The following is a 224530-nucleotide window of genomic DNA, read 5'->3' as shown; positions in this document are numbered from 1 at the left end:
TAACCGATTGAGTCCCAGACGGCATTAATTAATGTCATAACAATTGATTATTTATCTATTGTGTCTAGATTCGCGGAGCTTGAAGGATTAATCTAAGTTAATTACGGAAGCCGCGGGTAAAAGGTAGTTTCAAATAATATTCCTTATTTATACCCAACAGTATAATAATGATTAAAACATAGCAATCCATTAATAACAAAATGTAGATTAGTTCGCAGAATTTATATTAATGTTGATCATTCTCATTAACTTTAGCCGGAAACCCATCTAGGTAGGTATAAAGGCCCTTTCCCACTGCAGTCCAGTTTTCCCGCAAAAGTGGACTGTCGTGTGAACACACAAGGATCCCGTTTTGTAGTGTGTATTTACGTTATTTTATATTCACACGAACATCTCTTTTGCAGTGTTCCGCAAAAAAACGATCCGTTTTAATTCGGAATTCGAACACACTCTTGTGTCTTACTTGTGTGTCGTGTGTGGATCATCCCGCAAAACTGTATTGCCATGGAAAAGGGCCCTTAAGGTTCGACCAAATCAACGCGTGCAGCCCGCGTGCGCGAAGGCGATGGCGATCATACGTAAACGCATTGATCGCCATCGCGCAGGCGGACTGCACGCGTTGGTTTGGTCGAGCCTTTACGTATAATAACGTAAATAAACTAAGCTACAGTTAATTTATTATTTGTAAGTAATTGCGATTCATTTACAGACGAAGGACAAAGCTTAATCAATCTACTAAAACAGCCTGCGGCTCCTTATCCTTATCGTTCAAAGTAACGTTAATCGTCTAGTTAATCTCTGTTCTTTTCATTACTTGATTGTTTATTATAATCTTTGTATTACAAAGTTATATAAAAAGACATAAGATAAAACCAAAATATATTCTCTTGGTCCGTGAAGGTTTCTTAATTACAAATACATAATTTAATTTAAAAACAAACAACAAAGGTGCGATTGTGGTCAAATACCTGCCTTTGTAATGATTAAAAAAAACAATAATCTCTACTTTATTTTTTAACCCATTTTAATAAATATAATAATAATAATAATAATAAATTTCATTTATTCAGATTACAAAGATCCAATTATGTTAGTAATAAATATAAACTCACTAGCTTTCCGCCCGCGGCTTCGCCCGCGTGGAATTTTGTCTGTCACAGAAAAACTTTATCGCGCGCGTCCCTGTTTCAAAAACCGGGATAAAAACTATCCTATGTTCTTTCCCGGGACTCAAACTATCTCTATGCCAAATTTCATCAAAATCGGTTGCGAGGTTTAAGCGGGAAAGCGTAACAGACAGACAGACAGACAGAGTTACTTTCGCATTTATAATATTATTAGTTGGGATTTTTGTTCCTAATTTTTTTCATGGAACTGTTATCAACGATTGACAGATATTACTTTAAAGTAATCATTCGGTGTAAGTTATAGCTACAGAAACATAAGCTATAGGCTATAGAGGTTATAAGCTATAGTTTGAGGTTTTCTGTGCAATAACTTTTTTTTTTTTCAAATACCTACCTAATTCAAATACCTAACGGGGTTTTAAAAGAGAAATGCGGCATAGCATGCAATAAACTCCGGGCAATACTCGTAGAACAAATCCGAGCTATCAAAAAGTGTTTGCGAAAGTATTCAAAACAAAACCGCAGCGGCCGCGCATATTTTCCAAACAAAATCGAGAACCTATTAGCGATTGCGGCGGTAAACTGGATTTAATGGAACAACTTTCTGTATTTTTTTCTACTAAAAAATAATCTGTTGCCCCGTGAAAAGTTTCGAGGTAAATTAGATTGACGAACATTTTGCTTTTTTGAGAACTAAGTTTTCTCTTTCACTGTTATTGTCTCTTAAAATAAAATTATGAACGAAAAAGCCTTGGAGCTATAATAAAATGGTATAATATTTCTATAGTAAGATGAGATTAAATTCGAATATGCCTCGGACGTTGTGCAAAGAAAAAACCTTGAGGCCATATTAAAATACTATTAGGTATATCTTTTCTATAGTTGAGATGAAATGAAATTCGAATATGCCCCGGATTGAGGGACTGGCAACATTTTTCATAACTGCCAAGGTTATTACTGTTATACCGGTAACGGTATAATAAAATCGCGACCTATCCGGAACCCTCTATTGATGCTACGCCGTTCTAATAACGGTGTAATCCGTAGCTGCTACGGTACGCTACGAAGCTACGTACATACTCGTAGCTACGTTAAAATTTTCGTAGCTTTGTAATCATATTTCGTACAGGTTTTGGAATTTAAGCTTTAATTACACAAGCTTTGCTGATAATATAAAAGCCTGCGGTATTTTTGAAGCGTTATAGCGTTTATAACACATATGAATTTGCACCAAACTTCTAGCAATTTGTAGACGATTTTTCTGATCTTATTGTGTCCAACATACGTGTAAGGACCGTCTTTTATGGCTCCTTTTAATGCGTACCTTTGTACGAACTATTTCGAATTGTTAGATCTATTATAGAATATGTTCACAAAAAATATTGGATTTATATTTTACATAAAAGCATTGTGACTTGGAAAAGTAGAAGAAAACTTCTTCTGTCTTTTAAGATGAGTATTATAATATTTAAACTTCCAGAATTTCCCTCAAACAGAAAAAGTAGGAACTCGGTTAATATTCAGAAACGAAGTTCTTTAATTCCAGTTTTTATGTAAACATTTCATTTCTTTAGAAAGGTCATATGCTTTCAGAAAGCAGTCGTGAAATACTGTCGTCTCAAACCCCCAGGTAAATAGACGCATGTACTACCGACGACATTATATCAAGCTAAACAGAGTGGCGTCTTATCTCTTTGTAATACGAGCTGTTTTACAACTACATGTGCCTACAACTAGATACACGTCCATATGGTTCCAAGCTCAGCGCTTTTTTTTCATCTGGATGTGAAGTAAACGTCAATACGAGCCATTGTTTCGTGGCAAATGTATGACAACGGATTCGGAAAGTTGTGTCCGCTATTGATTGCAACGTTCAGCTCTGCAATGCAATGAATGCCCGAGCTTTGACGGTCAGCAGGGATATCGTTTTACACTGGATCAAATAATAGTTCATATCGGAACATGCCCATATTAGTCTGCTATTAGAAATGAGAAATTTAGCTGAAGTTCAGCTTTAGTTTATTCTCTATTTCTCTGTATTAAGCTTATTATTCCAATTTCCAATGAATAACTATTATTAGTTTGTATCGATACGACTTCTTAGAAATTGTTAGAGAGCACTTTCATTAGAGATTATACCTCTCAAATAAGACTTGGATACAGTAACTCTTACTTTAATATAAGTATTGAGTCAAGTACCCGAGTTATGTTGCTTCAAAAAGTAAAAATGAGGAAATTTAAATACGTAAACTGTCTGATACAGCGTGCCGGTTAAGATTAAACTTCCACCTGTAGGGCTTTCAATTGGAATGTACGTATTTTCCTAAATTTGCCGCGAGGGACAAGAGCCGCATTATTTTGGTAACATTTTGGTGCTAAAGCATATATTTCTGAGGGCACTTTTTGGTAATAACATCGAAGTTGGTGTGGTGTTCCTCAGCACTAGCCCTGCGGCTTGCTATTATTCTAAAATACGGGATGGTCTTATATTAAGCTGGGAGCTGAGATCGAAATACAGACTGCCTTGTGCATTTTATTGTCTGTCAATAAAACTCCGATTAGTTTTTACGCCACAGATTAAAGAGTATTCGTTTTGTCATTACTACTTATTCTGTATACCACTCGTCTTTTTGATGAACATTTAAGCGAACATTCCTACACCACGTGACCCCCGAGAGGCGACAATTTTACTGGACTACTACTTACGTAATTAAGTATAAGGTAAGTGCCCCCTACTTCGGTATATTAAGGCACTTACGACTTTAACATTTTATTTAAAAATAACCAAGCATGATATCAGTATGAAAGCTTTTGTATGCTAAACTTTGGTCTTTTGACAGTAACTTAATACATAAATTATAGTTATATAGTTTGAACTTTTTTTAATATTAATTTTTCTGTGGACCTCTTGTTTGGATCCTGTTTCGTGATAAAATTTTGCTCTGATTCTAAGTTCGTGAACTCATGTCCCCTATTTCGGGATAAGGTTTTATGGATCGAGTTAGGATATTTTAATAATGATTAAGGGTTTAATAAATTTAAAAACGAAAATATACATTTAGAATAAATTAATTGTGTGAAACTGACGATATTACTTACCTGAAATATTTATGAGAAGTAATGTGAGTCTAGCTAGGTACGTACCTACGTATAAAATTTTGATTTGTTAATTGTAACAATATGTGAAAATATTTATATAACCATCCCCCCCCCCCCCCCTTCGTACCCATGAAATTTTGATTTCTTATTTCTGACGATAAGTATGTGAAAATATTTATACAAGCCATCAGAAATGTGGAGGGGGGGGGGGGGGGCTGGCCTCCCTTCCCCCTAATCCCATCTCTGGAGCTGCTTGAAGTGAGGGTAGCCCCCGCTGAAATAACCCCAGATACGCCAATGATTCATAATAAAAAGTAAGTAATTAATAAATGTTTTATCTAGGTAGGTAGGTCAGTATTAAAAAAACTAAAAAATATGTCAATTTCTTTGATGGTATGTATCATAAAAGTACCTAACACTATACATTTACATATCAAGAACTTGGAAAAAAGTAACAATAATACGGTTTCTTGTTTCGTGATATTGATTATTCCAAATTCCCCAAGTAAAATTCATGGATTTTTGTCAAATTGTGTCTATTAACTATTATCTATCCCATATATTACACAAATAAACAAAGATAAATAAAACAAATCGAATTAAAACCAAAATTGCACTGGTAGTACTTATGCTAATTTATCTTAAAATTGGTCATTTATGTGAACTTCAAACTCGTGTCATATAAATTCTAGTGAACGAAACATATACCGAATTTAGGTCATGAGAAACTTAAATAAATGCATTATTTGTTTCATAACTTACATTTAAATTATCATAAATAATTATTTAAAAACCAAGCATCAAAATGTTATCCATAATATCCTTGATTCGGTAGTGTCACGAAATAGGGGACACCCGAAAAATAATATGTACGCTATTTCGTGAGTCAATTAATCGCAATTTTAAAGGAATTCTACGTTTTCTTATAACTTTTTTCTAAGCCAAATCAATTGTCAAGGAACACATGAAACCACTATTACAAGTTTTATTCAAATGGGCGTTCCTTCGCCTTTCTATAAGCTTAAGAAGTTGGAGCGCTAACCTTAGGGTGAGAGCAACCTTTGCACGCCGCACGGCTGTTTTTGGCTCTCTGAGAGTTTGAAGCTTCGTATTGCTCTCATTTTTGGAGCCACAATGTTGGTACTTGGTTTTTTAGATAGCTTAAATAATAGAGTTTTTGTAGTAATGAAGAATTTTAATAAATAATATTCCATTTGCTTATTATTTGAGCTAGAAAAAAAACTTACGAACTTACGTAGGGGAAAGTAGTACGAGATGATCCCCTTAAGCGGGAATCGCTATAAAATACATATTTTTCAATGTAAACCAAAAATAAAGACGATTACTACTAGTATATTTATCTATCCAACTTTCCTTATACTCAAAACCAGAAATTAATTGAGGTTTCATTAAAATATTTCATTTTTTGCAAAACCTTACAAAGTGATCATCTTGTACACCCCTGTGGGTAAGATGATCCCCCAGGTAGGGGTAAGATGATCCCTATGATTCTATTCTATGATCTATTCTTTTCTGGTTGTATTCCTTTCGGAGTACAGTAGAATCCCGATTATCCGGATCAATTAAAACCAGGGGTATTCCGGATAATCGAATATCCGGATAATCGATTTCAAAGTAAAATCGAACAATAATTAACTTTTTACTTATAGAAAATGGTTCATTTGCATCATTTAGACCATTGGGTGAACCAATTTCTATTAAAAATGAACCAAGACGACGTCTGTACCGTATTCGGTGGCAGCGCCGAGCCGTATCACATGCGGCGCTGTGCCGTATTGATGGGTCCAGGCCCTAAATTGTTAATTAGAGCCATGAAGATTCAGTCCGGATAATCGGATATCCGGATAATCGAAGTCCGGATAATCGAGATTCTACTGTACCTAATTATCCGAACAAATCGTTAAAAAGTTAGAAAAGAAAAACATTTACGAATTAAATAACGAAAATAACTTATTCTTTCTTAGTACCTGCTAAATAGCGTTTAAATAATTTAAACGCTTTTTGGCTGGAGCTGTGTTGCATATATCACAAATAAATTCACCTGCTTCATCACCCTCTACCCCAGCACATGCTTTATGGCCCCATTTTCCACATGCATAACATTTATCCATCCTTCACCCTTGGTATCGCTTGAAAACTTCTCTGTTCAGTACAGCCACTCAGTATCATCTTCTTCAGACTCAGGTGAGTTATATGAAGTTCTCTTTCTTTTATTTCACTTCCCTTTACCTACTCCATTGACTTTTGTGTTTTAATTCTCAGGGATCATCTCGTACATATAGGAAGGGATCATCTTGACCCAAGTCCCACTTTTTGTTTAAATATTTGCTACAATAATCTACAAGTACGCGGCCATGTTTTTATGGCCAAAATATTAAAATTAAACATAATAGAAAGCCTAAAGACAACAGTAGTTACATTTAACATTGTTTGAATAAAAGTAACATAAACTCAAAGTCATGCCTATTTTAGATCAGAAGTACACAATTTTTCTTTTTTCTCGTCAAATTCGATGTGTCGCTCACGCCACCATTACGATTTGACTGAGGCGGGGAGGTGTCCAGAGCTATGTTTTACCAGTGAAAGAAACTAAATGACGTTAGTGGTTTCAGCACAATCGCAAAGGATCATCTTACCCCAGGGGATCAACTCGTACTACTTTCCCCTACTATCACGAACTAGTAGCCGTTTACCTTACTTCTATGTCGACCACCCTTACCACAGCAATTAGCTTGGACCACCCTGTTCGTACTTGATCGCAGTTGAATACATTTCCATAAAAATACAAAGGCTTTCGCTTCTATTTTTCTTACTAGAACAGAATAAATTTTACTCTTTAAAATAAAAATTGAAGTAACATCGACTCTAGCTTAGGTATGTTAAGAGAAAAGCAAATCAAATAAAAGTACCCAGACGATTGTTTTTACAGTCTAGCATCCACTCGCGTGAATTGCAGATATCTATTTCTTAGATACAGGTAGGTAGGTATACCTAATTATTATTACCTTTTCAACAAATGTTTGGACCGACCACAAACAGACTAATGGAGTAGGAATAAAAACATCAGTCGGCCCTTTCGTATTGTTTTACTGCTACGGAGTGTTTGCTGTCACTACCAAAACGAACCCATGCGTTTATAGGTATATACTATATACGTTACAAATTACGATGGTTGATCATTTTGTTGACGTTTCATTATTGAACGGTCACACGAGACCTAGCTTCAACTATCCAAAGATAATATTGTAAAATAGGCTATTAAATTTAATTCCGTTAATTGAAGGAAATGGTAATTTACATAATCGATTTAAAGTGAAAATACTTGAACCTGAAAAAATCTATGTTTCACCAGCCCCAAAAATATAGACCCTAGAGCTATCTGCATTGCGTTCTATGCCCGCTGATATTTACAACAGGCAGTTAAATTAACTTTGATATCCTAATTTAAACAAACGAAGTTGCTTGCTTTAATGTATTTATGAGTATTTTATTTTCAAAAGCGTCAATTGCCACAACAAACTGCCCATGCGAAAAATGCTTAGTACAAAAAGCGTGCCAAAAAATCGTGCCAAAGTAATCCAATTGTTTTTGTGAATTTGTCACAGGTAGACAGGATTTTATTTACCAAAACGATTAGGGCATTAAAGGCTTTTTATATTATTCAAAGGGGTCATAAATATACAAGGTGTTTGGTACGTAGGACCACGACATATCGATCTAACTAAATGCTGTGGCATCGTATTTAATAAGGGCAATTTTGCAACCAAAATAGTCTGATATACTGTACCTGTGTATTTAAAATTTAAACGCCAAATAGTTATCTGCATAGTTGCATGAAACTTACGTAGGTACTTCTATTTTTGTGCTATGTACCTATATTTTAAACTAATTTAAAATGTATACAGATCTGTAAATACTGTATGAAGTGGGTGTAAAATGTGGTAATACTTACCACATTACTTCTTTTTAAACCCTGTGACCCTTTTTTCGGTTCAAATTAATGTAAAGGCTTTCTCTTCTAAATGAAATAAAGAAACATCAAAACAAAATTTACTTTATTGAAGGTAAGTTCTTCTATTTAGATGACGTCCCTTAGGTAACCCTTTTTAGTGAATGACGAGTGCTTGACAATAAAAATAAAGTTCAGAAACATCTTACTGTTTTTGCGCCACCTCCCTTTACATATAGTTTTTATGTCACCTTTTAGGAAATTTGCAAAGGCTCAAAAGAACCTTGTCGTGAAATAGTAATTCGAATACTTTGTGGTAAAAGAGACATTTTATGCGACCCAGACGAGCGCTAAGGTCTCAGGAACGCACCCTTTAGCATAGTAACGGACGTGTCCGTTACTATGTATATTACAAAATAGGCTCGACAAAACTATGTAGATTCGCGAAGTTTCTGGGCTTTTTTGTGCTTTTACGATAGTTTCATCATAAAAAAGTTTCTTCAGTCCGTAACGATTTTCCAATATTTATAAATAAAGATATATTGAACGAAATTTATATTAGTCTGTGATTTTAAGTATAAGTCATATACTACAATTTTTTTATTATCTTGTTGACCATAATACAATCAATATTATAATAGCTCTCTGTTGTTTTAGTAATGCTAGGTAAATAAGTATAATTTTCTCTTTCCAGACATATGACTATAAACATACGATCAATCCTATTCAATGTTCAGTATCTTTTCTCCTTAAAATACATGAATTATTAATAAATTCACGTCGTCTATTAATATTCACAAAAGATAAACTAAACCAGACATGAAAGGGAAAACATACAAAAGGACAATGAAAAAGAATCCAACGTAGGCTTAGTTTGAAATGTTTACAGTGCTTTGATAAATCGATCGGGGTCTTCCAGTCGCTTCGCGTGCCGTTGGATATAAGCCCGACATAACAAAAATATCCTCGACATCAGCTACATAGTACTTTCCTTATCTTTTGATTCAAAGCTTGACATGAGAGGCGTTTTGAACATGTTCACTGGAGCTTTTAGCCCAGATTCCACCGAGCGCTATTCATGGGGCTACATTACGTATTTTTAAAACATACCAACTAAATTGGGAACCTCCTCCTTTTCTTGAAGTCGGTTAAAAAACATTTCATTAGCGAGCAATACATTTTTTCAATTTGAAAGAAAACTTGAATAGGCGCTTTTCCTCAAAAGCTCGAGCGTTGTTTACTTACCTAATAAACATTTACTTACATGTGTAATTATGTTCAATCAATAGGCAGTACCCAAATAAAATAATACCAGGGGTACCTACTTATTTGTATCAAAGATACTTTAAGTAAGTACTACCCTAGCTTAGAGGCATCAGGTGCAAAAACGCCTGAAAACCATTGATTAAAGGATAATGCTTGGGCCGTGAAATCACGGTGAACGGATCATACCGTGAATCGATATCCCCGTAAATTCTAATATTCTATTATGTAATAGTTACGGAGGTCATTAATTAATTGGGCAAGGGTTATTTTGGTCCAATATTGTCGTAAACAAAGTGAGTTGTAGTCAGCTTTTACGGGTAAGCAGTTAATACGACGAGAAACCAATTTTCTCAGCCAGTCCTGAGATTTCGTCTGCGAGACTCGGAAATTAAACGAATGTTGTGGGTAGCCACCCTTCACGCTGTAGACTGGAGCCACACTGATTAACTTTGTCTGTATGGATACCAACACCTCTCCTGATTATCAAAGGCTGTCACCTAGTAGTGATATCTTCAATAGATATAAATAAGATGTTGATATTACTTCGGGAAGCAGGATTGTAGATGATTCCATTACCATCATAATTAAATAAATCTTTGTGATCAAATGCCGTGGTCGTTAGATTGGATTCATTTTAAAAAAAATCTTTGCATTTTCGTTACGAATATAGGAATAAAATTATCGCCGACATCCCATTCTTGTGAAGTTTAGTGAAGAAGTGCAGGCGAAAAGCAAAGAAAAACACTTATTCAGGCTTTTTATAAGTCGTTGAGGAAAAATGCAATCTTGAATAATTAAAGACATGTCCGTTTGAGTGACCCTTTAAAAATGCTAGAAAAACACCGAAATGAAAATGAGCCCTGTGTGCATGTTACACCACTGCATTAGCGTCGCGTCGTACAGCGGCATGAATCTTAATGACCGTCCGTATGCATTTGCTTTGCGGACATTATATTGTAGGTAGGTCCCCACGCTTGTATTATGCGCAACACCCAACCAACACGTCAAAATATCGCAGAGAATTTTAGAAATTCGCAATAAGAGCGCACATTCATTTCTGTGAATACATCTAGATGAATGCAGAGAAATATTAACACAAGTACGACCGGCCCCGTTTTTTTACCTGCCCTTCATGTTTTCCTCCACCTAATCGGATGAAAGGTCGACTAAAATTCCAAAGTTGCCCTCGTTAATGAATGCGCATGAGGTTCAGAGTTTTTATGGCTGGCTCCTGGCTAATTTACGTGCTCCAAAAGTACCTTGAGGAATAATTACCAGTTCTAAAGGCCCGGGGCCCTTCGGACGTCCTGAATATGTATGCCGGCGTAGATTAGAGAGACGCCAACAGTACTTAGAGACGGTTAATGTCTTTCAGCCTCGGGAAACGACCTTTTATATTCATAGAACATGTTAACATACTCATCATTAGTGTTCCGCCGAGGCTCTCCTAAGTAGACGGATGTGTTCGCAGAATGTTTCACTTTACACTACGAGTATGTTACCGAGAACTGAGAATTATACGGCCTTGCCGCAAGACATTTTCTGTCTAAAGTAAATAGTTTGAACGTCAAAACTATCTTGCAGACTTATGTATTTTCATTTTTGTATCTGTATCATAGATGTAACGTCTCTCGTTTGCGTAAGAAGAAGGCGGAGTCACGATCGAAAATAAATTAAGGTGCGAGTCTGCGATATTACACTTCTGGACACATCTACTAGCCCACCTTGTATTTTCAGTTTCATTTGGTCCTAGCTAAAATTTTATATTAGGTCGAGCAAAAAGTTTTGATGCAGTTTTGAACCTGGCACATACACAATTCATTCAATGGTCTTTTTTTTTAAATTTCGAACACAGAATTTAAAGAAACAAAAGACAATTTGGAGAAATTGTCACCTTACCTCCATTGAGATACAAAACCAACTTCGCGACTTCCACGGAGTATCTGTGAGCGCTCGAACTGTTCGGAGAAGGTTAAAATAACGCGATATGGTACCACACAAGCCAGCTAATGGGCCCAAACGAACGCGAGCCCACCGAACAGCGCGCCTTCATTTCGCACGCAGTCATTTAAATTGGACACAGCAAGATTGGAGCCGTGTACTCTTTTCTGATGAGTCTAAAATTGTGTTACATGGCAATGATGGAAGGAAGAAGGTCTACCGACGTAAGGGAGAGCGTTTCGCACAATGCTGCTTTGAAGAGAGGGTTGCTTATGGCGGTGGCTCATGGACTGTCTGGGGCGGTATATCCGCGAGCGGCAAAACTCAACTTGAGTTTGTTACAGGACCACGGCTGCCAACATTAAATGCTGAAAGGTACATTCGTGAGTGCTTAGAACCTCACGTGATACCATACGCGGACTATGTGGGCCCAAATTTCCTTTTTATGCATGATAATGCAAGAGCTGTGGTAGATGCCCATGGAGGCAACACGCGTGATTAAATTAAACCTTTATTTGATAAAACATGTTTTTTATTCAAAAATCAATTGCCTTTAACAAGGCGACTTGTTAGGCGTAGCTCCATGTCGTATGGTATTCTGAATTCAAATTTAAAACAATACGATCGAAAAAGATGGTAAAATGTATCAGGTTTAAAACTGCATCAACAGTTTTTGTTCAATCTAGCAATCATATTTCGGTAGGGGCCATCGAAACCTAAACTCTAAGGTGGGCCAATGTGTCCAGAAGTGTATTAGCACATCTCCGAGGAGCGATACAGAAGTTACTAATTGATCAATACTCAACCTACTTTTAGTTTCCAACTTGCGCTATATCATTCATCATCTGAAGAAATAACATCGAGACCTACTTAATACTTACTAATTACTTAATACCTATTAATTATTTTTCACTCTCTTAAATAAACTCAACTTATTAAAAGTATTAAGGGCCGTGAGACACGTGTATAATTCAGATTTAAGCCCCTAATAGAAACTTAATTATACTTAAATAAGTACTACTTGTTGTTTGTGACTTTCAAACAAGCTTTATCAAAATTGTTTTGTAACTTATTTATTTCAAACTCACTTAAATTATCCCATAAAACTTTGCTATCAAATATTCATTGATCAAATCTGAGAAGTATCGCGATATTTACTCATCTTCAGAAATCGATTTCGCGAAATCATTTTCTGGAATGCTTTCTATTTTCGAGTCGCATTGAAGCTCTTTCATCTTCGCTTTGAAAAGCAAAGAAGTGTCTACAACCCTATGATATTAATAATCGTTCAATATATTAAAAAACGCTTACTGGAAGTCAAAAGGGGAGAAGGGGAGACATGCCCTCATCAGGGGACGTCTCTACCTACAGGTCAAAACACTGAAAGTACCTATTTCATAAAACATCATGCTTGAAATTGTATACTCGTAGATAGAGTTTTGAGCTTACTTCTGTTTAAATAAACAGAAGTTAAATATACTCAACTTTCTTACTTACAGACTCATAGACATTGCTCCACGTAGCCCTATCACAGAAACATAGACGCCCAACGAATAGTCATAATTATGGCGAGCTTACTACTGTCATTTAGAGTTAACATTAAAATGTTTTACGACGTTCCAGAAGGCAAAGGACTAATAAAGGGACGGTGGTGACACAATTTACTAAGTGCGCAAAGCTATTTAGTGCGCTAGAACGAGCAATTAATGTTAGTGAAGTTGTAAAGAGCACATTGTATCGTATTTTATAATTTTACACTCACTATGTTACGCAAGATAATTTCACCGCCCATTTAAACTTTCGGCAATTTCTTGATTATGTTGGGTCGTAACCTGAAGCAACCCTCAATTAAAAACATTTTGTGCTTCTAATAATATTAGGTATAACGTTATTTGAGCCACTAAAGCCCACTGGCACATTGTTCTTTAGTCTAGGACAAACTGAATTAAAAAACAAATTTATTTCTCTTTGTTGGGCCTTACTCGTATTTAAGATAAGATATTAATTATATTTGGCCTGGGAAGGCTGTCCTAAATTGTAGCTACAGTGAGCAAGTACCTACCTAAGTAATGTCCTTGGCCTTTTTTGGCAACACTAAATAGGTTTTCTATGTTGGTTGATAGAACCTTTCCCGTCGCGAATAAACAACCGTCACCTCTCGCTCGCTCATTAATGTGTGAGGGCGAGGTGATGAGGTCGCAGTTTCTAAACCCATTCTAGTTTGCTTGCACAGATTTTACATTTAATCAAATCGTATCCTACCGTTTGTATGTAGCAGTCCGTACTACTAAGCTAATAGTTACTGTGGAGGCCAAAAATCTTTTGAAATTATCACACACACAAGATTACCTATCTACAAAACTTAATTATCTCTTCTCTTATTTTATTATTTTAGGTAAACCCGCAACCCCTGCTTTATTTCAACGAAGGGTTGAAGAGTTCATATCATTTCCGATAAGTGTATTTCGGAGATCGTAATAATCACGTTCCCCGGATCGTGCGAGGCAGCAGGCTCACAACAAAGGTAATTCAATTTGCTAAGTGCGCTCAGTGGCGTGACTCCGACGCCGCAACGTCCCGGCGGAGGCAATCAAAATGTGAGTAACGAGCTCGTTACCACGTCGACTTGTCACACTAATTAGCGCCATTCGAGCGTGCATGCACGTTACACTGACTCCGCATCAAAAATTGAACGAATGCTGAGCGCGAGCGCATTCAGCCAACGCTAGACAACGTACTCGGTTGCGCTCAGCTAGAAAAATATACATTAGGCTGTAATGGACTGACGCCTGAGGTTCACGCAGATGAAACTGGAGTTTTGAACGAAGCGAAATGAGCAAATTTCACTGTAATTCATGAGATTTCATACTTCAGATTCTGAGAAAATTGTCATTCATTATTTTCATCGAGGCATTTATTTTTCACTTTTTCTCTCGCAAATTATTTGAACTCATCTAACCATTTTATTCGCACGCAATCTTCAAGCTTCAAATACCTACCCTATATTTTAGCAATAGATCGACGAGTTTTTCGCATGAAATTGAAAAATGTGGCCTTTTTACCTTCACAATAGTGCAGATTTCAGAGGCGGTTAACCAAATCAATTTTGTTTTGATTGATATTGACTCGCTCGTCATTTTATTTGCTACTAGCTGACCCGGCGAACTCTGTTCCGCCTTAAAGGCAATAAGCCATCGCAATTTTTCCATATTTGCTCACCGTTTAGACCTACCCTGGACTACGGCAAACATTTTAAAACCAAAATCAGCTCAATCGGCCCAGCCGTTCTCGAGTTTTAATCAGACTAACGAACATCAATTCATTTTTATTTATATAGATATAGTAACTACGCGCAGCCCTGGAAAACACATCAATTTGAAACGGGCATTTTATACAGGTTGGTTCTCTACATGTAGTCGTAAAAGGTGCTATTTTATTTGCTATAAAAATTATACTCTGATGTGATATTGACTTAATTTGACTTCCCATCAAATGTTTTTCCCTGCTCAACTAATCCAGGCGTGTACCTATAGACTTATAAGAGTATACATATTATTCTACTCTTACCATTTATAACTTATACTTTACTACTGCGACTCTCTTTCATCTGTGAGTATGATCAAGTCAACCAGTAAAGTACGAACTTTCTTTGAAATAATATTGAAAATCGATTGAGGGATTTCGTAACTACGTGGTGTGCTGGCGTTGCACCAAAACTTTATGGTCTTGCCGATGTCCCGATAACTACTTTTCATTTCATGCAAAGGAGCGTACTTATAAAATAGTCGAGCCACGATTACGTCTTCTCAATTGTTGAATATAAGTGCAGTAATTTCTGTAGACATTAATATTAGTTATTTAATTTTTAGCATTAAGAGTTGCATCTCAAACTAATTTGTTAATTAAGTATAAATAACTTGAAAAAATCGAACTGCCTAAGGTAAGGCGCCTTAGGCAGTTCGATTTTTTCAAGTTATGTATTTATGACATTAATATTGTTACCTTCTTCACTGTCGACGAGCCTTAATAAAACCCTACTCGTGTAGCGCCTCTTCAATGTCCAGTTATTTACAATAGGAAACCTAAAGCTCTATTCCTGGAAGTGATGGAACAACATTTTTACTATAGAAATATTTGAAACTTGTTGCGGTAAGAGGGTCTACTGTGGTTATACCTAGAAAATTTTCAATGGTCTTGCTTGGACCTTGGACATACTTGCATTGAAGAGTGTGTGAGGGAGTTGAGTGCCACTCATCGAGTTCATTTTACTTAGCTGTAGGTAGGCCTACCTCTAAAGGGGAAAATTCTGCGAAAGATATTTTTAATTACATTTCGTAGGTTTCACAAACAAAAGCGACGAATTTTCAACGTTCAACTCGTGGAAAATTCATAAATAATTTACGTTAAAAGAAAATGCCCGTTCTTGGTAATGAATTAAATTGTGTTTAAATGATTTTTCAAGATACTGAGGAATCACAATATTCCTTGTAAATAAATAAACAATATTTCCTTTGAAAGTTGATTAAAGAGAAAATTTTAAGAAGTACTTTTTAATGTTGGTACCGTTTAAATACACTTAAAACCGTTCCTTGAAAAATCCAGCTTTATAATTTATTATATTATATTACTATTATATAGTAGAGTTAATTATGAGAGGCTAATGTAATGTATAACAAACCTATTTCGATTTTTTATAAAATGGAAAGGTAAATCCTAGAACTTGCCTAATTTCCTTACCTCGTGTCATCATAACTCTTATAGCTTGAACTTAATATAAAGTTCCCATGTTAGTAAAACTGCGCCATCAAAAGAATTCGGTCTTAGGTCTTAACTTAAGCCGGGGATGGCATATCGCCAAAAAGAACTAATAGCTAACGTCTAGTTCCTTGCCAAAAAAGAATAAATAAAACATAACCTAGCCCGGTTTCCGACACGTCTGCCTTTAGAACTTTATATTGCCGTTTTAAATTTCTTACAATTTTTATAACCAAAAATATAGGTAGTAACTAGTTAGCCTATTTATGCAACCGTTTGTTACAGTTCAAGTAAGACGGTGCAACCCAGTCATTAGATGTTTAGAAATTAACTAATTTACCAACGACTTAAACCTGACACCTTAGCAACTCTACCAGGAAAACTAATTTCCGTACACAAATAGTGTTATTAATAGTTTAGTAACTGTATCCCCATGACCTTTTGCACTATATTTTTACTGGATTTTCCCTAAATGGGGGTAGGCATTTGGGTCATCCATGGTTATCCAATGCTTTTAAGGTCAACAGTCAACCTAATTGAGGAGTTATTCGAGCCATTATTGCCAGGCTTTTGACATGGCATAACGACCTTTATCATGCGATGGGGCTGCTATCGCGACAATGACAACTTTCACCTGAAAGCTTGCTCACAGAATGGTATTCAATCCTTTTATTTCCATCCATATAAAAGATACATTTTCAAGGACAATTTTGGATACTTATTATAAATGCGTTTTTGTGTTTCAACATTTATTTTAATGTCACAGTGAATAAATCATGCTCAAATTCAATTCCAATGCTGAAAAGTAATTACGTTTATCTTTAATCGATTCCAATACCATTAAGAATCCTCTGGGCCCCGATCCTTTCACTAGACATTTCCCAAAGTCACCACAGGCCAATACATTTCGAAGTCTACTTTAGAGGAGATGGGCCAAATAGGTACAAATGTTTATTGCGGGGTGCGACCTTACTCGAGAAATGAAATTCTAAATGTTGGAATAAAATACGTTCTGCAGACGTCATATAACTCGAACAGGTGGCTGCCAGCGAGACAGGCTCTCATAAAAAAAAACATTTATATTATGATAACACTTAAACGTCTATAAGTAAGTATTTTATATTTGACTAGCATTGGCCCCATCTTCTCCCCGTCGATTCATATTATGCTCTTAGTCAGTCTGGAAAAAGTTACTTTTTAATTATTGGAAAAATGTTTTCAATATGGGTAAAAATTAACCCTCCACGTTTTGAAAAAGCTAAAGTGACACAAAGATAAAGTGATGACAAAGTGATAAGTAGGTAGTAGCGATATTCGCCTCAACACATTGGGTGCCGAGTTAATACTTAATTACTGTGCCCGTACGAAATACTTAATATCACGTAAGATACTTTACGCATCTTTAACTTTTCCAAGATGGTATCTTAATCTTTTCAAAATCTGCCACGCACTGGTGTGCTGGTTTGGCTAATACCATTTAATTTATTACTTATTTAGCCATAAGGCCGCCTAATTTATTACTGCGCGTCAAAATTTAACTTCTAGCTAACAAAAAATTTGATGTTTATGCCGGTTAGATTTACGTTCAAATAATAAATGGAGCCGTCATTTAAACAGCGATCAGAATGATGAAATGTATTATTAAGAGTATTTTTATGGGTACTTTATTGAAATTCAAATCAGTCACAACGGAGTATTTAAATATTTATGGAAACGGTCGAGCCAATATCAGATATTTTCAATATTCCAAAAGCTGGTATGAAATCGGTCCAGTGATTATAAACATTGATAGATGTTGATAAAATATAAGAGGGTTGACTGTCCAGAACGTCATAGCCTAATTGTAATCAGCTTTAACACTAACAAATGACAAGTTTCAACCAATTTACTCAATTAGGCAAGTACTTGCAAAGCTTTTCTATGAGATAGAGTTATTTATTGAAAAAAATACCTAGATTATCTATTGAAAAATTAATTCAACTTGTCTTGTAGAGAACTAAACTTTACAAATTCCAAGAATTCTGACAGACCTTTAAGTTAATATCACATAGGCTCTACATTTATAAAGTCTCGCCGCGCCAACTTTGTGTTTGTTCGGGCTTAATTTCAGTAGTTAGTCTAGTTACTGTATCTAGGGTGTCTTAGTTATCACCAATAGAGACACTATTTATAGAATAGAATAGAATATATTTACTTGTAATAAATGTGGTACATACATAGGTGTTTTAAGTTTAATTGAGCATTGCACATTTAGCTGAATTTTAGCATACAAATATTCATTACAAAATTAATAAAATGTCATACTAATTATATCGTTATTATTTGGCCAATGAAGTCGAAAAAAATCGCCTCATCTTTGTAAATTTAATTAAATACTACCAGTGCGTCTGCATCTCTTGCTCTTCTCAGTGCTCTTTTTGACATTCTAAATAGTTTCAGGCTTTGGGGCTTCAGAGCTCGCTTGGTGTGACTGACATTTGAGACAAGAGCTGTGTACTAAAGCCTCAATATCTAATTAAGTCGCGACAGCAATATAATTACGCGCGAGTGATAAGGATGGGTAGCTTAGGGTCATTGGACATGGTGCAGTCCTGTTGTCCCCCCTGCTTGGCCCCCCTGGGGGAGCCAACAGGATTTCGAAATCCTGTTGTCCCCCCTGGCTAGGGGAGACAACAGGACTAGATTTTTAATCAATGATTTAAGGACTGTTGTCCCCCCTGGCAAGCATTACCCATATATTTTATAACATTTAAGAAGGACGGAATGCCAAATAATTTAAGGTTTTGTTAACGAAGTGGTAAAAATGTAATAACGATATCTGGCAACCCAGAAGCGTTGTATGCTCTATGGCCCCTCTCTATGGTCTCTTTTTCCTACCATTCAAGTGTGTGCACATGGTTGTAAATTATCTTCTCAATAAATAGAATATCACTGAAGTTAAGTGTCTTTTGTACCTGCCGCATCACTCTGTTCATGGTCCTTCGAGCCGGATGCAGGAGTCTGTACTGAGAATCTGTACTTGGAGCAGTTTTTTTTTTTCGTGTTGTGTGCTGCCGGCCCGGGGTGACGTTAACGCATTGCATACCACTTATTGCGTGCTTTCAAAATGCCCCTAACCGGCGAGGATACCAGCAGTGATTTTGCTCATCAAGACAAGCAAAAATTGATAAATGTGAGAAGATACATCAAAGGCCGCATATCACTTGTGGAAAATGAGCTGGGGGACATTTCTACCGTAAAATCCACCGCCATGTTGGATGTTGCCGCCGAACGAATTAGCAGTCTTTTTACGAGATTGGAGGACGTCAATCTCAATTTGGAATCGATGGATACTTCAGAGACCGCTGAGGGATCGAAAATCGAGTCAAGGTGTCAAAGAATACTAACTGACATTCGTGAACGTCGTGAGGCGCTGAAGCATCATTGTAACTCATCGGCGAGTGACTCCGGATCGACGCAAGAGCACCAGCATAAACCGAATCTTCCCAAGATATCGTTGCCCAAGCAGCCCAAGTTCAGTGGAAGTTATGGAGACTGGCTGTCGTTCAAGGATTTATACGTCACTATGGTACACGGAAATGAAGATTTAAGTCCCGTGCAGAAGTTCTATTACTTGAAGTCGTGTTTGGTCGGCGAAGCTGCCTCTTTGGTTACGACTTTGGAATGTACGAACGAAAACTACGTGAAGGCATGGTCTGCGATTACATCAAGATATGACAATAAGGTTCTTATAGCTAATTATCATTTGCAACACATTTTGTCTTTACATAAAGTCAATGGTAAATCTTATACACTAAGGCAATTAACAAATGATTTTATGCAGTATTATAACTCACTATTATCACTGAATATTTCAAACTTGCAAGATATTATTCTCATACATATTTTGTCAGCAAAAATTGATTACAGTTCTTTGCGTGACTTTGAATTGCATAGAGATTCCAGTGATTTCCCTAGTTTGCAACAATTTCTTAACTTTATACAGCAGCGCTGCCAAGCATTAGATATGCTATGCCGTGATGAAGCAGTGAGCACTACAAAGGTCGTGCCTCCGGCAAAGAGCACTAGTCATGTGACGGTTGGCAGCGGCAGAAGTGCAAATGGTAAGTTATTTTCTTGTTTGTATTGCAACAAAAATCACTCAACTTACAAGTGTTTTAAATTCATTAAATTGAGTCCCAATGACAGACAGACATTTGTTAACAAAACTAATTTGTGTGTTGTTTGTTTATCAGATAAACATTGTACTAGCAATTGCACATCCAATATTGTCTGTAAAAAGTGTTTACAAAAGCATCATCACTTATTACATCTTGATTCGCAGACATGTAATGAGACTTCTGCCCGTAGCTCTACTTCAAATGATTCTCACATCAATTCCCCGAGTAATGTTGTAATTACATCTTCAATAGTTACACAAAATAGTACCTCTGTATGTCAAGTGTCCCTTCTGCCCACTGCATTAGTGAATGTGTGTGACAGTGATGGTAAGCGATATGACTGCACTGTACTTTTGGACATAGGTAGCCAAAAGAATTATATTAGTTCTGCGTTTGCTAATAAATTGGACTGTGTTAATTTTGAAGATGCTAGTCAAACTGTGGCCGGGGTGGGAGGTCATACTTGTAAAATAAAGCATAAAGTTGCACTATCAGTTTATTCTAACTGTTCTGATTTTAAATATTGTTCAGAATTCGGTGTGTTAGATTTTATTACTGATCTTTTACCAATGGTCAATGTGTCTAAAGAGGCACTGCCGTCTCTCATGCATTTGCATTTAGCTGACCCTAATTTCAATGTGTCTAAGGACATTGATATGATTCTTGGTGTTTCATGTTTTGCAAAATGTCTTCGAGAAGGCAAGATCGATCTAGGTCCAAATATGCCCACATTAATAAATACTGAATTTGGTTGGGTATTTTGTGGTGAATTGTCTGTGGTAGGTCAACATGTTTCAGGTTTAAAAAGCCAATGTCATTTGTCTGTCCTACATAACGACATTAAAAAATTTTGGCAATTAGAAGAAATGCCTAATGATAATATGTTGTCATTTCAGGAGAAAAGGTGCGAACAGAGCTACCTTGATTCTGTGTCCAGGGATGAAGAAGGAAGGTATCATGTCGATTTGCCAATAAACAAAGAACTTCTACCAAAACTAGGTACTAATTCTTACAATGTTGCTTTTCGTTGTCTTATGTCATTGGAGAAAAGATTCCAAAATAATTCTGACTTTTTTAAGGCCTATAATAAAGCTTTTATTGAGGAATTTCTTAAACTTGGCCATGCTCACTTTGTTCATATAAATCCACAAAAAAGTGATGAAATTGAATATTACATGCCTCATCATGCTGTCTTGAAGGAAAGTTCCTCTACTACCAAGCTTAGGATTGTATTCAATGGTTCTCAACCCACTTCTACGGGCTTGAGCTTAAATGATGTACTTCTTGTGGGTCCTGTTGTTCAACCTGACATGTTTACCATACTTCTGAGATTTCGTACCTATGTTTATGTTTTTGTGTCTGATATAACTAAAATGTACAGGCAAATTCGAGTGAAACCTCAGTATCAAGCACTTCAGCGCATCCTGTGGAGAGATGATCCATCGCATGATATACCTACAGTGTCTTCAGCTGGATACTGTTACATATGGAACAGCATCAGCCAGTTACCTTGCTACACGGACATTGGTGAAATTGGTTGAGGATGAAGGTGATAATTTTCCATCTGCTTCTAAGGCATTACTTCAAAGTACCTTCGTTGATGACATTTTGCATGGCGAGAATGATCTTTCCTCTGCATTAAATACCATAAATGAGTTGCAAGAGTTGTTAGCTAAAGGAAGGTTTGAATTGCACAAATGGTACTCTAATAGCTCAATGTTAATGTCGCAATTTCCTCCTGAAAAACTTGAAAAATGTCATTTTTCCTTTGACAATAAAGAAGATTCTTGTATTAAAACGCTAGGTTTGAAGTGGGAGCCAAACTCAGATAAATTTCAGGTCGAGGTACCTAAATATACTTCCACTAGTCATACCAAAAGAAATATTTTGTCTGATATTGCTAAGGTCTATGATCCCTTGGGTTTTATTGCTCCAGTTACAGTCTATGTTAAGTTGATAATGCAAGATATCTGGAAGGCAAACGTTGACTGGGATTCTGAGGTGCCTGACGCTATTTTATCTAAATGGAAATTTTTTTGTGCCAATCTTGAATGCTTAAATGTCATTTCAGTGCCTCGTCTCATGGTTAATACTGACGCAGAGAGGGTTGAGCTTCATGGCTTCGCAGATAGCTCCACGAAGGCGTATGGCTGCGTCGTGTACATCCGCTGCAGTTGTCCTGAAAAAACTACAGTTCACTTAGTATGTGCGAAGACAAGAGTTGCTCCTCTCAAACCTGTCACTCTGCCTAAGTTAGAACTTTGCGCTGCACTGTTGCTTGCTAAGCTTATGAGCACTGTTTCCAAGACTACCCTTAACTGGTATCGTGGGGGCCGCGCGGCCCCCACGCATGACGTTTTCTTTGATTTCTAAGAAGCTACACATCGTGGGCAGCCAAAATTTTTGGTATTCTCATTTCGGCGTTACTCGCGTCTGGTGCAGGCGTTTCAGCACTGCATCATTCACTAGGACGAATATATGCACGCGTTGGGGTCCGCGCGGCCCCCACAATACCAGTTACGTTAGTTTTTTTTCAAGACAATTTTTATTTGTCTTTTGGTTTTTTTCCAGTATTGATGGCTTATAAGTGATAAAACAATAGAAGATACCTAGAACGAAGTTTTTGATTCCAAATTAGTGATTAGTAGCATGTCAGAAGAAGGATATAGTGATAATAAAATTATAGGTCATTGTGAAGACTCAATAACCAATATTCGGTCGATAATGAGGATATTGATTCTGATTTTCAAGTTTTTTCTTCAAAGAGTGAAAATGAAGATGTTGTAGGACCTAGTAAATCCAGCTACTATGAAAAAATAAATACAAGTGGTCTGAAAATCAACTAACATCTGCTAATGTTAGTCAAAATAATATTTATGTTTTTATTTTTATAAAATGCTTATTATTTTTATTAAACATTACATGAAAACGTTATTTATTATTAAGTTCACATTATTATAGATTAATTAAAATAATAATATTCTTGGTTATAACTTTCTAAACAATAGGTTACATTGACATTTGTAACGTAAGAAAAATATTACGTAAAAATTTGTTACTATTATGTAATGTCTTGAAGTATATAAGTAAGAAGATTTAATACAGTAAAAACTAAATGATTACATAGAACAGGCCTGATATATATCATTTATGAGCATTTATTCAAGTATATAGGTAAAACATGCTTGCTAGAAGCAAACATAGTATGGGGGCCGCGCGGCCCCCACGATACCAGTTACGTATGTCCAATTTACGATACCAGTTAAGGGTTAAATATTAGTTCTGAGAACTCATTCTATTGGACTGACTCCGTGATTACCCTGTGTTGGATACAGAGTGATCCCGCTAGACGAGATGTTTTTGTATCGAATAGAGTTGGCCAAATACAAAATTTGTCTCCTAAAGACAATTGGTTTCATGTAAAGTCTTCAGAGAACCCTGCTGACATGGCTTCACGTGGTTTGGAACCACAGGATCTTTCCAATTGCAAATTATGGTTTAATGGACCTAACTGGCTTTTTCAAAGTGACTCACCTTGGTTTCATTCACCTCAAGTGTTTTCTCAGGATGACTCAGTGGGTGTTGACACTTGTAATGACATGCCAAGTGTAGCACTACCTACCTTTGAGGAGACTAAAAACGATTTTCTTGAATTATTTGAGAGATATTCGTCTTGGAGTCGATTGGTTAGAGTCATGGCTTATGTACGTCGATTTATTAACAATATGAAAAATGCTAAATCTAAAATCACTGAATTTCTCACAAGTAAGGAGCTTAATCAAGCATCAAGTTGTATCATCAAATGCGTGCAGCATGCTCATTTTCAAAAAAATGCTAATGGTAATGTTTCCTCGGAACTTGGTTCAGGTTCTAAGTCTTTGAAGTTTTTAAACATATTTTCAGATGGCGAAGGAATGTTGCGCGTGGGTGGTCGCTTACGTTATGCTGATATCCCTGTTGATCAAAAATTTCCATTGCTACTGCCAGCACGTTGTCATGTCACTGACTTGTTGATTAGGTATGAGCATGAGAGGTTGTTGCATGCTGGAACGCAGACGACTTTGTCCAGTTTACGAAGATTTGTGTGGCCGCTAAACGCTCGAAATTCTGTGCGTCATTTCATACACAAGTGTGTACGTTGTTACAGGTTTAAGGCAGAAACTGCTTCACAAATAATGGCTGACCTACCCAAATGTCGTATTACTCCTTCTCGACCCTTTCTGTTCACAGGCATAGATTTTGCTGGACCGCTGTCTGTCAAAGTTGCTCGTATAAGGAAACCTATTATAACTAAAGGTTATATTTGCCTTTTTGTGTGCTTGAGTACTAAAGCTATTCATATCGAACTAGTGTCGAATCTCACTACTAAGGAATTTCTAAATGCATTGCGTAGATTCATTTCTAGACGAGGTAAATGTGCTAATATATTCAGTGATAATGGTACTACTTTTCATGGGGCAAAAAATGAGCTTCATGAGTTATTCAACATGTTTAAGAACGATTTTGAACAAGTTTCAAATTATGTAATTTCAGAAGGTATTGAATGGCGGTTTATAATTCCTCATTCAGCTCATTGGGGCGGGTTATGGGAAAGCTCTGTAAAACTTGTAAAGCATCATTTAAAGAGAGTGTTAGGACACACTGTACTTTGTTATGAACATTTGTATACTCTCTTAACTCAAATTGAAGCTATTGTAAACAGTCGACCAATAACTCCATTGAGAGACTTGGATGGTGATGAGCAGTGTCTCACGCCAGCTCATTTTTTAATTGGGAGCAGTCTGACTTCGTTTCCAGAGGGTGATTTTACAGAATTTCCTGATAATAGATTGGATGTATATCAACAAATATGTAAGCTACGGCAAACCTTCTGGAAGCGTTGGAAGACTGACTATTTAAATACATTACAAATGAGGTATAAATGGTACAAAGAAAACCCAGATTTAATGTTAAATACTATTGTTTTATTAAAGGATGATAATCAGCCACCAATGTCTTGGCCATTGGGTTGTGTAGTTGAATTATATAAAGGTAAAGATAATCATATTCGAGCTGTTGTTGTAAAAACTAAAACTGGTTTGTATTCTCGACCTATTACAAAAATTGTCCCATTGCCTATTGAGCAAAATAATTAACTTAAGAACTGATAAATGTAATTTTATAATTACTGCCTAAACTGTAAAAGTTAAAAGGTTAATTATGTATTTGTTTAACTTTCATGATTAAAAACATAGTTTGATTTGTTTCTACACTATGAGTGTATACTATCTTGTGTATTAAACTAAATATTGTATACATAATTACATTGTTATATTTAAAGGATTTACAATAAGTAAAACTTGTTTACTACTAGTAAGTAGGTATGTAACTGGTAGGCTATTATAGCTCGTAGGACACCTTATGGTTGTGTACTTTGTATGATGCCAAGAGCTTGTACTTATGTATGACGCCAAGAGCGCTTAGGTTTGTTGAACTTACTTACCTTAATTAATTTCTTTCTTGTTAAGTGCATTTCTTAACTAACTTAACTTACTTTCTTCTTGTTTGTAGGTGTATTTCATTGCTTAAGTATTATATTGCAAAATGTAAGCTGTAATGTTAATAACTTTAACTTCTTTGTTTGAAGATTGAAATGTAATTTCAATGGGGCGGGTGTATGGTAAAAATGTAATAACGATATCTGGCAACCCAGAAGCGTTGTATGCTCTATGGCCCCTCTATGGTCTCTTTTTCCTACCATTCAAGTGTGTGCACATGGTTGTAAATTATCTTCTCAATAAATAGAATATCACTGAAGTTAAGTGTCTTTTGTACCTGCCGCATCACTCTGTTCACGAAGAAAATATAAGGTATCCCTACTAAATAATATTATAAATAAATGCGATAGTAACTTTATTTATGTCTGTCGATACGTTACGCTTTCACGCCTAAGCCATTAAACTTATTTTGATATTTGGTAAAGAGATTGGTTTTATAAACAGGAATGCGCTCTTAAAATTTTTCTGTGACAGACAAAGTTTTACGCGGACAAAGCCGTGGGCAAAAGCTAAGTATATGCTATTCTCATGTATAAAAATATTATTTACTGTAAAGTTTGTAAAAATCCGTTTAGTAGTTTTTACGTGAAAGAGTATCAAAGATCCATACTCACTACTATGTAATATTAGTAGGTAGGATGCTAAAACTGCATAATTTTCAATTAATCTTAATATACAAATTACTTGCTCAGTGATTCAACTAGCGGCCGCCCGTGACTTTGTATGCGTGGAGTCCGTTTAACCCCCTTATGTGTGAAATTCCATAAAATCCTATTATATCCTTCGTATATTTATTTCCTATCCTTAAATAAATAAATAAAATCCGTTCATAGCGGATGTCTATACCCTATAAGGAACTTACCTGCCTTTCAAGTTTGTAGGTGTTAGTACCGGAACCAACACCTTATGTTTTTTTTTATTTTCGTTATAAAAAGGTAATTATTATTATTTGACAAACCTTTGGGTATTCAGTTTGGTAATTTGGCATTCAGTCAAGTATTCAGTCTTTCATAAATTATGTTGTAAAAATATATGACTAATGTTTGCCAGGGGGGACAACAGTCCTCAAATCATTGATTAAAAATCTAGTCCTGTTGTCTCCCCTAGCCAGGGGGGACAACAGGATTTCAAAATCCTGTTGGCTCCCCCAGGGGGGCCAAGCAGGGGGGACAACAGGACTGCACCTACGTGCTCGCGGACCAGACTACACAATCACGTTGTTCTCAACGTATTGGCTGTCCTAGTTACTTTATTACCGCATCTCGAATCGTGCGACACTGACAAATACGCTTTATCTGTAACGAGGGACCGCTATCCACACCTCTATCACTCATCGCCATGTCTACGCTAGATTGCGGTGGATTGTCATCAATTTATAATCACAACCTTTATCAAGTTCTAACATAATAATGGCGTAGCTTAGCTGAAAATATTTTCGCATTATGAAACAAAAGCTTCGTAACTAATTTTCAAGTTACGAATTATAGAGCCTAACCTAACCTAAACCTGTTTTTTTGGAAATCCTGAATGAAAAACCATAACCAACATTCACAGTTTTTAATTTAACTACAAATTCTTCCGGTCACTGGTACGTGACAAGATATTAGTGAAGATGCACAAAAACTTTGTGTATTTGTAAGGTGATTAAGTGCTCACCTCATTATTAACAAAACTGTAGTCCATTATGTGCGCTATCTTTACAAAAAAATATCACTTTGGATCTGCGAAACGGGAATGGAAAGTCGTAATTGCAAAGTAAAACTTTCTAAGAACATCCTGCCACGTGTCTGCGCCCGGCAACATACAACTTACTTTATTTTTGTTAATATTTTTTACCTATTGATGGACTGACAGAAGGCGGAAGTTGCGCGAGGATGTTCCTGAAGCGATGAGTCGGCGCCGGAAATCCGCGCAAAGTGGTGGTGAGACATTCAAGGAGAACTTATTATATTTTCCTTACAGTTTAAATGTGGTTTAAACGAGAAAAATTTGATGTTGGTCTTTTAACTTACATTCACTTATGATTCTGCAATGATCAGCTTGAAATGCCGAATTGTCCTCCGTAAATCAGTGGAATGCTTAGGTACCGTTGGTGGTCACAGAAATCTTACGTACCTACCTTAGTCGTAGGTACTTTCAGTATTATCAAAATGTTAGTCGCCATCACAACATTAAATTTCCAGGAGAATTTATGAAAACATTTTGCCCGCGGCTTCACTCTCGTGAAATTTAGTGTCACAGATCGGCATAAATTATAGCCTATATGATAATCTGGGTTATAAACAAACTACTGAAATCGGTTGAAATTTAATAAAAACACAGGTTTTTTAATCTAATATTATTGCTCAACAATCAATATTAGAATTTAGTACCACTTATTTTGGTAAGCAAATAAACAAAAAATAAAATTCACAACAATTGAATCACTTGTTTTCCAAAGAACACAAGTCTAAAAAGCAAAATTACGAATTTTTTTTTTTATAAACCAAAAAAACTTTTAAATATAACTAATAAATGTTTAAATATCTTAAAGATATACGACTTGAATAAATTTTACGAGGAGGCACGAGTACCTAACCTAACAGACAGTTAACAAATTCAGTTTTTAAATCAGTCACAGTTAAACATACATCTATACTCTATACTAATATTATAAATGCGAAAGTAACTCTGTCTGTCTGTCTGTCTCGCTTTCACGCCTAAGCCACTGAACCGATTTTGATGTTTGGCATAGAGATAGTTTGGGTCCTGGGAAAGGACATAGGATAGTTTTTATCCCGGTTTTTGAAACAGGGACGTGTGCGATAAAGTTTTTCTGTGACAGACAAAATTCCACGCGTGGAAAGCTAGTAATAAATATAGCATACTCGTTGGTGAACATTATTAGCCTTAGTTTCGATTGAGATCATTACTTGCAAATCAAATCAGTTAAAAAAGGAAAGACTAGGCCAGTCTTAAAGCAACGTTAACCTATTAAATAATTAAAAACTAACGTTTGTCTAAGAAAATAGGCTTTCAAGAATATTAAAGCTTCAAAATCGAAACTCGAGAATTCTCGAGCTTCGGTAATTTTTTTCTCGTCTCGAATGAAGCCAAATTTCCCGAGTTTTCTCGAGTTCGAGAAAGCTCGAGCAGAAACCCTACCGTGAATACACAAATAAAAATAAGACCTAGAGCGATATTTCGTCAACATAAACCTAAGCATTGTATATTGATATCCTTCGAACTGTTTTTGTTACGCGATAACAAACATACGTTTATTGCTTGTAAATATAAATAGTAAGAATGAAATTAAATACTAACCAGTTAGTAACGATACTTGCCCGTGGTTCCCATCGCGTTTCAACCACTTTGTTGACAGAGCCCCCAGGCGTGTTATCATGTCTCTTAATAAAATATCTTGCCGAGAGCAATGTTTGTGTTTAAATCATATCCGTCTCTGTCGTGAATATTCAATGAATTTAAATATTAAGCTAACCATAAATAACTTACCTATACTATAACAATGTATGGCTTAGGAAAACATTGTCTTATTGAAGAAAATCGATTAGGGAACAACACATCCATACAACCACAATGGCCGCCACTAACCGGCCAATGTGGAAATCATTTGGGGAGGCCTATGTTCAGCAGTGGACGTCCTATGGCTGAAATAATGATGATGATGATGATGATGACATACATACAATAAACATGATAAACAAAAGTAAATCTTTTATGAGTACTTAGTACTTAGGTGGTTTCTGACGGACGTGACGCGACGGTGCGCAAAACATTTTCCTCGCTTGAAAAAAAATGAAAAAAAGGTGGTTTCTGATATTGGCAACTAAGTAATTACCCATAGGTACCTACTTACTTTTTGTTTTCATTCCTACCGCCAAGCGGTTTGCCAACTGGCGATTTTAATCAGGATTTTGCAGATAAGACTTCCAAAGGCGCTGGCAAATCGCCACGCCAGCAGGAAGTGTACCTAGGTGAGGTAGACTACTGCACATCAAGGTTAACACGGTGGCATCTGATGTAGTTATCATAGAGGCGATTTTGCAATAAAATTCTGCAGTCTGATGTGCTGTTGACTGTAGCTATTCCATTAAATATTCAGTATTTTTAGTCCCATAAGGTTCCATTTCGCGATGAACCGTTTCATCATTTTTAAAATTATGTTCAACGTACAAATTGAATTACCATTACTGAGGTTGGAGAATATTTAATTTTCATCTTGATCCTCCAGCGTCTAACGTCAATCCATTTTTACCGACCTGCCTCGAAAAATCTTTGTTAGGTAATAATTTTAAGGGATGACGTACTCCCAAAAATCATCTATGAAAAAAAATTTATCATAATACTTGTATGACCGAATTAAGCAATTCTTCTATTTAAAAAATAAAGTAAGAAAATTATAAGTCTTCAGTTTATGCTTTCAACTAAGGAAGTTACGGAATAAAATACAATCTTTAGAAAAACCTTGAGTTTTCTTGGAAGCTTAGAACGCGATAATCTTCAATTTTTAATTCAGTTCCGTTTGTTCTTATTGTTTATTTAAAGTAACCTACATCCTGCCGAAATAAACTGAGCTTAATAATATATTTTTTTTCCGTCTAAGTTTCAAGTTTGATATGCTATTGTCTTGAGATATTAAGCACAAATTAGATTATAATTATTTAGATACGAATAAACTCGGGAAATTAAAAAATACTAATCAAAACTAAGTCGTTTGTTATTGTTACGCTTTCGGCTCTAAGTTAGTATTTACATCTTTCAGCCTACTACTACACAAAAACTACTACTTAATAAGTATCGCACTATTGTTACTACTTTATTATACTTAATATTTCCGATAAATTGTTTCCTATACATAGTAAGAACGTTTATTTCGCACGTTTCGAGGAAAATTGATCCGACACTTCGACATGGCGCACAATTTTTGTTGAAGATGCCAAAAAAAACTACAAAAAATTAGAATGAATACTGTATTTTTACTTTTTTGATATCTTTAAAAATGACTGAAATATTCAAGCTCAAAGTGCGCTCTTCCGCTAGTAGCGATTTTCCGCGCGGATTTTAAAAATGTGACGTAGTAACATGAAAAGCAGCATGTAAGATATTATCTGTGTACAATGGTTAGAATGGTTAGTAGGGGAGCCGAAGCGGGAATTTCGGGACTTACTAAAGAGTGGCAGACTAACATACAAGGAAATACTTTGTACCTGGTTGATTACCTCTAAGTATGAATTTTTGATATAAAACGGCATTAGTTCCTATGCCTCTCGCCCAAAAAATACCTCAATTAAGCCCAAATTTGAGACCGCAGCCAAACTTTGAGTGACGATGGAAACTAGCCTAGATGGAGGACACATGAAATTGAACTTCTGCTTCTTCATTGATAAAGACTTATCATTTACCATACCTTATCATTTTGTATTCCATTTTCAAGTCACTTTTTTTTCGCTTACTGTAAAACAAAACGTGGGATTTTTTTAAATCTCAGGTCTTTTGAACGCACGTCTGAACGATGTCTGGTTTTAATTTCTTCAGTTACTTCGTGACCATGGCGCTTGCAACAGTGCCGAAATATTGGAAACTCAAAACTAAGGTACATGGTAGCAATCCCGTCAGTAATAATAATAGGAAAATGTCTTGAAAAATAAGTAAATCGTATATTACTTTATATAACTAATTTTATTATGTATCATACTTATAACTAATCACTTCATTCAGAACTAGAAAACGATTCCAAGGATTCCACTTTTCTTCAATAGATGATCAAGATAAAGAGGTATTTATTATAAATTGCTCTTCCACCATTTTAATTATTCTATCTTACATCTTACTTGATGAAATCTTTTTCAATTTTATTTACATGGTCATAACATTTTCACCATTCCTCTGCACCAATTTGTGAGGTACACCTAAAACCCCCGATAAAGCAGCTATTATAAGAATAATATTTAAAAAAACCCTTCTGACGCAGTTAGGTAATAAACTAAATGTATCCAATTTCACTCCAACTTACTGTCAATTCAACGACGCGCTTTAAAATCAAAGATTGACTTTGAATTATGCCTTATTTTACAATACACATTGAAAACAATATGACTTGCTTGAGCTTTTTCGACTTTTTCACAAAAATAACAAATAGGCATGAAGAGATTACAAAATTTCTGCAGCGACTGACAGTTCACTTGATTTACTTTGACAGGTGACAATAAATCCATAGACATTTGCCATATGAAAGACACACTTTTCCAATATTTTTGTTTACCATGAGATTCTGGTACACCTATACCTATCATTTAATGAAAAGATAACCAACTGCAGTTCTGACTTCTTTATGCGTCCACTACACATACAATAAAATTCGAACTATCGCACATTTTTTCTTTTTAATTCTAATCCAGTAAAAAATGTTTTTGAAACCTTCATTCAAAATTCAAAAGTTATTATCATATGACAGAACTTATGACCAGACTATGTACATTGAATAAAATATTTTTCTTTTTATCATCAAGCTTAGCAGTCTAATAAGTTACTATGACACTCTAGTTAATCCACATTCAGCACCATAGCCTCCCCTTCTACAAGGCCCTCTACAAATGTCAAAACGTCACTTAACCCTTTTAGCACCAGTTCTTTTGTTTTTGAGAAGATGTACCCAAATTTTTATATCAATTAAATTATAGTCCAGTCGTTTGATACAAATTAACGTGGTTACCTGGAAAGTGTTCCGGGAGTTTTGAAAATTGGTGATTAAAATAGATTTCGCTATGCTCTCTGTTAGTCTGTTAGTTAAGTGTGATTGCCGCGCTCGTTGCGAAATTGGAAAAATGCTGCCTTAGAGAAGATTTTTGATAGTTACATTCTTTCCTATTTCGTCGTTACAGCCAAATGACGTTCACTGCTGGACAAAGGCGTGAATCCTTTGGGTTTTCCATAGGTTTTTCATAATGAACAGTCCTGCGCTGCCCGCATTCAGGTTCTTCCCGCGACCTTTACCAGATCGTCGGTCCACCTAGTAGGAGGCATGCCCACGCTACGTCTTCCAGCCCGTGGTCGCCACTCAAGAAATTTTCTGCCCCATTGGCCATCGTCTCTACGAGCTATGTGTCCCGCCCACTGCCACTTGATTTTAGCAATTCTGCGTGCTATGTCGGTCACTTTGGTTCTCCTGCGGATCTCCTCATTTCTGATTCGATCACGCAGGGAAACCCCGAGCATAGCCCGCTCCATCACCCTTCGGATGACCTTGAGCCTTCTTATGAGGCCCATAGTAAGCGACCACGTTTCAGAACCTTAAACTTTCCTATTTATTTCACGACTAGCTTTTGCCTGCGGCTTCACCCGCGTGAAATTTAGTGTCACAGATCGGCATAAATTATAGCCTTTATGTTGATCTGGGTTACAAACAATAATATTGTACAGTTTCAACAAAATCCGTTAAGTACTTTTTGCGTGAAAGAGTAACAAACCTGAGACAGGAATTTTCCTAGTTCAGGTATCAACCCACCAACATTCTTACTTTTTGTTTTTCCTGATTGTTTGTTATCATAATATTATCTGTTATGTTGGTGAGAAATAAACATTACTTCACTTTATTTTAAACTTCCAGACATCCAAACTTTCGCATTTACTTATAATATTAGTAGGATACAATAATTATGTAATGTAGAAACAAACAAGACAAAAAAAATGTATACTTCAGCAACGCGAATTTTTTTATACTTCAGCATATTTAGGACACCCGGCAGAGTGTCCTGCCATGATCAAAGAAAAAAGAACTCGCAATTTAGCAGGTACATTAATTTGACTGTTTCACAACTCTAAATCTATTTAACTTACATTACATGAAATTTATCACATTTATCAAAGCTTCTTAGCTTGTCTATGTTCCAAAAATTATAAAATGAAAAAAGTAGTTGTCAAAAACCTTTTTTAAGGCGGTTTTTTTTTCAATAAGGCGGGCGCGCGCGCGGCTATAAACGAGGTCACAAAATTCGGAAAGAACATAGCGAAATCTATTTATTTACTAATTTTCAAAAATTCCGGAAAGCTTTCCAAGTAAAATTAACAAATAACTGGACTATTTACTCGTTATTGAGCACAGAGACAAACTTGGTTATTTTTCCAGAAAATTTATATTTAAGTGCATAAATGTAAAAATGGCTTCATATTGCACAAAATTGGCAATAGGTGGCATAATAATGGTTACTTTTTTAGCGCCTAGTTTGAAATGTGATTGAACGATGACAACTAACAACAGATGTCAGTAAGGTAAAATTTTATTTTAGTTGGAAAAGACAAAAAGTGGTAAATGGGTTAACGTGCGGGGGCTGCAAAATCATGTTGTGACGTCACGCGCGAATATTGGAAATTTTTGAAAATTTTAAAAAGTCCGTGAACTTCTCGAGGCTCTATCTTCGGTAATACTGGATGGATTGAGGTGAAATAAAAACTAGTGTAATGTGTGTGATCTAAACTTTAAATTAAGTCATAATTTAACTTAATATTACAACTTATGCGTGTTGTCCATTCAAATGAATTATTGTCTATGTATCTCGGCACATAATAATACACGTTTATATCTTATTGTATTAATCTGTTATTCGTTATTATTAGCCCTATTGAGTGGGTAATTGGGCAGCAATAATGTATTTTTCTCGCTTATATGAACACTGTTTACCGAAATGTTTGAGCGTAACATATTTTTCTGAATTCACAAAATGGCACAGGACCGATTCATACATTCATTCGGCATTTTCATAAATGAGTCAATAGGCTTTCGTTTTTTTACAGCCTGTGCTGAAAGAATTACTGTAGTGGGAATGAGAAGTTTTATTTAACACAATTTTACATTTTACTTACCTAGTACCTATGTGACTATGTGTGTTAAATAAACTTAACACTTCGTCAGAAATGGTTAGGTTTTACGTGTTCAAAGATAAACCTTAGTTTCTATGGCAATATTCACGAAATAATAATTAAAAATAACGACGTTCTTCACACACATGCAAAATGTGGGATTTTCAGCCGTAAATGACTTCGTTTCAGACGTTGTAAAAGTTGTAAAGTTTCTGTAGCGTGTAGTCGAAGTAACGAGCTGCACATGAAAGTGGGCGCTATTTGTATTACTTACTTATAGGTAACGTTAAGGTTAAGGTTTACGCTTAAAATTAATTTTGGATTTTGTTTGCTACACAACTCCCAACTCAGGCAACTCCTAGAGCTTTTAAGTTATGTACCTACTTATAATACAGACAGATTTAATTGCAGATTACAAATAAACGGCCACACTCGTCGTAGAATTAACGGTTCAAATCGAAGTAAAGACGTGATAGCGCATAAAGATTGCTCGTACATCACTATACTTAAGTACCTTTTAATAAGTAAAATAGCGTATCAAAAAGTAAATCGAACGTTAAACGAGAATGTGTAAGCACAGGGCAGCCCAACTTAACTGTACAACGTGTCGACTGTCGTTAGTGACACGGATTGAATTAGCGACGCCTACGCACCGGTGATCGAATATCGCCGGCCGTTACTTCGTTAGCAACAAGCGGGCCAATTTACGCGAATTGATCGAACTTAGTAACTTTTACGTGCCACTTCAAACCTGCCAGCGACGATCGTGCGCCTCGAAAGTGACAACTCGAATACAAATCAACAATAAACTGGACCTTTCGGCTTATTCCACTATTCCCCGTTGACAATCCCCATTAACGCCAATTGGAGCTTACAATGGGCTTCATCATCATCATCATCATCTCATCTCCCTAGGACGTCCACTGCTGAACATAGGCTTCCCCCAATGCTTTCCATGCTGCCCGGTTGGTAGCGGCCTGCGTCCAGCGCCTTCCTATTAATCCCCATTACGTTAAAAATAAAATCCTAATATAACGCTATCATTATAAGCTTCAATTGGCGTTAACGGGGATTGTCAACGGGGAATAATGGAATAAGCCGACTTTTCCTAGAACCTCATAGAAAATCTGAACTCCCCAGTTCAGGTAAGCCACCCTGTTTCTAATACCTCCTATAGTTTCGAAGAATCTGGCTCGATACAAGTGTACTTTAGACGGATTTAGGTAGAACACTAAGCGGTAAATAATCCGCATCATACCGACTAACCGGCAGGTACAGTCGTGTTCAAAATATTATTGGCAGTGCCAATGTTTAAAAATATTGCTAGCGTTTTAACGATCATATGTTTCAATACAAACTCAAACATCAATAAAATGTAATCATATTATAAACTGCTTATTAACATGTTGCGGTAGCGCAGTATTGACTGCGCTACAATATTTTGAAACATTGACACTGCCAATATATTTATGAACTCGACTGTACATTCAGTAGGAGATATTGAAAATTATTCCGAGAATCAAGAAACATCTGTTAATTTAAATTAAGCTGCTTGGAAATTACGTGGAAAGTAGTGAAAACAGTAATTTGAAACTATGAGTAGGTGGGTAGAGTACAGTCGACTGCACATCAGGCTATACATTTTTGTAGCAAAATCGCTCTTACACGACTCCATAAGACCCTAGTGTTTAGTTTCATGTGTCGTTATCGTACCTACAATGGAAAATTTCCACCATTCATCTAAAGTTGCAATTAATTAATACACAAATTGCTTAGTTCATCTAGGAAATCAATACTGGGAAGTCTGGGAAGCAATAATTCGGTAGTGGTGAGGACGATTGCTGGATAATTAAACGAATTCATCAATCCCCTTGTGAGTCCCAAAGTAATTTATTTGAAAGCGATTTATACAGGGTGGTGGGTGATACACATCTATAATTTGTGGGAAAACTATGTCAATGGCGTGTGGTGCATAGAGAGTTAGAAACAGGCAATATACCTACCTCTAAAAGTGTTTTATCGTTAAACAATTATCTATTATTACTATTTAACTAAGTTAATATTGTTAGGCGTGCTTAGACCGTGCCATTGCATGCACGATTACAAAAAATCTGAAACGTTTTTCTACGATAGTTGGAAACGTAAGCGGCGTACATTATCCACGAACCAAAAATTTCAGTTCTTTTTTCATATGAAAGAGATAAAATATTAAAGAATAATTTGGTTAATATTGCACACAGGTTTTAATATTTTTACGAGCCTACTTAATACTTTTCAGGAGCCGAGATATACCTATATCGAATACAAAAAATTAACTTAAACTTCCACGTAGTAAATATTCATGGGCAACATAGCCAGATACCAGCCATAAAAAGAAAATTCAATTATATCTGCTAGAGATATTCAAAGCAGGTATATAGAGTGGAAATGAGCATCTAGCTTGCATAAGTTTTCAATAAAACGGAGCCTCTTGGAATTATACATGAAGTACCTAAATAATACGCTTGGGTGTCGTTTTCGCCTTGTTTCTAAGACACACATCCTTCCTACCTCGCCCCCAAACTCAGCTTAGTAACAGGCCGAAAATCTTGAGATTAACGACGAATTTTAGATGATTAATATAAGCTTACCCAAAGTCTGAACTAAGTTTAACTACATTTTGAAGGTATAATTTTTATCAGATTAACTCGGATGTGATGGATTAGCAAAGTTGTCGTTGAGCATAGGACAGAATAATGATGCAGAAGGGACGCGTAATTTTATTTGGACAATAATGTAAAATAATCACTTTTGATAGCATTGACTGCTTCGGCAGAGACACGGTCTTTCGATATTTCACTTGCCAGGCGACCTAGACGAAACCACTGAGCTTATCTGAAAACTGTCAATTAGATTTTGATATTTTGCATCTGATCTTAGTGCACCCATTACATCTTAAACCTCTAGGTGTCGATTTCTTAGTATCAAACGAAACTAAAATCGAACTCGATATTATAGGTATTTAACTCGATATTATGTGTTAACACGCGGCCTAAGATCATCAACAAATTAAAGTCTGAACAAAAAACTAATCGAAAAGAATTGTCGTCAGCAAAGTCACATTTAAGTCTCACACCAAGCTCCAATGTCGCTGTTCGCACTCCTAAAGGAAATTGCTTGCGCCATGCGATCTGCTACTTAAGCGAGCTCAGAACTTCCTCATTATGTTCCTCTATTTCTATTTTCCATCGGTATTATACTTCAAAGTAACGGTAAATGTGCGATTAAATTACCTCTACAGTTTCCACTTTTAATAAACATTGTCTTGTCCCCACTTTGTCCTGAAAGACTCGTTTTTCGTATCAAGTTTAGCATCCTGTAGCTTCTTTATAAAAGTATATTTTTTAATGTATTTCAGCCTGATGCTCGAAAAACATTTGTATTGAGTAATATGAAAGTAATTTTCAAACTTCGCTATATAAAAGTATATTTAGCAAAGTTTAACCTTATGAGTTACCTAGTTTAAAATGTTCATACTTTCAAGAAAATAATTCTGTAAATCTCTTCAGCGAGTACCTACGTAGTTTCAAAGTCCAAAGTTAATCTAACAACAACGTATTTTATAAACGCTACTTAACCTACCTGAACAAAGTTGGGAAAGTTCAGAGATTTGCAAGATACAACATGTAAAACTAATTTAAATATGTATATTTTATATACTATTACTAATATTATAAAGCTGGTCCTATTTGAAAAAATATTTTTGAGTTGGATAGCCCATTTATCGAGGAAAGTTTTAGGCTATACACCTACAGCCAACTGTGGCGGAGCAGTAAAGAAAAATGTTTCAAAAACAGGAAATATTTTCCAACTATTTCACGCGTACGAAGTCGCGGGAACAGCTAGTTTATTACACGTGAAAGTCGGGGGTCAACAAAAAGTCGTCGTATTTGGGGTACTCTTCGTTTGGCATTTGATCTGTGCGACAATAAGACCTGTTTACTCGCGAACTATTTTTAGTGCACAGACACAAATAAGAGCCTGGAGTCTGGACCCACCTCTGCTGAAGACAAACAGATTGTAAATGAACGAGCTAAATGAAGCTACAGATATATTTGTTTGTAACAAACGCGATATCAAGAAACAAACATTACTTGTACCTACATTATTAATCTATTTGATGTTATTTGCTTTGTACCCAGAGATAAATACTTTGTTTGCATTGTGGTTTAATTTATTAAAATCATATTCCCATAATACTGAATGATTAAAAAAATAAAATCAAGTCGGCTCTAGAATTGAATGATTTGAATATTCCTAAACAACATAAGAACTTGTAATGTCATAAAAATGTTATAAAACGTAAAAATTTTAACAGAACTTGAAATAGGCAGTAAATAATAATTATAATTAAGCAAGATCATATTCGACATAACTTTATGAAACTAATATTTCAAATGTTTATTGATAGATCTAAACCCGAGATATTTGGCGTGCCGGACTGGGGTCGACCAAATTGCGGCCCAGACTGAAATCCGGCACAAGACACGATATTAGCACTAAGATCCGCAGACTTAATATCCCGGCATTCCTACCGATCCCACAAGATGCCCGATTTTAGACTACCACTCGTAGTGCTATAAAACCCATAGAAAACCTACCACTCGTGAGGGATAAAAGTATCGTATTGCGAAACGATTTAAACTCTAGCGTGGATTTTATCCTGTGAAGGCGATATTATTTTAAGGACTGAAACTTTTTTCCTTTCTCTGACATGTGTTATGTGTATGCCAATATTATTATATTATTGATCTGTGGTTGACTGGCAGAGAATGCCACCTGGCATTAAGTCCGGCATTGTACTGTATTATGTGCAAAAAGTATAAATAAATAATTAAATTGTTAAAGTGATACTGAAATTGAGATGCGAGTCTACCGCAGAGCTCACGCGGTAACAAATTGGGATTCCCAACTCACACGCTTACTCAGTTACATACTCACGATTAAACTCATCCAGATTACAGGATTGCGGGAAGACAGACGCTGTAAGAGAATTCCACTCATTGATACTTAAGCCCATATTACGAAACGACACCATACGATGCCATACAATAATAAGATTGTTAATACAAGACAACATCTAAAAGCTAGATTTATAATAGTTTGTGTATCATTCATTAGTGCCTGTGGTAGGTAAACCTGTAATACGGTCACCAAGTCTCCTTTCAATTTCCAACCTTTGATTGGTTCAGTTTATTTTTGTCTTGCAATAGTTATAAAATCGTGACCTACGTCATCGCAACAACACGATATAGTGAAAACTTAACAAAAAGTAGTTAACCACAGAATCGTTCATCCTAAAAATAGCAGTGATAAAGCGTCGACTAAAGGCAAATATAGGATTTGGCGCGTCACTTCGAACACTAAAAGCGTTTGAAAAAGTTCCCGGGAACGAGGAAGGCTGATCCGGGCATTATCGGGTTTGTGACGTCACAGGCGTCCAGTTCGACGAGCATTTAGTAACTTGTTTTGGCCTTTTTGAAACTGCAGAATTAATCTGAATATTGCATTTGATTCTTCTTTTTAACGGGTTTTTAAAATTAATTCACTTTCACATCTCTTCGTATCGGCAAAAAGCAATCTGACTTCTATGTAACTTTTTACCTTTATCTTTTAACTGCTTTTGACAAACATAAACATAGGCAATATTTTGCATTATTAAAAGCAAAAAATAGTTTAAGCCAAGGCGCAGCAGACCATCGATTTTTCGTCGACCAATAGTTTAGTCGGGCAGTTGATCAGTATGGGCATGTATGGAAGTATATTCTTCATACAAATTAGAATCGGGCCCAACTATCGGCCGACTAAATATCGGTGGTCTGTGCCTAGGCTAAAAGCTCAAGAAAATAAATAACAAACTTATTTTCTTGTAGCGCCGTAGTCGATTTTCGTAGCAACGTAGCACGCTCTACGATCGGGGAAACGAAAGCATTACCTACTTACTCGTAGCTGAGTAATTTAAACAGACTGTAAAATAAAAAACTTAATCTCAAAATTTTATTAACGTTTCTTTATTATTGCGTATGAAGCTCAATTTAAGCTACGAAGCGCCGCTCTAAAAGTAATATAACGTTTTTAATTTTTCAACTCACTTTTTCGCAAAGTGGGTTTTATGACTATGTTCTCAAGTTGAAATAACAAAAATCTTATAATATGAGTGCACTTTTTATTAAAAAAAAAAGTATATAAGTAGTATATCCGTTAAGCTAGCACCCATAACACAAGCATTAAGTTGCTTACTTTGGGGCTAGCTGGCGCTGTGTGAAATTGTCCAAAGATTTATTAATATTATTATAATCTGCACTAGTTAAGTACTAAAACTGCTTCATTAATAATTTAGCGGTTATTTACACAATTTTACATCTCATTAGAAAATAAATGGAAAACCCCATAAATCTTCGTTTATTGGTATTGGACTGCCCGTTTCATGTTTATCGGGGGATTTTAGGGTATTTTTACATTTCAAATGTAAGAGAAATTATCATTAGCCTGTTGTTGCGGTAAATAAATGACCTACATTAGTCAGTAGTCCTCACATCCCGGGACATACAATACATTTGGGTCTGCTCTTTTGTGCCCACTCGCATTGTGTACTTCGGTCTAAGCTGATAACGTCACAACAATCTTTTCTATCTTTGCCCAATGACGGTGGTAAGCACAGAGCAGGTTGTGAACAATAATAATAGTTCACATTCGAAATGCTTGCAGGCAGACGTATTCGAATCGGTTTTTTACTGCAGAATTTTTTAAATTATTGACATCAATAAATAATTCAAAAATAATTGCATACATTTGTGGCAAAGGTAAAAAACTGTGTCTAGTCTTTAAAGTACGATTATTGTTGACTAGCGGCCGCCCGCGACTTCGTACGCGTAGATCCCGTTTTACCCTTTTCATCTATCTTACGCGGTTTAGATTTTTTCGTACAAATGTTTTTTCCCGCTAACTCCTGTTCCCGTGGGAATTTTGCAATATCCTGTTGTAACTAAGCTTTAAGTTTATTAACGTACATGCCTTTCAAGCGTCTAACTTAAGCGGTTTAGATTTTTCATACAAAAGGATTTTCCCGCTAATTCCCGTTCCCGTGGGAATTTCGAGAATTACATGTTGTAACTAAGCTTTAAGTTTACTAAGGTACCTACATGCCCAGTGGCGTAGCTTGGGGGGGGCAGGGGGGGCCATGGCCCCGGGCGGCATATGAAAGGGGGCGGCGGATAAGAAAAAAAACATTGCATGAACAAGAAAAAAAAAAGGTTGACTATGTCTACGTTGCAAGTTGAGACTAACAAATCTAGCTATACTGGCAATTGAAAATGAGATACAATTTGATATCGACGATTGTGTAAAAGATTTTGCTTTAAAAAAAGCACGAAGAGTACATTTTTAATCTATTTTTTTAAGTAATAGTAACAAAAATATAGATGACCCACGCTGAACTGTCCCACCAAACTCAATGACAGGGGGGCGCTAACATCGTTCAACTATATGGTTTCCAACATGGCAAAAATCTGAACCAGCGATCCGGTATTGACGGTGGCGTCCCACTGTCAATGTCATCGACAGGACAGTCCAGTATTTTGGAACTATAATTAAGGAGCTTACTTATCCCTCTAAAACTTGCGCCACAGATAATCTTTCGTGATTTCTCTTGTTACAAACCGAAATAAAAAAGTGGTTTGTAAATAGTTAAAGCCATATCTAAGCTACTTTTAAAACCGTGTATTTATTATATTCTGCAAGTTCGAAATTCAAAATTAGCTAAAATGGTAACTTTTAGCAGTAATTAAATCTGTAACTTGCTGCAAATATCTAATGAATTCAAACAAATTATTTTAAAAAATAGCTTCGATACATATTATACATTTTTCAAACCACTTTTTTAATTTCGGTCTATAACAAAAGTAATCAAGAAAAAATATGGTGGCGCTGGTTAGCTAGGGTACAACCCTTAATAATATTAAGCACATTAGATATGTTATTCCTTCTAAGTTTAATGAGCACTATACATTACAGTGTGAGTCACGTTAAAGTGTACATATGAAAATAGGTGAAACTAGACCTATTTTTATCGACAAAAAAGAGGTCAAAATTTTTTTGCGATTTTTTTTTAATTTTTTATAGAATTTTTTTTCTTCCAGTTATTTATTGTAAAGAAATCGTAATAACTTTTAAACTAAGAGGTATATCCTGATAAAATAAAAACAGTAATAATGCTAAATAACAGGCGATACTAAAAAAATACATAAAATACTCAGAAAATTCCAACAAATAATAAAAAATGATACTTTTTGAAAAAATCTGCTTTTAAATTCGTGTTTTTTTGATTATTTGATCAATTTCTCCAAAAAATGCCCCTATAACAGGTGGTTTTTATTACTTTGTATTATTCTCTATCGTATTACCTTTGTAAAACCAAAAATCACATGTCTCTATCCCTATCACAACGTTTGCAATGATCGTTTGAAATAAGCCTCTCCGGGCGCGCCATTCAACGCTTCGTTAACAACGAAACTGAAAATAGCTCTAGATTTGTAATTTTGATAAAGACATAAGTTATATTTCAAATAAAAACAAAAGATTTCGAAGTAAAATAAGCATTTTAGTTCAAATTAAAATTGTCCCTACCAGTAGCGAAGAATAATGTTGTGGCAGGCCTTTGTTCAAACGATCATAGCAAATGTTGGGATAGAGATATGCAATTTTTGGTTTTACAAAGGTAATACGATAGAGAATAATACAAAGTAATGAAAACTACCTGTTATAGGGGCATTTTTTGGAGAAATTTATCAAATAACCAAAAAAACACGAATTTAAAAGCAGAATTTTTTTTTCAAAAAGTATCATTTTTTATTATTTGTTGGCATTTTCAGGGTATTTTATGTACTTTTTTAGTATTGTCTGTTATTTGGCATTATTACTATTTTTATTTTATCAGGATATACCTCTTAGTTTAAAAGTTATTACGTTTTATATACAATAAGTAATTGGAAGAAAAAAAAATTCTATAAAAAAATTTAAAAAAATCAAAAAAAAAATTTGACCTCTTTTTTGCCGATAAAAATAGGTCTAGTTTCACCTAATTTCATATGTACACTTTAACGTGACTCACACTGTATAATTTAAGATAATATTTACTCTCAATTGACAAATAAATACTTTAATACTTGTTATTATTGTTTATTGTTATACACCTAGTATTACATAATAAAGCTGAGCTATTTAAGAAAATCAAACTTCCTGTGGGTTTCAAGCAATTGCTTCTTTTTAATGTATTTTCCTTCTGAAGCAGTGCGTGGTAGTTTATTTTGACTTTCAACAAATAAGGTGAATAGTGTACGTGAAGTCCATTCAATATAATATTTAAACTTTAAAAAAAAAATTTGTAATTAAAATAAAGGGCGGCGGATTTCCGGACGGCCCCGGGCGGCGAAAAGCCACGCTACGCCACTGTACATGCCAAAAGACAATGCCGGAAATTGGCGTCTTTTTTTTTTCGCGCGGCCATCGACCAAACCTTGTTTTTTGATTACAAAATAGTGTAATAAACCAAACTTACTATGACATGTATACCTCTAAACTCAGTCTGAACTGAGTTACGAGCATTAGAAGTTTGATGATTTTACATACTAGATTTGCTTTTTGCGCGCAAGTTTTGTATGAAATTGCAACAAAATAGTGACATTGTATGTGTAAACAAACAATACCATCCATTGAAGGCTCCAGACATCAGTGTGGAGTAGAATCAGCGCAATAAAAAAATAGCGGAATATTTTCTTGCACTTTCTTACAAAACTTGCGCGCAAAAAGCAAATCTAGTATGTAAATCATCAAACTTCTAACGCTCGTAACTCAGTTCAGACTGAGTTTAGAGGTATACATGTCATAGTAAGTTTGGTTTATTACACTATTTTGTAATAGAAAAACAAAGTTTGGTCGATGGCCGCGTGAAAAAAAAAGACGCCACCTTCCATACAAAATCTGGCATTGCCATTTCAAGCGTCTAAATTAAGCGGTTTAGATTTTTCATACAAAAGGATTTTCCCGCTAATTCCTGTTCCCGTGAGAATTCCTAAGTATACTATAACCTGCCCAGGAGTATGAAGAATAATTGTACCAAGTTTCGTTAAAATCCGTCAAATAGTTTTTGTTTCTATAAGGAACATACAGACGGACAGACAGACAGACAGACAGACAAAAATTTTACTGATTGCATTTTTGGCATCAGTATCGATCACTAATCACCCCCTGATAGTTATTTTGAAAATATATTTCATGTACAGAATTGACCTCTCTACAGATTTATTATAAGTATAGATTTACCTAATAATGGTAAACTATTTGTTAATAAAAAAATGTTTTGTTTATTTTATGTAAACATTTAAGGAAAAGACATTTAATTATTAGCATGTACGTATTAGCACTTTACAAAGCATAATTAATATGTTTCCCATGACACAATTACCAACCAAGTACCTAGTCAGCCGTAATAGACATTAATGAGGTTACACGCTCTAATCTAACAGCATTAATATGTGTTATACTGTGATGTTGTTACCTACCTATATTTAAAAGAGAAAGCAAAACTGTTTCTTATGTTTTTTCGTCTAAACTACTGAACCAACGTTGATGAATTTAGATTATAGATAGATTGTACCTTGGAACATATGATATGATAGATCACTTTTTGTTGCAAAGAATGCATATGTTTGCTGAATTTTGCAAATCAATATACCTAAATAACGAATCCACAAAAAACATAACGTGATAAAAGAAATTATCTTTTTCAAAGAAATAATAGGATCATTTTATTATCAAGGATTATTACTAGTGAACATAATAATTACGTTTTAAAGCGTGGTTTAAATCTTTGAATTATTGCTCTGTAACAAGCGAGCAAATATAGGCACCCAGAATTATTAAAAATAATACTAGAGCACGAAGGAGAGCCTATTTGCACGTAAATGCCGTTTACGCTGTCTTGCGTAATTGCCTCCCTATCTCTACCTCCATAACTCTAAGTTATTTAAAAACAGCATTTTAAAATGCATAGACTAATGTTTTCAACTGTCGATATTTATTTGAAAAAATAATTTATTTATCATTAGCAATCTCTTCACGAAAAGACGAGGATCAGCGACGTGGTGGAAGAGATAGAGAGCCGTAAATGGAGATGGGCAGGACACATTGCACGGATGAACCAGGATCGCTGGGCCAGAAAGACCCTGGAGTGGAGACCCCGCAACAACACCCGCGGCAGGGGAAGACCGCCTAAACGATGGACAGACGATATCCGGCAGCAGGCTGGAGTGAACTGGATGCGTGTGGCCAGGGACAGAAAACGGTGGAGGGTTGAAGAGGAGGCCTATGTTCGAAGGCGAACCCAAAGGCTGACATAGATAGATAGATCATTAGCAATATGAATAAGTAGGTAGGTACTAGGTGTTTTATTTATTTCTGTGTCTATGTTTTGGCTTTCTCAGTTTGCGTTCAGCAACAAGGAATTGTTAAAGTGTTTGTGTACATTTATTGTTTATTTTTATGTTGACTAATAGAAAAAACTAATTTTACAATTTGCAAACGTAAAATGAACTTGGTTACGCAAATTGTTCTGATACTTACGTAAATAACACAGCCAATTTGAAACATAAATATTAAGTAATTTTCTTGTATCCACCATCTACGGAGCGGGCTCCAAACAACTCCAATAATAGCACTTATCTTGTTTATTTTACAAACAATACAGAAAGCATAAATATTAGGCTCGCCCCAGACCGGAATTTAAATGAAATATTCCTTTAAAAAGGAAGATCAACGGAAAGATTAATTAAAAGATAAATTAGTGGTCGTCTGTTAAAAACTGACTTAGTAAGCAGATGGCGTCTGCCTATTGTTAATTAAGGAATAAAATAACAAAGCAATGTTATTTAAAACTTACCTAACTTATATTTTGCGATGTTATAGCTGTAAAACAGGATGTAAAGAGACCAAAAGGAGAAAATATTAACTCGGGTTACGTTTTTTTTTTAATTCCAGAAAACTTTTTAAAAACTTAGCCCATTTTAGGCAAACATTACGCTCCACGAGGCTTGTCGGTTTTGTAGCGCAACATGTTCAATGTTGTTGACATCTCTGGTTTGGAAGTACATTTATCAAGAATATTACACAAATCGAGCTTAAACACCATCAGGATAGAGTCGATTTTTGTGTGTAAATGATACGAAATTCTCGCCGTCAGCTGTCGCTATAGAGATTCTGTCCCTGAAAATCTTAAAATACTCTTTTTCAATCTCTGAAGTATTTTTTGTGGAAAGGTTTTGGATGGGGTCCTTTTTCCCGCGAATGCCACTGTTATTCAGATAAGTATGTACCTACCCATATAATTATGTCACAGCTTTTGCAATTTATTTTTACTCGAACGCGACAGGAGGGTTATTTTTAAGAATCATTATTGGTAGATTTATTTATACAAAATCTAAGTGCAGTGTCGATCGCAATTATACCGCCTCTGTGGTCTAGTGGTAAGACCACCTGCTTCAGACGCAGAGGTCCCGGGTTCGATTCCCAGTGGGGGCAGATTTTTCTGTTCGGTTTGGTTGGTGGTAGGGCTTGTTCTAAGTCCGCCTGGCTAGCTACCACCATCTTACCTAAGTCTGTCGCCATAACAACAATGTTAAAAACAGCATTGTTGTGTTCCGACAGTTAGAGGTAAGATAGCCGATCCTCCGTGGTTGAGGATTCCGGGTGAAGCTCGCTTCCACCTTCGGCCTGATCACTTACCATCAGGTGAGATACAGGCCAAAAAAAAAAGTAATAACTTTTCCATTCATAAATATAAAGTCCTTTACAAAGATAATTTGCGCTATTTGGGAACTGCATCCATGCCCAATTGTTCACATATGAAGGTACATAGGTATTTTATTTATAGGACTAACTACTTTCGTGCCGTAACGTTTGTCGCACTCACGTAGGTAACCCTTTGGTGGGTTGATATCACTTCAGTTAGCATAAAATATTACGTAACTTCACTGTTCATAAAATAGAAGTACAAAATTAGAAATGCTAAAAAAATAAATAGCTTTGTAGCTGTAGCTACGAATTGGCCACATGTATCCCTTGGAGATATATTAATAATACAATGGCTATACCGAGTTCATCTACGATCGAGTAATAAATATTTATTAAAGAGAGCTTTATTAACGAGGAAGTAACTTTGCCCACATTGACCGAATGGTTTAATTACTATTCAGTTTTCGAATGCTACCCGAATAATTTATTTACTTACCGAAAGTTTTTGACTATAGATAGATATAAATGAATGGTCCCATAAATTCAGAATCTATTCAGAAACATATTTTTTTATTGGTACAAAAACTTTTTATTCACCATTAACATGTTATAAGCTCGATATTGCTGTTTTATAAATTCGACTAAAATATAAAGTAGGTAACAATCTAATACCCTGTTATAAAAGCTTTCCCAAGACGACTAATTTCTTCTCCAAAACGATCAACACGCTGCATCCGTAGCACTCGCAGGCTGTAGCACGTAGCTCGTAGCACCTAGCTTGTAGCTCGTAGCATAGCGCGACGAATGACATTTCGTAGTCACCGTAGCTTCCAGGAAGAAAAGGTAACAGACTGACTGATGCCCGTTGTCACCATCAATTCTTAATTTTTAAGTAACGCATAACATGAATTTTGTTTTCAAGGAGTCACTTAAAAATTAGGGATTGATGATGAAAATGGTATTTAAAGTTTGGTTATGAACAGGTAGTATTTGGGTAGGTATTTTACAATTCTAAGCGTTCACTCTGATCTCTAATTCATAGGTTCAATTATTCACAAATGGAGTCTAAAGTTATCAACCGACTTGGTTATTTCGGTTACCCTGAGATCTTAAGGCTTTCGTGAAGGAACCCCGAAGAAAACCCCGCAACTTCTATTACAATTTATGTACGACTCTACGTAGAGGACAAAAAGGAATAGAAGTAGGCAATTTGCAATCGCTGAGTTTCTACCTACTCACTATAGTTCAGACTATATTTGTTCCCAACACATATTTGCGTTCGATAAGTATTGACTCGTACATTTAAATTTTGACTGTCAATGATTTTACCTGACTGCGCCTGAATAAATCTTTGGACAAATCACTTAGCGTGAAATTGTCCAAATGTTATTACATAAAAAAAGTTTTCATGCCCTTATAATTTTACAAACTACTTGATGTAGGTAAAAGAGTATTTTTGATAAGCTATCTTAAAATAATCCTGCTTAGATCGTATTTAATCTCTATTTTTCTTAACAGGTCATCCACGAAGACGCGCCCCACCATTCTTCCGCTAGTGTTCGAACGTGTTATCGGTACACGGTAAATTATCTATGAGTGCACACGCACACTACAATAATGACGCTCGGAACTCCCCGCACCCGACCAAAAATTGTTGGGGCGCGTCTTTGTGGATGAAACGATCTATACCTAAATTTACATTTCTACGCTTTTATTACATTTACTGGCTCTAGGCAATAATTTACTGGTGACTCCAGCAAAGCAATTAGCGCCATCCCGTAGGCGTAGACGCCTCTATCTTTGGAGACAAGAATAGACTTAGACCCATTAACTTTCAGACGCGTTAAATAAATACATAAATAAACTACACTGGTCATCACAAAAATCGGCCCACCTACGTTTTACAGGAAAACTCGTTTCTACTGACACAATCATGGTGCCCCAACAATATTGGTGTTATTTGAAAGCCCAATAAATATCCTTAAAGAAAAACACGTTTAATTTCCTAATAAACGATTAACATATACAATAAATGTGACCTGAAAAACTTGAAAAAAGACCTCACTTTGGGCTCACCTCTGGGATCAATTAGACCAATTTTTATGGTTATAAAACCAAATAATGATCTCACGTGTCCTCTTTAACAGATGGATAGCGATTAATCCTAACTTAACAGTTTTATAGCCATAAAAGTTGGCTCAAGCGTAACTACCTATTTTTTGAAGAAGTGACTCTGGATTCTTCTACAGACACATTTTTGGGGTTAAATCCTTTCCTTTAATGAAATGAATTTTAGAACTAGGCTTTTAAATGGTAATTAATATAGTATAGTAATATTGGTGGGAAGTGGGGATGCATACGTTTGAAAGTGCTTGTCGCGGGTGGGTCGATTTTTATGATGACCAGTGTATGTAAGCTGTTCATCAGAATGCGGCTTCACGATATCTTTTGTTTTTGAAAATACCTATTTATTTGATATCCAAAAAACTTCTAGAATTACTGGCAACTGTACCTACTTAAAACATAACTTATGTACTCGTATTTTGTTATTTTTCGTCATACCTAAAAACATCAATTAGGGAAACATTGATTTCACCGTACAGATGTAGAGTAAAAGTTAGAAATAGAAAAGTTTCCAAAATTTCGAGCTTTAGTTACAGGATTTCGCATTCAAAATGTTAGTTTCAAACTAAATGAGTATTTATTACGGAACCCTAAGAGTAGGCGCACACCGTTGATTTTTCGTCGGCCGATAGTTTAGTCGGGCAGTTGATCAGTATGGGCAATTGGGCATGTATGGGAGTGCGGTGCGCACACTACGCCGATTCGATTTGGCCGATTCTTCATACAATTTAAAATCGGGCACAACTATCGGCCAACTAAAAATCAACGGTGTGCGCCTACTCTAATACTTATTTTCACACCAAAGACGTCAAATTGCAGGCGGATTTACGCCATAATAGCCTCATTCCATCTTTCACTGTCAATCTTACCGGCTTTAGTAAAAAGATCCTCATTTTCTTCTATTTTTACTAGTTTGATCATTATTATCATCTACGAGTAAGTATGCTGTTATTAGGAACAAGAAGTGATATACATATTTAAACGAAAATAAAGTCAATTTCAATTCTCGAATTAGGTGATCTATCATCAATTTCAGTTAATGGCAATTCATTGTTGGATGTAATCATACATAATCATTTATATGCAGGTCCCCAAGGAGCGCCACAGGCACGATTTTTCCGCGTTCGTCACGGAGGGTGGCTTAATGAAAATAAATTATTTGTTTTATTTAATGATGGCCCTAAAAGATCGTTTGGTACGTTACAGTCAGCGTCAATAGTTCGTGACACCCAAAGTGGCCAAAAAGTTGACAACACAACCTTATTCCAATTATAACAAAGACGGAACTGCGAACTTTTTTAGTACTTTGGGTGTCACGAATTATTTGACGCTGACTGTGCGATCGCTGACCTAAATGCAGGCATCCAAAGGACATCATCCACGTTTCATACATTTTTTGTTCAAAATCAAAAGTGTCGGCCAATAAAAAAAAAAGTGCTGTATTCTGACAGAATACGTCCGCCTTAGCATTTGTTACTATGGCACCAAAGCTGTAGCACCACTGTGCGTCGAGTATTTGAGATCTAAAATTCATCGACGATTCATACATTTTTTGTTCAAAATCAAAAATGTCGGCCAATAAAAAAAAAGTGCTGTATTCTGACAGAATACGTCCGCCTTAGCATTTGTTACTATGACACCAAAGCTGTAGCACCACTGTGCGTCGTAGTATTTGAGATCAAAGTCAGTCGTTTCATATATTTTTAGAACTCAAATACCACGATGCACAGTGGTGCTACAGCTTTGGTGCCATAGTAATAAATGCTAAGGCGGACGTATTCTATCAGAATACAGCACTTTTATTTTTTGGCCGGCACTTTTGATTTTGGACCAAAATGGATGATGTCCTTTCAAATTGCCACCCTCTCGCCTCGGTACGTAATTATGACTTGTTACCTTCGAATATTTAATATTTTGTGAACCTAACGGCATCAAAACACAAGCCTTAATTAAGGACATAAATCAAACCGTGGGATGTAAATTAGCTTTCTAACGTCGGGGTCGTCTTTTGGTTCTTAATTTTGCTAAAGTTTCCACTTTCCACACTAAACAAAATATAAAATAAAACGGTAATAAAAAATTACGCTTGACACATATTTTCTATTTCCATTCCAGTACCTCTAGTAGGAAAAACTTTCGAGTTCGTTTCGTTGCGTATTCAAAGTGTCATCGAAAAATTTTGTATGAAAAATTAAACAGCGCCCCCTAGGGCGGCTATAATATAGGGGGCGCTGTTTAATTTTTCATACAAAATTTTTCGATGACACTTTGAATACGCAACGAAAGGAACTCGAAAGTTTTTCCTACTAGAGGTACAGATCGTAATCCCTCAATATCCTCATTTTAAATTATAACCGATCTTATACATGATATTATTGTGAGTACCTACTTATTAAATTTTAAGAAAGTAGCTAGGTAGGTAAATTATAACATTGTCCGCTCACCATGACTTTGTTGTCTCAACAGGTAGTGTCAAACTAAACGTAGAACTTAAATTATGCACAGGTACTCGTACAGACTATATCACCTGATTAAATTTAACAAACCAAATTAACTTACTGGATCCCGGGAAAAGTTATTACCGTACAATATCCGAGTTTCATTGCGCTCCTGCCGTAGATAATATTGAAATAAATGAGAATTCCCAAATTGCTCGGATGGAAGGTAGTAAAAAGAATATAATAGGCTCATGGGGTGACACAATGGGGTTTGGTTACGCAATTTTGGTTTAACGAACCTCTATAATACATGTTTACTTTCTTTTTTAATTAACGAATGGATTAACTTGAGACATCCTGAATAATAGTCCAGTCATTATAGTAAGTTCACCTCGGAATTCGAGATACCCAGCTGTAAGTCTGTAAATACGTGTATATTGACACCCTAAAAGTTGTCTCAAAACCTACATATGGTAGGGTGTAAGCAACTATTAAATTTCAAGGTCAACGGTCACAAAAATCGGTTTTTTGCGCTTTTTTTTAGAAATATCTCATTTCCTATGGGTTTTTTGCTATTTGTATTTATTATCAATATTGTAGAATACTAAATTCTCTACAAATTTTGTTTAAAAATTTTTTTTATACGGTGAACCGTTTTCGAGATAGAAGGCGGAGAGCGCGCGGTCACTGCATCACTTCAGGTCAACTTAAGCGGTTTAGATTTTTCATACAAAAGGATTTTCCCGCTAATTCCCGTGGGAATTTCGGGAATTCCTTGTTGTAACTAAGCTTTAAGTTTACTAAGGTACCTACATGCCAAATTTCAACGTCTAACTTCCGTTAAGCGTTTAGATTTTTCATACAAAAGGATTTTCCCGCTAATTCCTGTTCCCGTGGGAATTCCTAAGTATATTATAACCTGCCCAGGTGTATGAAGAATAATTGTACCAAGTTTAGTTAAAATCCGTCGAGTAGTTTTTGTTTCTATAAGGAACATACAGACGGACAGACAGACAGACAAAAATTTTACTGATTGCATTTTTGGCATCAGTATCGATCACTTATCACCCCCTGATAGTTATTTTGAAAATATATTTCATTTATAGAATTCATAGCTGGGCATTAACTCGTTAATCCGTTAATCGTTAATTAACGAAGTTAACATTCCTATTAACGGATTAACTTTTAAGTTAACTTTAAAAAATGTTAACGGACTCGTTAACTTCCGTTAAATTATCCTAAGTCCGTTAATCGTTAATCCAGTACCTACCTACTATTTACCAAAAAGATACAGCAAGGACGCTGAAAAACGCTAGAAAAACGCGTTCTGATAAGTACGTTCGGGCTTTCAGAACTTCCAGAACCCAAAACAACAGTTTTTGTAACCAGATCACTAACGAGTAACGACACTTGTAAGTAGGTATGTGTGGGACAACTCTTGCAACTGAATTTAAGACCAGTTTTCCTGAACCGATTGAGCTGAAATTTAGTATACTTATGTAAGTAAGAACAATAAGACAATGCAATGTTATGGTATTGCGCTGGTCTGATGATGAAGTCATAAGGTGCCCATAGGAACTCTTAAATGAAATGGCGGCATCGCATCGAATTTGGGTTTGTTGGATTTGTCTTTTCGAGCACTTTAGTACTAGATGATGTCCATAGGAATTCCTAAACGAAACGGTGGAAACTTATCGAGTTTGGGTTTGCTGGATTTGTCTTTTCGAGCACTTTGGTGCTAAATTGTATTGTAATTGAACCAAGGCTCTGTGATTGAGATGCTACTAAAAAGTGAATAAAATTATAATAATTAAAAAACTTTTTTTAAAACTAGCTTTTATTCTGAAATGCAGTTTTACTAAAACGAAAAAAAAACCGGCTAAGTGCGAGTCGGACTCGCGCACCGAGGGTTCTGTACTATTGATTTATGAAATAAAATTATTATTTTTTATTTAAGTTATTAGTATGAAAGATTACGCGGTAATAAGCGGTTTACGATTTACGAGGTATTAAAAAAAACTACTTACTAGATCTCGTTCAAAACAATTTTGGTTGGTAGTTTTTATAGTAATGTACATCATATGTTTTTTTTTAGATTTTTCATTTTCTTATTTTAGAAGTTAGAGGGGGGGACCAACTTTTTTCCACTTTGGAAGCGTCTGTCACGCAAACTATTCGGTTTAGAAAAAGTATTTTAGAAACCTCGATATCATTTTTGAAGACCTATCCATAGATACCCTACACGTATGTGTTTGACGAAAAAAAATTTTTTGAGTTTCAGTTCTAAGTATGGGGAGCCCCCAATATTTTTTTTTGCATCAAAATCTTAATGCGGTTCACAGAATACATCTACTTACCAAGTTTCAACAGTATAGCTCTTATAGTTTCGGAAAAAAATGGCTGTGACATACGGACGGACAGACGGACGGACGGACAGACAGACAGACAGACATGACGAATCTATAAAGGTTCCGTTTTTTGCCATTTGGCTACGGAACCCTAAAAATAATTGTACTTATGCAAGGTTCAAATAATTTCGAAAGCTTGTAGCGCAAACATAAAAGAGGAATAAATTCCATGCGCGATACAAGCTTTCGAAATTATTTGAACCTTGCATACAATTATTTTTTTCGTTTTATTATCATGTGTTAACGGATTAACGATTAACGTTAACTTGCGTTAAATCTTGCGAAATGTAACGTTTTAACGTTTAACGAAGTTAATTTTTTTATTAACGATTTAACGATTAACGAAGTTAACTATTTGATTAACGGTGCCCAGCTATGATAGAATTGACCTCTCTACAGATTTATTATAAGTACTAGCGGTCGCCCTCTATCTCGAAAACGGTTCACCGTATAAAAATTTTTTTTGAACAAAATTTGCAGAGAATTTTGTATTCTACAATATTGATAATAAATACAAATAGCAAAAAACCCATAGGACATGAGATATTTCCAAAAAAAGCGCAAAAAACCGATTTTTGTGACCTTTGACCTTAAAATTTAATAGTTGCTTACACCCTACCATATGTAGGTTTTGAGACAACTTTTAGGGTGTCAATATACAAGTATTTACAGACTTACAGCTGGGTATCTCGAATTCCGAGATTCTTATCTAATTTAAGCTTAAATGACTGGACTATAAGTAGGTATAGGCTTAATTAAAAAGATTAAACTGGTTTTGGTAAAGGTGTCCAATAGAATCGTGTCAGACGAACAAAATAGCTCATAAAACCTGACATTTGTGACTCCAGCAATTTGCACGACAGAATATTAAAATTATATTAAACTTTCGCGTACGCTCGTAATGGCGGGAGATTAATGCTACGTGCTGGTTTTTAATTTCCCTAATGAAAGTTCCATTAACACTATTATCGGAGATAACGAGTATTGCCCGGGGACGCGAGTGCCCGGACGACTGGTATATTATTAATGTGGATCTATATTTAGAAATAAGTTCTATGCGATTTTACGAACCAATCATATTTTCATAGAGAAACTAGAGCATTAGTAAGCACCTATACAGGATGTTAGGTAAATGGGGTTATAAGCCGACAGACACTAGCCCATGTTAATTGTTAACATATGCAAAATGGTATGGTGAAGTCAAAAAATTGATATCATCATTTTAATTGGGTATTTTCATTTTCATACCCCTAACCCTTCCAAAAACAACTCGCTTTCTTTCAAATGCCCCAACAATGACTATTAAAATTTTTAATCAGATACCGGACGAAATTAAACAATTGCCTTATAATAATTTCAAAGCAACTATTAGAAAATGGCTTTTGGTGAATGCTTTTTACACTATTGACGAATTTATGAAGTACTAGCTTTCCGCCCGCGGCTTCGCCCGCGTGGAATTTTGTCTGTCACAGAAAAACTTTATCGCGCGCGTCCCTGTTTCAAAAACCGGGATAAAAACTATCCTATGTTCTTTCCCGGGACTCAAACTATCTCTATGCCAAATTTCATCAAAATCGGTTGCGAGGTTTAAGCGGGAAAGCGTAACAGACAGACAGACAGACAGAGTTACTTTCGCATTTATAATATTAGTTGGGATTAGTTGGGATAACAAATGAGTGCACTGCTTGATAGGACACAGATTGACTAAATTTGAATTTATGTACCTACTATAGTATAAATGACGACCATCTGGGATTAATTCATTGTATTCTGTTTTATTATAATTTATTTTGAATGCTGACATTAATTATGAATGAAACAATTAATTGAAATGTAATTTAATTTAATGTAATTTATTAAAAACTGGTATTCTCAATATTTGCATGCAATGATTTATGGCTGAACAGGCACTGACACTTCGAAACATGAAAATGTAAAAGACCCATTGTAACCCTATTTTATGCAAATAAATATATTTGATTTGATTTGATTCACCATACCATTTAAATGCATATATGTTAACATGAGCTAGTGTCAGCTTATAACCCCATTTACCTAACACACTGTATAGCATCGCCATCATTTCGTAGATTTAGTAAAGCGATATTTTTATAGCTAATTAAAGTAAAAATAGTACATCTATTTTTAACCTGAACGAATTTATATTCTTGAGACTTGAGATTAATAGTTACCTACTTACTTTTATATTTGGAAAATAATTAAAAATAATTAATTACGACTAGAGCTATATGAACTCAGTTATCTAGTTTGAATCTGAGCTTTTTCCCGATCGTAAGCCTTTTCTAATCCTAAGCTTGAGAGCGTATCAAATGACCCTATAGTAAAATATTCTTGTGTTTCAATTTCGGAAAAATACTGATAGTAACACGTCCCGTTTCACATGTATAGGGTCATACGGACACACGAGGTAAGCTCAACTCCCTCTCTAGACGGTCGTAAACCGACCCATACGTTATTATGTTGGCGTATATGTCTATGTACGTATTAGTCGACAAAATAGTACATTACCATGTTCATGTCATGTTTAGTTGTTTGTTTTTTTTGCGTCTTTAACGCCTAAAAGTATACTCGTAATCGTACTATAGGTAAGTATTATAGGTGTTTATATTTTATGGTTTTGGCATGGAATAAGTAAAGTATATCAACGTCTTTCAACCATCCCTCAAAGTGAAGCGCTTTCTTAATTTATAACTATAACATAAACTAACTTGTAAATGTAGTTTTAAATTGTCAATTTAACTCTACAAACTCGCTATCAAAAAATGTGAAGTTTATTATGCAGTTCATAAAAGCAATAATGTAGGGGACAAATAAGCTATTATTTGTTTCAAACTCGTGTAGGTTGTTCTTGCCTATGTATGTGGGTACGCAATATGAAGGCAGGAGAAGCAAAACAAACGTAGGAGTTGTTGTTATCAATAATACAATATTCCGTTCGCTTATCACTTGGAAATAATGTTCACAGTATAGCTCTGACTGTCAAAACATAAAATATTATGCTCAGTACCCCTAGCACGAATAACACTCTAATCCATAATCGTATTCCTCATACAACCGTAGCGGGCCTGTTTTGCTTTTCATACTAAAGAAAAAACTACCATGCCTTAACGAGAACGATATTTATTCGTGCTCCGGGTACAGTAATGCGGTGAAACAATAAAAACGATCGAAAAAAGCCGATTGATTCATCGGATTCCCATTAGAGGATTTGGAATTCGTGGAAATCTCATGGATTACTTTTTCTGGCATTTCCAATTTGGTCATTAAGGTGGTCCTCCGCCATTGCTGTGATTGATTAGAGTTTCTAACCAAATGTTCCTTCCTAGTACAGGGTTACATTGATGAACAAAACGCAGCGTACGTGGGAGTCCACCCACAAGGTGCACCGACGACCTCATAAAGGTAGCAGGAAGGCGCTGGATACAGGCTTCTACCAACCGGGCGATATGGAAATCATTGGAGGAGGCTTATGTTCAGCAGTGGATGTCCTGTGGTTGAAATGATGATGAAGTCGATATTATAATTCGAATTCTTCTTATATTCTTCTGATAAAAATCGTTGTGAGATCCATGACAGTTAGCTATCTCCTGAGACTGGTTATACAGGAGTTGCCATGGTAGAAGAGTGTGGTGGGAAATTTTAGTATATGCAAGCAGCTACCATCTCGCGGCTTTTTCCACATGGATTCGGTTGAGAAATCGAAAATCAAAACGAATCTAAAACAATTTAGGTAGTATTGAAAGATTTGATTATAGTCATGCCACTTTGCGATGTGCCCTCGGTCGCTAAGTTGGGTTCAGGATCTCAAATGACTTGATTTTATCAAGTTTATGTAGTACAGTAACTTTTATTCCTAGTTCCCTAGAGACAACCCGATGCGTGATACGTGATACATGATAACCCTTGGAGTGTCTGTCAAAGACTATGACGGCGCACATTCTAGTAGAAGTATACCATAATACTCATAATAAATTCCATTTCAAAGTTCAGTGTAAACAGTATTAAACAACAACAGGTGGGAAATAGTCTACAAGGGGATTTATTAACCGGTAAAGCTTTAAAACCTCGAGGGTCAGGTGAGCTCGTAATAGGATTTACTGGAACCGGTGGAAAATGATGCTGGAACAAGACTCGTCTAAGTCTGTATTCTATACTAGATGATAGTAGAACACACTTACACACACTAGAACACACAAGAAAAGAAAAAGGAAGAAATAAAAATATATGTATATATGTCACAATTTAGGTAGTTCTTATCACTATAAATTGATTTCTCCCGACAACCTAGAAGACAGTTGCTTAGATTAGGTATAAAAGATACTAGATAGTTTATTTACGAGAAAATGTTTTACGTTCAAACCAAGGGGCTACAACTTTTGAAAGCACGCTGATTCTATACAATTCTAAATTACAACTTTAAACTATCTAATTTAAAAATATAAAATACTAGCTGACCCTGCGAACTTCGTACCGCCTTAGCGTAGAGATTTTCTTTATATTTTTTTCCGTAAAAACCTTGTGCAGAGTATTAGAAAACTACAAAAAAAAATCAGCCAAATCGGTCAAGCCGTTTTCATGTTATGTCGTGACAACGGAAAACGGGTTTCATTTTTATATATATAGATATAAAATTTTCAGCCCCTACCCAAACAATTAAGTTAATCAAAATTCTCTCGTCAGTATCCTTAGAGGACCCTTGTCTGCTATCTCAAACACTATGTAAATGAAATACTGCGCCCATGGCAACAAACTATCCGGCCGTACTAATTAAGGCTGCGCTAATGACCTTCCCCACCTCATGTTTTGTCCCGGGGAGTTGAATGGAATAATAAATCATTGCAGCAAACTGTCATATGTTGTGGAACTGTGAAGGTTTCCTGATTTAAACGTGAATTTTGTATTATTTTGTCCAGCCACCGCTCCCACTGCTGCCACCGTCATCACCGCTCTAGAATGGACCAGAATCTATTTAAACTCTGATAAATTACAACATACAACGTACAATGTATTATAAACCAGAACTTAGTTCTTTCTGTTCACAAAAGAGCTCAACTCTTTGTTTAACATGTACCTACTACGCTTCTGCGTTTAACGAAAAAATAGGAACCTTAAAACATAAATGCTGCAAAGTTACATATTTTCTTTTTTAAATTCTAAAAAGATTTATCGAAACGATTTAATTATTACCAAAGCCTGCACATTTTAGTTAGCGCTGAAATTATGTATAACAAGATTTAAAAAAAGTCTAGAAGCACTTTTACTTAGTTAATAGATACGCAGACCAAGTTAACCCTCCTTTCTGGGTCAGCTATAGCCATCCTAAGCGAATTAAATTATACGTAACATTAATACTCAGCAGTTACTGGTTAATTTGCCCGTTAATACGTTGGAAGCCTCGAATTAACTGGTTCTGCAATTTGTGGTCAGGTGAGTGACGAATACAGGTCAGCAAATTGAAAACCACCCTCGTAATTGCCACCGATTTCCACTTTAATAAAAACAAATAGTATTTTATAATCGACATTTTGTATGAAAATGTTGTTAAGACAAAATATAACGATGTCGATAAAAAATGTACTAAGTTTTACAGTTAGGTATACCTACCTACCTAAATTGTTAATAATAAAATAAAAAAGATAAAGTAGAATCGTAGAGACTAAAGAAAATTAGGTACTCTAAATTAGGGATGGCTGACACTCCAATTTCTTATTATAGTATACCAAATCCAGACATTTTGAATGATTTAGGTTGCTTAGCTCTACCTAAAATGAAATTAGTTTCACGCAAAACAATTATGTACCTACGTCACTCACGTTACGTAAAGTAGCTTCAATGTAAAGATTAAGGTTTATACGTCCAAGTTCCTTTAATTAATTTGACTTTCCAGGCGCCCGAGATGAGCAGGGTATGCTTCAGTTTTAACTTGGTAAGATTTTATCCTTTCAACAAAGATAAAGTAAAGTGGTGGATTTAGCTACACAACAGAGAACCGATCCTGTTACAGCTTACAGGATGGGGAGACGGTCGGGGAAGCTGCAAGCGTGACGTCACCGTGACCTAGTCTGGCCCTACCATGGGAAAATTTGTAAGTACCTACATTAATTTCGTGTAAGTATGAACTTATCGAAATGAAATAGATTTTGAAATTATTATAACTTACCTATTGAAAATAAGAAATTTTGATGAAACGATGATCTTAATATTTAACATGATAGATTAACAAGATAGATTTATTTACATCTCTGTTAACAGTTTAGAAGAGTCTTATAGGGCTCTTCAGCATCAACACAAGAGGTTGTTTGTAGTACCTCTTTAAGGTTTTAAAGAGGACTTATTAATTAAGTTACGAAAATCTTGAAGTTAGGAATCAGTTTTCAGAAAATTCACGATATTCTCAAACTTATATTTTTTTAACATTATACAATGAAAAGGAGAAAGGGTGCGTACGAACAAGGCTTTTTTAAATACTGCAATATAGTATCAACGGCGTATCTATTACAATTACAAAGGTACATCGAGCGAGTTGCTTTCGAGTGCTTCTCGAAAGCAACTCGAAACAGAGCGAGAAATGTGAGTACTGAACCAGTGTTACAACTCAACATCTGGGTCAAGGATGACAATGCGTAGCTTTCCCGATGAGGCTTTGAATTGAGAATGTTACTAGGTATGCAAAATCACTTGAAACTATGTTACAGTTAAGCTTTTACATTTACAAATACATTAGTTTTTATTTCATTCAAAAATACCCAGTAGTTATGATTTTATAGGCATTCAAAGTTCGCTTAAATATTGAGTCCCGCCGACGGTCACGTGACCCCGCGTGACGTACATTCACAGTGTCCGCTCACTAGAAAACGGATATAAACATACTTAAATACATTTTTTTTTTGTAAATACAAACTTATTATACATATTAACACCCAGACCCATCACAGAAATTAAAATTGAACCAAACCCAAACTTGATGCGATTGTGTCGTTTTATTGCGAATTACCTTCCAGCTCCATCATCAGACCCTGATTACTATATAGAATTAAAGTACTCATCAATACAAAACGAACGAGCCCAAACTCGATGCATTTAAGTCGTTTTATTATAGAGTTCCTATGGCCACCTTCCAGCTCCATCATCAGATCAGCTCCATGTCATCATAATATTGCATGGTCATCCAAATCACATGTGTTTGCGAAATTTCAGCTTAATCGGTTGCCTGGAAGTGGGTCTTAATTCAGCTTGCAAGATTCCACCCATACAAATATGAGCCAGTTACTGTAATATGACGTCACGCGCATAAAATGGGGGGCCGGCCGCCGCCCGCACTTTTAAAATTCAATATCTTTTAAACTAATTGACGTATCGAAATAATTCTTTCACGTGTATTTTTTATTTTTAACAGAGAATACAGAAAGCTAAAAAACAAAATTAGTGAACATTCTTCATTGAAATCGTTTAATGTTACAAACATTTATGTAAAAATATTTGCTTTGCATCATACTCAAATTGTTGTACCAAGATCATATAATATCAGTATCATCACTTGAGTAAATCGGCAGGGAAAATCCTCTACCTACTGGCCTCCATCTTTCCAGAGTCGCGTATTTATCTTCACCTAAGTATTTAAATGAAACTACAGGGCAAATCCACAGCAGCAGCACATGTAATAATTGTTTAAAAAATGATTTATTCAACGCTATTGCACTAATAATTTTGTTTAGGTTTGCGAGTTTGTTGTGACGCGAGATTCGCTATCGCCGCTCTTACACCCACTCGCACACGATTTCCTAGATCTTTATCAATTAGAGTAAGCATTTTAAGCGCCCTGCGCTGAATTGGTTGGGTCACTGTCGCCAGTTGCATCGCGAATACATCGGCGAGACGTTGCCTCTGGCCGACGTTCGTCAACACGTGGTTGTAGAAGTGCTTCGGCTGCGACAAGTCCACCGCATTGCTGTCCAACACCAAAAGTCGTTTCCACGGCTTGCTCTCATCCACAACAGCCTCCGGCCCACTAAACGAATTCGGAAAATAATTTGGCGCATCTCGCATGTTCTCATTCACTGGCGCAACGCCATCGCGCGTGTAAGTCTTTGCGTAAAACGGCATATTTACATCAACATTATTATGGTTGATTCCCAAGCGGTAGTTCTGGGTGGACCGGTAGAAAAGCCTACGGCCCTTGAATAGTGTATCGACCGGCCCGGGAATACCAGGCACCAAACTGGCCGGATTAAACGCACTCACATCGCTTACTTTGAAGAAATTATCGGGATTCTTATTCAAAATCAAACGTCCCACTTCCACAGTCTGATAAGTTCCATTTTTCCACAATCTTGTGACGTCAAAAGGATTGAAGTCAAGATTTTTAATACCATCCTGTGTCATTATATCTATTTCTAATCTCCAAGACGGATATTCTTTATTAGCAATAGCGTTGTACAAGTCTCTAGTGTAATAATCTATATCTTGACTTGCATTAGCCACTCCTACACTTGTCAGATTACTCAAGCCCTGCTCGGTTCTGAAGTTAAATCTGATATAGTATCTGTCGCCTTTTTTGTTATTAACTTCATAAGTATGTATTGGAAAGGCATCCATATTTCTGTACGAACTTGGAATGCCAAAATCTGACTGAGTCCAAAAAAAGGTGTTGAATGCTGATGGTCGTTTTGTCAAGAAATCCCATATGGTGGTTCTATCAAATACATTGGTAGCTGGATTTCTTTTGAATGCGTGAACTTGAGATTGGAAGAATAACGGATCATTGTACAAGTATACGGGTGTTTGCAGGCACAGCAGATCCAAATTACCTTCTTTGGTATAAAATTTTATGGCCATGCCTTTGAGCTCTCTCGATACATCGGGGCCGCCAAGACTTTGAATTGCTGTTGACATACGAACCACTAATGGAGTTTTCTTTCCGACACCGTTAAAAACTTCAGCTTTTGTGTACTTAGAAATATCATGTGTCACTTCGAAATAACCAAATGCAGCTGTGCCTTTCGCGTGAACCATTCGCTCTGGCACTTTCTCTTGCACGAAATGCAGCATAGAATCCAGCAGGTATTCATTGGCTATGATATCAGAGTTCAGAGTGATTGTTTCTCTCACCTCCACAGGCCTTCCTGCAGTTGTTGTAAGAACACCTATCGGTTTCTGCAACAAAAAATATTCCAGTAAGTATAGAGTATTTTCTCCTGCTAATCGAAAGAAGTCAAATTGAAATACCGAGTCTATTTATTTGAGTTTTATTCAGGTAAGTAAAGTACATTGTTGCTAGGTTCTAGTATTAAAAATACAAGTTCCTGTTTTATTACTAAATAATGAGAAAATAAATAAATACAAACCGGGTGCATGATCTTGAATTCGCACATCTTACGCTGCACCGGTTGTAGAGTGGCATTTCCAGTCTCACAGCACAGTCCATAATTTAACACGAAAACAAAGAAAAGAACGCACGTTGTTACAACACCGTTCATGACGAAATCCGTTTCAGTCTGCACTGTAATTATTCCTCAGCTGCTTCTTAAAAACCTTCGCGTTTTACGTATCTATCAAACAACTTATGAATAAATAATTCGCGCAAAATTGTACGTTTATGTAATTATATCTATTTAGCTGTACTCGTACCAATCAATTTTGTGAACAATGTAGAATCTAAGGATTAAAAGAGGCGTGTGTTTGGGATAGGGCTAGCCATAATTTAAGGCGATGTTATTATGCCAATTTTCAACAAAAATTCCCCCATAGCATGTGGGACTACTCCCCTTCTGTTGAAATGAGGTGGGGGGGCTTAATTTTTTAAATTTATTTTTTATTCTATACCGTTTTAACAGTTTTTAACCACTTTTCACAATATTATATTAGATTGTCCACAGGTCAACACGCCCACTTTCTAAAAAATCGCTTCCCACCATATTAAGATAAGTAAAGATTAAAAAAATAGATTAGGTAACAAAAGTACAAAGTGAACTGTACGTACTTAAGTATACCTACATGTCAATGAAAAAACAAAACGTAGTTATTATCGCAAATGTCCGGTTCATTCGATCTGCATAGCTCAGACAAGGTAATAATAGAAACTTAATAGCTTCGCATACAGGATGATTGATGTAAGTGAACAATATCTTACTAGCAAACTAACGCCTGTATTCACAAACATTACTATGAGGTCTCCCAGTGCGCGTGGACGCACAGGGTGACACACGAACCAATCACAGAGCTCTATCAGAGTAAAGCTCTATTCAACGTTGTGCGTTCGATTTGCTGCTTCACTAAAGCAAGCATAGTTTGTAAATACGGGTGTAAAAGCAGGCTGATTACATTATTTCCTGTTTCCCAAATTCTTACCTATGCATACAGAAGATTAAAATTACGACACATTAACTATACGAGTAACTTGTCCAATAGAGTAGCGAATCTAACGAGAATGATCCAGCCTGTATATGGGCGTCGATGTTAAATAATTACTTCATAATAACACGCATAATTGTGCCTACTCAATACCTGCTTAAGGCGATTAGAGTCCTCAATGACCTTGGGCGTTTGACCTTCACGCCGCGAGCAACACCCGCGTACCCCGCACCAAAAACTCCGATTTGACACCGATCAAAAATACACGGGCATAGGTAGATAGTGATACAGAATAGAAGCTCTTTCTTCATACATTACTGCCTATTATTTTAAACTTAAATTCATGAACCTTGATGTCGGTGTCATTTAACTCAGCCGTAAAGGTATTTAATAAAAATAACAAAATCCATGAACATTTTGTACGGGATAAAATTTTATTTTATTATTCGTAAATTTTCTAATGCTTTTGTCGGTTCAGTCGTTCTCGAAATTTGAACAAACCCGACTTTATTACAAGCTTTTATTTAGCTTGCAATTTATGATGTATGTAGGTAATTACATAAATGTTTGTTCGGGTGGAATCTTGCAAGCTGAATTAGTTGCAAGCTGAATTAGTTAGACCAACTTCCTGACGACAACTAGGCTAGATGACAAAATTTCAATTATTTGTCCGCCAGACAGATAATTAGAAAATATTAGACTCATATTTTTTATTTTCTTTCATAATTAAATACTACTACATAATTACAGTGCGACATCGAGTTGAAATGGCGCGATACGCCACGCTTGAGTAGAATTTTTACTCAAATGTGACGTCACGCGACATTTCAACTCAATATAATACTGTAATTATTCGATTATGGAAAAAAATAAAAAATATGAGTCTAATATTTTCTAATTATCTGTCTGACGGACTAAATAGAATTTCGATTTCATTACCCAGTCATCATCCCTATTGGAACGCATTAGTACCTATATTGTCTATGGCCTAAAAAAGCAAATGTTTCTGCTTTCGTCTATCACTTATGAAGAATAAACTGAAAATGTATTTGTCTTTTTATTAGAAATCTTTCATCAATTGATTGAGTTCAAATTTCGGATATAGGTGCATGTAATTCGGGTGACAATGCAATATTGTGATGACATGGAGCTGATCTGATGAGAGAGCTGGAATGCCAGTGGCCCCATAGCAACTCCGGGAATAAACGATTCCATCGAGTTTAGGCTCGTTTGATTTGTATTTATTTATTATTATACCTAAATAATTTCATTACAATCTTCTAAAAATGCACAAAAACTTAAAAATCTTGAAAACGGTGATATTTTTACTGGGGTCAAAATTGGACGTTAGGGAGACCATGGCGAGGCCTATCGATGGTTGAAGGGTTATCCATTGTTTTTGGGACACCCTGTAAAAGCAAGTACCTAATGTTATGTAAGTAGGTACGCTACTTTGAAAATCATGAGTCTTCAATTCTCTAAGGGAAACTGCAGGGTCTGATGATGGAGCTGGAATGTGGCCATAGGAATAGGCTAGTTTCTTTAAAAAAGACTTTTGGTCCGTCAATTTTACATTATCAAAAAATATTGGACACAGGATATTTTTATTTTTCAATTAAACAAGTAATTACGAAGATAATGATGCGATGAAATTCCGCGTGAAGACACAAATCGCCACATTTTTAAGCATGCCTTGACGTCATGTGCCTCATCTTCTGAACTTTGGTGCGCTTCATCTCTTTAAATTTTCATAAGTTTAAAAAAGTGAAAAATACATTTAGAGTTTTTTTTTGGTAAGTTCACCGACGGACTTATTCAAACTCTTGCTATTTTCTTGCTTTATCCACGATACATCCCTATTCTTCGAAATTATTACGATCTACAAACGGAAAATCTCTGCTACTACGCCACAGTAAATTCCCCATCATAAATAAAAAGTTTTTTTTTAAAACAAGCTCTTGTATGCTAATAATTTTGGTTTCATTACATGCTCCTAAAATTCATCACCTTATAAGAGGATTTCAGTTTTTATCTGCGAAACTTTTTAATAATATACGTACGTTTCATGGTTTGGTAATTTAGGGAAGTTTATTTGCACTTAACATGAAAAATATGGTATCAATGTACTGAGTACCTATGCACCTTCAGTGGCAACAACAAGGTCTACTGGGTACCTATAGTCTACTAAAGGCATGAGAGTATTTCTCAAAAAAAATGTACATTTTGAAAAAAAAAGTGTGCTTTGAAACAGTTCAAAAGTTTTATATTTATAAATCATCACACAAAAAAAACACACACACAATTTTGAAGGATGAATATTAATCTTTAAGATAACGAAGAATTATAGCTATAATCCTACTTATTACCAAATATTTAGATATTTTAAAAATAGTCCTTTTTTACCTTTCATACAAAAACCTGTTTGCCACCCTAGCTTTTTCATGTGTTTTTGTTTCATAAAATGCGATACGTAACTAAATTATTGTAAATTTCTTTGTATTATCGTTCTACAGTAATCGCAGTTTCTGTATCAAATTGATTTTCTATGGGGTGTCATAATGAATTGGCAATTTAAACCAAAAAAACAAAATGAGTCGCTCTCATTTACTATTTCGTTATTTACTGTTTAGTTACGATTTATTTCTACTTTCCCATGGTTTCTGAAAAATTCCGTATTTATTTTACACGGGCAACAATAGCTGCACTCTGAATGGCTGTTGGCCTGACGTCTCCGCCATAACATCTATCGCGAAAATTAGTGAAAACGTGTGTGTTTTGTGGGATTACTTTTTCGTAACAGGCAGTAAAATCAGCGATTTTATATAGAACGGTAAGTCTTCATTTAACCATTTTTTGTAATACGTGTGGTACGAACATTTAGTAAGCTTTTATATTTGCTGTAACAAATTTTATCAAAAAAATACTTGTTTCTGATCTCATTTTGTCTAATATTTCGTTACGTTTTTTACGAATTTCGTTACGTTACGAAAAAGTACAACATAATGCTGAGTGTATACTGTTATTACCTGACTAAGCATAGTAATATTCACTACTTCATTTATTTAAAAAAATATAGAGCGTTAATAACAAAAGGATTGGATACTATCTGCTTTACAGAAGTGCCACCAGCAAAAAATTATCAAATCATTTAGATTACGTTTTTATGTGATTACTTCTTTTGTTTTTTTAAGAATGCCGCCAAAAACCAATGCCGAAAGGCAAAAAGCTTACAGAGAACGACTCAAAATGGATAAACATGATGAAACAAAAATAATTTTATTAAAATAGTATGAATGATTACTCCCTTATTTTATTTCTAACCCCTTAATATTACCCCGTATTTGGGTGCATACTTACAAATATTTCGAATTGAATAAATGAAGAGCATTCACAATATTTCGCCAATGTATAACAAGCCTTATGGCCTTACTATTTCGTTACTACCGTTTCGTTACGTACATTTTTTTTGAGAAATACTCATGAAATAGATTTATTTCACTTAAAATTAAAACCAACTCCAAAACGAATCACCAAAAGGTAGGACACCGACACCGACTCCGAAAATGGCTAATTTTGTAATCAGTATCCAAATTTTTAATAAGCTCTATAGAACAATTCAATACCACTTTAACTTAATTTTTTTTAATGTGACAGGAGGCAAACGAGCAAACGGATCACCTGTTGGTAAATGATTACCGTCACCCATAGACACCCGCAGACCCAGGGGCGTTACAGGTGTTATTTTTAATTGTGGTATTTTCGCGAAGAAACATATTTAAAATCTAATTCTAATAAGTATGAAAAATATAAATTGTTTTCTTCACGTAAATCGATTAAGTTACAGATTCTGACTAGCTCATAATTTGGATACTGATTGCAAAGGCCTAGTAAATAAATAACGTAATAATTTTTCTACTTGTATTTATCTAGTGCAGTTGTTTTGGAGTCAATTATAGTTTTTTTACACTAATAGATTCTATTCAGGTAGAAAATAGCGTCTGAGCGCGTCATAATTCAATTGTATTGTCTGACTGCACGTACTCTATGAACAATTCTGACATAAAATCTATTGTCGAACAAAAGCTGGGTTGCACCATCTTACTTCAACTTTGACAAGCGTCAAAAGTCTGTCTAACTCCATACAAAAAACACCGGTTATCGCCAAAGCTACGGTCAAAGTTAGGTCACGTCAGGTGGTGCAACTTAGCCAAAGAAAAAAATCATTTTGATCGCTAATGTCAGTTTGCAGCGAGTGACACAACCTCCCCGTCTGAAGGCCAGCGGCCGACTGCCGCCCGCACCCCGCGAAGGCCCCCTCAACAGCAAAACGTTCGGAATTTATCAAAAGTAAAATTTATGAATGAAAGTAATGTTCGATTGAAAAACGCAACGTGTCATTTAAAGATTAAAGAATTCCCAATCTATTCGTGCAAAAATCTTTTAAATTAACATAGCCGTTTTGGAGGAGTAGGGAATTTAAGTAAAAAATCGATGTCCCGTATTTATTTTTTTAATCCAAAACAAAGAGACGTAGCGAAAATTCAAACGTCACAAATGTAGTCCTTGAAATGTTGTATAACATATATTTTTTTCAACTATTTTTGTCCAGCAGTAAAAGAGGAGTAGTCTTTACAAAATGCCCATTTGGCGCGGATTGAGGACACTAATCGCCTTAACAGAAGTACTTAGTTGATTTACCTACCTACTTAGAGAACACACTCAATAGAACGTGTGGATTGTATGATGCATGCTACGTTACGTTACCTTCGTTTCCGCTTATCTACCCACACTTATGATAGTACAGACAGGTGCACAGTAACAAGAAAAATAACAAAATCGTTTCTTCAAACTTTTTTTTTTCAGAATTACCTAAAAGTCGTCTTTAAAAAATCTGAGTACTAGGTACTAGGACAACATTTTATTGTAGACAAGACTAAAGGCATATTGCGAATAACAAATAGGTATTAAGAGGTAACCTACTTAGATATTCCGCAAACATTACGAAACAAGCTTTCCAATATTCAAGAGGATTACCTCAGTTCACAACACCCAAAATGTAGTACCTACCTACCAATATCCCGCAATCCGCTAATCTCACTAAGCATTCGCCATTAACGTTTGATAACGGAATTAACGTTGCCATACAAAATGGAGATCGGACTTAGGATTGGAAGGATACCCGACGAACCTTGGTTTGGCTAAGCTATTCCATTTACTAGCCTTCGGAATCTGTTACAAAATGGTTAGGGGGTGGACTAGTACCTAGGATTGTAGTTTTTTTATATCTACTCTTATTTTCTTATTAAAATTACTATATTTTCCGCTAACCCATGTAATCTTAAAATTACACCAATGCGTACGAGTGTTCTCGGATCGGCAGTCCAATACCTATTACCTAGCTAGAGATCATTGTCGCTAAATAATACGACTCTATTACTGAAATTATTTGTTACAGCAGCATCAAGCCGGTATCTATCGGGCGTGCGTATAAAACTGTGAATGTAATAACAGTGTGTTCACGAGCCGGTATCTATCAGGCGTGCGTGTGTTCACGATCCGGTTTCTATCGGGCGTGCGTGTGTTCACGATCCGGTTTCTATCGGGCGTGCGTGTGTTCACGAGCCGGTATCTATCGGGCGTGCGTGTGTTAACGATCCGGTTTCTATCGGGCGTGCATGTGTTCACGAGTCGGTATCTATCGGGCGTGCGTGTGTTCACGATCCGGTTTCTATCGGGCGTGCGTGTGTTCACGATCCGGTTTCTATCGGGCGTGCGTGTGTTCACGATCCGGTTTCTATCGGGCGTGCGTGTGTTCACGATCCGGTTTCTATCGGGCGTGCGTGTGTTCACGAGCCGGTATCTATCGGGCGTGCGTGTGTTAACGATCCGGTTTCTATCGGGCGTGCATGTGTTCACGAGCCGGTATCTATCGGGCGTGCGTGTGTTCACGATCCGGTTTCTATCGGGCATGCGTGTGTTCACAATCCAGTTTCTATCGGGCCTGCGTGTGTTCACGATCCGGTTTCTATCAGGCGTGCGTGTAAACGATCCGTTTGTTACCCGGTTCGTCGCCAGTTCGATTACGAGGCGCGCGCCGAATCGGATAGAAACCGGCCCGTCAACACACTGTTATTACATTCACAGTTTTATGTTACAGCATGCATGGAAATTTATTTATGAACAACAATAAAGTAATTCGTGAAATAGATTTAATCCATTAAACAGCTTTCATAGATATCTCAAAATTTCAATTCAAACTATGTATATCTTTTGATTATTTTAAGTTCTGGACTAGTATACACTATCTACTGCTGACCATTATGACAAGCCTTCTCGTTTTTTCCATTCACTTTTGAGTTGTGCCACTTTCTTCTTTTTATATTCATTCCTTTTGCTCTTCTTTTCTTCTAGCCTCTTCTTCTGGGCTACAACACTTTCTGGGCCATTGATATCTTCATCTAATTTTGCAATTAACATTTCTCTAGCTAGCTTCCTATTTTCATCTTGACATCTACTAATGTGGCACTTCACTACTGTTCCTGAAATGACAAAAAATAACCAATTAACATCCTTACATCATCTAAATATAAAAAGGAGAAACTGACTGACTGACATATCAACGCACAGCCTAAACGGCTAAATGTAGGCACTTGAAATTTGGAAGGGACATAGCTTAGGTACCATAGAGGTGCACTAAGAAGGGAATTCTCGAAATTCCCACAGGAACGGGAAAATCCTTTTGTATGAAAAATCTAAACCGCTCAAGTTAGACGCTTGAAATTTGGCATGCAGGTAGTAAACTTAAAGCTTAGTTACCACAGGATATTGCAAAATTCCCACGGGAACGCGAGTTAGCGGGAAAAAACATTTGTATGAAAAAATCTAAGCCGCGTAAGATAGATGAAGGGGGTAAAACGGGATCTACGCGTACAAAGTCGTGGGCGGCTACTAGTTAATTTATATTTTAGCATTGAACACTTATTTAAATTGACATTTACACCTGTAATCACAAACAATGCTTGCTTATGTGAAGCAACAAATCGAAAGCACAGCGATGAATAGAGCCCTGTGATTGATTTATGTGTGACACTGTGCGTCCACAAGCACTGTGAGACCTCATAGTAATAATTTGTAAATACGGGCGTTAGTATAGTGTGTTATTTTAAATCAGTGTTCAACTGCATTTTACTTATTTGTAATAAAACTGACATTGCTTATATCTTATAATTTTAAAATTAGGTATATTATAAAATCTTATAAAAGTAAAGTACCTGTTGGTATATGTGTAAGCACAACACAGTTGGCATTTTTATTCACAGCAGAGCCACCAGGACCTCCACCTCTAACAAATTGCTCCGATAACTCATGCTCGTTAACTTTGGGCACCCGGGAATAATCTATTGTATGTTTGAGAGCCCTTAGAGGTATCGTATCTATTCTAAATCTTGTCACACATTTCAACATTTTAAACGACAGATCCTCGCCTCAATAAAGCTTCACCTTTCTGAAAGAAAAAACTTAATCACCACAAATCACAAATTGCTAATATTCTATTTTTTTAAATTACATAAATACTTACTACTAAACAAGGAAAATAAAACAAACCTGATAAGCAAAAGTTATGTCTTCTGCGTTGATCAAATTCCTATTCTTCCGAAATTCACTAGTTACTCTTTTCCTAAAATAGGCAGGGTCAGTAAGCGTCAAGTTCTTTGAATACTGAATTAAATTCTTGTAGAGTCTTAACACTTCCAATCTGGTTATTGACATAGTAGCAAGTTACATGAATCTGTAAGGAAAAAATGAGAAAAAATGAATTTTTGAACATATCAAATCCAAGTTGGATATCAAATCCAACGTACTTAACCTAAAATATCCGAATCAAGAAAAAGTAATCAATCTGAGCTCTATTTGTGGCTCACCTACCTTTGTGATATTTATAGAAAAATACAATCTAATTTATATTTTATTTAAATTAATTTTCCCAATAATTTTCATCAGCTCATCAATCATCAATGTCAATTTTTTTTTTTTTTTTTTTTTTTTAAACCTTCCTGGCCTGGAAAAATTTTTTCAGTGTTGCCAGTCGGGTCTTGTCAGAAATTACCAGAAATATAAAAAAATGTAACCTTTTTGAATAAAAAGTAACCTTCATACGGGGGGGGGGGGGGTGCGGAGCGATTGTGTAAGGTTGTTCATGGATAAAAAATGAATACAATAAATTGGTCATCAATTGCCTTTGTGTACCTAAATTCGAATTTCGAATTTTGACCATACCATGAAGAGTATGAAGACCGAAAAGTGACCGGTGTCGTATAAAACCGTTTCATGGATTTGCGTTTTATTATCGAAAAACATTCGCTAAAACTCATTTTCTTTAACAAATAATAAATCAAATTCATGTTTAAATGCAGTTTATGACATAATTTTTAAATTGTCACTATTAATATTTTTTACTGAATAACCTGTAAAAGTTAATTCTACAATTTCTGAAAAATCACCTAAAAGTAACCTTTTCATTAGTGTAACCTAAAAGTAACCAATGCAGTTCAAAAGTAACCTAAAAGGTTACAAAAGTAACCTTCTGGCAACACTGAATTTTTTTACCCTAACCTGTGACCCTAACTGTCAAATAACTGTCTCTCTGACATTAGCGTTTAGTTAACATTTCACTGTAGCCAATGATATTAAAGAATATCATTGACTGTAGCTTAATAGTTTCACAGAAGAAAATATGTTATTTGTTCATAAAAATGTACGCAGCATTTTACTTGTTTAATAAAAATATGATATTTTTTGCGAAATAAACTTAAAACCTAACAGTAATTTAATCTAGATTTTGATGTAAGTTTACAAATAATAAAACGGCGTCAGGGGATTTCCGCTTTTGCTATCAAAGTGTCAAACAAAATCTTTCTTTCTTTTTGTTTTGTGCGAAATCTCGCGAAATTTTATATTTGGCGAATACTTGTGATAACTTGTGTGTATTGGGTTAATTCGTAAAGATTAGTTGTATTATAATTTATTGTAAGTCTAGTGTTGTAAAGAACCTCTATTAAAATCACAAGTGTCCTAAACTTTCCTCGAAACTCGGCCCAGTTCTTCAGCGAGTTTATTTCTTCAATCAAAATGTTTCGATCAGACGCTCAGCAACAGCAGAACAGTTCAGTAAGCATCAATATGCTCAACATTGAAATGATAGCGCTGATACAAAAAGAGATAGATCCCTATGATATGATATCGCTTGTATTCCTGTTGTACGAAAATCCCGATACAGCCCTGCAACGTCTTGTTATTTATCAACGTGTCTCGATGGATATTGACGGGAACGACACGAACCTTTTGCACGACTGGGTAGTTCATTCGCAATCCCGACCCACCTGGCGAAATGAGTTCTTGGAAGCTTTAACTACTTGTCAGCTTTATTCCATCATAAGAAAATTGGGTCTAAATGTATCAGCTGTCAAACAATTTTACCAAAATTCAGGAAATAATACTCTGATACATCCAATGAAAAAGGCACTTTACAAATTATGTGAACATATGAATACAGAAAACATTTATAAACTAAAAAAGACACTACTGACGTATGAAATAGATTGTACAGATTATGAGTCATGTGAGCTAATCTTTTTAGACTTAATGTGTCGAAGATTTATTTCTATTAGTAAGCAAAATGCAAGGGGGAATAGTGATTGTGGAATAGAAAATCTGGCAAAAATTATTGACAACTTTTCTGACGTTCAAAGTTTTGCTGATGAATTGCGAAGAATTGAAGATATTCATTCTGATAAATCAAAAGTAAATGATGTGTTGTTTACTAGTACTCCATCAGCAAGTGTGAAAGATGTATCTAAAGAAGAAGACAATACCAAAAAATATGCCAATGATTTAAGTGATGTCTTTAAATGGTTTAATGGGCTTAATGTGGATGATATACCAGATAAGGAATTAAAATCTGACACAAAGCTTCTTAGTAACGATGCATATCCAATAAAAGATTCCAAAAATGTTGGTGTATGTCTCATAATAAACCAAGAAAAGTTCCATCCTTCAAAAGAAAGTATAACAGGAAATGTTCAAAGCAACCTATTGGGGGACCGACTTGGCTCAACTAAAGATAAAGAAGCTCTTAAAAGTACTATGTCAGGCCTTAACTTTGAAGTAATAACATATGACAATATTAATCATCAGGAAATGTTTGAGAAAATTAAAGATGTGGTTAAGTACAGAGTCCATGACAACCACAGCATGTTTATGTTATGCATTCTGTCACATGGCACAAAAGGACATGTATATGCAGCTGATTCTGTCAAAGTCAAGGTTGAAGATATAGAAAGTTTACTAGACTCAGATGAATTTACTAAGCTGAGACATAAACCAAAATTAATAATCCTACAAGCATGTCAAGACAATAATGATGATCCATATATCCCCATGGTCGCAGATAGCCCACGACCTGTCTACCGGCACTACATAAAGAAGTCTGATTTCATCATTTACTGGGCAACTGCACCAGGCTATGAATCCTTCAGACATGAAGAGATGGGCTCAATTTTTATACAAATGCTTTGTGAAACTTTAAAGCATTACTCTGGAACAGACCATGTTAATGATTTGTTCACTAGAGTCAATTATTTGGTTAAGAGAATATGTGTTAGTCTCAAACGAGACCAGTTACCAAAAGTGGAACATACTCTAATGAAAAAACTGTACTTACAAATTCCTGAAAAAAGTCAGAAATAATTTTAACTTAAAGGAGAAAAGAACCTAGTACTGCTAAGTAAAATATTTTATTTTAACTGTATATTTTTGTAATCTTTACCCTTAGAAAAACTTATATAATGTCATTAAATATAAAACTTTATTTACAATTATTTGGTTTTATTTATTGCCTTATTTATAACAAAAAAATATTACAAACACCTAAGTACAGTCCACAAAATACTTTAGAGCTACTTACATAAGTACAAAGTTTGTTTGTACATAGCATAGTACATAGTTAAGTTAGATGTATTAGGTCCCGCAACCCGCAAGATGGCACTATGGTGTATAAATCTACATGGTGCTTTTTGAAGGATTCGGTATCTGAAAATTAATTAAATGTATGAGAATTATTGTATATGTATACAGTGTGTCCGGGCATGTAGTGATCAAACTTTAAAGCCGTAATCTATGGACAATTTTATCGATGAAAATACTTCAGGGGCCTGACCCATTTCTCGAAAAATTACATCGATTTAAGTTTTTAGTTTTCACCTCTTCTTTAAAAAACAAGTGAAAGCGTGGGTAGCTTAACATTAATAGGCAAATATTTTATATCATGCGATAGCCAATAAAATTATCTATTAGTAGAAGAAGAAAACAGACACATGTTTCATATATTTTATGGGAGTAACAATGGATTTAATTAGAAAAATAAAATACATGACTTTTTTCACTTCTTTGTCAGTTATTTTCCAACACAAGAAAAACCAGGTCGTTAAGGTATGTTTTATTTGCATTGTATTTTTAGTATTTGAGCTATTCTACAAAACGAATGTAAATTTATTAGTCTACGTCTATTAGTTTCGACGTAATTGTTGAACAAAGATACCCCTTCCCAGCGGTTTCCATAGTAATCGGAATAGGTTGTGTGATTCTTTCAGGCAGTGTCAATGATATTATAGAACTTTTGTTTTTATATAATATCATTGGGCAGTGTATTTTCGCATGTCGCGTGCGCTATGGAAACCGCTGGGAACGTCCTATATATAATATACTCTATGCTGGATTTTGGACCTGGCAACCCTAGTCAGGCCCCAAATTTGAAGTATTTTCATCGATAAAATTGTCCATAGATTACGCCCTTAAAGTTTGATCACTACAAGCCCGGACACACTGTACATAATAGACTACTTGCCGGCTGGTGCTATTCGCGTTCGCGAAGTAGCTAGCTAAATGTTACTTTAATGTTAATGTGATACTAAATTGAAAATTATGAATAATCGCCGGTTATTATGAATAATTACCGACAGTTGAGGTAAAAGTAATAAATGAATTACATTTATCAGTGATTATTTAATAATGTAACCTTAGTACTATGAAATATCATAAAAGAACAATGGCTCATGTATAGTGCTTATGTACAGCCACACATTTTGAATGTTTTGATGTCATATTAATATAATTTGGCATAATGAGTTTCGTCTGTTTCTTGCGTTTTCGTAACACATTACTTTGCCATAAAGCCCATAACATATTGGTTTGATTTAAAGTGAAAAATAGGTTAAGGTGCGGCGGGGGTGGCCCTTGGGCCACCCCTACCTAAGCCGCCTATTTAGTTTTATACACACATAAATGATCTCATATTAATCACATTTACCAAATCATGCGGTAATTATTCATAATAACCCATTGAGTTATAATGTACTACTTCAATGTAATAACCGGCGATTATTCATAATTTTCACATTTATCACTTTGACCGTAACATAAACACGCACTTCATTTCATTTCGTCTCTCCCGACTTGCGAAAATTAAAAGGCATTTTAATGTCATAATTTTTATTTTTTGTCTGTCAGACACGTATGTATTTTATAGAGTAAGTAGCTATTAGATTCGGTGACCTAAAAACCTAAATGATCTTTATAACAATTTGTCTCTGGAAGGGGATTTTTCATCAAAAGGTTGGGTGTGATCAATGTTGCCATAAAAAGAGTTGTAATTTTGCCTAGATTGAGAAGCTAAGTGGTGAAATTTAATAAACCAATAACTTGGGTTTATTTTTAACATAAAAATATTTAAAAAATTAAAGTCTTGAGGAAAACTTAATAACAATGGGAACCATAATTTTATCAACACATCCTTTTATTCTCTACGATGCTGAAGAAAGCATGTATAGGTACCTACATACTTAATGAAACTGAAGTGGGAGCAATGACTTCCAGTTCCAAAAACCGCGGGGGCGACTGGTAATACCTACTTATTTTATGTGAACGGGCATCTAGATCTTCATCACCATATCAACCAAATCCAACGCGACTGAGTCCCCAGAAAAAGGGAAATCCTTTTACAGCTATGTAGGTAACTCCAACCAAACTTGGTTTGAGCAAATACAATTTTGTAAACTAAGTATAAGCAGTGGCAGATAAAAATAAGTTCCTTATAGTTATCAGTAGTGAGTGCGACATAGAGTTATAACCAACCCTATGGAGTGCGATCACTATCTACCTCCCACTGTATTTTTACCAAAAGTTGTGTGCTGTAACTTGGACTTGGTGTGCTTAATTGGTACAAAATTGTAGGTACCTACTTACTGTGTTTATACCTACTTAGTTGTGTATCAAAACATGTCAGCATATAACCATAATTCATCATTTTTGGATAATATAAATCTTGCTGCTATATCAGATATTGGGAATGAAATTGATCCCTGCGACATGATTTCAATAATGTTCCTGTTATACGAAGATCCTCATTTGGCGCTACGAAATCTCACGGTATATCTACGGGTCTCGAATGATATAGGCGGCAGCACCTGCAACTTGCTGAAAGATTGGGCATCGCATGCGCAGACTCGCAGCACTTGGAAGGCCGAACTCGTGGAAGCACTGGCAACGTGTCAATTAAATACTGTAGTAAGAAAATTTGGGTTTGACACACCCACCACTAGAAGTTGTACTAGAAACAGCACTGAAACCAGCTACCTTCATCCGATGAAGAAAATATTTTATATGGTGTGTGAAAATTTAGACTCTAAAAGTTACGAACATTTCAAAAATCTCATTAAGGTAAATCCAAATGTTCCAGATCATACAATTTGTGAACTTTTCTTTTTGGAATTAATGTGTCGTGGCTATTTTTCGTCTGTAGAAAGGGGAAACCAAATTAGCATTAGTGACATCGAAAAGTTAATCAATGCTTTACAAAAAATTCCAGGTTGCAGGAAATCTCAAGCAATGCAGAGCGTTTTCGAAAAGCTTTATAAAATAAAAGATAGTATTCAGAGTCCTCTAAAAATATCCAATGAGAAACAAAACCGAGACCTTTTTGAAAAAAAATATGCGCATGATTTTAATGATACATTTGAACTTTTTAATCAGTTAAGTTTAGATGAACTGAAAAATGATATTGACTGAAACCTGCCATTCAACTACCCTACACATTATCCTCCACTACAATAAATAGACTGGTAAATAAACAGGCGAAAGAATGAAGCCACGATCGAACGGTGAAAGCTGTGGGTGAAAGGGTCGGATAGTCGGACTGGCCGACTCGAGATCCGAGGAAAAGGGTTCGACCTGCCGCTCGACTATTTGTGGTGAGCCCACTCGTAACAACAAGCTTATTTAGCGTACCACGAGGCGAGGGGCTAAAGGACTATTAGTAGTAGGTAATGAAAAGTTGTGTAATACAAATTACTAATAAAAAATATACCTGCATGCTTCCTGGTGTTTAAGTGTTTCTTATCCATAAAAATAAACACATAGATACTTAACTAATGTTAGTAGGTAAGTAGGAGGAACCATTTTCTCGAATTGGTCTCGAAACAGTACCTATTTATAATTTTTTCGTCGGGAAATGCTTTGCGCATAGGTACGTGGCCGATGGGGACAACCAGGTGGGCTATGTGGGGTGGGACCTCAGACCATAGGGTGGGACTTTCCCCGCCCCAGGGCCTATACCCACTAACACGCGGTGTCCATGAAACGGTGTAGCTAGCACGAAAAACTTTCGTCTTCGAATCATTTGCGTATTCGAAAAAGTGCCAAAAAACCTTTGAATTCAACGATAATGTGACGATCTCGATTGTTAAAATTAGTTTCGTTCTACCATTTCTCATACTGAGTTCACTTTAGGTCACGTTCACAGGGGCGCTGTTTAAGTTTTCATACTTACTTAATCTTTTGATGGCAATTCGAATACGCAAACGATTCGAAGTCGAATGTTTTTCGTGCTAGAGATACGGAGCCGCGGAGTTATTGTCCTCTATTTTGTACATTCATCCGCAGTTCCGTCTCAGCTATATTCTCTCGAACGGAGCCACTTCGGCTTCAGAGGACGCGCAATCCCTTTCTTTCTCCAGTTGTTGCCAAAATAACACGGGCCCCCCGCCCTAGATACGCCAAGGGCCCCATTGGGCCCCATGCACAGAATTTGCCACGAGTCACGGAAAAGCATAATAATTTATGTTCTAGTTATCTTACGATTTATTGGTGGATTTTATCAAGTTGTGAGTAGGTATGTAGGTACTTACTACAATTTTATTCTGTTATCTTTTATGCTATTTTTATTACCTACTCACAGCATAAAAAATACGTCAAATAAGTATGTGGTTGATATCTAAATATTGGTTTTATAAAAAATGAAGTTATTTTTAGTTACTTAGCACATTTTTGTTGCAAAATAGCATCTATTACAATAATTTAAGATGCCACCTTTACCGCCGTGTTGTCTTATGGTACTGTGCATTTTTTAATTAATAAAATAATATGCTATAATATGCGTTTTGATTTGAACTACCCTATTTGCAATTTTGGTAGCTAATGAAATAACAAAATCACAATAATATTTTTTCGAGTCTTGAATGTATTTCAAATCCTCATCATCAAGATAATACCTAATATAATGCTGATGATACACCCAAATATGGCTTATTCCACTATTCCCTGTTATATTAGGATTTTATTTTTGTTCACTATTCCCCGTTAACACCAATTGGAGCTTATAGTCAATGGGGAATAGTGGAATAAGCCCCAAATATGTAGGTACTGGTATTTGGATGGAAATAAAAGACAAATTTTATTTAAGCTATATTTTCAAGATTTATCGCAACATCTGTGTTATTAAAATCCATTACAGTTTTTTCCAAGCGCTTCCTCTCTTCATCCGTTTTTAGTTTCAACCACATGGAGTCCAAATATGCCCTTTGATGTCTTTGTATAAATTTAAAACTATGTTTCAATGTTGCACCCACATGTAATGTTCTTAATCTAACATCTAGTTTTTCAATTTTAGTTACAAAAGGCAGACTGCTAGTAACAAAGCGGTGAGGCCCATGTCTGGCCCTGATTAATGCTATTCGAGTGTTTTCATTGCAATATTTGGTTAGGAATCCATTTCTAATAGAAGCAACTCCAAAATCTCCGTGTAGTTGTTGTATTTTGTCGAGCACAGAGTCGTGGAATTTACTAGGCTTCAGACTAAGAGGCTTACTATCAGGAACTGCTGGAGATTCAATTTCAATGGTGATATACCTGTAAAAGTATGTAAATATTTGATGGTTTAGAATACTAGCCTACTTGATACATAATATTTACCATTGATTCATTCATCACCTATGTTTAAAGCGCACCATAATCGTATTAGATAATACTGTATTAAATTAACAATATCCTTTATTCATTATTAAAAAGATTCAGAACAAATAATACATTTATATTCCTAAAAATTTATATTCCAACAAAACAACAAACCACTTTGTTGCAACATCAATCCACATCAATCCAAAGCATCAATCTGTCAGTTTTTGACATGAAGCTACAGATAAAAATGGAGGCCACACTCCGAATACCTACTTGAAGCACAAACTAAGTATCACTATCTCGCTCTCTGTGGGCAGACTCGCTCTTTCTAAATAAACAAAAAATATAAAATTGCTCAAATTCAATGAAACCAATGTAAAATCTTTATTTCTTGACATAGTTATCATTAAAAATGATAAGTGTAATTACTGGTAAAACGTTTTAGGAAGAAATTACTGTAAAAAATGTGAAAAATGTTTACAATGATCCAATGTCGGAAATCACGAAATAAACACTTACGCGTGGAATCTTATGTCACTTCCAGGACACCACGTACTACCGCAACCACGCACTACAAAATTTTGCACCAATTCTTGTGATAAAACAATGATTATTTCCTGTAAACAATCTCAAACGAAATTAACTGCTTAATAAACAAAATAGTAAACAACCGCCATGATGGGCCGGATTGGGCCGATGTTGCCACATGGTACCGATTACCCAGGAATTGGGATTGTAATTTCCTGATTCGCCAACACATTAAGCCTAAATGGCCGACAATTTTGTGATTTTTTATTTAACTAGGTAATCTTAGTTTCAAATATTAATTATTTATTTGTTTAACTTCTGATTTGGTTAGTGAATAGGCTATTTCGAAGAATTTACAAGGAGATTTAAATCAGAAGATAGCAATACTACAGTTCACACTAAAAAGAGAGGTAGGGCCGCAGAGAGCGAGATAGATATAAGTAGGTATTTGACTCAAGTTTTTGTTCCAACTCTGCACTCCATTTTTATCTTTAGCTTCATGGTTTTTGACAGTCTGTTTTTTTTTTTTAATAATTCAGCCCCCCTAGACAAAACGCACTTTTTGATCGAATCGAAAATCGAATCCGTCAAAACTCCATACAAAAAAGGGGCTTTTCGACCACTTTTCGACTGGTTTGCGATCATAATTTGCACTTTGTCTAGACCCACAGGTCAATGCACATCAGTGATGTGACATTACAGAGCCCCGATTACGGTAATTTTTAACGACAACAATCCAGACACGCTTCTCGATTCTGCGATACGATTGGTCGTTCAACAGCGTACGTCAGCTGTTTTGACCAATCGTATCGCAGAATCAGAAACGCGTCTGGATTGTAGACGTTATAAAAGTTACCGTAATCGGGGCTCTGTACACTGCACATAAACATTGACCCATATCTGTGGTATTGATGGTGGCGCCCACCTGTCAATGTCACGGGTGGGACAGTTAGTGTTGTATACCTAAATTCTTTAGAAATTTCCTTAAATGTAAACAAACACTTCTGCACACAATTACACCATAATCACTTACGTGTTCATAATATCATACACATTATTTCACAAGCCCATGAAACCAACTTTATTCTCACGATTATACAAGTTTGGAATCAATCTTTAAACAAATTATTTTAGCAAAATATGTGGACGATGAAAATTTGTGAGACTTGTCAAATTGACTTGAAGTTTAAAATTATGTGTTATCTCCATGTTGTCTCTGACACATCAGTGTTGTAACCTGTAAGTCATAGACAATAATCGGTAATTTAAATCGATTTTATTTCAATTATTCAATCATTTTTATTACTGATTGCATTTAAATAGATTTAAATAGGGTCTTAATCAACAACGTATTTTTTCTTCATTGAATGTACTACTAATTGTTTAATGCATTGCTTTATAAAGCATTATAAATTCTTTCTATAGGTACGTAAGTACTACAATAATTTCAATCCGCGATTAACGAGAGGTTTTGTCGCCTCACTAGGGCACAGATTAAAAATGTTTTAATGTCAGTTGGCCATATTTGTTTACATATAGGGAAATTTCTAAAGAATCCGACTTTAGTCTGTGGTTGTAGTTAATCTATTGTCTATACAGGTTAATTTGATCGATCGTTAAAATAAATATCTTTAACCGCGCGAAAATCTAAATAACTGTCATTTTTTTAGTTAAATTTTAGCCAGTGTAGGTATTTTGCTTCAAAAGTATATAAACAAAGAAAAGTAATCATACAGTAATGATTTTAAATTATGAAAATCCTTAAATTAAGTATAAATTAGTAATAATTATTTTGAATTGAAACTTATCTATCGCCTTCTATGGAAGTTCCTTTGCACGAAGTTGATCAATATCTTTACAATTCAAATTAAATGAAAGTTTAGTTCAAAGGACGACGAGGTTATCTCACAAGAGTCACGAGTAGGTACTTGCGAGTTGCGATGTAGCTCCAAGATATCTGATTGTCGGCCTTATGTTAATTATCTGAAACAAATAACAAGGTCATTACTTTATTGCCGTGTTTATATCTTAACTTATTATTGCGAAGAACTCTGCTATCTAAACATATAAATTTGCATTTCAGACGAAGTAAGTATGTTCCAATTTAATAATTTATTACAACTATGATTAACACTTTACAAATTTATAAACATAATGAAAAAAAATTTCAGCCTTATTTACCGGACATGGCCAGTGATATATTATTTGTTGGTGTGGATGTGGGCTCTGGTAGTGTTCGTGCTGCCCTTGTAGATCAAAAGGGACATGTGATAAACTCCAGTGTGAAAGAATTGCAAACATGGAAACCAAAACCAGATTACTATGAGCAGTCCTCTACAGATGTTTGGAACTGCTGTATCCATGTAATTAAAGTAAGTCTCTTAATTTAAAAAAAATTGTAAAATAGTTTTTTTCCTTTGATAATATTACTAACATTGAATATTATTTTCAGGATGTAGTGGCTGATGTGAACCCAAAAAGTATAAAAGGTATTGGATTTGATGCTACATGTTCTTTGGTGGCTTTGGACACAAACTGTAACCCTATCGCAGTAAGTAACTCAAACAATGATGAGCAGAATATCATTATGTGGATGGATCACAGAGCTCAAGCAGAGGCAGACTTGATAAATAAAGCCAATCATGATATTCTCAAGTACGTAGGCGGTAAAGTCAGTTTAGAAATGGAAATACCCAAGCTGCTGTGGTTGAAGAAACATCTCCCTCAAAAATGGTCAAATTTTGGCTACTTCTTTGATTTACCTGACTTTCTGACATGGAAAGCTACGGGATCAATGACTCGATCTCTTTGCTCTCTTGTGTGCAAATGGAACTATGAATGTTCTATAGATGGCAAACAGGGATGGAATGTGAGTTACCTGCGTGAAATTGGATTAGAAGACCTTGCACATAATGACTTCCAAAAAATTGGAAACAAGGTCTTGATGCCAGGAGAAAAATGTGGCGGTCTGTTAGACGATGTTGCTAAAGTGTTGGGGCTGTGTGCAGGCACTCCTGTAGCAGCTTCCATCATTGATGCTCACGCTGGTGGTCTCGGTATGATAGGCACAAATGGTGAAGGAATTGACAAAGACATGTCCAATAGACTGAGTTTGATATGTGGCACTTCCACATGTCACATGGCTGTGAATAAAAATGCTGTGATGGTTGAAGGTATTTGGGGTCCTTATTTCAGTGCAATGGTGCCGAACATGTGGCTTAATGAAGCCGGACAAAGCGCTTCTGGTATGTTGCTAGACTATATAATATCAAGTCACCCAGCTGGGATTGAGCTATTGAAGAAATACAGTACTGGAGAGTAAGTACATATCTATTTTAATATCTATCAGTAAACGACAATAGTAATAGAATTGAACTATGACTACAATTTTAACCTCTTATTGTTTTTAGTGTTCGCAGCCATTTACGGAAGCTGCTTGTGAAAATGGCACAAGCCCAAGGACTGAAAGATGTGAGCTTGTTGACTAAAGATTTCCATGTATGGCCTGATTTTCATGGTAATAGATCACCATTGGCTGACCCTACCATGAAGGGGATGGTAATAGGACTCACTATTAATAGTAGTGAAGAGAATCTGGCATTATTGTATCTAGCCACATTGCAGGGTTTGTCGGTAAGCATAAAGGTCACAGCACACTTATCAAACTGGAAAGAGATCAACACCCTATCGCCTTTCGCCGCGAGGCGAGGCGTTTACGTTATGGACCGCCTCATGTTGATACGGTTACGATCCGTTTCCGGGTTGATAGGTGTGCTTCGTCCTTAACAGTCCCAGTTCCACAGGATTTGTAGAATGTAATTAGTAGAGATGAAACGGATATCCGGTAACTATCCGGTAGGCCGGATATCCGGCCTAAATTTACTATCCGGCCGGATACCGGATAGTAACTCACTATCCGGCCGGATACCGGATATATAAAAACTACGACAATTTCCTATAATAAAATGAAATACATTAATCTTTTATGGTAAATATCAATAAAATGGCTTATAATAATAACGGCTTTTATTTAAAGTCCAAAAAGCCATATTAAGGCCTTTCAAAAAACTTATTTCTTATTTACTGTAATGACGAATACGTAAATAGTAAATATCTGTTAATGTCGAAATATTGCCAAATAAAATAGGCGATCTGTTTTTTACTGATGGTCTGATGACACGATGCAGTTCAGTTTGATGACAATGTAGCAGTTCAACTAATTTAATTTTCGCTATTCAATTACACACTCGCGATGGCAACCGAAATCGCCCAATTTCATCAGCCCCCTAGACACGTGGCAAAATCTGACATTCTATTCAAACGGATTCGATTTTCGAAAAGTGTGACTTCTCTAGTCTACTAGACCCACTGATCGCGTTCAAAGCTCCTGTGCGGCGCTAAACTCGTCACGACATGCAACGTGACAATGGGCCAACTATCCGGCCGCCGGATATCCGGCTATCCGGCCTAGCAGCTCGCCGGATATCCGGTATCCGGTATCCGGCCAAACAACTATCCGTTTCATCTCTAGTAATTAGTGAGTTGAGTGAGTGTTGTCAAGTGTACCTAATATTGATAACAGAGTTGATGCTTTCTAATACCTTCAAGTTTGTTTCATAATTGAAAGGCCTAGAACTTCATAAACGGTACTAAAATTGTGTTTTTCGTTCCAGTATGGCACGAGACACATCATGGACGCCTTAGTGTCGGCTGGTTATGATGCATTTAAGTCACTATTAATATGTGGTGGTATCACAAAGGATTCTCTCTTTGTGCAAACTCAAGCAGATGCAGTTGGATTACCTATTTTGAAACCGCACGAAAAAGAATCTGTGCTGGTTGGTTCAGCTATACTAGGAGCTTGTGCCTCGCAGTACTTTAACAACGTCCAAGATGCTATTCAAAACATGGGTGGTACAGCTGAAGTTATCTCTCCAAATCCTGCTCTGAAACCCTATCATGATAAAAAATATAGGGTCTTCCTAAGGATGTTTCAGGACCAATTAAAATACAGAAATATTATGAACTCATGAATCATCAAGTTTAGGTACGATTTATTAAGTTTTATTATATTGAGTAATATGTTTTCTTTTATTATAAATTATTTTATTATTCCTAATTTACTATTTTATGTTGAAATACTCGTAATAATGTCTTCCATTAATAATATTACCTTTATTAGAAAATTATTACTTTATTTTATTAAATAAATATCCGAAAGATTAATTTTATTTATACATAATTTTACTATCCGTTCGCGATAAGTTTGCCGCTGGCGATATGACGTCACTCGAAGGAATGCGTCTATAACTTTAGCAAACTGTATTAAAAATATTTTTTATTTATTAATATTGATAAAAATTGTGTATTTGCGAAAATAAAACACTTAATTGTGTTTAATCACTAACAAATTGCGTTTAATCGCGGTTGGAGGAGGGGACGCGCATTCCACGGACAGGCAAACTTAGCGCGAACGGGTAGTAGCTTCCGTTTCCCCCAAACTCCGGACCGGACAGACAGGCAAAAGTGGCCTTTTGAGAAAGGCGGTACTTGTAAAGGCCACGCCTTCTGCCTGTTGACCATTGACTGTCAAGTGAAAAAAATTACATGAAAAAATAATAGTAACATTTTGTATGATGATGACCTCCTTTCTCCAGTCAGATGTACCCAAAGGTCTCAGGTTCGATTCTCAGAAGGGGCAAAATATTCTACTCTGGTTGGTGGTAGGGCTTGTTTTAGGTCCGCCTCCGCCTAGCTAGCTGCCATCATCCTTCTGTCGCTATAATGTTATCAGCCAACTTTTCATCATAGAATGCTAAAAAATATCTAAATTAATACACTAAAATCAATAAATAAAAAGATCTATCATGTAGATGGCGCTCTTGCAGTTGATTCTCTGTTTTTTATAATTTATATACTGGAAAGTGATACATTGTTCAAGTTATATACTTTAAATAATTTTGTTCTAGATCCTTCATTAGCTGGTTTCTCCAACGCTTAGTAATAACACTCGTTAAGTTAATAAAATCTACCCGTATTATTTTCTCCGCCAATATCGATATCGAATCAACAGGAGAAAAATATCGATACTTGCCACACTATTACTATTATTTTTTATCTGTGGAGGGTGGAGCTAAGGTGGTTTGGGAAATCGAAATTCTGGTTGTTTTATGAAATAATTTGCTTGATTCATGTAAATAATTAGCAAAATGATCGATTTACTTAGTTACTTACATTGTATCTGCAGCGGTATTGTTAATTGGAACTAAAATTCAGCTTTCCAGATTGTCAATATTGACAAGCAGGTATGTAGGACTCGGCAAAATTGTGTGAGCGTTGATTACAAGGATTCCCTTTATCACCTCATATCATTTTAATTTGTTCGGGTTGTCTAGGATCAATAGCATCTTTTCGTGTTTAGGCCTAATTATTGTTGTTCTAAGTACATAAAAGTAAATGTTTTCAGGTTAAAATGTCGAAGCGTACAGCCGACGAGAGCGGCAATGGCAGTAGCCAGCCTGCTATCAAGAAAGTTCATTTTGAACCCCATCTCATCGGGCCCGTCTCCACACTGGAAGAAATGGACATCAAAGTCCTACAGTTTCAGAACAAGAAGTTGGCACAGGTGATGTACCAACTGGGTATTGTTTGCTAATAAGAATGATCTATTTACAAGATTTTTGTAACTAGTTAAATAGATTGCTTTAATGTAACATCTACAACAATCAGCTGTTCATCAACTGTTTAGTGTTTGAGGTCAACTCACTAATCCCTACTAACAAACTATGGATGAAAGTCTGAAATAAATTATTTATTATTATTATTATTATTAATAAGCATTGAACATAATATTTCAATTATTTTCATGAAGATTGTACTCCAATCTTAATAAACTTATGTTCTTTTGTTGTTTCACAATTAAATGTTTTTTACTGGAGACAAGGAATTTTTAATAATAATTTTGTTTTTGTAGCGCATTGAACAACGCCACAGATGTGAAGCGGAGCTTCGGGCTCGAATAGAACAGCTAGAAAAACGGCAAACACAAGATGATGCGGTTCTTTGTGTAGTGAATCGCTACTGGAATCTGCTAAATGAGGATATCAGAGTTCTATTGCAACGTTTTGATGCTGAGACTGCTGATGAGTCTGAAAATAAAAGTAAGTTCTTGTTTTTTTATGATTTATTATTAATCACATATTTTCATAGTTCAATTGAGTCAAAAATGCATTTGTGGTTAGTTTTCACAGTTCACAGTGTTCAGTGTTGGCTTTGCATAATCCTACACAGTTTGGTTAGATTTAAAGAAAAAAATATTTGCTAAAATCATAGCAAATAAATAAGTGCTCCTCACACAGTTGTACCTGTTTTAATCTTTAATTAAAAGTGAATTGTTAATCTCAATCAAGATGTTATGAAAGTTTAGGTTATATGAATCACAAGCCGCTATAGGCATCTATCATGATTAAATTAAACGAATAACTGAACATTATACAAATATTTAAAGTACAATCATAGTTATAAGTATCAAGAAAAAGACATTTAACTTTTTAGATGAAAATGAAGCGACCACTTCGTTTTTAATGCAATTGTCGACGTGGGACAAAGAGGAGCTTGACGCTCAGCTAGCGAACCGAGTACAAGTGAGCAAACGAGCAGTGGCAAAAGTCCTCCAGGCGTTTGACAGGCTCCAGCAGCGGAACGATAAGATATGGCGCGCTATAAAGGGAGAAGGCGAAGGTACGCATAACTGTCTATTTATCATTTTAATACTTATGTTATAATGGGCTGAAGCTAATTCCTTGTTGTCAAATTTGGTTATAGCAAAAAAGTCTAAATCAGTTACACAGAAAATAAACATGTCATGTAAAATAATGTTAAACCTAAACATTAGGATACAAGATGTCCTCCAACAATAAAAACTCACTCAATGCTCTTTATTTACATAATGCATGATGATACAATGTTGCCCATTTTGTTATTGAGATGAACTTATGTCGCATAGAATCCGTAATAATATATATCTCAGACAACACATGCAGCAACATTTACGCAGAGATAACTGGAATAATAATATTCAAGCAGGAATAGTAATTTCAATATTTGGGGCAATTATTCAAACTCCACTGTGTCTCTTGAAACACTAGACATAAGCAAAACAACTGTTCTTCAAATACACCCCATTGAATGGCTTACAAAGTTTGCCAATGACATAAAGTTGTGGGATCCCTGATTGAATGAAAGCCTTTTCCATTTCATTCCTCTTTTCCTCTCCCAGGCTAGACGCCAGTTATTTCTGAAGCCATTAAAAAAAGTATTATATTGCATAGCTCTAGCGCTTGGCCTCAGTGCAGAGAATGATATTTATTACGTCAAAATTTGTATGCTCTGTCAGTGTCACGTTATAATATGTCAAAATCACCCCTCCCGTGCTGCTCCCATACCTCAGGCACTCTCTTAGTTGAGCGCTAGAGCTGTCTAATCTGCTGTAAGTCTGCTCAACCCCAGGCCCCCAGAAAGAATTTTAAGTGCTCTGCACAAGGTATGGTTTGATCTTAATAATGAGGGCTATCTTTTTTATACTTAACAGTTGGCACCCCTGGCGATTGACAGGACCTTACTCTACAGTGGCGCCATCTTGATGAGTGCAAATACGATAGTCCTCCTACCACTTTCGCGCTCACCAGTTGGTGCCACTGTCTTCGCTACTAGCAAGTGACAGGACCTTACTCTACAGTGGCGCTAACTGGTGAGCGCTAAATTGCGCTTGTCCTAAGAGTACTTAACTGAAATAGGAAATGTCATGTAAGTGGCCCGTCGTTAACGACTGTATCCACTCAAAAGGTTGAGCAGCCTTGATGATCTTTGCCACAGAGGGTGCGCCCGCGCCGGCTCTCGATGAGGTGGTGCGTGCGACCAACGCGGAGGTAACGGCGGAGTCGCGCCGGCTGCAGGCGCTGTGCACGGCGCTGCACGAGGGACACCACGCCATGACGCTGCGTGTGGCGCGGCTTCAAGACGCCGTCAACAGCCGGGACACGGAGAACGCAGAGTTGAAGAACCAGATTGACGACCTGCAGTATGAGCTCATGAAGGTATGGCTTAAAGTAATAATCTATAGTCTAGAGTTAGAACACGCTATGACGATCCAGAACTCTGCCAACAGCCGGGATACAGAGAACGCAGAGCTCAAAAACCAGATCGATGACCTGCAGTACGAGCTCATGATGGTATGGCTTGAACTAACCGCCTCTGTACTCTAGTAAGACCACGCCATGACTTTGTGTGTGGCCCGGCTGAAGAATCAGATCGATGACCTGCAGCAAGCTCATGAAGGTATGAAATGAATGATTTGAACTAAACGCATCTGTGGTCTCAGATCAGTCAGTCTCCTCTAATGTGGGCTCATGAAGAAATTACTTACTTGGTTTAAACTTAACCCCTCTGTAGTCTCTCTCCCCTTTGTATTCTTCAAAAGCTATTACCAACCATTGTCTATGTGCGTATTAATTGCGGCACGAAACTTTAGGCGAAACAAGTAACGACCTCCAGGACTCACATCTCCAATTTCCACAGGTGCGGTCGCGGAACGACAAGCTGGAGAACCACCTCGCCGAGGCCATCGAGAAGTTGAAGAGCTACCACCAGTCGGGCGCCACGATCAGCGCCGCGCCGGCCGCCGGGCCCGCGCCGCACTCCGCCGCCAGCGCCAAGCTGGAGGACGTGGCGGCCGAGCTGGAGGAGCAGCGCGAGCTGGCCACCAACCGCCTGGCCGAGCTCGACCGCCTGCACCGCCAGCACCGCGACACGCTCAAGGAGCTCGAGAAGCTGAAGATGGACGTGAGTAGTGACCCGCCCGCACTCCCCGCCAGCGCCAAGCTGGAGGACGTGGCGGCCGAGCTGGAGGAGCAGCGCGAGCTGGCCACCAACCGCCTGGCCGAGCTCGACCGCCTGCACCGCCAGCACCGCGACACGCTCAAGGAGCTCGAGAAGCTGAAGATGGACGTGAGTAGTGACCCGCCCGCACTCCCCGCCAGCGCCAAGGAGCAACTCGCCCGTAAACTAGCTCGCCCTTGAACTAGCTCGCCAGTAAGTAAGCTCGTTCGTGAACTAGCTCGCCCTTGGGCTAGCTCGTCAGTGAGTTAGCTCGTTCATAAACTAGCTCGCCAGTAAGTTAGCTCGTTCGTGAACTAACTCACCCTTGGGCTAGCTCGTCAGTGAGTTAGCTCGTTCATAAACTAGCTCGCCAGTAAGTTAGCTCGTTCGTGAACTAACTCGCCCTTGGGCTAGCTCGCCAGTGAGTTAGTTCGGTCATAAACTATAGTCTATCCAATATAGCTTGATTAGAATGACGGCTGTCAAACGAATGTGACTAGTGATGTGTATGTTTCGTACGGTTCACATAGATGTATCGATAAGTTTTCGAAAAAATGATATGAAAAAATGCACCCAATTTTTCTTCATATATCTTTATTCATAAAAATGACAATTATGATTTAAATTTAAAGACAGTAAACCTAAGTAGATGTACAACCTAAGTCGTAGTCATTACCATCAGTGTTCTTCAGTGGTTTTTTCCTCTCGCTAGAAGGCGGTGGGCATCTCTTCTAGAGCAACGGTGCTATGAATACCCAAAAAATTACCGGTGATTGATTTCCGATGTTTGATTATTTAAAAATGAAATGTTTTTTGGTTTTTAATAGTGAACATTTAGAAAAACGTATAACTTGACTTAAATATGTTAAAAAATTAGTTAGAAAAAAAAATTGTTAAATATTATGTTAAAAGAATAGTTTTAATTTAATATGACATTTGTCGATATGTCCCAACACTAACATTTTTGTAACTCGAGATAACCTTGTAGAGACGTCGTTAATACTCTAGCTTGATTTTTATGATTTCGAATTACTACTTATTAGTGTAATTTAACGCTGCATTTACACGAAATTATCATTTTTATTGGAAGCACTGTCGTCGAAAATATTGTTTGTAGGTCAGACGTGAATTATTTCTTGTCCGCCAATATTTAGCTCTCATTGATCGCTACTACAAAGTTATGTCGTTACTTTTGATGACAGCTGTCATTCTAATCAAGCTATATTGGATAGACTATAGCTCGCCAGTGAGTTAGTTCGTTCGTGAACTAGTTCGCTAGTGAGTTAGCTCGCCAGCGAGTTAGCTCGTTCGTGAACTAGTTCGCTAGTGACTGAGCTGCTCGTTCGTGAACTAGCTCACCCTTGAGGTAGCTCGAGAGTGAATTAGCTCGTTCATGAACTAGCTCGCCCTTGAGCTAGCCGCGCACCCTATATTTACAAACGTAACTTGTCTTTACCAGAGCCTTCCAGAGAGGCGCGTGCACCCTCAATAAAATATATGCCATGTATGTTATAATAAGAAAAATATTTATTTTCCAGATCCGCCAGCTGCCAGAGTCTGTGATAGTGGAGACGACGGAGTACAAATGCCTGCAGAGTCAGTTCTCGGTGCTGTACAACGAGTCCATGCAGATGAAGACGGCGCTCGACGAGACAAGGCTGCAGCTCCAAAACGCCAAGAACCTGCACATGAGGCAGATTGAAATGATGGAGGTAAATATTATAGAAAACTCATTATGGAAAACCTTGGGGGAGGCCTTTGTCCAGCAGTGGATGTCATTTGGCTGAAACGAACGAACGAAATATTATAGGTCAGTTAGTGCATTTCTATTCCAACAACTGAGAGATTCTGACTGATGGAGATAAAAGGGCGGTTTTTGTAGGAATATTCATTGTATTTGAAGGAATATTCATTTTAAGAAAATTCAAGGGTTGTTTTGTCCAATGACTGGCAGCGTCCAATGACTGTCGGTTTACCTACTTGCGTAAGGATGCTGGTAAAGACTGATGATGATGAAGTATATTTTAGATCAAAAGTTAACTAAGTTCGTTTTGAATTTAGTGGTAAACAAAATCGACAACATTTTATGCATTTAAAATGCTGTTGATTTCTTTACACTACTACATTATACAACAGTATTCCAAAAGTATAATTTATCTTTGTTTGCTGAACTGAAATGCAGATCCCTGTCTCGTTATTGTGACAGGATATGCGTCGTAAGAAAGGTGCAATTATTCAAATCATATGCCCATCTTAAGTAGACAGATTTGCGCAAGGTGACCTCTTATGCTAAACGGTGATATCGTATCGCATGGCTGCTCTTAAATTATTTATTATTCGAAGTAAAAATTCCGTTTTTTTGCACAACCATATTATGTTAGTTACGGGTTTTTTTTTACTCTACTGGACATTTTTTACGCGCCATAAGTAGGGCTATTTTTTTTTAAATGTAACTGTTTACTAAGTTATGTGGCCTGTCTTAGTTGAGAACTAAGGGGCCATCCATAAAGTACGTCACACGAATTTCATGATTTTTTGAGCCCCCCCCCCCCCCCCCCCCGTCCTTGTCACAGGTGGTCACATTTCTGAGACACCAAAAAGTGTGACGTCACATGTATTGCAATTTTACATCGAAAAATTATTAAATTAAAACAGCAGTTCCGAAATTAGTTTTATTTCCATTAAAATTAAGTAATTTGGAAATATTTTTTAGTTTAATTAATATTTCAAATTACGATATTAGTACCTCTAGATGTACTTATTAGATTTTGAAATGTGATGTCACGAAACTTATGACCGAAGGAGAAGGAGGAAACATTTCTCAACTTAACGTGCACTTGTATAATTTGTATTTCATGTAACAACCACTCTACAACACTAATCTAAGTATCTATGCTAAATTAGGTAAGATAGTGTTGTTTGTACCTAAGGTCCCAATACTTTCTTGGATATGTCTGTTACAGAAGATAGTTGTTGATGTGATATTTTTTCAATAATTTGTTGTTATTTCTTCTTGTCGTGTCGACAACAAACTTACACACACAGTGTCAGCCCAAAACTCCGCCACGAGAGTGGCGTTGTCAGTAGCCTTCATTAAAGTTTGCCCAAACAACTGCACGCAGGGCACGACATTATGTGCTTCGTCGACTAGGGAACAAAACCACACTTGCACTCCAAGTTTGAGCCATCCAAGAATCCCCACCTGAACTGATTGTCCTTACCACGGACGACCTGCGTCTGTTACTATTGTTGCTATTTAATAACAAAATGTCAAAACCATTTCAGAGCGAGGAGCTAGCGCGCCAAAAGGCTCTCCGCGCCGAGATGATCCAGCTGGAAGACGTGCTCGGCCAGCTGAGGAAGGAGTACGAAATGCTGCGCATCGAATTCGAGCAGAATCTCGCCGCCAACGAGCAGACCGGGCCCATCAACCGCGAGATGCGCCACCTCATCACCTCGCTGCAGAACCACAACCAGCAACTAAAAGGCGAAGTGCACCGATATAAGCGGAAGTATAAGGACTCCAGCCAAGAACTTAACAAGGTATTACACGCTACTCTTGCGTGGAATATTATTGACTATTGATTCCACACAGGTTTTTATAGTTCACTGGACCAGCGGAGACTCCAGGCTCGAAGGTAATTCATGTCTGTGTAGTACAGTAGTATCGGGCGAGTTAGCATGTACTCGCCTTGACGTAGTGATGCGACTATTCCCTGTCGGGTCAATTTGGGAAACGACGTTTTCTACATTGACCCGCGGTGGTGTAGAAGTAGCTCAGACAAAATTCCGTCGTCTGGTACTTCGTAGCACGAAGATATTTTTGAGGACCATGACTATCGGCGTGTTGTCAGGGTGCCGATATTATATTGATCAGTCGGCAGCAGGGATGTTACGGTCAATCGTCCACAAAAGTCCACATCCGCAACATCCCTACACCTGTGCGAATTACCAGTCCCCTGTCACCACAGGCGCGGACATATGAGACGTCCTCCGGCGACAAACGATGTCGATGTATGCACTATCCATCTCTGTCACTCATCAAGGGATGCCACGAAACAGACATCTGTCATACGTCGCCATCGTTTGCGATCCGTCGAGTTGACAATATTGCTGTCGTACGCGAAAATTATGTGAAGATTTGTATAACAACAGACGTTGTACGGTGGAACACCGAGAGAACGGCAGCATGATAAAGTTAGATTTGGATTTTGATGTTTTGCCTAGTTGCGGAAAGAGATGGAAGACTCGGCCGGCCGCGTGGCGGGGACTGAAGCCACTGAGGAAAAACCGTTGGCCGTTAAAAAGGAAGAACCCGATCCCGAGGTAAGCCAGAGTGGCACGAGTAGTCTGTAGTGAGTACTGGGAAATTATATTTAGTGTAACGTCGATAGTGCTTAGACTCGTTTGTCACGTTAACATACGTTGTGTAAGTGGCGACACTTGCGGCATAGAAATCGTGCGAGTGCGGTACTCCAGCCTATATTAAGAATCAGTAATTTGAACTTTCTAATTTTGTCACAAAATGCAAATTACTAAGTTTTTTATTTACTGACTCAATTAAAAAGAGGAGTTTTGGCATCGCTAATTACCGCTTGGCCGCGAACTTACCGCTACCAGCAGTAACTAAACGCTACGCTTGTAATGGACTTTATTTAAAAATGTATACAATTTGAACATGAGCAACGCCGCGTTTCGTTTCTGCTTATTTTCTTGCCGCTTTTCAGAAAGTCGTGGGCAAGTGGTATCTAATGACATAAAACTAGTTCTGACATCTATCTATCAGTCATTTACCACAGATTATTAACAATTTACTTACTATCACATTAAAATGTAGTTATTTTGTTAGAATTCATGGTGAATGGTCTGTTGTATTGGTCTTAGTTATTAGATCTCAATATACATGCAAACATACATTACTAATACCTATATAATTAGTAACTACAAGTCTAGCGCATAAATGAATCAGTGTCTGAGATATGGAAGCGGTACGGGAGAGGTGACATAAGATGTGACAGAGCATACAAGTCTAAAGCACATCTGCGGTGGAATTGTGTAAAGCAATCGTAGGTAATCATTTGACAGTTCATAACGTACGATAAAGTCAGGTATAGTTCCAAAATACTGAACTGTCCTATCGATGACATTGACAGCGGGGCGCCACCGTCAATACCGAATCGCTGGTTCCGATTTTTGCCATGTTGGAAACCATAAAGTTGAACGATGGTAGCGCCCCCCTGTCATTGAGTTTGGCGGGACAGTTCAGCGTGGGTCATCTATAAACAAAGCGTTTGACAGAATAATCGTACGTTATGAACTGTCAAATGATAACGATTGCTTTACACAATTCCACATCTGAAGTCTCGCTGACATTTGACGTCACAAAAACACTCCCGTATCGCTCCCATAACCTCAGACACTGATTCGGATATTCGCTAGACCTGTACTTCCTAGTTGCATCTAACAAGTACGATCAATTTGGGGTAAAGTTCATTGGTGTTATTAAAACTACTAACTTAATAACCTAGCTAGACTTATAATTCTATTCCCAAAAGTTGTTTGGTGCTTTAAGTATTGGTGGTGGTAATTCTCTTGTAACATTCTTTAAGAGTAAATAATCGACTAAGGTTTCGGCTAGAATTAGGAATACCAGGTTAACGCAAGGAATCGTAAACGTTTTACTAAAACTACGCCTAGTTCAAATCCCATTATTTAGAAAGGCCAGTGCATGCCCTGACCTCCGAGACCTAGTATCAATGTCGCTGTGGACGTGTTAGCTGTTAGGTTTCATCTCCAAAGAACTGCTTGACGTATCCCGGTCATCATCAGCCATATCACCCTCCCTAGTACAGACGTCAGCACATCAAGGCAAATACTTGGGCATCTTACGTGGTTGTACAGTCAGCGTCAAATAGTTCGTGACACCCAAAGTAGCCAATAAGTTCGCAACTCATGTCCTTATTACGATAGGGAGATTTCCTGGGCAAGCTAGAGTTTGAATTAGTAATTAACTTATTAACCCATTAGAGGTCACTGTACTCAAATGGGTACAGCTATATTTTTACGTGTCAATTGCAAATCTCACAAAATTAACATGGGTTGACTTGTTATTTTACGTCATTATGACACTATTAAAGTATATTGACAAAAATTACGCGGGTAGTGGGACTTTTTTTGATAAAAAGTATCAGTTGAAGTTGTGTCACTGAAACGTAGTGGAGGTAGGTGTTTAATTTTTAAATTTTTTATAACAATTACTGCTCAAAAGTTTATTTCTTTATTTAATTACTTTAGAATACATATCAGAGTAAGTTATAAAGCACAATATAATATAATATTTACATCTCAAATAAAACTAGGGTCATGTAATAGTTACTGTACTCAGTTGGGTACAATGACAACATGCGTAAGTAAAAAAACTGTATTTATTTTTTGCTTTTTTGTAACATTTTACAGCTCAAAAGAGCTAAAAGGTACTTGAAGAAATTATTGGAGCCATTTACAGGATAGTTATTGACGATAAATGTATTTAAGGTAATAATTGTACCACCTGATACAAGTACCTTGACTGAAAAAGACGATATGGCGGCCTGTTTCATACCATAAGACGTACTAAGGCCTCAGCCTCGAACTTAGCGGGCAGCGGGGCGGCGGCGGCGGCGGCGCGGGAGCGGCAGGATCTTATGCGTAAAATCAAATAGACCGGTTCTCGAAAACAGCGGCGCGGCAGCGGGGCGGCAGCGGGCAACGAGCGGGCAGCGGCGAGGGAGCGGGCAACGAGCGGGCAGAGCGCACTCCTTCTTTTGCCCACAATAAATCGAGCGTTAGGAATAAATTTGAATCGAAATAAAATTGTCGCCGTTGTTCAGACATTTCGTTTGCGAATAAAAACAAATATCTCGACAACACAACCCCGAACACAACACTTCGCCGCTAAAGCGCCGCGCGAGCTGCCCGCTTGTTTCGAGAACGGGTCTGCGTTGCCCGCCCCGCTCCAGCGCCGCCGCCGCTCCCGCCCCGCTGCCCGCTAAGTTCGAGGCTGAGGCCTAAAGGGTATTTATGAACAGAGGGGATAGTGGAAGCAAAGGCAGTTTATAGGACGACAGCGATAATGAACCGCTGGCGTGAAAAAAAAAGACGATAAGTTCCCACAAATCCGCTCTGAATCCGCACCCAATCAAAAGTCGTAATTCTTCAATCGTGAAGTCTATGGTGATAAGTTTGCTATATTTTATGAAGAGCTGAAGGGCCTCAAACTTGCACAGTATTTGAAAAAAAAATACTGACCATATTTTTATATCCAATAGATAGAACTACGACGCTTCACATTATCATTATGATATTTTTATTGGCTACAATCATATCAGTATCCAATCAACACAATACACTTGGGATTCCTATATAACCCTATTTACGGGTTTTGGTACTATCAGAGTACCACAAGCTACCTCGAGAGACAGTGTATTGTACTTTACTGGTCACTAGATGGAGAGATATGCTAAGTAAACAAAGTAAATTCGCCCGGCTGTACACATAGTTGATAGTTTTCCTTCAAAATTCTGTTGGAAAATATACCATAAAAACTGAAAAACAGCTGGGGTAAGTTCTCTGTCATTCAACAGTGCGTTGGCAGTATAAGAAGTCCCTTAAAATATTTTTGGTTGAAAAGGCGCATTTTGAAAATTAGCATACTTAGGAGGTCATTGTACCCAATTGAGTACACCCCTGTAACTTCATGAAACTAACTTTTTTTCAGCATTTTCTTGTATCTTATGTTTTTTTGCTCTGATTTCAATATGAAAATAAAGAAAATTTTAAAAATATATTTGTACTTTGTGTTTGACCTCTAATGGGTTAAAAATAATCGACATGTATTTTTCACTTTTTGAAAGTAACGAAAATTGAATGAGATGAAGCGCGCCATAGTTCAGAAGAGGCGCATGACGTCGTGAGCGTGACGTCACGCGGAACTTCAACGCACCATAATTACTTTTATGCTTTACAATTAAAAATATGTGTACAATATTTTTTGATAATAATAATTTGACGGACTAATACCCGTTTTCACCATTTATTCCTTATTTTTAAGTGACCCCTATGAAAACAAAATTCCTGTTATGTGTTACCATAGGGGTCACTTAAAAAATAGGAATTTATGGTGAAAATGGGCATATTTTTTTTAAGAAACTAGCCTATTGGAATAAGGTTGGGTTATCAACTTTTGCCCTCTTTGTGCGTCACGAACTATTTGACGCTGACTGTAAGTAAAGGTTTGACCAAACCAACGCGTGCCGTCCAAGTGCAATGGCGCTGGCAATGACGATCAGACGTAATCGCATTGATCGCCATTACGCACGCGGGCTGCACGCGTTATTTTGGTCCAACCTTTATAAGTACAGACGTATATCCATAAAAAGGATTCAATCCAATATGAGTGAAGTTGTGGGTTGGATCCTTACCATGGAAATACGTCCCACTGTAAGGACGGGAGCTCGGGAGCATAAAGTAAACAACTTCTTCTTAGCTCTCTCAGTTTATTAATGAATGCCTGGTGTGCTGTCGTCTGTGCATATAAAGGTCGTAACTCTTCGGGTATGTTCGGCAGGGGTCGGAGGGCAGCAGCGGCGCGGGCGCCGAGGCCAAGGGCAAGGAGCACGCGCGCGCCAAGCTGCAGGAGCAGGACCAGATCATCAAGGAGCTCAAGCAGCAGCTCAAGTTGGTACCAAGCTCTATACTTCGTACCCAGCACTTCGGTATTTATAAAGACTGTTCGTTTCAGCCAAATGACGTCCACTGCTGGACAAAGGCCTCCTCCAAGGTTTTCCACAATGCACGGTCCTGCGCTGCCCGCATCCAGGCTCTTCCCGCGACCTTTACCAGATCGTCGGTCCACCTAGTAGGAGGCCTGCCCACGCTACGTCTTCCAGCCCGTGGTTGCCACTCAAGAACTTTTCTGCCCCAACGGCCATCGTCTCTACGAGCTATGTGCCCCGCCCACTGCCACTTGATTTTAGCAATTCTGCAAGCTATGACGGTCACTTTGAAACCCTTAAAAAACTGTAAACTATAAAGACTGTGACCCTTGAAAAGGAGGCTGACAATAGTGACTGAGTTTCGTGCGCTGCTTCTTCTCAGCACTGGCCCATTTAATTCCCCGAAGCAGAGGTAGGGTTAATACTGGGACGTGTAAAAGTGCTTTTTCAAAGCCTATTTGCAAAAATAAATGAGTTTTATAGTTTTACGTATACCCTCGAAATTTTGCAACTGCAAACAGCTGGAACCCAAAATCACCCCAAACGTTACTGGAATAAAGGTTTTGCTCTTTTTTTAACTTTTGCATTCGATACATTTGAAATGTTATTTTAATGTTCATCATCATCGCCTCATTCAGTATCCACTGACACACGACGACCTGTATTATTTACCAGAGGCTAGTTCCGCCAGCCTTCTTTTTAAAAGTTCAAAAGTATTCATTATACATTGTTTGACAATAACTGTTATTGCATAATAGCCCTTTTCATGAGAGTACTTTTAATCTATGGTATAGTAGCTTTAGTTTATGGTAATGAACCTTTGGAGCCTCCACTAAAAGTCGCGAGATCGCCCGCATTCGTGTGACAGCCACAAACGCGGCGAGTGGGCTTGTATTTTCGTGTAGGACAACTGGAGCTGACACCCGCGTAAGTTTTAGAGGAGGCCCTTATTTGATTTTCCTGTGAACTGAGCGTTATTTGGCGCCCATACCAGAGTAAATACAAATGAGTAGGTTATCTTCATAGAAACGCACCGGGTGCGGTTTGTATGTGAGCGCGCCAATACGTATGCGGCGCGCACGCACACACTTGACAAAATTTAGCGGGGATTAGCGGGGAGCCAGCCGTGGTTGCGCCGAATTTCGTCAGTGTGTGCGTGCGCGCCGCATACGTATATTGGCGCGCTCACATACAAACCGCGCTCGGTGCGTTTCTATGAAGATAACCTACTCATTTGTATTTACTCTGCCCATACTTACCACACCATCTCCACTCTACAGGAAAGCGGTGAATGAACAGAAGGAGCTGAAACTCCTTCTGGACATGTACAAGGGAGTGAGCAAAGAGCAACGCGACAAGGTGCAGCTTATGGCCGCCGAGCGCAAGGCGCGCCAGGAGCTCGAGGACCACCGCCAGAAGGCCAAGATGGCGCAGGTATGTCGAGACAAGTGAATGTGTGCCCAAGTCAAAGGGAAATGTACTCTATTCGCATGTAGTAAGGTCCAAGGGGTGAGCAAAGAGCAACGCGACAAGGTGCAGCTCGTCGCGCCAGGAGCTCGAGGACCACCGCCAGAAGGCCAAGATGGCGCAGGTATGTTGGAACAAGTGAATATGTACAAGTCAAAGGAAAATAAGCTCTATCTGTATACAGTAAGGTCCATTCGGGACTATCCCCACCTCTCGTTCCCACCGTTGCAACTCGCGTGTAGCCCTGTGTACGGAACTATTCCCGCTTCTCGTTTCCACCGCTGCAACTCTCGTCTAACCAGGATCTACAGCTTGGCCGTCAAGAAGACCTAAACCTAACCTAACCTAACCAGTGAAGGTCAAAGCGAAAGTTAAACTGTCATTTAGACCTGCAACGAAATTAATCAGAAGAACATAGGAGGAGTTCGAAGTTCCTCCAGTGCAAAAGGGATGACCCTGTGTAAAGCCTGGTCCGTGAGCACGTAGAATTTTGTCCAATGACCCCAAGCTACCCATCCTTATCTTACGCGCGAGCTATAAGGATGGGTAGCTTGAGGTCATTGGACAAAATTCTACGTGCTCACCGACCAGGCTTTAGTCACTCACTAGACTAGCAACTAAATTAATTAGAAGGACAAAGAGGTTCGAAAAAAGAGCAGTAATCGAGTGTTAAAACGATTGACAGCGCCATCTATTCATTTGCAATGTATCCTTACGTTTATTTCATGCTTTAATTTTATTTGTAGGAAAGTAAGCGTGAGCGGCGCTTAGCAGATGAAGACGCGTTGCGCAAGATCAAGCAACTAGAGGAACAGAAGTACGAGCTACAGAAGCAGTTGTCTTGTGCGCGGCCCAACGCCGACCCGTTGCACGCCTTCTCTAGGCCGTTTGCTGGATCTCAGGTATTATGGCTACGAAATTGTCTTTAAGTTCATCTTGCGATCTTTCTAATCAATAATTGGATGATTAGGGCATTAGAATTTAGGATGCCTTCCTATTAGTGGCGTGTTTGCCGCGCCATTACTAGTTTTCATACAATTTCTTGAGGCGCAGTCGCATGTATCACTGTGCAGTGGCACCACTGCAGCGCTTCCTCACGCCTCTTGTTTGAGAGCGTCTTTAGGCTTTCATCAATATTTGAACATCATTTCTCCCCTTATTAAATTTTAAATAAACTTTAAATGTAACTTGTTTTGAGACAAATAAATACGAGTATTTTCTATCTAAAGTCCGGTCGCCGAGTTGTCGCAACTGTGCGACGGGCGGCCTCAGTGAGTTTGCGAGCGCGACAGCAATATAATTACGCGCGAGCGATAAGGATGGGTAGCTGTGGTCATTGAACGAAATTCTATGTACTCGGCGACCGGACTTTATCTATCTATTTATCTAATTACATATGCTTTTTCGTCCCCAGGAAGAAGAAGCCCTGCTGAACGAGATGGAAGTAACCGGGCAGGCCTTCGAGGACATGCAGGAGCAGAACTCGCGGCTGATCCAGCAATTACGTGAGAAAGACGACGCCAACTTCAAGCTGATGTCGGAGCGGATCAAGGCCAACTCGCTGCACAAGCTGCTGCGCGAGGAGAAGCAGCTGCTGCAGGAACAGGTAGCTGAAGATACGCAGATATCAAATCAAATCAAAATTCATTTATTTGCTTGATAAGCGGTACAGCAGATGTCAATATAAAAATAGTTCGCACAAATCACCACTACTGGCATGCAAATAGCTTACAACTACTTAATTTACGCAATTTAATAGATACATGCAACAAAACAGGAAACATGTGGGTACATACTACTGAAACTTAAAAGCATCAAAGTATTCCTTAATGGTGTAAAAACCCTTCCCAATCAGCCATGATTTTAATTTTCCTTTAAAAACATTTAACGGCAAAGATTTCATTTCTTCGTCCAACCTATTATAAACCTTAATAGCCATACAGTACGCATTATTAATATATAAAGATGTCGTCACGATAGGAAGGTGTAATTTATGAGGACGTCTTATATTAAAATTGCAAACGTCGCTATTTCCATACATTCTTTCCGCTCAGTTTCAGTGGAAATGGATCGAGCGATGTTTCAGGCCGACGATCTCATAAAATTAGCAGGAAGACGCGATACAGACCGCTACCAACAGGTATTTATGGAAATCATGGGGGAGGCCTACGTTGTGGACGTCCTGTGGTTGAAATAATGATGATGTGTCGAGCGGGGCGGGCGCCTCGCCTTGTTCCTTGCTGCCTTCTCCTCGCGCCTCGCACACACGAAATCGTCATACGATTCGTAGAATAAACTGACAGCTACACACAGCTCACATCTCCTCTAGTCTTGTTTCCGCTCCGTTGCGGTGGAAATAACCTGCCAGCTTCGCCGCATATCTCTCGTCTCGTCTCCGCTTTGGTGGAAAATCTGATCACGGGCGTGACCTTAATATCCGTCTGACATTTCAATCTGCTTACACCAATCCATTATGCCAATTTCATAATGTTGCATTGTCAGCCGTGTATACGACACGTGTCATTTAGGGTGTCTTCAAATTAGAGGCGTGAGAAAGCTACTACTTTTAGAAATTGTATGAAAACTAGTAATGGCGTTACTGCAACGCTTCCTCGCGCCTCCAATTTGAAGGCGCTTTCACTGTTCCTTCTGTAGTATACATATGACGCAGGAGGACTGACCGTTTCCTACCTGTTATCAATCAATACAAATACAAATATTTTATTATGAAACACATGTTACATTGTCATTACAAATTAGCCTTATCCATTTAAGTTTTTAAAAACTTGTCCTAGGATAAAGCTGCTCTTCACAATGTTTAAAATTTCTAACATGAGTAGGTAACTAATAATTTTACGTTTAACAATTCCACGAAGCTCAGCAATATGTTATAAACAAATTTTTATAAAAATCTCTATGAATAAGAATGAAATAAGAAATTAACGCACTGCTTTTAATTAAGATCATAATTCACAAATCAATAGTTTTTCAGTTTCCATATAGTCCATCTGTTTCAACCAGTCGTAAATTTTTTTCTTATCTTCATTACAGGACATGTTGTAGATATGCAGTATTCTATTTATCCGGTTATATAGGGTTATCGATCTAGACTGAAATTGGTTCCGTGACAAATTTGTGTGGATGTTTAAATTTGGAATAACATTGTATGGATTACGTTTTGCATTAATAATAGGATCAGGAGTTGTGTTTTTGTGAGTTTTTAAGACACATAGAAATATGTATAGCTCCCTTATGGTTAGCACGTTACAGTCTTCATAGATTTTTACGGTACTGTAAGTAGGTTTTACTAGTAATAAAACTTTCAAAATGCATCTTTGGGCGCGTTCAAGTTGGATCAGTTTGGTTTTATGAGTTCCACCCCAGATGGGTAGACAATAGGAGATGACAGACTGCACCAAGGTTTTTTTATAGATTTGTATCAAAAGTTGTCTATCGGAGACATGCCTAAGATATTTAAAAAGCCATATCAGTTTCCTCACACGTGATGTACAGTTTTCAATCTGTTTATGCCAGTTAAGCTGTTGATCAATATATATGCCGAGATATTTAACAGATGAGACTTTTGTTAAGGCGGTGCAGTTGCAGGGAGTAGCCGGGTAGTTATTGCATCCGTGAGCTGTTAATTGAAGGTCAGTCGGTGGTTGGAAACGATTTAAAATAGAGAAAGTCATGTAATTTGTTTTTCCGGTGTTCAGTGTTAATAAGTTATATTTAAGCCACTTTATTACAACTTGTAAACCTACTTCCGCTTTATTGTATACTTCAGCCCAGTTTTGTCCATGGAAAAGGAGGGCCGTATCGTCGGCGTAAGAAACGATGGATGCATTATCAAGTTTTAATGAGGTTAGGTCATTTATATATAAAAGAAACAGGGTAGGTCCAAGGACGCTACCCTGTGAAACGCCATATAACAGTGTAGGCTCTACTGTACTCAGTATGTGTTTATCAAGCTTAACTAATTGAGATCGATTTCTTAAATAACTAGACAAAATGGCAAAGAAGGGCCCACGAATGCCCAGCCTGTCGAGCTTTCTTAGAAGGATGGGAACAGAGACAGTATCAAACGCCTTTTTTAGATCAAGAAATATACATAGACTTTTCTTTTTTTTATCAATCGAATCAGCTATTTTACTTGTCAAGGCCAGGACTGCATCTTTAGTGCTCTTACCTTCTCGGAAGCCAAACTGGGAGTCAGATATAATGTGATATTTTTCAATGAAGTTAATAAGACGTTTATTTATTACTTTTTCAAGTATTTTGGAGAGAACACTGAGTACTGCTATTGGCCTATAGTTATTGATACTGCCTCTGTCCCCACTCTTATAGACAGGATGTATAACAGCACGTTTAAAGACTTGGGGAAATACTCCTTTGTTAAAGCATAGTGAAAACAAATGATATAAAAGTGGAACAATTTCTTTCTTAGCTAATTTTACGAATTTTGTTGGTATATTATCCCATCCACATGCAGAATCTGATTTCAGACCCATAATGATAGTTTTAATTTCTGAGGGATCTGGTTCAATAAAACCAATCGAGTTACAGGAGATGTCAACGATAGAATCTAATGACTCATTCGTGTTTGTAACAGATTGATTAACTATCTCTTCGGCCAGTGTTTTACCTACGTTTATAAAGTGTTTGTTTATTAGATTTGAAGACTCTTTTTCCGAATTTGCAATATTGATTAATTCTTGATTTTTAGATTTAGTTATATTTTGGTTAGTTATAGACTTGATTGTGTTCCATAATTGTTTATTGTTATTTTTTGATTTAGCTAATTGTTCAGTCTCATATTGCCTTCTCAGCTTCTTAAGTAAATTGTTACAGTAATTTCTGTATCTTCTGTATGTTATCTGTAATATCGTGTTATTAGGATCCTGTTTTAATTGTTTTTGAAGTTTATTCCTGTTATTAATGCATCTTAAGATACCATTAGTGATCCACGGTTTTAGGAGTCTTTTATTGTGTGGGATTTTAATGGTTTTTGTGTTTTTCGTTAGCGATGAGGTCATTACATTTATAATTTCTTGGGCCAAGTATTCGGGTTCGTCATGTGTAAGTAATTTCAGGGGTTCGAGGTCACGTAGGGTTTCGAGTGCTCCCGTGAAGTTTGTGATGGTTTTAGTGTCGGCTTTACTGGTCTGTTTAGTGCTAGAATAAATATTAATTAGCGTCATTAAATGGTCTGTTATAGTCGTTTCTAGAACGGCTATAGAGGCTGAGAGCTTAGGATCTATGTTAGTAATAACATGATCCAAGCAACTGTTTATTCTAGTGTTAAATTTATGTCCAGGTGAAAGACCATGGTCTGACAAAATCTCAAGATAGTTACTGCCATGATTTTCCATAATATTAATATTGATATCTCCTATGATAAGGACATTTTTATCATATTTTCTATCGTTAAGGAGACAGTCAAGTGATTCCAGAAATCTTTTTGTGTTTTTATTTGAAGGTGATCGATATACACATAATAGTATGCAATCAGATAATGTGATTTCAAGACAAGAAGCATCAGAAATGAACTTTTCTTTAACTTTATGTTGGAGAGAGTTATTGATATAGACGACCACACCATCATTTTTAGTAACTTTGAATGTAGTGCAGTGGGATGAGTAACCAGACCTAGTAGGTATCGGTATATCAGGATTTAATATACATTCTGTAAGGATGATAATATCAATGTTATGCGAGAGTAGAGTTAAGTTTGCACTCAGATCATCAGAGTTTTTATACACGCTGCGTATATTTTGGTTAATTATAGAGTACAATGGTTTCAGGGGCGGTAATCGGTCACGTAATTCATCAATAGAACAAGAGAAGCTGTTTATATTAGATAGATAGTCTAATTCGTGCATGATGTTACAATTGTCTTTACTCATATTTGGGGTCAGTTAAGGCTAGAATGGGTAGCTGAGATATTATATCAGTCATATACCGGTGAAAAGTAGGAAGTTTGTATATTTTTCCGAGAGGAATGATAATTTTAATGGTGCATATTTTTACGGTTATGGTTTGTGGGTGTAGATAAGATAGAATACTGAATAGGATTGTATGTTCTTTTGTTATTAGCAAGTTTACAGAGCTAGAGGCGTAAAGCGCTACATGATTGGTGCAGAATGGATTATAAGGGTTTATCGTGATTTTAAACGAGTGCATGGTTTTCATAAGTATCGGAAAGTCAATAAGCTGAGGATTAAAGATGTAAGGAAAGCAAATACAGAACTGTGCATAAGAAATATTCATATCAAGATCTAGTCAGTCACTGGCCAGTTTATGAATTTGGGTTTCACTATGTATTTGTATGATCGGTGATTTTTCGTCTTTTCTGTTAATCAAGTCTGAAAATCAGCGCTGAGTTTATAGCTCAGCATTATGCTGAGACTGGCACCTTTTGCTTCTGCTACACCTAAACTGTAACTTTTTAAACCCCAATTTATTGTTTATATTTTTCTTTTTTTTAAAACTTATAGTTATGTGTAACTACCTATCTACATGTAACTTTGTTATTTCTTTATAGTAGTAGCACAGAATAATAATAAGTACTACGTACAGAAGTTTTACTTCGCGAAGGTATTTAAAAAATGTATGCTCAATGTCATTAACAATATGGTGTAATTAAGGCTGTCTCAAGAGTCAAGCACCATTTTGTTGACAAACTTCAGTGATCGGCACTGCGCCAAAGCTATAGGGCTGACTTCGGTAAAATGATGTGACGTGAGGTGCCAAACTGCGGAAAATGGCGGAGGAAATACATGATTTAGCATGAATTATCATGAATAATATTAACTACTTATTTAACTCTCAGTGTCTTGAGGCAACTTAAAAAAGTACATTCAATGTACTTTATTTACTAATGTACATTCAATGTACTTTTTTAAGTTGCCTCAAGACACTGAGAGGTAAATAAGTAGTTAATATTATTCATGATTGAGGCCTTGTCGAATAGTATCCTGTAGGTGGGCCATCGTGCGTGTTTTGTTTTCGATGTAAACTCGCTGAGATGAACAGGCCTGGTAGTAGTAGCAATAAAGATATTTCATTTTCATTTTCAAGTGTAATCTCTCCTTCCAGGTCATAACCCGCGACCAGCAGATCGAGTCCATGGGCCTGGTGGCGCGGCGGCTGGAGGAGAAGGAGCGGCTGCTGCAGGCCACGCTCTCCGCCGTCGAGAAGGAACTGTTACTGCGGCAACAGGCCATGGAGATGCACAAGCGGAAGGCCATCGAGTCGGCGCAGTCCGCCGCCGACCTCAAGCTGCATTTAGGTAAAACCAGTGGCGACGTAGCATGGCTTGGCACCCCATGCTCGGGACTATGGCACCCCCCCAGAATGGTCAGGTCTGGTGGCCCCCAGAATTTTTGGGTTACCGATTCGAAGATGAAAGATGTACGAATCAGCTATAATGATACCAATTGTACCCCTCCCCCCGTATCGTATCATGATCTTTGTCATGCAGATGCACCAGTAAGTACTAATCTGCGCGACTTTTGTCACCAACTGATGCTTGACACCCGGGGCGGACCGCCCCCCCTTACGCCGCTGCTGGGTAAAACCAATTGAATGGCGAATTCCAGACACAATCCAAATGTAATTGTATCGCACCCGGATCCGTGCGAAAGCATACGAAAAGAGGAGACAATAGCCCATCTAACGGTGTCAGTGTCGCTAGTGCCAATTTGAGAAACAGTAGCCTTATTCTCGTCGTCCGCTGGCCTAACGTGCTATCCACTAATAATATAGCGTAGCTGGAAGGGTTACTCTGCCGCAAAAGAAAGTTGGATAGAGCCATATCTATATCTATATCGAATCTTCGCTTTCGCTATCGAATTGCTTTATGATTTCATAATATCGATGATTTTGTTACAGAAAAATACCACGCGCAGATGAAGGAGGCGCAACAGGTCGTCGCTGAGAAGACGAGCGCGCTCGAAGCGGAAGCGTACAAAACAAAAAGACTACACGTGAGTTCAATTTTCAAAAATAATCGCTATTGAAATGACCTTTGTAAAGACTCGCTTGCATCTTAGATATTTCAGTCATTTTGCCGTCTACTGCTGGACAAAGCCTTTGTCCTGTTTCCGGACTTCCACAACTGCCGGTCTTGTTTTACCCGCATCCAGGTACTAGCCACGACCTTCATTAGATTATCGGCACACTATTTGGTAGTCAAGAAATCGATGATTATTCTTAGAAGTAAGTACTTTCCCTCGGGTCATTGGGCGGTCCCTTGGCTAAAAGATGATGCATGATTCAAATTCTGACAGGGGGCTCCTTTTAAGTATTTTATACCTGTCTTAGGGGACCTGGCTCTTCCATAACCACCACTTATTTAAGATACTGTTGGGGAAAAACTCGGGAGGAATGTAATATGGCCGTGCGACCGATCGATAAAAGCATCCATTCATGGTTCTTATGAATTAGTTAGTTACTATAGTTAGTCTGGTAAGAAAGTAAGAAGAACCATACATGGCGCTTTAAAAACAGTTTATAGATGGTGCTAATATGTATTGGTTTAGAACAGATACATATAATAAACTAGCGGCCGCCCGCGACTTCGTGCGCGTGGATCCCGTTTTACCCCCTTAGGGGACCGTTCCCGTGGGAATTTCAGGAATTCCTTTCTTAGTGCACCCCTACGATACCTAAGCTACGTCCCTTCCAAATTTCAAGTGCCTACGTTTAGCCGTTTAGGATGTGCGTTGATATGTCAGTCAGTCAGTATCTCCTTTTGTACACTCAACATCAAATAAACCGCACCTTCCGCGACGCGAACTTTAAAGATTTTCTCTTGACACAATCATGGAACCCCAACAATATTGGTGTTATTTGAAAGCCCAATAAATATCCTTAAAGAAAAATACATTTCATTTCTAAATAAATGATTGACATTTACCATAAATGTGACTTGAAAATAGACCTCACTTTGGGCTCACCTCTGGGATCAATTAGACCAATTTTTATGGTTATAAAACCAAATAAAGATCTCACGTGTCCTCTTTAACAGATGGATAGCGATTAATCCCAACTTAACAGTTTTATAGTCATAAAAATGGCTATAGCGTAACTACCTATTTTTTGAAGAAGTGACTCTGGATCCTTATAAAGATACATTTTTGGGGTAAAAACCTTTCCTTTATTTATTTATTTAAACTTTAATGCCAAAATAAATTTGTACATAAGGCGAACTTAATGCACTAAAGCATTCTCGAAATTCTTCCTTTAATGAAATGAAGTTTAGAACTAGGCTTTCAAATGGCACCAATGTTGGTGGGAAATGGGGATACATACGTTTGATAAGTGCTTGTGGCGGGAGGTGCGATTTATTTGATGCCGAGTGTATTTAGATAATGAGTTTGATAAACAGGAGGAGCTGGCGATCCTGCGGCGCAAGGCGGAGCGCATGAAGAAAATGGAGCAGGCCGGCAGCAGCATGGACGAGGTGCTGCTCGAGGAGATCCGCGAGTACAAGGAGACGCTCACCTGCCCCTCGTGCAAGGTTAGAATACTTCCTTGTGTTATACGACCGCCCGCCTGGTGGTTACCAACGGGACTATTACCACCTGTCGTTCCCACCGCTGCAACTCATGTAGCCAGGATCTACAGCTTGATTGCCAATAAAAACCCAACCAGTGAAGGTCAAGTTTGCCCCGGAGGGAAGCCTGGTGGTTACCAGACAAGTGGTTTTCCAACTTTAACAAACAGGTTCCAGAGATCTAGTGATGAATTTTGCGACTAGATAGCGCCTAGTGTAATATCCAATGATATTAAGTGTTAATATGGATCGAGTCGATCGTTCGATCGAGTAGTCCTTTATACGTTTATCCTCCTTTCAAACACCTGTCAAACCCACTTTGGGACACCATATCAGTCGATATAGCACCGATCGGTGCTAAGAAGCGGTGGAAGAACCTCGATCACCTTTGTCGCCTATTGCTTATACTCGACCGACCCCATTATCTCTTATTACTCATGTAACACTTCACTGTAACATTAAAGTGACTGACTGAACTTGACTCTAGCATAAAAGTAGATTTGCAGCTGACAGTTTCATAAATCTACCGCACAAACATAACTAAGTGTTCATCGTTCGTTCCTCAGGTGAAACGCAAGGACGCAGTCCTGACGAAGTGTTTCCACGTGTTCTGCTGGGACTGCCTACGCACGCGCTACGAGACCCGCCAGCGCAAGTGCCCCAAGTGCAACGCGGCCTTCGGCGCCAACGACTACCATCGCCTGTACCTCTCCACCTAAGCGCCCGGTCTACGGGGCCTTACGGGGCCTGGACCCCGGAACACGGACAAATCATCACAAAGGGCGAAACGACCGGTAATGTAACACGCTTCATTGAAATCGATACGTTTATATTCTCTTACGGGGCCCGAACCCCGTAATAGTACTGTTACGGGGTTCAGGCTGTTTGTCACACCATCACAACACCAGGGTGGTAATGTGACGCACGTTTCACAAGAGACGCAAAAAACTATGTAACTGCTCGCGCACCGATTTATTAGCTAGAACATTTTTATGTAAACATGACATGGTTGTAAACACGGTTTGTGTGAGATGTGTTAAATAAGTAACAATGTTACATTTTAATGTCGTATATGTGTCGCACGATGTATGTACCTATATTACGCAACCTTCTAACAATAGTTATTTTGTTTTAATTAAAATACATCCGAGGTTTTTTTATTCAAAAATGAAACCCGTATCAATATTAACAATGTCAAACGTCGTAAAGTATGCTAACCGTGTTATATTCCTGTGCGTTTTAGTGTCCTGAAAAACGATAGATCGGGGTATTATTTGCGCCATGGCTGGCGGAAGAGCCTCAGTATCTCCAAAAACGTCTTTGAAAAACACTTCCCATCGTTTGAATTGACTGCTCGTTTGAGCCACCCTTTTTATATCAAAGTTTACGAGTTCATGCACTTCTTATAAAAATATCACATATTTTTAAATGTAAGATTTTGATAAAGATAACCAGCTAATGGTGTAAAGTTGACTCTCGTGGTTTAACAGTTAAGTGCAAAAGCGAAAGATACAGGAGATCCAGAATTTTCTTTCTTTTCATTATGGTCTCACGCGGTATAAATATTAAGGGCGAGTACTACATTTAGAATTATGGAGAAAACACACATTGTATATTAATATTTTTTACTTCAAATAGTTGACAAAATAAAACGCCTAAAGGCTTCAAGTCTTACTACATTTGTGTGCAATGAAAAAAATATGTTATCAAATTAGGTATTACCGATTTAGTGAATAATAAAAGCGATTTACGTGCGCCTGTATTAGCCAATGAGTTCACGTTTCTGGGATAGTTTTGAAGACCCCGACACATTCTTCAGTTCACTCCTGAGGTGACGCATTGTGTAAGAAGAGTAAAAGCTCCAATTGGCTACGTGACCTGTTCTTAACAGAGAGGGATAGCACTTAAGGTAGCATTTCGAACTAAGCGTCACAGACGCAGCGTCTACCTTTAACTAAGTTAGTTTCTGCGACAGTGGAGTGGTGACGGAGGGATGTCGTGTGACGTTACAGTTGTCTGTTGTCACTGTAATCACATTTTTGAAGTCTCACGGTTGTTAAAACAAAAACACTCCTCCCGTAACGAAACTACGCAGGAACCTACTCAGTTGTTTGCATGTAGTGATAAAACACTTTAGAACCTTTGGTGAATTTATTGTGTTGCATGATCGAGTAAATGTCGCTTTCTTGGCGACCACACTTATTCAATAACGCACTCTCGATTTGATCACGTTTTAATTTATTGAATGTGAATGTCAAACAACTTAAAATGTACCATTGATATACAAGGTGTCCTAAAATTAGCACGTCACACTGACACCTATGTCTATTAAAAGGCTATTTAAAAAAATACCTAACTAATATAGGTCATATTTCAAAACTTATCGAACTTTTCTCTGGACATTAATAACTAAAATTGGTAATATCTCAAAACTAACCAAATTTTTCTATGGATATTAATAACTATATTGTTCATTTCTTAAACCTTATGTAACTTTTCTATGGACTTATTAGGTTTGTTCGATGCTTCTTAGGTACAGATACCTCCAGTGTCAGTGTTTCGTGCTAATTTTGTATTTAATGTTATGTGTACGACTACTAACATAAATCCTTAACATAGTATAGACTCGGTGAAGTCTGGTAAGTTGTAATAATTTATGTGACAAATCAGTCATAAATATCCCCAAAAACTTTGCTGCAGGTTCGATAAAATAAATAAAATGAACAATGAACCTGAGTGCAAGTAAACTCTTCTTTGTTGACATGTAATATTATCTCGTAATATTTCTTAGCTAGTTAAGTAGGTAAATAATTATCTCTAATCTCATGTTATTTGAACGCCAATTGATTTGATTATTATCAAGTGATCAAGAATGTAAAAACACTATTTATGTATTTAGCACATGACACAAACTTGTGTTATTCCAAGATGTGGAATATGCACTGAAATTATTATTAATTAATGTAATCTTTATTTGAAGTAATTTTTTTCAAAAATATCGCTGTCCCTTTTCGTATATCTGTGTCATCGTTATTGTCCTCTAAGCTTTCGTTCTTACAAGGTGATAGTGACAATGAGAAAATACACTGCATAATCCGTTCGTAAGTTAATTGTAGCATTGAACAAAAGTATGCGATGTAAATGTGCAATGATGTGATTTTATTTTAACAAGTTCTGTAAAAATATAAAACAACAATATGGGACAGCGAAACTATGCGTTTCATAAACTGTACATTTAAATTATGCAAGTTGGTTTGGGAACTCTGTTCTCTATTGACGAAAAATGGTTTGACAACTTAGAAGTTTTTCTTGATTTTTTTTTGTGTAAATAATAAAGTAAAATATCATTGAGTCTGAATTTTCTATTTTTTGTGCATATTTGTTGGAAAATGACGACTGGCTATGTATGAAAGCGATAGTATCTTGAGAAATCCGGATAAAATTGACAACTCAATAGCTTCTAAAGACGAAGCTATTTAAACCTTTTAAATTACAATTATGTCTCCGTTGCTGGCTAGTGGATAAGCCTAGTGATTGCAGCGGTGTGTAACTTTGAATTTACTACATGTATAAATGTAATGGTAAATAACTGATACGGTTGATAAGTTAATCCGGGTTAAGACGATGTTTTATTCATTCCTTATTCATAATAGCTTTCCATGTATTTAAATATGAATTACATTGTTCACGCAATTGCATTAGTCAATGCATTTCGCTAATCTTGTATATCAGATATTATATTGATGTTGTATAATATTTAAGAGTATCATGAAATCGAACAAGTGGATATAGTTTGTTTATTTAAGAATTATATTGTATAGGTATTAAATGAGACGAGCCTGTGTGTATGGACCACTATGGATTGCGCTACTTCGCTGTAATTATTTGTAGTTAGGAAAATAGAATAACTAACAGCCCACTGACTGATATATTTATATATTTTAGGTTAAACATTTTCATTGGGCGTGTGGCTCTTGTTTATTTGAGCGGAGGTTGGTTACTCGCTCTTTCCAGAAGCTGATTAAGAATTGACAAATTAATTCAGTTACAGAAAAAAAAAAACAACATTGTGACTTCTATCAGCCATATTGTAGTGGCGTGGCCTTGCAAGGCTTAATCAGCTTTTGGCAATGTAAGCGAGTCCTTTTGACTTTCAGTATGAGAACTAGTAAATATGAAATTATTTCAAAACACAATGTCTGATTCCGCAAATCTTTGCGATTTGACCATAAATATAAGCGATTTAATATTTAAATATTGTTGGTAAATAAGGTGTATCTAATCTTAATTTTCACCATGTACACACTTTTTATAATGAAACTGAACCGAATATTATTTTTGTTATTTAACAGTAAATTCAATCTTCTCCAGATGACTCCAAGTTGAAGTTAGATTACATAGAATTATTGTAATTCATCATACATTTACTATAGTTTCCCTGATTGGAGTCTTAACTTCATATTAATTACAATATTGATGTTGTAAGTAGATTAAATAGATGGATGTTCAATTAATGTTTTATTGTTCAATGTCAAAATTTAAAGCTTAGGTCAAGATTATAAAAATCCTAAGGTGCAAGACGAAAGTCTCGCACATCAAAATGTAATATTATTTTAATGAAGTATGTCAAATAAATGTCTCAAACAAGATTCTGGGTGTATTATTGCGCTAACTTGGATATCTTATGGTAGAAGATAGGTTAAGGTGTCGACTAAAGAAAAGACATAGATGATTCACAATATATTTATTTACACATTCATATTATATACAACACACGATTTTGCGATTTATTAACAAATGGATCTTCTTGAATATCAACTGACTTGGGCAATACATAATGATTTTCTCGATTTCTTACGAGAATATAAGTAGCATTAGTAAGCAATAACCGATGTTATGGTTGATTAAAGCACTTCTATCGGTTTGTACTACTATTATAAAAAGCGTTTAAACATTTCAGCTTACGTTTACAAATGTATTTCGTTATCTTTTGTGTACATCTCAAACAATCCAAAATCCATTCAATTTAACAAACTTCAACACGACCAATAACAACATTCAACATAAATACAATATCAGTCTCGTTTTGTTACAATTTTTAATCATGTAACCTTTTTAATTCGTGTTTCTAATCATTATACAAGTGATTGGATTTTTAATAATTTCAGTGACCCAATAACCTTAATTAATATTTATTAGAAAAGGCAAGGATCTCTTTTAATTCTGTTCTTTTACTTTAATAAAAATATAATTTATTATTTTTCATCTTGAAGCAGACGAGCTACAGCAAAAAGGTATAGTGATTTTAACAAAATATCGAATGATATTGACTAGATGATAATACACTTGATTAGAAGTTTCACACAATAGTAGTTTGATAAATTTAAATTTGAAATAGTTCATCCTTGGTTGAAGGATAAGAAAAAGTATTACACCCAAAACCAGCGATAAAATTATCTACTAGACGTCCTATGCGCTAATGGCACTTAAAATACTTTAGATTTATAGATACATATTAGATTTTTATACAACCCATATTCTCTAATAAATTTTGACCTTCCAAGATTCCTAGTGATATGAATAAGACATTTTAAATGCGTTTAGGAATGAAAAAAATAAGTCTATATTACAAAGCAAATTCCTAAATAATAGTTAATTTTAATAAAATATATGTAGTTATGTATTTATTTATTATTCTCTCTAGCAAATTGAATTCATTGTTTTTAAATCTTTCATAGGACCATCAAACGCAATAGGGAAAGGACAAATTTAATAATTTATTGTTTTGTACTTTCCACGCATGCTGAGATCAATCAATAATTATTTATTTTACCATCCGATGCGCACCTACAATATACATAACATCCTTATCAACGACTACCTACATTGTGACTTTAATGCAATATTACACAGTTACAATATTAACAATCGAACTATCTTTCGTTGACGTTGCGCTACAGTAATAGAAATGCACAATTTCAGCACATCAGATGATATTTCTCATTTATCTCATCATTTTGCGCATGAAGCTATTTCTAAATCCATTTACTTCTAATATACATAAATTCTATTGGCAAGCTGTCATGGAGGTTCCAGGACGGAGATTAAAGGCTTAATAATTTGACGGGCTTTAGTAACTAGTTTTTTTAAATTACGATTTCATTAAGATTTGTCATGTTCTATGCTTTGAATTGAATTCTCTATTTTTCTTTTCGTTAATAATGTAATATAGACAGTAAAAGAGGAAAGAACTTTATATTGGTAGTACATACAACTTGCATGGTGATCAAGCGTGGAATTCTACTTATAATTAATTCATTGAAAAGCATAATATGCCAGATAAAGACTTTTCAAAATGTATAATTTAAATATAATAAAAAACTTTTTTTTAGTAAAAACAGAATGCATTATGCAAGTTGCGAGAAGCAAATGATGTCATATCTAATATTATTAATAAATTCATTATGTTTACACTTATTTAAATGGAATTAGTAAATAGGTGTCACTATTTTTCAGAACATTGTAATTATCAAATTTTTAGACTATATTTGAACAACGATTGCAATTAATTATCAATGAGTTTTTTTGGCCTCGTAAGTTGTCCAGTAAGTAGCTATCTCTATGACACTGGGTAGTTTCATTTCTTAAAGTCGTTAATCAGTAGACGAAAGTGGGGGCACTGGGGGTGTGGTCTTACGCTAGCGACGGGTAGGGTTAGTTGTGGGTGTTATGACAGTCGCGTCCGACATATAAATCCTCTTCATTATAGTCAAAAGACTGGCGCAATTTCTGTACTATTAACCTTCTACGTCACCATAGCTTATGTAAGTATGAAGATGAGTGATAGTTTATAGTTAGTTCGTGGTTCCCTGTGACGCGGTCGCGTAGACCTTCCTTTAACGTATTCTATGAACCTGACTGTTAGTTCCTGTGGAGATGGAATCAAGACCATATCAATCGCATTGACTTCCACATCAACAGTCTATGAAAGTATGCTAGGCTAATCCATGGTTTATGACGCTGATACTGATATTAACTGTGATTCCCTGACCCCTGTGACGCGGTCGCGTAGACCTTCCACGTCAATATGAAGCTAGTTTAGTTGTTAGTCTCTGTTACGATGGAATCAATAGACCACATCTATTGCATAGACCAAGGCTGACCACGAAGTGGGGGCGCCAAAGCATTTGAATTTGCCCGCCAGCGAGTTAAACGGCCTTATGAATTTGTATTGTTTTGCTTTTGCTTTGATTTTCAAAAAGCTGTAGCCCGGCGTAGCCACAGTCTTTTTGCTTATTTGGAAAATCTATTCGGCCAGCCTTGGCATAGACCTTCCACTCCAGTCTATTACTACCCGTTTGCGCTAAGTTTGCCGGTCCGTGGAATGCACGCAATTTGTTAGTGATTAAACGCAATTAAGTGTTTTATTTTACGCAAATATAAAATTTTTATCAATATTAATAAATAAAAAAGATTTTCAATATAGTTTGCTAAAGTTATAGACGCATTCCTTCGAGTGACGTCATATCGCCAGCGGCAAACTTATCGCGAACGGGTAGTAACTATTGCAGGGTTTCCCATTTTTTTTGCCAAGGAACCCTAATTGATTATACTTTTCCTAGCGGAACCCCCGTACTACTCCGCCCGCACGCCCTGCCCCTCCCTTGTGCGTAAACAAGTCGGTGCGAGCGAACAACGTCGGTCACGAAACGTGGGATGATATTTTTTACGGAACCCTTGCGGCCTTTCCACGGAACCCCAGGGTTCCGCGGACCACCTTTCGGGAACCGCTGAACTATTGTGTCCGCTATGCGGTGGAGGGTAGCTGTGGCGGCGGCGGAGCCGGCTGCGGGCGCGCGGGGGGCGCGGGCGCGACGACGGCGAACGCAAGTAGCTCCAGGTCGCGCTGCAGCCGGCGCAGGCGCGGCCACGAGCGGATGGCGCGAGGCCGAGCGTGCAACGCTTGCAACGCGGCGTCGAGAGCCTCGTAGCGAACCCGACGCTCGCTCTCGCTGCATGACGCTAGTTCCTGCACGCAATATTGAAGCTTCAGAAAATTTTATACAGAACTAGTCTGGTCGCCGAGCACGTAGAATTTTGTCCAATGACCCCATGCTACCCATCCTTATCGCTCGCGCGTAATGAGGACTATCGTTTTAGCGCTCACCAGTTAGCGCCACTGTAGAGTAAGGTCCTGTCACTTGCTAGTAGCGAAGACAGTGGCACCAACTGGTGAGCGCGAAAGTGGTAGGAGGACTATCGTATTTGCACTCATCAAGATGGCGCCACTGTAGAGTAAGGTCCTGTCAATCGCCAGGTCTGCCAACTGTTAAGTATAAAAACGATAGCCCTCATTATGTGGCTGTCTTGCTCGCACACTAACTGCGGCCGCCCGTTGCACAGTCGCGACAGCAATATGGTTGCTATCACTGACACCTTACGATTTAAAGTTCTTTGACAAGAGTTCTTTCACACACACTTTGCGATTTAAAAGAGTTCTTTGACTTGCTGTAGTTACGCGCGAGCGATAAGGATAGGTAACTTGGGAGTCATTGGCCATAATTCTACGTGCTCGGCGACCAGACTATAACCGTTGCAATTTGGGGAAGTGTTTTTTAAGTTCTTGAAATTGGTACAATCAGCGTCAAAGTTCGTGACACCCAAAATGGTCAAAAGTTTACAACACAACCTTATTCCAATTGTAACAAAGACGTGTGCGAAGTTTTTGACTACTTTGGGTATCACGAACTACATATTTAACGCTGACTGTACCCCCCATAAAGAGATATTGTATTTAAATACTAGAATCACAATCGGAGGTTTTGTTACATACTGTATAGTGAAGCATAAAATTAGAGACCCATCATAGTAAATCTCAAGGAACATCTCAACAAAAAATAATATTTAGATTTTTGCCAAAAACAATTCTACATACGAATTTTAATACTGGCATTAAAAAGTCATAGTTTACATCTGTATATTTTAATAACATTTTAACAAATAAAGGCTTTTCAGCTTACCTCTTCAATAAATTCTAATTCTTCCTCCTCACCGGATTGAGCCACTTGCTTTTTGAGCGCCTATAAAGATAACAATTTGTTTATAAAACAATCCACAACTAACCAAAGAAGCGATAACAATATAAGCCAGCAAAAAGTTTATAATATTTCACCTATAAATGTACATAGTGTATGTTTAAAGTATTGATAAAACTGTGCCAATTCGTTCGTATGTACAGGTTCGTCAGTGTTTTAACATTTGTGCCAAACGTCGCGAGTCAATGCAACCAGCATTGAAACGGAACCGCTGTGTTCTCTCTGATGTAACTGGGTTAATATCAAGCAATTAGTTATATAAAAGCGTTAGTAAATACGATGAAATAGTTAATTAGGGGTAACGAAAATGTAAATAAGTAAAATGGCATGGTATCATATATTTATCAATTTAAAATGCTTTTATATTTTCAATATAATTTATAACAGTAATCGGCCTGACTACAAATTGTTATATCATAAATAATGGTACCTACATCTTTTCTGTTTTTGATATGGAAAACGATATGTAATACTGGTCACATTATCAGTGCCGGTAATATTATTAATTTTGGTGTAGAATACATATTTGCAGTTTTCGTAACGCATAAGAACTTGGCTTGGCCATAATTAAAAACGTATTCTAACCATTGAAGTTTGGTACTAAATATAAGAGTCATTAAATGCTCATTGCGCAGAGAGAACACAGCCTGGTGCGCCTAGAAGCGTGCGAGCAATAAGAAGGAGTAACCTGCGCGCCTCACTCTTGACTCGAGATCGCCAAGCAGGGCCTGAATTGTGTAAATACCTGTTTCACATTAAATCAGTTAACGGCACTAACAAAACTGACGCTAAATGTCAATTTTGTAATAATTTATTTTCTTGTAATTAAATAAATAACAGAAAAATACTTATAAAATACACAGATATAAAAATACAATACTGTAAATTAATGTCAATAATATAAATAATATCATGGTTATTATTACAATTATGTTATGCAATATTAGCAGTCTTGATCCGACACTCATAGTGCGCTTTAGTGTGTGTTTTTGGAAGTTGTAACGGCTCGTTGGGTTATAACGTAGCTTAAGGTCTTGCGATGCGTTGCGGCCTACTTAGCAGTTTGACAAGCTGCGCAAGGCCAGTTTCGTTGATACTCTAATAATCTATAAAAAAAATAGTAACAATTTTTATTTTTATTTCTGGCAACACTGCAACTATTAGAATCGGATCCTAATACAGATTAAATAAGTCACGCAGTTTTATAGTGTGGTGGTTAGACTTGTAGGTAAATATAGCAGTAGGGTGACTCACTTCGATCGACTGTCGGTACTGCTCCATGAGGTTCTTGCTGGCGTCGAGTTCCGCCAGTTTCTTGACCACCACGTCTGCTACGTTCTTTTCTGTCAGGTCTAGTTTGTCTCTGGAAGTTAGCGGGAGGGGATATTAGCTTTCATAGATAGGCATACCGTAAGGAATACTACTTAGGGGCTTTTTTCAAGCTTTTTAGTACATATTTGATAGAAAGTTGTCTCGCTATAGGACCAGAATTTCCGAAAGTAATTAATAGAAAGGTCTGGTCTAAGATGGGTGGATTTGTTGTATAACCTTTTATTAAGGCTGATATTGAGCAAAGCGATTGCTGTTTCGGATGCGGCAGTCATCTATCAATGTTGATGTGTAGCTACTTGAGTTGTAGCGTGCGGGAGATCGTCCAGACGGCTGGGTCTATTAACGCGCGGCGGCGAGTGTATGGGTGGCTGGGTGACGTCATACGCGGCAGCGGTAGCTGCCGGGCGGCTGTGTGATATTACAGTAGGTGACGTCATGACACTCACTTGAGCGCGGCGGCGAGCTTGGCGGAGGCGGCGTCGTCACTGGTAGCAGCGGCGGCGGCGGCAAGCTGCAAGGCCCGTAGCAAGTCAGACAGACGGTTGTCGAGCGTGAGCACGCGCTCGAGTAGCGAGCCGCGCTGTATGACGTCACGGCGAGTTTCAGATACTCACTTGAGCGCGGCGGCGAGCTTGGCGCTTGCAGCGTCATCACTAGTCGCAGCGGCGGCAGCGGCGAGTTGCAAAGCCCGTAGCAAGTCGGACAGACGGTTGTCGAGCGTGAGCACGCGCTCGAGCAGCGAGCCGCGCTGTATGACGTCACGAGGAGTAAGGGGACTCACTTGAGCGCGGCGGCGAGCTTGGCGCTTGTAGCGTCGTCGGCGGCGGCGAGTTATAACGCGCGCAAGAGGTTGGAGGGGCAGTTGTGTGACGTCACGCGCAGCGACGTCACTGGTCGCAGCGGCGGCAGCTGCAAGCTGTATGACGCCTCGGCTAGTAGGGGACTCATTTGAGCGCGGCGGCGAGTTTGGCGCTTGCGGCGTCACTGGTAGAGGTCGGAGAGACGTTGTCGAGTGTGCGAGCCACGCTGTATGACGTCACGGCGAGTGTCGGATACTCACTTGAGCGCAGCGGCGAGCTTGGCACTTGCGGCGTCGTCACTAGTCGCAGCGGCGGCGGCGGCGAGTTACAAAGCCCGTAGCAAGTCGGACAGACGGTTGTCGAGCGTGAGCACGCGCTCGAGTAGCGAGCCGCGCTGTATGACGTCACGGCGAGTGTCGGATACTCACTTGAGCGCAGCGGCGAGCTTGGCGCTTGCAGCGTCATCACTAGTAGCAGCGGCGGCGGCGGCGAATTGCAAAGCCCGTAGCAGGCCAGACAGGTGGTTATCGAGCGTGAGCACGCGCTCGAGCAGCGAGGCGCGCTGTATGACGTCACGATGAGTAAGGGGACTCACTTGAGCGCGGCAGCGAGCTTGGCGTCGTCAGCGGCAGCCAGCTATAACGTGCGCAGGAGGTTGGAGAGGCGGTTGTGTGACGTCACGCGCAGCGGCAGCGGTGGCGAGCTGTATACACTCACTTGAGCGCGGCGGCGAGCTTGGCGGAGGCGGCGTCGTCACTAATGGCAGCGGCGGCAGCGGCAAGCTGTATGACGTCACGGCTAGTAAGGGGGACTCACTTGAGCGCGGCGGCGAGTTTGGCGCTTGCGGCGTCACTGGTAGAGGTCGGAGAGACGTTGTCGAGTGTGCGAGCCGCGCTGTATGACGTCACGACGAGTGTCGGATACTCAGTTGAGCGCAGCGGCGAGCTTGGCGCTTGCAGCGTCATCACTAGTCGCAGCGGCGGCGGCGGCGAGTTGCAAAGCCCGTAGCAAGTCGGACAGGCGGTTGTCGAGCGTGAGCACGCGCTCGAGCAGCGAGCCGCGCTGTATGACGTCACGAGGAGTAAGGTTTAACTTGAGCACGGCAGCGAGTTTGGCGCTTGTAGCGTCGTCAGCGGCGGCGAGCTATAACGTGCGCAGGAGGTTGGAGAGGCGGTTGTGTGACGTCACGCGCAGCGGCAGCGTTGCCGAGCTGTATACACTCACTTGAGCGCGGCGGCGAGCGTGGCGGAGGCGGCGTCGTCACTCACTGGTAGCAGCGGCGGCGGCGGCAAGCTGTATAACGCCACGGCTAGTAAGGGGGACTCATTTGGTTGGAGGTCGGAGAGACGTTGTCGAGTGTGCGAGCCGCGCTGTGTGACGTCACGGCGAGTGTCGGATACTCACTTGAGCGCAGCGGCTAGCTTGGCGCTTGCGGCGTCGTCACTGGTAGCAGCGGCGGCGGCGGCGAGCTGCAAAGCCCGTAGCAGGTCAGACAGGCGGTTGTCGAGCGTGAGCACGCGCTCGAGCAGCGAGCCGCACTGTATGACGTCACGAGGAGTAAGGGGACTCACTTGAGCGCGGCAGCGAGCTTGGCGCTTGCAACGTCGTCGGCGGCGGCGAGTTATAACGCGCGCAGAAGTTTGGAGAGGCGGTTGTGTGACGTCATGACACTCACTTGAGCGCAGCGGCGAGCTTGGCGCTTGCAGCGTCATCACTAGTCGCAGCGGCGGCGGCGGCGAGTTGCAAAGCCCGTAGCAGGTCAGACAGGCGGTTGTCGATCGTGAGCACGCGCTCGAGCAGCGAGCAGCGCTGTATGACGTCACGAGGAGTAAGGGGACTCACTTGAGCGCGGCAGCGAGCTTGGCGTCGTCAGCGGCGGCCAGCTATAACGTGCGCAGGAGGTTGGAGAGGCGGTTGTGTGACGTCACGCGCAGTGGCAGCGATGCCGAGCTGTATACACTCACTTGAGCGCGGCGGCGAGCTTGGCGGAGGCGGCGAGCTTGGCGGAGGCGGCGTCGTCACTAATGGCAGCGGCGGCAGCGGCGAGCTGTATGACGCCACGGCTAGTAAGGGGGACTCTTAAGGCATCACTGGTAGAGGTCGGAGAGACGTTGTCGAGTGTGCGAGCCACGCTGTATGACGTCACGGCGAGTGTCGGATACTCACTTGAGCGCGGCGGCGAGCTTGGCAGAAGCAGCGTCGTCACTAGTGGCGGCGGCGGCAGCGGCGAGTTGCAAAGCCCGTAGCAAGTCGGACAGACGGTTGTCGAGCGTGAGCACGCGCTCGAGCAGCGAGCCGCGCTCCAGGTCCTCGGCCTCGGAACGGTGCCGCTGCGCGATGGCCGCTGATAGATTGCGCAGGGAATCGCGCTCAGACGCCGACGCTGATTCGGGATCTAGGGCACAACAGGATGTTATTAGATTCGAACAGTAGGATGTCATTATTCTGGCGCTAATTTGAGCAGTTGAGCTCGGTTGTCGTCCCAATTCCGGACTTGCGAGGATCAGTAGTTTATTAAACATCGTCACCACGCAAGAGTGGATGGGTAGTAGTGCGAGTGACGTTGCTCTCTCATCTAGAGCATTGGCCTGTAATGTAAGTCAAAGCTTTATTTAGCACTTAGGCCCTTTCCAGGGCGCTTATACACGTCCCAAATATAGCTTGCCCTACTACCACTTCGGGACAACATTTACGGGCTGGTGCTAAGAATAAGTGTACGGAAGAAACTCAGTCACCTTTGTCAGCCTCTTTTTCAATTAGATACAGTGAATACTAACATTACTCCCATCTTACCGCGTACCGGAAAACGCAGCATGGGACGTCCACCCACAAGGTGGACCGACGACATCATAAAGGTAGCAGGAAGGCGCTGGACGCAGGCCGCTACCAACCGGGCAGCATGGAAAGCATTGAGGGAGGCCTATGTTCAGCAGTGGACGTCCTATGGCTGAGATGACGATGATGATTTAAACGTGCTAGTTGAATGAACATGTCTCACCTTTGTCGGCGTCGATGTCGACGGACTCGCGCTCGGGCGACAGCTCGTCGCCGCTCCACGCCGGGCCCTCGGCACCTTCCGCGCCCGACCACCACTCCTCCGCGCATTCTGCCATAAAACAACAATCGTAAATATCTAAATGGCTGAATGATTATTAAATATATAAATAAATAATAAATAAATATCCTTAGACATTTTACACTGCGCTTCTAGTCCCAAACTAAGCAAAGCTTGTACTATGGGTACTAGACAACGGATATAAACATACTTAAATACTCTTTTTTTGTAAATACATACTTATTATACATAGAAAACACCCAGTCCAATACAAACAAACATGTTCATGCACACAAATGTTTGTACTGTACGGGAATCGAACCCGCTACCTCCGGAATACTAGTCCGTTTCGAACCACTACACCAAACGGCCGATATGTAATGAACTTCTAAATAAAACGAGTAAGGTTGCATTGATACGTATCAAAGGCGCATGCAATAGCAGCAGACCGTGTCCTTTCAAATAAGAAATACGTTAGAATACGAGCGCACTCTTATGATATTTATTCTACTCTGCCGGAACCAAACGAATAGTTGTTTGGTTCGAATAATCGTAGTAGAATAGATATCGTAAGTAGCGAAAGGAGAATTATGCGAATATCAGATTTCCGCCATCCATTTGGACAGCGTAAGGTTTTGAGAATTTTCCCTTTTGTCTCTGGTAAATTAGGATCTTTCTCCGGCAGTGGAGACAAAATGGCCTTATGAATGATGAAAATCGTGTATAGGTTGAAATTTCATCTGGATCTTTTGTGCATTGATTGTTTAGTCGACTAATAATAAGTATTTTTGTGTCTTACCAGGGTCGGTAACCAAGCAAGGCTCTGTCTCCGAGTCCAGTAGATCACAGGAATCATTATCGTTAGACTCTCGAGCGTTCGTCGTCGGCAAGCACGGCGGGGGCGCCTGTAGCTCGTGACGTCACACAACCGCTAACAGTTGCTGTGTTTTTTTAATGTTATTTGTGTTTAATTAATCACTCACCAGGGTCAGTAACAAGGCACGGCTCAGTCTCCGAATCAAGCAAGTCTGCGGAGTCGTTGTCATCAGAGACGCGGGAGCGTTCGTCGTCGGCGGGCGCAGCGGGAGTCGCGGGCGCTGGGGCGAGGCCCGTAGCTTGTGACGTCATACTACCGCTAACAATAATTTATTTGCCATGTATAATCTCTTACCAGGGTCGGTAACAAGACACGGCTCCGTCTCTGAGTCAAGCAAGTCTGCAGAGTCGTTGTCAAGCAGGTGCGGCGGGGTCGCCTGCAGCTTGTGACGTCACACAACTGCTAACAGTTGCTGTGTTTTTTTATGTTATGCGGCTCTTAACTTGTGACGTCATACTATGTGTAATCTCTTACCGGGGTCGGTAACAAGACACGGCTCCGTCTCCGAATCAAGCAAGTCAGCGGAGTCATTGTCATCAGACACTCGCGAGCGCTCGTCGTCAGTGAGAGTGGCAGGGATAACAGGCGCGGCTGGTGACGTCATACAACTGCTAAGAATAAATTGCTTCGTTCAATTTCTTACCAGGATCGGTAACCAAGCAAGGCTCCGTCTCCGAGTCCAGTAGATCAGCGGAGTCATTATCATCAGACACTCGCGAGCGCTCGTCGTCAGCGGGCGCGGCGGGGGTGGCAGGGGCGGGGCTCTTAACTTGTGACGTCATAATAAGTGTAACCTCTTACCGGGGTCAGTGACCAGGCACGGCTCCGTCTCCGAGTCAAGCAAGTCTGCAGAGTCGTTGTCATCAGACACACGTGAGCGCTCGTCGTCAGCGAGAGTGGCAGGGATAACAGGCGCGGCTGGTGACGTCATACAATTTTAAAAATAAATTGCTTCGTTCAATCTCTTACCAGGATCGGTAACCAAGCAAGGCTCCGTCTCCGAGTCAAGCAAGTCAGCGGAGTCATTGTCATCAGACACTCGCGAGCGCTCGTCTTCTGCAGGCGCGGCAGGGGTGGCGGTAGCGGGGGCGAGGGGTGTAGCTCTCAGCGCATGACGTCATACAACTGCTAACAGTTACCATTCAACCACTCACCAGGATCGGTAACAAGACACGGCTCGGTCTCCGAGTCCAGTAGATCAGCGGAGTCATTGTCATCAGACACTCGCGAGCGCTCGTCTTCTGCGGGGGCAGCGGGGGTGGCGGGCGCGGGGGCGAGGGGCGCGGTTCGTAGCTTGTGACGTCATACAACTGATAACAGTTACTATTCAACCACTCACCAGGATCGGTAACCAAGCAAGGCTCGGTCTCCGAGTCCAGTAGATCAGCGGAGTCATTGTCATCAGACACTCGCGAGCGCTCGTCGTCAGCGGGCGCAGCGGGGGTGGCGGACGAGAGGAGCACCTCGTAGCGCATGACGTCATACAACTGCTAACAGTTACCATTCAACCACTCACCAGGATCGGTAACAAGACACGGCTCGGTCTCCGAGTCCAGTAGATCAGCGGAGTCATTGTCATCAGACACTCGCGAGCGCTCGTCTTCTGCGGGGGCAGCGGGGGTGGCGGGCGCGGGGGCGAGGGGCGCGGTTCGTAGCTTGTGACGTCATACAACTGATAACAGTTACTATTCAACCACTCACCAGGATCGGTAACCAAGCAAGGCTCGGTCTCCGAGTCCAGTAGATCAGCGGAGTCATTGTCATCAGACACTCGCGAGCGCTCGTCGTCAGCGGGCGCAGCGGGGGTGGCGGACGAGAGGAGCACCTCGTAGCGCATGACGTCATACAACTGCTAACAGTTACCATTCAACCACTCACCAGGATCGGTAACAAGACACGGCTCGGTCTCCGAGTCCAGTAGATCAGCGGAGTCATTGTCGTCAGACACTCGCGAGCGCTCGTCTTCTGCGGGGGCAGCGGGGGTGGCGGGCGCGGGGGCGAGAGGTGCCGCCCTGAGCGCACGCGCCACCGCCGCCAGTAGGCCTCCGCGGCCTTCGTCCTCTGGCGAGAGAGCCTCGCCGCTGTCGCTGCGGCTGGAAACAAAACTGCTGTTGTTACATTCTACTTCAGATAGAGTACCAACTATAGTCTGGTCCGGGAGCACGTACAATTTTATCCAATGACTCCAAGCTACCCATCCTTATCGCTCGCGCGTAATTATGTTGCTGTCACACTCACTGCACGTCACACACACTCACTGCGGGCGCGCGCCCGTCGCACAGTCGCGACAGCAATATAATTACGCGCGAGCGATAAGGATGGGTGCTTTAGGTCATTGGACAAAATTCTACGTGCTCCCGGACCAGACTATAGACTCTTTCTTGTCATTGTGCTTTAAGTAAATGAATATTTTAACATTTATTTTATAAAAGTAGTCCCTATCCATTTTAATGGTCCTTCGAGCCGGATATGAACCAGCAACCTATGGATCAATTGATGAAATATTTAATGACATATTCTGAAGGTACTTACTGTATTCGATATTGTTGTGATAAACGAACGACAGTAGTGAGCGCGTGTAATCGACGTGTGAGTGCAACTTGTAGGCCTAGGATATGCTCTGCGATAAGTGGTTATTACGTCATTTTATCGATTTTGTCCATACATTTTGACGTCGATAAGAGTATACCCCGGCGAGCATCCTAACCCGGCTAGATAGCACAACTATATCTAAACCCCGGTCTGCGAGCACGTAGAATTTTGTCGAGCTAGGCTGTCTTGCTCGCACACTCACTGCGGGCGCCCTTCGCACAGTCGCGACAGCAATATAATTCGCGCGAGCGATAAGAATGGGTAGCTTGGGGTCATTGGACAAAAATCTACGTGCTCACAGACCAGACTATTGCTGGATTTCTATATTCAATCCTAATCCAAATTATACGGATTTGGATTGTCAACTGTCAAATTTTAATATGTTTTTGGCCAAAATAACTGCGGTTTTTGATGTTTTTACATTTTTATATTGTTTATAAGACTATTTAAACAATATTAAAGTGTAAATGCATCGAAATTTTTGGAAATATAATCTAAAACTGAATTCAATTTGACAGTTGTAATCCGGATTTGGACAAGGATTGAATATGGGAATCGGGCGTATACCTACCTGTAGGCGTCGTTGTGGTAGACGGGCGGCTGCAGCGCGTCGCGCGGCAGGCTGTAGGCGGCGCGCACGGCGTGTGTGAGCGCGCGCAGGCGGCGGGCCAGCGCGTCGAGCGCGTGCGCCGCGCCGCCGCCCGAGCGCGCGCGCGCCGCCGCCGCCAGCGCCTCCTGCCGCCGCTGCTCGCACATGCGGACCAGCTGCCGGCATTCCGCTCGTCTGGAATGGACACGGGAAAATTAATCTTGTGTAGCTTAAAACCTTGACTATAAATCCTATCCGTAACCAAGCTCAAAAGTTTTCAACCGTATCTTGAGCTATATGGCCACCAGAGCCTGGTTCACTTTATTTAAAATCGTACTCTTATGACAGCTAGCAGCGGTTGGATGAATGGAATGGAAAAAAGGGAATTCGTCCTCTAGGGCCGCACCTCGGCCGCGAGAAAATCTTGCATCTCGGCTGCCGCGCGCTCGGCCTCCGCTAGCAGTACCAACTACAAGTAAAGTTCTTGCAACTCACGAAGGCGTGTGAGCTTTACTTGTGTGTGTACGTGTACATTCATCGCACATAATTATGAGATGATATTGTAATGTCTATCAAAACTTTTGAGAAACGAACAGTAGCGAGCCACCACACATGTAAAGCTCACTCGCCTTCGTGAATTGCAACAACTATAACAGTTACCTTCTGTCCAGGTCTGCGGAGAGGCGCGCTATCTCCGCGTCGGCCTCCCGCAATGAGTCCCCTAGGGCTGCGGTCTCGGCCGCGAGGAAGTCCTGCATCTCTGCTGCCTCGCGCTCGGCCTCCGCTAGCAGTACCAACTACAAGCAACAGTTACCTTCTGTCCAAGTCTACGGAGAGGCGCGCTATCTCCGCGTCGGCCTCCCGCAGCGAGTCCCCTAGGGCCGCGGTCTCGGCCGCGAGGAAGTCTTGCATCTCGGCTGCCTCGCGCTCGGCCTCTGCTAGCAGTACCAACTACAAGCAACAGTTACCTTCTGTCCAGGTCTGCAGAGAGGCGCGCTATCTCCGCGTCGGCCTCCCGCAGCGAGTCTCCTAAGGCCGCGGTCTCGGCCGCGAGGAAGTCCTGCATCTCGGCTGCCTCGCGCTCGGCCTCCGCTAAGCGCGCCTCTAGCGATCTAGCCGATTCACGCGCACCGCGAGCTTCCTAGAAAAGAAAAAACAAAAAAATCATTAAAAAAATATCTTCTAATTCAACATCAGCGTAAATAACTACTTTGTCATCCTGACTTTAGCTCAAAGACGTCCACTGTTAAAGAGAAGGGAACCTTCTTCAACAGTGGACGTCCTTGGGCTCCCCTATGGATTTCCGCAACGTCCACTCCCGCCTTACCGATCCAAGTGCTTCTTCCGACCTTCACTAGATCTTGGGGTCGTTGGGGATAAATAATAATAATAATGGTAGGGCTGCCCAAGTTAAGATTTCCGTGGTCGCCACTCGATAACTTAGGCTCCAACGTCCATCAGTACTATGAGCTATGTCGGTTACTTTGGTTCACCTACGGATCTCCTCATTTCTGATTCGATCATGCTACATCACCCTTTGGGTGACCGTCTTCTTATGAGTTCCATTCCATAGCATGGCACCATGTCTCCATCTCGTACGTTATCACTAAGTTTTAACTGGTACTTACTACATGTAATTTATCACATAGCGCCCTCAAGGAGTCGATCTCGGAGCGTTGCCGCGCGGACAGCTCGCCGGCCGACCGCAGCTGCTCCTCCAGCGCTCGCAAGCAGCCGTCGGCGCCGGCGCCTGCACCTGGAAACAAAACACAAACTTTTAAGGCCCGATTCGACCAAACTTTTATCCGAGAATAACTCCTGGTATAACTGGCACATTGACAATATTTCAGTATTGGAAATATGACATAAGGACTTTTTGGCGGGAATCTGAAGCGTCATATTAGCGGTTTTGTCTTATTTCCTAAAATTCGTGTTTTGACGACTATTAATGTGTAATAATGGTGGATTATTAACCATGAAGTGTTCGTGAACGTGCATGAGTGTGGGCGAGTGAAGCAAAACAGTGCATCGTGATTCTTCTGGTTCTCTCAAGTTGTCCATAGGTCTCAGTAAAGCTTTACTGAGACTCAGAGGGTGGGAAGGGGTATCATCTATCATCCTTCATTATATCATTATTGATCTCATTTTGTAACTCGTATCACTTATAAAGAAGAAGAATATGACATAATATTTATTCTTGTTTGGTCGAATCCACCCTAAGTCATATAATAATAATAATACTGTCACAAATGTAGTCTCACGCAATGTGACGCAACTCGCCATTTATCAATAGGTAGGTACTCGAAACTCGTGCCAAATATACACTTGATATTTGCAAACTTTTTTGTTCACAAATGTAAGTTTTTTGAACTTTTTATGGTTGCCTGTGCGCAATAACTGTTTATTTCCGGTGCTCGCGGTATTTCTATTTTTGATAAAGGATTTTAGCAAAACAAGTTGAATTATTAGGCAGTGCCTATTTGGCAAATGTTTTGGAACTTTGTATTATTTTATTTCCTTTATAACTTTTGACCGAAGTATCATTTCACTTTGCGCTGCTTCCATAGCATCACAGATCACAAAAACTAAAGGGAGATGTGTCTCAGCAATATGCCCAAAAACAGAACACATTGCTCGTGACAGCAATGTTGACAGCAGCGACGTCATAATAATGAAAACAGTTTACATTGCTTGTGTAGTTCTAAGATATTTCGAACGTTGAGTACTGATACCGCAGTGGATTGAGCACATATTATTTTGATTACTTTGTGTGTGTGGATTTCTCATGCGACACTGTGTATCAATCTCAGCGCATCTCTCTATATCTCTATGCATAGCATACTGTAAAATTACGGTAATAGAAAAGTAGTGACAGAGTAAATACAAATGAGTAGGTCATCTTCATAGAAAAGCACCGAGCGCGGTCTGTATGTGAGCGCGCCAATATTCGGCGCACCTCACCGCTAAATTTTGTCAGTGTGTGCGTGCGCGCCGCATACGTGTTGGCGCGCTCACATACAAACCGCGCCCGTGCGTTCCTATGAAGATGACCTACTCATTTGTATTTACTCTGGTAGTGATTTTGAGGGCAAGAATTTTGTATTCTTTGGAGTTTTGTCTTGTAATTATAGGATTTTTTTACTTACCAGCGCCAGCCAATTCCAGCAGCCGTTGCGAGTTGCGCTCCAGCTCAGCAATGGCGGCAAGACGTGCGGCTCGCTCAGCAGCCAACTGCGCCTCCGCGTGTTCCCGGCGCTCTCGCTCCGCCGCCGCCGCCGCCTCCGCCGCCGCCGCCGCCGCCGCCAGCCGCGCCGCCTCCACGTCACGTGCGCTCGCCTGCACGCCTCGATGGCACCGGGTTACTTCTACGTGGCTGGAGAGATATGCAGAGTCAATGTGTGATGGATTTCGAATCAGCAAGGCAACATTCGCCATTGCTATGGGGCCACGAAGAAGGAAATTGACAAGTCACAGAGAAGAGTAGATTCTTGAATGGACATTTTTTTTTATCCACAACGAGGAAGCAACACATGATGGTAAGTGATGATCAGGCAGAAGAAGGAAAGTTAGCGTTAAGAAGCGAGCTTCACCCGGAATTCTCAAGTCAACCACTGAGGATCTGGCTAGATCTTACCTCTAACAGACATCGTGCATTTAATAAGGTTGATATGTTCAAAAAGAAATGATGATGATGTCGACAATATTAGACACTATCTTTAAATACTCACTTTTCAATATTTGGCACGATTCCCGCTAGAGCCGATTCAACATCGGTCCCGAGCAGCACAGTCTGTGAGGTTTTCTCGGCGTAAATTCGCACACGAGTCTTGATTGTCGACCGCGAGGACGCCGAGCGCGTCACCGTCGGCCTCCTGGAAGTAGGCGGAGTGCTCTCGTGTTTCGGCGACCCATCAGTGTCAGCCTCTTTTCTCCGCCGCGGAAGAGTCGCGTACTTGTCTGCCGCCACTCGCGCTGCACTCGCGTCCGTGACAGTCGTCAACCGCGGACCGTTCGCCGGCCACCTCTTCTCTTCGCTTGGCGAATTCGGGGTGCGGCATCTGGCTGTGGAGGTTTTGGTCGGTTTGGCACGTAACGCGGGGCTCTCGCGGACGAGATTGGGCAAGTCGCCGGTAGGACGGATTCGCGGCTTCGGAGTTAGGGGTCGGGGCTTTTCAGGCGGTGTGGGTTTCTCTCGACTTCGGGCTCGTTCTCTGGTGGCTAGGTTGGGACCTCGCGGCGCGGTGACCGGGCGCGGAGTCGACGATCCTAAGGGGGAACTGCGTTTTGGTTCTGCTACGGTAACGTTGACGCGCCGTCGCGGTCGCGGCGGGGCGCCGGCTATGGACGAGCTCTCGGAGCCACAGCCGGACCCGCAGGAGACGACGCTGGAGGCGCACGATCGCGACCCTCCGCCGCTGCTGAGAGCGCGACCACACCCTTCTACTCCACTGTCGCTGCCCGCAGCGCCCAGCGCCATCTCGTCACCCGCGGGAAGGCTGTCCAGATCACCGAGTGAGCGCACGTCATCATTTCCTTCACATGGCTCATGTTCAACACAAGAGTCCTTTACATCTATGGTTACATTTTTCTCTTCTGAACCGTCGAGTACTACGCCACTTTCATCTTTGCTATTTCCACTTTCATTCTTATCATTTACGTTTGCGTTATCGCTAGCAACTGGATCTTCTTCTTTTTTAATTTCATCTGGCTTTTGCACATCAGGCTCAGTCTCGTTAACCTGGGATTCAACCGGGGGTGAGTCGCAGGTGTCTCCGGCGCAAGTAGTACTTTCCTCTTCCATCTTGCGTTTTTGCGTCACATGTTCTGGAACAATAAAATGGTAGAGTTAATAATAAATTAACGGCTTGGAGCTAAATAATCAGGGCGATGCAGTTCCATTGTTCGCAAAATGTTCATTGTGAGCGAGCAGTCCTCGGACCGCGAGGCTCGCTGCAATCTCCAGGGAGTTAACTTCTATTGTGCCGGATGTCGCCTATTATTATATTCATGTTCAATTATAAAATGTAGTCCGTATAACTGTAAGTTACATAAATAAGCATGTCTATTTGCATTCGCTTCTCTGGAACTGCATGTTGAAACGTAAATTCTTCGCAGAAAGCATTCCGCAACATAAAACCGGTTCAATCGCAGTACCAATAAAAAGCTGCTCTTTAGAATAACAAGTAGTGAAACTAGTAACAATGAGAAAAAACCTATAGACTTTATTGCAAGGCAACGTTTCTCTGATGAGTGGAGAATGGCACAATGCGCCGTTCCCATGGCTCGCTGGCGTCCCGCCGGCCTCGCCATTCATGCCGCAATCAAACACTTGATTTAATGTGGCCTATGATAAAAACTATGCACCCACGTCACCTTCCCAGCTATCCGCTGTATTTTGAAATCGATAAAAACCAAACAATGGCATTGAATATTAATGATTAGGATGGGACAATAAAGGAAAATAATAAACAATTTCGTAACTAAGTACGTATTTCGTATTTACAATGCTTTCAAAGATATCAATAAATAAAATAATAATAATAATAAATATCCTTAGACATTTTACACTGCGCTTCTAGTCCCAAACTAAGCAAAGCTTGTACTATGGGTACTAGACAACGGATATAAATATACTTAAATACTTTTTTTTTTTGTAAATACATACTTATTATACATAGAAAACACCCAGTCCAATACAAACCAATATGTTCATGCACACAAATGTTTGTACTGTGCGGGAATCGAACCCGCTACCTCCGGAATAGTAGTCCGTTTCGAACCACTACACCAAACGGCCGACCGGCGATCAGGACAGATAATACTGATTGTATGGACACGAATCGTGGGTCACCGATAGCTTTATCGGTGTTCATTTATTGTTTTACGATAAGCAATCGAATGTGGGGAAAGTGGCGCTGGCGCTGAAGAAAGCCGAATAACGTGTGCAAAACGAGAACACTGCTTAAAATATCGTCTGCGATTCCCTGCTGAGGGATCCGCAATACGGGGTCATCGGCCCGAGATTCGCTGGGGGGCATAACATCCGATCTATTCGTGTATGGCACGTAGGCGTAGACATATTGTATGAAGGCTTAGTTAGCGTTCAATTTGTCATGGTATGGAGCCGCGACGCGCCGGCTGCGCACCCACCGCGTATTAATCACACGGTTTATTTTTACCGAACAACGGGCCAGCCGATAAATTAAACAAATTAGAAAGGCCATGGCGAAGGTCTCGGACTCTCGTGAGCCACTCGAGTTGCGAGCCGGTCGGCTTCATCGAGTTAAAGTATCGATGTATCAGATGCTCTTGACGTTGCCCAAACAATCACCATCAATCAGAAACAGAACGCAACAACAAAGCGAAGAAAGTTTCTTAAGTGCGTTTCAACTTGAATAAATGAGGGAAAGACTTTGAAATCAAAGTTTAACGAGTGACGATTATATTTATGAAAGGCTAAATGGAAGCGATTTAATTTATAAAAAGAAACGAACGAACAATAGAGTGCAAGAAGAAAGTTCGTCAATAGATATAAGTATCAACATCAACACAGCCATATAAACAAATCGAAAGATATCATGCTATGGTTTAAATACACTTAAATTTTATGACTGAGCTATAAGAAAGATTTATACGTATGGCAAAGAAAGCTTAATGGCCACATAAAACACCACAGCTAAAATGACTAGATTTCCATCTCTTATGATGTTGCAAAATAAAATGCCTGAAAAAAAAGTTTTTATCCGGGTAATTATTACCTACAATCAAAAGACGCAGTACCTAAAGAAGTTAAACTTCACTAATTGAATTGAATACTGATCAAGCCTTAATTAAGTCAGTTTTACAAGACAATTTGTATGAGAGTCTCATCGTGCACTGCCTTCAAATTGCGCAAGTAAGCAGCTACTTGAATATTCTGCCGATCTGTAGCATCTTGGTCGAAATAACAAGTTTGTATTGTACACGTTTGACTCCGCGGCATTGTAAGTGTGCGAGTGTACGCCATTTCCCAATTGAGTAAGTTTCTACCAGAGGCGACATTGAAAATACAAATAAGAATAAGCCTTTGTTTGGTATTCTGAATAAGCTGCGGTTGGTGAGAGGCACGTTTGCTGCGGTTTCGCTGATGAAAATTCAATAAATGGATCAACTAGATCTGTTCACACATTGGAAACAATTGGAACTATGTTTTCACATTGGTGCCAATGTTGTTATTGTTTGTTATTTTATGGGTTTATTGGGTCAAGGCAAGTGTCATTAGCTGATCATCTTCAGTTTTAGAAGTTTTCCTTATTTATAAAGGCAACGAAACGACATTTATTGGGCCGTTCAACCGCACTATCGTAAATCCGTAAATATAGAACGACGGACATCCAAGTCATAAATGACCAAAATAAGTTTATGGCGAGATAAATAGGTGAATCTATACACGTAAGTATAGTTAGTGAATCTAAACTTAACGTTAGACGAGCCTGGTCAAATTACCAGCCTATTTAAACTCTTTATTACCATCACACAAAAACTGACAATAAGAAATGCAAAATTTGGTAGGGCACAATTTATCGGTATTCTCTTTAGTAAGCGATATACTAAATAATCTTAAGAGAGTAGGTACAATTGTTTGAACTTTTAAGTAATAAAGAATATTAGAAAATGGGATATTTCCAACCAAAGCAGTTTATTTGACCGCATTCAACTGTTCCGTAGTATTCGAGGACACAGATGAAGGATGTTATTTTGTATGCCATGTATTAACAAAATAGGGGTAAAGGCCAAACAACAAGTTGGTTATTATGCCGAAGAACAGGTATTTGGCTGGTCTCCATCGAATACGGCTCGGATTCCGATTTGGCGATGGCATCTACCGTATCGCAAGAGAAATATTGCCGAGTTAAGTGGGTTAACGCTTTCAATGCATTGAAACGTTTAAACCTCAGCGTTTTATGTTCCAAATAAAGATACAATTCATGCATCGGCCGATTAATGTCGTTGGACAACACATAGCAGAGTTGTTAAGAGCTTTTCAAAAATTCCTGTAAGTAGGTAATACAAGCTGTAGGGTCTATCTACTGTTTAGCTCTACTCAGGGACTCAAAGTCAAAACTAATTACCTACTTGAGAAATAAAATCTTGAAATATATTGTTTTCGCTAGGTTTTCATCGACCGTCGACGCTATATTTAATGTTTATTCTTACCCAGTATGGTTTTCACTAGACGAACTCATTTATTTAGTTTTGTCCATAAAACTAATCGGTTTGTCTGCTCAACTGTGCCGTAGCTAATATTAAACGAAATTTATTCACTTCAAAAGGCAGCTGTGAGCCTCGTACATCTAAATATTTACATTATCTTCTGTTTTTATTTTTATCTGGAGTTTCTTCAACTCCGTTTACGTTTGATCCCAATAGTAAAAAGAAAAGATTTCATCTTAAAGGATAGTGCCAGGGTCTGGACCAAGTGCTGCCCAGAATCAACCCATAGTGCATTTTGTTCCTCAGGCCTATACTAATGTGTAAACCGATGCGCACTGAAATCTATCCCTGGAGTTAAGAGAAAAAAAGAGTTTTGTTTTGAATTATTTACATACAAAATATCATCGATGTATACGTACTACGCATTAGATTTCGCAATTATGGCATTAAATAAAACTCGCTATGTTGAACTTAACCATAATGCATCTGTATACGTTACTTTAGTGCGATTTAGACATTCTTTATAAACGATCTAGCGCTGTTTTAATTGTTTGGTAAGTTGAAAGAAATTCATTATTTCCAAAATGAAGCAAGAAGTTTTAGTTTGCTATACTTGCAAAAAATCTATTTATTGGTGTATTACAGTCGATTATTTAAGTTATTGTAAGCTAAAACTTCTTGCTCCATTTTGGAAATAATTAATTTTTGTCAAGTAACCAAAGTACTGCAACAGCGCTTGATCGCTTATAAATAATATCGAAGTCGTACTAAAGTAAGGTGTACGGATGCAGTATGGTTAATTTTAACATAGCGAGTGTTATTTAATGCCACTATCGCGAAATCTAATGCGTAGTACGTATACATCGATGATATTTTGTATGTAGATAATTCAAAACAAAACTCTTTTTTTTCTCTTAACTCCAGGGATAGATTTCAGTGCCCTTCGGTTTACAAATTAGTATTGGCCTGAGGAACAAAATGCACTATGGTTTCATTCTGGGCAGCACTTGGTCCAACTTCCATACATGAATTGGCACTGTCCTTTATTTAGCTACCTGAACCGATTGAATAAAATAGTGAGAGCTAATGACAAATTCAAGACTGTCGTCTTCCAATACTTGTTTTCTAGTTTATAAATTATTCAATTTCTAGAAAGGTGTCCTGCGTTATACCAAAACAACAGAGCAGAACATTATTAATTTATTGTAGGAGTTAAGTTCTAGGAGTCAAGTTTTCTTGATTAAGTTAGTATCTTTAGAATATTCCATAATTAGTTACTAAATCATAGTTTGATAAACCGTACGTTAAGGTTAACTCATTTGCCCGCTTCCACTTCGCCGACAAGCTGTCTATTCAAGGGGCAAGAAAATAATGAAGCTAATGATTATCTAACATCAGACGATAATGTAAATAAATTATCGATTCTAACGGGTAAGAGAAAACCCCATTATTTAATCAAGTTTCCTTAAAGGGTGGCTGAGATTAATCACAATACTCTACCTATACGAAAGTAAGTCGAGTTGCTGTTAAAATTGTTTAAGTCTGTATTTTGTTTGATAACGTCTTCGAGTACTGTTTTTGTGGTCCTAACCAGATTTTCTTGAAAATATTTCGACACATGCGTCCAGACACATAATTGAGAGCTATTATCGCTTGCTTGCTTACTATCAAATTTAGGTGATTTGATTTATTTGTGGTTTTATCTACCGCAGGATTCCAATATCCTCCTCACACCCTCCGTCACGTAAACGTTGGTTTTATGTGGCTAGTATTAAATTCAGTAAGCCAGCACTAACAAGCTGTGTCACCAGAGACTAAACAAACAGTGTCCGCCGCTGACATCCCAGGTTGTCAGTTCCACTGGCCCGCAGATTGCTCCCAAAGTAAACAGCTACTATAAAATAGGCTTTTCAACGGTAAAACATTTATAAACATGTGAGTCTATGGGAAAGGTCAACTTTGTAGCGCTTTAGGGACTTAACCTTTACGTTGAATGGTTTTTATATTTTGAATCTTTCCTCAGCAAAACAGTAGATAGGTATGTTGAAGACCAATTAAGGTGTAGAGCAACCTGTTATTATTCGCTCATACGTGAGTTTTATGGGCACTAGCAGTGATTTGTGTGAGACAAAGAAGCTTCGTATAGCTGCAATAAAAACTTGTATTCAGCAAAAAGTAACCACAGTAGAGATTCATCATGAACCCGCGTCATCGCTGAATTTAGATCTAAGGATAGCTTAAAATGTTAAACCAGTTGTAATTACAAGGAGTTAACGTCTAGTTTTTTGCTAACCACAAATGGCTATTCCGAATGCAATTAACCTTCGTTTAACCTGATGTAATCCGTACGCTACAAGGAACTCATGCACATTCAATATACAACATTAGTTAATGTTAGGGCAACCTTGTTTAGCTCATACATTGTGAACTCTGCACACGATCACTTTAATTTATGTAACACGAGGGTTCTGTCGAATAAACTGGCATTGCGTCTACATTCGGCATCACGTCTCTATCCGACAATGTTATTAGAGGGGTTGTGTTCATCGACAACTTTATTGGAGATTAAAATTCTATGTTGATGTTTGTTAATCGAATGGGAATGTAATTTACTCGTTAGTCGTTATGCATTTTGTAATCGTATGCATTGTAGGAGCTGAATGTCGCAATCAAAGCTTTGCCCGACTTGATTGCTCGATAACATCTGTCCTCAACGGCATTTATGTCACATCGAATTCGAAATCAATCATATCCATTCATCTTTCATAGAGTTCCATGTCCTGACATCTCAAGGTTGTTGCACCGCGGTCTGCTAAAGGAACGGGTTCGACGCCTGCCGGATGTGTGATTCGGCCTGCTTCTACAATGTTTATAAACGTTAGAGCTAAAATAGCCTACGGCGTAATCGTTATTAAATTGTATAATTGGATTCCAATTATCGTGCGTTAAAACTCAGGGTTTCCAACCTTCGGATTTAAATGGCTAGTTGTCCTCATTAGACTTCTGTTCTCTGTTTTTTATAAAGGAACCTCGAAGTCAACAATTTATCATAAACATGCCTGGACTTAAGAATGTTCCAAAGGAACAGGCTACTACAACAACATCACTTTTATTACCGACAATTGGTAAATCAAACTACATAATCAATATGTTTACTCTACAAACATAGGTGCACTCTTCTTATCCTTCTTATCAAGCCTTCTTGTCTATATCACTAATAATATAAGCTTCTCAATATTTTAATCAACAATCGCGAAAAGAATGGAAGACGACTCGCGAAAAGAATGGGAGATTCCCCTATAACTTTGCGGGGAATCACTCCGATTTTCTACACTCAGGCAGAAATTATTGTAATTACAGTATGCTGGCTTATAATAGGTCAGTAGCCTGTGCGTATAAGGCATGCCTCCAGTCCATCGTGGCTAACAGGACCTGGTCGTGACGGTGCGTCCCGCGGGGCCTGGCACCAATTACTAATACAGGCAAACTCGCGTTGGGAACATGCTCACGAGCTATAAAACATTTTTTGCAGCCTACACCGGTGTCTAACTCATAAAAGGAAATTATGCCCATGGAATACTTTTTGCAACTCACATCGGTATCAACTTCTTTATAACCACTGAGTATACGCTCATATCGAGTGAAATGAAACACAAAGAAAAACCGTATAAGGATTCAGACCTGTCAACTCTTTTTCAGTTCATCTAACTTCTTCGAACACTTATACCGATTGAAATAAAAAAGGAAGGAAAACCGTTATTCGGCTTTCAGACCTGTCAAGTCTTTCTATCACATCTATCTCTCTCGAGCTTCACCCTTCTCACCTAAAGTAGGTGTCCAAATCAATTTTGTCATTTCTACTGAAGATATAAGACAGGTTCTTTTTCTGTAATGTATTCCATGACGTATTCAAGTAAAGGACGTGTGAAAATTGTCTGTTCTGCTTCGAAATATAAATGTACAATACCTATAAGCTCCAAGACGGAAGAGGAAAGGAAAGGGTGATTGCCATTCTGCTCAGTTTCCGCCAACTCGTATATTTCTCGTAACATAGTATATCTTTCTAATCATAAACTTGAAGATTTACATTGTTGATAGAGCTTTCAATATTAGACCTTTACAATTTTGTTAACTTCTGGTTTCTATAGCAGCATCATAGCAGAAACCAAACCACACTACGTGCTGTTAAAATCGTTTAATTTTATTTCTATAATCCATAAAATAGATCCCAATAACTCCAATCATAACTAAATAAATGTGACAATGGTGACAACCTGATAACTCCACTCACCGAACCCACCATTCTCTAAAATGAACCTGTCAAAAGACAAGTGCCGTGGGGATATTTATTATCTGAGGCAACAAAAACTCTTTTGTAGCAGTAACCCTTGCTTGCCATTAGCGGAACAGACAGGGCGCGACCGGATATGAAGGGGCGGCCGGACTGTAACCGTATTAAAAGTCTATGGTACACAGTAGGCACGTAGGTGCACTTTGAATTAATTCAGTCGGCGTTACTAAAACGGGACTCCGCAAGGGTCTGAAGGTCGATAGCATTTGAGACGGTTAAAGATGCCAAGCCGGTCGTCAAATGTCAGCACTTATAAAAATGTGTAAAATAATTGATGGGGAGGCAGCGCAAGGGTAATACAAATTAACATGACCTATGTACAACTTCTGGTTTTTAAGTTGAAGACTTGCAATAAAATATCGACTTTATGCTGATTCGCTACAATTAATGTACGCTAATTACACGGAAAACGCCCGAATATGTTGATTGAGTAGCCACACGCGAACTCTCATAAAATATGGTACGAGTATAATATGAAACTATTGTGTATAAGATCCGGGTCGCCCGTCGCACCCCTGCCCCTAAATACGGCCCGCGCCATTTTAACGACCCCAATGACATTATTACACGAATAAATCAGTATACAATGATGACTGCAATAAATTGATGATGACCCTTATTCCTTGACCCATTGCGACAAAAACCAAGGATAAAGGTTGCGTGAAACAAGTCGCAATTTTAATCTACCTTGACAGTCAGCAAAAGTGTTGTTTACCAATAAAATAGGTCAAGAATCGCAAGTGATTTTTAAATGCCATTTAATTTGGTAAATAGTCAGCTTTTAACTATTCAGTAATATTCAGTATTGACAACAGGTTTGAAATAAGCGAGTGTAATTATTTGAAACGACAGGTTGTAAACATGTTTTGCAATATGTTCATGTGTCCAGCTGCCCATGTAAATCCATCTGCGGCATGTCAGTGGTAAGTGTAAACATTTCTGAACAATTCGTAAAGCAATAAATCTAGATAACATTTTGTTTACTGACCGGACTTGAACTGTCACAGTGTACATTCTTATTATTCCAATAAGGCACCCTCCCTAACCCACCCTCATTTTTCTGTGCACGTTATGGGAATACTCAACTACTTCGTCACCATTGATTTTGCCACGTTCAGCGAAATAACCCAAAACAAGCGTTTTCTGATTGAAACATGAAGGAAACTGTTTTCTGCTATTATCTTTAGTAACGGATTGCTATTAAACCGTTTCAGTTATTATTTATTATTTACTTCGAGTTCTATAACTTCATGATCTTAAATTAATCTACTTAATTGCAGCCTAATGGGTAAAATTGGCCTAACCGTTTACGAACAAATTTGTACCGCACAGAATATCTAATCAATTTACCATAAAGGACAATACAGTACAGACAATCCTAAAACTTCACGGATTTCACAACAAAAATATAAAGTTGGTCATCTTGAAGAATATGTATTATAAATAAGGTTAGTTGGTTAGCAATTTGAAAGTAATTAAGATCAAACATAATCTTACATTCTCATTAAATACACACATATATTTAATAAGAATTTAGGAAAACTTTGAGATACTATCTAAAAACTGGAATGTGTGCAAAAATTACCCAATATCAGCTGATGGTATATTTCGAAGCAATCCAAAAGCACTGGTTTCTTCACTAAAAGTTCAAACAATTCTAGTTCTAGTACGTAATGAAATAGATAACGAAATTACAGAAGACGCGTCAGTAACCGTAGCGGGCGCGGATGAAACTACCAACCAAATAAAAGACCACTGAAGGCGACGACCCGAGGGGAGCGCGCGCCACCATGTGTGTGCCACACCACACAGCCGTCGATTCACATGTTCATTTCTCTATTAGCAATTTCATACGAATGTCGTGCGTATTTCATGTGGCAAGGTTATATGCGCACGCCCCAAGCTTGATTATCATCCTTGCAGCTGTGGACACTGAAGGCAAAAACAAGAATTATATCAAGATAGCGAGGACTCGAGGCCGCGATGTCTTGCAATTGGTTCCACTTACTTGTGTTCTTTTCGAATTGTTGTAGCAAATAACATCTTCAGGTTTTTGGTACCAATTACCAAATGGCAGTTCCATTCATGAATATCGATGTGCGATTACGCTACGTTAATTTCATGTTTGTGCTTAACATTTGCATCTGAGACATTTCACACTTAATTAAACTCTTATGAAGTGAAATTTGATTACTTAGTCATCTTGTCCTGTAACGTGTTATTATCGGTTTACTGCATCTATTTAACTTATCTTTCGTTGCTATCTGAACTATAATTTTGAATTTCCATTTAAGTATACGGTTGTCTGTGGGCACGAGTAAGTGGGATTCATTTCGATCAATAATGATCCATAAATTGTCGATCTGTTTTGCTTGGATGATTCCATATTGCGTGCAATGAGCGGAGATTGATCCGACGCGCAGAATCGGCCTGCATTTACTATGGAGGAGGTTGCAATAACAGATTTGCCGCTAGATCTCCTATTTGCATGTTACGTGTCGGTTGTTACAACATTATCTGGTTCGTCGGATACAATCATCAATAAAACGGCGGCGCCCGTTATGTTGAATTTTCGATGTGGCTATATTGGTTTTGACATGCCATTCCTTTTATGCGATACAGTTTTTCAAGCTGTAACTTTTTAGGTATAATGATCCAAATTGTTACTAGTAGTAACATAGTAGTAACTTACTACCTACTATGTATATCTGCCTACACCAAAGGTCAAAGAACCAGTGAGTATAAGATTGTTATGGTGATTAACGAAACAGATGGAGCGTTGACCCCAAAGGGACTGCAGTGGGAAGAGTAAGAAAGTATCTGAACATTTGTTTTTATGCAAAACAGTAGCTGCAAGACAAAAGCATATTGCCTCAATAAGTTTTTGGCCGTGGGAAATGGTACGGAGAAGCACAATTGAGTTTCGGCTGTGTGGAAATGTAAATTGTTTTACATATTAAGTCAAGTACCATGAACATGTTTGAAAGTTTAATCTTGTTAATGCGTGAAATTTTGGCCTGTTTTTATAGGTCTAGTTTTGTATGCTTTGAATTTCATCATTGTTTTAAAAGTATTTGTTTTGTTAAAAATCTTCTGACTTTCACGCTACCTCCAAATCTCATACTTCAAATTTTTGCCGAATCCATTAAAGCGTTTGGAATCGAATCACCAAGCAATTTCCAAAATTGCAATCAGAGTATCCAGACTGTCAATTTCCCGTCCAGTCGATCTAATATAATGAGAGGGGCCGGCTACAATTTATTTTCCCTGGCTATCATAGAGGCTAGTAGTGGTGATTGAATTTGTCGACTGGCAGCACGGTGCCGTGTTTATCGCGCTAATGAACGGGAAAACTGAATACCGCCGTTGAAAAGGCGGTAGTTGATTAAAACCAAACCCTTTCCAATTGCCTTTCCTGGCAGCAATAAACAAAACAATTATATTATTAGTTAGAAGGTGCAGACTATCAGAAAAAAGAACGATATGCTCGTAACAATAATGTTATAAAACGAACGTTTTGTCCGTTTACATAAAAATATTAAGGAAAATGTTTTGTAAGACAATGGGAAATAATAAACAATCTGATTTTTCTTGGTTCTAGAAGAAAAAGGGTCTCGAAAAATATGGAGTTGTTTGTTGCACGGTATATTTTCTCAAGTAGTGGTCGACCCAGTATGGTCGGCGCACGGCCTAGACCGGTGCTGGAGTGACCATATGGTGAGCTTTGATTCTCGACCGGCGAAGCGAGTACCGTACAAGGCTCGCCTCGTGACCATCCAGCACGCCCTTGCATGAAATCCGTAGAACCGGATCAAAATTGAGGACACAAATACGGAGTAGCTGGAACCTACAGTTTTGAGGTCAAACAAACATTAGAATTTCCATTGGCGTTATTGCAACGCGTCGAAAATAATTACAAAGACCAGAAAACCTAATTAAACTACCACGACCTTACATAACGCTGCTGAACATCTGTGTCAATAGAGCGTTTTGTATTTTGCGCGAAGAATTTTAAAAGTAGACTACCTACTATTTGACGAGCATTTCTGACACTACATGCTTCCACTTTGGCAACCAAGGAAAAAACTTGAATATTTCACAAATATACTACCAAGTCATGAATAATTCGTTGCCATGTTTTAACAGTTAATTGTTTTCTGACGACACAATTAATTAGATTTTGTTTATGAGCACCCGATCAAACGAGCTGAGTGAGTCACTCGCGCGCACGGAGGCGTGACAGTCGTACCGGCTCATGCGTACCTTTTAATCACTAGTTTTATTTACAAGCGCAAATGCGATACGCGGACAGTGGAGTCGAACGAGACTGCATCCGTGTCATTGCGTGTGGTGACCTGACCGAGCCATTGGCACTGCAATCAGATCCTCGGCGCACGATAGCGTGACCACTGGACTCGCTCCACGGATATCGGATTAGATTTACGTCTACTTAATAGATTTTTACAAGAAGCGGCCACTTCACGTGAGAATTTCCCTGGTGAGCGATCTGGAAATTTTTCAATATTCATGCTTAGATAAAATTGCTTTAATGTCAAGGGCAATGCGATACAGAATATTGGATGTGGGCGATGTAAATACAGATGAAAATTCAGATCTTAGAAAAAGATCTTGAGTGATTTTTAGCAAATTATTCATTTTTGGTATAATATTAAGTCTGCCAGAAATCTATAATGAAAATTGATTAATCTGTTTTAGATAAAATGTAAACAATACGAAGGGAAGGCCGACATGCGGGGTTGTTTGTAAGTAAACAATAAACGTACACCCCAAACTAAATTGGTTTTCGAGATAAACTAATAAACTTCAATTAGGAGTTCCACCATCGCTGAAACTAATGAAAATAAAAATAATGTTACAATAAAAAGTAGGGAAAGTAGTGATATGTTGATGATGATAAGCTTAATAAAATATAATCACTAGACATGCTGGTATTGATAGTTGGATGATAAGATAGTTAAATTAAAAGAAAATTACGTCAGTTGAGAAGCGGGTCAAATTGTGAACATATCTTGAAAAGATTCCAAACAATAAAAGCCACATTTCCAACATACATATTAACCAGCCCTTTTGCAAAGAACGCCACTACATCATCATCTAATGAGTTTCCCCAGACGAGCGACTTACGTAAAAGAAGCCTGCAGCATGCAATATTGCACAAGGTAACACAGCTGTTGAAAACACTTTTCAAATATTGTTTTTATTGCTCGTCTAATAAGAACAGCTCCGTTTTTCTCACACACGTAATGTGTAATGTATGCAATGGGATTAATAATCCTATTACATGATATGAATACCACATACGAGTTGCTAACTTTGTTAGAGTGTGCAGTTGTGCATGATATGCAAAACGTACTTTTAACAAGATTAATGTCAGTAGTTGTGATCATTGTAATCTGAAACCGCATTAGATCTTGTGTTCCTTTTTTTCGTAATTATCAGGAAATTATAAAACTGTGGTTAGTGGTTTTTCTCGGTAATAAAACACATGCTGTCGTTAATTAAAAACGAGAGCAACTTTAGTATATCATGGAGCGTTGATCAACAAATCAAATTATTTAGGGCAAGTAACTAAAAGATGTTGGGTTTACATCAAGCTAGCATGTTCTAATTATATCTGCCCTCTCGTCCCCCGTCGCGTGCCTAGCGTGCTTGCGATTTTGAGACACTTGCGAGGAATATGCTACCATAAAATATCATCAAGATAAATAAACGACGCAGAGGAGTTATTATGCGCCTGTGTTAGAGGGTACCGTGGCTGGAAAGAACGCTTATTATCAGCGTAATTGTCTGTCTAGTTAGATATCGCGGCTTTTTCATAGCCCATTACTTGCACGTTCTCGTAAGATGTAATGGAATAGAATTAGTTACGCTAACAGATTCCATGCCTTAGTTTTAGATGGCATTCCAAATTGTATGATATTAAATAGGCTGTGGCCTGTTAACTGTAACAAATTTCGTATTTGTGTATTTTTTTCTGTCACGAAACAACAGACAAAAAGCTTTTACTCCGAACTCTACGGAACGCGCGTTTAATGGTTTTTTTCTGGGTTGAATAAAGATCCCGACCATCTATTTAAGGTAATTTCCCCAAGCAGACACAATAAAACTAAGACAGAAATGAATTGCCGGATTATTCGTGGCGATACCGGCAGCGTGTTGTGCGATTATAGCCCAGCGAGAGTAGTGAATGAATCTTATGAAAGTAAATCCAAACAGACACATACTAGTAAATCAATTTCTAGTTAATATAAATATTTCTTACAATAACGAAAATACCTCTTTATTCAGTTATTCACTACTACCTCAGGTCCAGCTTAGACGAACCTAACAGATAAAGGTTTACTTTTAACCTAATTTCCAGATGTTTTAAAACCAGTAAATGATTTGGTAAGTAGATAAATTAATTTAATACTGAAACCGTAAAAGCGTTTCAAGATCTCCAATCTCCATTCACCACTAAAGGAAGCTTTTACAGACAAGCTAGGGAACTAATAAAATATGAATATTACGTGTTCGCCGTCGGAAGCGGGTATTCCGTCGGCCGATATTTCATTTCGGGTGTTTGGCCTGAACTTTTAGAAGTTTTACAAACATCGTTTCGGGAGCGGTGCATTTCCGCGTCAACACTGTTGAAGGATGCTGAACTGGTAGACTTGGGTAAAGTAAACTAAGAAGCAATCTTAGGAACACAGAGACAGTGATAGAGTTGTGTAGATATAGTTAAGGCAGCAGCTTTTTGAATGTCGGAAGTTTAACGAAGTTGTTTTAGGCCCGTATCATGATATAAAACGAATCTCAAGTTAAATATTGGAATTTCACCGATCACGGGCTAGCTATACTCGTACCTAAGTTTGAATCGAATTTGTGCCATTTCACAACACGAGCTTTTAATATTAGCTGAAATACGAAGGTCAGATCTATTTCACTAACCACAGATTAGGTGAACGAATCTAAATTAGGTCACTTTAATGGAAGGATGTGTGATCTAAAATTGGATCAATTGAGAGCTAGACATAATATCGTGACACCAACACTAGCTGACATCAATAGGATCTCTTACAGATAAAATACAGCTCTGGACATGGTAGTAATAGGATAATAGACGCTGCTGTCATTGTGCACGGTCAGGTGAAGGCCGTACTGTCGAGTACAGTCGACACAGGAGAGTGGAGTGGAACATTATGAGCCTTATTACTGAGCGAGAAGAGTCTATTTGTGAAGTAGGTAAGCTGAAGTCAAAGTGATGTCTAGCGTATCCAGTTGGAGTTGAATCGCTAATAGTGAACTTCCGCGCGATGTGGTGGTCCGATGCGGCAAGCGCGACTGTAATAAACGTTGATTAGACGCACTTGGCAGATATACAACACGCCATATCCTGATAAAACGTACACTTTAAGAGGTAAACAACCACCCAATATGCTAGATCGGTATTCTAAAGGACTTTGGAAATTTCGACAAGTTTATAAGGCGCTATCTATAAATAATAATTAGCTTTATGGATCAGCTCTTGAACTTTACGTCCTTTATTCAAATTCAACCGTTGCCATTTTTATGAGTTTATATTGTTTTGTTTGCGATAAGCTACAATCCGTGGGGATTATTACGTCAACATTATATTATTACAATGTTAAAACAGGAAACGAACGTCGGTTTATTATAACGAGTAACGAGCGCGACTGTTGATAAAACAAATATTGCCATTTCACTTATGAATAATGTGAAAAATATTAACTTGCAATCGCTTGACTGAATGTTGAATCAGACTCAAGACTAAGCAATAGGCAATAGTTCAATGTTTAACTAAATCATCACACGTTGTGAACGTGGACTACGTTTGATCGATCATATAATTTTGGAGTTCTTTTTACAAATTTTGGGAAACCCATCACCGGATAAAAATCACATTTATTTTCCTTTTCTGTTAACTTTCCTTATGTATTCCGCAACGAACACACAAGTTCTATTATTACGAAATCACGTCCCATATTACTTGGTAACGTATTTCTGAAATGTTCGCTTGTTCAAATGGCTAAGCAAGGGCCAATATTGTAAATTATTTACAAAGCAAAACCAATTTCATCATTTAAACTGCCGAAGCTCCTTCACCAGCTGCACGTGGTATCTGGCTTGTCTGTACTCTATACACAAGCCATGCCCCCACGTGTTCCGAACTAGATAAGGCATACAACCGACTCCTAATAACGGCCCGGCTATTTTTGTTTCTTTTGTGAACATATCAAGGCAAGGCCTGTCCCATTGTAGGTAGCGTTACGAAACACAGTTGTTTTCTAGGGAAAATGTTGGTTTTATCGACATTGCGGTTATCTTTATGTGGGAATGGAACGATACGTTATACGTTAAAATTTAATTTCTTGTATGTTCGTTTGACGGGTTAATGATTGCTTAATTTATTTTTATGAAAGTGTTAAGCATGAAAATGGCATTGTTCATTAAATTAACTAGTTAAATTTTATTAGTGCAGTAAAAAAGCTGTAATTAATTATGATGCGGTATGGATGATTGCATCATTTCTATTTATTGGTTTAAGTAACGAGATCGGTTAGTGTTGGTGATTAAAATAGAATATCTAACGAGTGAATCACTTTCCGATTGATCGAATATGGTACTAGAGAATCGATTATGGCAGGGACTGTTCCTTAAAGTTCGTTGTCCGTTGTTTTGCATTGTCCCGTCGCGTTGTCTGCATACTGATCGAACTCGACTTGTGTCCCACACTGTCTGCAAAATCTATGTAATTGTGATTCCTGAATATGCACATTTTAAATAACTACTAGTTTTATGTTGGCTGACGACGCTGACGTAAGTGCGAGATAACCTCGACATCTAGACTTGGTTGTTCTATCATTTTAGTGAAGATGTTTACTTAAACTTGTCTTGCAGCCAAAAGCGTTTGTTTGTTAAATGTCCCAAAAATAATGTGCAAAAATTAGAAGATCAACTGGGCAGATAAATTAATACACTTCAAAATATCATGGTTTTCAAGATGTCGCCTGTTTTGGAGTCATCTTTTGTCTGTGCGTGTACAAGAATAAAATGTACAGTGCTATTTTGGGACACTGTGTAACGACATAAACAAACAAACCACAGAAAATAATAGGAGGTTTTTCCTCTTTCAAAACAATTCGATTCGTCTTTTAGACGCGTCACTTAGCGTCCGGAAACTGAACCATTAGCTCGACGCCGGCTTCTAATGCTAAGCATAAAAATCTATTAAGCAAATTATACAGAGATGTTTCAGAAATATTTTAAGTGGAAGGTATACGCTTAGGACACGTACGATTATTGGTGCTGATTCGTATGCTAAACGGAATTCGAATGATTCAAAAATACGTCCCCAGAATGACTGAAACACAACATTATGAAATTGCGGGACTGTTTGTGTGCTATGTCACGCATGTTTTTTTTTGTTTTACCATATCAAAATCACTTGTATAATCAATTTAATTTAATAAATAAACAAAAGTAGGTATATTTAGTACTATTCGAATTTGTTAATAAATATGTTTTATTTTATGTAACCACTGCTTATTTCTGTGCTCTCCCTCCGAGCTTTCCTTGAGTGTCGTTGAAACGTTCTGAATTTTTCGTAACCAAACGGTGGCAAAGGCAATACATTCGAGTGAGTTAGGCTCGTTAGTTACGTCACGAGCGATCACAGATTGGTTACGAGGGCTGCATACAATGACCGCGCTGAAGGCGCAAAATCGCCGCCGACATCCGGGAAAGCGGCCAACGATTCAATCGCATCCATTACTCACGATGGATGTAAAAGAATGACGCTATTTGGGTATAGTGGAGGAATGCCCAAGATAGTGCTTGCTACACTACAAATGATTTATAAAAAGCACAAACGAAAAGGGGCAATCAATTACAATATCTATGAGATAGATTCTCTGAACTTGAAGTAAAAAAACAAAACTCCTGGGAAAGTTTTCGATATTAGTCCCGCAAGAAAAGCCTTCTTTCGCGTTGTGCACTTCATAAATCACGTCATATGCTATCCACTAAAACACACCGCAAGAAGAAAAATGAGACATGTTTATAGACGTGTTAGTAAAAGATGCCAGGAAAATGGTGGTCCAATACGTTGAAGCCAGAATTTGGCGAGCCAAATGAGAAAAATCAACTCAAGAATATACCTACCAATTCACGATCAACTTTCAAGCAAAAATAAGCGAAGCCCTCTTAAGTTCCGTGAAATTATATCTTGAGCACACGCAACGGTATCCATAACGATTTATTATATTGTTGATAGAGATTAATAGTGTCATAAATCTATTGAAGCCGTTGTAGGGACAGCCTTTGTTGCCAGGCTAGGCTCGGAAATATTCGTCCCAAGAGGTTTAGGCAAAGGTCGAGCACAATATAACCTATATCGCGGGGCAGTTTCGCAACACCGCGGTCGCGACAATCCGGCGCCGACGTTGTCACTATAGAATGTCATTGTAACATTAGACTAAATTGACTCTTGGGACATGTAAAGCTTCTTCTAGACTTTCGTCTGTTGGCTTAGTCTCTCGTTTCAGTTAGCAACTTAGCACTTAGTCGCGTGTAAGACGTGTATTTTCCATAGTAGTAATTTTCTGCAGTTAGTAGATACACACTAGCTAGACTCTAGAGAGAAAGCAGCACTGCAAAGACACTGCAGATACTGCAGGCCTACCTCAAAATAAAAGTACTAAAGGAAAATTAATTATACAATTTACTTCAGAAAAAAAATTGTAAAATAAATTCGGATTCGCACGACAACACAACCATAAGAACTCTAGCCTTAATTAAAAAGTTGAACTCCGCAAAACTACGATTAACTACAGAATACTTCTTAACATAAGTTATCAAAGTAAGCTGGCATCGTTTCAAGTTGTTTGTGGTATAATAAAATAAAGCATGTTTGGTAAAAGTGAGTCTGGTAGAGCCAAATTAACCTCCGCAGTTGGAAACTAATCCTGAGGCTGCAAGTTCTCCCAGATTGGAAAGTTGCACGACTGAAACTAGCTGAAACTACACACATCAGTTTTGAACCATAAACCGAGATCGTTTTACGATCAAGCACCGTCCACGGTAAACATGCACGGACTCAACAACAAAACGCCCGAAATAACAGTCCTTAAATAAACTAACTCCTGCAAACAGTTACATTGAGAATATCCAGACAAAAAAAGTATTAAAGAAATCGTGGACTTTTCTAGCATTGGCAAAAGTCCAGTGCAGAATGAAAAGCCGCATTCATCAAACGATGCTTGTGTAATAGATACTGCAGTTCGGTGTGAATAAAATTATACGTTTTCACTAATGATACTGCCCTATTAAAAGAAAACCTCCGTAAGAAAAGTTCATAAATTAATATTAACCAACAATTATTATTAGTTACGTATCAACTTTTACTTTCATTAACAGTATTCAGTACTATTTAAAAGAAATCAGTTTAAAAAATGCTAAAAAATATTTCGTGGTGATAAATAACAAAATTATCATAATCTAACGGTTCGGTAGAGAGCGTGTCTCGTGAGATGAACGGGGCATTGGGTCATGGGTTCCATAACGGAAGGAGGAAAGGGCAACCATCGCACGTGTTTCTATAACTTATAGGCATGCAATGGACGCTTATTTGAAAAACATAACCTTCCTTCTGGCGCAGTCGGGTAATAACTGTTTTTATAAATGCTTTTATTATGTTACTTGTATTGTAGAATGAGGTAGTAGAGTTCACGGTGGTTCAAGTTTCTATATTTTACATTTACCTACCAACTATATGACCTGTAAAATTGAATAAAATAAAATATAGCCTGACCAGGAACATAAAAACCCTGGCATAGAGGCGCCTCAATTGCATTTGATAGTGCAACACTGGGTACAGTCGTACCTGTGTTAAATTAATAGGCTAACTTTATGTATCAGGATTCAGGATTACGGGCTAATTTGATATTTTCATAAATTAACGAAAAAATATTAGTAAAGGTAACCTGGTTTAAATAAATTAAATGAAACCATCAATCGAGCTAGTAGGATTTATTTTATTATTCATCAAAAATCAAATTCAGAACTTGAATATTCAACTGCAATGTCTGCTCATGAACCCTTCAAACTCGGTACTTCTTTCCCAATTCCATAAAATTCAAAACTTAGAAAGTGACAAAAAACTTTAAAATAGGTAGTTGAAACAAACTACAGCTAATTTTCATAGTGGACTGTATTATACGATAAACATGTCAGTCAATTTGACAACCTTTGTCGGAAACATTATTCAATGAAAATATTGTCCAAACCCTTAGTATTTCTCTTCGACAAATACATTAACACATTGTGAACCACTTTTCTTTCACGACTATAAAAATATTTTAGCATTTTAATTCACAAAATCAATTGCACACATTTAAAATAAAGTTTGTTTACACTTTGACAGCAATAGACTGACATGCAAGGTGACATGTCAATGAAGTTTTCAGTTACTGTTGCCATTAAAAGAAATTAGTACCATTAGTTTTCCGCAACATGGCGAGGGTTTTTATGTTCCTGGTCAGGCTATAAACATGCGTTTGTGTTATTATATGTATTAACAATACAAAACAATTTAGGGCAAAAGCCCCAAATTGTTGTTAAGCTTTTGCTCAACAAAAATAATTGTTCCACCAGTTTCAAAATCCACTTAGCAGTTCGAAACCCAGAAATATGGTAATTTGCGAATGGAATTTGTTAGCGTAGATTATTTTGGCCCGGTTTGCAGCCATCAATGCTGTACATGTATAAAGAAATATTTTTTAATACTTTATTCCTAATGCGGTTTAAGTATAATGTTTTTAAGATCAATCGATGCATTTAGCATGCAGGCATGCAGGATAACTGCTTAGGAAATTAAAGGTTAAGAAGGAAATAAAAAGACAATAAACCCCATTACAGAGTCCAAGAAGATGCTAAGACTTGCAGTAAATATCATATTTAATTACCACGCTATAAAATCTCATAATTATAACGGCAACTTAATTAACTAAATTTTGTAATAATTAATATGCAGGTGGAATGCATGCAAGTTTTTGTTTGTGTCCATATTTTTAGTACTTAGTTACTTAAATTGACTGTGGTAGCCGAACCTAAATAGCCTAAATAGTTCCCTTTTTAACCCCGACGTAAAAAGAGGGATGTTATAAGTTTAACTTGTCTGTCTGTGTTGCTATCGATTGTTCGCTCAAAGTTACACCAAGGCTTATAAAACTAGTACTAACTTACTAAGATAAATCAAATTCAGATCGGGGCTAACTCAATAACAACTTCTAAACGTCGTGTCCGAAATTCGCAAGAACTGAAACAACTAAGTATAACAGTGTGTGGAGATGAAAGGGTAAATAGAACCGCAGACAGAGAGGCGGCGGAGGCCTAGCTTGAATGTGCTCGAATGGGAAATAGGGCAAGGACCGCGGAAGGTTGCAGCTATGTAGAGAATCGCTGAGAAAGGTGTGCTCGCTTGTGGAGATTCAAGATGTCATTTGCACAAGTAGGTATTAAGTATTTATGAAAACAATCTGTCTTGAGACTGTAATAGGAACACGTAGGTTTGCATTAGAAAACAACGCTCAAATGCTGTCAGATTCAGACCTATGATTGTTATGGAATTCAACAATCTAAAGCCTCTTATCTGTGCTTGAAAACGACCTTCGTTATTTAACACGCACTGAAGGATTTTATTAAACCTAAACATTGAATTTGGTCATCCAAAGAAAAATATAATATTGCATCAAAACTGACAGTCTTGAATTGCAGAATTACGATTTTACAGTTTGATGATAATTTCGCTTTGTTGCTGAATAGCAAAAAAATTAAAATCGGACTTGCGGCACTGGATGGCGTCATCGCTCAGAACGGCAATTTTTTGTGGCCATTATTGTAGGTAACGTTGATGAATTGCCGGCAACGAGGCTCATCTTTTAGAATTGCCAATGTGTGCTAAATTTGAGATATTATAAAAGAAAAAAATAGAATGAAAACTTAACTTTAAGTTAAGTATCTAAAGTCCTATTTGCATAATCTACGAGTTTAGTAGAAGAATGAAGATTAACACTTGGCATTTTAAAAATTATATCATAGTTTTGTGATCTGGATTATAGTGGCATTATCTTGATAAACTTTAAAAGACTGGCAGCAAAGGTAGAAGGTAGGTAAAAGGCTTGAATGGACTGTACAACTGGATCTAACGAGTTTGACTATTGCTGGCCAACTTACCGTGAAAATAATTTACCATGAAATGGCGACACAAAACCATAGTTTGTGAACCCACTAATTGATTTATTATGCAAAAAGTAAGCGATATACCTTGACATTGTGTCAGAGAGATGCACGAAAATTCGTCATAGATAAACACAGCAAAATGGCTTCAATTTAATAGTTACAACGAAATTAACTTCAATTTTTATTACAGATCATTTGTGACTAGGAAACTATTAAGTAATCGTATTGTTATGATAATAAAAATAGTGGTCTAATATTAAGTAATATAATGTGATGTATTGAACGTCTCCGGGTTTACATCATAAGTAATTTGTAGGTATCTTGTACAGCACACAGACAGTCGATAAATTTTGGTTGCAAAATCATACATACATAAGATGCCATGTAGCATTTTATCTTGATGGACAGAGACTTGACTAAATTACTCATACATCCGAAACACAGGCCCTCAAGCTCAGAAATTTTATTACAGGGCAGGTATGCTGTCGTAATAAAATAGAAATTCTTCGCGTTTTCTGAACCTTCACGAAATTTTCAGAATAAGACATGAGTATTCACAAAGCTACAAGTTCCAGCGACAATTCTTCAAATACTCTTATTCCAACAATTATTATGTACAGACGCCGGCATGTTTAATTCTGTTTACTCGTATTCTTATGTACTTTTAATAAGTGTCATTTACAGTCTGATGTGTTGATGACTGTACATTTATAACGTCCAAACTAAGCTGAGTCTTCACCAGTGCAAGGTCGTCGTTCTAAAAACGAGGTAACGGGTTCGTCGCCCGCCGCTAATGCTGGATTTCCGACTATTCAATTACCAAGTTTTTGCATTACACACCAAATGATGCGTTTATCAACGGGCTAGCGGATCTCTATAGATGACATCGATTCGGATGAAACGGATTTTAGTGTGCGTAGGATAAACTAAAAATGAATAGGCCACAATATAGAAATCTGGCAAACCTACTTTTCGGCTTTTCATCAATGCATTAAATAAGAGTGAAGCACAAATTGTAACGTTGAAATACAGTTTAATAAAACTTTTGAGTACTTTATCATTGAAAGTTTTTTCAAACTAAATAAAACTGATTAATTATAACAAAATGCTTTTTAACAATATTAGACAAATCGTAAAATTATAGCACTATTTTATGTTCTCGTTGAATAAAACAAGTTAACAAAAATAAAACGGCTACAAATAGTCTCTTCGAACATTATTAATAAGATAAGATTGATTGATAGCGCCAACAATAATTATACATAACAAAATGTATACAGCCGATGCGACGCGTAATGGACGTATTACTGTGCTCTACCTCAATAGAAAGCAGGCAATATCGAATTTGATAATTGGAGAGATAAATGCTTTCGTTTCCGGCTAAGATAATAGATTCATTCTACATGTGTGATGGACTGATGGTTCTGTTCTGGGTACCACTTGATTGTTGTGACCCAACTCTACATAAAATATCTTCAAGTAAAACGTACCAGAAACGTCTGAGAGATGGAAGTTTTTAATAAATTCATAATAATAAAAAATATCTTCTATTTAGACTTGCCGATTGCTAAACTGATTTGATAGCATTGTTTAATAAATAAAACAGCTAATTGCGCTGCGCGAATCAACTGCAGACGCATTATTATTGTTATTTTATGAAAGCCAATTAAAAGACCGCAGTGATCTATTAGCCGTAGGTATTACGATTTCGGTCATTTTTCGTTTTCAAATATTTTATATGTAGAGTAAATGTGCCAGTCAAAACTCGTCTCGCATCAAAGATGTGAAGAAAAGATAGATTTTAACAGAATAATTATTGCGATAAGGAATTATTTGGGTGTTTTATTGGGCATATACACAAGGGTCAATTTCACGTGAACAGCGGCTATCGCTAGCAGGTCATAAAAGCGCCGTGAGCGGAAAAACATTCGTTTTGTGGCGCTTTTCGATACTCCGAAGTTCGGAATAAAATGATCAATTTAGCACCGTGTATGAATACATCGGCAGTTTCAGTGAGATATTTATTGAAACTATATTTTTAAAGCTTGCAATAAAGGCTTTTCGTATATTTTTAATGGACTTCAACAAAAGGAGGAGGTTCTCAATTCGGTTGGTGTTTTCTCTTGTCAACTCATTGAGGTCCAAAAATAGATGTAGCGCTATATTAGCATGTAATAAACTGGCATTATTTAGTGATCCGGTTCGTCGACAAAAACCCTCACTTTCAAACCGGTCCAGACTAGCCGCATTCGCTGGCTACAAATATATTGCTAATATACCCACGACGATGCACTTATGTATGCATATAATTTACAGTAGGCATATAATATGAAATCAATACAAATAAATTATTACTATCATGAGTGTTTTATTGGACACTAGCGACTCGCCCCGGCTTCGCACGGTTGCAATGGAAATTCCCGGCTTTTCTCTTCTATAATATGCATGTTTTATACATATAAACCTTCTTGAATCACTCTATCCCCGCATCAAAATCCGTTCCGTAGTTTTAAAGATCTAAGCATACATAGGGACAGACAGACAGGAATGCGACTTTGTTTTATAATATGTAGTGAAGACTGCAATCAGACGAGGACAGGATTATCAAGCTCATGTTCAGTTCTATTAATTGACGTGTCTGGCTACAGCACTTAAATGTTTAAGAATAACAAAACTAGCTTTATAGTATTTAAATAGACACTGGCATTTCAAATAAACATTTTTAAACTGTATCTAGATAATTTTCATCGTAAACTTAACCACTTTCCAATGATAAAGATCTAAGAAATCATCTAAGTAAACTCTATTAGTATTTTGTCATTCAACAATTTTCTCTTTTTAATTTATTTCCATTATGGCTTAAACTTTCAAAATTATCATGTTATTACCGATACCGATATCTGCAAAGTTTTTATCTATGATAACAAAATGGTTCGATATTAATTTAAATTACGTACTCACATGCTCTAAGCACAAATAATCACTGGCGTTTTAGTTCCAAAATATCCGAATGCACTTCAAAAACGTGGTATAGAAAAGTCCAAGGGCTGAACTGAGGGGTGTTCACACGATGCGAGCACTCGAGCGGGGCGGGCGCGTGCGGCGCTTACTCCGTCGCGGGCGAAACTACCGCTGAAAGGCCGCCCTGCTTGTCGCTCGCTACTGCCTACGCAATGAAAACATTACCTGAAGCTTTGATTAAACTGCGTTGGTTGATATGGAATATTAATTTAGTAGTAAAAACGCTACTAATTGTATGTGATTACGTTTGCCGTAAATGACTACAACAAACGTTGTAATCACATATTTAAGGACGCGTAAGAACTCTAAACAAAACCATTCTAGCACAGAGCGTTGATTTGAAAGGAATTACGATAAATGATTTTCAATGCTGTCCCTATATTTTATTTAAATTACAAATTGTTTCCTACGTAAATATTAATCGAAATTCGAAATCAACTGCATATTTTTGCATTATAGCTGAATGAATTTATGCATTATAACTGTTAAAAAAACAGGAAAACGTGCATCAAAATACATTTAAACGTTAAATAATTAGTTATTTTGGTAAATACGGAAAATACTCAAAGAAAAATGGAATAAACTATTGTGTATTAATGATATTAGATATATTAAGTTCGTTAAATCGATATTACGATACATAAAACACTAAAATTGACACACCGTTCAGTCGACTCATTTCGTCGTAAGTACAGTCTTTCATTATAGCGAAAAGGTTTGCGGGTGTTTTAGTTCATAAGATAAATGAGTCTGGAGTGGCTCCAACGTATTATCGGCGCAAATCAATAGGAAAAGAGCAAGGAGCAGGCCCCTGGCTAATTTTACTCGGGACACTTGACAGCCGTGTCCAGATTACACGTCAGCCCGCGCGTCGTGAGCCAGCTCTATCTAGCATCTACAATTAATCAATCCGCACCAATCTTTCTACTCGGTCATAAACTGTAATTTGAAGCCGACATTTTTAGTAAACTGATTAAGAAATTCTTTGAACAGAAAATAAATTTCATTAAAACACATGTTAATTGAACAAAGCAAAAATATCTTCTGAAAATTTCAACAGGTAATAAGCACAAATGTGTAACAATAAGTAATATTCAATTAATATTAATTGAATATCTCTTTTTGGACTGATGAATCGGTGTGTGTCATAAAATTATTGTACTTGGTAATGTCAAATCGATGCACGTCAGAAAGAAGAGAGATGAGTGAATGTGATTGTGTACTCGTATGAGTAATGAACAAAAGCGTTCATTTCGCACACGCGGTGCAGCAACTGCAGGAAATCGCTCGACCGTTAGTAGTTTCGCGTTGGAGCGAATATGTCACGATTCCCAGGAATCGCGAAATGGTAGGCATCAAACATTCGGGATCGTGTGAATGTTACTGGCTCACAGATGATTGTGTTTTCGAATTTATCCCATCTATATTTAGCCTGTGCTTCATGATTGCTTTCCGATCTCACAAATTGCTAATTCACGACACGTGCCATTTTGATTTAGATATTGCTTAAATTCACGATGATACTAGGAAATATAATAATTGGCCTAAATGTTAAGCGTACAATTTAATTTTAAGCTAAGATTTTTTTGCACAATAGTAGAGTCACAATAGAAAATCGATTGCAGCAGGCAGCTCGTTTGATTTTCTGATGAAGACAATAAAAAAAATTACAACTTTACAACCTGCAAAAAGGCAACAACTGTTTACGTGATATAAAGCGCTATTACATGTTAATTAAACTGTGGTAAATTGGTTATTACAGAAATTAATTGATTAGGCTTGTTCGGAAATGTTTTGTGAAGGTATTCAAAATGCGAAAATGCGGTTGGGATTGAGTGAGAATTGAGCCGTTTTCGGGTGGCGCCCGTGTGACCCAGATCCGGCCTGCGGAGCCTGCGTACGCCGCAGTGAGAGCCTACTTTAGGGCTGCTCTGAGCAGGCCAATTCTCAAAGGACATTGTCAGAAACCGCCTAAAAAACCGCCCAAAAACATTAACCCATCATAATTATTTTCTATTTTTTTAAATACATTAAGCACCCTTTCATTCTAATGGACACTTAAGCATTGAAAAATTAAATAAATAAGTCTTTTAACGTTTATTCTATAATACTATTACAACTTCCGGACGTTTTGGTGCGTGGCATGGTCTAAAACCTATCAAGTTCCATAATTTTTGCCGATAAAATCTGTACGAGGCATTACCGTACTTTATTGCTGGGAGTCCATGTATAGTGATGTTCCTGCGGCCATCATAGACAATAAAATATCGATTTTGAAAATAAAATAAATCGATTAAACTGCTTTGAAGACTAGATTTGCGTTAAAAGCTAAAAAGATATTGACACTATTACAAGAAGATATCTAAAGTGTCAACTGGTCGAAGGTCGTAAATAAAATAAAAATAATTAGGACCATAAACTGATATTCATGGTATCATAACTGTAAAAGTGTCAGAATCCGATGTTGAATCCAATGCCAGTTGAAGTGTGAGAAACATATATAAGGTGTTATTTTTTATACTGATCATACTTTACCAACGCATCTAATAAAATCATACAAATACAACCCAAGTGTTTTTAAAAAAAAATTCAGGCTAGTTTTCGAGTAAAACGACAAAGAATGTTTCGAAAAAAATAAAAAATAAATCATCCTTTGAGCGCGGTGAGTATTCGTTTACGCACTATCGTAGTAGCCGGCCGAGGGCAACGACCGCTGCCACGTGCCGCGCCGCGTGAGTCGGCCATATTGATATCGCTGCCAGTCGCTCCGCGCCCACAGCCCGCGCCGAGCCGCCGATCGGCATGCGGGAGCGCAACAACATAAATAATCGTCCCAGTCCGTCCAATGCGCCCAAACGTATTGCAGTGTATGTGCGAGTTATTACAATGCCGCGCTTGATCAATAACAAAACGCAGCAGGTGAAATTATGTTTCGGGCACACTAACTGGCCGACGAGAAACATTGACGAGTCGAAAACCTTCACACCTTGCTTGTTTGGAGCCGCGCAACGCTTCAGGGAGCGCAGCCGTATCCTGACTTGACGAGATCCCGTGCGCTTCGAGGACGAAGTTCTGGATTTCAATTTCAATCACCGGCACAGTGCTGGCGGTACCCAGATGCGAGCGCCGCAGACGGCGGCTTTTGCGTAAAAATACGGAATGCCTTATCAAGGAGTTGTTGCCAGAGGGCCACGACCGCGACCGAGTTCTATCGATGGTTATTGCGGAAGTCTACCTAGGTACATACCTACAGTGTGATTTGGACAGATGAGTGCTTGTTTACGCGAAAGGGACTTTTTCCGTAAAAAAGTTAGTGCGCGAATTGTGAATACAACATCCGACGTGGTGTCTAGTGAACAGCAAGCAAGTGTGCAGCCCGAAAGCATTACCTCAATTCGATCGTGGCTAGATTAGACAGTGCAAGACAGTGTTTACGTGAACATTCAACAAAGGCTTGACGTTCAAAATGTATTGTGATTAGTGTAATAATAACCTAGGAACTTTAAATAACAACATTCAAAATAGGTAAATGTGTGAATAAGTAAAATCAATGAATCTAAAGTGTGATGGCAAATCATAATTTAGGAATTAAAACCAGGAAAATTGATCAGTGAGTTTTATTTACAACACCTATTCATATTCAATATTAGGGTGCATTTCCACTGAAGCGAAGCGAAGTAGTCATAGGTATGTACCTATCAATTTTTTATTACGTCTCTAAATAAATTGCGTAGGCATTACGAAACCGTAGATATTGAATTCCAATTTCTATCCTTTTTTAAATTTCTAGTTTAACGCGGATGATTCGCCTCGGTTCGTTGGAAAAGTCCCCCGCTATTACACTAATGAAAATACACTTATTTACCTACTTATGTGGCTAGATTTTGTTTCTCCCAGCGCGTAGTACCTATTAACATGACGTAACATCGTACATACTCACGAGTGATAATTTTTGGTAACGTAGGTTTAGTGTAATCTAACCTTTATGTGTGTGAACGTTGAATGAACGCGCTCGGCCATTGTTCGTACGCGTATGAATGAAATGAGTAAAGAAAGAGAGAGAGGCAGTGAGTGAAGACAGGATGGTTGTAAAAATAATATCTTTTTTTTGTTAGGAAAAGTAAAAACAAAAACTAGCCTGAATTTTTTTTTAAAAACATTTGGGTTGTATTTGTATGATTTTATTAGATGCGTTGGTAAAGTATGATCAGTATAAAAAATAACACCTTATATATATATTTTTTTTTATGTGACAGGAGGCAAACGAGCAGACGGATCACCTGATATTAACCTAGTATAGTTGCCAGTCTCTCATAATCTATGCCAATGAGGGTTTTCGCGATTGAAAAATCCGCCAGATGGCAATACGTAGACGTGAGGTCCAAATGCTGCATGATTGGTTATTTTTGACATGACATTGACAGATATCCACCAATCATGCAGCATTTGGACCTCGCGTCTACGTATTGCCATCTCGCGGATTTTTCAATCGCGAAAACCCTCATTCATAGCACATGTATAATAATAGACCAAATGAACTTTTATAGATTGTGAAAGAGAAGATAAAGATTTTATTATTTTATTAAAATCTTGCCACGAGGTAGTTTTTCAGTAGAAACCAGGATTGGATAATCGCTACAGGCAAGTATCAGAACATTTTATAAATATTTTTAATCGATTATATCCTTGTGAATCGTTTTAATAAATTGTCATTTTACTTTTTCAATTAAAACTTTTTCAATCCCTAGTCTTGTCAAATTGTCATAATGTCAACAAATTATAAATGTCACGTCAGTTGACTCAATTTCAGTCTTCTGTGCGTTTATTGTATTTTTATTTCAATGAAATAGTGCTAAAGGGTTAGTACTAAAACTGGAAGCCTTTTTTCAGAAAGAAAACCAATGTGGTGCCCTTATTATTCATGCTGTTTGAAAGTTACAAGTCAGTGATACAGAGTTGCCGACATTATAACTCCGTAGTGATACCATACCAAAGAAGAAGTTTTCCTAAACACTTGTTTTGTTTTTATATGTGATCGAATAAAAAGGATTAATTCTACTGCTCAAATGGAATAACTTATCCCAAGAGACCGAATATAAAAAAAACCTCTCCATAGAAATTCTCACCATCACGAGGATGTGAATTTTTTTGAGAATTTGATATTGGTCCTGTAAGAAAAGTAGTTGTATTTCAGTATACTCTGATTTTTAATTCGACGGAATTTTGACATTTCAGAAGTGTTACCAACATTGAAACATTCCCAGTAAGAATGGAGAGCATTTTCACAAATTAAAAAATAATCCTTTCTTGAATTTAATGTTTCAGTTGAAAAACTAAGGCTTAAAAATGTACTGATCATTTCAAAATGGTCATTTGAATTTTTATTATCACATTTTTGAAGTTACAAAAAAAATTGGGAAATTATTTTTTTATTACTGGACTCCCTGGCCAATAATCCATGGGTTACAAACCTTTTTTATGAAAATCCTTTTGTTAATAAAATCTTAGCTTCATAAAATAATCAATATAACAAGATGCCGATTTTATAATCCAAGTTGATTATGATGACGATAATGATGATTGATGATCAATACGTATTTTCGTTTATGTTAATATGTTGTTTTACTGTGTTAAAAACACGTTTTTTTATATTTAATCTCTAAAATGTACATAATAATATGTGTACATTGAATTCACAAAACAAACAATAGTTCATTCTTGTAAGTTGTACTTGATGAAATTTCATTTCATATTATTTATTAATAATTCAATGCAAAAAAGGCTTATTACATCTGAATTGTCAAAAAATGACAGCTGTCAGAATTCCGTCGAATTAAAAATCGGACTTTAGTAGAATCAACCCTTCTTGTTTCATCAGCAAGAGTAACTATAAAAACGCCCTGTAGGTAGGTATTATTAAGCTGAAGAGTTTGTTTAGTGTCAAAGACTGTCACACAGTGTAACTTAAATTGGCATATTATGATAATGAACATAAAAACTTAAATAAATATTTATGTTAATATTTTTTCTATTTATTTATTTTCCCAAAGCTTCACAGTGACAGCTGAAACAGCAATACTGTTGTAAAACTAAACTTGGAACAAACTGTTACAAATATTTTACAAATTAAAATAAAACCGCATGTTGCTTTACTTTCTCGTATAGGTAATAAATGTAATTGAGAATGTTACTAGGTATGCAAAATCACTTGAAACCTATGTTACAGTTAAGCTTTTACATTTACAAATACATTAGTTTTTATTTCATTCAAAAATACCCAGTAGTTATGATTTTATAGGCATTCAAAGTTCGCTTAAATATTGAGTCCCGCCGACGGTCACGTGACCCCGTGTGACGTACATTCACAGCGTCCGCTCACTAGAAAACGGATATAAACATACTTAAATATTTTTTTTTGTAAATACAAACTTATTATACATATTAACACCCAGACCCATCACAGAAATTAAAATTGAACCAAACCCAAACTTGATGCGATTGTGTCGTTTTATTGCGAATTACCTTCCAGCTCCATCATTAGACCCCGATTACTATATAGAATTAAAATACTCATCAATACAAAACGAACGAGCCCAAACTCGATGCATTTAAGTCGTTTTATTATAGAGTTCCTATGGCCACCTTCCAGCTCCATCATCAGATCAGCTCCATGTCATCATAATATTGCATGGTCATCCAAATCACATGTGTTTGCGAAATTTCAGCTTAATCGGTTGCCTGGAAGTGGGTCTTAATTCAGTTTGCAAGATTCCACCCATACAAATATGAGCCAGTCGTTGTAATATGACGTCACGCGCATAAAATGGCGGGCTGGCCGCCGCCTGCACTTTTAAAATTCAATATCTTGGAAACTAATTGACGTATCGAAATAATTCTTTCACGTGTATTTTTTATTTTTAACAGAGAATACAGAAAGCTAAAAAACAAAATTAGTGAACATTCTTCATTAATGGCTAGATTATTAATGTTACTTTGTTACCCTCAATAGTGAGGAGATCTTATAAAATGGTAACCCTGATTTTTATTGTCATTCAAGTGCTCTTTCTTCGCATAGGCTTCTGTGATTTGGCCAAGGGCCACACACATTGCGATAACATTATGCGACATTGATTTGACAGCAGCGGAGTGAAGTCTTGCGACTATGCAAAATGATACCCTGTAATCGTAGCGCATACAGACATAGACGGGGCGGGCACATAGCTCGTAGAGCTGATGGCCGCTGGGGCAGGAAAGTTCTTGAGTGGCGACCACGAGCCGAAAGACGTAGCGTGGGCAGGCCTCCCACTAGGTGGACCGACGATCTGGTGAAGGTCGCGGGAGGTGCCTGTATGCGAGCGGTGCAGGATCGGTCTTCGTGGAAATCCTTGGGGGAGGCCTTTGTCCAGCAGTGGACGTCTTTTCGGCTGAAACGAACGAACGAACGATACGTATTACCACTATTTACCAGACATTACTATTTATTGCATACTCGCCGGATTACACGTAGGAGCACGCGCGAAACAGCTTCGGCCTTGCATTATTATAAGATCTTGTTCCGCCCTTTTACGAACTTCCTCCGTGAGGATATCCCCGCCGAATTCTATGATGAACCTATCAAAAGTCATATTCTGCAATGTCAACCCACCACAAGGTGGACTGACGACCTGATAAAGGTAGCGGGAAGGCGCTGGATGCAGGCCGCTACCAACCGTGCGATGTGGAAGTCATTGGGGGAGGCCTATGTTCAGTAGTGGACGTCCTGTGGCTGAAATGATGATGATGATGAAGAAATGAATGAAAATGACAAATCTTCGAACGTGTATAATACCGTGCCAAAGTAATCATATAATTATGGCACCTTAATAAGTATTGCCGTTTTTGTTGTAAAGATCATGCAGCGCTACTTGCGGATATTATTGGAAAGAAAACTATGTGGGCTCTAGATCTGAAGCCGCTTTAACGAACACGAAGTGCTCATACAATGCGGCGTATTTTCTTCCTGTCTTTAGTCAGGACTTTAGTCGAATTAAAACCCCGGTTGAACGTGATATAGCCGCACTAGAATACGATGCTTTTTTGCATAATCGCAAGACTTCGTTCCGGTGTCGACCGAATGTTATCATGATGTATGTGGCCCAGGGGTTACCGTAGCCGCTAAGGTTTGAAACTTCTTGCTTAAAATATTGTAGTCTTTGGCATAGACTACGATGGTAGTCATGGAGATAGGAGTTTGTTATCTCGTGTCAGATGTAAATGGTGAAAAGAAAACTCATGATTCGTGATATTTTTATGTAATATGTAGGTATTTTATAAAAGTGGAACCCCGAGTGATCTCCAAAACCCATTCTATTATTATATACGATTCGGCTTCGATATCTATAATACAATAGGAGTTTATTTCATGTATCAGATGACAAGGGTGGAAACAACCTACGATTCATGTTGTTTATTTACGTGCAATATGTGGGCATATTATAAAAGTGGAATGCCGAGTTGTATTTCTAAAACTTGTTCTATTATTTTATACTATTTGGCTGCGACTCGGCGTGACGACAATACAAAACATTTTTCGCGAATCGGTGTTCATACATTCACACAATACATTAGACGCCATGTTGTCATAAACGACATATTATAAAATCGCTGTGATTTAATATTCTTAATCATTAATTTTATGGCAAGTGTCCATCAGGAATCATTGTTCTTACACACAGAATCGTATTATTTCGCTTTCGGGTAGTAATATGTCAAAATTGTTGGTTCTTAGGCGAACAATGTATGGAGAACGAACATTGTCCTTTTCCTTTTTATTTATTTATTCAAATAAATAAATTGGGATTGGGATTGAGAATTGAGTCTTTTGTGGAGCCTGCGTACGCCGCAGTGAGAACCTACTTTAGGGCTGCTCTGAGCAGGCCAATTTTCAAATATTCGTATTACCTCTGTGAGAAAAGATTTAGCGCAAATGGTAACCTATTGTAAGTCTGATAAGGAACAAAATACAAAGGTTAAATGGTTGGGACACTGCTGGCATGAATCAATGTGATATTAAACAATCACCGCCTGATGTCGATCCGATTGAGCCATGTCAGACGCTCACAAAACGCCTGAAAAATAAGTATTCTAAGTTGTTTTAACTTTTAACCCTCAGATTCTTAAAACAAAAATTCTATTTAGATTTAATTTGTTGCTAGGAAATCGAGCAGCGTACTCATACTTCAACAATACATGATTCTAGAAGAGAAAATGACATATCTTTCTATACTAAACAGTACATAAGGTACGTAGAATATTGACAACCCTGCGACAGAGGTCAGCGAGCTACGCTGGGGACCGTGACACGAAATGCGTAAACTCTTTAAAAACGCCCAAATAACACTTGCACGCTGCAATTTTGATAATTAGGTACCAAGGCAAACGCACAGCACGTGAGAAAGAATGTAATGACACTGATTAACCAAATAATATACAATTTTATCTCATTACCGCCCGAGCCGATTTCGCACACTGGTTTATTATAAATGTAAAGATGGCAGACGAAGTCACAGACGCATTTATCAGTCTAGTTAACTCTCGTAATGTGTTAGTTGTTTCGTTAATGAATAAAAACTTACAAGACACGAAGGTTGGATTATGCGGGTGTGTAATGCAGAGTTTATTTCTTATGTTAATACTTTTCAGGCAGTCTCTATCGATCGATAGATGCCTTTTTCACAAGTTGAACATTGTTTGCATAAAGTACCTATCCACATTAAACGTTTGACCCATTTCATGGATTATGTAAACACCTTCTTAGTCTAGTTAGCTATGGATTAATCCTGCTCTATCTACATGATCTCAATCTATCGGCTTTCGCACAGTATATGCACCACACGAGTACACGATGTCGTACATACGACACATGTAATGTCGTTTCGTAAGCGATATGAAAAGAACAAATCGCGTAACATTGCAGAATTGGTTCCCATACAACATTTCCGCGAAATTATATACGATAATTACTGATGACATAATTGATTACTCCGGTGGTGCATTAGAAAATCAATTTAGTGCCAGCGCCTATTGTACGGGTGAAAGTTCAAATGAGATCGTTCTTGTTCCTACATTAATTAATGTTTCGTAAACGTCACAGCCGCAGCGATTACATTGCGCACGACCTGTGTAGAGACGTGCCTAATGGAAGGTAACATTTTATGATCTACGTTAACACGTCTTATGAAATCAAAACAAAATAGTTACCCATGACGGTGCTGGTTTGTCTGCTCCAAGACAACAACCTCTAGGTAATCTTCCTAATTGGGATTATACTGTCAGTCTGTCACTCTTCCAAAAAAGTAGTGCAGCTTTATTTCAAACTTCATATATAAAGAGATTTTCATGTCACAATGTTACTCATTTTGACACAGTGTTGCCTTTGCATGAAAGCAAGCACTCAAGTTAAAAAGCCTTACGCTCTACCAGGCTCATCTTCAAGAAAATTTTAGAGACTTTCAAACGGCATTCGTAGACATCTATCTAAAGTCTAAACCTATTTAAGTGCATATTATATTATTCGTGTGATGGACTATATTTGAGGTTCTACGATATTTTATTTAAACCCGGTCAAACTAGACATTTAATTTACAATTACAATTATTTACGAGATGCCGATCTTCGTTTGGTCGCATCTAAAAGTGGACCAACTTTTTACATTTGAAGGCACGTCATTGATTTATAATTTGATATTTTTGCCACACTTTCTCCAACATGCAATTTAATGCGCGGTTATTGTGGAGCGAATAGTGGAGCAATTAGCGAACGCGGATATATTTGCGCCGGCGCATCTTCCTGTCGTAGAGGAAATTACTGACTCTAGTACTTCAAGTTAAACACTGGTATCTAATGTGGTTGTAATAGATGCGATTTTGCAACAAAACAAATATGTAAATCCTCATGTGCTGTTTACTGTACGTACGTACAAAACATAGTTATATCATAGCTCTAAGTCTAGATCTCTAGATCCATATATTACAGTCTACTTAGGTGTTTTATAAACTTGGGCCTATGATTTATAGAACCGGGTATGATCATGTCTTGACTAAACGGTTGCCAAGTCGCTTTCTCTATATTTAAAAATTATGCATACATGCATACTGGTTATTTTATTTTTAACTACAGTATCTACTTATTTATTTTTATTAGGCCTACATTCATTTTACAGGAAACTAAAGTCACTCACTTTACATAAATAAATATGAAATAATCATAATAAGTGAAGTAGCGATTAAACACATAGCAGTACATAATTATTTAATTACCTAATATAAAAAATATTAGTCATTTCTCAATGCATTAAAACAATAACCACAGTTTCATATAATGGAAGCTTTTTTTATTTTCATGAAGTTTTCAAATGCTAAAAGTTTCATGTAACGACGTTAAAATATGACATATAGAAAAAAATGTTTAAACGCTTTATTTACTTTAGTTTCTATAGACATTTGGAACTACTCAAGATTTTATTAGTCAGATCTTGTTTCACACTTCCTAAGCGTCAACAGCTGGGTAGAAGATGACCTAATTCATACGGGCGAGAGCTATTTGCAATCTAATATTTATTTAAATTGATCGGTCTCTTTATTTCTGTAACAGTCTATTTAGGTATCAAAGGAAATAGTTTATTCTCCTTTATTCCTGACAATATTTACAGAATGCATTTAGTCATATTATAATTCCCCAAGGAATAACCTATGTAGAGTCCTAAGCCAAAATCGCAATTTTAGCATTCTTTCACTTAATACCCTTACGGAGGACATTTGTTTACGCAAGTGGCCTTCAGTGTCTTCACTTGCTCAAGCCAGTTAGATGGAAAGTGAATTTAATCGATTGTCATGCCCTTTCGCCACGGTGCTTTTGCCCTACCCCCTATAGACAAATTGATAAAGACGTATTTGTACCAATCAAAATAATAGACGTTACGAAGACGTTTGGATGAGATCTTCGACTTTCTCTAAGAGTTACGTTCAATTTTCGTACATTGAGTTTCAATTTACAAACACGATGCTCAAATAAAATTTTAATGATAGTTTACACTTTATTGGTGTTAACTTTTTAAGCCAAACTCAAGATCTGTGAAAAGGATAGAAGCAGAAAGGTTTAATTAAGGCAACATCCTAGAATGTGTATAAAAAAGAAAAATACATATTTACTTTGAACATGTTTTGCAGTTTGGGTCTCTTCTCTGCCTATTTGAGTGTGAACAAGAGTAAACAATTATTCAACTAATTAAATAGGACTATTCACATGTTCATGCGGCTATTGCGTCCATGGACATTTGTCATTGCCAATGTCAAACAGAAGGATTAGTAAACACCAGCCACAGGAATATTAGCAAAGTGCATTCACCTCGTTGTTTATTTCAACATTTGGCTCATTAATTAGTATTGGCCATTTGTTGTGTGTTTACATTTATTCATGAACACTGGTTTATTCATCACAGTTTGTCAACACACGCATCGCTAAGATTTCTGGAACAATAGTGCACATTTAATTGAATGGCTTTTCTTTTTTTTACATCTTATCCTACACTCTTCATTATTTTGGAAACATTACTTCATAGACTCATCTAATGCCAAAGATAAACAAAAGCGTATAATAAATTAATGTGTACATGACGAGAATATAACATCTATTTACATACGCAGGTTTTGGGAAATATCCTATTAAAATGTTTGCAGTTAATTAACACATCACCGCCCAAGTTTGTCACTACGCTAAAAATATCTAATTTCTGTGTGGCTTTGTGTATTCTAAAATGCAAGTCGAATCTTTTAACTGAAAGCTCTTGGTGAAACAAATCCCTAAAAGTGAAATCACACAGTTAGAGGTTTTTTAGGAAATGCGATGTTTAAGGTGAATATTCTTGCTACATTGCTAGATATCTCAAAATAACCTATGTAGAGTCCTAAAGTCAAGGACTGCTACAAAACTTTTATAGGTGAGATTACAAATACATCTTATAAATTCTTCGGTAGATAGGTAGGTATATGCGAACATTAGTTCCGCGAAACGCGCTGCAGAAGGAACTCCAGGCCCGAAACAAGACAGAAAGGGCTCCGCTAATTATAACATCGGCGACCGACTCCGCGTTCCGCACATAGCTACATTTCTAGCGAGGGTTGACAGCTCAGATAGCACTCTATCTGTCTACAGACTCTCCAATACAAATTTGGTCTTTGAGCTTTGTTCGTAAGGCAACATATCTACCAACAGATACATTACAGAGTTTTTACAAGACCAATCATGAAAATAAGTTTTCATTAAAAACATTTCAGCTTGTGATTGAGTCTATTATTCAAGTTCAACCATTCATGTTTGAATCTAAGCTTGGCTTTGAATAGATAATTTTTGAGCTTCGTTTCGTTCAATAAGAGCCTTAGCAACCCTGATTTCAGGCGACAGGACAGCCGAACAAATCGACAAAACACAAGTCTATTTACGTTCGAGCACTCAGCATTTCCTATGAACGATCGCCTGTCTATCTCGAGAGAGCGAATGTTTTTAACAATCTTAGCAGCCCGTTACTTAAAAGCAATTAGATAAATTAATTTTCAATTAAAAACTGATGGATTAAATTTAACTTGACACAAAAAGTGCTCTAAAGCATTTCGTGACGGATTAAAACGTACTACTCGAAACGTAAACGAGAAAAACAACTTTGGCTCTGAAAATACACGAAGAATCGCGGTCAAAATAAATAAAGTTAAATTCGAACCGACTGTATGTTGTAACTAAGAAACAATAGAAAGCTGTCTTGAGTGTTCCGCGTAGGGAAATGTCGCGGTAGGCGTTGATTAAGAGCGAAGGCCCTATAAATATTACAGTTTCTAACAATAAGTCATAAATCCAGGTCGACAGCCGTGAGGCGTCGGGCTGATGTGGGACATTAGCAGGAAATGTTGGGCCGAGAAAGGCGAAAATTGCTTGAAAAGTCTTATAAAATCTTAATATATTCCGGTTTCCCTTCATTTAGTAATTATAAAACAATACTGAGAGTGGCATAATTTATGTCATTTTGCTGGGTTTATCTGTAACACCCAATGGTATAGGTAGGCCAAATTAATGAACCAAAAAATACTTAAAACAATTATGTAACCAACTCATGTAATAAGTTCATTGCTACTTTCGATAAAATCTAGAGCACCAATCATTATTTCGGACAAAATTGTATTTTACCAAATTAAGTAGTATTATGTGCATTATTTTCGCATTTTGGCGACAGAGAAAGATAAATAAACTTACGTATTGTACTATTCTTGATTGTATTACGTGCAAAATGGGACCGAAGTAAAAATATTTGTCATAAAGCTTCACTGATGACTAGAAGAAACGATACAATTCTTTCAGGTAAAATTGTTTCAAAGTCGGATGGCGTGTTGTTTGACTCGTTTTTCGCATTAGCGTACCAAGGTCAGAGGAAAATAAGGATATTTACCATTAAAATAAGACCGGTTGAAGCTGAACCAAGTTTCTAATGGCCATTTAAATGGCACAGAAAGGACACGAGACGTCACGTGATGTTAATTATAACATCCGAATTAGCAACAGTAAATTAGATGAGATCATTGAAAAATAAAACAGAACAGCGTTTGTTTTACAACATAGCCATTATAGACTGCTAAATCAAAACAAAAGATTACAGAAAATATTAAAATCAATATGTTTCGTAATAAAATCTATGAATGAATAACTTCTATTTACCCAGTAGCTATTATCTTTTGGGCGAATAATAATGAATACTAAAGTAAGTTCTTTATTATGTTTGATCAATAAATGTGTTGCCATCCACACAAAAAGGCGAGTCGAGTCATTCTCTTATACTGACAAGAATCAAAATTTCGTTATGATCATAAATTATAAATAGTAGCACAGTTAATCAATAAGCGACTCATTCCCGGGTTCGATTCTTGTCAAATGATTACGATTGCTTTACACAATTCCACCTCTGGTCAATTTAAAAACCGACCAATTTACTTGTTTCTAAAAGTAGAAGACGCACCAGGCCGGTATGGTCCTAGTATAAACAAGAATGTGCCCCTTTTAGTAGCGAAAAAATTGACAACAACTTTATGTGTGTGTAGAGAGGCGCGCGTATATTTACGGTTGATTTGTGAACACCGAATTAATTGCATCGTTCCATTTTAGGGGAAAGTGAGGACAGACAACGATTTTGCAGTAAAATTGAAATATCTCTCGCGTACGTACTACATCTCGCCGTAATGGCCCACAGTTGAGTCACTTCATGAACAGTTTGGTCACCCACGCAACTGTCTTAAGATGCAATCAAGCCTAATTTAGAAACAATGGTGGTAAAATTTTAGAAACTTGAAGAAAACCTTAACTTTTGCCGTTTAGACGTCCTGTTGATGGCTTTGAAAGGTAGGTATGCAACTAGGTATTTCTTCTTACTTCTTCTAGTACCTATGCTGTTGCTATACCTTGGCTGGCGGCTCGGTAACATAGGATATCAATAGTTCAACTGAATTATGTGTAATTTCGACACATTTTGTCCATCTCATTCATTTATCATATAGGTATAAGACACATATTTCCTTCAGTCTTTCAGCAATACTGCTCGCGCATGAAAAAAGGATACACGTGACCAATTAACGTCTGACTTATACGAATGCCGAGCGGTTATAAATCAAATTTAAACGTCGGCGCCATTACAGAGCCGTTTTGCATTTCAGCGCGACCGTTACGGTCGAAATGCGTTCTTTTGCGCCTAAAATACGTATGTTGCGTCACTGGCCAAACTATTGCCCTTAATCACGCACGCCACGCGGAAATTACACGAGAAATGTGTATGTATTTTAAACTTAATATTTTACCAACGCTCCAGTAGCACTTCGCCGCCGAAGCCGCCCGGTTACGAGCGTTACGACTTCCTAGTCAGCATAGCTGACGCTCATGACTGCATCAAAATCTGATAAACATTATTAAGGAATTTGGTTGCAAATGCACTTTATTATTTACAGTTACCTCATTGGACTAAAGGCCACTGCAAGGGACTACTACAAAGGCCACTTGAATAACCCTTCTTAAATCTAAAATCCCATGAAAACTCTTTGAAGTTAATAAAAACAGATGTAGCGAGAGGACTAGGAAAAATAACTGCAATTGTTAACAATCACTTAAATTTTTATGATAATTTGTTCCTGTGAATATGATTCCTCAGAAGAGTTACTTGTGTACTTTTCTGAGGAATCATATTTACAGGAACAAAATCAGGACATGGTAAATTTCTATACTTCAAAAATCAATTAAAAAATGTGTAAATAAATTGTTTCAGTCAAATTAATGTGAAAATGGAATTCAAGTGGTCTTGAATTGATTTATGTGTAGGAAGAATGTGTTTTCAGTAATTCCATAGATATCAAGAAAAAGCATTGTATTAACCTCTTGTATATTTTGGTTCAAATTAAACAAACTATTAAGTACTTAAACTAATGTTGTAGTCTAAGGACTAAATAAAATAAAATCTTTCTTTCTTTGTATGCTGTGTGTGAGTACTGATCAGTGCGAGACATGACTTTCGCATGTTGTCTGGAATCTCGGCATACCGCATAAAAGGAAAATTGTAAAAATTAGTAATGATTCTCGTAACTAAATAAACATTGTGTGTGAGGCACCACTAGTGTTTGATTTCAACCTGTAAGATATTGAAGTTTGCCAGAGTAAGTTTTTTAAAATAAATAATCTAAAATTCATAGTTCGTACTTACTGTTAATTCCAACAAAATTGAAACATGTGAAATGATATTAAATGCAGACTTTCCAAGAATGTAATTGTACACTAATGTTATGGACCTACCTTCCTACAATCACCTACCTTTAACCAAATTACTAGGATACATGTGTCACTTAAAAAAATTTAATACTTTCAACCTAAATGATTAATGAATAAACTTCACAAATAATAAAACTCAAGTGTTTAATTATCGGTAATTAGCGGTAATAATTAAAGAAATTACAGCGAAAAATACACACCTGCTAACACCGCCAGTTGTAGAAATCGAAGAGTTGAACTACAAGAACTAAAGTGTCAAATATATTTCACTATGATATTATTTAATTGTTTTTTAGGGATGAAAATCATCAATAAATAATACTCTTATCAATTCATAACAAATAAAAGAAATCAATTTTACACACTACGCTACACTCAACCTGCTACCACGCCAATCAACTTTTGACACTTAAAAAAAAAAAAGAATGTCAAATAACAAATGTCAACAATAATTATAGGCAACGGCATTATTGAATATAGGTGCTTTTATTTAAATAATTAATTTGTATTAGTTAAGATGTGGTCTTTCAGCAATGCAATTTATGTAGTAAATTATGTTAATCTGGGAATGGATTAATTTTACAAACAATTAATTGAAAGTAGATATCGATATCGATAGAGTAGAGTAGGAAGGAAGTCAAACAATTATTAGGCAGAATACTTAGACTTAGTCGTTGACCATAGCTGATTCCACACCAGATGAATAAAAAAAATGCTCTGTACGCTCGATTGTACGGATCTAAAAACGGATACTATGTATCGATACTCTGAATCGATTCTGAGTTGAACCACATGATTAGTGTAACGATACTTGATCGATTTACTATCGAATCGAGTAGATAGTGTAAGTAGGAATAAATAAAAGACGGCGAAATTCGAATTTTAATATCAAACACACTTTACACAAAGTGTTATAACCTCAACCTAATCTGTTAAGAGTAAGAGCTTTAAAATATGTGTAATGATGCCGGATGCGTAAAAGACTGAATGATCATACAAAATCTACCGTCAGAGAAATATTAACATTAGTTATATTATATTACAAAAAAATATCTATGTATGTGTATCGATCTACCAACGGGGCGAATACTATTTTATGTTGATGAAACGAAAAAATTGAGTGGATCATGATTTTCCATTGTATCGACATATAATGTATCGGATTGGATCAACATCCCTACATCTGTCATGTCAGGCCAGGCAAAAAAATGTCAAAAAATGACAAAAAACGTTGTTGATTATTCTCGGATGTTGTTTTTTGCAAGTTTTCCAATTTTTCTTTCAAAATAAAAGTTACACAAGTTAAAAGTAAATGAAAGTTATTGATAGAATTCGTAGTTTTGGCACTTAATTATAAATTGCGTGCAATTGTATATTATATAATAAAAACAAAAAGTTATTGCCCATCTCTGCTTTGGTTAACCTCATCAAACAAATTTTAGTAATTTTATAAAGTTCTAATGAAATAGGTACAATGGAAGCTGATTCAACTACGAACGATGGCAGCTCAAAGACAAATGATATTGATATCGTGCCATTTCCAACTAGCAAGGGGTTAGTGTATAATTTATTTTGTTTAATATTATCAGCATGTAACTTTCACTTCATAAGAAGACTTGATTAAAACTGGTGCATTTATTATTTTAGGAATTTGCAACTCTTCACTGAGCTGACTGGTTCGTCTGGAAATAAAAACCTTGAGAGTCAGATAGTGGAGAGACTTCAAACTTTTGGGCTTCTACCCAGTTCAGTCAGGTGTCCTTCGAACAAGCCAGACTGCCAAATAGTGTGTAAAGCAGCAAGGGTTATAGACAGGTAACTGAAAAACTATTTTGAACTACATATATTGTTTGACACATTTATTTATTTATTTAAAATCTTTATTGCACACACAAAAAAACTGGTACAAATGGCGAACTTAATACCATTTAATAATTTATTTAATCAGCAACCTGGTATCTGTTTGAGAGTAATGAATAGAGAGATAGATACACATTTTTAATTGATATTATTTGCACGATTGTACCTATAACTTGTTGGCGCGTTGGATTTTCTGTAAGCCTTCAAGCAGCCTTCTAGAATAAATAAATAAATAAATTGCAAATAACTTTTACAAGTCCAACAAAATTAATTTGAAGGTATTATATTACACAAGATATCTTCTATTGAGCTACAATATTACTCTATTATATTTGACATTGATTCCAGAGTGCAATGGCACTGCGAAGGCTGTGGCAAGAGGCAGCCAGTCCGAATATCCTCCTTTTTCCTGCGCTTGCAGTGCTCCTTGCAGCAGGCCCTGCAGATGATGCTGGCCTGGTGCGAGGACGCTGATTGCTATCATGCAGCTGAGTATTTTGGTAAGTAAAATAAATTTATTAAAACTGTCAGCAATAAGGTTTAAGGTCTTTACCCACTACACTCAGGGCCGCCGCAAGCGGGCGTGCAATGCGTGCACCGCACGCGGGCGGCACGCCCAGGGGGGCGGCAAATCGGGCGCTCAGAGCTTGCGAGAAGAGAAGCTCAGGGCGCTCAGAACAGCTGGGATCACGCAGCTGTTCCCGTCTGACGGAGGAGATGGTGTGTGCAATGCAGGCGGGGGCACCCCCACACTATCAGCCGCTGACCATCACCGTGGAGGGGAATCAGGAAGCGATCATATTGTCCCCTCCTCTGACCCCTTCGCCGCCGACGGAGTGAGGGCGTGTTTGGTTCGTCCTCGTGCTCTCGCTCCGAGGACTCATTTTGCAACATGACGTTTTCGCAGAAGGAGGCTGTCCGCCCAGGCCTCATTACTGTCCAGCATTGCTTTGACTATGCTAGCCAACACGAGGTCCCGGCCCAGCGCCTCGAGCCCACGCCACACACACTGCGAGGGTATCGTGCGCCTCGTCCTCCGAGCCACGCGGCGGACCACCTCTCTTCTCGAGCGGGCCTCTCGACTTCTGTCGAGGATGTCAACCCATATGGGAGCCCCGTAAAGCGCAATGCTTTTCAAAATGCTGGCGTAAAGGAGCCGCCATTTGGCTCTCGAACCACCCCACGATAAAGCATCCGCGGCCTTAAGCAGGCGCTATGACAGTATGGCAAAATGAGGGTCAAACTGACACCGGCTATCCACTATCAGGCCCAGACAATTGCCACAGCAATTGCTCTGAACCTTAACTTAGATCCTGACTCCATCCACGGTAAAATAATATGGGCGTTAGGAGAAACACTCCAGTCTCCAGATGCGCTTGGCAATTTAAGTGCTGGCAGTGGTCGCCAAATTGGCCGCGTCCATACAATCCCTCCCTCAGGCTGTGACGAGTGTCACCTGCATAGCTGATAACATCTAGGTACGCCCGGGAGGAGGGCGCAGCTTTGTACCCATTCATATCCGATGTTGAGTTAGCTGGACGGCCTTCCTTGCGCAGCAGGCATAGTTGTCCGGCCTAGGCAGGCAAAGAGGGGCCCCCTCCACAGCTGAGTTGACACTGCGGGAATCTATCATGGATGGTAGAGCGAAAGAGGCAAACTGGTTCGGGAAGAGCGCTAGCAAAACCTTGTCTAGCAGAGCCTGCTCTTTAGTCAGTGGAGGACCAATAGGCTGTAGTTGGTTTCTAGCATATAATCTCCCACAGTTAGTATCGTCGTCCAAACTTGCGAGCATTTCTGCTCTCGCTCGGTCTTTGGCGGCTCCAATTTCATAAAGGCAAGCCATATGACGGGTCTCGTGAACGTCTACGCCAGCTACGAGTGAACGCAGCTCAGCTAGTTCAGCCGACCACCAGTAGACAGCACGACAAGGTGTGCGGTAGCGTGATCGAGGCATGTTAACATCACACACCTCAATTAACGATTTTCTTAATTGGATGGCCGCCATATCACCATCCGTGACTATCGCATACGAATGCAGCCTCCTTGGCCATCTCCTGATCAAAGCGGGTAAGCGCCCATCTGGGTAAGGGAGAGGAAATTGAGCGGGCGGTTAGAGCGGGAGTAACACACGAAACGTCCACCACTAACCCTCCCTGCAATGGCGGCCGTTTGGTGTAGTGGTTCAGAACGAACTACTATGCCGAGAGGTCCCGGGTTCGATTCCCGGCCGGGCAGAAATTGAAATGATGAATTTTAATTTCTGTAACGGGTCTGGGTGTTACTATGTATAATATGTATGTATTTAAAAAAAAAAAAAAGTATATAAGTAGTATATCCGTTAAGCTAGCACCCATAACACAAGCATATTAATTGCTTACTTTGGGGCTAGATGGCGCTGTGTGAGATTGTCCAAAGATATTTATTTATATTTATTTATTATTAATGGCACACTCGTGTGCACCGTCCCTCTACCCAAGAGGGATGGGGAGGCTACTACAATGATTTTTGTGCAAATGAAAATTTACTCCCTTGTATAACTTTGTATCTACGCGACGTACAGAATAAATAAAAATACTTTAACAATTGAAATTTTATCGTCTTTATACTTCTTAAAGTCATTTTTCTATATAGTCAGGTATCCTTCCGTTTGGCCAAATTAATTTTCGCCAAATTTCACTTCGCAAACAACTTATCGCCGAAGTTTCATTTCCCAAATGAACTTTTAGCAACTGTACTTTTCGCAACTAATTCATTTGGTCAAATTATCATTTGGCCAAATTTTACTTGGCAAATGTTTTATAGCAAATGTTTTATTTTGTAAAATATTATATCCCAAATAATTTGTTTGGTCAAATTGACACTTCACATACTTACCCACCGTTACCCACAAATCAAAGCATAGGCACATGATCATGGTTTTCACAAGAATTTTATGTAAAACAAAGAGATTGCAGAAAACAGTATGGTTGCAGAAAGTAGGTATTGCAGAAAATAGTAGGTTAGGTTAGGTTAGAACAGTGACCATTAACGCGCGAAGGCGAGCGAAGAGTGCCGCGGCAGCGGCCGCCGAGCGCTAGAATCACCTTTATTGTTAATGAATCATTTGGAAATTTCTAAAAAAAAGAATGAAATATGAAAATTAATATACAGGGTGGAAACGATAAGTGATCTCACTCGATTATTTCTAAACTATACAAGATATCAAAAAACTAGTTACTGATCCTGAAAGTGCTTCATGAGCTCTATCAAACGGTATTAATAATATGTTACAGAATAAACTGGATCTATCCGAAAATTCAATGTTTCCAGCTTCCATACATTTGGTAAAGTCACATTATTTTAAAAACTACAAATGATATCGTAAAACTGATTACTGATTCTAAAAGTGCTTCACAAGCTCTATCCAATGGTATCAATATTAGGTTACAGAATAAACTGGATCTATCAAAAAATTCAATGTTTCCTTCTTCCATACATTTAGTACTACCACAGTCATGACAATCATCTCTTGACAATATTAGGTATAGCAAGCAAAGCCTAAAACCAATGTTTTCCATGAATAATTTTAAATAAGAATACAGTTTACGAGTTTATTTTAAGAGTTTATTATTCAATGAAAAAAAATACACTTCTAATATTATGTGCCTGGCATACATTTAGTATGGAAGCTGGAAACATTGAATTTTCAGATAGATCCAGTTTATTCTGTAACCTATTATTGGTACCGTTTGAAAGAGCTCATAAAGCACTTTCAGGATCAGTAACGAGTTTTTCAATATCTTGTTATAAATTTGCAATAAGTTGTTTTGCCAAGTGAAAATTTGCCAAATGAAAATTTGCGAAACGTTGTTTGCGATGTGATAATTTGGGAAACGTTTTTTGGCCAAACATTAGTAATCCATATAGTCAACTATTGAAGCGTTAAATGTAAAAAATAATTAATTTTCGGCCCTTTAACTCAAGATGGTGACTAACGCTCTGACGTCTCGAGTTCGAAAACATACTTTTTTCATAACTAGCCCATACATAAAAATATACTTAATACAAATTAAAACATTTTACTTTCCACCTTTTGCAGGAAACAAACACCTACTGATTGGACTATTAAGTTTAAGAAAATATGTCATAGCATGAAAAATGAGAAAACATCAATTAAATTAGCCTTTTTTTTGACAAAACTCATTATGTAGCTACTCAGTCGTAGGGCGGCATAATCGGTTTTGCACGCGGGCGACGAAACAGCTAGCGGCGGGCCTGACTACACTGTATCATACCATGACCATGCTAGGAACGTGTCAGGCACGAAAAGCAACACGATACGCTCTACTATGCCCACTGAACTGATCGACGGCGTTCTGTGCCCGTATACATCCCGTATGATGCCAGTATGCAACCCGTATGTTGCCCGTATGCAACATCCACCAAAACCAATAGGATTCCGTTTCAATTCTCGCATGCGTTACAGTGTCGCGTGGACGTCTTGGAGTGCTACCAAATTTTTAAATTGTAAAATAGGTATGGGTAATCAGAAAATTAACTGTTAGGCCTCAGCCTCGAGTTTAGCGGGCAGCGGGGCGGGAGCGGCGGCGGCGCGGCAGCGGCAGGATCTTATGCGTGAAATCAAATAGACCGGTTCTCGAAAACAGCGGCGCGGCAGCGGCGCTGGAGCGGGCAACGAGCGGGCAGCGCACTCCTTCTTTTGCCCACAATAAATCGAGCGTTAGGAATAAATTTGAATCGAAATAAAATTGTCGCCGTTGTTCAGACATTTCGTTTGCGAATAAAAACAAATATCTCGACAACACAACCCCGAACACAACACTTGGCCGCGCGAGCTGCCCGCTTGTTTCGAGAACGGGTCTGCGTTGCCCGCCCCGCTCACGCGCCGCCGCCGCCGCCGCCCCGCTGCCCGCTAAATTCGAGGCTGAGGCCTTAGGCGCTTACTACGCCAATATAACGGTAATTATACGCGTTTACATCCCGTGTGCTCGCCGACATTTTGACGCTCCTTGACTCCTTGCATGGCATGCGATGGTGTTGGTCGGTGACGGAACGGTCTACTGGGAACAGTGTCATACTTTTCAATGCAAATAATATTTATTTGCCTGACACGTTCCTAGCACGGTCATGGTATGATACGGTGTAGTGGGCAGAAACTAAAGGTTTCTGCAAAAAAGTTTATTATTTCAGTTTAACTAGGTCTGCTAATTAGTATTATTTAGGCTGTAATTTGAACAACTTCCTAATATTTTACTGTTTTTCATGCTAACATTGTCACAATAGTAAGGTGAGTTGGTGAACAAATGCTCATTCTGCCATCTTCTATTATTTTTTATTTATATTGTGTATTAACTGTTTCAGGTGTAAAACAGAAAGTAGCTACTATGATTTATGACAAGTTGGATGAGTTAGCTGTGAAGGAACAAAGCAAGTTGCTTCTCGGTGGAGAGAACAGTGTGGTTCTGGCAGAAATGTACCCGGATTGCTTGAACCGCCTGTCGCCAGATACAACTGATCAAGCGCATGTCCACAGAATACTAATGCTTGCTGACACCAATGTAAGTGCTAGTCTTAGGGTATGCACTGATCTTAGTTTTTTGGGTACTATAATAGTGATCTATTCTTTAAATAAATTAATAAATCTTCTAACATTCATACTATTTACCAAGTCCCCTCAAACTAAGCCTACTTAGTTACAAGCTCTAGCTTGTACTGCATTTATAATCCATATTATTTTGTTTTAGCATATCCCAACAGCATACAAACTTCATGTGATAAGGGATGACTTGAAAAAGCTGTCAACAGGTCCACATAACAGTCAGGTAAATTACTCAAACAACTGGCAATAATATTTAATAATGAAATGTAACTTGATATTAGTATTGTTCCTATTCTTGGATTAAAGCTTTAAAACAAAGTTTTTAATTGTAAACCCTGTCAAGACTGTTTTGCCTAAACTGCCCACTTACAACACAATATTCTTTCACTTACAACACAAAAAAAAAGAAGTATTTAAGTATGTTTATATCCGTTGTCTAGTACCCATAGTACAAGATTTGCTTAGTTTGGGACTAGAAGCGCAGTGTAAAATGTCCAAGGATATTTATATTTCGTTCGTTCGTTCGTTTCAGCCAAATGACGTCCACTGCTGGACAAAGGCCTCCCCCAAGGTTTTCCACAATGAACGGTCCTGCGCTGCCCGCATCCAGGCTCTTCCCGCGACCTTTACCAGATCGTCGGTCCACCAAGTAGGAGGCCTGCCCACGCTACGTCTTCCAGCCCGTGGTCGCCACTCGAAAACCTTCCTGCCCCAACGGCCATCGTCTCTACGAGCTATGTGCCCCGCCCACTGCCACTTGATTTTAGCAATTCTGCGAGCTATGTCGGTCACTCTGGTTCTCCTACGGATCTCCTCATTTCTGATTCGATCACGCAGGGAAACTCCGAGCATAGCACGCTCCATCGCTCTTTGGGAGACCTTGAGCCTTCTTATGAGGCCCATAGTAAGCGACCACGTCTCAGATCCGTACACCATCACTGGCAACACACACTGGTCAAATACTTTTGACTTGAGACACTGCGGTATTTCGGACGTGAGCATTTCGCGAAGCTTCCCGAACGCTGCCCAGCCGAGTTGGATTCGACGATTAACCTCTTTCTCGAAGTTGGACCTACCTAACTGGACTGTTTGTCCCAGGTATACATAATTGTCAACAACTTCGAGTGTAGTGTCTCCAACCTTCAGAGGAGTGGGTACAACACGGGCATTTGATATATTTATTTATTTATATTTATTCTTTGGCCAGTCCCTCCAAGCGGAGATCGCCGAACTGGTCTCGAGCGTGACGTCGCCGGGCTCGCTGCTGGTGGCCGGTGAGGGCGTGGCGCTGCCTGACGCCGCCTGCCTGCAGCAGCTCACGCAGCACTGTGACCTCGACATGCAGCACTTCTGTGAGTGATAGGCAGCCCCGAGACGATCAATTGCGATTGTCAATGTATTTACGTTCCAATTGACGGAAACGATTGTCAATTGCTCAGCGAAACGATCAATATTAGCTTCAATGGCACCTGTCAATTGGGCTTCAATTAAAATTATCATCAATTTGCTTCAATCACGTAAATTCGGTTGACAATATCGCTTCAATGCCTTTTGTAAACGATCAATGTCAATGAGGGTTTTCAAGAATGAAAGATCCGCTAGATGGCGGGACGTGGGGTCTGACTGCTGCGTGATTGGTGGATTTTGACATTCTGTCAATGTCATGTCAAAAATAACTAATCATGCAGCATTTGGACCTCGCGTCTACGTATTGCCATCTGGCGGATTTTTCATTCGCGAAAACCCTCATTGACAATCACGTAGAATTGACAATCGCGATTGATCGTCTCGGGGCCACTATAGAGGTCGTGTCTGGCCTAAAATTGTCTTGTCCGCCCTGTCCGGCTTTTGTTAGGCTTTTTATGTGGTTGCCGCGCAGCGTTGCCAGTTTTTTTTTTCGCCAAGTCGGGACTTTGGTACTTTTTGAGTGAAAATAGCGGGATTCTTCCGTCAGAAGCGGGACATAGTAAAAAAACGTATGATTAGGTTTTCAAATATTTATCTTTTTATTTGACTTTAAATTACGTTTACGTGACAATAGATAGCAAAAGTAGCCATAGAAAATGTATTTTAACAAAAAAATAATATTTTAAATCAGATTTACTCTATCCTTAAACTCGTCTTTTGAATAAAAAAAGAAAAAAAAATCGAAATTAAAAAAAGTTTTATTCTTTAGAATAATATTATGGCGTTTCAAACAATAGTCTGGTGAAGTGAGTGTCTCTCTCCGAAAAGCGGGACCGAGCCTGTCCCGCGCGGGACATTTAAATTTGATTTAAAAATCGGGACGTCCCGCCAAAATCGGGACGTCTGGCAACGCTGTTGCCGCGCCAGGTGAAAGGCTACAGAATAATATCCCCCCCCCCCCCTCCGTGACATGTCCGGCTTTTCAACCCTAGTTCCAGCAGACCTATTGCAGTCGCTAGCGTCAAAAAGACGTGACTATTTTTCAGACCTTAGATATTTACTATAGCAAAGTTTTGGCAGAGTAGAATAGGATAACTCCCTATCTTCGCGTGGATGTCGTAAAGCTTCAACCACACCAACGCGTGCAGATCGCCATCGCCGGCGCGATTATAGGCCAATGACAGGTCGCGCGGACTATCATGGTGTGGTTGAAGCATAAGAGACGACTGAGGGACGATATGCAAACATCAGACCTCCTCAATCCTAATCAACGTGAGGAGTGTAAGCTGAATCCTCCATTAATTTGCCTCTAGTAAGTTAAGAGAGGGTCGTGCTTCTGCAGTTGAGACTAAAATGACTTGAGGCTAACTAGAAAAAAATAATCCCCCTTGGGAATGTTCGTCTTATTAAAATAGTAAGACACGGGTCTTAACGCGACGTTTATTAATGAGTTACATTATGTACTCATGGCTTGACGTTCCGGCTGGGATGCTGCAGCCGTGGTCACAAGCATCAAGACAGACAGCATCGCTATTACTATTTTAATTGAAATGGAACGCGAAAGTTTAAAATCTTATATTATTATGTTCGTCTAATATTAGCACTATTGTCAACAGTGACCACACGTATATGGCGGCAGGCCGTGACGCTGTGTAGCGCGTCACGTGACCTCTGCTCCGGCGCCGGGCCCGTCGCGTGCGCGGGCGCAGTCCAACGCTACCTCGATGCGGCTCTGTTCCGTGTAAGCCGCGGTGGCTGTTATAGGGGTCTTTTAAACCTCGTGGCAGCTTACTACAAGGACTGTGACGAGTATAGTGACGGCGCGTGAGAGTATACTTTTGTTAATTCATCTAGTGCCTGTGCCAAATCAACGCTACCTCGATGCGGCTCTGTTCCGTGTAAGCCGCGGTGAATGTTATAGGGGTCTTTTGAACCTCGTGGCAGCTTACTACAAGGATTGTGACGAGCATAGTGACGGCGCGTGAGAGTATACTTTTGTTAATTCATCTAGTGCCAGTGCCAAATGCGACAATAGTTTGGGCGCAGTTCAACGCTACCTCGATGCGGCTCTGTTCCGTGTAAGCCGCGGTGGGTGTTATAGGGGTCTTTTGAACCTCGTGGCAGCTTACTACAAGGATTATGACGAGTGTAGTGACGGAGCGTGAGAGTATGTTTTTGTTAACCTATCTAGTGCCAGTGCCGAATGCGACAATAGTTTGAGCGCAGTTCAACGCTACCTCGATGCGGCTCTGTTCCGTGTAAGCCGCGGTGGATGTTATAGGGGTCTTTTAAACCTCGTGGCAGCTTACTACAAGGATTGTGACGAGTATAGTGACGGCGCGTGAGAGAATACTTTTGTTAATTCATCTAGTGCCAGTGCCGAATGTGACAATAGTTTGGGCGCAGTTCAACGCTACCTCGATGCGGCCCTGTTCCGTGTAAGCCGCGGTGGATGTTATAGGGGTCTTTTAAACCTCGTGGCAGCTTACTACAAGGATTGTGACAAGTATAGTGACGGCGCGTGAGAATATATTTTTGTCAATTTATCTAATGCCAGTGCCGAATACGATAAAATAGATACAAATAGTTTGGGTGCAGTTCAACGCTACCTCGACGCGGCACTGTTTCTTGTAAGTCTTGAATGCTACAGAGGGCTCCTAAACCTCGTGGCGGCACACTATAACTGCGACGAGTATAGTTTGTGGTATAGTGACGTAGCGTGAGCGTATACTTTTGTTAACCCATTTAGTGCCAGTTCAGAATGAGACAATAGAAAATAATGGAAATCTTGGGCATAGAGCAGCGCTACCTTGATGCTGAATGATTCCGAAACTGCAGACGCCTTCTTACACTCTTTGCAGCTTACTTAGAAGGACAGTGAGGAGTTTTTAATCTTACTTGGCGTATTGTCACTAACGCCTGCTAGTATTATGATGACGGAATGCCACTACGGGAGTTGATACGGCTTTCCACACTCAGGCGCAAAAGAATTGCTTAAATGATATTTCTTTTATTTAACGATATTAATAGGTATAGCAATACGTTTTATAGTTTTTAAGTAATGAAAATGTGCCTTAGACAATAGATATTTTAGACTTGTGTCTTCCCGAGTGCCTTATGCGGTTGTTCAATACAATTTATTATGTGTTTGATCTGTTAATGTTTTTATTTGTAATTTACATTTGTTTAAACTTACTAGTGTTGAGATAGTCGGAACGCACATTACACATGTAGGGTTTGCTCCCGGGAAATCCCGGTACTCATTTTTCCCGGGTATTCCCGATAATCTAATCCTTTATCTAGTTCCGGTACTGACGATGCAATTCCCGGGACTTTCGGTACTTTCGGGACTTCAATAATTTATTTTTAATAACAATTTTTTGACTAGATGCCATCATCTTTTTACGTACACACTATCAACAAATGAAAAAATATTAATAATGTTCCTAATTCATTACTATCCTTTTAAGACTGATTGTTTTATCTGATTGTACTTAAATACTACTTATTATTTCTTTCAACAGCGTGTTTTTTTATAAACCTAATTTAGTTAATTTATATTTTGTCCCTAAGAGTAGGCGCACACCGTTGATTTTTCGTCGGCCGATAGTTTAGTCGGGCAGTTGATCAGTATGGGCATGTATGGGAGTGCGCACACTACGCCGATTCGATTTGGCCGATTCTTCATACAAATTAAAATCGGGCACAACTATCGGCCAACTAAAAATCAACGGTGTGCGCCTACTCTAACTCTTGTCGCTGCCAGTATTTGACATTGATAGAAAGTGAGAAAACATATTAAAATTTTAACTAAAATAGGTTGATTAAACGATTGTTGCTTTTTATGAATATGGCGGTTATGATTAATTTTTAATAGGCATTTATAACTAGTTTTGTCGTGTTGTGTAACTGTTTGGACTGATTTATTATTAAGGTAACAAACCAATTGAACTGAACAGAAAAAGTTTAATATTTTTGTTAACCTACGAGTATTTACATTTTTATTAAAATTACGTACAAATTAGGTAATTTGTTTGAATAAATAATGACCATTCACGTGGGTACCGAAATTCCCGAATTTCCCGGTTTTCCCGGTACTGGCTTAGACCTGGTACCGGGAATTCAGTAACACTCCTTAGTACCGGGACTTGCAACCCCTATACACATGGCTATAAAATGAAAAATTGGTTAAAATGTTTAATGTTATGTCTTAATTATTGTTTGCACAGAAATAGTATTCCTTTTAATGAAATGATGATATTATTATTATTACAACATAATTTATTCATAGAAAGTAAAACCACAAAACGGTTTCTTTTTTCACTAAACAAACAACATTTTATTTTTTCCATCAACAGCAGTGATCAATCATTCATTATTATTGCACTTGTTTTGGTTTTAAAGCGGTTAGAAGTTGCATTATGTTTAATGAACTAGAATAATAAATAAGTGTTAAATTAGATTTAAGTCGTGTTAACAAACAATGTAGTTTTCCTACAGTATTATTAAATATAAACTTCTTTATAAAAAGCATTTTCTATTCCCACACAACATAATTGTCTATGGTAGGCGTAGGAAAATATTTTTTTTTTAATTCGATGCCTAAGCATAGGCGCTGGGATAAGAACACATTTCTCCACTTGAAAAGTTCGCTTTAAACATGTCACGGTCTTATGCTGCCTATAAATACGAAAATTTAAGAGTCCTTGTACCTAATGAAGAGTATTTCACCCCTATTCCAAGAGTACATGTTTATGTACTTAACGTTAGTGCTTACTCAACTTTAGTCGCATTTGTAAACTGAAAATTCACTACCCTCCTTAAATAACCCCAATTCGTTGTGCCTTCCTTATTAAATAAAATTATTCTAGACGAGGCTTAAAAGTCCTCGTATCCTAAAAGTCATTGGCCACTGTGCTATCATTTTTTTTATCTTTAACACTTCTAGATGTTCTGAGGATGGTTATCATTATCAGACTAGTTCCAAATTAGGGCAGATCAGCGACTGGTCGGGCCCGCTTTAGAAAGGCGCGCGGCCTCTGCGGTCCCGTTCGCTTCCTGTTCTCGGCTCGTCGAGACCACTATTAACATAAACTGCTAATGCCACTCGGGCTTTAATTTGATGTGTATTTTATCGGGACTGATCATCTGGTTAAGTGGCAGGTAGGGTTCAGTGACAGTTCTATACTTTGTAGTTAAATAGATGTTCGTTCGTTTCTGCCAAATGACGTCCCTTGATGGACAAAGGCCTCCCCCAAGGTTTTCCACAATGAACGGGCTGCTCGCATCCAGGCTCTTCCCGCGACCTTTACCAGATCGTCGGTCCACCTAGTAGGAGGCCTGCCCACGCTACGACTTCCAGCCCGTGGTCGCCACTCGAGAACTTTTCTGTCCCAACGTAAATAAGTAGATTTATCGAAAAGTAATTTCTTTTTCTTTGACCTCTCAAAAGCTCTTTTCTTTTGCACGTCTCATCAATGTCCAAGCCTAGCAGTACCAGCTTCGTTTCCGAAAGTTTTACTTACCTACTCAAAAATACCTATACTAAAAAGTGTATAAATAAGGGTGTTTCCTACGAATTGTAAGCTTTTCGCGCTTAACTGACTTACGATTTGTTTTTTAATTATTTTTTCTTTTGAGCGGTGTTTATGTTGATGGATGACTTATCAATACCTACGCATTAAATTATTGAGTAGGTATTATTAAGCTGAATAACAAACAGCGGCGTAAATCAAGCGATTTTCTTTATTTCTCTAGATAGGTACTTATAAATAAATCATCCATTCATCATTACAAGTTGTTGGCAACCAAACTTAAAATCGTTATCGTGATTAAATTTATCGAATTGTAACTAAAACAATACCTACACTACACCTAACTACTTACCTAATTTGTTTTGTATCTAATCTTATATCTTTGTGACAAAGTTATCAATTCCTTCCACGTGCCATAAGTATTATAAACAAGAACCATGTTTCCCGTTACGGATTTCTGCGTTTCTGGCCCAATCCGTAGATAAGGGCAAATAAAACGAAAAGTAATCGGCGTACCGTTTACCTTTCGAGTGGGCGGTACAGTTAGTCGAAAGCCCGGACGGGGCGGCCGGCAGGTTGTTTTGGTGCTACAAGTCTACAACTGTGCCAGATGACGGCCTTCGTGCGGGTTTTTCTATGAGAACTAAGTAACGCCCGTATTCACAAACGATGCTTGCTTAAGTGAAGCAGCAAACCGAACGCACAGCTTTAAATAGAGCTCTGTGGTTGGTTCTTGTGTGACCCTGTGCGTCCACGCGCACTTTGAGACCACGGTAATGTTTGTGAATACGGGCGTAAACCTGTGAAAGGATGCTCGTTAGATCGAATATCTAGACTTAGTATACTTACTCATATTTCAACTTTACGCATCGTGTTTAGGTTACGGTGTTCGAATATGAGTGAGAGCTTTTGAAAACACCCGTTAGCTTTATACGATATGGCGCAATGACTGACAAAATATAGCGTTTCAAGTTTCCAGAGCTTTTTTAACTTGTTTTTACAGTTGTTAAGAACGAATTTTACTAACCGAAAAAGGATTGGTACGGTAAATTTTAAGGACTCGTTGTTCTGAAACATTAAATAGGTAAGTATGAAGCACCGTTTCTCTTTGGAAGCACTTGGGAGTATGACTTGATACTCTACCTACACATTTATGCTTCGGAAAGCTTTAGAGAAAACAAATTTAATTATCCGAACGAAAGCTTACCTAGTTTACGGGTCTAGGTAAGTCATTAGATATGTATTTAGGTGAAACCAGTTCGCAAATTAAGAGAAACCTGTTTCAGCGGACTTATTAACAGAAAAAATGATGGTGTTGTTTAAACAAAAGTTTATTAGAACAGTGTGCCCTCAGTGGCGAAAAAACGCAAGTTCATCGCCATTAACCCAAAGAAGATGAAGAACAAAAGTTCAATTGAGAGGATTCAAATTCAGATTATTTTATTAGATGGTAGAGTTTTAATTGAATTTGATCAAAATGTTTAAGTAAGTAGGTGAGCAATTATAATTTTATCCATAACAACAAAGCTTGCTTCAAAGCTGTCAAACTTTCATTTTAATGTGCTTATGCATCTCAGTAAGTACCTATTTAACCTGTCTTTACCTACTCAACATTAAACTTAATTTCTGGTAATAGAATCCTATCTAGAAAAGATGAAGCCGGAATATTCATTAATTCCAAATTGCTGGCATTAGCATCGAAACGTGGAGAATAGTTGTATTTATTGTGCGCCGATGTTGTGTTAATTCCAGTTTAGCCGGGACGAGTGCGCGGTTAGGCGCTGCGGCGGCTGTACCGCTATCTCCGCGAATAAATAAAAGATGCAGCGGAGAACGGGTACATAGCGGACTCAAACCGGGCGAGGCTCAGTGCGGCGTCGATCAGCTCCCACGATGGTCAACTACAAGAGAGTGGTGTGCGAGGTGGCGCTACTGGCGGCGCTGGTGGTGATCGCCGCGGCCGCGCCCGCCGACTGCGATCGCCACTACGACCAGCGGCAGAACGGCTCCGAGAACTACCGGCTCAATATCGACGGCGTGGTCATCGCCGTCGCGCCCGCCGACTCGCTGCTCGCCGCCGCCTCCGACATCGACATCAGCGACCTGCTCGACCTCGACGACTTCAACGAGGTCAAGCCGAAGCCGCCCAGCACCACCTCCCCGCCGAAGCCCCACATCGAGCCGAAACCCGAGGACTCGAAGCCCGAAGGGCCCGCGAAGCCCGACGCGCCCGCGACGCCTGCCGAGGCGCCGCTCAGTGACGTCAGCCTCACCCCCAATCTCAAAAGCCAGAAAAAGGACGCAACGACCAGAAAACAAGAAAAAGCTCAAAGGTAGTTAAAAGTTCTGATTAACAGTTCATTGTTAAGTTTGTCATTTTCTAACACAATTTCATTAATAGACACGATTATTGGTAATCATTAGCTGTAATAATTAAAAGTGATAAATGTATGCGATTCTTGTAATAAATTATTTCTGTTTTTTTGTCCGCAGACTGAAAAACAAGATCGCACATCTTTTACTACCGCTGCTGCGAAGAAATCGGCATCACTAGACCAACGGCACTGCCATGACTATCTTAAGACAAACGAATTGTTCTCATCTTATGTAGAAGTAGAAAGTTTTATTGTGCTTATAGGTACATAAAATAGTTCTTGATAAGGCAGATAAATATGTCAATATAATTGAGCCCTTATAGACTGTTTGTATAACACAAGTTTAATCCACAAATACAATTTAATCTAATCTGTACCTATTGTATAAGTAAGGAGATGTAAGTAAAAAGTAAACACTTAAAGAAAGATAAATTTATGTGACCATGGGTGATAAAATCGCATTTACGTAGATGTATTTATTTAATTTTAAGTTATAGACGTAAGGTTGTAAAATAATGTATTGTTTCGTTGAAAATAAAATATAAGAATTTTTATTGAAAAATCCCTACAACTTTGTTTAATTTTATCTACTACTCTGAGCGACAGTGGCCTAATGGCACAGATCTAATGGTGTCACTGTCAGACAGGCCCAATCGAGATCTGAGGAACACGGGTTCGAATCCCTTGTGGCGAATCCTCGTAATACAAGCTTATAAATAAATAAATAATTTATTCATTGAAATAAGAGCATTATAAGAACTTATTATGCTAGAGTTTACATATCGTCAGTGGAAAGGAAAAAATGCTAAAGCGCCATTTTGGCCAAAATGAGTTATATACATTGTTGGATAGGATTTTTTTTTCTGCGTCGATCTATTTAGGTTTCAACTCAATCCGATGACTTTTTTGGCGCTTTAGCACTCTGAAAATTTTAAGTATTTCTAAAATCACCGCCCTCGTCGCTGCTAAAACGACGTGTTTTCAGTGTTTTTGCAACAAGTGTCGCGTAAGGGTTTTTTTGCTGGCAAAATATTTTTGCTTTCACAACATTAAGTATTTTTTTGTTATTTAAGAACTCGAATGACTTGTTACTTTAGCAATTCGAGCTTTTTGAGTTTTATAGTTCATTGGTATATTAGTAGTTATTCATGGTTGTAGTTCAAAATGATTTGGCGTGTAAGCAAAAGTAAGTGAACAAGATTCGATTAATTTTGGCGCTTTAGCAAAAAGTAGCCTTTTTTTAATAAGCTTTAAAGTATTTTAGCGAAAATGAGAGCATTAATCAAAGCAAAAACTATAGTAGTTAAGTATTATTAACAAAGACATCTCAAACACACTTGTGACTATAAGCACACACTACGCACTCGGGTCACTCACAAGTGCCTGCAAAGATGCAAGAATGTTGCAACTATCCAAATAAATAATTTGCTCCCTGGGCACACATTTATGCCGGTGGATTCAATGCACTCAGTCATTGAAAAAAAGTGTTCGTTCGTTTCAGCCCGAACGATATCCACTGCTGGATCCCCCAAGGCCAGGCCTCCCCCAAGGATTTTCACAAAGACCGGGCCCGCGCTCGCATCCAGGCACCTCCTGCAACCACCACCTCCAGATCGTCGGTCCACCTAGTGGGAGGCCTGCCCACACCACGTCTTCCGGCTCGTGGTTGCTACTCTTTTTCCAGAAATTTTCTACCCCTGCAGCCATCAGCTCTGCAAGCTATGTGCCCCGCCCACTGCCACTAGATTTTAGCGATTCTGCGGGCTATGTCAGTCACTTTGGTTCCCCTGCGGATCTCCTCATTTCTGATTCGATCACGCAGGGAAACTCCGAGCATAGCACGCTCCATCGCTCTTTGGGCGACCTTGAGCCTTCTTATGAGGCCTATATAAGCGACCACGTCTCAGATCCACAAGCCAAGAAAAAAGGGTAACAAACACTATTGTATGGGCGGCGCGCCGTCTAATTGGCCTGCCTGCAGTATATGCTGCTCTATCAAGAAAAGTTCCCAAACTAATGGCAAGATAAGTCTTTCCCTGGCTTCTTGAGGATGAAGTGAGCCGTCTTCCATTGTTTGGGCAAATACGCTATAGATAGGCATTTGTTTGCAATTTCCATGAATATCTCCCTACGAATAGCTCTGGTACCTACATAAATATCGGCGGGAAATCATCCGGTCCCAGGGTTCTTTAGATATTGCACGTTAAGCACGGCCTCCTCTCCTGCCTCGGTAAAAAGGGGATCGTTTGCTGTTTGCTCTTCTAAAGTTTCGCTCTCTATCAGTTGTCGGAGACGCGTGTGGTGTGGTTTATCTATTGTCACGGAATCATCTGGATCAGCCGATTGTTCTGGGCACTCTGCCCAGTCTTGCCGTTAAAACCATTCAGGAGCAAGTCCTCTTGTCTCTGGAGCTTTCCCGATGACTCCATAGATTCCATCTCACATGTTTTCTCTCTCGTGTGTCGAGCAGAACTCATTCCAACTCTTTGTTTGCGCCTCGCTGGTCTTCTGTGCGTATTCTTGTTGCCGCACTTTCACCCAGACAGAGAGAATAGGTTATGGCCTTGTGGTCTGAAGTGACTAGCGTTCTGTCCACTTTCTCTTTAATCCTACCCAGTAGTGGCTTATTGCACGCTGACACATCCACTTTGCTTGTGCGCAATCTGCCCTGTCGATATTTTTTGAAAGAAGAAACTGTAAGCTTCACCTAAGCTTTCGGAAACGCTGCCCCACCATTGGTTCTAGGCGTTCACGTCTCCCCCTATAATGATGTTTTGGGTGTTTAGCTTTTTCATACCGCTTTGTGCGTTATATCTAAAGCTCAATTGGATTGTCTCCCTCATAATACACGGACACAATTCCTAGTTTTAGCCTGCCTGCCTCCAGTGTTACCGCGGCCTCCGTCTCCGTGACCAGTTAGGGGTCGTGAATGACTCAATCGGTCACCGAAGACTGAGTGACTGGTTTCTGCCGATTGAGTGCTAAGGTTATGTCCTTGTCCTCGGCTGCTTGCAGCAGTTCGGCAGTGGCTTGCTTGGAGCGTCTCAGGTTAGCTCAGATGATGTTGAGCTTTCACAAATCAAATCAAATCTCCCAAAAGACCACGGACACGGTCTTTTAGGAGATTTGAACTCTACATGTTTAGGGTGTTCTTAGCAGTATGCTGTTCTGGAAAGCGCTAAGTAAGTAGTCCTACTTTTGTTTTTCTGGGCATTCATCACTTTATCACTGAATGCCATGTAGTGGTGGATGTTGGATGTGTCAGTTCTCGCCCTCGCATTTTTTTCCACGATTGTGGTGTGCCTTATTTTCAGGCTGGACAGTTTAGCCATGAGTAAGTTCCTCTGCAGTTCCTCTTCCTCTTTGCATAGGGCTTTTGTATGTCCAAAACAGAGGCATTTGGCGCATTTCACTAGTGGGGTCTTCTACCGGTCTTATCTCCAGACCTATGTGGACTGCCCCCGCCTCGAACAAGCGTTTGTAGAGAATGGGCGACACTTCCATCCATAGCATTGTAGAGTTTCTTATTTTGGGCCTTTAGATTGTCATCCTTTTCCACCTTTAGACCTTTGATTTTGAAGTCAAAAGTGGTTCTGACGGTCTTATGACATTGTCGCCGGTTATGCTCGAGTCCGTCGATGAGACTATTAGTGTGTGGTTTGGCTTTTTTTGGTGGGATGGACATGGTGGTGGCCGCGTAAGTCACCACCCACCATGTCCATCCCACCAGTCGTTAGTGGTGGAAGTGAAATTAAATTAAAATTGTTAAGTGTCCCTACGTTTGTTCACTATAATTCAAAATATAGTAATTACCTACCACTCCCGTACCCGGTTAGAAGTAATGACAATCAATTATGTATGATGTTAGGATAAATTAAGCATTTTTTGTCATAAAACATAATACCTATTCAATCTCTAAGCATTACTATTGCTTAAAACGTTTAATGTAGTTAGAGTTTAGTAACATTTGCTTATATTCGTTCTATAGGGTCTGCGTAGGTAAGCAAATATTCTGTAGGCTCCATGGATAATATCGCTTCTTACGCATTTTTTCGCTGGCGCATACGACTATCTTATATTGTAGTTTAGTAATTTATCTTCGACTCACTTATTAAGCTGTATCTCACTAAGTATTTTTTCTCTTTTATCAAAAAGGTTGTTTCAACTATTTAGCACTTATTGGTTGCTGGATATTTGATTATAAATGGAGGTTAGCAGTTTTACCCTGACTAACATTTAATGAATTTTCATAATTCTTTTTCTAAAGCGACACCTATTTTACGATCTAAAAGAGCTACAAACCTGGTGTTTTCATTAAAATATAGGCAAAAAATCAAGAACACAATTGCATTTTAAAAGAACTGTTTAACATTAATATCAAAAGAGATACGAATTTTTTTCGTAAAAAAAAAACTTTGATCCTCATTACCTATCCTCAACAGGTCCTGGTACGTTGAGGGTACTGAAATGTGAACCCATGGTTACGTTTACCAGGGTGGGTAGAAAAATACCTTGATATAAACTAGGAGTGCATTAGAATTTCGTAGTAAATTAAAAAAATCTTCCTACTTAATCAATTTTTATACGTTTTACCAGTGGTTTTACTCGTAAATCTCTTTGGTAAAGTTTTCATTTTAAATTCAATATTCCATCAACGCACCAACGTATTACGGTGATGTTATTGTTCGCAATTTAGTTTGTATCTATGTAGCCTTGTTAGTGATCTTTCTTGATAATTATACATACATAAAAAAAACCAACCGAATTGAGAACCTCCTCCTTTTGTTGAAGTCGGTTAAAAACGGTTCCTTCCGCTGGTTAGCAACCGGAGACGACAGTACAGACAATATTGTTATCAAGGTGTATTTTTACTGTGCAATGCTATATACCAAATTACAGCTTCCTAATAAAATAACCAAGAGTCTCTGGAGCTGGCTGCGGACTGAATGAAACTATTATAATAATTCCTTGTCGACTATGGAACCTCAACAGTGAATTATCAGTCAGATTATGCCTATGTGTTTTGGTTCTTATCAGTCCATTTTCGACAACAGTAGGTAGTTCACCACCTACGTGTTCATATCATATTATCTGACATCTGATAAAAGCGTTTTTAAGAAAATTAGAAATTGATGACTAAGCAAAATCTTTGACGTAAATCATGGAACAATCTGGTTAGTTCGTTCGTTTATGGAAGCAACGGTCATATGCAGATTGAGTAACGGAACGCGAGCCATGCATCCGACTGCTGCATCTTTACATGCACGCATATGTAGGCACACCTACTTAGTTAGAGTCTCTATTTATAGCACTTAATACGCAAAAAGCGAAACTCGGTTATCGGCCCGTTGACCCGCGGTCACTGTCATAAGCCATCGGACTTGATTGGGCCCGAGGACTCGGTTCCATTGTGACAGCGACGGCGATGCAAAAAGTACACACCTATAACAACACGACCATTTACATGAAATACAAAATGCTGACTTAATTTGTATCACGGCGAACTTTCAGCAAGTTCTATCGAGCTTTACCGATATGATATGTTGGTCGATGGCATTAAATTTAAATGATAATGGGTGTTATCAGGTCCCGTATGTGAAGCTTGACCCGTGGTGTCGTGTTAACCGTTACAGTGTGCCCGATTCGGCCGGCCGACTGGTTGGCGGGTGCTCGGTAAAAGCGTCGCCGGAGTATGCGGCGCGCAGTCGCCGAGCTACAGGAGTCCTGACCGCACGCGCCATGCTGCTGCCCCTGGCCCTGTCGATCCTCGCGGCCGCCGCCGCCGCGCCCGCCACCTACGACGAGCGGCAGGACGGCGAGTTCAACGTGCGCGCCGACGTCCAGAACGTGGTGCTGCTGGTCGCGCTGCCGCAGAAGACGCCGTTTCCCTCCAGCATCCTCGACGGCTGGCTGAAGAGCGCCAAGCCGGCGCGCGAGGCGGAGGTGCAGGAGCGCGCCGACGTGCACGTGATGGAGGCGTTCGTGGAGCCCAGCACGCCGTACCACGTGGAGATCGGCGCGGAGAGCGGGCGCTTCGCCGACGGCGACGGGCGCGCCGTGGAGGTGGTGATCGCGGGCCGGCGGCGGCCCGGGCCCGGCCCGGCGGCCGAGGACGACGAGATGAAGCTGCTGGGCGCCACGGAGCAGTGCGGCCCGGACCGCGAGCGCGACCCGGTCACGCTGGTGTGCCGCGCGCGCGCCTCGCCCGCCCAGGACGCCGACTCCGAAGCGCAGACCGAACCGGAACAACCCGCCGCAACGCCCGAAGTCGTCCCAGCCTCATCGTAACTCCTGATCTCTACGTTTAGTTCTAGTTAATTTATTCCCATATCCATGCCATCGTAACTTATTTAAATTGTACATTATTTTAGTAAGTAAAAATACTATAACATTTCACCGAGTCTTTTCTTGTACATATTCAGATCTCCACCACCTAAATTAGGATTTAATTGGAAACTTTAAAGCAATATAAGAAAATTCATGCTTGTTTGATTCTTGGTGAATTTTTAAGAAATGATCGAAATTAACGCACAAGTAGGTAGTTAAATTAATTTAAAAAACTAGTTAATTAATTTCATTCTTGTTAAGAACATCGCGCTAAATTATTTTTATTTCATGTAAATCAGAACTCTTACTTTAGAGCAGGGCTCTCCAAACTTTGAAGCCTTGGGGCCATAATGTTTTTTTCGGTATGTTGCACGGGCACGGGCCACAACATTTTTCATTTTTCGTCCCGGATTGATGGCATTGGCGGGCTGGATATGGCCCGTGGGCCGTAGTTTGGAGACCCCTGCTTTAGAGCAAGGTAGTTTTTAAGAATGAAAAGTTCCATTAATCTTCGTGGTAAGCTAAATATGCGTAGGCATGCTTTGAGTGGGCCAAAGGCCAGCGGCGCACCGCGCCGGGGTTCGAACCGAGCTCCTCGGATTTCGATTCTACCAGTCGCAGTCCGACATCGACTTCGACACCATTAGAGTTCGAGTTACTGTCGCATGATAATTGGAAACAAGTATTTTCTCAATACTTATTTTAGAAAATCCTAGGATCTGTAAATTCCAAGCTTGTAATCCAAATAGGGCTACATTCTGATATGTCAGTCAGTTTCAAATTTTATCTACATTACTGATTACACTGGGGAACAGTCATTTTGCGGCATGGTAGTTTAGAGTCAATTCTGTATGCGATTAGTGTGCTGAATACTAGAAAAATATTAGATTTGTCAAATTGACTCTAGATCTTGAGATAAATACTATTAACTATTTATATAAAAAAAACCAAAATAAAAACACCAATCTGTATAAAAAAATATTTACACTAAGATCCTATTTAAGAACGATATAAAAATTAAAAATATATTTGCTTTTCATCAAATAATAGAAAAAAAAACTACAAAAAGCTTTTTCTGTAAGCTTTTATGTTATGGTTTTGGTCAGGAAAATTCCATAATTATGGCAACAGTAATCAGCCATCATCTGGCGGTCCCATTGACTGTAGATATCATTCTTCCACTATCCTGATGTTCTGGTAGAACCGTTCTGCTTATTCCTCACTGTAATCACCCAGATTATGGGAGAACCTGTCCAAATGGCTTTTGTAAAAAAAAAATTAATACTCAAATTAGATACTAATGTGTTAAATTTTTAAAACAATTTATCAACCAATTCTGAAAAGTCTGGTGCTCTATGACTCCCCAAATATTGTTTGACTACTAAAAAAAAGCTTAGCCATGCTTCAGATTCAATTTGTGTTATGTGGTTTACAAATACAGTGTCTTAATAAGAGTACGGATTTGCGGTCAATCGAATTTATTTTTTCCATATTCAAACGGACGTTTCAGGACGTAAAGGACTTTAATTTGGCTGACTTTTGATCATTTTAGTGATTAGAAAGCTCAGTTCATATCTTTGGCCTTCCAAATGGAAGTCCTTTACGTCCAGCTTGACTCCAGTATGGCAAAGAGTCTTCACGAGTCTTGCAGACGATATTGGACCCCCAATATTTATTATTTTATGAAAGTTTTATAAGAAAGTATGCTGGGTAGGTTTTTATCACTACCTCCGTGATCTTATTTCTTTGCTTTTGTAAGTTTAGAAGCCAAATATTAACAAAAACTATTGGGATTGTAAAAGCAAGGTTTTCATAATGAACTCATATTTTTGAGACAAAAAAGCTCTTTAAAAATTAATTTAAAAGACACAAACTGTTAATTTCAAGGTCTAGTAGCTGATTACTAAATTGTTGTAACTACAAATACACTAATACATGAGTAGAAAATAAAACTTAGTGGGTATAATCAAATTAATATAAGTTTAGGGAGGGTCGTTTAATTTTTTTCATTGATTTCTTGTGTCTCGTTTATCTCAAGAACCAGAGTCAATCCAAAGAAAGTAAATGCAGACCATTTATGTCTAATACAAGTATTTACAAAATCCATTAACAAAATAGATGCCGCAGATTTTTTTATTTTTTTTGTTCCGCAGTGTTATGTAGCTACTTATGTGCTGAAGTTTGTTATCATACTTACATTCAAACGATACCATTTATTAAAATGCTGAGTGATAACTTAGGTCGTAATCAAAACAGTAAGAGACGTTTGTGCGGTAAACGGAGCTACGCGGAAAAGTTTTATTTATTGTACTTTACTCGTTTTCTTTTTAAATCAAAAATGTCAACGGAAGAATATCCTTATGAAATCAAAGAATTAGGACCGGAAGAAACAGCAGAAGCTCTCAAATACTTCGGTAATGGTACGAGTAAGTACCTGAATTTTTGTGTAAGCAATTTGTTTTATTCAAGGACTTGACGACCGCATAACTTTAGTTAAAAACTAGCTGACCCGGCGAACTTTGTTCCGCCTTAATGGCAATAAATAAGCAGACTTTTTTTTAATTTCGAACGGGATAAAAAGTATCCTATGTCCTTCTCCTGGCTCTAAACTACCTCCCTGACAATTTTCAGCTAAATCGGTTCAGCCGTTCTTGAGTTATAAGTAGTGTAACTAACACGACTTTCTTTTATATATATGTTACGGCTAAAGATAGGTGTGAACATAAACTTAAGATTAGCCGGCTAAACTTAAGTTTATCTTCGAGAAGCAGCTAAAGTTCGATAACATGTTAGTTTGCGTCGTGATATTCCATCTTTAGCCGGCTAATGTGCACATTAGCCAAAACGAAACGGCTGAAAATGTATTCGATGGGCGCTCCAGGCCGGCAGAGGGCTTGAGGGGGCGGTGGGGAGACAACGCGCATTTTGTAATTTTAAATACCTACAGAAGATCCTGCAATGACCAAATGGTTCCTTATTATTTTATTTTAATGATTAGGTAGATATTATTTTAAGTCATGAATATTTTGTTATTGTAATAATTGTAATTTTGAATACCTACATAGGTATATAAAAGTATGTGTAATGAAAGTGATTATTTTTTAATAAAGATTTCGTATCAAAATAGTAAACATTATTACATTATTTCCTTTTCCATTTCCTTCTACATTTTTGGCCAAGGTCCTGCGGTTACACTTAAGTTTAGCCGGCTAAAGATAGAAGAAACTAACATTAACACCTCGTCGAAGATAAACTTAAGTTTAGCCGGCTAATCTTAAGTTTATGTTCATACCTATCTTTAGCCGTAACATATATATACAGGGTGTTAGGTAAATGGGTATATGAGCCGACACTAGCCCATGTTAACATGGGCATATAAATGGTATAGTGAAGTCAGAAATTCGATATCTTCATTTTAATTATTTTAATTTTCATATTAATCGGATTTTATAAAATTTATTTTGCATGAAAATTAAAAAAAATAAAATGATGATATTTATCAAATTTCTGACTTCACCATACCATTTATATGTCCATGTTAACATGGGCTAGTGTCGGCTCATATACCCATTTACCTAACACCCTGTATAGATAGATATCCCTTGCCAAAACCGTAAATTGTTAGTTCCATTATATAAAAAAATATTTTTAACTAGCGGCCGCCCGCGACTTCGTACGCGTGGATCCCGTTTTACCCCCTTCATCTATCTTACGCGGTTTAGATTTATTCATACAAATGTTTTTTCCCGTTAACTCCCGTTCCCGTGGGAATTTTGTAATATCCTGTTGTAACTAAGCTTTAAGTTTACTAAGATACCTGCATGCCAAATTTCAAGCGTCTAACTTAAGCGGTTTAGATTTTTCATACAAAAGGATTTTCCCGCTAATTCCCGTTCCTTTGGGAATTTTGCAATATCCTGTTGTAACTAAGCTTTAAGTTTACTAAGCTACCTGCATGCCAAATTTAAAGTGTCTAACTTAAGCGGTTTAGATTTTTCATACAAAAGGATTTTCCCGCCAATTCCCGTTTCCGTGGGAATTCCTAAGTATCCTATAACCTGCCCAGGAGTACGAAGAATAATTGTACCAAATTTCCTTAAAATCCGTCGAGTAGTTTTTGTTTCTATAAGGAACATACAGACGGACGGACAGACAGACAGACAAAAATTTTACTGATTGCATTTTTGGCATCAGTATCGATCACTAATCACCCCCTGATAGTTATTTTGAAAATATATTTCATGTACAGAATTGGCCTCTCTACAGATTTATTATAAGTATAGATATTTTTAAACTTACTATTATATACTAGATAGCACCCTGAACGCGTTGTTGTATTGGACGCGCAGAGCGCCATACGACACACGCGAACAATCAGCCCACAGACTGCACGTGTAGAAGCCGGTGCAGTAGGCTCTGAAAAGAGTTACCTTTACTGCCTTTGAACAACGTGAGAACCTACGAGCCAGCATGTTCGCCCTTACCGACAGCGCCCTGCGTTCCCTCTCAACATCATCACTATCTTTTAGGTCAGGAGTCAGTAAATGGCCCAGATATTTAAACCTGTTTACGCGCTGAATCTCACAACCATTGAGAAAGACGCTCGGCAGTAAGTTTGGCCTCCTGCTTCCCTCCCCAAAGACCATGATCTGGCTCTTTCGCACGTTGTACGCCAATCCATGGGACTTAGCGTATGTCTCACATATAGCCATGAGCTTCCTCAGTCCACAAACGGAAGCGCTCAGCAGCACCATATCATCTGCGTAGCTGATATTATTTACACAGACGCCATCAATGTAGCAACCCGCTCTGGTGCCGCTGAGCTCCTCTATCAGCTCATTTACGTACAGGTTGAAGAGCGTTGGTGAGCTCAACCCTCCCTGTCTCACCCCGCACTCCAACCTGTACGGGTCAGACATACATCCATCCCATCTCACATTGTTGACCTGGCTTCTATACCAGTATTTAAAGATATTCAAAAGTTCTCTCGGTAATTGTGATTTTTCGAGTTTATTCCAGAGCAAATCGGGGTGCTGATGGGGTTGCCCAGATACTGCAGCGCATCGGGCATGTTTGCAGAGGCGCGAGTAGATTGTTTTTACGCGACCATGCGGAAGAGGTGCGCCTCCTTGGTGCGCAGGGTTCGGGGCAGCCCCAACAGCATCCTGTCTATGATAGCGAGTAGACTGGACTGCCGTTATATTAATTACTGCTGCACTACATCCGCAGGAGTTGTGCAAAAAAAATAATATCATTAATTAATGAATAGTTTAGATGTTTCAACTATAATTATTACTAACATAGGTTAAGTCCTTTATAACTAACAAATAATGAGTCATGTTACTTGAATAAATAAATTATATTATTATTATTATTGTTTGTACGCTTTGGAGCTCACGGGTCAAAAGTGGCCCGGTCCTTTATAAGGCTTGCGTGGGGATACAGATCCAACACGTAGAGGCCGTTTTAAGCGCAAAATAATCGACAAAGGTGAAAGTGGTTATTATTATTATTATTATTATTATTAATTTCCGCATATTTTTCGACACTCGCAAGGGATAGGGAATCAAAAAAACCTACAGGGTAGGACTTCCCGTGAAGTCATGCAGAATCTTGGGTACCTACGAAGCAACGTCTTATAGCACAAATTAAGGAAAAAAAATAAGCTAAAAGTTAAAGTAAAATGGTGCAACTTAGCTCGTTTTAGTTGTTTTGGGCATTTCTACGGGGACGACCGATCGACCTACTGGGGCGAAAAAAGTACCTTTAAAATTGAAATACGGACTTGAAAAAAATCACACATATTTATAGGACTCTTGACTTGATGGAGAGCATATTTAGAAGACCGCCAGGTTTTACATCTCGCCGTAAAAAAATCCGAAAGTTCAAAAACGGGCTAAATTTGGCCTAAAATGGAGTGTCCGGTTTCCAGAATTTACTCGTTTTTGCTTCATAACTTTTGAAATAATAACTTCCCCATTATGATACTCACATTCACAGAACAAGGGATAGTTAATAAATCCATATAAATGAGTTTCTTTATTAATATATTTAATAGTTTAATACAGTAACACTCGCAAGGGATAGGGAATACATATTTTGCTATTTTGCACTCGCAAGGGATAGGGAATAGGCCCTGGCGGGGAGAGTCCCAGATAACCCACCAACAGAAAGAATAAGAAAAGTTTATTCAGTATCATCGACAATACACTTAAACCTTGTAGTACAATACTTAAAAAATATTTAACAAGTAATTACAATGATACTGAAAAGGTATCCATTCAGCATGGTGTCAGAGCATCTCAGTAGATACCTAATGCCACGACACTGGCCTTCCGTGCAAACTGGTCGTCTTCATCGGCCACTGGGTAACAGAAATCCCTAGGTAGGTACATCACTTGTGAACATTTCAAGCTATATCATCTAGTTAGCTATGTCAGTGCCTAATTTAATCGTTATTATTTCAGATGATGGTTTAGTGCGAATAGGCCCTAAAGGCTATTTCTTTAACGGCAGAATGAAAAATGATGCAGCTCCAATCTATAATATGTCCATAAGATCCGACGATGTATTCGTAGTGGCGTTCCCGAAGTCAGGTTTGTACAATGTTATTTCGGTAAAGTTTTATAGCAGCTTGATAAGCTGGATGTCTTCATAGTTTCTATTTAAGTAAGGGTTCAGCCAAACTAACGCGATCACAACGCGATCAGCCGGCGTGCAGCGATGGCGACCAGACCTAAATGCATTGATCGCCATCGCTGCACGCCGGCTGATCGCGTTGGTTTGGCCGAACCTTAAGAGCTGTGGTAAGAGTAACTGCGAAAATGTGAACGAATACATTGACAGGTTCGTGGAAATTGTCCAAACGACTGGGTCTAAGTTCTTTAAAATCCGTCGTTCTAAAGAAACCAAAAAGATCTCTGACTTCACCGAGACCTTCTGAGAGACGAAACATGGTTCTGCAGTCCTCTGAGGATGCTGCTCAGTATTGGCGTCTTAACAGACAGATTTCCAAGTCTTTGACTCGCAACCTACGCCAATTTATTACAGATCGTATTAAAGAGGCGATTGAGCGTAACAAAGGCTCTAAAGTGTTCGCTGAAGACCGAGGATGGCAGAGACATCTCGTCGGGGCCTGAGTTATTAGAAGAGGTTGAGAAGTTCTACGGACAATTATAGGTACACGAGTGTACGTACACCTGTCACAAATCTAGCCGAAGACCCAAGAGCTAGATTGACCCGACACTACACCGAAGATATCCCGGACGTCAGTCTGTACGACACTAGAATGGCCCTCAAACAGCTGAAAAACAACAAGGCACCGGGTGATGATGGAATCACGGCTGAGCTTCTGAAAGCAGGCGGAACGCCGGTACTAAAGGCTCTTCAGAGGCTGTTCGATTCCGTCATACTCGAGGGAAAAAGGCCTACGGCATGGCACAGAAGTGTGGTGATACTTTTCTTAAAAAAAGGCGACAAAACCTTGTTGAAAAATTATAGACCCATTTCAATTCTGAGCCATGCCTACAAGTTGTTTTCGAGAATCATCACGAATCGTCTCGCACACAGGCTCGACGACTTCCAGCCTTCCGAACAAGCCGGTTTCCGAAAAGGCTTTAGTATCATGTATCATAGACCGCTATACATACGCTACGGCAGATTATACAGAAGACCGAGGAGTATAATCAGCCACTTGTCTGGCGTTTGTGGACTATGAAAAAGCCTTCGACTCGATCGAGACCTGGGCAGTGCTACAGTCTCTGTAACGGTGCCAAATTGAGATACATCGAAGCGCTGAAGGGCTTGTAAGAAAACGCCACAATTTCGGTCCGCCTCCAGGATCAAAACTCGAAACCTATCCAGTTGCAGCGAGGGGTGAGACAGGGAGATGTCATATCTCCGAAACGTTACTGTTCACCACCGCCCTGTAAGATGTTTTCAAGCTTCTGGACTGGAGCGGATTCGGCATAAATATCAACGGCGAGTATATCACCCACCTTCTTTTCGCGGACGATACCGTAGTCATGGCTGAGACTCAATACTCAATATGTTTATTGCTTCCTTAATAGTACATTTAGATGTTACATAATTACACTCGACAGCAAATAAATCGCACCACCCGCGACAAGCACTTTCAAACGTATGCATCCCCACTTCACACCAATATTGGTACCATTCAAAAGCCTAGTTCTAAACTTCATTTCATTATAGGAAAGGTTTTTACCCCAAAAATGTTTCTTTAGAAGGATCCAGAGTCACTTCTTCAAAAAATAGATAGTTACGCTTGAGCCAACTTTTATGGCTATAAAACTGTTAAGTTGGGATTAATCGCTATCCATCTGTTAAAGAGGACACGTGTGATCATTATTTGGTTTTAGGTATAACCTGCTGCTCGCAGAACGCATCCAGTATGACTAGAAGAATATTAATTATAATTTAGAAGCTTTTGGAAACTTTCATAATAAGTTACGTTTTATTCCAGGTACCACTTGGGTCCAGGAGCTCGTGTGGTTAATTGGAAATAATTTTGATTACGAAACAGCTGCAGCTATCCCTCTTATTCAAAGATCTCTATTTTTAGAGTAAGTAATCTACATAATTATATCTACATATAGGTACCCACTTATAATAAATCTGTAGAGGTCAATTCTGTACATGAAATATATTTTCAAAATAACTATCAGGGGGTGATTAGTGATCGATACTGATGTCGAAAATGCAATCAGTAAAATTTTTGTCTGTCTGTCTGTCTGTATGTTCCTTATAGAAACAAAAACTACTCGACGGATTTTAACGAAACTTGGTACAATTATTATTTGTACCCCTGGGCAGGTTATAGTATACTTAGGAATTCCCACGGGAACGGGAATTAGCGGGAAAATCCTTTTGTATGAAAAATCTAAACCGCTTAAGTTAGACACTTGAAATTTGGCATGCAGATATCTTAGTAAACTTAAAGCTTAGTTACAACAGGATATTGCAAAATTTCCACGGGAAAGGGAATTAGCGCGAAAATTCTTTTGTATGAAAAATGTAAACCGCTTAAGTAAGACGCTTGAAATTTGGCATGCAGGTACCTTAGTAAACTCAAAGCTTAGTTACAACAGGATATTGCAAAATTCCCACGGGAACGGGAGTTAGCGGGAAAAAACATTTGTATGAAAAAATCTAAACCGCGTAAGATAGATGAAGGGGGTAAAACGGGATCCACGCGTACGAAGTCGCGGGCGGCCGCTAGTAAACAATAATACTGTAAAGTTTCATCAAAATCCGTTAAGTAATTTTCGCGTGACAGTCATCCAGACATCCAAACTTTCGCATTTATAATATAAAGTAGAATCAGCACTTGTATTACCGCCTCCTTATTCCCTTCACCAAAAACTGTTTGATTTCAGGCTTTCAAGTTTTCTCAACGGCGGAAATACTCCGAAAGTATTATTAGAAAATTTAAAAGGCGATGAAAAAGAAATACAGTTTTTGAAAGAATCGCGAGAACCAAATTATAAATTGGTAGAGGCGCTGCCGTCGCCGCGCTTCGTGAAGTCGCACCTGCCGCTGTCGCTGCTGCCGCCCGGCTTGCTGCGCGCGCGCGTGGTCTACGTGGCGCGCGACCCGCGCGACGTCGCGGTCTCGTACTACCACCACATTCTACTTTTTAAAAGATATGGCTTCACTGGCGATTTCAAAAATTACTGGGATTATTTTAGAAAGGATATGCGTACGTTTTCATATAAGGGAGAGTTCGGTATATTGTACCGCCGGGTAAATTGTACCACCCTCATATTTCGTAAAGTATTTATTGAATGTTCCTTGAACATTGGCCATATGTTTTTTTTCCGTGTCAATTAACACGTGTGTTTTATTTTGAAAAGATTATTTTAATTGTTTTCAAGTAACTTTTGAGAATGCATGTTTAGTTTGTAATTTTGTCTGCTTGGGGCTCAGCCGCGGACATCGAAACTGTGTTTGTTCTGCAGAAGAGAGCAGTGCGGGCCATTTATAACCTTGGACCCCGATTTTCCTTGAAAGATTTTTTTAAGGAAATAAACATACTGACAGTAGCTTCACAGTTCATTTATGAAAACCTTTTATATGTCCGCAAAAATATAGAGCAATTCACGAAAAAGAGCGATTTGCATAACTTTAATACAAGAAACAAAAATAAACTTGCCGTTCCAAATTTCAGATTGCATAAGATTGGTAATTCATTTATGGGAAAATGTATTAAATTCTTTAATAAATTACCACAAACTGTTGTAGAACTACCCATTCATAAATTCAAAGCACATATTAAAAGTACCTTAATGAAAAAGGGCTACTATAAAGTCGATGATTATTTAAAAGATAAAAATGTTTGGGATACGTTACTGCCTAGCTCGCATAAATATTTATAACTTTGTACATTTTAAAGCATGTAAACCTTTGAAAAAGAGGCTGACAATAGTGACTGAGTTTCTTGCGCTGCTTCTTCTCAGCACTGGCCCATTTATTGTCCTGAAGCAGTGGTAGGGTTAATACTGGGACGTGTAAAAGTGCTTTTTTTAAGCCTATTTACAGAAATAAATGAGTTTTAGTTTTTTTAATGTCAAATTAAATCACACATTGTTTTTAATTTATTAATTAGAAGCGTAAATTAGTGTGGATTACAATTTTTTGAAACATTTTTCGGTATTTATGAGCTCTATTTTTTACCGATTCTTTAAAAGCACTATTATCCAATCGGTTAAATTGTACCACATCAAGTTGTATGGAATTTTAGTAAATCATATTTTGAAGTTATAAAGCATAATTATGTTTGGCTAACAATAAATAAAAGCAAAGTAGATTAGGTACCAGTGTGCGTTACAATAATCGGAATTACAAAACTTATACTGAAAATCGTGATAACTTGTAAAATAATATCGATTGTCTATGTTATTAGCTATTGTTCCTTTTCGTTACCTCATTTGTTAAGAATGTATCGTATAATATTTTGCCATAGTTTTTTTATAGGCTTGAAATTTATCCAAATCCAATTTAGTAACCCTGTGGTACAAATTATCGAACCGGTTGGCTAAACTGGACCGAAGCTCTGAACTCGTATTTTGTTGATTTGTGCTAAATATACAACAATAATATCAATTAATACCTATGAAATAGTAAGTTGAATAATTTCTCTTTTATTATATACCATGGACATTAGCAAAAACAAAACAAAACTATGTGTAAAATGGGATTGAAAAAAACTGGTCCAAATTACCGGGCTCTCCCTTATGTTTTAATTATGAATATTAAAACTGTATTTAGATCAACCCGCCTGCCAAGCGTGGGGATTATGGCAAAACCCTCCGCTATAGTGGAGGAGGCTCATAGTCCAGCAGTGGACTGTAAAGGGCTGTTGATGATGATGATTTAGATCAGATCATACAAGGGAAGAGGCATTTGTCCAGCAGTGGATGTCCTTTCGCTGAAATGGAAACATTATGTTAATTTTATAATTTTAGTTAACTGGACTCCATACTTTGAACATATAAAAGAAGCGTGGGATAAACGAGATCATCCAAACATGCTGTTCCTTTTCTACGAAGAACTATTGGAGGTAAAGTTTGGTAATAAGGTCATGAGAGTAGTATAAGGTAACTACTTGCATACATTTATCTATGGATAAATTGAACAAATACATTTTACAATACTTATTTAACAAAATTGTAATATGTGGATGAGCCTGACCCCACTTTAAAACACCCGGTTCCAGCCAGTCTATTTTTCTCATCCGGAAATTAGACCCACCATTAATCAAAATAAGAAACTAAGTGGTCGCATATTTCTGTGTCTCAGGTTTCTTTCTTGAGTTGAGAATACAAATCCTTCGCTTGAGCATATTAATGACGATTTTTCATAAAAAAATAAACTTTGCAGGACCTGGCCGGCGCGGTGCGGCGCGTCGCGCAGTTTCTCGGCGCGCCCGTGAGCGAGGAGCAGGTGGTGCGCCTCTGCGATCATCTCAGCTTCCACAACTTCAAAAACAACAAATCCGTCAACTTAGAAGTCATGAGGGAAGCGGGGTTAATGAGCGAAGACGGACATTTTGTTAGAAAAGGTAGACTTAAGGCAGAGTTGTACCACTTAACTTTAACCATAACTATAACGATAACCGGTGCTTTTGTATGGAGTTTCAAGACTTGGACGTTTGTTATTGTTATAGTTTTATTAAAGAATAAGCATTAACTGATCATGTTGAGATGACTTACACTTGTTTCCAGGCAAGGCGGGCGGCTGGCGCGAGTACTTCGACGAGCAGATGGCGGCGCAGGCGCAGCAGTGGATCGACGTCAACCTGCGAGGGACTGACCTGCGCTTCCCGAGTATCAAGAAATAGAATATTTATTTTATAAATGGGTATTTTATTATAATTCTAAAAATAAAAAAAAATATCGAAAGTCCAAAAATCCAGAGAACACACCTAGCAATAAAACTAAAAGGCTGACCTTTACCTTTTACGACCGACGAAAATTAACCAATTTCAATAACGGAAAAACAATGAAAGAAAATGAACCCAAAACCCTGTGACGTTTATTTTCTCGATGAAAGAGAGTGGGAAAAAAGACCACCATTTCATTTATTAATACGTATGACGTTTTGCAGCGGAGTTACGGTAAAGCTGAGAATGGGTTTCCAGGCTTCTTAACATAAACACCATTCTTGACTAAGTATCTGTGCCCGCTCCTTCACGCCTGAAAATAGTTCCTTTTCCGATACCTACCCACTAAATTATTTTTTAACATAAAAATGATTTGGTAAATGTGATTAATATGAGATCATTTATGTGTGTATAAAACTAAATAGGCGGCTTAGGGGTGGCCCAAGGGCCACCCCCGCCGCACCTTAACCTATTTTTCAGTTTAAATCAAAACAATTTGTTATAGGCATTATGGCAAAGTAATGTTACGCAAGAAACAGTCCAAACTCATTTTGCCAAATTATATTAATATAAGATATCAAAACGTTCAAAATGTGAGGCTGTACATTAGCCGGTGTTCTCTTTAATGATATTTGTTAGTATTAAGGTTACATTATGAAATAATCACTGATAAATGTGATTAATTTATCACTTTTACCTCGCCTGTCGGTAATTATTCATAATAACCGGCGATTATTCATAATTTTCAATTTATCACTTTAACCGTAACATATACAGGGTGACAGGTAAAGCGATACATTCCTTGATAGGGGTTAAAGTAGAGCTTATTTGCAGTCATTTAAGTCATATGACACCATGTCCGAAAATTGTTCATTTCCAAGTTATTCAAGTATTTTAAGTATTTTTAAAAAAATCTCCAGTTTTTATCTTAAAATGTACCCTTGTAACGAAGAATACGGAATAATGTTAACTTTTTTGTTGTATTCGTATAGCTAAATAATAGGATTAACATTTTAAATTAAAATTTGCAAGAAAGAATCGTCATTACTCAAGTTAAAGCTAAAAAACCATGTATCATTTTGCAAAAAAAAAAAAGTTTTAGGTAAATAAACGAAGAATTTCCAAGAAAAAATGTATGGAATGTTGTGTACAAATTACAGAACTTAGTTCCTTGATTCATTAGCTATTCAAAAAGGTACAGGTGTTTAACAAACACTAAGTACATCATTATTTTTTTATTTGAATTTAAAAGTCTAGTAGATACTTTCATAAAAAAAAAGTCACACTAACAACTATTCTTAGGTCTCAATAAATGAAAAACTTAGTATTTTAATAATAATTGTATTACCTAATTTTATCTAGGTACCTACATTATTTTAAGTCCTGCTCAAACTGTGAGCCCCGTCTTCTAATACAAGCTCGTAGTCTGTTTCTCATTTGAAGGTACACAGATAGTCTATAACCTGTACCTACCTGAGAAAGGCTAGGCATAGGCTACTTTTTATTTTAAAAAAGGGGTTGAATAGGGTCAAAAGGGGGATGAAAGTTTATATTCGATTTGAATGATTGTAGGGAATTTAGTGCAAGAACCCCTCCACTTTGGTATAGAAGGCTCATTTTTGCACCAGTTGTTCTTTGGGTCGGTAGACATCGGGAGCCCCCCCTGTGGTAGCAGGGGGAGGGGGGGCAAGTTTCCTTCTGCCGCGCTCCACTTTAAGGCCCATATCTTCAAAAATATAGGTATTAGGGCAAGTGTGGTGTCATTTTCGGATAATTAAAGGATGGCAAATTCATTTCTAGAACAAACTTTTTGCCTTTTCATACAAAAAAATAGAAATATTGAGAAAAATTCACAAGAACCAAAAAGTATTTTTTTAAATAAACGTCGTTTACTTTTAAACCATTGGAGATAATCTAATAAAAAAAATATGTACTGAAAGCTATATTTACCAGGATTATAAATATATACCATTGTATGGTACTTTTTTCGAAAAAAGTAGGTGAAAAAAATTTTTTCTTCAGGACACAGCGGGCGAATTTTACTGCGCGTCGGAAAAAAATATTTATATTATCTATGAATTCATACTATTTGGTTCATAAGCAAGTAAGGATTATTATTTTAGAATTTATTTAGAGTTCCTGGCACATCAAGCTAACATGATTTGTATTTTTTCTTCAATTAATTTTGAACTCTATGTGTAAGACATAAGGTTGAAAATAGCTTAAATACATTTTAATATTGAAAATATCGTAAGAAGAAAGCACTTAAAACCGTTCTCGCCCTAATGTTCGGCAAAGTAGAAAATATACGTATAATTAATGACCCTCTCCACGTCCAATGGTTTGTTACCCACAGGCTTCCAAGTCTTGAAAAGGGCCACCTCAACCAGTGTAACCCTATCAAGGCTTACGAGCTTGATGCGCCTATCCTTGTTCGTCCCAGCCGTTCCTTAACTGCGGTTGCTGCACCTCTTCCTGGCACTCACCTGAACGACTCTGTGTTACCTACTGTGGCTGCCCCTCTTCCTTGTATCCTCCTGCATGACTACGTTGCCTAGCTGTATGCCTGGTCTAAGGTTCGACGCCAAAAATCAACAACAACAAGTTCATATTAAAACGCTGAAGAGTTTTTTGTTTGTTTGTTTGAACGCGCTAATCTTAAGAATTACTAGTTTGATTGAAATCATTATTTTTGTGTTCAATAGCTCATACATTGAGGAAGGCTATAGGATATATACAATCACTCTACGACTAATAGAGGCGAAGCAGTAAAGAAAAATGTTGCAAGCACGGAAAACAGTATTTAAACTATTTTCACGCGTACAAAGTTGATTTTGTGGCGTCGAACCTTGGACCAGGCATATCGCTAAGCAATGCAATCGTACAGGAGGGTACAAGGAAGAGAGGCAGCCACATTAGGTAACACAGAGTCGTTCAGGAGAGTGTCAGGAAGAGGTGCAGCAACCGCAGTTAAGGAACGGCTGGGACGAACAAGGATAAGCGAATCAAACTCGTGAGCCTTGTTAGGGTTACACTGATTAAGGCGACCCTTTACAAGGCTTGGAAGCATGTGGGTAACAAGCCATTGGACGTGGAGAGGGTCATTAATTATACGTATATTTTCTACTTTGCCGAACTTTAGCGCGAGAACGGTTTGTCCAAAACATATGAATTTGGTCTTATTCAATGCAGGATTAAGTGCCCTTTAACCGTCATGAAGACCACTTTTCGATAGGATAAGTCCTTTACGCGGTATAACCGGAAAACCGAAAAAACGCCGCTTTCGGGGGCCCCCACCACTTAAGCACAACTCCGTCGAAGTCGAAAACTTAGGAGAGTCTTAATGGGCAACCAATGAAGCCATTAAAGCAAAAAAATCTTTTGTAGGAATTATTTCCGATTTAATCAATTTTTGTGTTTAATTCTACTGGCCTAACAATACGATGTAATATGTTGTATTAAAAATCTTATCATTATAGAAATACAGAGATAGGTTATCATTTTCACGAGATTACTTAACTGATCACAATATTTGCGACGTATTTTTCAAGCACTTTGTGTTATTGATACGATAGATATCAACCAGTTAATAATACTCCCACTACCTGGGTATCAAGGAATTCAACTAATTATTCTGCTAAAATGACTACTTCAAGCAATAACTTTCCGTTTGAAATGAAAGACCTAGATCCAGAAGAAGCAGATGAAATACATAAACACTTTTTCAAAGGTATGTTTTATTTATTTTTGTATCGTTTTATACATATTATTTAAACCTACCTAAGTAGGTAAATGTCATTTGAATAGGTTCATGCAGTTGGTATTTATTCAGGTAATACTTCTGGGTCTAAGGCGTTTCGTGCCACGAGTGATTCCGCGGTGTGAATTGCCCAGAAACTTGTTGAATGGAGCTTTTCGCCCTAGGCTTTGGAGAGAGGTGCATGCAGGTGCATGAGTAATTAGTAAATAATATAATAGTAATAGGGGAGATGGGCCCAAAGCGGGTAACTTAAGGTTTGTGTCAATAAAAAAGACGTTACTGCAGTTGCAAAGTTATATATTTTTAATAAATTCGTACAAGTATGTATTAAACTTTGTAATAAAAACTAAAAATCACTTCTCTTGTAACAAATCACTTCAAAAATTTAAGAACTAATCAGTCGGTCATTTTACCCGGTTTGCCCGCAGGGGGTGCCCAAAGCGGGTATGGCCCCTGGGGCAAAACGGGTCGAGACTGGGCAAGGCAAGTTACTGACGTTGGCTTTGGCTTTCTTAATGTTAGTTGGGGATATCTCTTTTCAAAGGCTTTACACCAATCTTCTCCAGCAGTTTGACTTTTGAAAGGGTGCAGAATTCTATTGCTCTCTGCATATTGATATACGTGAGATAAAAATCCGATTTTGTCAGACCAAAAAAAAGATTATCCATGTGAAACAAGACTTCTATCAATTCAGATTCTTGTTCAGCCAAAACAACAAAAATTACCTATGAAACTACCATTTTCGTATCCATATATAATTAGAATAAGAATAAGAAGCGGTTACCCGTTTTACCCATACCCGCTTTGCCCAAAAGATACTTTTTCACGTTTTGTAAAATAATCTCAAAATCTTTATCAGAAAGGTTGCTCAAACAATAAGAATTCTACGCTGTTTTAATGCAGAATAATACACAAGTAACAGATTCAACACAACTTAAAACAGAATTAAGTAATTCATATTCACACATCTTGATATTTTTTTGTGAAATAGGCAAATAAAAACATTCGCGTCTCGGAGCTCCGCCGCGCGTCGCCGATGTTTCGGCCAAACTGATTCGTGTCGAAACGAGTTCGGGCGTTGCCACGAAACGCACAAATGTGCACAATCGGCTTGTATACGTGAATAACGAAGGCTACCCGCTTTGGGCGGTATACCCGCTTTGGGCTCACCTCCCCTATGCTTTTTTAATCAACCTATGAAAAATAAGTGTGAAAAACCACTTAAGAGCGGTTCGCACCTGGCCGAATCACACATGTTGTGAAACACTTAAAGACCCATAAGGCCATATATTCATTAGGCAATATTTGTTGATAAACTGTTTATGACTAGTGTGAAACAAGTTTACCATAAACACAGGTTTCTGAAACTTGGCCGTCCACACTTGCTCTCCACTCATAGCGGGGAACACGGCAACATGTATCATAAACAATGTTTCATCAACTATTTTTATGGACTTGTGGGATATGATGCTCAACCACAATAAGGAAGCTAGATGTTAGTGCTTCCTTCCGAGCGGGTGATGTGCTCAGGGACCAAGGTCCAATTTACATACTTGGCAGGGTAGAAAACTACGTCACCGCGATGCAGGTTTGTATGAGCGGCGGAGTGTGTCATAGTGAAGTAGTAGCAGCGCCAGCTGTTGGTCACTAGTTTGTAGTGGCGTCGCCACACCACTCCCCCCGGAAGAACCGGAGGTGGATGACGTCAGGATGAGCTCAGCAGTCTGTGCGTGATGAGCTTACAAGTGCCAGTGTGCTCAAGTCTGCGGTGAGTCGAGACGAGCAGGTTGCGGTGCTCTATCCACGGTGAGTCGGGATAGTGAGCGGGGCGTCTTCGATGGTCGGGCGTGGAGCTGGGCCACAGCTGTACCCGTGACCAGTGAAGTGACGGTTGCTTGCTGCCGAGGAACCAGGAAGGTCGGTTGCGATCTGCGATGGTCTCTGAAGGCTGGATGCTGGCTTGTTGAAGACGAGCTGATAACGGAGTGGCGGAGAGATGAGGGATGGCGGAGGCTGATGCTGAAGATGGTGGTGATGGAGAGGTTGCATCTCACATCACGTCGGGGTCACCACCAATGTGGGATATGATGCTCAACCACAATAAGGACACTTACTTACTTTACTTTACTTATGTACCTGGAATTACGCAAATAAAGAAATTTGATTTGATTTGATTTGAAGGAAGCTAGGTGTTAGTGCTTCCTTCCGAGCGGGTGATGTGCTCGGGGACCAAAGTCCAATTTACACCATCTTGGTTTGTCTATACTTGGCAGGGTAGAAAACTACGTCACCGCGATGCAGGTTTGTATGAGCGGCGGAGTGTGCCATAGTGAAGTAGTAGCAGCGCCATCTGTTGATCACTAGTTTGTAGTGGCGTCGCCACAGACTGTTTAAAAACAGAGATGATGAAACATTATGTTTATGAACAGTTTATTAACAGTGTTTATCAACAAATGTTGTATAATACATGGCTGGCTTAAAAGTTACCTAGTACTTATCGTACATGTGTAGATGAAGATGTTTTAGTTATGGATTATTTCTTTATTTCATGATCACTGCATTCCCGGTTTTCAATTTCAGGGTATCAAAATGGATTTTTGCGAGTCGGCCCAAAGGGATATTTTTTCACCAACGGCATTAAAGTAGATATTAAAAATACATATAACATGCCAATACGACCTGACGATACTTTTGTGGTCACGTTCCCTAAATCAGGTTACTATTTATCTGCCTTAACAGTTTACACACCCTTTGCTGTTAGTTTTTTAATGATTTCATTAAAAAAATAAGCTTTCAAATATTACTGATTTTTATGCTAAATTATATTTAAAATTGAATACAACAAATTCTACAATGCAGACATTCATTACATGCTCGTTTCAAATTAAATTGAAATTTTATTATGTTTATATTAGGAACGACTTGGACGCAGGAACTTGTTTGGATGGTGGCAAACAATTTAGACTACGAAAAATCTGATTCCATACCGCTTCATGAACGGTTCCTATTTCTAGAGTAAGTAATTTATTAATAGGGAAACTGTAATATTGATTATAATGTCTGATCTATGTAATGTAATCGGATGTTTTCTCTTCAGTATGTTTATGGTAATAAATAGCGATATAACGAAGAACTATATGAAAGACTTCGTGAAAGGAGACGAGCGGCTGTTAAAAATTATAGAGAAAGTGACTACTCCTGGCACCGAGAATGCGGCGAAATTGCCTTCGCCTCGGTTCATTAAGACACACATGCCCTTTTCACTACTGCCGCCGAAGCTGCTGGACACCGCCAAGGTGGTGTACGTGGCGCGCGACCCTCGCGACGCCGTGGTGTCCTACTACCACCACCACAAACTCTTCCATTTCATGGGCTACACCGGCGACTTCAAACAGTACTGGGAGTACTTCATTCAGAACAAAAGTGAGATTAAAACTTTATTTATTCATTTTAAGGACAACCAACAAAGCAGGCATAGATACTTACCTTATACTTATAATATAATTAAACATTTTTTTTTTTCATTTTTTTTTCATTTTTCATTTTGCTAGAATTTATGTTAAATGATAAGAAATAAAAAAACTAGATTGCAAGTTAAAGCCACTCCAGCGCGTATTTTGTCCTACACGACATAACATAATATCAACATTCAACAAAATTTTCTAGAAAAAATGTTAGGGGAGAGTTCGGTATATTGTACCGCCGGGTAAATTGTACCACCCTCATATTTCGTAAAGTATTTATTGAATGTCTGTAATTGCAACACTCAGCGATACACAACTAAAATCAATTAATATTGGCCATGTGGTTTTTTCCGTGACAACAAACACGTGTGTTTTATTTTGAAAAGTATTTTTTCATTGTTTTCAAGTAACTTTTGACAATACATGTTTAGATTGTAATTTTGTTAAATTTAATCACAGGGTGTTTCTAATATGTTATTTAGAAGCGTAAATTAGTGTGGATTACAATTATTTGAAACATTTTTCGGTATTTATAAGCTATATTTTTTACCGATTTTTTAAAAGCACTATCACCTAGTCGGCTAAATTGTACCACATCAAGTTGTATGGAACTTTACCAAAGGATTTTGACATTTTTTTTAGTAAATCATATTTTGAAGTTATAATAGCGTAGTTATGTTTGACTAACAATAAATGAAAGCAAAAGACTGGCAAAGTACATTAGGTACAAGTGTGCGTTACGATAATTGGAATTACAAAACTTGTATTCAAAATCGTGATAAACGTGTAAAACAATATCGATTGTCTATGTTATTAAATGTATCGTAAAATTTATCGTATAATATTTTGCCATAGTTTTTTTATAGGCTTGAAATTTATTGAAATCCAATTTAGTAACCCTGTGGTACAAATTATCGAACCGGTTGGCTAAATTGGACCGAAGCTCTGAACTCGTACTTTGTTGATTTGTGCTAAATATACAACAATCATGTTAATTAATACTTATGAAATAGTAAGTTGAATAATGTATCTTTTATTATATACCATGGACATTAGCAAAAACAAAAGAAAACTATGTGTAAAATGGGATTGAAAAAAACTGGTCCAAATTAGCGGACTCTCCCTTAATTATTGTCATATTTTTGTTGGTTGTGTAAGGCTAAACATGGACTGGAGAGCCGGCTTATACTTAAGTGATTTGTTGCCAAAAAAATGTGAAAAATAATTAGTACAAAAAATATGGATGAAGATCTTTTTTTAAAAATACTTTTACTTAGATATTGTTGCTAATAACTGTAATAATTGGTATTTCAAATAATAATTTAACAGAAAATTAACAAATTGAAGCGAATATAAGCATTTATTTAAATTTAAATAGGTACAACGTACACGGTCCAAGGTAAGTACATCTGAGCCCCGATTACGGTAATATTTAGCGTCAACAATCCAGACACGCTTCTCGATTCTGCGATACGATTGGTCGTTCAACAGCGTACGTCAGCTGTTTTGACCAATCGTATCGCAGAATCGAGAAGCGTGTCTGGATTGTAGACGTTAAAAGTTACCGTAATCGGGGCTCTGGTTTGTTGTACCTAGGACAGTTTTCCCTTTTTTTTTCTAGCAGCTAGTATGCCCAAATTTTTTAAATTATACACAATATCATGAATGAATTATGTAGTTAATTAAATGATATCTTTAAATATAACTGCATTAGACAAGTTTAACTATCACCATTATTTAAAAAAAAATCAAAATTCGAAAAACTGGCCTAAGTACAACAGGTTCCCCTAATCTATACTTATAATCTCAGATTAATGATGCCCGGTGGATAGTTTTCATAAAAAAGCTTCGTCAAAAGTGAGGCAAAACTTATGTCATTAGTGTCAATTTTGTTGGGGAGTGTGGACAGTGAAGGTAGGTAATTTACAAGTAGTAGTAGGGAAATTTTTGTATATTTTAATATATTTTTTTTTTATTTTTTTTTTATTTATTTTTTTTTTTTAAAAAAGATTATTACCAATTATTATTAAAAATAAAACGCATCAGTTACTTTCTTTATTGATTATAATAGGATAAATCGACTTAAAATTCTCGATTTCGTACGGCGAACAATTGGGAAATTTATTTTCTTGTTACTTCAAGCAAAATACGCATCGAACTGTAGTACTTATTATGAAATGTAACGCTGGTCACTTTCTTTAGTTTTTCTGATAAAATTTGACACTCTGTCACAGCACAAACCGTCATAATTATTAATTAAAATTCGTCGGACGCGTTTCCCAATTTTTCACTTTAATTGACAGTTCATGTGACGTTTACGAGTAAGCCGTTCCGGCTCACTAAAAGTTGCCTCACTTTTCTATCTAGGCTTTATTAATCTAACTAGGAATCACCCTAACTTACTGTTTCTCTTTTATGAGGATATGTTGAAGGTAATACCTGTTGAAGGAATAACATAAAATGAACGTTATTAATTTTTCTTAAGAACTAAGTTACTCTATGGTCTACTATTACTTCTTCAACCTCATGTTTTATACATATTACAGTAGGTACTTTATATGTTTCAAGGACTTGCCGAAGGCAGTTCGACAAGTTGCGGAATTCCTAGGCAAGACTATGACTGACGAGCAAGTCTCTCGTCTATGTGACCGCCTCAAATTAGATAACTTCAAGAAAAACCCAATGCTTAACTTCAATGTCGGGGGAAGGGACCTAGGATGGATAACTAAAAAAGATAGAACATTTATTAGAAAAGGTTAGTGGATTGACTGTTATAATGTGGTTATAACTAACGATTTTCTTATTATGATAATTTATATTATGTTAAAGGATCATTATCAAACTTACCCTTCCTTTATGAACTAGGCAAATCTGGCGACTGGCGCGAGCACTTCGACGAGCAGATGACCGCGCAGGCGCAGCGGTGGATCGCCGACAACCTGCGCGGGACCGACCTGCGCTTCCCGAAATCCCGACTATAACTGATAGTGATTTAGCATCCTACAACAAATAAACGATTTTGAATTATTAATTTTGAAATAATCACCTTTAACTGAAAATTATTATAATACTCATTTAAATTATGCAGTTGTAATTTTTGTTTCGCGGAATCAGAGTGCTTAGTGTGAGTTTGTTAACTCTGTCAGAATGACTTTACGATCTCGTATACCGAGTTGACTTTAAACGCATCGTAGACAGTATGCGAGCGAGTGCGAGTTGCCATCAAAGCATACCATTAGATACGCGTTTGCTCACCAAGAATTGCGACCATTATTTTTTCTTAGTGTTGGTATCCTGCGATAAATCGACGAAATAAAATGACATTCACATTCAGTGTTATTTAATTAAAGCGGCTGTCTATCATATTTGTGCTGGTTATAATATATCAAACGCGCCATTTTGAAAATTATTGTGTGAGTTTGCAGAACTTTTTGGCGGGCATTGCAATTTTTTTTTTAATTTTATTATAATTAAATAATAATAATAAAAATGATGCTTGTCATCATCGTCACAATTTATAATGATGGTTACATTTATGGAGCAGTAAGTGGAATTTATTTTATTTGGTGTTTAGCTAGCTTATAGATTTTTAACATTCATTGCAGAAAATTAAATGAAACTTACTCAAAATAATTGTCCAAGTGCGTGTCTTGCCACGCGCAATGTAGGGTTCCGTAGTTGTCCATCGTTACCACAGTATATTTCAGAAGCAAGTAATTACTTCATCTAAAGTCACTTTTTATATTTTCTTCTAAGAAATTTTATGATACATGAGTCAAATGATTATTACTATTGAACTAAGTGATGTATTTTAACCGTTATAGTTTTCCTTGAAATTTCATGAAAAGCAGTATTATTACGAATTTTTCCAGATTTTTCACGCCAACAGTTGTTTTCAAACCTCCGCAAAATTACAGCTCCCTAGTTTCCAATAGTTTCCAAGCAAAACCTCGGACAGACAGACAGACAGACATATCGAAACTATAAAGGTTTCTTGTCAGTACCACGGAACCCTAAAAACAGTGGGGTGGGGAGGGGATGAAAAATTAATGATTTATTGCTTAATGTAGGTACATACAAGTCTGAAATAATTAAAATAATATTATTTAATTAATCAGTTCCTGTAGGTACAGGAACTCTTTTATGTTATTGGTATTTTTAAATTTTAATCTGTGGCATCTTTAGCAAACGAAAGCGAGCTCGTAAATTACCATCACTCTTAAATCGCGAGTGTGAGTTACAATTTTGACAGTTTTGACAGCTCGTTTGAGAAACGCGCTCACTTTCGTCTATACGTTTATTGCTCACTGAAAAATCTTTAGTGAAAGCCTTGTCAGCGCACCCGTAATATAGATAATTCGTCTATTATTTTGATTAGTATAATTAAATCTTGGCTATATCTACAGTAAATTTATGAAAAAAACATAGGAAATTATTTGATTATAATTTTAATAGCTAATAATTGTATTTATTAAATGCGTTATTTAATTATTATTAAATGTGTAGCTCGTGCTTAATTTTGTTTATCTACCATCTGTAAAGCAATATTGTGTTTATATTTTTAGATAGTAAACATAACTATGTAACCTACCTAGATACCATAAAATTATTGTTGTCACTGTATTCTACTCATCAAAATTTATTATTCATTACAGCCTTCTACAATCACACCTAAACCTTACACAGATCCAGATCCGGATACACTTAAGAAATGTACCATTAACACTTGCGGGCAAACTGAAATTAATGGGATTAAAACAAAATGTACTTGTGAGAATTTATTTAATAAAATAAGCTTACTTACTTATCTTAATAAACATTTTAATTAATCAGTATTTTGACTTTCAATTGAAACCTAGTAGGTACCTACCTAATAAAGTTTCAATTAATAAGTAGAATAAAATGGTTAGTCAAATTGCAGAGTTTCAATTTGTCTGCTCATGGTTTCATCTGGCTACTGGGGTTTTCTCTGTAAAGAAAAATAAGCAATGTTTATTACTATTTTATTTTGCTATCCTAACAATCAATATAGCATAACATCTAAGTTTAGTCTAGAGAATGTATACTTACTATAAAAAAGATTCAATTATTACAATCAAGTTATAATCAACATACCTTTGCCTTTGACCATTCATTTTCTGTCCTGTCAGTTCTAATAATAGAGTTTTATGTGACTCGGTGGAATTTTTATCATAATCTCTAGCGGCTAAATCTTCACTTCCATTCCATATAACTAACCTAAAACACAAGATACTATTACAAACTAACTTAGTTGCACGATCCAGTTTAAAACTCGTCACTTAAGGCCGGGTAGCAGAGAAAATGACGAAAATGAGGTTTTCATTTTTCATTTTTGAGGTACTAAACAGTAAAATTAAAGGCTAAGATTTTTATTGGCCATAGTTGAGGATATTTTCTAGGGCTATTAACGGATGGAAACACGATTTGATGATGAAGTTGACT

At 38.2% G+C, this 224530-nt stretch overlaps 14 protein-coding genes across 16 annotated transcripts; 9 read left to right on the top strand and 5 right to left on the bottom strand.

Annotated features, from left to right (window-relative positions):
• The first annotated feature begins 19238 nt into the window (after nucleotides 1-19238).
• Nucleotides 19239-20490, top strand: LOC135072163 (uncharacterized). Its single transcript, XM_063966118.1, has 3 exons — nucleotides 19239-19882; nucleotides 20144-20261; nucleotides 20483-20490. The coding sequence occupies exons 1-3, from the start codon at nucleotides 19265-19267 to the stop codon at nucleotides 20488-20490; spliced, it is 744 nt and encodes a 247-aa protein (XP_063822188.1). The 5' UTR covers nucleotides 19239-19264.
• A 41676-nt stretch (nucleotides 20491-62166) lies between these two features.
• On the bottom strand, nucleotides 62167-64314 carry LOC135072288 (catalase-like). Its single transcript, XM_063966229.1, has 2 exons — nucleotides 63872-64314; nucleotides 62167-63680 (listed from the first exon to the last, which is right to left on the bottom strand). Exons 1-2 carry the CDS (start codon nucleotides 64001-64003, stop codon nucleotides 62226-62228), a joined length of 1587 nt encoding a protein of 528 aa, XP_063822299.1. The 5' UTR covers nucleotides 64004-64314; the 3' UTR covers nucleotides 62167-62225.
• A 6755-nt stretch (nucleotides 64315-71069) lies between these two features.
• On the bottom strand, nucleotides 71070-72575 carry LOC135071991 (mitochondrial translation release factor in rescue). The gene is made up of 3 exons (XM_063965905.1): nucleotides 72483-72575; nucleotides 72149-72381; nucleotides 71070-71416 (listed from the first exon to the last, which is right to left on the bottom strand). The coding sequence occupies exons 2-3, from the start codon at nucleotides 72339-72341 to the stop codon at nucleotides 71196-71198; spliced, it is 414 nt and encodes a 137-aa protein (XP_063821975.1). The 5' UTR covers nucleotides 72342-72381; nucleotides 72483-72575; the 3' UTR covers nucleotides 71070-71195.
• Nucleotides 72576-73759: 1184 nt separating this feature from the next.
• LOC135071990 (caspase-8) lies at nucleotides 73760-75751 on the top strand. The gene has a single exon (XM_063965904.1). The coding sequence runs from the start codon at nucleotides 74007-74009 to the stop codon at nucleotides 75621-75623; it is 1617 nt and encodes a 538-aa protein (XP_063821974.1). The 5' UTR covers nucleotides 73760-74006; the 3' UTR covers nucleotides 75624-75751.
• Nucleotides 75752-83377: 7626 nt separating this feature from the next.
• Nucleotides 83378-86912, top strand: LOC135071989 (FGGY carbohydrate kinase domain-containing protein). 2 transcript variants are annotated; one of them, XM_063965902.1, is made up of 5 exons: nucleotides 83378-83780; nucleotides 83864-84064; nucleotides 84145-85010; nucleotides 85103-85325; nucleotides 86366-86912. In XM_063965902.1, the coding sequence occupies exons 2-5, from the start codon at nucleotides 83879-83881 to the stop codon at nucleotides 86723-86725; spliced, it is 1635 nt and encodes a 544-aa protein (XP_063821972.1). In that variant the 5' UTR covers nucleotides 83378-83780; nucleotides 83864-83878; the 3' UTR covers nucleotides 86726-86912. The 2 variants fall into 2 exon arrangements, with proteins under 2 accessions (XP_063821972.1, XP_063821973.1); XM_063965903.1 differs by having other exon boundaries at nucleotides 83378-83784.
• An 893-nt stretch (nucleotides 86913-87805) lies between these two features.
• LOC135071988 (E3 ubiquitin-protein ligase Bre1) lies at nucleotides 87806-113163 on the top strand. The gene is made up of 17 exons (XM_063965901.1): nucleotides 87806-87997; nucleotides 88159-88317; nucleotides 88666-88852; nucleotides 89247-89432; nucleotides 90567-90787; nucleotides 91269-91532; nucleotides 93107-93280; nucleotides 94854-95111; nucleotides 95796-95894; nucleotides 100174-100283; nucleotides 101602-101755; nucleotides 102535-102690; nucleotides 103203-103394; nucleotides 108887-109079; nucleotides 109682-109776; nucleotides 111180-111311; nucleotides 111914-113163. The coding sequence occupies exons 2-17, from the start codon at nucleotides 88165-88167 to the stop codon at nucleotides 112064-112066; spliced, it is 2727 nt and encodes a 908-aa protein (XP_063821971.1). The 5' UTR covers nucleotides 87806-87997; nucleotides 88159-88164; the 3' UTR covers nucleotides 112067-113163.
• A 5890-nt stretch (nucleotides 113164-119053) lies between these two features.
• Nucleotides 119054-128343, bottom strand: LOC135072162 (nucleolin-like). The gene is made up of 10 exons (XM_063966117.1): nucleotides 128023-128343; nucleotides 127846-127969; nucleotides 127661-127747; nucleotides 127476-127607; nucleotides 127308-127424; nucleotides 125573-125680; nucleotides 124741-124969; nucleotides 121697-121805; nucleotides 120368-120427; nucleotides 119054-119376 (listed from the first exon to the last, which is right to left on the bottom strand). The coding sequence occupies exons 1-10, from the start codon at nucleotides 128341-128343 to the stop codon at nucleotides 119155-119157; spliced, it is 1509 nt and encodes a 502-aa protein (XP_063822187.1). The 3' UTR covers nucleotides 119054-119154.
• A 15-nt stretch (nucleotides 128344-128358) lies between these two features.
• LOC135072161 (uncharacterized) lies at nucleotides 128359-130493 on the bottom strand. Its single transcript, XM_063966116.1, has 3 exons — nucleotides 130348-130493; nucleotides 129670-129882; nucleotides 128359-128599 (listed from the first exon to the last, which is right to left on the bottom strand). The coding sequence occupies exons 1-3, from the start codon at nucleotides 130443-130445 to the stop codon at nucleotides 128359-128361; spliced, it is 552 nt and encodes a 183-aa protein (XP_063822186.1). The 5' UTR covers nucleotides 130446-130493.
• LOC135072287 (uncharacterized) lies at nucleotides 130488-159608 on the bottom strand. The gene is made up of 5 exons (XM_063966228.1): nucleotides 159455-159608; nucleotides 133416-134511; nucleotides 132834-133060; nucleotides 131316-131443; nucleotides 130488-130828 (listed from the first exon to the last, which is right to left on the bottom strand). Exons 2-5 carry the CDS (start codon nucleotides 134486-134488, stop codon nucleotides 130652-130654), a joined length of 1605 nt encoding a protein of 534 aa, XP_063822298.1. The 5' UTR covers nucleotides 134489-134511; nucleotides 159455-159608; the 3' UTR covers nucleotides 130488-130651.
• A 17936-nt stretch (nucleotides 159609-177544) lies between these two features.
• Nucleotides 177545-187035, top strand: LOC135072160 (uncharacterized). Its single transcript, XM_063966114.1, has 7 exons — nucleotides 177545-177895; nucleotides 177989-178156; nucleotides 178550-178701; nucleotides 183563-183759; nucleotides 183946-184023; nucleotides 185008-185152; nucleotides 186824-187035. Exons 1-7 carry the CDS (start codon nucleotides 177816-177818, stop codon nucleotides 187033-187035), a joined length of 1032 nt encoding a protein of 343 aa, XP_063822184.1. The 5' UTR covers nucleotides 177545-177815.
• Nucleotides 187036-192486: 5451 nt separating this feature from the next.
• On the top strand, nucleotides 192487-193687 carry LOC135072286 (nucleolar and coiled-body phosphoprotein 1). Its single transcript, XM_063966227.1, has 2 exons — nucleotides 192487-193074; nucleotides 193235-193687. The coding sequence occupies exons 1-2, from the start codon at nucleotides 192635-192637 to the stop codon at nucleotides 193293-193295; spliced, it is 501 nt and encodes a 166-aa protein (XP_063822297.1). The 5' UTR covers nucleotides 192487-192634; the 3' UTR covers nucleotides 193296-193687.
• Nucleotides 193688-198236: 4549 nt separating this feature from the next.
• On the top strand, nucleotides 198237-199512 carry LOC135072285 (uncharacterized). Its single transcript, XM_063966226.1, has one exon. It carries the CDS (start codon nucleotides 198652-198654, stop codon nucleotides 199402-199404), a length of 753 nt encoding a protein of 250 aa, XP_063822296.1. The 5' UTR covers nucleotides 198237-198651; the 3' UTR covers nucleotides 199405-199512.
• A 2130-nt stretch (nucleotides 199513-201642) lies between these two features.
• Nucleotides 201643-211818, top strand: LOC135072000 (luciferin sulfotransferase-like). 2 transcript variants are annotated; one of them, XM_063965919.1, is made up of 7 exons: nucleotides 201643-201863; nucleotides 205911-206039; nucleotides 207926-208025; nucleotides 208839-209161; nucleotides 210927-211021; nucleotides 211342-211522; nucleotides 211686-211818. In XM_063965919.1, the coding sequence occupies exons 1-7, from the start codon at nucleotides 201665-201667 to the stop codon at nucleotides 211799-211801; spliced, it is 1143 nt and encodes a 380-aa protein (XP_063821989.1). In that variant the 5' UTR covers nucleotides 201643-201664; the 3' UTR covers nucleotides 211802-211818. The 2 variants fall into 2 exon arrangements, with proteins under 2 accessions (XP_063821989.1, XP_063821988.1); XM_063965918.1 differs by having other exon boundaries at nucleotides 201646-201869.
• A 3565-nt stretch (nucleotides 211819-215383) lies between these two features.
• LOC135072159 (sulfotransferase 1C4-like) lies at nucleotides 215384-222150 on the top strand. Its single transcript, XM_063966113.1, has 7 exons — nucleotides 215384-215573; nucleotides 218184-218318; nucleotides 218519-218618; nucleotides 218701-219026; nucleotides 221435-221499; nucleotides 221636-221822; nucleotides 221933-222150. The coding sequence occupies exons 1-7, from the start codon at nucleotides 215486-215488 to the stop codon at nucleotides 222046-222048; spliced, it is 1017 nt and encodes a 338-aa protein (XP_063822183.1). The 5' UTR covers nucleotides 215384-215485; the 3' UTR covers nucleotides 222049-222150.
• Nucleotides 222151-224530: the final 2380 nt, after the last annotated feature.

Source organism: Ostrinia nubilalis, chromosome 5, assembly GCF_963855985.1.
Source record: "Ostrinia nubilalis chromosome 5, ilOstNubi1.1, whole genome shotgun sequence".
Classification (NCBI taxonomy): Eukaryota; Metazoa; Arthropoda; class Insecta; order Lepidoptera; family Crambidae; genus Ostrinia; species Ostrinia nubilalis.
Note: the sequence above shows the minus strand (reverse complement) of the source record. Positions and strands in the feature narration are given on the sequence as shown.

Coding starts and splice junctions, on each gene's coding strand:
- LOC135072159 (XM_063966113.1), top strand. CDS start 215,486: ATGACTACTTCAAGCAATAACTTTCCGTTTGAAATGAAAGACCTAGAT. Junction 219,027..221,434: donor GTACTTCATTCAGAACAAAA/GTGAGATTAAAA, acceptor TTTTCTATCTAG/GCTTTATTAATCTAACTAGG. Junction 221,500..221,635: donor TTTATGAGGATATGTTGAAG/GTAATACCTGTT, acceptor ATATGTTTCAAG/GACTTGCCGAAGGCAGTTCG.
- LOC135072286 (XM_063966227.1), top strand. CDS start 192,635: ATGGTCAACTACAAGAGAGTGGTGTGCGAGGTGGCGCTACTGGCGGCG. Junction 193,075..193,234: donor AAACAAGAAAAAGCTCAAAG/GTAGTTAAAAGT, acceptor TTTTGTCCGCAG/ACTGAAAAACAAGATCGCAC.
- LOC135072163 (XM_063966118.1), top strand. CDS start 19,265: ATGCCCCTAACCGGCGAGGATACCAGCAGTGATTTTGCTCATCAAGAC. Junction 19,883..20,143: donor CATCAAGATATGACAATAAG/GTTCTTATAGCT, acceptor AACTTTATACAG/CAGCGCTGCCAAGCATTAGA.
- LOC135072161 (XM_063966116.1), bottom strand. CDS start 130,445: ATGCAGGACTTCCTCGCGGCCGAGACCGCAGCCCTAGGGGACTCATTG. Junction 129,883..130,347: donor TCCGCAGACCTGGACAGAAG/GTAACTGTTATA, acceptor TGTCCATTCCAG/ACGAGCGGAATGCCGGCAGC. Junction 128,600..129,669: donor TACCACAACGACGCCTACAG/GTAGGTATACGC, acceptor TTTTGTTTCCAG/CCGCAGCGACAGCGGCGAGG.
- LOC135072287 (XM_063966228.1), bottom strand. CDS start 134,488: ATGGAAGAGGAAAGTACTACTTGCGCCGGAGACACCTGCGACTCACCC. Junction 131,444..132,833: donor GCTGGAATTGGCTGGCGCTG/GTAAGTAAAAAA, acceptor TTTTGTTTCCAG/GTGCAGGCGCCGGCGCCGAC. Junction 130,829..131,315: donor TATGTGATAAATTACATGTA/GTAAGTACCAGT, acceptor TTTCTTTTCTAG/GAAGCTCGCGGTGCGCGTGA.
- LOC135071990 (XM_063965904.1), top strand. CDS start 74,007: ATGTTTCGATCAGACGCTCAGCAACAGCAGAACAGTTCAGTAAGCATC.
- LOC135072288 (XM_063966229.1), bottom strand. CDS start 64,003: ATGAACGGTGTTGTAACAACGTGCGTTCTTTTCTTTGTTTTCGTGTTA. Junction 63,681..63,871: donor AATTCAAGATCATGCACCCG/GTTTGTATTTAT, acceptor TTTTTGTTGCAG/AAACCGATAGGTGTTCTTAC.
- LOC135071991 (XM_063965905.1), bottom strand. CDS start 72,341: ATGTTGAAATGTGTGACAAGATTTAGAATAGATACGATACCTCTAAGG. Junction 71,417..72,148: donor GCTTACACATATACCAACAG/GTACTTTACTTT, acceptor TTGTCATTTCAG/GAACAGTAGTGAAGTGCCAC.
- LOC135072162 (XM_063966117.1), bottom strand. CDS start 128,343: ATGCGCTACGAGGTGCTCCTCTCGTCCGCCACCCCCGCTGCGCCCGCT. Junction 121,806..124,740: donor AAGCTCGCCGCCGCGCTCAA/GTGAGTATCCGA, acceptor GCTAACTTCCAG/AGACAAACTAGACCTGACAG. Junction 119,377..120,367: donor AATTAGAATTTATTGAAGAG/GTAAGCTGAAAA, acceptor TATTGCGTGCAG/GAACTAGCGTCATGCAGCGA.
- LOC135072285 (XM_063966226.1), top strand. CDS start 198,652: ATGATATGTTGGTCGATGGCATTAAATTTAAATGATAATGGGTGTTAT.
- LOC135072000 (XM_063965918.1), top strand. CDS start 201,665: ATGCTGAGTGATAACTTAGGTCGTAATCAAAACAGTAAGAGACGTTTG. Junction 206,040..207,925: donor AGTGGCGTTCCCGAAGTCAG/GTTTGTACAATG, acceptor GTTTTATTCCAG/GTACCACTTGGGTCCAGGAG. Junction 209,162..210,926: donor TTATTTTAGAAAGGATATGC/GTACGTTTTCAT, acceptor TTATAATTTTAG/TTAACTGGACTCCATACTTT.
- LOC135071989 (XM_063965902.1), top strand. CDS start 83,879: ATGGCCAGTGATATATTATTTGTTGGTGTGGATGTGGGCTCTGGTAGT. Junction 84,065..84,144: donor GCTGTATCCATGTAATTAAA/GTAAGTCTCTTA, acceptor TATTATTTTCAG/GATGTAGTGGCTGATGTGAA. Junction 85,011..85,102: donor AAGAAATACAGTACTGGAGA/GTAAGTACATAT, acceptor TATTGTTTTTAG/TGTTCGCAGCCATTTACGGA.
- LOC135072160 (XM_063966114.1), top strand. CDS start 177,816: ATGGAAGCTGATTCAACTACGAACGATGGCAGCTCAAAGACAAATGAT. Junction 178,702..183,562: donor TCATGCAGCTGAGTATTTTG/GTAAGTAAAATA, acceptor TAACTGTTTCAG/GTGTAAAACAGAAAGTAGCT. Junction 183,760..183,945: donor TAATGCTTGCTGACACCAAT/GTAAGTGCTAGT, acceptor ATTTTGTTTTAG/CATATCCCAACAGCATACAA.
- LOC135071988 (XM_063965901.1), top strand. CDS start 88,165: ATGTCGAAGCGTACAGCCGACGAGAGCGGCAATGGCAGTAGCCAGCCT. Junction 100,284..101,601: donor GAGCTCAAGCAGCAGCTCAA/GTTGGTACCAAG, acceptor TCCACTCTACAG/GAAAGCGGTGAATGAACAGA. Junction 109,080..109,681: donor CGACCTCAAGCTGCATTTAG/GTAAAACCAGTG, acceptor ATTTTGTTACAG/AAAAATACCACGCGCAGATG.